The sequence below is a fragment of the Macrobrachium nipponense genome, chromosome 40, assembly GCF_015104395.2.
Source record: "Macrobrachium nipponense isolate FS-2020 chromosome 40, ASM1510439v2, whole genome shotgun sequence".
Lineage (NCBI taxonomy): Eukaryota > Metazoa > Arthropoda > Malacostraca > Decapoda > Palaemonidae > Macrobrachium > Macrobrachium nipponense.
The window spans coordinates 43610440-43852939 of NC_061101.1; the positions used below are offsets into that span (position 1 = coordinate 43610440).

A 242500-nucleotide genomic window follows, 5' to 3' on the forward strand; every position below is an offset into this window, starting at 1 on the left:
GTAAAATGGTAAGAGGCTGAGATGATGCGGAGAAACGTCTGGCTCTGACACTGGGTCAGGGCCAGGTTCACATAAAAGGGATGTCTGGGACATCGGAGGCACTAGCCTCTGAATCTAAAATATAGGGTTGATTATCTGGCATGCTGCAGGTGTCCGGTGCATCTGGTAGTGGGAGCTGCGTCCAGGGGAGATACGGACGGCTTAAGTAAAAATCTCGGCCCAATATCACCTGATAAACATCATGAAATTGGTCCACTACGCCCAGGCGCACAATGTGGTTTCCTTGGTCACCTGGTCCAGAAAGGGCATTTTCACATTCAGAAGGACGACCGAAGGAACAGAATAGAGGTTACCGTCAATCCATTTGAACTGAATTTCTTCGTCCGTCCGGATTTTGGCACCCCTAGGCAATGCCTTTCTGGAAATAAGGAGACCTGGGCTTCGGTGTTCGGCCATGACTTGTACCCACCGATAGGGCGTAGGTGACAGTTCATCAGGCAGGGCTACATGGTAGCCTTGGAGAAGTTCACCCTGGAAGCTCTCCTCCCAAGGTAGAGGACGACTTGGGCACTGGTCGGAATCCACAGCTATGCCCACGCACACAACAAGTGGTGCAGAACCTCGCAACCACCTCTTACCGGGAGTCCAGCTCATGGTCTGGGCTTGGAAACTAGCAGAGAGATTGCGTCATCTAGGAGAGCTAGCTCATGCTTTCTCTCTTCTTCTCTTTCTTTTCTCTCTGCTTCTCTGGCTATCCTCTCGCTTCTCTCTTTCTCTCGCTTCTGCGGCTTTCCTCTCTGCTTCGCTTTCTCTTTCTTTCCCTGCTGGCGCGCAGCAGCCTGCTGCGTCTTTATCCACTGGCTCAAGTGCTGGTCCAGTGTAACCAGCCTCCCTGCTAGAGTTATGAGGGCTCCGAGCTTCTCTAGCTCTCTGGCAAAGAAGTCACGGGAAGCAGGGGAAGACATTTCCCTTAGGCCCCCCCCCCCCCCCTACAGTAGAGGCTCGGAAGAAAATGAAAATAATGGCCAGGAAAGGGTACTGAATGGAATAGGAGTGCCTTACTGTGGAAAGTGGCACTCACTTGGGGAAAGGTGTTCTGCGACGTGGTAGAGAAAAAGTCTGAGAAGACTGGGTGCTCTGTGGCACTTGGGAAGTGTCCCGTAAGTTTGGTGGCACTTCTGGATTGGCACCTTCTAAAGAGTGAAAAAATCAATGGAGTGTACGGCGTACGTCACACTTAAGGGCGTTCCTAAGTTGGGAGACGCTGGAATGGGCTACCTGTAGGTCCAATACAGGTGCACGCACTTATGAGGAGGCGTTCCTTGGGTTGGTCCGAGGATCACTGATCCTCGTACACGGACATTAATGAATTGGGCGTTCCGTAAGGACGGACACGCAGGTTTGTCAGCACTTAGGGCTGGTATTGCGGCACTTATGAGGAGGCGTTCCTTGGGCAGCACTAGTAGTGCTGGTATTGCGGCACTTTGGGAGGCGTTCCCTTAGGAGTGTTCCGAAGGATCACTGACCCTTGTACACGGACACACTAATTACTTGGGCGTTCGTAAGGACGGACACGCAGGTTTAATGGCTACCTGTACGGCTGTACAGGTGCGCGGCACTTATGAGGAGGCGTTCCTTGGAGCACTGGTATCGTGCTGGTGTGTCCCGGACACTACATGCAGTATACTTAAATATACTGAAGTGAAATGGCACTCTGTTCGGGGCAGAGTGTAATGGTGGAGGAGAGAAAGTAAAAGGTGGGGAGTACTTATTTCAGCAGCCAGTCGATGGACAGGGTCAAGAATTAGTGGCACTGTAAAATGATAAGACCTGACGTGCACTGGTGGTGGCCAGTCCTAAACTGGTAACGACTTCCCTGTCTGGAAGTAATGAATTGGCGTGGCACACTGTGCGAATTGTGCTTGCGGTATACGCAAGTCTTTCGTGATAAAGAAAATGAAAAGACCACTCGGGCAACGACAGGTAATGGAAATTTTAGAAATGCTCAGTCACTCGCTGAAGTACTCGATAATGAAACAAATAAATGTTTGCAAACTGCACTGGACACATGCGCGTACGTATCACGCTGTGTAAATGAAAGACACAAGAGACTAAAATAATGTTAATTCTGCATGCTATAATTAATGGTAAGATGTAGTACTCTTGGCTTCGTGAATACTGGGTTCTGGTTCTCTCTCTCTCTCTCTCTCTCTGAGAGGGTGAAAAATGATATGTGAATGAACTCCCTTATATTGAATTGAACTACTAACGTTAGTTTAATATGACGCAACTTGCGTTAAATGATTTACTTACGTTAACGTGAAATGAAAGAATTGCTTTTGAAAACGTTTTATGAAAAATGATAACGCGCTCGCGGTGAACGATTTTTACGTTAATGTTAGCGGCTTGCGCTTATGAAATGATTTGCGTTTCAATATGAATTTTACAAAGACGCGTTTTACGTTAACAATTCTTGTGATTTACTCTACTTGAGATTTACGTTAACTTTATGTAAGATTGCTAGGTCCCCGTGAACAGTGAAATGACGGTAAGGATTTTAAAACGATGTTAGCAAACAATTGTAAATGAGGTTACGTTAAGTGAAATGAAATTTTCGCTCAGCGCGCGAGTGAGCGATGCGAGGTGAAACATGTGAGCGCACAGCATGTCGTTCAAAACAGCTGATTCTCTGTAAATGCGTAGGTAATTTACAACACGAACTTTTAGTTTCTTATTAAAGGCGAATTACGTTAATTTCTCTGGCAGGACGATAGATACTAGTACCGAGATCGATATTATTTACGTTAAAACTTCGAGACTTACGTTACTTTGCTTAAAATTGTTTAGGTAATGTTAAAGGGATAAAAACATGGCTGCGCCGCTGTGAATGAGACGAAGGTTGGTTGAGACCGCGCAGGCGCGAGAGAGCGCGAAGCTGAATTAGCCGAGAGGTAAGCGGTTACCAACACTTGGAATGAAAACTAAGTTAAAAATGAATACCCTAACATATCACAGACAAAAGAATTGTACACTTCTTTTGCCGTAACTATTAGTAAAACACTCCTAACTAGCTAGGCTTTCAAACACAGCAATAAACCCTGGCAAAGCACTTCCTAGTTTGATCTGGTCCTTTCTGGCATCTATTCTACACACGTGCTGTCTCGTCCTACGAGGACAGCACAAAGTAACAGAGAATTCGCGGGGCAAATTGTTTGCTCGCCGCTAAAATAAAGCACTGGCGCGTTCGCCGTTACAATAATAAGATTTCTTTCTACCTACGCTCTTTTAAACACTTCTACAATAAAAATACTTAAAGAAACGTACCTTAAGCTAACATAGGTTATAAATAATCAATATTAAGAATGGAATACCTTACCGTGAGTCAGTGTGTCTTCTTTCCCTGCAAGTGTGCTTGATTTACTTTTTGTAAAATAATTTACAGTTTACGTTTTACAACAGATAACGCGATTTACAGCTTTTTTAAGCAAGCCCGGATTCGATCCTCGGCGAGGTCGACAATGTTACGTATGTCTTGTGAGAGACTAGATACGTAAACAGAAATGATTGAGGGATTTCAAGAGGGGGAATTGCTTGAACTTACCGTAAACTTTCGTTTAGGGGGAAGGTCGCCAGAAAACTCAGCTCGTTACTTTAAACTATTTATTTACAAAAAGGCCCGTGCTGGCCTGGAGAAAAGTTAAATGACATTGGCCCCCACGTTGGGGCTTATAGTCTCATTCAATTCAAGCTGATTTCATTCACTTGGTTAATGCACACTTGCGAGCAGAGAGACGGCACGTGACTCATGGAATCTTTATGCAATATTCTGTGTATCCTTGTAGAAGAATGCGGTCCGACCTCTGTTCAGGTCTGGGGTCCGGGTCCACCAGTGCTCGTGGGGGTTAGGCCTAATTTTGAGAGGCTGGCAATTTGACCTCTGTCCGAGACCACGTCTCGCGGCCGACTGAGACCGATACTCCTTGCTTTCGAATCACGGGGCTTCCAACAACCGCCTCGAGCATTGCCTGAAAGGTGGTAAACACAACGCCAGCAAATTGGGAAGGAAAATAGGTCTTATTGTAGAAGTCCCTAAAATCCATCTCGAAGCCTAGCTACTCTTGTGACCTGCCTCTCTTACCCTAAGCTTCCGTCAGACCGGAAATATCATTCCTACGACATCCCCACTCTCCCAACAACAGTAGCTTCAAGAGACGGCATGGCTGCTACTTTTATAATTAAACAAAACTAAAACTCTGCTGGGAAGGCGAGGCGTTCTATAAACGTAGCAATATATATATATATATATATATATATATATATATATATATATATAATATGTATATAGTGTGTATATATATATATATATATATATACTATATATATAATATATATATACATATATATATATATATATATATATAATATATACACAGTGGTACCTCGACATACGAAAGACTCAACTTACGAAAAACTCGAGATACGAAAGGAAATACGAAAAATTTAACGGCTCTACATACGAAAATTGCTCAAGTTACGAAAGGTTGTTGCTGTAAAGTCCCGAGATTCGCCCGAGAACAATTTTAAAACTAGCGCCCCGCCAACTGAGTAAACTCGCCACCATCCTCCCGCTCTTCTATTGGTCAGCATCTACCCCTTGTGCTTTATGTATTCTATTGGTAAAAGGATGCTGTAAATTGAAAAACTTATTCATGCAATACATTTAATGAAAAAAAACATTAGGTAAAGTTAGAATAAAGAATAGAAATGAATGGTTATTACGTATACTGTTTGGTAGTTTCAGTAGTTGAAGAGAGATAATGAAAATTTATGGTTTACTGTGTACTAGGAAAAGTGATTGCTTGGCGATCGTTTGGTACTCATAAGTGCTGGATGTAAACAGAAGTTTGGAATTTTTTTTGTTGTGTTTTTTTATCATAGTTAATGGTTACTTAATAATTATTTGAAATGAGTACATGCAATACATTTAATAAAAAAAAAATGTGAATTAGATATCATAAAATATATCATAAATCAGACTGCTATCATCGAAGCCAACAAATATGTATTTTTTAGAATTCTTGTTTTAATATTACGTTACGTATATGTTTCATTATAAAATGATAAAATTGCCTTAATAATTATGTATGTATGTAATATATATATATATATATATATATATATATATATATATATATATATATATATATATATATATATATATATATATATATATATATATACATATATATACAGTGGTCCCCGTATTCGCGGGGCATGCGTACCAGACCCCCCCGTGAATAGGTTAGAAACCCGCGAATGTTTGGAACCCCTATAAAAATGCTAAAAACAGCCTATTTTGTTAGTTAAAACTCAAGAAAAACCCACATAAACATTTTCCTACATGGTTTTTTTTAATAGTTTTATCACAAAAAGTGCATTTTATGATGAAATTCATAAAAAAAACCCCAGGAATTTGTGGATATTTATCATAGAAAAATACCGCGAATGCACGAATTTTCTGCGAATAATGCAGGGAAACGTTCCGAGAGAAATCCGCGAATGTGTGAGTCCGCGAATCTGGAGAACGCGAATACGGGCGGTCCACTGTATATATATATATATATATTACATACAATTATTAGAGCAATTTTATCATTACTGCATTACCATGATATATATGTGTATACACACACACACACACACACACACACACACACACACACACATATATATATATATATATATATATATATATATATATATAGTATATATATAATCTTATATATATATATATATATGTATATATACTACATACATACATACATACTACATACATACATACATACATACATACATAATTATTAGAGCAATTTTATCATCATTACATTACAGTGGTACCTCGACGTACAAAAGGCTCAAGTTAAGAAAAATTCGAGTTACGAAAGCAAATACGAAGATTTTTTTGGCTCTACATACGAAAATAGTTCAGGATACAAAAGGTTGTTACTGTAAAGTCCCGAGATTCGCCTGGACCACCGATAACAATTTTAAAACTCGTGCGCCACCAACTGAGTAGACTCGCCACCATCCTCCTGCTCTCCCATTGGTTCCTGATGCTAGTCACCGCCATAAGATCCTGCACTCCTATTGGTAGCAGCATCATTTCTATATGCACACCGAATTTGTTCGTTCTATACGATTTAGTTTATTAACGTAAATTCGTTAGTGATTTTGTTGTAGTACTACTTTATCTTGTTGTGTGAGAACTTTAGTACATATGTATACTACGTAACTTAATTACGTACAGTATATACATAGTCATGGGTCCCAAGAAAGTTGAAGTTCATGGAAAGGAGAGGATGCTTTCTTTGGAGACAAAGATGGAGATAATTAAAAAGTATGAAGCTGGCATGCGGTTGAGTGTGATCGCCAAGAAATATGGCCGAAATCCGTCGACAATAGGCACCATCCTTAAGCAGAAGGAAGCCATCAAAGCAGCTACACCTTCCAAGGGCGTGACTATTTTGTCTAGGAAGAGGAGCCACGTGCATGACGAGATGGAAAGGCTGCTTCTTGTCTGGATAAAAGACAAAGAAATCGCTGGCGATACGATAACCGAGACTGCAATCTGCCACAAGGCCAGCGCTATTTTCGGCGATTTGACTGCCCAGGCCAAAGATGACGGAAGAGAAGGGACATCGACGCCAACCCCAGACTTAAAGGCTTCTCATGGGTGGTTCGAAAAATTCTGTAAACGGACTGGCATCCATTCGGTGGTGCGGCATGGGGAGGCAGCCTGCTCGGACATGAAAGTGGCCAAAGCCTTTATTAAGACGTATGACGAGATGACGATCAAGGGAGGCTACAGTTCTCAGGAAGTCTTCAACTGTGATGAGACTTGCCTTTTTTGGAAAAAAATGCCTCGTCGGACGTACATCACGCAGGAAGAGAAGAAGCTACCTAAAAGACAGACTTACTCTCGCACTTTGTTCGAATGCCAGTGGGGATTGCAAGGTTAACCCCCTACTTGTGTATCATTCCGAGACTCCTCGAGCCTTCAAGGCCCACAAAGTGCTAAAGGAGAAGCTTCCAGTGATGTGGAAGGCTAATGCGAAAGCCTGGGTAACAAGACTTTTGTTCACCGAGTGGGTAAATCTGTGTTTCGGCCCAACAGCGGCTCCCTCTGAAATGTCTGCTGTTGTTGGACAATGCCCCTGGTCACCCTCCTGGCCTCGAGGAAGATGTCCTAGCGGAGTATTCTTTTATCAAGGTTCTATATCTTCCGCCTAACACCACCCCTCTCCTCCAGCCCATGGACCAGCAAGTGATAATGAACTTCAAGAAGCTGTATATACGAAACATCTTTTCAAGAGATGTTTCAATATCATCGATACCACAGACCTCACCTTGCGTGAATTTTGGAAGGAGCATTTCGATGTTGTGATGTGCATCCGATTCATCGATCAAGCTTGACAGGTGGTTTCGAGGCGAACCTTGAATTCTTCGTGGAGGAAACTCTGGCCTGATGTCGTATCTGCCCGAGACTTCGAGAGATTTGACGTAGGCGAAGCTGGTGCAGATTCAGGAACACTTAACGATCCTGAAACTGTTTCACAACCAGATTGTGACGAAATCTTTGCACTCGGCAAGTCCATGGGGCTGGTCGTCAACGAGGACGACATCAACGACCTTCTCGAAGAGCACCAAGAGGAGCTTACGACGGATGACCTGAAGGAGTTGGAGGCCATGCAACATAACGTCGTTCAAGAAGAGTTCTCTAGCAGCGGCAAGGAGGAGGAGGACAACCCTATGACAACAGCAGAAATTAAGGATGCTCTAGCTGCTTTTCACAAGGTGCAATCATTGGTAGAAAAGAGACACCCCGAAAAGGCTTACACAGGTCGTATGCTTGCGCAGTTCGATGACGTTTGCCTAAAGCCTTTAGTAGGAATAAGCAAAAGGAAGATCCAATTGATACTACAAAAAACAAAGTTGAAAGTGGTGAAGAAATTGAAAATTTGTAAAAAAAAAAAAAAAAATAAATAAAAAATAAAAAAAATAAAGTATAAAGTTAAAAAGTAAAAACAAAAGAAAAAAAAGAAAATAAATTTTAAGCTTTTTGTAAAGTAGTGTTATGGTTTTGTTAATGTGTTTCGTTAAGTTAAGTGTACGTACTATGTAACAAATTTTCTGCCGTTTGTCCTCCTCTGTCGCCACTTTCGGAGATAGCCTCACTCGAAAGGTAAGGTTCCACATTTACCACATACGTACGTATGTACGTACAGTATTTCTTGTATACCATGTATACTAATACACTTTATTTACAGGTACATATTAGTAGTACTTATTAAATTAGGTATTGAATGGTCCAAATTGTTGTATCTCATTGTTTATTGGTCAATTTAGCTTTATTATAAAATTTACTGGGGTGTTTTTGTAGGGCTTGGAACGAATTAGGCAATTTACATGTAAAATGCGGTTTAAGATACGAAAAGCTCAGGTTACGAAGGCCGCCTCAGAATGGATTAATTTCGTATGTTGAGGTACCACTGTACTACGATATCTAGAATTCATGGAAACAGTTGTAGAGGCATTGGCATGTGTCAAGTTCCACTAAATTGGCAACAATGAATTGTATCCCTAGCACGCAGTAAAGATTACATTTGCTTCAGACGTACAATTATTAAAAATAAATAAAATTATTTCAGCCTTACAATTATTAAAAATAAAAATAAAAAGTCAAAATAGTAATATAGACTTAAATAAAAAAAAAAAAAAAAAAAAAAAGTAAAAATCAAAAGAAAAAAAGAAAATAAATTTTAAGCTTTTTGTAAAGTAGTGTTATGGTTTTGTTAATGTGTTTCGTTAAGTTAAGTGTACGTACTATGTAACAAATTTTCTGCCGTTTGTCCTCCTCTGTCGCCACTTTCGGAGATAGCCTCATACTAGCAAAAAAGTACAATTTTTTTTTTTCATAAACAATTCACTAAACTGTCGTCTGCTCTACTCGTCTATTCTGGCTGCCAGATCTACAACAAGGCTGAAAAATGATTCCCGCCATTGCTTTGCTATAAACAAACTCACGTATTTCAAGTTGAATTTGGAGTGAACCCCAACTATAAATAGTTAAAGAACCAACTGATCAAGCCCCAAATAGGCCTAGGCTGCCAAAGCCCGCTTGAAGTTTGGCTAGCAAGCTCTGCCAGGGAGGTGGGATTACTTCCTCCTCCAATAGCTGAAATTTCACCCTCAAAGTTTCCTCCTTAGAATAGACCAAACTTAGAAATCTGCCTAGTTAGGGACAGCAGGAGTAACAGTTCTGATGATCAGTTGAGGGCAAGTTTCTTGGATCATGCTTCCAGCATGGTGATTAATATATATATACTGATAGCTCAAAGGGTTCTAATGGTGTTGGTTGCTCTGTAGTGACAAGTGATAGTATCTTTAAATAAAAGCTTCAATCTAATTCCTCTGTTTTTACAGCTGAACTGTTGGCATTTCTGACTGCTCTTAAATATGTTTTTTATAGTTATTGTACTAACAAGGTTTTTACTATTTTTACTGACTGAGTGTTTTATCCTCTTTTAGAAGCCTGGTCTCTTGCTACCCTTTAGTGCAAGAGATATGTATTGGTTTTATCCTTTAATTAATAGAAGAGGTTTTTCTGTTAGGTTTTGTTGGGCTCCATCCCATGTTGGAATTGTTGGGAATGAGCGAGCTAACATTGCAGCTAAGGCTGCAACTAGGTTTTAGGCACATCTCTGACAAGGGCGTCTCTGTTTCTGACTTTAAAGGTACCATTCAATTTTATTGTAGAGACCAGTGGCAGGCGCACTGGCCTACTTTAGATGATAATTTAAAATTATAGTCAACTAGGCCTTCTATCCATCCTTGGCTTCATAGCTGGATGGATAGGAGGTCCGAGATAGTTTTAGCTAGATTGTGTATTGGCCACACTAATATACTCATGGGTATATAATGATGAGTGGAGCGGATAGGCAGGTTCCTCACTGTTCCACCTGTCGTGGATTTGACTGCGGTGCATATTTTGGTGAAGTGCCCTAATTTTGAAAACGAACATACGTAGAGCTTGTTTGCTGGCAAATAAGACTCTTGCCGATATTTTAGGTGAAGGTGCTCAGGTAGAGTAAATTGTGACATTTTTAAGAACATTAATATTTCTTATGAATTTTAATTTTATCCTTTTTTTATAATTGTTTTAAGTTTTTCTTTGACTTTTATGAATGAATGAATTATATGTTAGATCGGTTGTGTGCTACACTGACTGTGTTTATGTTTGCATATGTGTTTAAATTTTTTTTTTATTATAGTTTTATAATTTAAATTTTATTTATTTTCCAAAGATGTATATGTGCTGATTGGCCTCACTGCTTCAGTGCTTTGCCATGTGCCAAAAATTTAAACAAACACACCAGAATCCTAACAAGGCTCATACAGGGGAAATTCAACCTCTTGACGGACGAATTAAGCTGTAAGAAGCAAGTTCATCCCACAGAGCATTGTTTTTAGCAGAACTAGTTCCTTCTGTTAGGAACTCAGGACTACAACTATAGTTGAGCGCAACCCCTGTTCTATCAGAGTCGGAAGTGCTTTATGGCAGGAAGAAGAATGGAACTCTGCCTGGCTAGATGGTCTGGTACTTCCTTGAACCTTGAACCAGAATCCCAGACCAGATTTAACTCGAGATGTTATGGCAAGTATATGTCTCGTCCTCGTATTAAAACATCTTGCCATTTACATTAATGGACTTCAGCTTCTGAAACTCAGATTTAAAAGGAGCATTTACCTCCATTTAGCAGAGCTAATGTCATTAATTCAACCTCTACTTCATTAGCTTTCAAGATACATATCTCAAATATACATTTGGCATTTCACCTACTGGTAGTATGATCATCATTCATCATTTCTCATGAGTGTAAGAGAGTTTTTTGAAAAGTGTTAAAATTTAGGCAGTACCTTAGAAATTTTAATTACCTACTGGCATGGCATCGAGGAAGAAAACATATGATTCCTTCCTATTGTCCGAACCTTCACCTTGTAGTGAAGGGTCGAAGTTTAGGGAACCAAGAGGGTACAATGTACCCAGAGCTCCCAACACTTATAGTGGATGGGTTGTGGTTTTTACTTCAGTGTAGGTGACTTTATAATCTGGTTGTTTTTGTTATGGTTTGTTATGGTACTGTGCCCAGGTCAGGGCAAATTTTCATCCTTGTGAGCAATTGAAATCATCCTTGCTACAAGGCTTCCCCTTAAGTAGAGGTGACCCTTGGCTTTACTGCCACGCCACTACAGGTCAAGTTGATCACCAACCAGGCAGTCTCTGCTGCAAGCTCACTTAACTAACAAGGAACGACTAGCATTGTTTCAATACTAGCAGCTTATCTATTTTTAATTCATTACATGATTTAATGTTTTAGAGTAGAGTATGTCCATATATGCCGCCACATGTCAATGTGGGAATCAGCTATGTATTACTGGGTAAGTTGCATAATTAAAAATTATGTTTTTAAAATAAAACAAGGTTTTAATTAGACTTACCCAGTAATTACACGATCAGAGCTCTCCCTCCTCCCTGCTGATGGATATAAGCATAAACAGAATGAGCTAATTTTCGTTGTCGTTCCTAACCTCACTAGGGGGCGAGACTGGTGTCACCTACACACCACTCGGTGTCGCCACCATGAAATTTGATTCTATACTGCTGTGAAATAACAGAAACTATGGCTATGTAATTACTGGGTAAGTATAATTAAAACCTTGTTTTGTTATAAAAACATAATTTTTATTCCCATAGGAACAAATGACAGATTTTAAAGTAATTTTTATTTTTCTTGAGTTTGTATACAAACTAGAACTTTTTACTTTGGCTCTCACTGCAACCACTCCCATTGCCTCTGAGGCCAAAGGAAAAAAGTGCACGTTTTCTCAGATGACCTCGCACTTTGGTTCATTGTAACAGCAGCCATTGTTTTTTTATTTAACTAATGAAAGAAGCAGCAAGTTCCAAGACAAGGGGTTCCCTGTTTTTTTCTTTTTTTTACGCAGGTGGCCTAGTGTTAACTGCTGAATCTAACAGTGAGACAGCTCAAATGCTTTAAAGGTAGAAGAGTGAAATGAAGAGGATAAAGACTGCTTAATCGTTTAAGTAAAACTGAGCTTATGGTGAATAAAAGACGACCTATAAGGAAAAAGTACCTAAAGAGAAAGGCCATGTGTTGGTTGTGGGGAAGGCACAGGGGTGAACTGTGTACTGAATGTAATCAGTATCACTAGGAATGTTAAAGAATACAAAATACAGTATTCATGAAGTTCAGAGATTTTTTATGACCAAAATGCATTACAAGAGCAAATGGTGACGAGAGGAGCGTAGAGAACTGTTGTGATGGAAAGCCAATCTTTGAAGAATTAGAGCATTTCTGTTATGTACTTCATAGGGATAAAGCAGTTGAGAGGGCAGAAGAAAAATGAGAGTAGCCACAGCAACGGTGAATTGGAGAGGAGATAGCTAGACTTATGATAAACGGAAAGGCTACTTGGCAGAAAAAGCAAATTCTTCCCACTACATTAGTAGTACAGGAGGTCTGTACTGACTGGGAAAATGGAAGAGACATTAGAGAAACCAAGACCTCAAGATTGAGATTTAGGCTCCTGACAAGAAGGGGTACAGAGCAGCTTGTCAAAAAAGCAGTACTGTAGATATAGTATTGGCAGTAAAAGAATGAAGACCTTATAAGATGGCTGAGGGAATCGTGGGAAAATGGATAATGAGTACATAACTTACACATGATAGGAGTTCAGTTATATATAAAAGGTAGCCTACAGAGGAGAATATCTTAAACTCATTTCATTACTAACACCTTAAATGGAAAAGCTCAACTTGATACATTTATGAAGGTGATGATAAAAGAAAATTTTTATTGTAAAACAAAATCTTGGAGTTTTTTGCAAACTTATAAGGTTTAAGTGTGTACACTCTATGCCTTGTATACATACCAATCATGTAAAGGGAAAGGTTCCTCAGGTAAAAAAAAAAAAGTTATCAGCTGCCAATTTTTATTAATAGTGACATGAATATTCAGTTTTAAATACAGCAAAAATTTTAATTTGACCCCATGTTACCCTGAAACTGTATATTACAGACAAAAATATGTCAGTTATGTAGTTTTACTGTCAAAACAATTACTAAAAATTTACATAAGCTTTCTTAATTTTGATTCAATTATCACAACTAGTGATGCAAGTGCATAGATTGTGGGTGTCCTAAATACACAGTTTATTTATAATAATCCATCAAAATTTGTTCCATTTAGATTCTGTAAATAGACTGGGGTATATACAAAGATCGTTTTTGAAAAACATCCGAGTATTTTCATATTTCAGATTGCCTTGAGTGCCTTCTGCCTAAATTTCCCAATGGTCTAAGCCTTCACTTATTCGTGATTTTTATGGGCCTCCCTGTGCAATCTCTGCCTCCTTTCTCATTTCTAAGTTTCCCGTTGGACAAGTGGACTTCACGCTCAGCTACCAATCTGGTGGTCCGAGTTCGATTCTCGGCTCGGCCAACGCAAATTCAGAGGAATTTATTTCTGGTGATAGAAATTTATTTCTCTATGTAATGTGGTTCGGATCCCACAGTAAGCTGTAGGTCCTGTTGCAAGGCAACCAATTGGTTTCCTGCCTTGTAAAAATATCTAATCCTTCGGACCAGCCCTAGGAGAGCTGTTAATCAGCTCGGTGGTCTGCTTAAACTAAGATATACTTAACTTCTCATTTCTAGCCCAAACATTTTTGATCTTAGTATTGCAGATATTTATGCACTGGGGCTTCTTTGGTAGAATTCACTTTAAATTTTACTGTATTTCACTTGTGAGATACTGATTCAAAGAAAACAAGAAATACAAGCAATCAACCCTAGCTTTCCAGTTTTCTACTTAAGGTGTTGTGGGGCTAAAAGATTTTATAGATAAGTAGGCAGGTCTTTTAATAATGTTAAATTCTTTAAATATAATTTTAATAATGTTAAATTCTTTAAATATAATTTCATCCATTTGATTTTCTGTAAAATTAGTTTTTACCAAAGAAATTTTTGTCAAGTTTGACAAGTTTGAAATACTACTACTTCAGTGTAAACATAATTCATGAGCTTTAAAACCTCATGTAATAAATTGTTAAGTTTTGTGCACAAAAAACAGCATAGCCTTGTTTTTTAAAATTTTATTTCCATTTTTTATAGATAGTCTGAATAATTCTGATATTTTTGTACATTCCATATGCCACTCAGATCCACCAAGCCAGAGGTACGGAAACCTTGCACAACCCAACATCAACAGTTCAATTTTTAAAGTTTAATGGAACAAATTTATCAGGGAAATATATACTATATATGTAACTGATAGGTACACATGTAATTAGTTGTGCAAATATTCTGCTGGTACATAAAACTTCAAGAAAGCTAATGGCACTTGCATATTAGTACACAATACATGTATAGATTAAATTTATCTACATAAGGAAGTGTTACATTTAGGGACTATAACTGCGTAAAATTTATCCATAAAATTCAACATTGTATAGTGCTCCTAATACATGAAAGTTTATTGCAATTATGAGAATCACTTTAAACTTAACAGGTTGGAACAGTGAGTATTCCTTTAGTATTTTGTAAAGAACTACATTCTTGCTAAATACTACCCATATACAAGTAATTAAAATACTTAAGGAATTTTGTGCAATCCCTTTCTTCCTGTTACAATTTTATCCTGATGTCTGCCTTCCTAAAATGTACACTTGTTATAACACCACATACTGTAGAGCCACTATCAAAGTAAAGTCATTACCACATATTAAATTAAGCCTCATATTAAACAGATCAACAAGCACCATGGTGTAATTTGTAAAAATATAAGTCCTGATTACTGGTAAAATGTAAGAATACACTTAAAAAGCCACTTGACCTAGGTAAATAGTCGGGGAAAGTTTTATTTTCTTCTTTTTAAGATTTAGCACTTAATTTATTCCTCCTTCCCCTTCTGCCTTATATTTAAAAAAAAAATGCTATTAGCCTTCTTCAAAATGGTTAAATTACATTAAAGAAATTTCAAATAACCTAGAATACCATACAATTACCTATTACCATAGTGGTTGAAATTATAAAATAAATCCCTTTTACCACCACTCATTACCATAGAAAAACTTGAATTGATAGGAGGCATATACATTATAAAAAAAGAAGTAAATTTGATATGGATAAAAATAGGCTGGAAAATAGCAGCCTAAACATTAACTTGTACAAGTAATTTTATAGGCACTGGATTCACTAATATAGTACAGGGTACAGTGACCCTAAGACCTTTCTCCAAAAGCACTCAAGTTTGCCTGAACGTTAGTTTTGAAACAGACCTACATTTAAGACTAAATACCATAATTACTACATTGCCACTGCACTTTGGCCCCAATTTGTAAGATTAAAGGTATACATTAAAGTATGTTTTGGCATTTGAAACCTGACATTGTCTAGTGTATGACACAAGTGTAAAGAATAAAGATGGAAGGGCAGTATTTTTGAGCAATATTACAGGTAACTTTGCAGGCTAAAGCAGCAATTTCAATTAAATATTTCTATGCAGGAAGCTTGGTAAAAAAAAAAGAAAAGGAAAAAAAGGCCACATCCTACACACATTTTGCAGGTTACAACCACGAAAAGTTAAATTTACAAATGCCCTCAAAAACCAAGGGCAGTGCTATGCAATACCACATTCTTAATATATAACTTTTTTATTGTAGGCGAATTTTCAATTAATAATGAACACTGTCCTCCATACCTCTTTAAAATTCCAGGTTTTGCTAAGGATAAAAAATTATTACGAGTTTGTGTTGCCCTAAGACCCACCCCACCAGTTATTTTCCCAGATGTGGAAGACAAATGTGTACATCATCTCTCAGCCACTAAGCAACTTACTTTACATTAAACCCAATTGCTAGAAGGAAAATTCCCAACCACAAAATCCTGTGGCTGCTAATATTACACATACTGAATAACTTCAGTCAGAGTATTTAATTGTGATATATATACAGGCAGTCCCTGGTTTTTGGTGATCCAGTTTTATGGGGCTTGTCTAGTGCCATAAAATTGGTGATTTATGGCGCCTTAATGAGCAAAGTTCCGGTTATTGGCACCTTAATGGCCCCATAAATTGCCAAGTTTCGGTTAATGGCTGTTTTTGCTATTGGCACACCACCTGGAACAGAACAACAGAACCCCTGCCGATAACTGGGGACTGCCTGTACTGATAATTTTTATTTATATTATTAGATATTTTCAATTATTACTATTAGTAACTGCATCTGTTTACATCACTCAAGCTTTTGGTATTTAATCATGTAAATTAAGTACTTTTACATTTCCTAAAATAATTTAGATAATTACTTTTCTAGACCTCTGAAAGAAAGGTTTGCTAAAATAAATTACATTCCTCTATAATATGGAAGTCAGAGCTCAATCTATTCAAGGAAAAGAATGTCTGAAAAAAGTTAAAACTTACTAGGAAGACAATTTCAACAGGAAAGACAGTCATTACATATATTGGCAAACCATCACCCTCTTACCTTTGGTTTTAATTAATGAAGTGATGAAAATACCCATTAGAATAGTTCCAGATAAAACTAGAAATTCCATACTTCTGTTTTGCTGCTAGAGTACACTGGTTAATATCTGTCAGTTGAATTCAGACGTCCCCTGCCAGAAGGGTGTAACCCAAAATTTGGCGGTATTTAGTTAATGCTGGTTATGGGCACCAGAGGCTACTATGGTGGAAGTTTTCAGGCAGAAAGAGGCTCTGTGTTGGTGATACGAAGGCTTGAAATCACGTATTTCAACCTGTTTCAAACTATGTAGGGTTAGATTTCGTGGTGACGACCTAGAAGGGCGTGTGATTGAGGCCAATGGGAGCACGATATAGTAATGACAAGATAGTCTCCATAGATTTAAGAGGTGAATGCAAATTGGACATATGAAATATTGTAGTTCATGTGAATATCAATATTGAAGAAATCAGATAGGCAAAATGTTGCACAAATAAGGTTTTTTTTCCGAGTGATGACTTTTAGACACTTGACAGGATCCTGGAGATTGATGCTATGGGATTTTTTGCCACAGTTTTTCAAAACTTCCCAGTCTTGTCTCTGTGTGCATTTGGGACCTCGTTGTCAAATATTTTAAAGTTGATTTCCTTTTGTAAGTTGTCCGTTGGCACTAGTCCGCCTTTCAGTTCACATATTTTGTTAACTTTACATATGGTAGTTTAATTTTGTGATAAAATTATGAAACCCAACCTGATCTTGCTGGACCTTCACCTAAATGTTTGCTGATATTTTTTGCACTTTTGATATTTAATATCAATTTTAACAAATACATTATTATGTTACATACAAGAAACCATTTTGAAGTCCATTTTCACAACAATGATATCACCAAGACACGAATGAATGGTCGCTTCTTACCGGAGATTTTGGTGGTTTATGAAAAAAGTGTGTGAAAATTGCAAAAAAATACATATCATTTATATTAATATCTAGTATGCAAATTAAGATCATTCCTGGTTATGAAGTTATGCCTTGTCAAAATACATTGTTAAATCCTGGGCTTGTCTCTCGAGGAATTCCTTATTTTAAAATAGTCTCCAGCATTACATATGTTCACCTTTCCTGTTTATCACCTTATCTAATATAGTACTGTAACATAATCATGTAGTATCTGTTAAAATTGATATTAAATAACAAAAGTGCCTAAAATATCAGCAAACATTTAGGTGAAGGTCCAGCTAGATCAGGTTGGGTTTCACAAATTCATCACAAAATTACACTATGTAATTTTAACAAAATCAATTAACTGAAAGGCAGACTCATGCCAACAGACAACTTATAAAAGGAAATAAACCGAATAACAATTGACAACGATGATCCCAAATGCACACCACTAAACCTACTCTCCCCCCCCCAAGTTCATCATGTTTGTTTTCTCCCACATTGAGTACTCATACTATAATAATTATTAATTAAAACAAAATATGTGTGTACAAGTATTTTCAGGTCTCCAAACATAAAAATCTAGGTGTTTTCCAATTTCATACATTTCAAAAAAAATATATATCTACCAAACAGGCTGTTATTCACACATTGCATTATCATATATTTTAATTTGTATATTTAAATCAGAATATATTGCAACATTGTAGGTTTGGCTACAGAATAATGCAAAAAAAAAAAAAATAAATGAAAATAAAATGTTCAAATTATGCATAAAATGGTAGACCTAGACCAGTCAATTACGTGGCTACTAATGCACTTTTGTAAAATTACTTTAAACAGCATTTACTCAAAACTGGCATTTCTGGGTTACGCCTTTCTGGCAGGGGACACCTCAATTATAAAACAGTATATCAGGATCTGATGGCACTTTAAATAGGTTTCTCTTAGGAAGTAGCATACTTGGTTTTTATTATTTTTCAGTTTTGAAAATGCTACACAAATGTAGCAAAACGTTATTAAACAAAATGCTCTGGATATGGTGTGTTAAAATTAATTTATCCCTGTTATGATTACTTCATTATTGAGATTTAAATTTAGTAAGAAAACTGATCTTTCAGTAAAATTGTATTGTTTCAATATTGCAATTGTTCCTTTATTTTTCAAATTCAGCTGTTGTATTTAATGTGACATGTGCTATATGTGTGTATGAATTGAAGCACCATCATCATTGTAGTGGCATAAGTTTATCATTGCAAATCTATTTTGTTAAGCAATGTTATCAATACAAAAATAATCTAACATATTATGCAGCTTATATTAAAAAGTAAAATCTTAAGTCCTTACGTTTCTTCTGATCCCTTTACAATCAAAGAGTTTTAGTCATGCAGCTTTCCTAATCACAGTTACAGTTAATCAAAACTTTTAATCACAAACTTAGGTCCATATCTTTGTTCATCCACACACAACACTGGGAGAGGTAGTAATTACTAATACTCAATTCATTGAACTGATTTTTATTTTCAAATTATTTCTGCGGCATTTTTCATACAACTTTTTGCCCCTTTGAAAAATAATGATGAAAAATAATGATTATGGGCTAAACCCCTTAGGTGGAAAGTATGTATGTAACTTAAAATGTGGTTGGTATTTTTTTTTTTTTTTTTTTTTTTTATGTAATTACTATAGTAGATTCGCATCAACCATACATTTGATATCTAGGCCAGTCCCTTACGATGCTCCTGATTGGCTGTTGATAAGCCAATCACAGGGCTGGAAACTCTGTCTCTTGAGAGAGTTCACATAGGCAGGGTGTATTTTCCACCTTTCCTGAGGGATACTTTTGAAGGACATATCCCTCAGAAGAGGTGGAACATAGATCCTACCCATGTGAACTCTTGAGAGAGAGTGTTTCCAGCCCTGTCATTAGCTTATCAACAGCCAATCAGGAGCGTCGTAAACGACTGGTTTAGACATCAAATGCACGGATAATGTGAATGTACTATAGTTACCTTGTCCTCAGATTTTTAAAGATTACTTAAATGAAATTTTTACATTCAGTAAATTCTAAGCCCATTTTAAAAAATGAGGATTATATAAAACTCACTTTTCTGGGGGCCTCTTACACCAACATTTTTTACATAAATGTGCTGCAGAGTATAAACTTGATAGCTCGAGTATTTTGTGGAGTACTAATATTTTGTGGAGTACTAATATTTTGCGGAGTATTTTTCAAGATGTTTACCGGGCTGTATTTAATCTTGTACTGTTTAAACTGCTGATCTATATTTCAATAGGCTATCTCAAATTGATATACACATGCATAACATTTTCCATTAGAAGGCAGCCGAGACTGTGTGTCCACTTGCATTTTCAATACTCCATCATATTAAACCTTCCCTTAAACATGCAGAAATGTTAATATATATTTAAATATTCACTGTATGAGTTAAAATTGTTAGTGTATTTTGTTTTCAGTTTGTATATCATTAGTAGTTACTCCTTATTGATTTAATTTCGTGAACAATCCTTCTTGACCATTCATAACTTAAAGCCTTTGTTTGTTGTTATGGAACTGGAATTAAGTACTACTCTATACCTTTACGTACTGTTTTGCCATGTTTAAAAATTGTGTATTTTACTCCATAACTGCAGATATATACAATACTATTTATAAATATTCAATTATAGTTCATTATAAAAACATGAGTTTATTATGGAGCTTTAATTCAAGTACTCTATACTAATTACATTTACTCCCTTGCCAGGTTTAAAAATCATGTATTTTGCTAATTGCTTGTGTATTACTAAATATTTAGTTGAAATTTAGACACGATAACATTTTTAATATTCTGTCATTTCAAGATCAATTCCTGAAGAATTTTGAGTAGTGTGCAATGTTATTCACAGATGTGACTGCTGGTAATTACAATTTATTTTTAATCCTCTTTGTTGGATAATTAACCAAAAGATTCCATGTGAATTCAAGTACTACTATACATTAGTATACCTCAGACTTTGAACTTAATCAGTTGCAGAAGGCTGTTCGAAATATGAAATAAATATCCCCAAAAGAAATAAAGGGAATCAAGGTATGTAATTTGTTCCAGCCAACCCAAAAAAGTCCCCCCTTTTCACATTTTTAAATTAATGTGTTCAAAAGTTTAAATTAAGAGTTTAAGTAATAAAACAATGTTATATGAAGTAAAATTTTGTTTCCGCGTACAATTTATGAACTGTTTGGTGAAAATGGCACACAGCTGGCTGGGGGATGGAGGTAGGAGAGACAGGAACTCTTTGAGGAAACCGAAATGGTCGCAGTAGGCCATTGTGAATAAAATCAATTTTATTCACATTTTACAAGGATAATCAAGGAATCGATAGTGTGTGTGTCCGATTGTGTCTGTGAGAGAGAGAGAGAAAGTAATCAGTGTGTAAGATTGTGGACATGTTTACAATTGGATCTTAAGTGCATGAAACAGATTATGCCACAATACATCAACTTACTGTTGGTAAACAGCAGAATTTAAAATAAACCTGAGGATTTTGTAAACAAATAAGTATACATACAATGCAAAAGAAGAGGAGAGAGAGAGATTAAGGAGTAACTTTTTACAAAAGTCTTTTAAACAAACACTCGAAGGCACGCACAAGCTGAACACGGCGCCAGTGTTTTATTATGGAGACGAGTTACTTTTACAGTGGTAAAAAATTGTAATTACCAATTCACTAGATAGGTATTTTACCGTAACAAAAGGAAGTGATTTGGGGAAATCAACTATAAGTGAAATAAACAGGCATTCAATCATCCCAGACCATCTTGTGAGTCAGTAGGAAGCAGACTCCCATCTCCCTTCTCCTCTCCTCTCTATCGTATCACTCAGCGTGCCGAACACTGACGCAAGTAAGACTTTTTTTTATATTACCGTATTGTATTTTGATTGTTTTCGTGTTTTATCATCGTTAAATTTGTGAATTTTTTATGTCGGTTGGTACTGCTTTTACACACATAGTAAAGATTTTCCTGTCTCTTCTCTCCTTAACAATATCACAAAGCATGATAACTTAAAAACATTCATTCATTATTCCTTAAAAATATAAATGCTTTCTCCCTCTATCTCAAGTTAGCTGTGCATCACCACAATGAAGAATTATTTTGTTAGTCGACCATGCTAAATTTTGTGAAAAGCTGTTCTTTTGTTTACTATTTTGTTAAATATGCTTAAACTATACTGTCTCACTTTGCGCACTGAACACTGGCTCAATTAAGAATTTTTTTTATTGTTTCTTTATTGCATTTGATTGTTTTCATATTTTATCATTATTGTAAATTTATTATGAAATTCCCTTTTTTATGTGATGTTATTGCTTCTACATGCATTATTTAATATTTTAACTCTTTCCTCTCCTCAACATATCAACACTCCTGCATTCAGTCTCAAGTCAAATGCGTGTGACATCTCCACAGTGATGTACGATTTTGTACATTTTTTTACAATAAATTTTATACTGAAATGCTTTCTTTTATTTATTTTGTCAAATGGTAGGATGCTGTGGGCCCTCCAATACAAGTATAAACAAGATAATCGGTCAGTTCCAAGCATGAGCATTCTTTCGACAAATGATACAATATTTTCTAGAAAATTTCGTTTGGAAAACTGAATGTTCGACAAATGAAGTACCACTGTATGCATATATATTTTACCATTATCACAATACTATACAGTAACATACTGTTATAGTTGCATACATACACAAATATCACCAGCAACAAGCAGATGTAATTGAAGATCAAATTTACTTGAAATTGACAATGTAATAGTAATGATTACAGTGTATTTAAAAAAATATTGGGACAATCTTGCTCAATGTATCTTGAAAGAATTTCACACCCCTATATAATTTTGTTCCCACAGATATACAAACTACTGGCTTTTAAAATAGGATATACCAATCAGCACAAGCGGGGATGCTTGTTGAACTTGGTGAAAGGTAATTTTTTAACTAGAGGATAAGTTTAAAGAGGGTTGAGTAAAGGGCTATCCTTTACCCCTTACTGACACTAACCACTACTTTTTCTTTGGCTGTCATATGTTGCTAAAGTGCTTCCTCATCTCTGTGCGGTCATTGGGCTGGATTAGAAGCTTTTCACAATTATTCTCCGCATCTGCATTGAATTCTGTTTTTACAATGTACTCCATTCATGTCAACTGATCTCGTTTTTCTTATTGGAGAAGAAACATGACCAATACTTGTGCAAGGGACTTGGCATCTAGGTGGCCCTTTGTCTGTAGACCCACATAGTACTGCATGTTTTTCTTAATTTTGTAACGATAAAGATTGTATAATATTAACCCTGTTATATATGTGCAATGGCCCTCTCTGGTTCTTTTCCCATTGAGAAGTCTGGTAGCACATTAAGAGGAATTAAGGGAGGTGTTCAACTAGCTTGTGACACTACCAGTCTTCTCTAGCTCTCTTTCTTCCAACCTCATCATACAAATGCTTTTCATTTCATTGTCGGGAAATGAGGAATTGTGCAACAGCAATTGCCACCTTATGAGCCCTAGCTTTACTGTCTCCAGTGAGGAAGGGCATACTATTAATTGCAGTTAGCTCATCCAGTAGCTGAACCTCCAGCAGATATTCTGGGTTTCCTGTTCCAGACCAGCCCTTGGATGTGAAAGATGACCAAGGCATTCTCGAGAAAAAGGAAGAAATTTTTATCTTCGTCCTCCTCCTTGCCCCTTTACTCCAATTTCTTTGCTTTTGAGAAAGATGAAAAAGTGGAAATCTGACACTGTAAGTAGTCCAGGAGGATTTCTCGTATGTGCTCTTCCTCAGTGCTGGTGAATGGAAATTCCAAATCACTGGGGTGTGATCATCATACCTGCAGCATGGCTGTGGCCTTTGTGAATGCCTTACTCAGAACAGACTGCTTCCTCCCCATCCCCTTCTGTGTATGTTCAGGCTCACACTGGGATCTGTTTATCCCCCTGGCTCTTCCAGTACTGGGTCTGTAGACCAGATGCATCTTCCAGCTCAGAGAAGACCTCCACTCCCCATGTCTCCAAGGAGATGTAAAAGGGTGGTTTTGCACATCCTATTTGATCTGTACATATATAGTCTCCAGACTATTTTCATTCTGGCAACAAGACTTATTCCTCAGGACCTCCTTTTGGTGGGGAGGGGGATTAGGTAACCAACACCCCTTTCTTATTTGATGTGCACACACCTGAGTTGCTGCAGTCCAAGTATACTCATTTGAGGGACTGTTTTTCTTTTAATTTCAGCCTTTTGTGCAAGAATGGTGTACAAGAAGGGCAGTGTAATTTCTCATTCTTACTTTATCAGCTTACTTGGTTACAACGTAGTATAGCAATGGAAGGACACTGATTTCTAAATCTATACTCTGTTCAAAAAGCAAAACTGCCGAATCTCTACTGCATAATCTGGTGCAAAATGTCTGGTTAGTCACAAGACAGTGAATGAGCGAGGAATAAGACGTGTGACTCCCCCTCCCCATTTTTTTTTTTGAATAGCCTGTTACTCCAGAACATGTGAACCACAATTCAGTAACTCTTCCAAGTGCAAGGAAAATTTAATTACCTTACTTAGCATGCACTATTTCTTTTGCTGTCTCAGACAAGTGCAGTTAAGCTAATGCCACCTCCCCACTTCAATGTGCATACTGTCATCAATGAACTGTAAAAATATTATGCTGTTAATTGTTAAGACACAACCAGCCCGAGAAGTCTACTTGAGACTCAGAGGTCTGGAAAAACTAAGCCCTATTAATAATAATAATAATTGTTAAGACACACCTCCATTAGCAGTGCCTCAAGTACTAGGAGGAGCAGTAAACAGAACAACAGTGTTACTATGAAATCACGATGGTCTTTTATAGTAAACAGTCCTTTACTACCCTGTTGAGCAGCCTTGTCTGCCTAGATATTCCCATCAGGTAGCTGCCACACCCTCTACCAGTGTGTTTGCTGGCTTTGTGGTGATTACATGTCATTTGCACAAACGATTGTCTGTGATGTTACACTCTCGACATTCTACACCACTGGCTACACCTTTCATGATGCACACAAACAGGTATGGTTTTAGTTGATCAAACAGTAGTATAAGGATTTTCTGCTGTCGGTTCAGCAGAAAGGATAATCATTACCACAAAGTTAAGTCGTACATGACACAAGGGCAGAAATGACACCAATCTCCCTGTCATAGCTTTCTAAACACATCAGATCTCTTTTTCATCTCCCAGGAGTGCATGAATGACAGGGTGTCAGCATTGGAAAGAGGACCAGGAGTCCCCAGTTCTCTTGTCACACCACCCAGTATTTTTTCAACCTTTACATAGGCCAAATGACCTGTAGCCAACCCTTTGGATGTGGTTAGACCTTTAGTTTTAAGTTGGATTGAAGAAATAGCCTCATCTGCAGGTCAGCATTCTGGGAATTTCAGAGGATAGTTGTTAAGTTACTCTCAAGTACTTATGTTCAGGACAACTGTCAGAAGACCTTTGCATGGCCACAACTGCAGATGCATGAATAGACTGTGTGCCAGTGAGAATCAGGCTGGCAGAAGAGCTTTGTGGTTGGGGTGAGATTGGTATAAGTAATTCCTGCTCCCTCCAAATGGAGTTTTCTTTATGCTTGATCTCAATTTCCACACTGAACACAAGACTACAGTATTCTGTTCCCCATTTCTTTCCATAGAAGTAATAATTAAAGTTTATAAATTCCATTACTGAGAACAGTCAGAATTCTATGACTTCTGCTATTTAACCTGAAATATTGCCTCAATGAGTGATCAATAGCATTGGATTTGTCACTTTCGAATTGATCCAGGCTAGTAGTGCCAGTTCAACAGCTCACTGACTCCTGGTTCATCCATGCTGAAACAACTCTGTCAGGCAAGGCTGTATTTCTTGCACTCTGCTGTCAGTCAGTCTTCAGTCTGAAAACCATGGATTTCCCCACTTGGTGGTGTTATCCTTACTTGACAGATTGTTCAGGACTCAATTTCTGTTTATCAATAGTGGTCTCTCAAATTAGAAGTGAAACAGTCCTGTGCAGTCTACAAGTGATTTACTATTACAGTGTACTTGGAAAATGCCCTGTTTGAGAGTTCTCTATAAAAATAGTCCATTTGACCAATAACATAGTCTATGCAAAGAGCAATAACATAGTCTATGTAAAGAGTAACAGCAAATTTTTCAGGCATCCTGTTGTCTTGGGCACTGAGGCCAAAAGAAGAATGGCATGTGATGGGCATTCCCCCACACCTCCCTTTATTACCATTTAAGGATAACTTGCTACCAAGTTTAACAACTGTTTCAGCTCATACTGAATATCCCCTATTTGAAAAGCTCTAGTTTGTATACCTGGGAAAGATAAGAATATTTTAAAAAGCTGGTATAAAACTATTGAGCAAATATTGATAGGAAACTTTTTCTTGGTCAATGATCATGAAAACTAGTACGTGCTACTGTAAAAAATAAAATATAAAAAGAAAATCATAAATATCAAAGGAAAATTATATAATTGAGTTTAAAGGAAAATTATAAATGTAACTACCTTTGCTTTTGCAGTGTCATAAGTAGTTTCATGTTGTCATGTGCTGTATTACTGATTAATGTGTTTACTACGTAAGTGTGATGGTTTTTAATATGTTATATACTATAAGTCATATGGGTGGTAACCCTGCAATTATGTACCATTTATCACAATTTTACCCCATGTCAGTCAGTGTTATGAAACTGAAATGTTAGAAAAATGTTAGAACTAAGAGAAAGAAAACCTAGCCATGCCACACAGCAATTACTTTCTAATTGATGCTTGAGAACTGCCAAACTTTGATCAGAAGTCTTCTTAGGCATATTAGAGCGCTTTTTCTGAGATAGAATCTCATGGTTGCCACCTTTGTAAAATCTGGCAACCCTGTGTCAAACTGAATGCCTCCTCCCACCCCGCTGATGCAATGTCTGCTTTGCTTTAAGGGCAGATTGCTTCAACGACATATCTCTGCTATTATCTGTTGACTCAAATCACCGTCTTGGCCCATATTAAGGTCACAGGGGGGCAATAAAGTGATACGTAGTGGGCAAAAATTGTGGTGGAAGCCCTGACTGAAAAATATATACAACCGCTTATTGAACCTCCAAGGAAGTGACTGGGTGCTCTCGCCTTGTCAGTGTGTAAGCTTCACCCCTTTCTCTACACCCTGTAAACAGACTAATGGACTGACAAAATTTCTTCATAAGTTTTCCGTTCCTTCAAAATTTGACAAGATAATAAGCCGCTTGATGCCAAGCGTCTTGATATCTTGTTAAGTACTGTATATTTTCCTTCAACTGCAATTCACAGCTTAAAAAAATTAAAGTCACATGCAGTGTTTGTTCAGTTTCCTCCCTATATCACCCTTAACAGAGTAGCTACCTACAATGTGCCTTGTATGAAAAACTGTAAGCTGTTCTTTGTAATGTACCTTTGTCCCCACTACAATAAGTTTACCTTTTTTTATTCCCTTTACTCTTCCTCTGGCTGTCAAACTACCAGCAATGTCTTTTTTCTGACACAAGCCACCTTATTTAAGAACTAATTTATTCAGCTAGGTCTATTAGTCCAGCATTTATTGACTTTTTTTTGGAAGTATAAAGCTTTCTAACATAATTCCAGACCCCTTGGTTAATATTCAGATAATGCTAATATGTTAATATATTACAAACATGCACTGCATCTATTAACAGATCAGAAACTTAAGAGCATAGAAAGAATCTAATTTAAAACCTACAATTCTCTAGAACTCTCTTAACAAGTCGATAGCTTTAGGGCCAGATTTTCCATGAGGCTCTTTTAGAAAAAAACGCCATTACACACAGAGTATTATATTAGCCTGACTTGTGTATTAAAGCCTTTGAGAGAAAATCACAGATGTTTACTGACTAAATATAAAAAAAACCTCGCACCAATTAAAATAAATAGGCAAACTAGTTGAATGAAAAAATTATACCAATTTTGAATGAAGAAATTACACCCATAAAATAAAATAAAAGTTACATGTCATCCTGAGCTTGCATGATTCCTCAGAATGAACAGCTTTGGAAGATAACATAGTTCAATTCACATTAATGGAAACCATCATACCTTAACTCAATAATTATTTACTAAACCTAAAATCTCAGTTATAGAACTTACTAACCACTGACCCTTTGAGTACATATAGAGGGCCTTAATTGTTAAGAGATTAATCATATATAATGGATGACTCGAGTTAAGCCCCTTCCATACAAGGGACAAATGCACAGCAGGCAGACACTTACCAATTTTGTGTGGATGGCAATCACAAGCGTGGTCCAAATCACAGGTTTGCCTGCTAGTGCCTATTGCCTGCCTTGCAGTGTTTGATCTGGTAACACTTTAAAATCAGGAGAATTACTGGCAAATACAAGTGCCTGTCCTGTCTTTCCACCTCGCGTGGAAGGGGCTTTACATGTGTTAAAAGGGCATTAATATACATTATGAAGGACAGGCACTCTGACTATCGATACTTACCATCCCCTATGGGAAAAAACTTGTCTGTCAATGGATATGATAAGCCTCTTGCAAACTGTATAACAAAAACCCTTCAAGAAAGTTGTAAGAACTTGCACATGGCGATTCATTAATTTTACTGGTCATACATTAAATGAGACTAAAATTACCATACAGACTTGCCAATCCTTGTTTCAGTTCTTGTGCAAAAGAACAAGTTTTAAAAGGGCCGAAATTTTTAAATTCCAGTTACTTAATGTAACTTTGATGTTAGAAAATTTATATAATTTAAATAAAGTTAGTCTATTTTGGTATTAGACAATTTATATAAAATTTAATTGAAGTTAGTGTTGGTCTAAAGGCAGGTAAGCAATAAATCATAATGAACATAATCGTCTATCTTCTCTTCCTAAATGCAAACTTTACTGTCACAATTTTCTTTGCAACAAAGCTCCAAGAAATTTTCCCAATAGACTTTTTTTTTATTTTTTTAAATATTTCCTCATTGTATTTCCCCTGCCACAAAAATTTAGTATGGATGTTTAAAAATTTTTCCCAATTTGCTTCCCTACCAAACAAGGAAGATTCCCAGTGTGAACTACTAGCCCATAGCTTTGACTTGAGACATTAAATAATTCTTCCTTTATGTAAATACATAATGATTGCAAAAAGAAAAATCTCAAAGCAGGCAAATTATATAGGGTAACAAGTTGTTAAATAACATGAACTGTACTTCTTCCAATATCATGAAACACCTGACACATTGATATGACGTCAAAATCAAACATTTTCTTCTACCCGATTAGGGAAATACCTAACACACAGAACTATAATTCATAAAACTAATAATATCAGTGACTTTGATAGGCAGCCAAAAATATTGTCCACTGATCTCAGCACACTGGAGATTCATCAACTTTGAGTAAATACTTTCAAGATTAAGAAAACCTGCCAGAAAAACATTGAGATCGTTTTGGCCATCTTCAAAGACAACTAAATAAAAGCATATGTAAACTATGAAAGTACAGTATATATTTTTATATGATACATAAACTACAAAACTAAAAAATAGAATTCATATAATAAAATTTCTCAACCAAAAATACGTACACAAACAATATAAAAACAAATGAGCCTAAGAAGTCTTTAAAACAAGGGCCTGGATTCTCAAGAATCGTTGCAGAGCCATTTGTGATAAGGATTACTTATGAATGTTCATCTAATTCTAAGTTATCTAAGGCCAGAGAAAAATCAATTGGGGACACAAAAGAGACAAATGTTTAAAGCCCATTTCAATGCCCAAACAATATCAGAAATGCCATGGAAACCTTTTTCTTGAATCCAAGCCCTAAGTGGATTTAAGATTAACTGAGAAGCTATATTTGGTTTGCATCATACTTATAACCTGGAATGGTTTTTGGTTTTCAGTTGACACTTAACAGGAATGGTTTATGCTCTTATTCCCAAGGGAGCTAAGACTGAGTAGTTCAAGAAAGGTAAACACTCCAGGTGAAAGCACATGTAATCACACACCCCTTAACTCCTTCATTCTGCGTTGAATGTAATAAGCCATATCTTCGTACCTGTTAACATTGAGAATAATTACTAAGAGGAGATAAAATATGTGTTATGGTTCAATATAATTTTTATGGTTTTTAATTATCTATAATGGCAAATGAGTGAGAAAAAGTAACAACTGTAAACTGCAGATTGCACATTACTGTATACACACAAGCAAATGCCCTACCTGTTATTTACAATTCAGACAAGACATCCAGTTAGGAAAGTTATGAATTTTGCAATTTTTGCACAATGAAATGCCTATAATAATTTAAAAAATTATATTATGAAAAGGTATATCACACACCACTTCTACTTACTTTTGTCTTAATGCATGTATTTGCCTCATTTCTTCTTGTTCATACTGTAGCAATATTGCCCTACATTCAGCCAAACTCAGATTAAGAAACTGCGCCACCTGTAATATCATGCAATGTTCATTACATGCAGAGCAAATGCAAAAAAACACACACACACAATACTTTTTACTTTAGGAAATGGATTAGAAGAAAAATTCACACCTGTACATTAAATGGATTAGAAGAAAAATTCACACTTGTACATTAGTCTTCAATTCAGTTCATGTGGTGGTTATAAGAGGCCCTCAATTCATGTCAAATCTTAATAATCAGTAATAACTTATAAATACTATATATACTTCATTTAACACCTTCTTTGAAAAACTAAATGCTGTAACTTCTTAAGGTCCATAACCAAGGATATAAGTAATTAAGATTAAAAAGTGTACGCAATGCAGTTATATAATTCCAATTATAATGCCTGCATAAATATCAGTTTTCTATATGGCCTACAACATGGCATGCTCAAACTAAGTTGGTTGTTCCTAAAAGATAACAAACATTTCTCTTTAATATGGACACCTTTGGCCAATGCTGGTCCAGTCACTGAAGCTTTGTAACATGATTGTTACACAATGCTGATTCAGTTGCTGAAGCTTTGTAACATGATTGTTAACAAGTGGTAGATCAGTGAAAGGTAAAGGCATCACTCACTAGCTCAACTGTTGGCAATCATTCTTTAAGCAATACTGCGGAACTTTCTTCACCTGACTCTGTTAAAGACTTTGATTTGCTTTTTCTTTTCTACTCCTTTTGGTTTAATTAAAACTGACTTTCTTTTTATTGCGATTACAGTTGCAATTAGATGATAACTGATAATTTTCCTTCCTTGGAGAATAAACACCTTTTCGCAGGGTACGTAGGCATTCTGTTACCTGTAAACTTTCATATGAAACTTCATTCTTTGGGTTTCCTTTGAAGGTAACAATTGTACACTGTAAACTGTGCTAAAATTGCTGATATTGTCATTAAATATGATGGAAACATGGATTACAACTTATTTGTTGGGATGATAATTCTACACAAAATTTTTTATATCATGCCACTGCAAAAACGTCCTTAATCCCTGAAGTAGGCACATTATGTATGCCCATTAGTTTTCTGAATTTTTCAAAACTGCCTTTGCTGGCCTTAAATTCACTAACAGCAGCACTTCTTGCAGGCATTTCCTCACTGAGATCAGCATGCAACTTCCTCCAACACTTTGCTACGAATTCTTTCTCAAATTCTATAGTATTTCTCGCCTTTTTTACACAAGGGCTAGCACTGGAACTTTCTTTGGCCTCATGTTGGGTTATTTAGCAGCTGGACTCTAATAAGAAAGCACAAAAACAACAAACACAAAAGCAGAATGGGGCACAAAAGAAAAAGGGATGCCTTGATATGGCACTCAATACAGGAACTGGCCAGGTGCTGGGCCCCAGATGGAGCATTTCCAAGTGTACAAAAACCGAGGAAATGTACAATAACAGACATAATTGCGTAGAAAAAAAAGTCTACGAAAAATGAAACGTACGTAAAGAGAGGCGTATGACAACCGAGGTTTGACTCCATGCGAGTGCAAAGAAGGTAACTTGCTGGTTGAGCCATGGGAGGAATTAACTTCTGGGAACATCTTCCTGATATAAGTTTGTTAAAAGTAGCAACTTTTCAAGACAAATCAGATGAAATGCAGTTTAATTGAGGAGGATGGTGAAGGTTTGAAGTTACTGAACAAGAACATATGAGGCATCCAGTAGATCCTTGCCAAGTGTTGCTTGTAAATAAATTTCTACATTAATCATGACATGTTTCATGATTCACTTGCAGGAACCTGTCTGACCTCATTGGAACAGACACTGATGATAAGGATCACAAACCAAAGGAGAGATGAAAGGGTTACAAACTTGCTGACACTTACACCAAGAAAACAGGACATGACTAGTGTGGCAAGCCAAGAAAAATTAAATACACAAGAATCCTCTGAAAACATCAACCCTAACACTAAAACAACAACAAAAAGCCTGAAAGATGAAAGATATATGAGAAAGAAAATGAAGTAAAAAGTAATGCCCACTAAGCACAACTACATGAAGAGTGATCCTGGTAACCAAAGCGTTGAACCTAAAGTGGACTGGAACTTGCATCAGTAAGTGGCACGAAAAATGGCCATGTCCGCTTCAGAAAAATGACGTGTGTATAATAAAAAGAGGTTCAGTAAAATTGAATAGTATATATATTTCATCTTTGCCTTCCTTAGGAGGAAAAGTCCATGATTATTCTTTATACCCCCATTCATTCCCATTTCAAAATGAAAATACCATGAAGGAAATATATTTCCTCTGTTCACTTTTTATTATTACTACTACAGAAACTTTCCCCTTCATGTGATATTTCACAAGTATATGGATATAGCATACTGAATTCCCATCAGTAATGTTATCAGTAATGCAAGTGGTCTGGTTAAACTATGCCTTTAACTAAGCAGACCAGTCATATTTCTACATACTGTAATGCTGGTTAGCCTAAAATGGCAAATTCTAGAATCAATTTGTATTTTTCATAGCTAACAAACCTGGGGTCTTAACAATAGGATATTTCCAAGTGCAGTTGGTAAACAGTTAATACAATCGGAGACTGTAAGCAAGGAATCTGTGAGATCTAGCAACGCCTGCACATGAGGTGAGATCTGGTCGAAGACCGCGTCTCAGACCGTGATACCCAGTCTTTCCCAACCCAAGACTAACAAAAAAATTAATAGAGGGGCAGCTAGAGGTGGGCAGTATGTGTTAAGACCTCCCTCAGGTTTGTTAGCTATGAAAAATACAAATTGATTCTAAAATCTGTCATTTGTTCATGCACGGAACAAACCTTTGGATAGCCTTATACTTGGAGGGAGGTATAGACATCCTAAACCGACTGGGAGTTAACCCATCTGGCTACCCCCTAGAACGAGAGGAGTTCTAAAGGTGGTAGACAAATGCCCGTGAGAATATAGATAAACTGATATCTACAACTCAGTCATCTGGGTTATAATACAATGATATATGAGCAGATTCATTGCATTTAAGGGACCAAAGAAAATTCTGACTGTTCAATAACAAACCATATGATCACAGAGGTCTGTTATTACTTTATACCTTCCCTTGCCACAAGGTGGAGTATATGCTACTGAATAGAGGGTTTGATATTTGTAAATACATTCAACCAACAGACTATCAGTACGGCTACCGAACTCACCTGTATCAGACCAGTCCAGCATGTAACGCGTCTATTCCTCAACCTGCCCAAAGGAAGAAGAATGGAAATAAGAGAAAGAAAGAGACCAGCCCACTCACTCATTCTCTCTTTCACACAATCACCATAGGTAAGATACAATCTGTCCGGTCAAGGACAAGGGTGTGTTAAACCACTTGTTGGGCATCCACCACAGGACCTAGGGAAAATGTGTCCATAGACCTGTGGGCAACATCTCTCAAATAAAAGGAGGTAAACATGGATTGTCATAACCAAGTCCCCCGTGTTCAAAACTCTATGAACAGCAAAATTTTTGTTGAAAGCCTGAGAGGAACTTATAACTGATGTCATGTGCTCTAGCCTGCACAGACTCAGCGACAGAACCATCAAGAGATGAATAAGCTTGCTTGATTGCCTCCCGAGTGCAGAAAGAAATGGTATTCTTGGAAACCTCTTTCTTTGCTCGTTCTGTAGTAACAAAAAGCCTGTGACACCCCGGCCTGAGGTGTCAAGTCCTTTTGAGATAGCAACGTAAGGTTCTCACAGGACACAACAAGAGCTCTTGTGGATCATTATCTACAAAGTCATTCAAAGATGGTATGGAAAATGAGGCAAATCTGTCGCCATGTACCAAGGGATTCTGGGTCTTGGCCATGAATTCCAGGACAAATTCGAAGGTCACTGACCCCCAACCCCCGGTATGTTTCATATCAACTAAGGCCATGAAGCTCTCCTACCCTCTTTGAGGAAGCCAAAGCTAAAAGGAAAACTGTCTTCAGCGTTAAGTTTCTGTCCGATGAACGCCGTAAGGGTTCGTAAGGACCTCTAGTGAGACTTAATTAAGAACAAGTGAAACATCCCATGCGGGAGGCTTAAGCTCCCTTGGAGAACAGGTCTGCTGGAAACCTTTGAACAATAAAGAGGTCTCCCAGGATGAGGAGATATCTACACCTCTGAGGCGGAACACCAAGGCTAAAACTGCTATGTAGCCTCTGATAGCAGAAATAGAAAGACCTTTCCCATCTCTGAGAAAGACCAAAAAATCTGCTATACGCTGAATAGAGGTTTAGACGACACCAATCAGAGTATATTGCCCATTTCCCTTGGTAAACTGCAGTCGAGGACTTCCTGGATGGCTGGACATGTGCTTTGCTGTCTCCTGAGGAAATCCTCTCGCTTGGAGGAGATACTTGATAGCCTCCATCCGTGAAGATAGGGATTCTCCTGAGTGGTGGAATCTTTTGATGTGAGGTTGGCTAAGTAACTGCCTCCATGGGGTAACTTCTCTCGGAACCTCTGACAGCAGAAACAGAAGCTCTGCAAACCATTCTGCCTGTGGCCACAGAGGAGCCACTAATGCCATTTTGAAGTTTCGAGCTCTCATCACCCTGTTCAGCACTTGACGGATCAGGCAAAACGGAGGAAATGCATACACCTCTAAGTTGTCCCAAGGATGTTGAAAAGCATCCTCTGCTAGTGCTAGGGGATCTGGAATCACAGAGCAATTGACCTCTAATTTCGTTTTAGCGGGTTGCGAAGAGGTCTAACATAGGCCTCCCCCACACCTGAAAACGCCTGTCCACCACGACCTGATGTACAGACCACTCCATGCCTAGAATTTGGTTCCGACGGCTCAACTTGTCTGCAACCACGTTCTTTTTGCCTGGAATATATCTTGCTGAGAGTTCCACTGAGTTGTCGATTGCCCATTGATGTAATTTGAATGTCAGAGAGTGAAGCTGGCGAGATACCAGGCCCCCTTGTTTGTTCGCATAGGCTACCATCGTGGTGCTGTCTGACATCAAAACCACAGAATGACCCTCTACCTTCTCCCAAAACTCCTTCAGACCCAGAAAAGCTGCCTTCAACTCCAAGACATTGATGTGCAGAAGCTTCTCTTCCAAACTCCAGATGCCTGACGCGATGAGGTCCCCCAGATGAGCACCCCAACCCATGAGAGGGGCATCCAGTAACAGAAGAGAGAGTTCAGAGGAACACCTATTAGGAGATTCTGATTGTCCAACCACCAACGATGGTCCTTTCTCACCTCTTTGCACAGATTCACCTTCTGAAGAGGAGAATCTCCTGCCGGGGACCAGAAGTCTTCAGTCTCCACTGCATGGAACAAAGATGTAGACGACCGTGAGGGACCAGCTTCTCGAGAGAAGACAAAATCCCTAGTAGAACCTGCCATAGGTGAGCTGACTGTTCTGGTTGTGAGAGGAAACTGCGTGCTACTACTCGCAACTCCTCTAACCTCTGGTCAGAAGGAAACACTTGACGCTGCTGTATCTATTACCATACCTAGATAAAGCACCCTTTGGCTGGGCTCCAGATTCAACTTCTCTAGGTTCACCACAATACCCAATTCTGAACAAAACCGAAGAAGACGATCGCTGTCTTGCAACAGTTTCTTCCTGGAGCTTGCTAAGACCAACCAGTCGTCGAGGTATCTCAGCAGGCTAATCCCTTGAGCATGAGCCCATGTCGAGACTAGTGAGAAGACCCTGGTGCACACCTGAGGGGATGTGGTTAACCCAAAGCAAAGCACCTTGAATTGAAACACTTTCTCTCCGAGAGCGAAGTGAAGAAACTTCCTGGAAGAAGGATGAATAGGAATCTAGAAGTAAGCGTCCTTCAGGTCTATTGACAGCATGAAGTCGTTCCTTACTGCTGCCAACACCGTCCTTGGCGTCTCCATCTTGAACCTTGTCTTCCTGACAAAAGGATTCAAGGTGGAAAGGTCAATGACCGGCCTCCATTCGCCTGTCACCTTTGGTGCGAGGAAAATGTGACTGTAAAATCCTGGGGAAGGACGAATTACTTCCTCTATCGCTCCTTTGTCCAGCATCTTCATTACTTCCTCCCAAAGAGCTAAGAACCTTGGTGAATTGTAAAGGTACGTCTGACCGAGCAATGGACTGTCCAAAAGAGGGGGAAAGAAGTCGAACGGTAGCAGATATTCCACCCTGAACATCTACTACCCACTTCTCCGCCCCACAGTCTCGCTACTTGGCCCACTGGCCCACCAGGCATCCCCCTACCCATGGCAACAGAGAGGGAGAGGCGCCCATACTATTGACGGCCACCTCTGCCTCTTCCTCTAGCTCCCCTCCCTGACTTGAAGGAACAGGACTGAAAGGGACGCTGTTTACTAGCCTTAACCCGAGATAAGGCCCAAGGGATCCTAGCCGAAGCAGAGCCCCTCGGGGGTTTGACTGGAGAGGATCTCCTTACCTGTCTCTGAGGAGGAAGAGGGGGATGACATAAATGTGCCTCCAACTTCGATACAGCTTGGTGAACCAATCTGTTCTTGGTATCGGCTCTTCATCTATTGATCGCGTTCTCCAACTTCATCCTAGGGAAGAGGAATTGAGACTCCAAGAGATCCCCATTTCGGAGTGCCGACAAGGACTCAAGAGTCCACTGAGGCAGCCACCTTGGACAATGCTACATCTCTCCTAGCTAGAAGAAGAGTAGCCCAAAAGTTAGCACTAAGGTGGGAAAAATAGGAGAATGCCTTACCCAAGACTGCAATAGCCTAGCAAGGGAAGACGCACACTAACCCCTCCGCAGACCTATCAGATGCGATCCTGACTATCGCTGTTGACCACAAGTCTAACTAGGAGACTGTCTGAAAAATGGAAGCCGCTGTAGATTCCATAGCCAGAGGTTCCTGAGACGACAGAGAAGGGCTTTCAGATCTAACCTGCTCCAAGGTTAAACCAGGTTTGAGATGAATAACATCTGGGTTAAGGTGATGAGGCATCAGATGGACTGGATTTGTTGAATAATACTTCCTATGCAGCGTGAGAGGAGGAGGAAGAAACTTACATGACCCCCTCGAGCGAAGAGAGCCATCCCGATCCTACACCAACGCATTCACATGCTGTAAGGGACTGAGCATGGCCTGACAGAGGAAGTTCAAAAGATCTTAGGTCATGGCTGGATCCCAGTAAGGCTTCAAAACATGTAGGTATAATAGACGACTGAGTCTGAGTCCTACATTCCAGGTTGTTGAACCCACGAGTGAGTTCAACAACTTCCGAAAAGGAAGACAAACTCCTGACTTTCTCCCTCCTCCTGCTCCAGTATAGGAGACCGACGATGAGAAGAAGTTGGTTTGATCGATGATTCTCTAGAGGGTCTAACTTCCAGGGCCGGAGAGACATCCCTCACACTCAAAGAACCAGCTACCGAAGGTTGTTGGTTGCCCACCAACAGACACACCAAGGACCGATCCCTACTCAAACTCCTTCCAGACTCGTGTAACAAACCAGGAACACCATAGGCGAAGCGATCACGTATATGTACGTCAGGCAAAACTTGTAAGTGTTCGTGTGAGGGACAGCATACACGATCTTGTGACAATACATGGGGATGTCTGTGAGACACTGATCATGCCCTGTCACGAGACACTGAATGAGAACGAAATGAGTTCTTCGGAGAAGAACGAGCCTCAGGGACGAGTATCCTCCTAGGAGAACGAATAACCTGTCCTTGGATTACTTCTTTCTCCTGTAGCACCTCCACTTCTGCAACCTTAGAATTCTTGATTGGAGTCTTATCATCCTTATGACAACACACAGGAGCCGAGGAAGAGGATGTGGGAGCAATTTCAACCACATCCGCATGTACACATAAGCCAGAGCTTCGATCGTGTACAGACGACAAAGGCTCAACACTCCTACAGCCATGAACACATCCAAGTGTAGGTACTTGAGCATGAATAGACGATGGTGTCGGGATGCTAGCCTGAACAGAGGCGACTTTGTCAAGCAGAGACGATGAGGAAGATATCTTTCTGCAGGAACTCCTACCAGAATTACGAGCGTTAGTCCGAGATGTAGGGGCAGGAGAAGAGCTTCTCTTGGCAGGACGACCACGGACAAGGGGAGAAACATGGACGCAAGAAGAAGTTGAACCACTCCCTCTGCTTGGAGAAGGAGAATCGCAGTCCTTAACTCTAAGACGTTCTGATGTGATGACGATGAATTGATGAAGTGTGAGACGAAGATGAAGACGAAGAAGAAGAGACTTCTTCTCAACGAAATCTCTTCACGGCAGGGGGAGGAGGCAAGGCCTTCCGCTTCTGCACAGTCTCCTTCACAGCAAATGCTGATAACTTCTCATCCAAAACAGAGTCCAGCCGCTTGAAGACCGCCTGAAACAAGGCCCCTGACAGATCAGCGAGCGTGGTAGATGGCGCCATAACAGGTAACGATCATGTCACAGCGATGGGAGGGTGAGCGGCTGCTACTACTGATGTCATGGACCGAGAGGATGCTGGGAGTGACATCACGCTATCCATATGACCAGAGCTAGTTGATGGCCTCGCTAGCAGAGTTGACTCACAAGATGGCTGCTCGCGTGACCCAGCATAGAAGAGGCCGAGGGGGCGGCGGAAGGACAGTGGGAGCTTGGGGAGGAGGGAAGCAGGACTCCATGAAATGTGTCAGCAAGCCTTCCAAGGAAGGAACTCCCTGAAGCCCAAGCGATGCCCAAACCGCCACCATTTTGGAAGACTCCAAATCTGAAAGGCAAGATCCGTGATTGAAGAAGCCTCCCCACCTTCGAGACGAGCACTGGAGCCTTTAGGAGAAGAGGTAACATTACACAAAACATCAGGCTGTGGCACTCCCGATACTTCCATCGATGAATCAGTGGAAGAAAAGGAAGGAGACACAGGAACGACAGAATTGGCTACTAACAAAGGTAAAGGAGCTGATGACTTGTTACAAGTAGGAGAAGCAAAGCCTTCCTAAGAAGGAAGAGTAGAAACTCTCTGATGCTCCCTCTTCCTGTAAAACAGCTTCCACTGAGCCTTAGGCCAGGCAAAACACTCCAGACAAGGATTTGTTATAGTACAAAAGTTAGCCCTGTACCTACTGCAAGTGTCGTGTGGGTCTGTTACCACAGACGCTAAAAACCTCGAACAAGGAAATCCCCGGATGCCTGGATACATATGCTAGTGACGATGAGTAGTTACAGAGGAAGCCATAATCCAAAACACAAACACTCAATCACACTGGAAAGAGAGAACATGGGCAAAACACAACCGGCTTGGGAGGAGAGCAAAGCGTAAGCGTCTACTCTCCAAGGCAGTTAGGAAAAGACTGGGTATTACGGGATGAGACGCGGTCTTCAACCAGGTCTCAACTCATATGCGCAGGCGTTGCCAGATCTCACAGATTCCTTGCTTACAGTTCCCAATTATATTAACCGGTTTACCAGCTGTGCTTGGAAATATCCTATTGTTAAGACCGAAGGTTTGTTCCACATTTGAACAATATTTTGTTTTCAAGTTTTCAAGCAAAAATTGGAGCAGGCCGAATTCCAAAAAATGTAAGCATGAAAAGAACATGGGGAATAGACGATAAAAGGCAGAAGGCTATGCAGCTATATGTATTAGGGTTCAGCAAAGAATTGTTAATACCTACAATATCCCATAGGTAAGGGGTATTGTTTGTTGTTTGTTTGTATGGTGTTCTTACGTTGCATGAAACCAGTGGTTATTCAGCAACGGGACCAACGGCTTTACGTGACTTCCGAACCATGTTGAGAGTGAACTTTTATCACCAGAAATACACATCTCTCACTCTATTGCACAGCCAATACCCCAACTAATGTATTACTGTTCAAACTGCAACAGTCACTCTCCTTGCTATTTTATCCTCATGTATAATACGGTACCTCTACAAGTAGGACATGAAACTGTCACCTCTCCTAGGTTACTTTACTGTGTGTCTACTACGTATATCCTATTTTATCATACGTTGCTGTGCTTATTGGATGCGAGTTTCTACACAGCAATAGCACAACATGTAAAACTTCACAATAGAATCGGTAAGCAAGCTCATGAAAACAACTGCAACAAAACAATGAATAGACACAACAAAACAATGAAGAGACAAAAAAAATAATATTAACAGCTTATTAGTTTATATATTCTATAACTGTAATATGAATTAGTAAAATAGTAAAACTAGAAAATGAACAATTCCACTCCTGAACACATGCAATTTCTTTCTAAACCTACTGTAGCATGCAAGCACAGATTTTTCATTTTTTTTAATTTGCAAAACCCATCATTTATCCCAGCTCACATTCATGGTATTCACAAATCCTAAAAACTCCATACCTACATAAAAAATTAATCTATGGGAAGTGGAACCTTGGCTCTCTGTTCCAAGTACTAATAAAATTCACTTTTCATGTACTAGTCCATGTAGTCAATGTAAGCATTATCAATCAGCAAGGATATTTGATAATTACATTAGCCTCAAACTAACTTAGGTAAGAGGAATAAGCCCATAGAGCATCAATCACTGGAGTGGAGGTCTCCCTGCCTAGCACAAGACTTCCAGCAGCCATATTGAAAGGTCTCAGTCCAACTTGTGGTACTATACTTTATTACTTTTATTATTATTATTTTCATCTTTTTATTATTACTATCATCTTATTATTATGTATTACTATTATTTTTGCTATTGTTATTATTATTGTTGCTGGTATTATTATTATTACCATCATTATAATATTACCGGACCAATTTTAAGAGAAAAATTACCTTACAAAAACAGGTTGGCCTAAGCACTCTTTGTGGTCAAGGCCTAAGCATCTGTTCTAGAACCTAAGCAGTGTATAGCATACATGGTTCCTGTAAATTACAGGACTTTCTTAGCATACAACCACTAAGCACTAACTAAACAGTAATGTACAATCACTAAACACTAACATTAACAATACACTTTCACTCACTAAACACTCTCAATTACTATATACTCACACACTTAACATACACTCACACTCACTATACACTAAATGCTTAATTAGTATGTATTATTCACATAATAGTATCGTTTGATAAAATACAAACATAATGAATATGCATCTTTTCCATGGATCTTTTAAAAAATTATGTTTTACTTCACTGCATCCAATAATATTGTATGTATTTTCATATTACTATTGTTGTATTATAAAATACAAAAATAGCAATCAATGGTTTGGTTCAGAAATCAGCTGAGGACAATTGCGGGGAAGTTTATTTTGCTGTATTAAAGTCAAATCAGTGATTTTATTACTTCTAGTTAGCGTAAATGAACCTCAAGATACTCTACTGATAAGGGACAAGGTTATTTTACGTTATACCAAGTGTTTTCAAAGTAAAAATATTACTTGAATTCTTATACTTGAACAAAATTTAGTTAATTTTTTTTCTTTAGTAGATGGCGCTGAAGGAATGTCGATTGCGTAAAAAAATCAACAGATTGCATTCGATATTTTCACTTGATTTCATCAGAATATTACGAGCTTTACATATTTATCTTTAATCGGAGTGAACACAGTAAAATATGTTCTTTCATGCTAAATAGTTTTGATTAAAACTCATTTCTCTCAAATTTTGCTTACAGTCGAGTTTGATAGTGCTATACCGAAGTTTCCAGAGTGCCAATACACGATAATAGTCTTTAGCAGATGGACATTCTTTCCTCACCTTCAGCTACAACTAGCAGCTTAAATTTAGCAGTATACGCCCTTGCCAATCTTTTCTCCATAGTGAATGAGGATATAGTAATGTAAAAATATATTGTTCATACGCGAATAAACCTTCTGTCTTAACAATAGGATCATTTCATGCGGCTAGCTGGATCCGGTTAAAAAACAGATGAAAGCAAGGAATCTTGTGATATCTGGCAACACATGTGTAGATCAGGTGAAGGATGGTCGAAGACCATTAACCTATGATCACGCTAATCTTTCTTTTGGCCGCCTGGGTGAGTCGTGTTAACCTCTCTTGGCCTTTTCCCAGTTCATTGCCCATTTCGATTGTGTGTGTGTGTGCTTGGCTGATATTATGGCTTCTGCTCCTTCTCGGCGTCAGCGTATGTGCCCCGGAGTTCCAGGTTTTCCGTGTTCTCGTTTTCTGGCTTCAGCAGCGACCGACCCTCACATAACGTGCAGTAGGTGTTGTTCTAATTTTTGTACTATTACGAATCCTTGCACGGAATGCTGGGCATGGCCTAAGGAGCAGTGGAGGTCGTTTTATGGCAAGAGAGAACATCGGAGGGTTTTCCTTTATCTTTCTTTGCTAGGAAGCAATTACCATCACAGGTACCTTGACGATTGGTTAGTCTTGGCAGTTTCCAAGGAGAAGCTGCTGCAGGACAGGGATTGTCTACTTTGGTTTTGTCTGGAACTGGGCATCTTAGTCAACCAGGAAAAGTATTTTTTTTTGTTTGTTTGACTGGTGTTTTTACAGTGCATGGAACTAGTGGTTATTCAGCAACGGGACCAACAGCTTTACGAGACTTCCAAACCATGTCGAGAGTGAATTTCTATAACCAGAAATACACATCTCTCACTCATCAATGGAATGGCCGAGAATCGAACTCACGACCACCGAAGTGGGACGCCAACACCATACCAACCACACCACTGAGGCGCTACCAGGAAAAGTCAAACCTCGCACCCACTCAAAGGATCCTCTACCTGGGCATGGTCAACGATACAACAGTGGCAAAAGTTCTCCGGTCGGATCAGAGATTGGAGAAGTTGCGGGCGGTGGCGTGCAACTTCCTGTCAGAGTCACATCAGTCAGCTCGTCAGTGGCAGGTTCTTCTGGGAGTGTTGTCTTCCCTTGAGAAGCTGGTCCCTCATGGGCGTCTTCATCTTCGGTCTCTGCAATAGAGAGTGGGAGAATTCTGGTCTCCGGCGGGGGACTCTCCCAGAGTCCCCCTGTTAATGGTTCCTCTGTCTCTGGAAGTGAGAGGAGACCTTCGTTGGTGGTTAGACGACCAGAATCTGTTGAAGGGTGTCCCTCTGTGTTGTCTTCCACCGGACTTCCTTCTGTTGTCGGATGCCTCCCTCGCAGGTTGGGGCGCTCATTTAGGTGGCCTCATCGCTTCAGGCGTTTGGAGTTTGGAGGACAAGCAGCAATATTTCAACATCTTGGAGTTGAAGGCGGCTTTCCTGGGTTTGGAGGAGTTTCGGGGGAAGGTAGAGGGTCATTCTGTCATTCTCATGTCCGACAACACCACTGGTGGTAGCCTATGTGAACAAACAGGAAGCCCTGGTTTCATGTCAACTTCACGCATTGACTGTCGAGCTTCACCAGTGGGCGATCAGCAATTCGGTAGAGCTCTCAGCCAGGTATATCCCAGGGAAACGGAACGTGGTCGCAGACAAACTCGGTCGCTGGGATCAGATCCTAAGCACAGAGTGGTCACTTCATCAAGTGGTGGCAGACAAGCTTTTCCAGATTTGGGGGAGACCCATGCTGGACCTTTTTGCAACAGGCTTCAACAGGAAGCTGGAGGTGTTCTGTTCAATGGTTCCAGATCCTTCACCATTGGCAGAGGACGCATTCCAACATCCCTGGGACAACCTGGAGGTGTATGCCTTCCCTCCATTTTGTTTGATCCATCAGGTTCTGAACAAGCTGATGAGTTCACAGGGTCTTAGGATGACTTTGGTAGCCCCTCTGTGGCCTCAGGCGGAATGGTTCCCAGATCTGCTGTCGTTGTTGTCAAAGGTTCCGAGGCAGATTCCCCCTTGGCGACGTCTCCTGTGTCAGCCCATGCGGAAAGGTTCCACCAGTCAGTAGAATCCCTGTCTCTTCACGGTTGGAGGCTATCACGTATCTCCTCCGAGCGAGAGGTTTTTCTCAGAGAACAGCTGGGCACATGTCCAGCAGTCTTAGAAAGTCGACCTCTGTGGTTTACTAAGGCAAATGGGCGATCTACTGTGATTGGTGTCGTAAACGGGGTTTTTTCTCCACTCGCTACCTCTATTCAGCGAATAGCAGACTTTTTTTAACCTTCCTCAGAAACAAGAAACGTTTATCTGTTTCTGCCATTAGAGGCTACAGGGCGGCCCTGAGTTTGGCGTTATGCCTGAAGGGTATCGACATCTCCTCTTCCTGGGAACTTTCCCTGCTAGTTAAGGGGTTTGAACAGTCGAGTTCTCCTAGAGAGCTCAAGCCTCTGACATGGGATGTTTCCTTGGTTCTTAAGAGCTTCACTAAGAGTCCATATGAGCCCTTGTGTTGCCCATCACCACGGTCTGAGCTATGAGGTGAAACACACCAGGGGTTGGGGGTCGATGTCCTTCGAATCTGTCCCAGAATTCGTGGCCAAGACCCAAAATCCCTCTGTGCATGATGACCGGTTCACTTCGTTTTCCATTCCATCATTGACTGACTTTGTGGGTGGTGATGCTCAAGAGCTTTTGTTGTGCCCTGTCTGGGCCCTGTGTTGCTATCTTAAAAGGACTCGGCACACCTTAGACCAGGCTGCCGCAGACTTTTTGTTAGCACAGGCCGTACAAAGAACGAGGTGTCTAGGAATACTATCTTTTTGGATACGGGTAGCCATCAGACAGGCATACTTGACTCTTGATGATTCTACCACCACGTCTGTGCAGGCTAGAGCGCATGACGTTAGAGGTATTGGTCCCTTTCTGGTTTTCAAAAAGAACGTTCACCTCCTTCTATCTTAAGGATGTTGCCCACAGATCTGCGGACACATTTTCCCCGAGTCCTGTGGTGGCTGCCCAACAGGTTGTGTAACTCATGGTTGCCCTTAACAGGGCACCTTTGTATCTTACCTAAGATGATTGTGTGGATGAGAGAATGAGTGAGTTGGCTGTTCTCCTTCTTTCTCTTGTACCTTTCCTTCTTCCTTCGGGCAGTTTAAGGAATAGACACATCATTCTCTAGACTGGTTTGATACAGGTGAGTAAGGTAGTCATATAGTGTGGTCGTGCAATATACTACAAAAATCTTACCCGCTATTTGGTAGCATATGCTCCACTCCTTGGCAAAGAGGGGTTGGGAGTAATACAAACCTTGGTGTCTTGGTTTGTTATTAGGCAGTCAAAGTTTCTCTTTGGTCCCCTATACAATGGTTATCCCATGTATCATTGTACGTCACTAAGGGTCTGAGTCGTTATATATCAATTTATCTAGCTTCTCAACAGGCTTGTCCCTCTCCAAAATCTATTCCTTTTGAGAGCTGGACTGGTGGGTAGGGCCCCGGCCGGTCTAGGATGTCTTATACCTCCCTCCAAGTATGAGTCTATCCTATTGTTAAGACCAAAGGTTTGTTCGCGTATGAACAAATGATAGATTTTCTAAGACAATTTGTATTTTTCATAGCTACAAACCTGAGGTCTTAACATTATACTGCCCGCTTCTAGCCGCCCCTCTGTGTGTTAAGACATCCTGAGTTGGGAAAGACTGATGCGTGATCATAGGTGAATGGTCTTCGACCATCCTTCACCTGATCAACGCATGTGTTGCCAGATATCACAAGATTCCCTGCTTTCATCTGTTTTTTAACGGATCCAGCTAGGCACAAGAAATTATCCTATTGTTAAGACCTCAGATTTGTAGCTAAGAAAAATACAAATTGTCTTAGAAAATTTGTCATTTTAACATCATTTGTAACATAACTACAGTAATTTTTTACTATCATACGATGGTTGAAAAGCAAGCAAACCACTGTAGTTATCAGATTCGGTTCATAGCAAATCAGCTATTTCTGGCTGTATGCGTTTACACGACATGTATAACATTACTGATGATACTTTTAGCTTTCTCTCTTTAACTTAACTAGAAGATGGGATGGATAAAGAGATGGAAGAAAAGGGGTTAGCCTAACTAGAAAATGGGATAGATAAACAGGAGGAAAAGAGGTTAGCCTATTGTGATTTTGTCTCAAAATTTGAACTTGCATGTTGCATGAGATACATTATCAAATTGTTTTAAGATGAAAATTTGGGGGTCGTATGATATGCGAGATCGTGTTATACAAGTATACGTATTTGGTAAATACTCACTAAACCCTAAATTCTCAATTAGCCTAAACACTCATTAAACACTAAGCAGTTAATGAACATCCACTCATCAGACACTCAATAAACACTTACACAATAAACATTCACTAAACACTAACAAACATAATACATTTACTAAACACTCACTAAATACTTACTAAACATTCACTAAATGCAAACATTCACAAATTATTCACTAAGCCCTAAACAGTCGCTAAACATTCACTAAGCCTAAACATACACTAAACATTCGCTAATCCCTAAACACTCCCTGAATGGTTATGCATTAAACTTCTGCTAAATACTAAACACTCACTAAACACTTACACACTAAACATTCACTAATCCCTCAACACTCACTAAACGTTCACTGACTACTTACACACTAAACATTCACAAAACATTCATTAAAACCCTCTTAACTAACTTAACATGCACTGAATACTTACACAATAAACATTCAATGCCATTCACAAAACCTTAAACACCCAGTCAACATTCACTAAACATGTGCTCATAAACATTCACTAAACACTTGCTCATTAACCATTAACAATAAAAAAATTCACAATTGCACAAATCCCCTGTTCAATTTGTGGGTTACGAGACCTTTAAAAATGGCTGCAAGTCTTTGCAGCTCCGCCCTGGTGGAGAGAACTTAGTCTGAACTTAGTCTCATAAAAGACCAGTCCTTTCCTTTAAATGTTACCCAAAGGATGCATTGCTAGAATATCTATTTTTCCAGGTCTGGATAGGCAATCTTGTCCTATCCTACACATGGTTTCATAAAAGGAAGAATTGTTAACTGGCAAAGAGCCCAGGGCTTTGCCTATGGCCTGTTTCCAACGGTATTTTCCTATGATAATCTCTCAGCTTTCTAGTCCTGGTGTATGGCCCTGAAAACCTACGAAATTAGTTGAATCTTCATTCGTTGTGCAAATCTCATGTTTGGTGCAATTGTTTATTCAGACTGTAGGTCAACCATGCTTTCCTAAGACAATACCCAAATAATCTGTCCCTTAAGCCCACAGTTCGTCACAAAACTAAGAAGAAATTCAGCGTCTTAAAATTGCCAACTTTGCTATTTCCACAAAGGCACATATGAAGAGGTACATATGGAGCTATACTCAATTCCCAAGTGAAGAGCAGCAGTTACCAATGTAATCTCTCACGGCTGTCAAATTTTATCCACAAATGTGTTGTAAACTATCTAAGCTAAAAAAAAAAAAAAAAAAAAAATGCACAATTATTCATAATTTATTTGACCTACTATAATTGGGATTAAGTTAACTGCATATCTAGAACTTCTCAAGACAAGTAAAAGAAGAGGATACAGGCAGTCCCCGGGTTACGACAGGTTCGGCTTACGACGTTCCGAGGTTAAGGCGCTTTTCAATTATATTCATCAGAAATTATTTCCAGGGTTACGACACCTACAACACTCATCTGGCAGAAGAAATATGACACCACACTCATCTGGCAGAAGAAATATGACACCAAAGATGCAAAATAATCAATATTTGAAGGTTTTTTTATGCAAAATGCAATAAGAATGCAGTTTACATAGTTTTGAATGCACCCAAAGCATTAAAACTAAGGTTTTCTCAGCATTTTTGGTGATGTTCCGGCTTACGACGATTTTCGGGTTACAATGCGTCTCAAGAACGGAACCCCCGTCGTAACCCAGGGACTGCCTGTATTGAACTACTAAACCTGGAGAAAACTTGTGATTTTTCCACTGACCAGCTGGCTATATTAGGTTGTAGTTTTGTTTCCTCATCTAGCTTCGATTAAAAAAAACTTATGGTCCAAGCTACATTTGCGGTTTGGTCAGGTACTGTGGTTGGTTTCCAGTGACTGACATATCTATTAGCCAACAGCAAGCCATTAGCACCATACAGAGCTCCAGCTGGTAGCATGATTTCTTCCAGGAGCAATTGCTCGAGAAAAGACTGGAGGTCTGTGTTAGCACAGCTGCTGTTTGAGTATGTTCTGCTTTGTCACCAAAGTCTGTTGCCTTTGGATGAGAAATGGTCCCAGACAGGTTGGATACTGAGGACTAGTTCAGGATTATGGCCATGTCAGCCACCTCTATTGGCAAAGTCTGTTGAAGGCCAGGAATTGTGACCACAATACCTGGTCATTAAAACTGTCATCAATTATTACATCCTACACATATAGGCAACATTGAGGCTGGCAAAGAAAAGAACAGTAATAACTCAATAAACTAATGAGTCTAGTCACTTAGTAAAGGAACTAAATGAAAGTAAATTGAAAGTGTTTATTTGTTAAGTGAATATAAATTGCACTTACTTTTCTCTGGTCAAATAAAATCCAAAATGATGAAGCAAGTTTGTTGCAAGCTAGAAAAATTGAGTTTTATTCCTACCTATATACAACCCAAGATATATAGTGGTGCATGTGCAAAAGCATGAAGGCAATCATCCAACCATCAATTTTCAACAATGATTTTGGAATGGCATCTAGGATTCTTCAACTCCAAGAATGTGGGCTAATGCAAACGATGGATTTGTTTGACACATTTTATCCAAAATGTGCAGACACATTTTTAACATCACTGGGATTTCTGCTGAGTATGACCTTTAAGTAACCCTCGGTAATTCTGTGGGCCTATCAAAAATACCAAACTCAAGTACCCCTCAGTTAAGAAGATAAAATAAAATATATCTATATATACCACAGCACACAATGCTAATCACAAAGAAAATTTCTATGTAACAATGTTATACAATTTTTGGTTAATGATTAAAAAAAAGGAAAAAAAGAAAAGAAAAAAAAACTTACCTGAGGAGAGATCTCCTCTGTTTGTTGAGCATCAACAATAAAGATTTTTGCTACCTCTTCATGAGGCCCAAGCATCACTCTTGTTATCAAAGGATATTCTTCATCCTTTATTCTCCTCCTCTCTGTAAATCAAGTAAACTATACAGATGACCGCAAGGAATTCATGGTTAATTTTAACTTGAAATACTACGACTTCTGAAAGCACAGTATGTTGCGCTTCACTCTGATTATTAAGCCACGAATTTTCATTAGTTATGTCAATTTTATACCTATTATTTTGATTTATTCATCAAAGTTATAATCAAAACTATAAAGCAAAGTACATAGTAACAAAATTTATAGTAATATCTTTTTCTTTTTATAATACCACCACAGCATTAGAGGATATTATACTCCTACTGTAACTCTGACTGAACATGAAATACTCTCAAGAACTGCCAGTGCAAAGCCTGAAAATGACAAATTTTTAATCAATTTGTATTTTTCATAACTAATAAACCTGAGGTCTTAACATTAGGATAATACCGCTCTTACGCCAAAGGGGTATAATAGAAATTGTCTCCCGTATGCTGGGGGTCTCGGAGTGAGCGCCAAAGCGGAAAAAATATTTTTTTCAAAAAATCACAGTGCGCTTAGTTTTCAAGATTAAGAGTTCATTTTTGGCTCCTTTTTTTCTCATTGCCTGAAGTTTAGTATGCAACCATCAGAAATGAAAAAAAAATCATTATCATATATAAATAATGCGATATATGATAGCGCGAAAACAAAATTTCATATATAATTGTATTCAAATCGTGCTGTGAGCAAAACAGTTAAAGCTAAAGAGTTAATTTTGTTTTCATTGTATTGTACACTAAACTGGTAAGCCTGATAGGCCTAACGCAGACCACATTCCTTTCATCCTCTGCACATTGGGGGGTGAAATCTGGGACAAAGATGGCGATGCTTCCCCTCTTCCTGCCGGGAATGACGGAGTGTAATTATGCACAAAATTTCCCAAAAACCCCTCCTGGAGTTTCTGATAACAAATCGTTATAAGAAACTGGAGTATGGGAAACATCAAAACCAGGTGACAAAACTATGGAGCAGTCTGATGTATTGCCGATACAATAAAAGCTGAAGACGCTTGGTCATCCAAAGATGGCGACATTTCCTTTCTTTTGTACTGGCTTTTCCCATAAAACTTCAATCATTGTTCCACTGACCAAACATGACAAACTGAACAAGGATCAGTAATAGTACATACGTTTTCTGTGCACCTACTACACATTGGGTGAGGATCCGTATACACCGATGTTAAGAATCTTGAACAAGGAAATCCACTCACTCCAAGGCATTTCCTTTGTCTCTTACGAGATCCAGAAGAAAGTTCCCTTTGTGAAGAACACACTTAGCAGATCACACCCACACTAAGATCACCCAGAGAGAGAAAAAGGAAAATTACAAAATTAAATGGGCAAACTAAACCGGCTTAAAAGAGATAGAAAGGAATCACGTCCTATCTTAAAGGCGGTAGGAAAGTAACTACTAATAGGTCACAGGACGCCCAGGCCATTCTGGGAACTACAATACCCCGTGACCTGGTACAGATGCCAATAGTCCCTGGATCACACAAGTTTTTATTAATTCTACCGGTTTCCAGCTTGGCGCTAGTATTATCCTAATGTTAAGACCGAAGGTTTGTTTTGTATATGAACAATTATCATTATCATTATTATTATTATTATTATTATAAAATCATAATTGAGATTTTAAAGGTAAGCTTCCATCAACTTTCCATAATTTTTAAAAACTTATTTCTATTACATTAGTGTGAAGGTGACATCCTGTTCACATGAAATTATTTTTTGTTTTTACTGCTTCCTTCCTCAATTTAGCTTATAGCTTATAATTTGGTATCAATGCTTTGGCACAATATGAATTTTTAATTCAAATGTGGACTTACATGTATTGTTCTTTCTCCCATTCTTCTCTAGCCACTTTCCATTAAAGAAAATTCAGTGAGTGAGTGGTTTGTTATTGTAAGATTCTACTGTAATATCATGGACCTTGAATTTCTAGTGGGCCTACAATAATGAATATTTTAACATTTTAAACGGACATGAACTCATGATACAGGCGGCCCGCGGTTAACGGCGCAATCACTCAACGGCGAATCGGTTTTACGGCGGTCGTCAAAAATATTCATTAAAAAAATAAGGCATTTTAAAGGTATCTTTACGGCACAAATTTCAGTTAACAGCGCCGCTAGCGCCATTGTCTAACGACTTCATACATTTGTAGAAATGCCGTTCAGACCATAAAGGTTATGCAAATTATATCAACAAATTTTATGGAGAGTTATTACGTCGGTATTAGGGTAAAATATATGCCTCAGACGCTGTTCTATGCCGAAAATATCGAGTTACATAAGTGCAAATGTAGCTATGGATGTGTCGATTTATAAATGTTCATACTTTTGTTCAAAATGTGTATGAAAATGTATTATGTGAAAGGCATTTTTATTTCTGTACAGAAATATGATACAAAGGCAGCTTTTGAAACTGCCCTTCACGTTATCAAATACGTTGTTTTTTTCATGTTCTTTCTTGTAAGCCGCCGCCTGCCGCTCTTCCGAGAATATCGATTTTAAAAAAAGTGCAAATTAGCGATCGATGTGTCGATTTTATAAATGTTTATGCTTTTATGTTTAAAATGTGTATGAAAATGTATTACGAATAGGGTATTTTTATTTCTGTGCAGAAATATGATAAAAAGGCAGCTTTTGAAACACCCCTTCAAGTTATCGACTACGATGTTTTTTTCAAGTTCGTTCTTGTATGGCGCCGTCTGCCGCTCTTCCGAAAATATAGAGTTAAAAAGAGTGCAAATTTAGCGATCGATGTGTCGATTTTTCAAATGTTTATGCTTTTATGTTTAAAATGTGTATGAAAATGTATTACGAATAGGGTATTTTTATTTCTGTGCAGAAATATGATAAAAAGGCAGCTTTTGAAACTCCCCTTCAAGTTATCGACTACGATGTTTTTTCAAGTTCGTTCTTGTATGCCGCCGTCTGCCGCTCTTCCGAAAATATAGAGTTAAAAAGAGTGCAAATTTAGCGATCGATGTGTCAATTTTTTAAATGTTTATGCTTTTATGTTTAAAATGTGTATGAAAATATATTACGTAAAGGTATTTTCATTTTTGTACAGAAATAAGATACAAATTAAGGCAGCCTTTGTAACTACGCTCCACGTTGTCAGGGGATGGTTTTTCATGTTTGTTCTTGTCCGCCAGTTCCGAAAAATGCATTGTGTTATTTTATTAATTATGCATCTTTTCCATAAATCCTTTAAAAAGTTATACATTATTTCGCTGTATCCAAGAATATTGTATGTATTCTCATATTATTGTATTTTAAAATACTACGGCAAACTTAAGCCCGTATTCCGCGGAGCGGCCAATGTTGTGGTTTGAAATCAGCTGATGAATACAAGTTTGTTTCACCATAACGCAATTCTGAGCGAATGCTCTTGCTTCTAGTTAGCATAAACGAATATCTATATACTTGACTTATATGAGACAAAGTTATTTTTCCTTATACAGCGTGTTTTTAGGTGGAAATATTTATTGAATATGTCTCGTTGTGAATGTGAACTACTATTTTTTTCGTTAACAGATTACGTTGGCGGCATGTTTATTGCGTAAAAAATTACGTGATTCCGTTCGCAATAATCCTTTATATCATCGTAATACGAACTTTACGTTATTTATCTTATAACGGCGTGAAACCAACAGTAAAATGTGTTCTTTCAAGCACAGTAGTTTTGATTAAAATGATTTTATCCCAATTTTATCTACAGTTGTGTGTGATGGCAGACGTTTACTGCAGTTTTATCCTTGTTGCTGATGTACGATAATAGTCATTAGCAGCTTGAACAGTTTTTTCAGCTTCAGTTATAACTAGGTTTAAATTTAACGGTATATTTCCCAATTGATCTTTAATCTATATTGATCTCTGATCTATAGCGAATAAAGTTATTACATTAAGATATCTCAGTTCTATTCTATACATAACGCCATTTATAACAAATACGGTAATGTTGCACTGTAGTACGATGATCGAAATACAAGCCAAACAGATGTTATCCAGTTCGGTTGTACTTAGAAAAAAAAAAAAAAAAAAGTAGTTTCTCGTTCGGTTGTTCATGGCTGTACACGCTCACGCAACGAGTATAACGTTAAAACCATACTTTCATCATTCTCTTTTGCTGTTATTGAACTTATGTAACTAGAAGATGGAAAAAGTTAGGCCATTGTAATTTGATCTCTCATAAAATCGGACTATCGTAAGACTAATGATCATAACCTGTACACTGTATAAACTTTATTATATCTTTACATACTCTAGACACCCACATGTACTGTACAGTAAATTCTATAGTACTATACTGCATAAATATAATTTTACTTATTGCGCCGTTGTGGGATTACGGCGCCTTTGACTGGTCTAGAATTTCGAAAGAAGGTGTGCGGCGGCCGTAGGCTTTAAAATCGCTCAGCGTCGAAAATCGCTTGGCGTCGGTGGCCAGGAACGGAACCCCTGCCGCTAACCAAGGGCCGCCTGTATTCTGATATGAAAAACATGTATCCAGCACTATGCTGTTAATGTTTATCATGCTTACCAGGGTCTACTCTATATCTTAGACTAAATATAAACTACAAAACTGCAAACCTCCGTTATCTTTAATCACAAAGAGGGCAAAGTTCTTTGAAGACATCTCAACCTTGTACTTCTCCAGAAGCATGTTAAGAACCTCTTCCACTGTTACTAGTGATGTTACCCAAACACTGCATGCAGAACCATGCGGCGGAGTAAATGAACTGGTTTCACGCAAGTAGAAGTGACCATTAATAGAACATCGTCTCTGTAAAATAAATATAAATGTCTTTAATTAGTAATCTCATTATGTCATTTTTTTATTAATAAAATGTTACATCAAATAATAAGTGCTCATTCCCTTGTCATTACAAGTTCATCCCATCAATATATCTGCAGCAGGTAAGTTGTGCACATGTGCAGTGAAATCCATTGTTTCTCAGCTTCTACCTGGTTCATTTTACTTTGCAGCAACTAAGTACAGAGCAAGGAGGAGAGAACATTCTTACAGTAAACTCTTTTATCTGTACTTATAGGTCTAACAGGGGATACAGACAACTGAAAAATACAGGAATAATTCTATGGTTAACCTATGCAAGGCTGTCTTAAAGGCATACCTAACCTTTGTGTACAATGTGCAAACAAACACCAAATCAATAAAACCTACAGAATCTACAAGAACAATCCACCACTGCAGAATACCATACTTTACTTGATATAAACCCAAAAATACTGCATTTTAATAAGCACAATGTCTAAGCATGATGAGCAATTATAGTTCCACAGGTATCCCTTTTAAGAACATTGAAAAAGTAAAAAATTTCATATAGGCCTAAATAATGATTATACCATGAAAATTCTATCCTGCTCTCTTACCCCACTCTTTGCCCAACCTAATAATATTGAGTAGTTGGTTATAATTGGGGCATACATATTTACTTGCAGCAAATACTTAGTTAAATTTTTGTTCATAAGTTCTCTCTAGTGCTTCATGCACACTATGCAAAAAAAAAAAAAAAAAAAAAAAAAAAAAAAAAAAAAAGTCCAACCATACAACATGGTAAAGTGGTTACAAACACAGTATTGCATGTATAATGGTTCCTCAAAGATCACTAATCTATCCATGGAAATACCAATAGAAAAAAAAAGGGATTTTGACGAAGGAAAAATCTATTTCTGGGCAAGGGTTCGTGTCGCCCAGTGAAATAATCCTTAAGTTCATTATTTCTAGGTAAATGATACTAACATTACACCAGAGAAAAAATAAATTCAGGAGGATGTCAGAATAACTGACTCGCTCACCCTAAATAAAAAGAGGGTGTCGGTATGGTATCTGAGGCGAGTGAGACCACTACCACGAACCTCTTGTCATTTAGAATTCTCCTTCATCAGAATCCCCCTCCTGAAAGGGCTGATACACAGTCGGAGTCAGCAACTACTACTACTACGCTACCCACCACGCCGACTGCAGCGCCTCTGGTGGCCATCCTTGTCGTTAGATGCCAATCTTGGGCTGCAGGGCGGGGAACAGGGGGGGATTTCACTGGGCGACACGAACCCTTGCCCAGAAATAGATTTTTCCTTCGTCAAAATCCCTTTTCTGGGCTCAGTTTGTCGCTTCGTGAAATAGTACCAGAGAATTAGCAAAAGATTGGAAAAATAACAAAGAGGAAGGTCTCAATAAAAAGAAAAATTTTGTAAAAAAGGAATAAATATAATCTGATTTGAGAGCTTACAGGTTATCATAAAATAAAGTTAACTTAAACTAATGAATTAAATCATATACAGTTAACCTTAAAATTATACTTTAACTTATGATAACTTATCTAATACAAGTGAGGTTCAATAACCAGCACATAAAGGAAGAACACTTACTGAAACTTATATAAATATGACAATTACAAAGCAACTCAATTATATATTGGTGTGCTTCCCTAGCATAAAAATAAGGGGAGCAACACCGATCAGTTACAAATAATACATATACAATATAGTTGTGGGTGCCCCTAGCAAAAAAATAAGGGACACACCACTATAAGTATCCTCCTAAGCAGCTAAGGCTGAAGGACCAAAAGAGCATAACGGTAGGGTTAGGTGCATTATTAGTTGAGGCAGGTAGAAAGGAGATCTGGATCTTTTACTACAACTACTGAGCAGTGTCAGGGGAAACTATGTTTCCTGCTGCCACTGCCGGAAATTTTAAAGATTCCAAGGACTTTAGATAATGACGCTTGAAAACTGTCGGCGATTTCCAGCCCGTATACTTCTTTAAGTCATCAAAGTTCATATGCTGGAAATAATTAATGGAGGTGGCTACTGCCCTGATGTCATGGGCTTTGGGAAATGATTCAGGGTTTGCTTGTTTAATAAAGAGAAGGATTTGTTGCCTAATACCCTTTATTGAAATACTAGTACCACCTTTTTCACTCATGAAGAGGGGGCCTGAGGATCTAGAGGATGTCCTAGACAGAAAGGCTCGTAAGGTCGTCACCGGACAAAGAGAAGGGTCTTGAGGAAGAGGGATGACCTTCCAAGGGGCCCATCTCATTAAGGGGTCCTCATTCTTTGCCAGAAAACTACGATCTGGAGATAGTAAGACCTCTCCTGAGGGGAGGAATTCTACATGTCCAGCATCTCTGGAAAGGGCCGACAGTTCTGATATTCTAGCTTCTGAGGCCAAGCTTAGCAAAAATAGTTTTCCTCAGTAGCATTATATATGTGCAACAAACGTTGTCAGTGTCTGAAGCCAGCTTGAGAACGTCATTCAAGAACCATGAGACTGAACTAGGTCTTTCAGAAGGTCTGAGCCTAGCACAGGCTTTAGGAATAGACGTAAAGTAGGAGTCTGTTAAGTCTATTTGAAAACCAAACTGAAAGATCTTCTTATTAGTGGTAATAGTACTAGCTGCTAATCCTTTTTCAAATAAAGATCTGAAAAAGGATATAGCCAGGTTGACTGTCATGGTTCTGGTGTTTGTTTCCTTCAGGAAAGCTGCTAACTTCTTAACAGCAGCATCATACTGTCTCAAAATTGATTCTCTCTTATCTGATTCTAAGAAAAGAATATTCTGAGGATCAATATTAGCATCTCTTTTAGCCGCAAACTTCATGAAGTCCATAAAGTTAGGGTTTTGAGAATTCCTGAGGATGCGAACACAGTCCTCATTTGTACTGACTGAGACAGTTTGGGATTGGGGATCCGTCGAGGTCGGAGACCCAATTCCAGAAGCAGAGGATACCGGTTGCTCTTGGGCCAGTTCGGGGCTACTAGAGCTACTTGTCCCTTGAATGTCCTGAGTTTGTTCAGGACTTTCAATAGAAGATTCATTGGAGGGAAGATGTATATCTTCTCCCACTGATTCCAATCTATGGACATGGCGTCTATGGCATAGGCCAGAGGGTCCAGGTTGGGGGCCACATAGCAAGGGAGCTTGTGGTTCGCTTGAGATGCGAATAGATCTACTTGGAGACCCGGAACACTCCGGCGTATCCACTGGAATGATTTGTTGTCCAGGGACCACTCTGATTCTAGAGGAACTGATCGAGACAGGGCGTCCGCTATCACGTTCCTTACTCCCGCTAAATGGGTGGAGGATAGGTGCCATTTGTACTTGGTTGCTAGAGAGAAAATGGCTATCATGACATGGTTCACATGTTTTGATTTGGATCCTCCCCTGTTGATGCAGTGCACTACCACTGCACTGTCCAAGACCAGCTTTATATGAGAGTTCTTTGCTGGAATAAGCCTCTTCAGAGTGAGAAATACTGCCATGGCTTCCAATACGTTTATGTGAAGCTGGCGAAACTGAGAAGACCACGTTCCTTGAACCTTCTTGAACTGGGAATATCCTCCCCACCCGCTTAGCGAGGCGTCTGTGTGGATAACCAACGCCAGAGGGGGATATTGAAGAGGAACTGACTTGGACAGGTTCTTTGTCTCCGCCCATGGACGGAGACGATTGCGAAGAATCTGCGGGATTACTGACAACTTGTCTCGAGATTTGACATTTGCTCTTGAGCGCCAAACTCGATTTATGTCTTTCAGTTTCGCTTTTAACAGAACATCTGTTACTGATGCAAACTGGAGTGAACCTAGGATCCTTTCCTGGTTTCTCCTTGATGCTCGTTTGCACTTGAGGAATTGCCTTACTGACTTGGCTATTTCTTTCCTTTTGACCACAGGAATTGACAGATTGTGGGAGGTCAAGTCCCATTGAATGCCGAGCCATTGAAAACGAGACTCCGGAGTGAGTCTGGACTTTGTCCTGTTTATTTGGAACCCCAGATGTTCCAGAAACTGGATTACTTTGTCTGTGGCTCTGAGGCATTCCTCGACGGTTGTCGCCCAAATCAGCCAATCGTTGAGGTATGCTACTACCATTATCCCTTGTGATCTCAGTTGTTGTACTACTACTTCCGCTATTTTCGTGAATACCCTGGGGGCTACATTCAGCCCGAAGGGCATCACTTTGAAAGAGAATGCCTGGTGTCCCAACCTGAAGCCTAGGTATGGGTGGAAGTGTCTCGCGACTGGGATATGATAGTATATGTCTGTAAGATCGATAGAGGTGGTGACGGCCCCACGGGGAAGTAAGGTCCGCACCTGCGAGATGGTCAGCATTTTGAACTTGTCGCAACGAATGAATAAGTTTAGCCGGGACAAGTCTAAGATTATTCTTCTTTTTGATGAGCCTTTCTTTGGCACGCTGAATAAGCGTCCTTGAAACTTTAAATGCTTGGCTCTTGACACTACCCCTTTCTGAAGGAGCTCTTTCGCATAATCTGTCAATTCCTTTGTTGGTAGTTGAAGGAATGATTTGGATGGAGGAGAACCTTTGATCCAACTCCATCCCAGCCCTTTGGACACAATGCTCTGTGCCCAATTGCTGAACCCCCACCTGTGACGGAAGAGGAACAGCCTCCCTCCTACCTGAGAGATCTCACTGTTGTTGTGCAGGGCGTGCTCCGCGCCCTCCACGGAAGTGTTTCCCCCTGTTGGTTGCCCTTCCGCCACCCCTCTGACGAAAGGTACCCCTAGCCCTGCAAACCTATTAATGGTTTGGAAGGCCTGGCTTTCAAATACAGGGTTGAAAGCCGGGGAAACCGCGTAGGAGGTCGAGGGTTGGTTTTGTGGAGCCAACAGGAGGATGGGCTGATTTTGACCCTTTGCAGCTGCCGGTTGCACGGGTTGAGAGACCGGAACTGCTTGAACAAAATGTTGCTGCTGCTGCTTTTGATAGGACGGGAACTTCTTGGTCTTTTTCAGCTTCTTAGTGCCAGCAGGAGGATTCTCCGGTTTCCTCTTACTGGAAAGACCCTAGCGAGCCCTAAGGCTTTGGTTAAGCCTGGTCGCCTCACGCTGCACCTCATTCACAGCTGATTCTGGGAAGAGGTCAGCCCCCCAGATGGTTGAAGAAAGCAGCTTATTCGGCTCATGCCGAATTGTAGCTTCCTGCAGGACGTTTCCTACAGTTCCGTCTCGCTACCACAAACTCGTACAGATCCGACTGTACCGTTTGTGTTTGAGACTTTGCTAGGAGCTTAAATAGAGGCTCCGTTCCGTAAGTCAATACAGCAACTTCTGTCATTACTAGGGAATTCAGAGTTCTGCCTAACCTTGTCCTCGCCTTGAATTCGGCTTGGATAAGGTTATCCGGTAGCCTAGGGAGTCTCTCACCGAACTGATCCATGGCACAGTCTGGTTTGAGTTTTCCTACCGTGAATGTTGCTGGTAGGTCTTCCCAGAGTTCCCCAAAGGATGGAAAGAGAGGGGACGTCGGGTCTGATTCCCTAAGCTGAGGAAGAGGTTCATCCTTCATGGCAGCTTGTATGGTGATCTCTGCTATCTTTGTTGTGAAGGGGAGTGGTGCCTCCTCCTCCGTAGCAAAGATTGTGAAAGGGCTTTTAAATGCCTGGAGTTTGGTGTTGGTACAGTCCCAATCCTCCAGGCAACGTACCCACTCCCTTTGAGCCTGCTCACGACTGTACAAAACAGTCTCCTTAGGGATCTTGTCTTCCCTGTTCAAGGCTGCCTCCGTTAGCCTAGCATATCCCATGAAAGGCGGTTGTAGGCCGGCGGGATGGAACTCGAAGTCCTCGATACGACGAGTTCCATAGTCCGGGATGGAGATCATGCCGTCCTTGAAGGGAGCAAAGGCTGCTACCCTCCAAGGATTGCTCATAGAGAAGGCGGGAAGGGTGTTGTAGTCAGGCAACGGGGCAACTCCGGCGCCTGCTACAGGGAGAACGGCTTGAGGTGCTTGGCTCAGCCCTGCCAGCCGATTCCCCTGGTCCGTCAGACGATCAGAAATATTCTGAATCGACTGGCCGGACTGAGTCAACGTGGTTGAGATCTGTGCAAACATTTGATTGAATCTGGTATTCACCAAAGATCCGACCATGTCTCCTACCTGTTGCATGACCCCTGCCGTGAAAGCAACAGGATCGAAGGGACCAACAGGACTGGCCCCGACAGGGGTCACCGGAGGAGCTCCGGCAGAGGAAGAAGGTACTGGCTTGGCAGGAGCGCGGACCTTCTCTTTAGAGAATTTATCTCTTGACCCTTTTGAGTGCGAAGAAGAGGTCTTCGCTTTCTCTGCTCCGGGATGGTGAGCCAGAGACTTACGAGAAGATGAAGTCTTCTGCTCTCTTTGCCCCTTCACTTTGGGGACTACTGAGGCAGTAGGCGTCCTAGCGGGGATCTCTGATCCCGTGAAGCCTTGGAGCAAAGAAGAGGAAGGGACAGGTGAAGATCCAGAAGCGTCCAAGGGAAGCCCTTGGGCGCCTAACAAACCTACCCCAACCAATGAGATGTCCTGGCCTCCTCCACCTGCTGCTGGATGGTGGCGATCGTCCACATACCCAGTCGGCTTACCGCCTGGGAAGATCTGGACAGCCATCTTCTTGTCTAAGATATACGGCTGCCCCTTCAGCGCGTTCTTGCCGAAGCCACCTACCCAGGCTCTCAGGGTAGCCGACGCGGCGTCCTTAACGGCGGCAGCCTGAAAGAGAGGGTCATTGTAATCCTTACAATGAAGCCCCGAGGACGCATCATTAACATTTGACACTTATAATCATATAGCATTATAACACAAATTTATGTGATAGTACATACCATGAAAGAGAAAAAACCCCACGCCGGTATATACTTACTCCGTCCGAAAACTGTTCCACCAGCTCGTAGCAGATGGAGCAGGCTTCGTGGTGCCAAACGATCAAGTCGTTATGGCGGACCGCACAGGGAGCATGGGACCTACAGACCTCGTGCCCGCAGGGGTCCTGGAGGACGGCGTTGCACCCGGCCTCCTGACAGTTAGTAGCCTGTAAGTGGATAGATACATAAGTATCAACGTTATACACTAACAGGACCACTTATGATGCTCCGATGCATGCCGGAGTAGCATAAAAATTTTTGGGCATAATCCCCCCTGTAATCCGTGTGGAAGAAGGTCCATGGGACCTGGTAACTGGTTGAAATTTCCCCGGTGTACACCGGAGAGGAGAGTAGGTAAACTAGATACCTTTTATACACCCATAAATGAGTTTCAAGGAGTAGTACACCACGCCGGAGAACGAGAGAGGATTACCCATAATTAAAACTAAATAAATTAAATGAAATAGTTTGGAGCGTGTAGCTCCGTCGTGAACCCCTCCGCCAACCACCGGGGCGCTTGGATAGCAAGCGGGCGCTCCGTCAGCAGACGAAGGGAGTATGATACATAACGGGGAAAGCATGTAAGACCGACCGATACCCCTTCCCCTTCCATAGCTGGCGGAGTCAGCTACCCCTCCGCCATCCAAGCAAAGGAACTTCCTGGACGTGGGATGAACAGGGATTTGGAAGTGTGCGTCCTTCAAGTTTATCGACAACATGAAGTCGCCTTCCCTCACGGCTGCCAACACCGAGCGCGGAGTCTCCATCTTGAACCATGTCTTCCTGATGAAGCGATTCAAGGTGGATGAGTCGATCACAGGCCTCCATCCTCCCGACGCCTTGGGCACCAAGATGTGACTGTAAAACCCCGGGGACGGACGCACTACTTCTGCTATCGCATCCTTGTCCAGCATTTTTTGCACTTCCTCCGAAGAGCGAAGAACTTCAGAGTATCTGGGGGATACTTCTACCTGAGCTGCGTCTGACAGAGGAGGAGAGAAGTCGAATGGCAACACATATCCCACCCGAAGGACATCTACCACCCACTTCTCCGCCCCATAACTCTGCTACTTGGCCCAATGGCCAGCCAGGCACCCCCCCACCAGTGGCGCAGGAGAGGGAGAGGCACCCAAACTATCGACGGCCCCCTTGACCTCTGCCCCTGGGGCCTCTTCTTGGTTTAAAGGAACGAGAGTGAAAGGGGCGTTGATCTTGAGACTTGGGCTGTGTCGAATGGGAAGGCCCTGCCAAACTCGAGGTCCTCATTGACCTATCAGGTGATGATCTCCTCGACTGCTGCTGGACCAGGGGAGGAGGAGGGGACAGACGTCTCCGAGGACGGGACTCTGATTTAGACACGGCTTGGTGCACCAGTCGGTCTTTGGTGTCAGCCCGGCGTCAGTCTATCGCATTTTCGAGTTCTGTCCGTGGAAACAAGAATTGCGACTCCAACAGATCACCATTCCTCAAGGCCAGCAAAGACTCTGTCGAGCGACCTCTCCCTCCTAACCAGAAGAAGATTAGACCATAAATTGGCACTGAGGTGAGCCAAATAAGAAAACTCCTTGCCCCCGGACTGCAATAGACTGGCAAGCAAGGCGGCACTCACCAACCTTTCAGGGGACCTGTCAGAAGCTATGTTGGCAATCACCACAGACCAGAGGTCCAGCCAAGAAAGCGTCTGCAACATGGAAGCCGCCGTAGACTCCAAAGATAAGGCATCTTGCGGAGACAAGGAAGGAGCCACTGACCTCACCTGTTCCAAAGTCAATCCCTGCTTCAGGCAAATGACGTCTGGGTTAAGGTGGCTTGACAACAAAAATGCAGAGCTCGTAGCATAGTACTTCCTATGTCTTGTGAGAGGTGGGGGTAATAGTTTGGTAGAGCCTCTAGAGCGAAGTGAACTGTCCCGGTCAGAAACAGAGGTGTTAACCTTCTGCAAAACAGACTGAACGTGCCCTGACAACGGCAGCTGAAGAGATGATTTGGGGTCCTGAGTAGCTCCCACAAAGGCTTCCAAGCAAGAGGGAGTGTAAGACGACCGAGCCTGAGTCCTACTTTCCAAATTGTTGAACCCATGAATGAGATCAACAACTTCTGAAAAGGAAGACAGAAACTCCTGCGTGTACCCCTCCTCCTGCTCTGGCACCAGCGACCGACGACAAGAAGGATATGTAGGCTCTTCTAACGCGCCTTCTTCACCAAAATTCACAGAAGGGTTAGCAGCCAAACAGTCTGAAACCCCTACTAACCTATCTGGGGTGGGTCCAAGCGTCAGCCTCCGAGACGGACTCACTGTAACACTAGGTACATCGATTACCTCAACAGGTGACTCCAGACGTCCATGAACGGACACGGGTGTGGTGGCCGTACGTACGTGAGATGGGAGGGGGGGAACTCGAGCACTCGAGATTGACGGAGAATCCCTTATAGTCGAAGGCTTGGAAGCACCAGTTAGAGAGGCAGACAAACACTCCAGCTGCACCACCTCTGTGCTCACTACCTTCAACCTCTTGACAGGCGCCTTCAGATCCTTACGGCGACAAATAGGCCTTGGAGAAGAAGGAGCACAAACATCACCTGCACGGGCAGGGGAGGTTGCAACACGCTCGCGATGTGCAAGGACGGAAGGGGGGGTGGGGTGGTTGCACGTTCGAGATTCGGCGGCGAAGCAACCCCTGCAGAACACAAATCACTAACACTGCCCGAAACCACAGCACTCTTGGGAACATGTCCGCGTTGTTCCTCCCTTGACGGCAAAGGAAGGGCAAAGTCCTTACCCTTCCAACGCTTAATACGCCGACGAGGTGTAGAGGGGGAAGAGGGAGAGGAAGACAGCACTAGCTTCTTCGGCGCACTCTTTTCGGAAGGCGGGGACGAAGCAACGCATTTCCTACCAGTCCTCCCAACCAATAAGGCAGCCAACTTCACATCCAATACAAAGTCCAGCCTCTGAAGCACTGCCTGGCATATAACCTCGGACTGATGTGTCAGAGAAGGCTCCGAAGACAAGGAAGGGAGATGTTGCGAACTGGGCAGCAGTGATGACATCACGGCTAAGTGAGGCGATCGGAGGAGGCGACTGGGAGATGCATCATCGATGAGAGTGATGTCACAAGAAAAGGAAGGAAATGCAGGGACAACGCTACTATGGGGGTTGACTACTGCCGAAGACGAAACATCGGGAATAGGTGCAAAACCCTCCGAAGTAGGAAGAGTGGAGACTCACCAATGATCCCTCTTACCATAAAATTTCCTCCACTGCTCCTTAGGCCATGCCCGGCATTCCGTACGAGGATTCGTAATCGTACAAAAATTCAAACACCTACTGCATGTGATGTGAGGGTCTGTCTCTGACGAAGCCAAAAAAATGAGAACACAGGAACTCCGGGGCACATACGCTGACGCTGAGAAGGAGCAGAAGAAGCCATAATACCAGGTAAACACACACACACACACTAAAGGAAATGAAATGGGCAATGAACCGGGAAAAGGCCAAGAGAGGAAAAACACAACTCTCGCCCAGGCGGTTAAGAAAAGACAGGCGTAGATGATCAGCGTTTGACCACTCTTCACCCGATCTACGCATGCGTTGCCAGATATCACAGGATTCCTTGCTTTCATCTGCTTTTTAACCGGATTCAGCTAGGCGCTAGAAATTATTCTATTGTTAAGACAGAGGGTTTGTTCGAGTATGAACAATAGGCAATCACCATATACACTTATGTAAAACGCAATCCGCATATCATGCGACCCCCAAATTTTCACCCTAATACAATGATTTGATTATTTATCTCATGTAACATGTGAGTTTAATTTTTGAGACCAAACTATAGTAGGCTAACCTCTTTTCCTCGTTTAACTATCCCATTTTCTAGTTAGGCTAACCCCTTTTCATCGATCTCTTTATCTATCCCATCTTCTAGTTAAGTTAAAATAGTAAGAGCGAAAGCTAAAAGTACCATCAGTTATGTAAGAGCGAAAGCTAAAAGTACCATCAGTTATGTTATACTTGTGTAAACACATACAGCCAGAAACAGCTGATTTGCTATGAACAACTGAATCCGATAACTACTGCGGTTTGCTCACATTTCAACAATCGTACGACAGTAAAAAATTACCGTAGTTATGTTACAAATGACGTTAAATAGAATAGGACTGATATATTTTTACATTACTATATCCTCATTCGCCATGGATTAAAGATCGGCAAGGGCATATACTGCTAAATTTAAGCTGCTAGTTGTAGCTGAAGGTGAGGAAAGAATGTTCATCTGCTAACGATTATTATCGTGCATTGGCAACGTGGAAACTTTGGTATAGTACCATCAAACTCAACCGTAAACAAAATTTGAGAGAAATGTGTTTTAATCAGAACTATTTGGCATGGAAGAACACATTTTACTGAGTTCACTCCAATGAAAAATAAATAAGCAAAGCCCATAGTATTCTGATGATATCAAGTGAAAATATTGAATGCAATCTGCTGATTTTTTACAAAATATACATGCCCTCAGCGCCATCTACTAATGAAAAAAATTACTAAAATTCGTTCACAACGATACGAATTCAAGTAATATTTTACCTTGAAAACACTTTGTATTACGTAAAATAACATTGTCCCATATCAACAGAATATCTTGAGACTCATTTACACTAACTAGAAGCAAAAAAATCACTCTGATATGACTTCAATACCGCAAAATAAACTTACCTCGCAATTGTCCTCAGCTGATTTCCAAACCAAAACTTTGATTGCTATGTTTGAATTTTATAATACAACAATAGTAATATGTATTTTATAATATAACAATAGTAATATGAAAATACATACATTATTATTGGATGCAGTGAATTAAAGCATAACTTTTTAAAAAATCCATGGAAAAGATGCATATTCAATATGTTTGTATTTTATCAAATGATACTAGTATGTGAGTATTACACACTAATTTTATATCTCGTGTATGATATGACCCCCTTAAAATTAGCTTCAAAATTAGGTCTTCAAAAGTCGCATGACATGCGAGTATATCGGTATAAGCATTTTGGTTTAAGGGGGTACAATGTATTTGGCAGTCATAAACATTTTTAGAGGGGATTTTTGCATATCTGCAGATTTTCCATTTCCTGAAATCTTCCCATTGAAAAAGTGAGGATCTTCTGTCTTTTCCTTTTAGACATTCTAGTGATACTAAAAAGCAGTTGAATTCATTGACCATATAAGTTTAATGTCTATGAAACCATGCGGAAAGGTATAGTACATATTAACCTTTTTGATAATAAAAAACTTTTCACCTTTAGAAAGGACTAAAATTCTGTTCATATTTAAGATTTTCACCTTCACAGTGGTTTGCTGGAAGTTCTTTGATTTTACTGTTTTGAAGGGTATGCATAAATAAATATTACAGTCCGCAATTTAGAAGCAATAAGTGAACCACTTCATATTTCCACAAAAAGAAATTTTTCCAAGTCACCTTTCAATTTACTCCACTAAATTTTTTCAAACTTTAACAACAAAGTGAATAAGCGTTATAGAATTGGCAAGAGAAATAGAAAAGAGAAAATATAACAACCAACCTGCCCATCTCCTAATAACTTTGACCTATTAAAATTATTTATCATATTCTAATACGTACATGCGTTGACCAGTTAGAATTATATATATCTACATCACTAATATAAACTGGACATTTAGAACCCTACCTTAACTCTAGCTTTATTCATTCTTCTTCCAGGTCGTCTTCTAATTGCAGTGCTCCCCGTTTTAACAGCAGCCTTCCTTGATTTCTGCTCATCGAAACTTGCATCCTTCTCTAATACAGAATCATTGGCACTAGTATCAGCAAAAGAGTTTTCGTTTTTACTGGCATGATCTAAATTACTTGAAGCCTCAGCACTTGGAGAATAATCACCAGAAGGAGATGACAAAGTTACAAAACTATCAGAATTCATGGCGGTGTCTCCCTCCGCATTATCACACCCATGTTGATCATCCTTTTCAGGGGACATGTCCATCAACACTCTATTAGAAGAATTGCTATCACTTCGTTCTAAAGAAGAATAAAAACCAAAAGGCACTGTGCTCCTCCCATATTCAGCACTCCCAGGAGTCACTGGTGTGCTTGGAGACTGTGGTGTAGACCAACCATTCACAGTCTCTTCCCGCCAAAGAGGAGGATCCTGAAAAAGTATTGGAAGATTTAATATATTTGATTTATAAAAGTGAATAAGTTAAAATTAAATATCAACAACAGTAATACTTATACAGAACTACTACTATTAATAATAATTTATTGAGAATGTTGAGTTATATCAAGAAATTCTCGGGTTTTCAGAATAAAGCATTTCAGGTGACCACCTTATGTAATGTAATTTATACATTGCAATGCCAAGCCAATGGCCAGTACCTGATTAAGATTGATTGATTACCATTGAATGGCTTAATGAAGTAGGAGAATTAACATTCTTAAACTCTAATTGGATTTACCAAAAATGGTTTGTTCTTAATGTGTATTGTTTCACCACAAACCCATCGCCCATATCCAGCTGACATTCATGGTCTCTGAACTGGACATTTAATTGTTCAAAAAACAGGAGTGTTAGCATGGAGGAGTAATGATAGTAGTTATATATTTGACATCTCCAAGGGTTTTGAGAGAGAGAGAGAGAGAGAGAGAGAGAGAGAGAGAGAGAGAGAGAGAGAGAGAGAGAGAGAGAGAGAGAGAGAGAGAGATGGTGGAAGAATGAATGGGAGTGGTTAAATGGTGGTCAGAAGCATGTGTCTGTTGTGGCGCTCTGTTGTGTATATCAGTGGTGGGAGTGTGTTACGGGAGTAAGGCGTTTAGTGAAGTCAGAGTTGGTTTTGGCAGCAGTTATCCATTGGTGGTTAGTTGATTTTGTGTTGTTTGATGGATTTTGGTGTTGTAAAGTTGTTGCGCGTGTGTCTGTCTGGTTGTGGTGAAGTTGAAGATGTCGGTAGTGTATTTTCGGTGTCTGTGAGTGGTGGTTGGGGCAGTGTTGGTGTTGGCGGGTTGTTGTGCTGGGGTAAGTCGTGTGGTTGTCATGTTGATTCGAGCTGTTGGTGTTTTTCAGCTCAGTGACTTGTCGGGTTGTAAGTTGTTGTGGGGTTGTGGTTCTTGGTTGGTTGGTTTGTGGTGGGATTGTCGGCGGTGGTTGTGTCTCAGCTAGCCTATATCCAGCAGACAGCACAGCCTAGCCTGGAGTGTCTGGAGTTGGGTAAGTACATGTGTTTGTGTTTTTTTTTTGTTCTGTGTGTGGGTATGGGTCAATTGTCCTGCTGTATTCTGTAGTGTAAAGATGAAAGTGTGATTGAGGGTGAGTTTGGTAGCCAGATAGATTAAGTTTATGTCGGGGGGGGGTGTGTGTGGTGTGTGTGCGCCTTTGCTTTTTGAGCTTGTGATCCCACCACAATATTTTTTGGCGCCCGAACAGGGACTGTTGGTGCAGCAGCTGCAGGACGATTGGTGTGGTGGGTTGTGTGATTGGTAGAGAAAGTGAGGATGGAAGGGCTGAAGGAGTTACGGTTGGCGAGGGAAGCTAAGGAAAGATTGGAAGTGGAGAATGTGAGGTTGAAGGTAGAGTGTGAGGAGCTGAAGAGCGAGTTAGAGAAAATGAGAGGAATGCTAAGGAGTGCAAAAGTGGAAATGAAAGAAGAAGTGAAAGGAGCAGGAGAGAGAATGGTTGAGAAAATGGGCAAAAAATTTGGGGTAATGATGAATGAGTGCAAGAGATGATGCAGGAAATGATGAAGAGATTCGTGGGAGAGGGAGCTGTAGGAGGTAGGCCTACTGGGTCTAGTGACGGGCCAGGAGTGGTAAAGAAAGTGGAAGAACGAGTGGATGAGAGTACGAGTGACAAAGGTGATTTAGTTGTGTTAGGTAAGGGAAAGAAGGGGAAGACACAGGATAAGGATAAAACTGAGGACAAGAATAAGAAGAGGGCTGAGGAAAAGAAGAAGACTAAGGGAAAGAAGGTTAGTAAGGGTGACAGTCAGGATGAGACTAGGACTGAATACATTGGGGAAAGGGCTGAGAGTGATTTAGATAGCGGTGAGTGGAAACAGGTGGGTAGAAAGAAGAAGGGTAAGAAAAGCGTTATCAAAAGTATGGACATGAGTATGGAAGTGGATTCGCTGTATTCGGAAGAGGGAAAGAAGGGTCCGAATGGAAGTAGCGAAGTGAGAGTGAGAGTGAGCAGGAAGTACGGAAGGCTGTGTATATGAGAGAGGTACTCCGATGTGCACAATACGAGGAATATGGTGTAGGGACATAATGGACTTTTTTAGGGAAAATGAGAAGTATTGTGAGGTTAGGTATGGTGATAACGAGAGTCTGGGCAAGAGAGTTAGGTAGCTTTTTGAAAGGATTTTTGTTGAGTATGTATGGGGTAATGATGAGTGTAGGGAATGTGTCGTATGAGAGTGTGAGTGTGAAAGCCAGGATTGTAGAACAGGCAAAGAGGATAAAGAGTAGCGTTAGATTTAGGAGAAAGCATGATTTTGAAGAGGCAAGAATAAATGTTGGTGAGTCGTTGTCAATGTATGTCTGCAGGTTAGAAACATTAGCCAGGAAAAAGTTTGGGGAAGAAGGGATAAATGAGTGTAAGGAGTTAGTGCGCAAGTTGTTGGCGACTGTACCAGAGAATGTATTTGAGTTTATAAATCTGAAACATAAGGAGAAAATGCGATGGATGAATGAAAGGTTGATGTGGAACGACATTTTATAAATTGTAGAAGATTACGAGTTAGATAGGTGTATGAAAGAGAGTAGAAGTGTTAGTGTTAGGACTGAAGTAGCTGAGGTTGTACCAGAGTTTAAAAGCTATAGGGAGGCAGTTTTGGAAGGGCCGAGGCAAATGGCAGAGCGAGTGGTAGATAGGAGCGTTAGGGCAAGTAACTTGAGTGTAGTTAGCCCTAAAAGAGATAGGAGTGCGAGTGTTGGAAGAGTAGGGTCAGTTAGTTGTGAGTGAGAGCAGCGGTGTTGTAGATGTGGAAAGCCAGGACACAGGAAGAATGAATGTCGGTGGGTGTTAGGAGCATGCTTCGGGTGTAGGCAAACGGGGCATTTAGTGAGCGAGTGTAAGAAAGAGAGGGATATTAAATGTTATAGGTGTGGACAGGCAGGGCACATAGCTAGTGGATGTCGGGGTACCTGTATGAAAGTGTTTGTGGCAACTGCGGGAAGAACGGGCATCATGCTAGGATGTGTAAAGAACAACGTGCAAAATGTGCTGACTGTGGGATGGAAGGTCATGTGGCGAGTGTGTGTAGGCGAACAGGGATTTGAGTCAGATTTGTGGAAATGGGGAATTGGCGGAGGATGAATGTGGTGAGGAGGACTGTGATGTGGATAACCAGGTGGACGTGGCAGTGAACGTGTGTATGCATAGGACTCGAGGGAAAATGGTGACGTTTGTCAGAATAAGTGATAGTGAGTACTGTAGTTTGGTTGACACAGGGGCACAAGTTTCCTTGGTGAGTCAGTCAGTGGTGAGTGAACTTGAGAGATGCGATTGGGAAGTGAAAAGGCAGTGTACAAGTGTAAGAATACATGGGTTAGGACAAGGAAGTGTTTTAATATGGGAAGAGGTACGGTTAAAGGTTAGGTTAGGAGATCTTGAAGTAATACATAACTTTATAGTTATAGGAGAAAATGATATGCCATCTTGCTTTTTAATAGGGATAGATTTTTTGAGGATCCATGATATAGACGTAGATATAGGAAATGGAATTCTTAGAAAGGGGGGCAGTCAAGTAGCTAGGATTCAAGATAGTAATGTATTTGTAGCAAACTTTGTGGGTATGATTGATATTGCTAGGAGTGAGAATGATCTGTTGAGTGAGAAAGAGATTGAGGAAATGCAAGATAAGTGCCTGGAGATAAGTATGTTGTGACAATGTGTTTTAGGAGGAGTGCGTCTGGAAGATTGGCCATGTGAGTTGGATGTATATAAGAGGGTTGCTAAACGGTTTGTAATGTGTAAGAACATAATGTACTTTTTACATCACGAAGGGGGGTGTATGACAGGGAAGTGTATGTGCCGGTGTTTTCTGTTGAGTCAGCTGTGAGTATGTGTTTGTTGGTGCATGTTCGGTTTGGGCATATGGGGAAAAATAAGTTGTGGGAATGTATGAGAGAAAGATTGTTTGCCCCTAGGTTGAATAAGATTTGTATGGATGTGGCTGTCACATGTGAAGACTGTCAGAGGGGAAAGTATCAGTGTGCATGCAAGTCCACCTGTGTTGCAATTGCAGATGAAAGAGCCTTTTGAAATGCTTGTGATTGATTGTGTTTCTTTGCCTAGGACTGCGAGAGGACACGAGGGGATGATTGTGATGGTGGATCACATGAGCAAATTTGCCTATGTGGTTCCCATCACAGATATGAGGAGTGAAACTGTTGCACGAATGATGGGTCAAGTGATGTTGCCCATGTGTGTGTGTGTAAGCCGGCAAAAATGTTGAGTGGTCATGGGCCTGAGTTTGTGGGATGGGAATTTGAAGAAATGTTGAAGGAATGGGGTATTGTGTATGTGTATTCTACTCCGTATATGCCCGGTGCAAATGGTTTGGCTGAAAGGACTGTTAGGACGATGACTGAGATTTTGCGAATGATGAGTAAGGGCGACAACGATTGGGATATGTATGTAGAACGTGCAGTGTGGGTATATAACGCCACACTGCAGAAGAGCATAGGTATGTCCCCTTGTAAATATGTGTTGAATTTTTAAAGGATTGTCAGGCCGCGGTTGGGTCTGTCAGAAGGTGATCGGGATTTGTGGAAGAAAGCAAGTGAAAGGTTTGAGAGTTTTAAGATTGGGGATACGGTGTTGAAAGAGGTGGTTGAAATGGGAAGAATGAATGTGAATAAAGTAAGGGAAAAATCTGAAGGGCCTTTTGAGGTTTTGGAAGTGGGACCGAGTGGATTGAGTTATGTTTTGGGGAAATTGTGAGTAGGAGGGGGAATGGATGAGGTTAGGGCACACCATAACCAACTCCATAAGTGGAGGGAAGTACCACAGTATGTTCGGGAGAATGCGATGAGTGAGTGGTTGAGGGTGAATAAGTATGAGCTGACTGTCGGTGGACAAATGGGTCTGAGAGATCGACAGTTGGTGTTGGTTGAGTATGGAAGAAAACAGAAGTGTGTGGAGAGAGGAAGTGGAAGAGAAAAGTGTGAACGGCATGGTAAGAGGGTTGGTGGTAGGGTGCAAACGCTTGCTAAAGCGTGTGCTACGAATGACTTTGAGGAAATGAATGATACTTGTAGTGTATGTGGGTTTGAGCTGACAGGGACAAATGAGACTTCGATGAGAAGGAAACTGAATAGTGAGGAGGTAGTTGATAGGATGGATAAGTCTTTGCGGGGGTTTGACAGAAGTATGGATGAACTGAGTGGTTTGGTAGCTGAAATAGGGGAGATGTTGGAACCAGAGTTAGAAGATATTGGTGTAGTGAATGGGATTTGGGAGGATGGTAGTGAGGAAGATAATGGGAGTTTAAATGAAAGTGGTTTGGAAGAAGTGAATGGCGATGTAACTGAAAGAATGTATGAAGGTCAAACAAGATCCAGGGGGCCTGCATCCGAGCATCCTTGGGTGTTGCGAAAGGCAATTTAGTGTGGATGTTGCGAGTGTAAGGAGACGTTGTTAAATGTAATGGGGGAGGTAACCCCTTTGTACCTAGTTTCCCAATTTATAAAAGTGGATAAGTTAAAATTAAATATCAACAACAGTAATACTTATACTGAACTACTACTATTAATAATAATTTATTGAGAATGTTGAGTTATATCAAGAAATCCTTGGGTTTTCAGAATAAAGCATTTCAGGTGACCACCTTATGTAATGAAATGTATACATTACAATGCCAAGCCAATGGCCGGTACCTGATTAAGATTGATTGATTACCATTGAATAGCTTAATGAAGTAGGAGAATTAACAATCTTAAACTCTAATTGGATTTACCAAAAACAGTTTCTTAATGTGTATTGTTTCACCACAAACCCATCGCCCATATCCAGCTGACATTCATGGTCTCTGAACTGGACATTTAATTGTTCAAAAAACAGGAGTGTTAGGACACCACAGATGTCCCACTTTGAACCTGAGGTGCCAAAAAAACCACCTGCTTCATTTTTTATGTTTGCACACAAATAGCAGATGAGCAACATTTCGTACAGGTGGTATGCACTGGCAGGCATATGATGAAGCAAATTAAACATTATTGCTGGCTATCTAGATTCAGACATTTCGATATATATTGTGTATACATGCATGCACACATACATCTATAAATATTATATATTTTCCCCAATTTTGCCAATATGACATTTTTATGATAAAATAAGATTTTATGTATACTTACCAAGTAGTTACATAGCTAAAACTGTCGGAAGCTAGAATTTTTGAAATTCGCGGTAGCGCTAGTTTGTTTTGGTCAGGTGATACCCCCCCCCCCCCCCCCACACTATCGGGGGAGTGAGGAACCAACACCGTACAAAAATCAGTTGTTTATGCCCTATTATCCATGTGAGGGGAGGAGGGCGGGCTTTGATCATGTAACTACTTGGTAAGTATACATAAAATCTTATTTTTATTATAAAAATGTCATTTTTATGTGTGCAACTTCCAAGTAGTTACATAGCTGAATCCCACATTGTAGGAGGTGGGATCCATGGATATGCACACAACTTTTAAAATTTAATAAATATAAAATATATACTTAGTGCTAGCATCCATGCAGATGCTTGTTGGTTCCCAACCTGTTAAGAGAGCTGAACAGTTGATTACTGCTTCTGGAAGTCGCTCATCTTGACTCATAGGGATGTGGCGGTATAGCGAATGTCCATGGCTAGCATGGTCAACCAAAGGATACCCCTGCCCAGGGCACAGTACCAAATAACATCATGTTACCAGAGTAAAAACATATCACCTTCACCACAATCAAAAAATTCATATTCGACTATACACTTGACTGAAGACTACTCCTAGTACATCCATAGTACCTCCAGGCTCCCCTAAAAACTCAACCACCTTATTCAAGGCGCAGAGATAGGTTAGGAAGGTATGACTTCCTACACACCCTTACCCAATGCTGTGCCCGTCGCTAAATATGGACCCAGGGTACTGCAATTTTCATAGACTGTTTCAATATCACGCAAGTAATGCAAGGCGAACACTGATTTACATTTCCAATAGGTTGCTTGTATAATCGAGTCCAGAGAGAGATTGTGTTTAAACAAGAGAGAAGTTGCCACTGCTCTTACCTCGTGAACTTTCACTATAAGTTTATTAAGGTCAATTTCTTTCACTTGTGAATGAGCATCTATAATTACACTACGTAAGAAGAATGCCAGGGAGTTTTTAGACATCGGGCGTGCAGGATTCCTTACCGAACACCATAAACAATCGGACAGGCCCCTAATTTTCTCTGTCCTTTGTAAATAACATTTCAGAGCTCTGACCGGGCAGAGTAACCTCTCTTCTTCTTCCGGTCCTACTAAGTCTGAGAGGTTTTTGATACTGAACAAACGAAGCCAAAAAACCTTGGGATTTTTTGCTAAAAACCCCAAGGTTAATGCACAAACCGCATTACCCTGTGCAAATCCTATTCTCTTGTCCATGGCAATTATTTCACTCACTCTTTTAGCTGTAGACATTGCTACTAAGAATAGGGTCTTTCTCGTCAAATCTCTCAATGATGCTCTTTGCAACGGCTCACACGGAGTTCCCAACAGCCACTTAAGTACTACATCTAGGTTCCAAGATATCTTTGAACCTTTGGGTTTTTCTATATCGAAGGATTTAATGAGATCTGCAAGATCTCTATTCGTCGATACTTCCAATCCTCTGTGCTTGAAAACAGATCCCAACATTGCCTTATAACCTTTGATAGTCACAGTAGACAGATTCCTATCTGTTCTCAGATATAATAGAAAATCTGCTAGTTCTGTAATAGTAGTTTTAGAAGACAAAACATTATGTTCTTTACACCAGGCTCTAAACACAATCCACTTTGCCTGGTAAACTTTACTTGAGGATTTCCTTCTGCACTGAGCGATAGCTCTCGCCACTATCTTGAAAACCCCTTTGCTCGTACAAGTTGTCAGACAGTCTGTACGCCGTTAGGGACAGAGTGGATAGTACTGGATGGAACCTTCTGAAGTGGGGTTTTCTGAGTAGATCTGTTCTCTGAGGAAGTAACCTTGGCCAATCCACTAGAAGGTCTAGAAGATCTGGAAACCATTCCTGCACTGGCCAGAATGGAACAATGAGAGTCATCAAAACATTGTAATGTGTTCCGAATTTGTTGAATGGAGGAAAAACGTACAGGTCCTTGTTCAACCAGTCCAAAAACATCGCATCTGTCGACCATGCTTTCGGGTCTGGGGCTGGTGAACAGTAAAGGGGAGACGATAGTTTTGCACTGGGTTCATCATCCATTCCATGTGAAGTACTTGCCTCCTACGGCTCTTTTTGTCCATGAGTACATTTAATTTTCCTTGAATGAACCTTGTTATTAATGTGGTATGATTCCAATTCGCCCATAACAGCAGGCTCCTTGCCATCTCGCAAAGAAAACGAGTGTGTCCCTCCTTGCTTCCTTATGTACGAGAGCGCTGTCGTGCTGTCTGAATGTATCACCACTACGTACTTTGTTGCGAACTTCAGCAATCCCCAGTGGATGGCTGTCAGTTCCTTCTGATTTATATGCCACTGTTTTTGTTGTGCATTCCAAATGCCTGAGAGTACTTCCTTTTCCCCCAGAATTGCTCCCCAACCTTGATCTGATGCGTCTGAAAAGAATGCTAGGTTGGGGCTCATTGGGAGGAGGGATCTCCCTTCTGCAAGTCTGTCTCTTAATTTCCACCACTGCAGGTGGTGTGATACGGAACATAAAAGAGTCCAGAAACTTCTTTATGTTCCAGTTCGCCCTGAGGAAGAACTGTAGGTTCCTCATATGCGGTCTCCCTAGTGTCCCGAACTGTACTATTGAGGATAATGTGCCCAAAAGACTCATCCATTCCTTTGCAGAACATTCCTGGAAAACTTGAAATTTCTCTACCTTTTGTAGGCACGACTCGATTCTTTGTGGGGATGGAAAAGCCCGAAAACTCAAAGAGTTGATCCTCATCCCCAAATAGACTAGTTCCTAACTGGGGAGTAACTGCGACTTTCGTCTGTTTATTAAAAGTTCTAGTTCCTGAGCTAAAGTCAGGGTTTTCTGAAGGTCCTCCATGCACCTCTCCTTTGTTTGTGACCGGAGAAGCCTATCGTCCAAGTAAAGGGATATCCTTACCCCAACTAGATGAAACCATTTCGCAATGGGAGCTAGCACTTGGGTGAACACTTGTGGTGCGGTTGAAAGCCCAAATCACAGTGCTGTGAACTGGTATATTTTGTTCCTGAAGACAAAACGCAGAAACCTCTTTTTTTTTGGTGTATTGGAATGTGAAAATATGTGTCCTCCATATCAATGGAGATCATCCAATCCCCTTGACGGATTGATGAAAGAACAGACTGATTCGTCTCCATCTTGAACTGTCTTCTACACATATTGGTTCAGAGTGCTTACGTCCAATACGGGTCTCCATCCCCGATGACTTGGTCACAACAAACAGAAGATTGTAAAAACCTGGGGTTAGTGGCTCTTCTACTAACTCTAACTCTATTGCTTTCTTTTGCAAGAGGGATGAAACCTCTCCCGAAAGGGCGATAAATTTCTTTGACTTTTCAGAGTAACTTGTCAAAGCTATCGGAAAGCCTGATAACAGTGGCTCTCTCTTGAATGGAATATCGTATCCTTCTCTTAAAACCTTTACGATCCAAGGTTTCGCCCCTCTTGCTTCCCATTCTTCCCAAAATTGATGGAGTCTCGCTCCTACTGGTGCACGAAGGACTGATACACTACTTCTTGGTCGAGGGGTTGGTTGAGGATTTTTTAATAGATCTAAAAGTGAAGCGTGCTCTACCCCTTGATCTTGGGAAATATCTACCGAATCCCCTGCCCCATAAGGGTTGTCCTCGGCTGACTGACGAGGGACATACACTAGGAATATTTTCTCTGGTACGTTTAGATGAACCTGTGTTGCTTTCTTCTGCAATTCGGAGGCAACTAGCACTACTGTCTCCTCTGGAAACAGGTGCTTCTTATCCAAGGGCGAATACAGTGAAAGACTTTTAAGTACGAGATACTCCCTTAGATGTAAAAGAACACCACAGTTCTCTCTTCTTTAGGATGCCTAACATGAAGAGAGAAACTAGTTCTGCAGATCCCTCTCTAATCCCCTTATCTAAACAGATCACTCCCAAAATGTCTGCAAAAGCTTCCTCATTCAACATGGAGTAACTCTTGAGTTTACGTCCCAAGGCTCCTACTGTCCAGTCCACGAAACTAAAAACTTCAAATACCCTACAGATATTTTTAATTAGGTGGTCTAATTCTGACGCCGTAAACATGATCTTGGCCGAGCTGAAAGCCTATCTTCTCGCCGAGTCAATAAGTGGAAAGAAGTCTCCCAGGGCGGAGGCAGACACACCCAAAGAGAGAGCTTCTCCAGTTTCGTAACATAAATGTCTCCTCATTGAAAGACGAGAAGGAGGGAAGCTGAAGGTTAAACTTTGCCGTTGATCCCTCTTCATCCATCAAACCAAACGGTTAAATTTCCTTACAACGCTTTTCGAGCCGAAAAGGACAGTACTGGTTTGGGTAATTTCCTGGAGTCTTCCTGGTTGTCTCTCATGTAAGAAGACACTGGCGACGTGGGAGTCACTGGTGAGAACAAATCTGAAAAATTTTCTACAAAATAAAAAAGCAAGGCTTTGTAGGCAGTGAGTAAAGACTCTTTATCCTCCTCTTCTCCTTTTTCTTCTTCTTCGGCTGAAGAATTAGGTGATAAAGTCTCTATAGGTTGGATTGGGGGTGCCGCAGATTGAATAAAGCCCAAAATGCTGTCTAACTTATTTTGGATGGCTGACAGAGAAGGATCGGGGGCAGCCATCACCTGAGGTCCTGTTGGTAAGCCCAAAGCTGTGGACTTGGTTGCATGTATACCTGGGCTGTGGATGCTTAAGCACTAGTGGGCACTCGGGAGCTAGTGGATGTTCGGTCGCAACTGTATTCCTGGGCGCCAAAGGTTGCTCTAGTGTCACTGCGGAAGTCTCGGGCGCCAAAAGATGCTCTGGCATGTGGGCAAACTGTGGCGTCAATGGGCGCTCAGGAGTCGGTGGGTTCTCATACTCCAAACACTGAACCAGTATCCCAGGAGTCTTGTGAATTACAGGAGACACTGGTGGGAGCCTTACCTGTCCTTCAGCATTAGAGGTGTGGACAGGTGCTGATAACATCTCCGGAAGTTCACTCTTCCCCGTACTCTACACCTCCGAAAGTCTGCCAGAGTTAGTTTCTTGACGACGACTTAAGACTTAAATGATGCGATCCTCTCACTACGACGTCCCTCTCCTGCTGTATCCTGAGGGAATCTCTCTGGAGAGTCCCAAAAACTACACGAAGGCTGTTCTTTTTGGAAAGGGCTAGCCTTTTTACAGGGGACTGGAGAGGGAGACAACTAATGAGCCCTGCTTTTCAATGGATGGGACTCGTCATGGAATCGCCACTGGCGCCTGGGAGAGGACTCCCAAGAGCTGGAAGCACCAGAGATTTGTCAACAGAATCGCCTGAGTCGCTGCTCGTGGGCAGACCCCACTGACTTCCCTTGGGCTACCAGTATGCCTCCTCCTAGGTTCTGGGGAATTTGACAGGGACCTTTGCCTAGGAGAATCAGTGGGCTGAACAGCCACCTCCTCCACGACACTTGCACTTTTCACCACTTACCTTGCCCATTGGGGTTTTCACGGACGCTCCTATTTTCTCCATTGCTTGGAGCATGATCGAAAATTTTTGATCTACTCTTGCCTCTAAATTGGCCAAAGCATCGGGTAAGGGTGTGAAAGAGCCAAGATTAGGACTGGGAATGACAGGTGGTGGGGATGGTTCAGAAAGAGACAAATTATCATTAGACAATTCCTGACTGACTAAGCTTTTTGGTTTAGCTCTAGAAGCCACTTTTCTCTTTTAATCTTTAACTTGTTCGTGTAACTAGTCAAGATCTTCCAAGTTCTTTGGTCCCAATTAATACATTCTCCACATGTTTGATCTGGTGTACAAGTCTGTCCCCTACAACCTGTGCAAACTGAATGTGGATCATTACCCACTTTAGCGATCCTAGTATTGCAGACTTTACTGCAATACCTAATCCCAGATGTACTAGTGTCTAACATTATGTAGACCAATTCAAAACTAGTGAATTTCGGTGCAAAAATATTTAAGACTATTTAAATTTCTAAATAGCTAATCACCAAAAACAAAAGCTACCAATATTTCGAGAGTACTTCACCAAATAACTCCAACGATGAGCGACGGTAAAGAATTCCAAAAATTCCGCTGACTACTGAAACTGTGTTAACATTACCAGCTGGCAGAAACAACTGATTTTTGTACGGTGTTGGTTCCTCACTCCCCCAATAGTGGGCGGGGGGTATCACCTGACCAAAACAAACTAGCGCTACCATGAATTTCAAAAATTCTAGCTGCCGACGGTTTTAGAAACTATAGCTGTGTAACTACTTGGTAAGTTGTATACATAAAAAATTACTCTTTCATATGGACACTCTCCATCTCTCTCTCTCTCTCCCCCTGCACAAATCTGACTCATGCTCCTGCCTGGTACCTCTCTCTGACATGCCTCGTGTATTTCCAGGTGTCCAAAACGCCAGGACAAGTCATCACCAGCAGAAGAGCAAGACGGCTCTTTGTCTCCCTCTCCGCCCCCCTTTGTCCTCCTGGTCTCTCACAGCCATGTGCCGAGTGTTAATTGAATTCTACATCCTCTATGGTACCCTTTGGAATCCTAGTGGTGCCCTTAGAAGCGGAGACAGGCGTTTAGCCAAGAGGTCAGTACACGAGCAACATGGCAGTCTCTTTCTTTTCATTTCTGTTTCTCTCTGTGTCACATGTAAGTTGCCCATTCTCTGTGTCCTACCAAAGCCACGTACCCTTGGTCTTACAAGTTAACTCTGCTTCAAGTGCTATGATCCCCTTGCACTTTCACTACTGTTGCTTATTGCTTCAGTGTCCCCTATCATTAACACTGCTGAGATAAAATTTTCAGGGGTAGATAATGTACGTTGGATGACTATTTCCCTCCCATTTAGTACTGTAGCTGGATAGAGTAATTCCACTACCTTTTGCTTTTGTGGTAATTTGAAGTACAGGCAGTCCCCGGTTATCAGCGGGGTTCCGTTCCTGGGGTTGTGCTGATAAGTGAAACTCAGCGATTTATGGCGCCGATAAGCACACTCATGACGCCATAAATTGCCGATTTTATGGCGCATGACAAGCACCATAAAACTGGATCGCCGATAACTGGGGACTGCCTGTATAAGATTTGTGTGTATTTGCAACTTAGAAGATAAGGCAGGCTCACTGCACTTGATCCCTTACTTTGTGTGACGCACATGTATTTATACCACCATACCTCATTCCAGATATCAGCATCACCCATTCCTGACTGTGGAGAGGTGGAAATTCTCACTTTATACGCTCTGGGTTTTCACTTGGCACTTGCAAGTTCATTCCATGTGTTGGCAAATCCGACCACGTGACCTCAGTACTTCAATTAATCTGACTACATTGATTAATTAGGACCATGAGAGTCCCTTCACCCTTCAGGTGCTGTTCAAGGCACTGAGTAATATTTCTGCAAATATATTCCCTTTGATCCTTAGTTTCCCTTACATTTTCCCTTGAAATCTAATCTCTAACCTAAGCCGTAAATTCTGAATGTGAACTGTACCTCCTTTTGATTAAGATAGATGCATTTAATCCCCATGCATGTTAAAAAGAGGCCCAAATTCATACTATTAGTGGCGACATATGCAAAGAATTTTCTCATGTAATCATAGCAATTTTGATGTCAACAATTAGCGACCGCTAGCATTGACTTCACAAGAAAAAACGAACCCTGAATTCAGCGCCATTAAGCCCACATGACCCAAAGAAGAATGAAAACCCCCACAGCAGGTAAGCTACTTGCTATATAAGTTCTTAGGCATGCACTTATTGTTAGGGGTAAAGCCAAAATTCTGACTGCCACCTTTTTAGTTAGAGATTGGATAAGCTAGGATTGCGTGCATGCCAAAATTTTAGCTACAAGAGAAAGAAGTTTCAATAACCTTAGCTTTTTTTTTTTTGCGCTATGCATGAAAGCACAAGGTAGCTAGAAGTGTTATAATTACCAGGAAACAGTGCCAGGTTAGGCGTACAGACCTGTGTGTGTGTGTGTGTGCGTGTGTTTGTGTGTGAGAAGAGAGAGAGAGAGAGAGAGAGAGAGAGAGTAGGACCAGCTGTCCAGTGACAAGTTAGCACAGACTACATAAGAAAGAACTTGTCTGTTGACTTAATCGTTGTTTCTCTCCCACATAGAATGGTCAGGTAACTAAGACATTACCTAAGACAAGGGAACAAGGGAGAAGCTGAGTAAGCAGTGTGGAGAAGAGCATCTTGTGGTTCACGTACTGCTTATCACATTCATTTGTGTTATTATTACTGAAAGGTTAGATATTTTCTGTAAGGAGCCCAATAAGCATTCCCATATCATTATTCATATTACTTTTATGCCAGCCCAAAAGGTTCTGGCTGGTAGAGAACTGAGCCCACGGTAATGTAACGTGGAAAATACATTCCATATAAAGACCACAGAATTGAAATTATTATTTTTACGTCTTTGTAACGCTATATTCTTATACCTCATTCGCATATCGCATATGTGCATATTCCCACTGCTCATGGAGGTGTAATGGTTATTACAGTATATAACATATTTTGGAGAAGAGTATTCATGCTCTTGTGGACTCCATATGCAATGCAACAATTATTTTTACATCTTGAGACGGACAATTCCGCATTTTGTACATGCATATCTTGTCACAGTTTGGCTGACTGCTATTGTATTTTATTAGTCCTTGTGGCCAATATGTTTTTTTTTTTTTTAACACCCTTGCAACGAATATTTACAGTCTGTTGATTGTCATTCCATGGAAACTATTCAGTGCAATGTTGTAACAGTGTTCTATGCCCTAGGCGTGAATTTTCACCTTCAGTGGAATTTGAGGCAGTCATTGTGACAGCACATTCCAAGTCTTCTGTGACGATCCATTCCCACTCCAGGAATCCAATCACATTCATTTGAGACTCTCAGCACGCGCTTGGCGACAAGTAATTTCACCTTCCTCACCGTGCAGAAATTTATCATCCTTGTAATAGGATCTTATGTCCTAGAGGCGTTTCATTCCACCTTGGTGGAATCTACTTGGTGTTAGTCTGTTCTTCAGGGATGCCATTCCGGGGCACAGTGCTTGGCCATTCTGGAGGCTAGAGCTCGCGCATTTCAAGACCTTGTGCCTGCCATTTTAGACCTCTCGGTCCCCATTCCTAGCCCCTAGGGACTGCATTCCCAAGGCCTAGTGCTTGTGTTTACCCTTAGAAGTTCCAGCTCATGCACTCGCACTCCCTATTCCTACAAGATGGCCAACAATGCCATACTAGAGAAAATCGAAGCTTTCACAGAAGCAGGGAGAGCCACGGGACTCAAGGGCCAAGACTTAGCTAACTGGGTAGCCGAGGAGAGGGAAAAGGTGTGCGTGGAGGAGAGAGAAAGAGCAGAGAAGGAGAGAAGAGAAATAGCCGAAAGAGAAGAAAGAGAGAAAGACAGGGAATTTCAGAGAGCAGAGAGGGCTCGCCCTTTGGCCAGCAGCAGAGAGGGTTCGCCCACTGGCTACGGCCACCGCTGGGATCCAGCCGCCTACATTTCGGTCAACACACTCCATACTCAGTGACATGGGTACCCTCATCAAGCCGTGGAACAAGGCTGAGCCAGAAGCCTGGCTCGACCACATAGAGAAGATGGTGGATAACTACGCCCCTCCGAAGCTTGCTACTTATTTGGTGGACGAAGGTCCTAAGACGACTGTGGAATGCTGTAAGTGGGCAGATGTTTGAGACACCCACCACCCACTCCAGAGTTCCATGCATAAGAAAACCAGTGCTGCGCCTCCTACTGCCAACTCTCAGCTAGCTCAGCGGCCCAATAATCTGCCACAGACACCTGTGTGCAGGCGTTGCAATAAACCGGGGCACTTCTCAGAACAATGCTACAATCGGCAAACTTTCGATCTTCGGCCCCTGGAACCTCACCTGCAACCCCCGGCTATCACACAAAACTGTAGCAGGGGGACAACCTTATATGCCGGAATTGTAAAAAAACCAGGCCATGGTTGCTAATTCCCCCCACTGAAGCCGCTCGGCCCAGTCAAAGCCAATGCAGACGATCAGTCGCTCTGAGGGCGCCCCACAAGTGGCTAAGCTGGGATGGAGTTCGCTTGTCCCTGGCTGGTGAAACTGGCTCTTCACTGCCGGTGCCAAATATCATTGATATCGAGGCTGCTGTAAGCCTCATGACTCACATAGCTGTGCCAGAGGGAGCCGTCATCCATTGGATAGAATAGGTATACCAAGGACCTCCCCACGGTTCGACTGAGGATCGTCACCAACGACCTTCCCCAAGCGCAGGATCATCTTTTCGGGGCTGGCCCCTCCTCCTGGAATTAGACTTTGTCCAGGGGAGAGTCACGAACATTCCCCTCAGGTGCCTGACAGCCAAACTCCCCACCCCACCCATAGGGGACGCCCCTGAGAAGGGAGAGGACTTCCCCCTCGGAGACGTGGAGTGGCTGCACCTTCCCCCGGAATCCCACAACTGCCACCTTGACCGTCTCAGGCACATCTGCACTCCTTGTGACTGCAGCAGATGCCCAGACCCGTCTTGAGTCGAGCAGAACTGCTAAGGCTCAGGAGGATGATCTGGATCTACAGCAACCCCGGGCGGACTCCGCCACTTCTGAGGACCAGGTCGCCGATCTGGTTAAGGATGCCTACCTCCTTGAGAATGACATCTTGTATCACATCTCTTGAGACTCCTTGGCACCCGCTCACATCATCAATAGACGGATTGAGGTGCCCAAACAACTCCAGAAGGTAGTCATATGGCTCGCCCATGACTGCCTTGGAAGCCGCCACTTTGGCGTCTCTCGAACAACCCAGGCCGTGGCGAGTTATTTCCACTGGCCGGGGTTTCGCGAGGCAGTCAAACAATTTGTAAACTCCTGCCTCACATGTCAGGTCACAGGCTGCCCCAATGAAGTTGTTCTGAAGTCCCCCCTAAGAAACATCCCATCATTAGGCATCCCCTTCAGAGAGGTATGCATAGATTACTGCTCCCCTCCAGGAAGGACAGAGAAGAGGCATGGGAACCAGTAGGTACTATTGCCTCACCACAACTGACAGGTTTACCAGGTATCCTGGGGCCATTCCCATCTGTAGTGCCACCTTGAAGAAAGCCATCAAGGCCCTCGCTTCGGCTTCACCGAGACAAGGCCAGCACCATGCCTCAAGAGTTTCATAGTAACCAACTAACCAGCCATGGGATCAGACATGTCCACTAAATGCCCTACAGATCCCAGAGTCAAGGAATTGTTGAGCGGTTCATTCAGACCCTCAAAAATCGACTGGTGAAGCTCTGTGAGGAAGACGGCACCGACTGGGAAGAAAACCTCCCTATGCCCTCTTCTCCATGTGACATACTCTGGTAGAAACTCTGGGATATGGTTAGCTTGAGCTCCTCTATGTGCACTCCATGTGAGGGCCCCTTGACACCCTGCACGATTCCTGGACGGACCCGGAGAAGGCCGATTGGCTGAAGGAACTACCGACGGTCCAGCGTAAACTCTGGGCTGCCTGGGCCATCGCCCAAGTGAATGAGGCAACCTCCCAGGAAAGGACAAAGATTAAGTTTGATGAGATGACCTGGGTACGACCTTTCAATGTGGGTGACCAGCTCCTGGTCCTCAGCAGGGGTGCCTCATGCCTCCTGTAGATACAGTTTACCGAACCCCACAAGATCCTGGGTAAACATGGGAACCTAAATTGTCTCATAGATTGTGGGGAGCGCAAGGCAAAGTGGTTATATGTGAACCTACTGAAGCCTTGTAAACCAAGATCATTCATCACCCGAGGAAGAAGATGCCCCCGCACCTGGTGGACTTGTCGGAGCTATCACCACCGTCCCCGCACCCGCCCTAAACTCATAGGTCTTGGCCCAGCTAGAAGTGATCACTCCGGGACTCGGTCCAGATGGGAGAGATACCATCCGAGGCCTACTACAGGAGTATCCGGAAGTGATCATCGATAGGTTGGGGTGCTGCAATGTGACTAACCATTCCATCAGGGTTCCAGAGGGCGTAACGCCCATCTCACAGGAGTATTACAGGGTCAATCCCAATAAGGTCTGTCGCATAGAGGAGCAGGTCCAACTTCAGTTAGAGCTTGGACTAATAGAACAGAGCTACAGCAGATGGTTCTCCCCCTTCGTATTGCTTCCCAAGGGAGGTGGGGCGACAGGCCCTGTTAGACTACCGCAAGTTGAATGGGGTCACCAGTGTCGGTAGCACCCAGTTCTTCAGCAAGATAGATTTAGAGAAGGGGCACTGGCAGGTGCCCCTGGCTGAGGAATCATGCCACCTAACAGCTTTCATGACTCCCAAGAGCTTCTACCAAAACAAGGTAATGTCTTTCAATCTGAGGAATACCCTCAGTTGTTTCCAGACGTTAATGAACAAAATCCTGGATGGCATTGAAAACTGCATGGTTTACCTCGACGACATAGTTGTCTACTCCAGCTCTTGGGAGGAACATCTTAATATATTAAGGAAAATTCTTGGGGTACTCCAAAGGGCGAACCTGGTCATTAACCCTTAAACGCCAAAGCGGTATTTTAAAAATCGTCTCCTGTATGCCGGCGGCGTTTGCGAGTGAGCGCTGAAGCAGAATTTTTTTTTTTTTTTTTTTTAAATTACAGCACGCTTAGTTTTCAAGATTAAGAGTTAATTTTTGGCTCCTTCTTTTGCCATTGCCTGAAGTTTAGTATGCAACCATCAGAAATGAAAAAAAATATCATTATCATATATAAATATTCGGATATATGACAGCTCGAAAAAAAATTTCATATATAATTATATACAAATCGTGCTGTGAGCAAAACAGTGAAAGCTAAAGAGTTAATTTTTTTTCGTTGTATTGCACACTAAATTGCAATCATTTTGGTATATAACACATTGTAAAACAATCAAGGCAACACAGAAAATATTATAAAAAAAATTATGCATGAATTCGTAACGCGCGGACATAAAAAAAATCCGTTTTCAAAAATTCACCATAAATCAAAATATTATGCTAGAGACTTTCTGTTTGTTGCAAAATGAAGGTAATTGATTGAATACTACTAGACTTAAGTGTTGTAGCTTACAATTGCAGATTTCGATCATTTCGGTTGAGTTAAAGTTGACCAAAGGATGAATTTTTTCTATTTATCGTTATTTATATGATAATATTTCAAAACTAATAAAAGCTAAAACCATGGGTTGTTTTTAGTTGTATTCTACATGAAATTGCGCACATTTTAATATGTAAAACTTTGTGTAACAGCTAATTTAAATTGGTGCAAACATTACGACAATCTGAAGAAAAAATTCATGATTTTTTCGGAAGTTACCTGCGCGGACGTAAGGGAAAACTTTATTTCATAAATTCACCATAAATAAAAATATTGTGCTAGAGACTTCCAATTTGTTGCAAAATAAAGGTAAATGGTTGAATATTACTAGAATGTAATAGTTTTAGCTTCCAATTGCGTTTTTTGACCATTTTGGTTGAGTCAAAGTTGACCGAAGGTTGAAACTTTGGCACATCGTTATTTATATGAAAATATTTCAAAACTGATAAAAGCTAAAACCATGGGTTGTTTTTAGTTGTATTCTACATAAAATGGTGCACATTTTTATATATAAAACCTTATGTAACGGCTAATTTAAAATGGTGCAAACATTACGACAATCGGACGAAAAAATTTCTGATTTTTTTCGGAAGAATTACCGTGCGGACGTAAGGAATTTTTTTTTTTTTTTTCATAAATTCACCATAAATCGAAATATTGTGCTAGAGACTTCCAATTTGTTGGAAAATAAAGGTAAATGATTGAATATTACTAGAATGTAAGTGTTTTAGCTTCCAATTGCGTTTTCTTACCATTTCGGTCGAGTTAAAGTTGACTGAAGGTTGATATTTTGACACTTATCGTTATTTATAAGAAAATACTTCAAAACTGATAAAAGCTACCACCATGGGTTGTTTTTTGTTGAATTCTACATAAAATTGCGCACATTTCCATGTAAGTATAAAACTTTATGTAATGGCTAATTTAAAATGGTGCAAACATTACGACAATCAGACGAAAAAATTTATGATTTTTTCAGAAGAGTTACCGCGAGGACGTAGGGGAAAAGTTTTTTCATAAATTCACCATAAATCAAAATATTGTGCTAGAGACTTCCAATTTGTTGCAAAATGAAGATAAATGATTGAATATTACTAAAATATAAGAGTTTTAGCTTACAATTGAATTTTTCTACCATTTTGGTAGTCAAAGTTGACCGAAAGTTGAAATTTTGGCACTTATCGTTATTTATATGAAAATATTTCAAAACTGATAAAAGCTACAATCATGAGTTGTTTTTTTATTGTATTCTACATGAAATTGCGCACATTTTCATATATAATACTCCATGTAACGGCTAATATAAAATGGTTCAAAAATTATGTCAAAGTGACGAAATAATCTTCGAGATGTGCCGCTGATGCTTTTTAGTACGAGAAGAAAGAAATTCGCGCTTGTGCGCCTGGGTAACAATTGTAAACAAAACAATGCCTTGATCCGTGAGCTCCCAGCATCCCCCAAGGCGCGTGATTCAAAAGTTTTCGCCTAGTAGGCCTATAACTATTTTTCCCCAAATTTAAAAAAAACTTTTTTCCGTCGACATACCATACGTCCAATCTGCACCCAACAGACAATTTTCGTCAACGTTTAATACGTCCAATCGGCATTAAAGGGTTAACTTGGAAAAATGCCAGTTCAGGGTGGCTGAAATTACATATTTGGGACACCTTGTGAGGAGTGGCTTAGTATGCCAAAGGAAGCAAATGGAAACACCATCTGGAGCATGCTTTATCCCTAAACAAAGGAGAAGGCTCAGAGATTTATGGGATCGTACAATATTTTAGGAGGTTTATCCCCAACTTCGCTAATGCCCCTGCTCCCATTACCAACTTGTTCCAAGGGAACCAGGCCTTCCGGGGCACCCTAGAATGTGAGGAAGCTTACAAACACCTTAAGTAGGTGGTAATCAACAAGCCCGTCCTCCACATCCCTGACTATTAACGCCCAGAAGGAGGGAGTCCAGCACCCAGTAACTTACTATTCTAAGAAATTAGTTCTGGCAGAGACCAGGTATAGCACCATTGAAAAGGAGTTGCTAGGAACTATACAGGCAATGAAACACTTTGAGGCATATCATGCCGATCATACATACCTGCTATTAGTCCTCACTGACCACAACCCACTCCAGTACTGAATAAGCTACAGGAACCAAAATAACTCATACGCTGTTGCCTCGATCTCATAAAGGGAACTGAGAACAAGATCGCTGACGTCCTATCCAAAAGCTATTTGAACCCCATTTTTTGTCTTTCATTTGTGTTTTGTTATTCTTACTTTGTACATCCCTAGGGATGCCATGGTAGTCAGACAAGTCCTGGCACTCTTCCAAAGTGAGTGCCAGAACGACTCCAGACATACTCCGTAGCAGTCGCAGTTGAGTCCCCATCCTTCTTAGTTCTACCCTTTATTTTATAATGATGCTCACTCAGGAGAACTTTATTTTCATGTTATCATTCTCCATGGAAAGTCTGCACACTTTTCCAGTATATGTTAATTATATATACAGTTGAACCTCTTAAAATTACTAATTTTCAAAGACAATTTGTATTTTTCATAGCTACAAACCTGAGGTCTTAACAATAGGATAATTTCTAACACCTGCTGGATCCGGTAAAAAAAGTAGATGAAAGCAAGGAATCTTGTATCTGGCGACGTATGCATAGATTGGGTGAAGAGTGGTCAAACGCCGAACATCTACACCAGTCTTCCCCAACTCAGGATGACTTGACAAAAAGAGGGGCAGCTAGAGGCGGGCAGTATAATGTTAAGACTTCAAGGTTTGTAGCAATGAAAAATACAAATTGTCTTAGAAAATTTGTCATTTGTTCATATGCGAACAAACCCTCGGTCTTAACAATAGGATAGACTCATACTTGGAAGGAGGTATAAGACATCCTAGACCGGCTGGGGGCCTACCCGCCAGTCCAGCTCTCAAAAGAAATAGTTCTTAGAGAGGGACTGAAGCCCGTTGAGAAGCTAGATACACTAAAATCTAGCCACTCTGAACCTGAGTGACATACAATGATATATGGGATAACCATTGTATAGGGAACCAAAGAAAAAACTGTGACTGTCCAAAAAACAAACCAGGGCACTAGGGTTTGTAGTATACTCCTGAATCCTCCTTGCCCAAGAGCGGAGCCTATGCTACTAAATAAGGGGTAAGATATTGAATACTGCACGACCATACTACCAGTATGACTACCTCACTCACCTGTATCAGACCAGTCCAGCAAATGACTTGTCTATTCCTTAAACTGCCCGAAGGAAGAAGGAAAGGTACAAGAGAAAGGAGGAGGCCAGCCAACTCACTAATACTCTCATCCACACAATCATCTTAGGTAAGATAGAAAGAGGTGAACGTGGACTGGCGTAACCAAGTACCAACGCTCAGTACTCTATGTACAGCCAAGTTCTTTTGAAAGCCAGAGAGGGACCAATACCCCTAACGTCATGTGCTCTAGCCTGCACAGACGTGGCGATGGAATCATCAAGAAAAGTATGCCTGTCTGATGGCTTCCCGTATCCAAAAAGAGATAGTGTTCTTAGACACCTCTTTCTTCGTATGGACTGTACTGACAAAAAGTCTGCGGCAGCCTGGTCTAAGGTGCAGAGTCCTTTTAAGATAGTAATGCAGGGCCCGGACAGGGCACAACAAAAGCTCTTGAGCATCACCACCCACAAAGTCAGTCAGTGAGGGAATGGAGAACAAAGTGAACCTGTCATCATGCACCGAGGGATTTTGGGTCTTGGCCACGAACTCCAGAACAAATTCGAAGGACACTGACTTCCAACCCCTGGTGTGCTTCACCTCATAACTCGGACCATGGAGCTCTCCTACCCTTTTGGAAGATGCCAAAGCCAAAAGGAAAACTGTCTTAAGCGTCAGGTTCCTATCAGATGAGCGGTGCAAGGGCTCGTATGTGCTCTTAGTCACGCTCTTAAGCACCAAGGAAACATCCCACCTTGGGGGCTTGAGCTCTCTAGGAGAAGATGACTGCTCAAACCCCTTAACTAGCAGGGAAAGATCTCAGGAAGAGGAGATGTCGATACCCTTCAGGCGTAACACCAAACTCAGAGCCGCCCTGTAGCCTCTAATAGCAACTTCTCTAATCTCTGATCCGACGGGAAAACTCTCGCCACTGTCGTATCGATGACCATGCCCAGGTAGAGAATCCTTTAAGTGGGTACGAGGTTCGACTTTTCCTGGGTGACTAATATGCCCAGGTCCAGACAGAACCGAAGAAGACGTTCCCTGTCTTGCAGCAGCTTTTCCCTGGAAACTGCCAAGACCAACCAATCGTCGAGGTACCTCAGCAAACGGATCCCCTGAGCATGGGCCCAACTTGACACGAGAGAGAAGACCCTTGTGAACACTTGAGGGGCTGTGGTCAAATCGAAGCACAAGACTTTAAACTCAAAGATCTTGTCCGCAAGAGAGAAGTGAAACAACTTCCTGGACGTGGGATGAACAGGGATTTGGAAGTATGCGTCCTTCAAGTCTATTGACAGCATGAAGTCGCCTTTCCTCACGGCTGCCAACATCGAGCAAGGGGTCTCCATCTTGAACCGTGTCTTCCTGAAGAAGCGATTCAAGGTGGATAAGTCGATCACAGGCCTCCATCCTCCCGATGCCTTGGGCACCAAGATGTGACTGTAAAACCCCGGGGATGGACGCACTACCTCCGCTATCGCATCTTTGTCCAGCATTTTCTGCACATTTTATGGTCCAGAAACTCCCGTAGTTCGGCTTGATTTTAAATCAGCCGCCATTAGTTCGTTCCATCACCACCAGGGACGCGCCACATATTCAAGGCAGCAAACATTATGCCATATATCCTTTGTTTGTATGAAAATGGTTGTTAGAACTGTAAATATGCGAAGTTAAATATGTTTTTGACATTAACCTTGGAAGAATAAACATATATTTTTTAAATATTCCACTTGAGAAGGCTCGACCAAGCCAAACTTTAACTTTTCATAAAAACAAATTCCTTACTCTGTATGTGATTGAGAGACAGTTACGTATTCAATGTGCCACCCATGAGATTATATGATGCAAGCATAAATCTTTACTCTTGCTGAAAAATCTTTATTTCATTAGCAAATAGTTTATTGTTCATTTTCCTCAAAACATCGTGCCGGTGTGCTCTGTTTACGTTTTGACGGCGACATTCAAATGCACCGTTATCGCCGAATTTCATTCATTATTTTTTTTATCTCTTTATCCTCTACAATAAAAATCAACATAAAAACTAATACCGATAATTATGAAGCTACGATATTTCGGATATGAAAGTCACCAATAATAAAGTGCAGATTCTAAGAAGTTTAGTACTGTACTTAGACTTATGTTTGGGTAAGCTAACTTGGGAATGTAGGCTAAAGGTGTTAAAGTAAACTATTTTAGAGAGTTATATAGTATGAAATTAAAAAATTATGAAGTTAAAATATATGAGTAATAAAGTGACAAAAAGCAGTGTCAGAACGTAGCTAGTAGTAGGCCAAGTCGGAAACTAGGCTGTTTGTTTGTGGAATTACCTAAAGGCTTCATTTTTTAGGGATGTATTCTATATTTCGGGATTTTCTGTGGTCCGGCAGTGGCCTGGTCCTAAGGTTTCCGATTTAAGAGGTTGGACTGTACTAGGGTACTAAATCGTAAATGCGTACACCCTAATGGTACGGGGTCAATTGTCTAACGAAATCAACCGGTCCCTAACACCCCTACAAAATGCCTTGTACCACCCCTTCTGGGCTAATTGACAGCATAAATTGCCCTAGGTTAAACGGACAATATCCCTGTATAATAGAATTAAGTTTATTACTAACCTTTCTAGAATAAGGTTAGAATAAGTAAATGTTTAGCAGCGAGATAAAATTATATGCTCACTTAGTTATTACAATTAGTTAGTATTTCATTTAGTCAAAATAATTGTGATGAGTTTATTTGCTAATCTTTGAGAATAAATATGCCTGGGCAAGGAAATATTTATAATCATTCAGTCTAAAATTTAAATATTACAATTAACTTATTGTTGTTTACTTGTACTTTAAAGGACTTTCCTAAGAGAATTTTAAGTAATTGTAACTTTGTAAGAACACCTTGCATCAAGCCCAAACACAAGTATATATAATTAGTGGCTGCGAGTCAATAAAGCGTAGGCATTTATGTCACTTGACCGCAGCAAAATTAATTTAGTTTAAGCTAGATGTAACCAGATTCCCCAAAGGGGAGAGAAAGAGAATTACTTTATGGCCAAATGGTGATCGTTCGCCACTGCAACCCATCTTTCTCTGCAAATCTGACTCATGCTTCTGCCTAGTACCTCTCTCTGCCCTGCCTTGTGTATCTCCAGGTGTCCAAAACACCAGAGATTAATATAAAAGATCACTGGAGGGCATAACAGAGGTCATAAAGATGGACACACACCGACACTCTCTCAGTCCCGGGACAAAAGTCATTGCCAGCCAGAAAAGTGATATGGCTCTTGACATCCGTCTTCCCCCCCCCACATCCTCTTGGCCTCTCAGTCACGAGTGTTACTTGAATCCTATATCCTCCATGGTGCCCTTAGTAGTGGAAACAGGCGTCTAGCCACGAGGTCAGTACACGAGTAACATGGTGGTCTTTTTATTTTTCTTTTCATTTCTGTTTCCCTCTGTGCCACATGTGAGTTGTCTGTACCCTGTGTCCTACCACAGCTATGTGCCCCTTGGTCTTACAAGTTAACTCTGCTTTAAGTGCTCTGGTCCCCTTGCACTTTAACTACTGTTGCTTATTGCTCAAATGCCCCCTTTCATTAGCACTGCTAAATTATCAGGGGTAGATAACATATGTTGGATGACTGTATCATTCCCTCCCATTCAGTACCGTGGCTGGATAGAGTAATTCGACCATCTCTTGCTTTTGAGGGAATCTGGAGTATAAGACTTGTGTGTACAGTCACCTCTCAATTAACACGTTTAATTAATGCATATTCAATTTAACTCAAGCTAGAAAATATGTTAAAATGTTTAAAAACACAAAAATTTCGATTTAATGCAAATTGGCGTCCGAGCCTTGTTTTCAAATCATCTGCGCATCAGCGTTGCAGACGATGGCCGTTGTATTTATTAATAAAGGGGGGAAAAAAAACACACGAAACGAGAATCAGCTTCGTTCCGACATCGGCATAATTGAGCGACGTCATGCTACTAATGGGTATATACAATTACACATGTAACTAATAATATGCATCTTTTCCATGAATCTTTTAAAAAGTTATACATTACTTAACGGTATCCGATAATACTGTATGTATTCTTATATTATTGTGTTATAAAATAATAACATGGCAGTCAATGTTTTGGTTTGGAAATCAGCTGATGGTGAATACGAGTTTATTTTGCTGTATTTAACTCAAGTTCTGTGCAAATTTTCTTGCACCTAGTTAGCATAAACAAATATCTAGATACTTTACTTATATGAGACAAGGTCACTTTTTGTTATACGGCAAATTTTTAAGTCTAAATATGGCTTGAATAAGTCTCGTTGTGAACAAAATTATTTTTTCATTAACAGGTTGTATTGGGAGCATGTTTATTGAGAAAAAAAACCCAATTTGATTCCGTTCGCTATTTTCACTCGATTTCATTGTAATACAAGCTTTACATCATTCCCCTTTTATTAGTGTGAAAACAACAGTAAAATTTGCAGTTTCAAGCCCAGTTGTTTTGATTAAAATGATTTTCTCTTGATTTCATCTGCAGTTGTGTTTGATGGCATAACTTTACTGGAGTTTTATCCTTGTTGCCGATGCACGATAACAGTCATTAGCAGCTTGAACAGTTTTCTCAGCTTCAGCTACAACTTAATTTAAATTTAAACAGCATATTTCCTTGCTGATCTTTGATCTATAGCAAATAAAGTTATTACATAAAAATATATCAGTCCTATTCTACATAACGTCGTTTATAACATAACTACAGTAACTGTTTACTATCATATGATGGTTGAAATACACCAAACGGATGTTGCTATCATCCAATTCGGTTGTAGTACTCAGCAAAAAAAAGCAGTGTTACCCAAGTCCAGGAACATAATCCCCTTATTCCTGTTATTTCATATGGGAAAAATGTTTAAATAACGCGTTTTGAATTATTACGAGTTCTCCAGGAATGTAAAACTTGCGTTAATTGAGAGGTGACTGTATTTGCAACTTCGAAGGTAAGGCAGCCTCACCACACTTGATCCCTTACTCTGCGTGACACACGTGTATGTATATCACCATACCTTGTTCCAGAAATCAGCATCACTCATTCCTGACTGTGGAGAGGTGCAAGTTCTCACTTTATACGCTCTGGGTTTTCACTTGGCACTTGTAAGTTCATTCCAAGTGTCAGGAAATCCGACCACATGACCTCAGTACTTCAATCAACCTGACTACATTAATTAATTAGGACCTTGAGTCACATGAAAGAAGGGGTTTGTGAAGGTGAATCTTTTCTCCTTGAAATTGTAAGTACCATATAAAAATAAGTTATCCTAATATTGAGCAATGAAACTAAGCTAATTTGAACTACATAAAAATTCACAAGGGTTTTTTCAAGCCTTTACTCCATTTTCTTAGAAAATAGAAGAAAGCTTGACTTTGAAGTTTTACTAACTTTGCATCACTATGAAAACATTAAAGAAATTAAGAAATTCCATTATAGAAAGTTGTATTTATTAAGAAATTCCATTACAGAAAGTTGTATTTATGTCAAATTGCCAATATTCTACTACAGTGGACTAACCTCATCATCACTATTATCAGAGTAAAAGTCAGTAGAGTTGACTGTTGACCTTCTGCGAACGGCTATAGTTCTCTGGTCATCTTCTTCCTTCAGATGTATCACATTTCGCACGCCCCAGTAGATTCTCAAAACGCCCTCCAATATCATTCTTCCATTGGCCTGTTTTATAAGCCACAAAAGGATGTTATATATGCTGTCCACAGAATAAAATTATACAACACAAGAATGCAAGCTGGAAAGTCTTTTCTATTATGATGTTAATAAGTACCAATAATATTTTATTAAATACAATCGCAGAATTTAGTTTATTTTATAAAGAATTCTCTCAATTCTTCCAATGACTTGCTTCTCTAGCACACTGATATTTATAAGCATCTGACCAATGCTCATCATGCATTCAGTCATCAACGTAACTTTGGGCTGTTATCAGACGGCAGATATTCAGGCGTCTTGAAGGTTGGGAACAAACCTTAGTCGTCAGGGGTTAATCTGCATTTCTTGTGTTTCTTTCAGGTTTTCTAAAGGACGTCTACATGTTTCGGCCACCTCATTTTGGCCATCATCAGGACAGGATGGCTGTGTGCAATGAGCTAATGCAGTGGGATTTGCACTATTTATTCCAATTAGGTGGCTTGAGGAGTCTGGCACCCTGTTTTTCATAGGGCACTGCATGAGATGTCATTAGAGGGACGGCATCTGTCCTCTCCGTGGTCAGAGCCTCATTCTCATCAGTGATGGTGGAGGTCTTCTCGAAGGGCGTGCTTCTAGGTTGTTCTCAGGGTGAGAGCCTGTGCTTTGATCACCCTCAGGATTTCGAAGGACGTCTTCAGGGTGAGAGCTAACGCTTCTATCACTGTCAGGGTCCCTTTGGTGTAATGGTAGTGGTAGGAGTTGTCTGCTGCTCTCCTGATGGCAGTGGGGAGGAGAAAGGTCTCCGGTGTGAATACTGGGCTTCTCCCTCCCAATGTGCAGCACTTCTAGGATTCGCAGACATCATATAATGGGTGCTTGGTTGATAACTTTAAAATTCCCAGCGATGTTGCAGCAGCAGATCCTTTTGTCATGTGCAGTTTTTGCATGGTTATATATTGTACCTTTCTGAAGGTGACAGGAAATTCTCTTGGAGAGGCACATCGGCTTCATCCCAATATAAGTTCAGAGGCATCCATCGATTGGGCATGTATATCTGTAGATGACATTCGTCCTCTTAAAGGGATCCTGCAGCGGGGCAGGGTCATTCTTCATCATACAGCTGCATGCCTTCTTACTCCTGTAGAAGATGACGAAGTTGACCTGCTTGTTGTCATCGGTCAGGGAGACGCGGTTTCGGATTATTTCTGTAGGGCTCACTCATCTTTATACCGCTGATGGAAGGTTCCCTTGTAGAATAAATTAATCTTCTGCGGGGAGCCTGGGCAGGATTCCTGCAGGATACTGTGGTTGGTGTGGCCATTGTTCACGAGGAACTGGGCTGCACATTCCATCACTTTAAGAGTATCTGTCCATGTTGAACAGTGGGAGAGAGCTCTCCTGACAAAGGCCCTGATAGTGGAGTCCTTACAACGTTCATGGCACTCACTCTCGCTGCTCAGGCACATTCACAGATTCGTGGGCTTCGTGTAAACACTCGTCACGAACGAACCTACCTTCCGCTCGACCAGGACATCTAAGAAAAAGAGAAGGTCACCATGGCTATGTTAGATAGTGAAACACAGACAGCAGTGGTGCAAAAGGCTTGTTGTATCTCCTCAATCTCCTCCATTGTTTCTGCTTGGATGAAGGAGTCATCTATATATCTCACGAATATAGAAGGCTTCCTGATGCTCCTGAAGACTTGCTCCTCTACCATGCCCATGTAGAAGTTTGCAAACAGGACCCCAAGGGGGGGATCCCATCATGACAATGTCCACGGTGGTTGACAAAGGGGGTCTTCTTAATGCATATTTCCAGCAGTGAGTGTAAGGTGTGCTCGGGGATGTTCAGTGGATCAGTGGAGGGTCCCTATAAATGTGTTTGAGGATCATTCTGATGGTTTCACCTACAGTAATGTTGATAAGCAATGCCTCTACATCCATCGATGTAATATAACCTCCAGGGTGCGCAGTTATCAAGGCCTGCATGATAAGCATCAGACAGCTGCTTATAAATATCAGTGTACCAGAGAAGCAAGTCATTAGAAGAATTGAGAGAATCTGTATAAAATAAACTCTAAATTCTGCCCTTATATTTAATAAGACATGTTTGAAAGGTCTGTTTCCAGCATACCAATAGTGTTGTTATCATATATGTGATAGCACTTACATTGTATCAAGTTTTAGAAGTCATCATACATGAATAATTCATACCATTTTGTTGCACCATAAGCAATTGTGCAAAATATAAAATTGCTGTGTGGATTAAAGCACAACTATTGAAAAACTCACTCTTGTCACTCTTAATTCAAAAATCAAAAACTCACCTCTGGCCCACAGCCCTATTTAGCCAGTGTAAGTGAACTGAAAAAAGTTAAGTTCACTAATAACTGCTAATGAAACTTTCACTTATTTGCCACTAGTATTACCTAAAGGCTCAACACACAAGTAAATATAAAAAATACACAGTATATGTACAATATTACAAACACTACAATATCAATACTGTATTCAACAAGTTCAAAGCAGACCCCTGAGAGAACATTAACTCTCACAATGCATGCCCAACATAAAATAGTATTTTTATGACAAATCTTTATATACATGTACTTACCAAGTACTACAAGGCTGTCCCCAGTTATTGGCAGGGGTTCTGTTCTCAGCAGGGTGCTGATAAACGAAAACCACCATTAACCGAAACACGGCAATTTAAGGTGCTTATGGTGCCGAGTTTCAGTTCATGGTGCTGATAACTGGTTAATGGCACCTCTGTTGGGTATGTTATGGCGCCAAAACTATTATCACCATGTTATGGCGCCAATAACCAAAACTCAGCCCATTATGGCACCATAAATCTCTGATTTTATGGGACTAGACAAGCGCCATAAAACAGGATCGCCATTAACCGAGTCCGCCGATAATTGGGGACGGCCTGTAATTAATTACATTGCTATTAGTTTCACTTGTCGGCAGCAAAAATTTTGAAATTCGCGGGTCATGCTATTTTGTTTGGGGTAGATAACTAACCCTGACCAAGTAATTTTACATTGCTATTAGTTTTACTCATCAGCAGTTAAAAATGATATTGTTATGATACGATAAAGTTTTATACATACTTACCTGGCAGATATATACATAGCTATTGACTCCGTCGCGCCGACAGAATTTCGAATTTCGCGCACACGCTACAGGTAGGTCAGGTGATCCACCGCGCCGCCGCTGGGTGGCAGGAATAGGAACCCATTCCCGTTTTCCATCAGATTTTTTCTACACCATCTGTCTCCTGAGGGGAGGCTGGGTGGGTAATTTAATTGTATATATCTGCCAGGTAAGTATGTATAAAACTTTATTGTATCATAACAATATCTTTTTATTTTTATCATTCAACTTACCTGTCAGATATATACCTAGCTAATTCACACCATTGGAGGAGGGTAAAGACAGCTAATAACTGATTTAACAGGAAACACAACAATCGTTGTAGGTATTAATAACATAAAACCTTGGTTCCTACGTGTTTAGACTGAAGACTTCATGGTTAATGCCCAGGAGTCTGCTTAGTCTCAAGAGCCTCAGCGAGATATTGATCTATTGCTAAGAGTTCTTGTAGGTCTGCAAAGGGGTCTTATCCACTTACTTGGCCGATCCTATAAGGGCTATGTCAAAGGGTTTCAATCCACTTATATGACAAGAACCTTTTTTCTAAGGAGCACAATCCCGATCCTGATCACCTTAACCTAACCAAATGTTGTACTAAGATTGCAAGAAGTCATCCCCGGACTCCTTGCAAACAACCAAAAAACTCAATCACAATATTTTACACCTAATTCTTTATGAAAAATAAATAAAAATAAAAATAAACAAATATAATTTCAATTTGTACTACCTCGCTTGTAAGACCTATTCACATTCTCATACTGTCAAAAGCACCAAAAGCCGCCTGTGCTAGCCCAAGCACTCTTGTCAGCAGACAATCCTGATACTGTCTTAAAAGGAGAGGTCCATGTACGAATTTAGACAATGTCTTTAATACTACTCCGTTTAAAAGGCACATTTCTAGTTCCTCACTAGCAAGGGCTATGGCCGCCTGTGCGACATCAAGCACTTTTACCAGTAGTAACACAAAAAACCGCCTCAAATAGTGGAGATCTCCGTAATCAAAGACACCGTTTTTATCCAAGCCTATCCTGTAAGATAAACTCAAAAGTTCCTTACCTAAACAAGGCCATGGCCGCCTGTGCAACAACTAGCCGTCAGGTAAGAAAGTTAGAGCCCATCCCACCAGTATGGTATGGAAGTATTAGACTTTTCATAAAAGTTTAAGGATCGGTATGTGTCCTCAGTCCCAGCACTGTATCCGCAGACACAAAAGGACCTAGAGAGAAGCACTTGTCGTAGGTAATTTTAACATCTCTAAGATAGTGGGATGCAAATACCGAGTTGCATCTCCAATAGGTCGCATTAATAATGTCCTTCATGGACATATTCTTTTGGAATGATAATGATGTTGCCACTGCTCTTACCTCATGAGCTTTAACTCGTAATAATTTAAAGGAATCTTCTGCACAATCGCTATGAGCTTCCATAATCACACTTCTAATAAAATACGCTAGCGCATTCTTGGACATTGGTCTTTTCGTGTCCCGAACTGCGCACCATAGACTTTGTTTACATGCCTTCAACTCTTCTTTCTTTTTAAGATAGAACCTAAGAGCTCTAACCGGGCATAAAGTTCTTTCAATTTCGTCTCCCATTAAGTTTGAAAGACTTTTCACCTCAAAACTCCTTGGCCATGGTTTCGAAGGGTTCTCATTTTTTGCCAAAAAACAGAGTTTGAAAAGAACAGATGGCTGCGTCTTTCTTAAAACCCACCCGAGAATCTAGGGCATGGATTTCACTTATTCTCTTAGCCGTCGCTAAGGCTATGAGAAAAACACACTTTCTCGTCCAATCCCTGAACGAGGCACGGTCGGGAGGTTCAAATTTTTCCGATGTAAGGAATTTGAGCACAACATCCAGATTCCAACTTGGCGGAGTAGAGGATATAGATTTTGACGTCTCGAACGATCTTATGAGATCGTGCAAATCTCTATCCTCTGCCAAGTTTTAACCCCTTCAGCACTGGACGTACACATGTACGTCTTTTACGGTACAGTAATAAAAGACCGGGACGTACGCGTGTACGTCTTTCATCCCTCCTCCAAAAGCAAAGCGTTTTCTTTAGCTTGGATGGTTTCCAGACACAGTATTGTGTACGAGAGAGGTGCTGAAGCTCCACCCACAATTTTCATTCGAACCAATGAGCGTTCCGAATGGACGTCGTGACGTCATTTTATCATATGGGTATATTAGGAGGGGTACTGGCCAACATATACCAGTGCGCCTCAGGCTATTATCCGAGAAAGATGATTACGATTTTTGGGTCCGTAAACCACGTAGATTTGAATTCCAAATCTTTTTCCCTTTTGATTGCAGTTATTTATTTATTTTTTTTTTTCAGTATCATGTCAGATGATAGTGTTTCAGAGTCAGGGTCTGAGTACCTGCCAAATCTATCAGATGATGATTATAGTGATAATTTTTTAGAGGTTGACAGTGACAATGAGTGTTTGGAAGACATTGAACCTCTTGTCGATGAAGGCTGGCAGTTCATAACTGATCCTCTGTGACTTGCGCCAGACCCACCCCCCCCTGATTCACGGAGGTGGGTGGCAATGGGATTCCTGCTTACACACCAGATTTCATCTGCTTACGTGATGCCTTTTTTTCCTTTTTTGTGGTGATGTAATTGACAAATTGTGAGAATGGATGAATGCTCGGGCAGAGTAGTACTTTCCATTCAACAGGAAGCGTAAGGTGAAAGAACTTCTATGGAGGCCTGTTACTTGTGATGAGATGTGTTTTTTATAGCTTGCTGATGATAATGGGGGTGAATATACTGCCCCATATGTATATACGTATTGGTCACGAGATGCTGTTGCTTTTATTATCATTATTATTATTATTATTATTACTATTATTACTGTTTTATTATTATTATTACAGCTGCCTAAACATTCATTGATGTATATGCTGTTTCTGTATGAAACCTAGGATAAACTGTTTCAGTAAGAAAACTAGTACTGCTATTACCATTACTACTATTTTACTACTACTTTACTACTTTTCTGCTACTTTATTTCTATTACTTTACTGCTATTTCTACTACTTTATAACAGTTCCTACTTCTGCAATTACTTTTTCTACTAAATATTCCTATTTTTTCCGATATTCTTACTATATTTTTTATAATTTTTTGACAATGGGGTAAAAAATATTCATTGATATCCATACACACAATGTTTTCACATAAGAATATGAAGGAAAAATATGAATAACATAAAATTTAGTGGAGCAAGTATGATTGATACTCGCGGTCGACAGGGGGTCTCATGCGGTATGCAAGATTAGCAGCAATGCAGCAGGCCAGTGGCGAAGGTTAAGCCTCTATTTCTAAATACCGCTGAGAGCATACTTCGGTATCCCTTTATTGTAGATACGGACAGATTGGATTCCTCTCTCAGGAATACAAAGAAAATCTGCTATATTGATCACAGAGGTATCGGAGGAGGACAGCTTATTCTTCTACACCATCTTCTAAACAAAACATCCCATTTCGATTGATAGACCCGGATAGTTGACGATCTCCGGGCTCTAGCAATTGCTTTCGAAGCCTTGCTTGAAAAGCCTCTCGCTCTGACCAATCTTTCGATAGTCGAAAGGCAGTCAGAGCGAGAGCGGGGAGGTTTTGATGGAACCTCTTGAAGTGGGGTTGTCTGAGAAGATCTATCCTGTTTGGAAGAGATCTTGGGTAGTCTACTGTCCATTCCTGTACCTCTGTGAACCAATCTTGGGATGGCCAAAACGGGGCGATGAGAGTTAATCTCGTCCCTGTTGATGCTACGAACTTCTTCATCACTACTCCTAGCAACTTGAATGGAGGGAAAGCGCTAAGCGTCGAGTCCCGACCACTCCAGTAGCATGGCATCCACCGCTATCGCTCTCGGGTCTTCTACTAAGGAGCAGAAGTTCTCTATCCTCTTTGACAGGAACGTTGCAAACAAATCTATCTGCGGCCTTCCCCACAGGTTCCACAGTCTTTGGCAGACTTGCTCGTGCAGAGTCCACTCCGTGGGGAGAACTTGTTTTGTCCTGCTGAGCCTGTCTGCTCTGATATTTCTTTCCCCTTTCACAAATCTGGTCAGGAGGGTAATATTCCTCTCCTCCGTCCATGACAACAGATCCTTCGTTATCTCGAATAGGGGAAAACGAGTGCGTCCCCCCCGTTTTTTTATATAAGCCAACGCCGTGGTGTTGTCTGCGTTGACTTGAATCACTTGATTTCTTACTTCTGACTCGAAGAATTTTAATGCCAGAAACACTGCATATAGTTCTTTGGCATTTATATGCCAATCTCTTGGTCTTTCTTCCATTTGCCAGAGACTTCTCTTGCCCCTAGAGTCGCTCCCCATCCCGTCTCTGAAGCGTCTGAGAACAAGATTTGGTTTGGGTTCCGAACCTCTAGGGACACTCCCTTGTTCTCTTTGAGTGGGAGCAGCCACCACTTTAGGTGTTTCTTCACCTCTATTGTTACCGGAAAAAAAAGTGTCCGACAGATGGCCCTTCTTCCAAGTCCAAGATCTCTTTAGGAAGAATTGTAGAGCCTTAGATGAAGTCTTCCTAAGGGATACAAATTGTTCCAGGGAAGAAAGAGTCCCTAGAAGGCTCAGCCACTCCCTGGCTGAACTCCTGTCTTCTTTAGGAAGGATGTAAACTTTCTGAATCCCCCGAAGAATCCTTTCTTGGGACGGAAAAACCCGAAAATCCCGAGAATTCATCTGAATCCCCAAATAGACTAAGTCCTGACTAGGGGTCATCTGCGATTTCTCGAGATTCACGAGAAGTCCTAATTCCTTTGTCAATTCTAATGTTTTCTTCAGATCCTCCAAACATTGTTCCTGGGATTGTGCTCTTATCAGCCAATCGTCTAGGTACAGAGAGACGCTTATGCCTTCCAGGTGTAGCCATCTGGCTACGTTCCGCATCAGGTACGTAAATACCTGTGGAGCCCTGGAGAGGCCGAAGCACAAGGCCCTGAACTGGTAGACTTTCCCTTGAATCACAAACCTGAGATACTTCTTTGATGACGGGTGAATAGGAACGTGGAAATATGCATCCTGCAGGTCTAGAGAGACCATCCAGTCTCCTCTTCGCAGGGCTGAAAGTACCGAGGCAGAAGTCTCCATCGAGAACTTTTTCTTTTCCACATATTTGTTCAGAATGCTCACGTCCAAGACTGGCCTCCATCCCCCGGATGCCTTTGGAACTAAAAACAGGCGGTTGTAAAACCCCGGAGAGGAAGGATCCTGAACCTCTTCTATTGCCTCTTTGTCCTTCATTCCTATCACCATCTGAAGAAGTGTCTCCCTCAGAACAGGGTCCTTGTACTTCGCCGACAGTTCCTTTGGGGAATTCGACAAAGGTGGTCTGTCCTGAAAAGGTATAATGTAACCTTTCCCCAAGACTGCTAGCGTCCAAGGATCGGCTTTCCTTATCTTCCATGCCCCTACGAAGTTTAGGAGCCTGGCCCCTACAGATGTTTGGAGGACCTCGCTGCTACTTTGATTTCTTGAAAGATCTAAAGGAGGACCTTCCTCGCTTTTCTGCTGTCTTCCTTTTCGTTGGAGGACGAGAGGTGGAACCTCTCCGAAAGGGCACTACCGGAGTACGAGTAGTCTTCTTCGCTACTGGTACTGTTGGTCTTGATTTCTTGGAGGATTCTCTCGAAAGAACCCCGACTAGAGAAGCAATAGACTCTTGCATATCCTTTAATATCTTCGTCGTTTCTTCTCTCTGGTCTAAACGAGAGGAAGGAGAGCCTTCTTTCTCCCTTCCCCACGACTTATTGGGAGAAGCCAAAACCTTTGCTTTCTTAATCTCTGTCGGGGAGTCCTCCGAAAAACGTTCCGGACTCGAGTTTATGCCCGATTCTTCCCAGATCCTCTTCAAGGGACGAGAACGATCCGCTGATCTCCATCCTCTTTTAGGTGAGGAATTCTCCGATGACGAAAAACATTCACGTAGAACGCTTTTTCTAATGCGTTCTCTGGCAGTCTGTGACGTTACAGATTCTGCCGAAGAGACGTCTGACTGGTGGGGATCCTCCATAACCTCCGTAAGGCTTTCGACATTCCTTCTCCTCTGGGCTTGGGAGCTTGAAAGAGGTCTAGGCCTGGGAGCGTTGTGAAGCCAATCAGACGCCTCCTCCACTTCACTGGGGAAATTCACATCACTTTCCACAGCACTACTTTGCTTACCTTCTATGGCAGCCATTTTACGCTCCATTTTCATAAGCGCAGCTTTAAGGCTTGCTATCTCCGAAGCAGAGTCCGTAGGATCTGCATTCGGAGAAGGACCTGAAATATTACAAGGAGCGTTCATAATGTTAGAGGAGGGTACAATATTACTCACCAAACCACTTGAAGATTGAGAGCTAGGCTTGGTTTTGGAAGATGACTTCCTTAACCGGTCTTTCTCTAATTTCCTTAAATAAGAAGTTAGAGACTTCCACCCTTCAGCACTCAAACTCTCACATTCATGACAAGTTTTATCCATCGAGCATTCATACTTCCTGCATATTTTACATACAGTGTGAGGATCAACCGAAGCTTTCGGCATTCTCACCTTGCACCCTTCATTCACACACATTCTCACCACACTTCCAGAATCAGACATCATGATGAAAATTCCAAGCCAAAATCCAAATAACGATCCACAAAAGCGTATGCCAGTACAACGATCCAAATACGTCACCAAAGGGTCCAAAACGATGATCAATTGTAACCAAAAACGAAATCCAGCCGGAGATACCAACAACGATGTTGCCAGTATGGCCGACAGAAAAAATCTGATGGAAAACGGGAATGGGTTCCTATTCCTGCCACCCAGCGGCAGCGCGGTGGATCACCTGACCTACCTGTAGCGTGTGCGCGAAATTCGAAATTCTGTCGGCGCGACGGAGTCAATAGCTATGTATATATCTGACAGGTAAGTTGAATGTATAAAATTTTTAAATTCGCAGGTCGCGTTATTTTGCTTTGGGTAGGTGATTAACCCCGCCCACTTTCAGGGAGAGAGAGGAACAACTAGCCAAAGGGCTTCAATTTGTTTATGCCCTCATGTTCATGTGAGAGGAGGAGGGAGGTTTCAAATTATGTATTATTTGTAAGTATATATAAAACTTTATTTTTTTATAAAATGTAATTTTTACATAAGTAACTTACCAAGGACAGTGGACCCCCCGTATTCGCATTCTCTGGATTCGCGGACTCACACATTCGCGGATTTCTCTCGGGAATGTTTCCCCGCATTATTTGCGGAAAACTCACATCTTTGCGATATTTTTCTATGAGAAATATCCACAAATTCCTGTTTTTTTTTTTTTTTTTTAATCAATCTCATCATAAAATGCACTTTTTGTGATAAAACTATTAAAAAAACTAAGTATAAACATTTTTAGTAGGTTTTTCTTGAGTTTTAACTAACAAAATAGGCTGTTTTCAGCATTTTTATAAGGGTTCCAATTATTCGCGGGTTCTAACTATTCACGGGGGGGTTTGGTACGCATCCCAAATTGACAGGTGCTGGGTTGCATGTATATATCAACCCCAAAACATTAGGAATGGTAATGGACTGGAAACAGAAATAATGCTACCATTAATGTAATGCCTGTTGTTTCACTACCTAAGAGAGCTACTGCATTTAGATACTGCCTCTGGTTGACCCTCGTCTTATCGCATAGTGACCCAGTGGTATAGCCCTGGATTGCCTACTAAAGTGGGTGCTTTGCAGCAAAGGACAATTCCGATTGCTAACAAAGAAAAACATATTGGACCTGGCCTGGGTGCAGTAGAAAATATATACATATATATATAACCAGAAAAAAAGTCATCTATACCACAAAAAAGAATTAAAAAATCACTACTGAACCATAAAAGAACTGGAGGTTATTCCAGGTACACAGTAACCTCAGGTTCCCCCTAAAAACTCAAGACCCACTTATTTCAAGGTGAAGAGAAGAAAAGAAAAGGAAGGGCTGCTTCCTATACATCTTCCCCCAATGCCACACGGCAGCCACCGAAAACAGACCCAATGTACACACTGCATTTATCGCATATTGTCACTAGTATTTCCTCTAAATAATGAAATATGGATGATAAAGATAAATTATGTCTGAATGTCAATGACATGGCCACCACTCTCATTTCATGAGCTTTTACTTTACAAGAGGGAAAGGAATCATCTCTAATTAAAGAATGAGCTTCCAAGCTGAGGTCTCAGAGGAAGAATGCCCTGGCATTCTTCGACAGTGAATGTGAGGGGTTCTTGACCAAACACCACAAAGTACTTGAAGGTCTATATATTCCCTCTGTTCTGTGGAGGTAATACTTAATTGCTCTCACAGGACACACAGTTCTTTCCTTTTCACCTGGACCTACCAATTAAGACAGACTTTTAATAATAAAAGAACAAGGTCAGGGTTTTTAAAGTGACTCATCCTTTGCTAAAATCCCAGGGAAAAGGAGCAGACAGCAATTCCCTTGGGAGAAGCCTACTCTCTTATCTAATCCATGGATTTCACAGACCCCTTTTGCTGTTGCCAAGGCTACTAGAAAAAGTTTTTTCCTTGTTAAATCACTAATAGAAGGCCAGACAACCATTTAAGAACTACGTCTACTGTTTCATGGCATTGAAAGATTTAATAACATCTGACAAGTCCTGATTAGAGAAGTCTACTCCTCTGTGTCAAAAGACAAGAGCTTAACATGACCCTAGATCTTTTGACCGTGGAAGTAGACAGGCTCCTAGAGGTTTTGAGATATAGCAGGAAATATTTTTGCTACAGATGTCTTAGTAGATGAGGCACTGGGCGTTATGCACCAGGCTTGAAATATTGGCCACTTAGCTTGAAATACACTCTGTCAAAGGACTGCCAGAGTATATCAAGCTAAGTGGCCAATATTTCAAGCCTGATGCAGAAGGCACAGTGTCTTGAAAACCCCTACTTTTCAGAGTTTTCTGAAAGTTTGTAGCCCGTTAGAACCAGAGTAGACAACCCCTGATGACACCACCTAAAGTGGGGTTGTCTGAGTAGCTATGTTTTTGAAGTAGCAGTCTTGGAAAGTCTGTCAGGAGGTCTTAACAATAGGCTAAATCTTCTGGTGCCAGCTGGAAACCAGTTAAAAACAATCAAAAGATTGTAAATGCAAGAAATCTGTGGCATCTGACATCCGGTGCGTAGTCAAGGTGGAGGCAAGTTGAGAGGGTACACTTAAATCCAGTGACGTATCAGTCTCTCTTCCAACCCAAGATGAAATGTAAGAGGAGCGGCTAGAGGTGGGCAGTCAATGTTAAGAACTCAGGTTTGTTAGCTACGAAAAATACAAATTGATTAAAAATTTATTATTTGTTCATATACAGAACAAACCTTCAGTCTTAACAACAGGATAGAGTCATACTTGAACGGAGGTATGAGAATCCTGAACCGACTGGAGATTTGGCACATCCACTCATTCTTCTTGGAAATGAGATTGCTACAGAAGACAACCTAAGCCTTTGAGATATTAGATATTTGGATATCTAACGCTCAACCCACTGGGTTCAAATATAATGAAACATGGAAGTTCAGAAGAACTATGTATATCTGTTTAGCCAACAAACCATGTCAGACACAAGAAACTGGTTTGCCACCACTCCTCACTCCCCTTGTTAGAGAGAGGGAGAGAGGAGTTTAAGCTACTGAGAAGCACATTTGCATGTTGCATGGAACATGAAAAGTGCTGTAACAGCATGGCTGCAACACTCACCTGCATTAAGCCAGTTCTAGCGTATGATGTGTCTATTCTTCTAACTGCTTGCTGGAATGAAGAAAGGAGAAAGGGGAAATAAAAGAGGCCAGTCAACTCCCTCATTCCCTACTCCACACAATCATCTTAGGCAGTATACAAACTGTTCAACGGGGTCACTAAATGAGTCACTTGTTGAAAAGTCACCGCTGGACCCTAGGAAAACATGTCCAAGGATCTGTGGGCAACGCTCTTCATGCAGCAGAAAGTGAAAGGGGTTCGAGGCAGTCATGAACCAACATTAATATCCTGTGAACAGATGAGTACTTTAAAATGCCAGGGAGGAATACATATTCCTCTGGTGTCATATGCTTCTACATGCACCCACTTGGTGCGGGAACTTGATGATGAGGAAGCGGCTTGTCTAACCACCTAGTGTAGAAAACTGAAAGGGTGAGCTTGACGGGACACTGAAGCTTTCCAAACCTACCGTCAGAAGGAAAACTGCTCACAAAGTCAGTTTCCTAGGAGATGATTGATGCATGGGGTCGAAGGAGGTTGAGAGAGAATACTCAGTACCTGAGTAAGACCCCAACTCAGTAAGGTTTCATGCTCAGTACAAGAGTAAGGTCCCAAGTAGTTTCCTAGGTGAACAAGACTGCTCTAAGCTCTTGAACCACACCAAGGATTCTGAGGGTGAAGAGAGGTCCGCATCCTTCAGACAAACTAAACATAAGTAAACCTTGTAGCAACGCCAGTATCAACAGAAGAAAAAACCTGTTCTGAAAAACATCCAGAAGATCTTGTCTACTGAACAGGAACTCAGAGTGAAAAGAAACCCTTTTGATGTCATCAATCACAGCAGTAGATGGCTCATCTTGTATAAGGCTGATGAAGATCCTCTGAAGTTAATAGCCTTACATGTGAGTCACTGCTTTGCAGGAAAGATCTCCCATGAGAGATATTGGATCGACTCTATACATAAAGAGAACAAGATCCTAGTGATTGGAGGCATCTTTGCCCAAGAAACTGGTGAAGAAGGTTGTGCTAAGGAGGAATCTCTCACGTCTACTCAACATGGGGTTAAGGAGCAACTAGGCTTAACCAAAGACTTTGGAGCTTGCCAAAGGCAATTGCCCTTAAATCACCCCTCTGAATTGTTCTGTACTAATGACTCTCCTCCAAAGGTTGGGGTGCTCATCTGGAAGAGCCCCTGGCCTCAGGGGCATGGAGTGTACAGGACAACCAAGTCCACACAGAATTCATGAAGCAGAAAAACATGCCCAATAAACACAAGCTCCAACCAGCTAGGCAAGGCTAAGAACTCCAAAACTTACGCTAGGATAAGATGGAGAGATATGTTTGAACAATATAGGTTAGGCACAGGACCCAACAACTTAGGCTAGGCTAAGTCAGTATTGAAAGGTTCAAACTAGTTCACCCATTGTAGGCTAGGCTAGGATAGGCTTGCCTGAGAACAACCACTTAGGCTAGGCTACGATGAAAAAGTTAGGGCCAGACTAACTACACTAGGCCATGGTAAGAATGTAACCACTTGCTACACAAAAATTCAACCACTTAGGCTAAGCTAAGATGGAAGGGAAGGTTTGAACAAACTAGGCTAGGCTATGCTGGGCTAGGAACTCAACCACTTGCCAGGCTAAGAACTCAACTACTTTGACTAGGAAGATGTTAGGCTAGGCTAGGCTAAGAACTCAACACTTAGGCAAGGCAAAGATGGTCAAGACTAGTTCGACTAGCTAGCATAGGCCACGCAAAGAACTCGACCACTTAGGAGAGGCTAAGGTGGTTAAGGTAGTTTCAAACTAGGTAGGCTACATTAGGCTAGGCTAAGAACTCAACCACTTGCTAAGCAAAAATGGTTAAGGCATGTTCAACTAGGTAGGCTAGGCCAGGATGAGAACTTAACTTCTTGGGCTAGGTTAAGATGGTTAAGGCAGGTGCAACTAGCTAGGTTATACCAAGCTGAGAACTCAGCCTCTTAGGCTAGGATAAGATGGTTAAGGCATGTTCGACTAGCTAGGTTAGGTCAGGCTAAGAACTAACCCACTTGCTAAGCTAAGAGTTAAGTATATCTTAGTTTAACCAGACCACTGAGCTGATTAACAGCTCTCCTAGGGCTGGCCCGAAGGATTAGATATTTGTACATGGCTAGGAACCAACTGGTCACCTAGCAACGGGACCTACAGCTTATTGTGGGATCCGAACCACACTATATCGACAAATAAATTTCTATCACCAGAAATAAATTCCTCTGATTCCGTGTCGGCCGGGATTTGAACTTTGGACCACCAGATTGGCAGCCGAGCGCAAAAACCACTCGTCCAGTGAAGAACTTGCTAAGCTAAGAACTCAACCACTTGAGCTAGGCTAAGTTAGAAAGGCCAAAAGTTCCTCATCCTTCCTTTGCCTTGATGCCCTCTTGGTCTTGACTCTGAGTAGGTCTGAATCCCTCGTAGGAACAATTCAAATGCAAACAAACAATAAAACAAAAATTCTTTCTACCTGGGAAGGGTTGAAGTCTTGGGTGAACACAAAGACTTCCAATTCCTACAATGAAGGGCATATGGCTTGACTGAATGTAAACACTGACTTGACCTGGAGGCTGTAACAATTGAAGATCGATCTCATGTTGAAAACATGGAACATCTATCTGAAGCTGTGGGAATTCCCGCCAGTCTTCGCTGTGGTCAAATAGCATTGCACAGAAGTGCTGAATTGCCTTTGGGAGGTTGTCATCTCTTCCACCAGAAGGACTAGCTCACAAATGATGGACTAAGATCTTGAATTCACCTTTGACCAGGTAGAACCTGAGAAACGGTTGTGTGACGAATCATGTACACGGTCACAAAGCGAATCACATACATGGACATGCGACGAATCATGTACGCAGTCACGAAGCGAATCACATACATGGACATGTGACAAATCATGTATGCAGTTAAGCAACGAAACACGTACACGTTTGTGTGACATAACACGAACACGATCGTGCAATGAAACACGTACACGATCGGGCAATGAAACAGGTACACAATCGTGTGATGTAGAACGATGCACATGTGAACATCAGGGAGAAGATCACACACTTTGCCTAGAAGAGCCTTCACCCCTGAATCTGGAAGGCAAACAATGAAGCAGAACCTCCATCACATACACAGCCATATGACAAATTACTTACATGGTCATGTGATGTTGAATGATGCACATATGAGAAGATCAAGGGGAGAGAGGAACTGGCAATAAACCAAACCCTCTCCCACCTTGCTAGAGAGAGAATAGGACTTGCTTTTACTGGAATATATTTAGAAAAATAGAAAGGATGCTCATTTACACATTCCACACTTCCACATTTCATTTGGCTACGGTTTCTGTGGAACACTTTCATTTACTTATCTGTGAGACATTTCACTAATTTACAGATTTTTCTTTGGGCAGTATCTCTAAAATCATCCCTAACTTTTTTTTGTAGAGCAACCCTGTATTCACTAATTACTGTATTTTTTATATGTATACTGTTTAGAGAGAGAGGAGAGAGAGAGAGAGAGAGAGAGAGAGAGAGAGAGAGAGAGAGACTGGATTTCACATTGAAGTCAAAGCACAGCAAAAATGATTCTGTAATTTAAACAATGTTTCATTGACATTTTGCTTTTATTCATAAAAAGCACTAAAGGTTATGTATATATTGTTTGAGAGAGAGAGAGAGAGAGAGAGAGAGAGAGAGAGGAGAGAGGAGAGAGAGAAGGAGGAAGAGAGAGACGAGAGAGAAGATTCGAGGAGAGATGGAGAGAGAATTGAAGTGTTTAAACATTAACTTGCTGGGGATGAGAATTCAGAGGCAATTGAACTATATTAGGGAGGAGAATGTTGAGAGTTGCCCTTATACATATATGAAATTCGGATTTTAAATATTTTTTTTAGTGATTAGAGATGAAACATCATCAGTGATAAAATAAGGAAAATAATTTGAGTAGCAGCACACACCAAAATGACTAAGGTCAGCAATTAGCAAGCCACACCATCAACCTTATGAATTGACACTCTACTCTCAACAAAATATTTTTGGTTTTTAGAATTTTGGATAAAGGCTTGTGTATCTGTATTACAAGAGGCAATTATAAGCATTTTTAGAGGGGATGGGGGAGCCTTTGGTGTTTGAACTATCAAAACAGGCAGTTATAAGAGATTTTAGAGGGGGTGTAAAGTATTTTCAGGTTTTAGCTGTTCGCAGGTGATTGTGGTCCTTATCCCTTGTGAATACTGAGTATTGACTTTATTCTTAACCTAACAATTTCAAACTGCACAATCACAATAAAACCTAAAAAGCTAATGGTGAGAAGCACCAACAAGGAACAACACTTGCAAGGGGGAAAAAATTCAACCTGGAAATGAAATATTTGGGAGTTGTCACGAAGATCCTTTAAAGAAACAACAGCATGACAGTAATAGAAAAAATTACTGACATTTATTATATTTCTGAAATTTATATTAACAAACACACTGTACTATACTATAAAAGTTTGGAAAAAATACAAGCCTAAATGGCAATCAAGTTTTAAACACTAGAAAAAAAGGGATACTAATTTAAAGTAAAAAGTCAATTTACCTCTCTGCTTTTAAGCTCTCCAGGTTTTCCTTCATAGTATTGATTGTAGGCTTTTAACTTGCCTTCTAGATGAGACCTGTAATAGAAAAAAATTTATATGGTTTATTTCCTTCAAATATAGACCAACTAAAACAATTTTACACCCAAGAAACTAAAACAGTACTGCACCTCACGTCTATTACGTAATAACCACACTACTTTTCCTTCTAAGTGAATCTTGTGGATTAAAGGATGAAAGTTTGAACAATGAATTTTACTATTCAATGATGACTATAACATTTCCATACAATTACTGTGCCAAATTTTAAAGTGCTTTCCTAAGCTTTGTTGCATTTATTTATTAATCAACTCTAATTTCATGAGCCCAACCAGCAAAGCTACCGGAAACAATTTACCAGCCATCTTATCTCAGATATGAAATGAATTATCTTCGTGCTCTTCTGTCCTATGCTCTCCCTGCCTAAACTCTTAATAGGTCTAAGTCTTCATCCTTCCACTTTTTTTTTCCTTCACCCTTCCCATAGGTCTTTGCCCTGACACTTCCACTGCTTTTCTGATCCACTGTTTCTCATCCCTTTTCTATCACATGTCCAAACAAACTCAACTTTTAAATAAATCTGTCATTTCTCCAGCTTCTACATTGCACATTTGTCCACCAACTCCTACATAATTCAATATTCCCAAAGAACTTTGGCCATGAATCTTATGCTTTGGCTGCACCTTTTCAGGATCTCCATTTCCCTTGTCAGTGGGCCCGGTTCAAGCTGCATCGAGTAACACAGGCATTATTTACCAATTGTAGTCTATTAATGAGCCTTTTTTTCACCAGTAATCTAGCTCTCTATCCATTCCATCCATGTTGCTGCAATTCTTTTCATTGCTCTCTCAACCCCTGTATTACAGGCTAGTGCAACCCCAATGTAACAATATTCTATGTATCTCTACTGTAACATACCCATCTTTAACAACATGATTTTTGTTTGTTTGTTTGTATTGTATTTTTACGTTGCATGGAACCAGTGGTTATTCAGCAATGGGACCAACGGCTTTACGCGACTTCCAAACCACATCGAGAGTGAATTTCTATCACCAGAAATACACATCTCTCACCCTTCAGTGGAATGCCCAAGAATCAAACTTGCAGCCACTGAGGTGGCAGGCCAACACTAACAACATAGTTCTCAGTCCCCACTTTTTTCTTTTTTTTTTTTAACTACATTTAGGGCACCAAAGCTCTTTTACTCCATGTATATTTTTTAATCTGAATACTTTTTATGACCCCAACCATTTAATTTGGCATATTATAGTACATTAACCACCACATGACCTTTCTCTTGATTGTCCTTTTTCCTTGGCCCCCTGTCTGGTTACCTGAAGCTTTGCTTTGTTAATGATAATTTTCAATTTTTTATAATCTATTCAACTCTATCTTTTAAAACTAGATATTTCCACATTTTTTCCCTCACATTATGATATAACCATGTTATCAACCTAAATCAGCTCCTATGGGCCTTCTTTCTTACACTAACTTGTACGTATATACCTTCTTCCGTTATCATGACAAACAGCAAGAGGTTCAGTTTTTACTCTTGAGGGACACCAACTAACATCAACAATGAATTCTTCTGATTCACCTACCACTTTTCACCTGACATCTAGTTTATGAGTCTTTCTGGTACCTTCTGCCTTTGTACTGCACATTCACTATGTATAAATGTCTCAAGATCCCCAAATAAGAAGTGCAGTATAATGCATTCCTACTTGTTTGGTACTTTACCCATAGATGTCTCTATACAGATTCCTCCTTGTTATGTCATTTTTGTAAGTGCAAGATAATTTATCTAACTCTGCAGCACTAGATATCTTTCAAACCCAGCATGGGGAATCTCATATAGTAGTTATGTTCAGATCCCATATCAACTACCTCACAGACTATCATTCTGTCGATTCTACCTTGTGTAATAGAATATGATTCCTTGTATAATCTCATGTGCATTGTACAGAGCTGTTTAAATGCTAATGTGTTTGCATCTCTCTCTCCCTCTTGTCTTGGTACAGTGTATGCTCAGCAATGAAGATGCTAGTGGAAGATTATCTTTAATTACATACTGATCTACAACCTTGATATTTCCACAGTATTATTGACAACATGGACGGGATTTTTATTGATTTTAACCAATTTCCTTTGCCTTTCCGACAGCAAATTTTCAGTATTTTCATAGCATGATCAAGTAGTCTTGGCTGTAATTTGTATTTTTCATAGCTACAAACCTGAGGTCTTAACAATAGGATAATTTTTAGCGCCTAGCTGGATCCGGTTAAAAAGCAGATGGAAGCAAGGAATCTTGTGATATCTGGCAGCACATGCGTAGATCGAGTGAAGAGTGGTCAAGTAGATCGGGTGAAGAGTGGTCAAGGGCCACGCATCTACGCCAGTCTTTCCCAACTCAGGATGACTTAACAAATAGAGGGACAGCTAGAGGTGGGCAGTATAACCTTAAGACCTCAGGTTTGTAGCTATGAAAAATACAAAAAATACAAATTGCCTTTGAAAATTTGTCATTTGTTCATACGTGAACAAACATTTGGTCTTAACAATAGGATAGACTCATACTTGGAGGGAGGTATAAGACATCCTAGACCGGCTGGGGGCCTACCAACCAGTCCAGCTCTCAAAAGAAATAGTTCTTGGAGAGGGACTAAAGCCCGTTGAGAAGCTAGATGAACTGATATCTAACCACTCAGAACCTGAGTGAACTAAAATGATATATGGGATAATCATTGTATAGGAAACCAAAAAGAAACTTTGACTGTCCAATAACAAACCAAGACACTAGGGTTTGTATTACTCCCGACTCCTCCTTGCGAAGGAGTGGAGCCTATGCTACCAAATAGTGGGTCAGATATTGTATATTGCATGACCACACTACCAGTATGACTACCTTACTCACCTGTGTCAGACCAGTCCAGCAAATGAAGTGCCTATTCCTTAAACCGCCCGAAGGAAGAAGGAAAGGTACAAGAGAAAGGAGGAGACCAGCAAACTCACTCATTCTCTCATCCACACAGTCATCTTAGGTAAGATACAAAGGTGCCCTGTTAAGGGCAACTATGAGTTACACAACCTGTTGGGCAGCCACCACAGGACCCAGGGAAAACGTGTCCATAGATCTGTGGGCAACATCCTTAAGATAGAAAGAAGCAAACATGGACTGGCGTAACCAAGTACCAGCGATCAGCCCTCTATGTACAGCCAAGTTCTTTTTGAAAGCCAGAGAGGGACCAAAACCTCTAATGTCAAGTATACCTGTCTGATGGCTTCCCGTATCCAAAAAGAGATAGTATTCTTAGACACTTCTTTCTTTGTACGGCCTGTGCTAACAAAAAGTCTGCGGCAGCCTGGTCTAAGGTGCCGGGTCCTTTTAAGATAGTAACGCAGGGCCCAGACAGGGCACAACAAAAGCTCTTGAGCATCACCACCCACAAAGTCAGTCAGTGATGGAATGGAAAACGAAGTGAACCTGTCATCATGCACCGAGGGATTTTGAATCTTGGCCACGAATTCCAGGACAAATTTGAAGGACACAGACTTCCAACCCCTGGTGTGCTTCACCTCATAACTCAGACCATGGAGCTCTCCTACCCTCTTGGAAGATGCCAAAGCCAAAAGGAAAACTGTCTTGAACGTCAGGTTCCTGTCAGATAAGCGATGCAAGGGCTCATAAGGACTCTTAGTTAAGCTCTTAAGCACCAAGGAAACATCCCACGTTGGAGGCTTGAGCTCTCTAGGAGAACTCGACTGCTCAAACCCCTTAACTAGCAGGGAAAGTTCCCAGGAAGAGGAGATGTTGATACCCTTAAGGCGTAACACCAAACTCAGTGCTGCCCTGTAGCCTTTAATAGCAGAAACAGACAAACGTTTCTCGTCTCTGATGAAGGTAAAAAAGTCTGCTATTTGCTGAATAGAGGTCGTGAGTGGAGAAAAACCCTGATTACGACACCAATCACAGTAGATCAACCATTTGCCTTGGTAAACTGCGGAGGTTGACTTCCTAAGACTGCTGTTCTGAGAAAAGCCTCTCACTTGGAGGAGATACGTGATAGCCTCCAACCGTGAAGAGACAGGGATTCTACTGACTGGTGGAACCTTTCCGCATGGGGCTGACACAGAAGATGCCGCCAAGGGGGAATCTCCCTCGGAACCTCTGACAACAACGACAGCAGATCTGGAAACCATTCTGCCCGAGGCCACAGAGGGGCTACCAAAGTCATCGTGAAACCCTGTGAACTCATCAGACTGTTCAGAACCTGATGGATCAAACAAAATGGAGGGAAGGCATACACCTCCAGGTTGTCCCAGGGATGTTGGAATGCGTCTTCTGCCAATGCTAAAGGATCTGGAACCACTGAACACAACACCTCCAGCTTCCTGTTGTAGCGTGTCACGAAAAGGTCCAGCAAGGGTCTCTCCCATATCGTTGGGATCTGATCCCAACGACTGAGTTTGTCTGCGACCACGTTCCGTTTTCCTGGGATATACCTGGCTGAGAGCTCTACCGAACTGCTGATTGCCCACTGGTGAAGCTCGACGGTCAAGGCGTGAAGTTGCTGAGAAACCAGGCCTCCCTGTTTGTTCACATAGGCTACCACAGTGGTTTTGTCCGACATGAGTACGACAGAATGACCCTCTACCTTCCCCCGAAACTCCTTCAGACCCAGGAAAGCCACCTTCAACTCCATGATGTTGATATGTTGCTGCTTGTCCTCCAAACTCCAAACGGCTGAAGCGATGAGGCCGCCTATGTGCGCGCCCCAACTTGCGAGGGAGGCGTCCGAGAACAGAAGGAAGTCCGGTGGAAGAGAACGCAGAGGGACACCCTTCAACAGATTCAGGTCATCCAACCACCAACGAAGGTCTTTTCTCACTTCCAGAGACAGAGGAACCATAAACAGGGGGGGAGTCCCCTGCCGGAGACCAGAATTCTCCCAGTCTCCATTGCAGAGACCGAAGATGAAGACGCCCATGGGGGACCAGCTTCTCCAGGGAAGGTAACACTCCCAGAAGAACCTGCCACTGATGAGCTGACTGATGTGACTTTGACAGGAAGTTGCGCGCTACAGCCCACAATCTCTGATCTGACGGGAAAACTTTTGCCACTGTCGTATCGATGACCATGCCCACGTAGAGAATCCTTTAAGTGGGTACGAGGTTTGACTTTTCCTGGTTGACCACAATGCCCAGATCCAGACAGAACCGAAGAAGATGATCCCTGTCTTGCAGCAGCTTCTCCCTGGAAACTGCCAAGACTAACCAATCGTCGAGGTACCTCAGCAAACGGATCCCGAGCATGGGCCCAACTTGACACGAGAGATAAGACCCTTGTGAACACTTGAGGGGCTGTTGTCAGCCCGAAGCATAAGACTTTGAACTCGAAGATCTTGTCCGCAAGAGAGAAGCGAAGGAACTTCCTGGACATGGGATGAACAGGGATTTGGAAGTATGCGTCCCTTAAGTCTATTGACAGCATGAAGTCGCCTTCCCTCATGGCTGCCAACACCGAGCGCGGGGTCTCCATCTTGAACCGTGTCTTCCTGATGAAGCGATTCAAGGTGGATAAGTCGATCACAGGCCTCCATCCTCCCGACACCTTGGGCACCAAGAAGATGTAACTGAAAAACCCCGGGGACGGACGCACTACCTCTATCGCATCCTTGTCTAGCATTTTCTGCACTTCGTCCCGAAGATCCAAGAACTTCAGAGAATCTGGAGGATACACCTTCCTGAGCTGTGGCTTGTCCGACAGAGGAGGAGAGAAGTCGAATGGTAGCAGGTATCCCACCCGAAGGACATCTACCACCCACTTCTCTGCCCCATAACTCTGCCACTTGGCCCAATGGCCAGCCAGGCGGCCCCCCCCACCCGTGGCTCAGGAGAGGGAGAGGCACCTAACCTACCAATGGCCCCCTTGACCTCTGCAAAGGAACGAGAGCGAAAGGGGCGTTGATCTTGAGACTTAGGCTGTGTTGAACGGGAAGGCCCTTCCAAACTCGAGGACCGGGTGAGGAGGAGCCGGACGTCTCCGAGGACGAGACTCTGCCTTAGACACGGACTGGTGCACCAGTCGGTCTTTGGTGTCAGCCCGGCGCCAGTCTATCGTATTTTCGAGTTCTGTCCGAGGAAACAAAAATTGAGACTCCAACAGATCTCCGTTCCTCAATGCCAGCAAAGACTCTGTGTCGAGCGATCTCTCTATCCTAATCAGAAGAAGATTAGCCCATAAATTGGCACTGAGGTGAGCCAAATATGAAAACGCCTTGCCCCGGACTGCAACAGACTGACAAGTGATACGGCACTCACCAACCTTTCAGGAGATCTGTCAGAAGCTACCTTGGCAATAACCACAGACCGGAGGTCTAGCCAGGAAACCGTCTGCAACATGGAGGCTGCCGTAGATTCCAAAGCTGAGGCATCTTGCGGAGACAAGGACAGAGCCACCGACCTCACCTGTTCCAAAGTCAAACCCGACTTCAGGCGAATGACGTCTGGGTTCAGGTGGCGTAACAACAAAACTGCAGAGCTCATAGCATAGTACTTCCTATGCCTCATGAGAGGCAGGGGTAGTAGTTTGGTAGAGCCCCTAGAGCGAAGAGAACCGTCCCGGTCATAAACAGAGGCGTTAACCTTCTGCAAGACCGACTGAACGTGCCCCGACAAAGGAAGCCGAAGAGATGATTTGGGGTCCCATGTAGCTCCCACCAAGGCTTCCAAGCAAGAATGAGTGTAAGACGACCGAGCCTGAGTCCTACTTTCCAAATTGTTAAACCCACGAATGAGATCAACAACTTCCGAAAAGGAAGACAGAAACTCCTGCATGTCTCCCTCCTCCTGCTCCGGCACTGGAGACCAACGACGAGAAGGGTGTGTAGGCTCATCTAATGCACCTTCTCCATCACAATTAACAGAAGGGTTAGCAGCCAAACAGTCCGAAACCCCTACTAACCTGTCTGGGCTGGGTCCAAGTGTCAGCTTCCGAGACAGACCCACTGTAACACTAGGCACATCACTTACCTCAACAGATGACTCCACATGTCCATGAATGGTCGTGGGCGTGGCGGCCGTTCGTATGTGAGATGGGGGGGAAACTCGAGCACTTGAGATAGATGGAGAATCCCTTAGAGTCAAACTCTTGGAAGCACCAGTGAGAGAGGCAGGCACACTCCAGTTGCGCCAACTCCGTGCTCACTACCTTCGACCTCTTGACAGGCGCCTTCAGATCTTTACGGCAACAAATAGGCCTTGGAGAAGAAGGAACATCAACATTACGTGCACAGGCAGGGGAGGTAGCAACACGCTCGCGATGTGCAAGGATGGAGGGGGGTGGGGAGGTTGCACGTTCGAGATACGAGGCAGAGGATGAAGCAACCCCTGCAGCACGCACACCACTAACACTGCCCGAAACCACAGCACTCTCGGGAACACGTCCGCGATGTTCCTCCCTCGAAGGTGAAGGAAGGGCAAAGTCCTTAGCCTTCCAACGCTAGATACGCCAACGAGGCGTAGAGGGGGAAGAGGGAGAGGAAGACAGCACTAGTTTCTTATGCGCACTCTTCTCGGAAGGCGGGGACGAAGCAACACGTTTCCTACCAGTCCTCCCAACCGATAAGGCAGCCAACTTCACATCCAATACAGAGTCCCATCTCTGAAGCACTGCCTGGCATATGACCTCAGACTGATGTGCCAGAGAAGGCTTCGAAGACAAGGAAGAGAGATGTTGCGAACTGGGCGGCAGTGATGACGTCACGGCTAAGCAAGGCGGATCAGAGGGGAAGACTGGGAGAGACGTCATCGATGAGAGTGACATCACAAGTAGCAGTGACGTCACGGCTTCCCCTTGGTGCGAGAGGGAAAGAGACGCCACTGGCGGAGGAATACACAAAGATGAACCCCGTGATGTCATCAACAGGGCTGACACTGCAGCGTCACTCCGACTCGAAGCAGTGGTAGACACTGGTGGAGCAATACAAGATGGCCAACTGCTGCTACCCACGAAGATGAGGCCAGGAGGAGGGGGGGATGGCCTGGCCAGACAGGGAAGGGGGGGTGAGAGCCTCAACAAAATGTGCTAGCAACCCCTCCAAGGACAGGGTACCCCCATCCCAAGCGTCTTCCAAATCGCCGCCATTTTGGATGCCTCCGACCCTGGTAGAGAAGAGAATGATGAAAAAGCCTCACCCTTCTCGGGAACCGAAAAAGCTCCAGAGGAAGAGGGGGCTACATTACAAATATTACCCTGGCGACCTCCCGATACTTCCAAAGTCGAATCAATGGAAGAAAAGGAAGGAGATGCAGGGACAATGCTACTATGGGGGTTGACTACTGTGGAAGACGAAACATCGGGAATAGGATAAAGCCCTCCCAAGTAGGAAGAGTCAAGACTCTCCGATGTTCCCTCTTGCCATAAAACTTCCTCCACTGCTCCTTAGGCCGTGCCCGGCATTCCGTGCAAGGATTCGTAATAGTACAAAAATTCGAACGACACCTACTGCATGTGATGTGAGGGTCAGTCTCTGCCAAAGCCAAAAAAACGAGAACATGGAAAAGCTGGAACTCTGGGACACATATGCTTATGCTGAGAAGGAGCAGAAGCAGCCATAATACCAGGTAAAACCACACACACACACTAGAAGAAACGAAATGGGCAATGAACCGGGAAAAGGCCAAGAGAGGTAAACACAACTCTCGCCCAGGCGGTCAAAGAAAAGACTGGTGTAGATGCGTGGCCCTTGACCACTCTTCACCCGATCTACGCATGCGTTGCCAGATATCACAAGATTCCTTGCTTTCATCTGCTTTTTAACAGGATCCAGCTAGGCGCTAGAAATTATCCTATTGTTAAGACCAAAGGTTTGTTCGCGTATGAACAATTGAACTTTACAGTATACATCCCATTTTCCAATGTATGCCATTCCTATAAGGGTCTTTTCCCAATCTACTTATCTTTTCCTTTATCAAGTTTTCATACACAGTATTCTTAGGAGCTCATATACTACCAGTTTCCTGATGGTTATATCAATTCACTTGTTATCCCAGATGGCTCAAGAGTTTCTCTATCTTCTTCCTAAGGGGCCTTTAACTTATGGTATTATGTGCCTACTGGTCCCTCTAATTATGCCAACATCCACCAGTTCGTATCAATTTTCTTCACTGCAGAATACTGGTTGGCTCAATCATTCCAGTATCTGATTTTTACTTTAATTTCTCCATTTCCCTCATTCACATACTACGCCCCTCTGACATCTTTTTCCATCTGTCCTCAGCAATTCATTGCTGTTACATTCTGACTCAAGTCCTCCTCTTTGTCCATTTATTTGTATACAGCAGTCCCCGGTTATCAGCGGGGTGCTGATAAGCAAAAAACCACCATTAACTGAAACTCGGCAGTTTATGGGGCAATTTATGGCGCTTATGATGGTAAGTTTTGGCAAATGGCGCCTCTGTTCATAGGTGTACCGCCCATGGGGGCAGGGGGGGCAATTGCCCCCTGGGTCCAGGAATCAGCTAAAGTTTGGGCAAATTGGTCAAGATATTCGGGCATTCAGGGAAGGAATTTTTTATTTTATATAAAAAAAATAATAATAAATAAGCAGGCTGAAATGCATCCATTGCTGATTTCATGGTTGGAGAACAGGGTCTTGAAGTCCCTTTAAATCATTGTGCCAATGATTTTATTATAGTTTTCTGTTAGATATTATATAACGTTCATTACGTATTCTTTATCATTAACTATCAACCATCGGCTACAGCTAGTGTACAGTAATATACGATATGCTAGCCATTATTTCCATAGCATTATAGCCAGATAATTTGGTTAGGTAACACAGTTAGTAATGAATATAAAGGTACAAATAAGTAAATGATAAAGACTAATGTAATAAGGAACGGTAATCAGTAGGGAAAATGTAATATTAGAAACTGAATACATAACAGTTTCATAAGGATTCACTACATTTCTCATATACCCATGACAAAGTCACATAGTAGCCTGCACTCGTCATTGATCCGTCTTCTTACTCAAATTAACCTGACGTTGCGGCAGGCTAGTTGCTAAAAGGGGGATCTGTCCCTTTTCGCAAAAGGAGTGAAAACAGAAAATTGTGTTCTTTCATGCCCTATAGTTTTGATTAAAACATGTTTCTCTCAAATTTTGTTTACAGTCGAGTTTGCGAGTGTTTCATCCATGTTGCCGATGTATGATAACAGTCGTTAGCGGATAAACATTCTTTCCTCAACTTCAGCTAAAACTTAGATTAAATTTAGCAGTATATGTCCTTGCCGATCTTTTCTCCTTAGCGAGTAAGGATATAGTAATGTAAAAATATATCAGTCCTATTCGCCTTAACGTCATTTGTAACATAACTACGGTAATTTTTTACTATCGTACGATGGTTGAATGCAAGCAAAAAATGATATTGTTATGATACAAAAAGTTTGTTCATACTTACCTGGTCAGATATGAATATATATAAGCTTGTATTCTCCGAAGCCCGACAGAATTCAAAAACTCCCGGCACACGCAGTGGTCGGCCAGGTGGTTAGTACCCATTCCCGCCGCTGGGAGGCGGTGTCAGGAACTATTCCCATCTTCTATTCAGATTTTCTAATGCCACTGTCCCCGAGGGGAGGTTGGGCGGGTACTTGATTATATATATCTGCCAGGTAAGTATGAACAAACTTTATTGTATCATAACAATATCATTTTGGTTCATGACACTTACCGTCAGATATATATATATATATAGCTGATTCCCAACATTGGAGGTGGGGAGGGACAGAATAAAAGGATTTTGGGAAACATTTCACATGCAGATGATAGACATCTTGGTTCCTTACCTCTTAGCATAGCTGACTTCGTGATTACTGTCACCCAAGTCTGCTTTTGCTTTACTAGTCTCTCCAGCAAGGATGTGACCTGTATAGCTGGCTGATTTCTAGATGATCTGACAACGGGGGCGTGACCACAATGTGTCCTAGACCATATTGACCATACCATGAGGGCTAAGAAGTAAAATAAATATCACCACCTGACCAACCTAGCCAAAGTTAAGGTGTTTTAACTAAGGCTTAAGAGTTAAGAAGTCCGCCATTGGCGGCGACTCAACAAATAAAATTAAGAGCTCTTCCTAACCATTTTCTACAGGATAGGATGAGTGGTACTTCTTGCCCCCAAGATTGTGTCTGCAGACACGTATGGCCCTAGCGAGCAGCAGATCTCATATGACGTCTTCACATCTCTCAGGGAGTGTGAAGCGAACACAGAGTTGCTTCGCTAAAACGCGGTACTCAGGATGTAACTGAGTGCCATGCTCTGTTGAAATGCTTCCGAGGCCGCGCCCTCACCTCGTGAGCATTTACTTTAAAAGGTTTCAAATCTTTGTTCAAACATGACGAATGAGCCTCTTAGAAAGACTCCTTAAAAATAACGCCAGGGCGTTCTTCGACATGGGCAAGTCTGTTCTTTTTACGGAACACCGCAGATTGTCCGAATGACCTCGACTTTCTTTAGTTTTATCAAGATAAAACTTGAGAGCCCCGACAGGGCACAGGACTCTCTGTGGCTCTTGCCCAATAATTTGTGCCATCCCCTTGATCTCCAGGCCTTTGGGCCAAGGGTTAGACGGGTTTTCGTTCTTAGCAAGAACGGAAGGCTTAGAGGACACCGAATTATGTCCTCTAAAGCCAAAACCTCTGATGATGGCTAAAACCTCACTAACCCTCTTTGCCGTAGCTAGAGTGGTTAGAAAATTAGCCTTTCTGGTCACGTGTATTAATGTTTACAGAAAGGAGAGGTTCTAAATGCTTTGACATCAAGAACTTCAGACTACGTCTAAGTTCCATGCCGGAAGCTTCGATCTAGACCATTTCAAGATTTCCGCAGACCTCAAAGATCGTGAAGGGCTTTGTTGTTTGACAGATCCGAATCTCTGAGCCTAGAGGCCGTCAACAACATATTTCCATATTCTACAATTGTTGGGACTGCTAGCTTATCCCATACTTCTGACGGAAAGGGAAGACGGTAAAGTAATTCACAGAGATGGTGGAGGGGTAGGAGCAGTCATTCTTCCTGCACTATCTCCAGAATTGGCCCACTCCGATTGGTACACTGCAAATATGCAGCACGTGCTTTGCTTTGGCAATGAGACTTGTAATTAATCTTGAAGCATCCTCTCGCTTCTCGACAGTCTGAACGCATCCAGACTCAGAGCGGAGAGGTTTTTAGGTACAAAAAATCTCGAAGTGAGGGCTGTTAGAGTAGACCGATTTTTCTTGGGAAGGGTCCTGGAAAGTGCTCTCTGAAGGACGTGACCTCTGTGAATCCAGCCTCTCGAAGGCCAACATGGGGCGATCAGCGTCTTTCTCGCTCCCTCTGACGCCAGCGATTATCATCTTATCATATTTCCTAAGCTTTTGAATAGGGGAAAAGAGACTAACCAACTATCCCCATTCCATACTATATGATGGCGTCTATTGCTACCGCTCTCGGATCGAGAATAAGGGAGCAACGTAGAGGAAGCTTCTTCGTCTTCAATATTGCGAAGAAATCTACGAAAGGACGTCTCCAAAGTCTCCACAACTCTCGACATACTTCTAAGCGAGGATTACTCAGACGTCAGTAGTTGCTTGCCGTCGATCGAGAAGATCCGCACGGACGTGCAATAGTGTAACGAACCTCTTGAGGATCGTTACGTTCCGTGCCTATGTCGATAACCATCTCTCTCTTCTTGGGATATGAGAGAGCTGCGAAATTATCTGAGATGATTTGGACCAATCGACCAAAACTCACTCTTCGAGGAACTGGAGAGCCAACCAAATTGCTTCCAATTCTCTTAGATTATGTGTCAGGACCTCTGTACCTCTGTCCGGATGCCTGGCACCCTCTCGGTATTACCTGAGGTGATCATCAACCCATTGAGAGATGTTTAGAATTATTTCTAGATCTTTGATGTTATTTCAGTTCTCCTGTAGGAAAAACTGTAGAGGTCTGAATTGCAGTCTATTCAGGGAAACAAGCTTCTCCAGCGAGGAAATGGTCCCAGCAGACTCATCCATTCCCTCACTAGCATGCTTCCTTCCCTAATAAGGCTGCGCTTTGCATAAGCAGGAGAAGCATTATTATAGTGCTATGCCGCGGTAGAATCGTCCAGAATTCTGTACAGTGCGGTAAGCAGCGCTGAACAGGTCTAAGAGATATCTCTGTTGAAAATTTCTTAGCAAAAGGAAGTCGTGTTTATTCATGATTACTAGAAATCCCCTCAACCCGAGGCGAAAGTCATGATTGTAGGGTAGAGATACGGTTCGTCAATCAATCCCGCGGGAGAGAGAGACGTAAACGACCGAGCATAACAGCGAGCTACCTGATACTGATTGGTGACACTGTGACAGTTACAGGCAGCAGGCAGCAGCTTATGTCACCTTCTTGCAGTCTTATGCCGAGTTGCCAGCTATTCTATTCATCTAAAGAATAGATTTTCCATTATTTGAACAAACTCTCAGTTGGCATATTTAAGCGAAACCAGAATTCGCTAAATACAGAAGCTGATTTTGTGTTGTCGTAACATTACGCTTAATTAACCAAATGTTAAATCGAAAACTCCTGGAAAGTTGCCTGGAGTACCGATTAAATATACTGCGTCATCCACAATGACAGCAACCTCTCGTCTCGCCCACTATTCTGCCTGAGTTACCAGCTACTCTCTCTACGAAGTAATAGGTTTGTTACTATTATCGATCAGAAGGAAATTCTCAAGCAGGCATATTTAAGCGAAAACATAAAATTCGCTAGATGCAGACGCTGAGTTAGTGTTGTTGTAACAATACCTTTTAGCGTTGTCCTTACAGCGGAAACTCCTGGAAGTTTGCAGGAAGGACCGATTAAATACACTTACAATAACCGTCTTTTCGGTGCCATCTGTAGAGGTAACCATGATATGCGTATATGACTTGAACCCTACATTAGTAATATGACGCAAAGATAAAATACGTAAGTATTGTAGTCACTTGAACATCTAATTCTCTACTACATTCTTTCCTCGACGAGGAAGAGAGAGAATGGAAATCGACTGTCTTCGTTCTCTTTGCCAGAGAACGAATTAACATTATTCGAATGGCGATCAAGTGAGAACCGAGGATCGAAAAGGACAGTTCAAGCTTCTTATGATATTGGACATAAGACTTCATGGACGTAGTCTACAAGTCTTTTTCCTGGATGAGCATCTGACTAATGAATGAGAGCTCTTTCGAATTTTGTTAATGAGAGCTTATCCGCTTAAGCGATAAAATGTTATTAAGATCTTTGTCAATGAGAACTAACCCATTTACATGACAGAAAGTAATCCAGGAATTCGAGCATATAGTTTTCCCGATTCCCGCAGAAATCGAGGAAGGGGCAGGATTCCTAATCAGAGACTGGCTTACGACAGGTAGGACCTTAATGTTCCCTTCGGCAGCGCAGTCCCCGAAGCGAGACGAGTCATTTTATGACACCGAAATCTGCTTACAGTTTTTCTGGAATTCATCAAGTCATGGATTCTATTGAACGCTCCCTTCGTAGAAAGCAAAGTAGACATCTTGACGAGACCAAACTCCTTCCTCTTCTTCGAAGACGCCCTCTTGAAGACCGTTCTTGCAGGAATCCTGGCGAATGTCTTGATGCGTAGGACGCCTAACGTTCTGAAGAACGTCCTGGTAAGTGCTCTGCTGAGCGACATGACGTGTTAGGATTGCCGAACGTCTTCAAAAGCGTCCTCGCTAGCGTCCTGGCGAGCGTCCAGATGTGTAAGACATCAAGCGTCTTCCAAAAAGCTTATCAATGTTTATGACGTCGAGCGTCTTCCAGAGCGTCCTGATGAGCGTCTCTTCGTGTAGGACGTCGAGCATCTGCAAAAGCTTCCTCACGTCATCAATGCGTAGGACGTTGAGCATCTTCAAGAGACGTCCTCGCGAGAGTCTTACCGAGCGTATTGGTGCATAGCAACACCAAGGGTTCTGAACGGCCAATCCTCAGAGAGGATCTTGTCGAGCGCCCCTGATGCATGAAAGACCATAAGACTTGACCATACCGTAGACTTAAAGTGAATTCTCTACTACATTCATCTTCTCACTAAGCATGTACTCTAATAAGCCATGCTTTCGTAAGCATGAGAGCATTATATAATATATAGTGTTCTGCTGCGTTAGATTCCTTTAATAATGTTACCTACGGTAATCAGCATTGAAAGGCTGTAATATCTTTCTTATTGAAAGCTTCTTAGCAAAAGGCAGACAATATTTTATTTATGTTTGCTTAACTATCCCCTCAATCCGAGGCTAAGACCGCGATTGTATGGGAGGGGATAGATACGGTTAGTCATTCCATCCCGCAGGACCGACCTCTCATGACTGAGAAATAGATGGTTAATGCGTTTTGGTCTAAGCGATAGCAGCCTCCGTTAGCTGTCTGGCCTTACTCTTCCAGAGTTGCCAGCTACTCCATTCAATAAAGGAATCTTATAAAATTATTATCGAACTTGAGGAAGTTCTTATTAATGTATATTTAAGCGAAACAAGACTTCGATAAATCTAGAAGCTAATTAGGTATTGTCATAACAATCCCTTTAAGCGTAGTCCTTCCTAGGAAAGTCCTGTAAGGATACTGGTAATAGAGTTGCACAGCAAAGAAGTAACTACGGTATGTGCTTATGATTTGACCGTATCGTATTATCATACAGCAGATACTCTACTACCTTCTTTCCCTGCCGAGGCAGATAGAGAAAGGAAAAAACTTTTACTATCTTCGTTCTTTTCGTTAATAGAACGATAGAAAGAGTATATATATCTCCTTAAGGAAGGAAGTTAATCCAGGAACTCTTTAAATCTTCGTAATTTCCTCATAAATCGCGGAAGAGACAGAATTCCTGTTCATCTCTAGGGTTTACGGAAGGAAGTAGATATTTCCTATCCGCCATCATACCCAAACGTCGATAAGATTCTTATTAAGAAACCAAGGTTCTCCCGAACGTTCTTGGTAAAAACTTCGACATGACTGTTGCTTATCAAATACGGAGGCGTCCCGAAAAGCGTCCTCAAAAGCGTCCTGTCTTCAAGGGGAGCGCCACTCATGAAGCGTGCTAGTCATAAGCCGATGTACGGTGATCGTCGTCCGGACGAGTATTATGGACGTTCGCAACTCCTGACAAAGACGGCGGCCGCCTGTGCGACATCTTGCGTCTCTGTCACGCTCATCGACACTTCCAGAAACGCACTCAAAAGGACGCCTGTGTGTTCTTGGGTGCGAGGATGTAGAAAGCGACGAGCAAGGAAAAGGAGAAGAAGACTGCCTGACTTGAAACAGACAGACAGCCTCAAATCCTTCCTTCAGTAAATGTGTTTTGCCCTTCTTTTGGCGAAAACAAGGCCAACCGAGAAGGGCTGATCCTGTGAGAAGACGAGGGTACGCCTTCTTCCTTTTCACAGTAACAATGATAAGGCGATCTGGGCGCTTAACAGCGTTCTTCCTATTTCCTTCTTTCTCCCATGTGTTGGAAAGTCGTCAAATTGTTAAGGCGGCGATAACAATCGCATGACAATAGAGAGAGAGAGGACGTGAAGCGTCCTCCTCAATAAGCTTCTATTTAAAGGGCGCGAATCCTTCCGAGAGCTCCAACCCCTGTACGGGGAGGACGCCTCGGAGGACGAGAAGCAATCCTTCAGGATTCGTGCACGTGCACGATCTTTGGCAGCCTGAGAAGCGTTTTCAGGTCCTGCCGAAGGGACGCCAGATCGGTGGGGGTTCCTCGTAACCCTCCTTCGGCTTTTGACATGCCCTCTCCCCTGTGGGTCCCTGGGGAGTCCGACAGAGGTCTAGACCTAGATCTGACGCCCCCTCCACAACACTAGGGGCACTAAATCAACATCACTACACTCACAGCACTGATTGGAGAGCGAGCACTTTAGATTTCCAATTACTGATGTAATCCACCATAACAGAAAGGGCATTACCTCTCACAGACACTTCCTCTAGGCCCATAGGCCATACCACAAGGTTCGGTTAGGCAAAATAAAGTTTACTCTGTTTACTGATCTTGGAGGTAAAACCTCCTGATTCTATTAACGCTCTAATTTGCGTACATACGAATCATACATCTTTCGGAATCAGTCAATTATTACACTAATTACATTGATGACACGTCGTGCATATTAAGTGAGAATATATAGAAAGTTTCGTTATTCTCACCTAACCCCTTGCAGACAACAAAGTCTGAAACTAGTCTAACTAGAATCAGACTTCTTATGTCAAGAAATTCAAAATTAAATCAATTTATGATAGCGTATGCCTAGCCGCAAATCCAAGTTAATAAACCAAAAATAAAACAACCCAGATACTTAAGCGGCAATGAAGTTCCAAAACCCTCCTTTTAGACGGAGGTAATGAAAATGATATTGTAATGATACAATTAAGTTTGTTCATACTTACCTGGCAGATATATATATATAGCTGTATTTTCTGAAGTCCGACAGAATTTTAAAAACTTCCGACACACGCAGTGGTCGGCCAGGTGGTTTAGTACCCATTCCGCCGCTGGGAGGCGGGTATCAGGAACCATTCCCATTTTCTATTCATAATTTTTATTTCCACTGTCTCCTGAGGGGATGTAGGTGGGGCGGGTAATTAATTATATATATCTGCCAGGTAAGTATGAACAAACTTAATTTGTATCATTACAATATCATTTTGGTTCATGCAAACTTAACCTGTCAGATATATATATAGCTGAATCCCACCTTTGGTGGTGGGAGAGACAGAATAGAGGATTTTGGGAAACAAATGCATGCAGATGGTTTACATCTTGGTTCCACCTGTTAGCATAGCTGGCTTCGTGGTTACTGCCATGTAAGTCTGCTGTGCTACTAGAGTTGCCAGCGAGGTAGAGACCTATATAGCTGGTGCACTCCAGATGATCTGTCAACAGGGGCGGAGGACCACAATGTGACTAGACCATATTGACCGCATACCATGAGGGCTAAGAAGAAAATAAATAAATAATATATATATATCACCACCTGACCAACCTAGCCAAAGTTAAGGTGTTTAACTAAGGCTTAAGAGTTAAGAAGTCGCCGTTGTCGGCGACTCAACAACTAAATTAAGAGCTCTTCCTAACCATTTTCAACAGGATAGGATGAGTGGTACTTCTTGCCCCCAAGATTGTGTCTGCAGACACGTATGGCCCTAGCGAGCAGCAGATCTCATATGCCATCTTCACATCTCGCAGGGAGTGTGAAGTGAACACAGAGTTGCTTCGCTAAAACATGGTACTCAGGATGTTGCTGAGTGCCATGCTCTGTTGAAATGCTTCCGAGGCCGCCGCGCCCTCACCTCGTGAGCATTCAGATAAAAAGATTTCAAATCTTTGTGCAAACACAATGAAGGAGCATTTTTGAAAGAACTCCTTAACACTAAAGCCAGGGTGTTCTTCGATATGGGCAAGTCTGGTCTTTTTCGGAACACTGCAGATTGCCCGAATGACTTCGACTTTCTTGAGTTTTATGTAGATAAAACTTGAGAGACCGGACAGGGCACAGGACTCTCTCTGGCTCCTACCCACTAACTTGTGCCATCCTTGCTTCCAAGCTCCTGGCCCAAGGACAAAACGGGTTTCCATTCTTAGGCCACAACGGAAGGCTTAGAGAGCACACTGCTTGTGTTCTCTAAAAGCCCAAAACTTGTGACGATGGCTTAAAATTTCACTAACCCTCTTTGTCGTATCTAGGGTGGTTAGAAGAAGGCCTTCCTGATCACATGCAAGAAGTTAACAGGTAGGAGAGGTTCGAATGCTTTGACATCAAGAACTTCAGACTACGTCTAAGTTCCAATATTGAAAGCTTCGATCTGGACATGCAGTCAGTCCGTCTGTACTAAAGTCAGGTGACCGACCAGTTGACAGTCAGACGAATCAAGGACAGCAAGGCTGTACCCTGAAGACCATAAGGCACTATTCTTCGCTGAAGGATGAGTGGTCTGGACTGCCTGGGCGATTCAATCTAAGCAAACCTTGGGGGGTGTATCAACGCAACCCAACGTCGTCAGCGAATCAACTCCTGACTCGAGCTTCTGGTGCCAGGAGAAAGGAGCGAGGAGCAAAAAGGCGATTCAGTCCCGAAGGAAGAATGCCTGACCAGTCCAACCACCTGGTCTCAATTTTGTTACACGATCATCGGGGTGTATAAACGCAACCGACTTCGTCAACAAGAAACTCAGGGCTACTATATGTCGCCTGTATCTCGCACGAGTGCCTGACTCCGAGCAAAACAGGTGAGACAAAAAGTAGATGGTGAGCGAGTTTCGAGATTCCACAGAACTCAAAGATCGTGAAGGGCTTTGTTGTTTGACAGACGCAAATCTCTGAGCCCAAAGGCCGTCAACAACATATTTGCATATTCTTTAATAGTTGTGACTGCCAGCTTATCCCCATCTTCATACGGAAATGGAAGACGGTAATCTTATTCCTGTCAACATCTCGATAGTCTGAACGTAGTCAGACTCAGAGCAGAGAGGTTATAGGTACCTTTCGAGTTAGAGTAGACCGACTCTCTCGGAAAAAGGTCCTTGGAAAGGTGATCTAGGAAGTATGTGAACCTCTGTGAATCCAGGATCCTGAAGGCCAACATGGGGCGATCAGCGTCATTGTCGCTCCCTGTGACGTCATAAATCCTCTTATTACATTTCCTAAGCGATTGAAAAAGGGGAAAAGAGACTAAACATCCATCCCCGTTCAATATCATAGGATGGCGTTTAATGGTACCGATCCCGGATCAAGAATAAGGGAGCAGAGAAGAAGAAGCCTCTTCGTCCTCAACATATCGAAGAGAGAATGAAAGGGCTGTCCCTGAAGTCTACACAACTCTCAACTTACTTCTAAAGAAAGATTCCACTCGGAAGTGAATAGTTGCTGCCGTCGATCGAGACGATTCGAACGGACTTTTGTAATCCTGTAACGAACCTGTAGAGGATCGTTACATTCTACGCCTGTTGTTATAATAGGCTCTTTCTCGTAAACTCGAGCAGGGACCGAGAGAAGATACTTGTTAAGAAATGAGAGAGCTGTGGAAAATCAGAGTTGATGTGGACCACTGGTTCCAAAAACTCGTTTCGAGGACTGGAGGGACGACCGAATTGCATTTACTTCTTTCAGATTAAGATCCAGGACATCTGAAACTCTATCCAGATGTCCGGCACCTTCTTCTATCATGACGCACTGAGAGATGTTCAGAATCATTCCTAGACCTTGAATAATATTTCAGTTTCCCGGTAGGAAAAAAACTGTGGTCTGAATTGCAGTCTATTCGGGAAACAAACTTCTTCAGGAAGGAAATGGTCCCCAGCAAGCTCATCCATTCCCTCCCCGAGTATGCTTACTTCCCTAATAAGGCTGCGCTTTGCCTAAGCAAGAGAGCATAAAAAAGTGCAATGTTGCGGTAGGACTCGTAGTTCTATACCGTGCGGTAACGAGCACCGAAAGGATTAAGAGATACTCTGTTGAACATAGTAAGCAAAAACGAATTTGCAACATTTATTCATTCACGTAAGAAATCCCCTCAATCTTAGGCTAAAGTCCGTGATGTAGGACAGAGATACAGTAGTCAGTCAATTCCGCAGGAGAGACGTAACCGCCAGCACAGAGATACGGTTAGTCAGTCAATCCCGCAGGAGAGAGAGACGTAACCTACAGCGCATGACAGCGCACGATCTGTTACTGGCTCGGTTGGACAGTCAGACACAGCAGCAGCCAGCAGCTTACGAACGTCGTCTCTTAACTTTATGTCTGGGTTGCCAGCTACCCTATTCTATCTAACTAAGAAATAGGTCCCGTTATTTTTTGGAGCAAAAAGACCTCTCTCAAGCTTGGTATATTTAAGCGAAACAGAAAACGCTAAATATATAGATGCGTTTGTGTCGTCCAGAACACTACCATACAACGGTAAAAGATAAATCGGAAACTCCTGGAAGGCTGCAGGGAGTAACGATTAAAGTCCTTAAATAGACAATAGACCTCTCGGTTGCCATCCGAAGAGGTAACTACAGCAAGCGTATATGACTTGAACCAACCAGAAGTAAAATAACACAAAGCAAAATATGAAATTATATCACAATAAAGTTTGTTCATACTTACCTGGCAGACATATATATAGCTGAATTCGGAAATACAGCTACATACATACTGACAGGCAAGTTTCATGAACAAAACTTAAGAGAATCGAAGCAGTCAGCTCAAGCTTCTTATGTTATTGGACATAAGCGTTCATTGACGTAGTCTACAATCTATTTCTTGTACGATCTGTAAATGACGAATGAGAGCTCTTCCGAATCTTGTCAATAAGAGCTTATTCGCTTACGCAATATCAAGTTAATGAGATGTTTGTCAATGAGAACTAAACCCATTTACGGGACAAAAAAAAAAAGTTTATCTTAGTTTTACCAGACACTGAGCTGATTAACAGCTCTCCTCGGGCTGGCCCGAAGGATTAGATATTTTTACGTGGCTAGGAACCAATTGGTCACCTAGCAACGGGACCTACAGCTTATTGTGGGATCCGAACCACACTATATCGAGAAATGAACTTCTATCACCAGAAATAAATTTCTCTGATTCCGCGTTGGCCGAGCCGGGAATCGAACCTGAGACCACCGGATTGGCAGCCTAGCTCCAAAACCACTCGGCCAGCGAGGAACATTTACGGGACAAAGAGATATTTTGTCAATGAGGGGATACCCACTTACTTGACAAAACGATAGTATATTGTCAATGGGGGAAAGTCACTGAATTGACAAAACGTAATCCAGGAAGTCGAGCATTTAATTTTTCCGATTCCCGTCTCAAACGAGGAAGGGGCAAGAATCCTGTTAAGAGACTGGGCTTACGGCAGGTAGAACGACGATGTTCAATTCGGCAGCGTAGTCCCGACTAGAAACTAACAAAATCTATCATCTGAAAAACCCTTTCAGATGGGCTAAAAAGCTTGCAAAATTATCCTGGGAAGAGGAAGAAACTCTCCAACCAGCTTCCTCTCCCGTATCACAACTAATGCCTGCTAAAGCTTAAAATTTATTGGCAGTATGGCAAAGGAAGTCCTGTCTTGTGCTTTCCTGAAGAGCGTCCTTTTGATGAGTGCCTTTGCAAGAATCCTACTGAACGTTGCCGAGAGTCCTGACGTGCAGGACATCGAGCCTTACATAACCCGTAACTGACTTATCGCAAAGTCTTGACTGCGGTAGTGGCAACTTAAAATTTATTGGCAGAATGGCAAAGGTTGCGGTAGAGCAAACGAGATCTTCCCTTGAGCTTTCCTTAACTCCATCCACCTATGCGAAAAGCAATATTAATTGACAGAGACCTCTTGAATTCACGAAACCCGATGTCTTGCTGGGTTTCGAAGAAGAAGTTGTCTGTTCACTTTAAGCTTCCTCCGAAAGCACTGCCTACTTCACATTCTTTGCAGGTGAGGTAGAAGGTATCACCGAAGGTAGAGGTAAAAATTCTTTAGGCCCATATCTGAAACAAGAGCTTGAAGAGTTCAACAGAAACGTTCAGCCAGGCGACACACCTGGCGTGCGCTGGTGCACGCTCGGCGTCCACTGGCGGCGCTCTGGCGTCCACTGGAGCGCGCTCGGCGTCCACTGGCGCGCGCTTGGCCTGCACCTGCGCGCACCTGGAGTCCATCCGAGCGTCCCGGGCGTCCGCTCTCAAAGCTTCCTGCTACTATGACTTCTTTTACGTATTTCTCGGTGGAAAGACGGACACGAGTTCAGGTCGACGTTCGCCTTCTTACTTCTCACTGAAACGCATAACGAGAGAGAGAGAGAGAGAGAGAGAGAGAGAGAGGAGGAACGTTGAAGTCGTCCTTTCTCTTATAAAGCTTCTATTTAGAGGGCGCGCGAGTCCTTCCGAAAGCTCCAACCCCTGCATGGGGAGGAACGCTTCGGAGGACGAGAAGCAATCTTTCAGGATTCGTGCATGCGCACGCACTTTGGCAGTCTGGGGATTTTCATCAGAAACTGCCGAAGGCACGCCAGATCGGTGGGGGTTCCTTGTAACCCATCCTTAGGCTTTCGACATTGCTCCCTCCCCGGGTCCTGGGAGTCAAGCAGAGGTCCCGGCCTAGAGGAAACGAAACGAGGCCGATCTGACGCACCCCCTCCACTACACAAGGGGTATCACTGCACTTCTGCACTTCACTTTTACTCTCTAAAGCAAGCACTTTCGATTCTAAGTTACGAATCGAAAGAGTATCAGAGAAAGGGCAATTCCTCTACAGACACTGGGGCCGTTAGGGCCCGAAGGCAACACTGCAGGGTTAGGAGTAACAATTACAGAAGTAGCACTTCACAGCAATGAAGGAGAGCGAGCACCTCTCGTAGACATATTCATAACCCGTAGGCCATACTACAGGGTTTTAAAAAAAAGGTCAAAATAAAGTCTACAGGTAAGGTTAGTCAGGTTCACTACCCTGACTTTTTGTTACTGATTCCCAACACATTGCCGTAAATCTCCCCTCCCCCCCCCTACGATCACTTGCGTCTTCCTTACGGAATTAGACTGTTTACTGATTAATTGCGTACATACGAATCATATGTCTTCCTTACGGAATAGACAAAGTCTCACACTCCTTACATGACAAATCTCAACAAAGAAGCAAGACCCATACCCCTCGTGCATACCAAGTGCGGATCTACCGAAGCTTTCGGTAGCCACACCCTATCTTTGCAGACAACCCCGTCTGAAACTAGCCTAACTAGATTTTCAGATATTTTATGCAAAAATGAATCAAATTCAAATCAATTTAAGATAGCGTATGCCTAGCCACAAATCCCACAAATCCAAGTAAATAAAATCAAAAGACAATTAGGATACTTAGCGGCAATGAAGTTTCCAAAATCCTAAGACGGAGGTACTGAAAACAGTGTTTTCAGCACCGGCGACAGAAAAAATTATGAATAGAAAATGGGAATGGTTCCTGATACCCGCCTCCCAGCGGCGGGAATGGGTACTAACCACCTGGCGACCACTGCGTGTGTCGGAAGTTTTTAAAATTCTGTCGGACTTCAGAAAATACAGCTATATATATATCTGACAGGTAAGTTGCATGAACGAAACACGGTGTTTACATTACCGGCGACAGAAGAAAATCTGAATAGAAGATGGGAATAGTTCCTGACACCAGCCTCCCAGCGGCGGGAATGGGTACTAACCACCTGGCCGACACTGCGTGTGCCGGGAGTTTTGAAATTCTGTCGGGCTTCGGAGAATACAGCTATATAATATATATCGACAGGTAAAAGGTTGTCATGAACAAAAGCTGTTGTTATCGGATTCAGTTGTAGCAAATCAGCTGTTTCTGGCTGTATGCGTTTTCAAAACGTAGCAAATCGGCTGTTTCTGGCTGTATGCGTTTTCAAAACAAGTACTTATAGCAATACTAATGATACTTTTGGGATTCTCTTTTACTTTTTTAAACTTAACTAAAAGATGGGATAGATAAAGAGATGGAGGAAAAGGGATTAGCCTAACTAAAAAAATGAAGCGTGAGATACGTGATAAAATAATTTTTTAATGGTGAAAATTTGGGGGTCGCATGATATGTGAGATCGTGTGTTACACAAGTATACTACAGTAAATAACTCGTCCATCTCACTGTCTGCCCTAGTCCTTCATTGTGTTCACATCTGCATTTTCTTAAGACATTAAAATTGACAATAGTAAATACATTCAAGGTGCCTTTAGGATCAGTTCAGCTGATAAGACCCAGCAACAACAGAGAGGAGCCTGACAAGACAATTACCAAGCTCAACCATGTCAGTTACTCAAAATTTTACCAGCGAGGACTCCAAAAAGGGGAAAAATATTTCAAAAGAAAGGTAAGAAACCTCTAGCTAATTTAATATAAAGCAACCCCTTATTTGATGGTTGAGCTATGGTCAGACCTAGGTATTAGCTCTCGAGAGTGCCTCACCCATGACAAAAGACTAAACAACTGGTGGGCACTGTCTTAGGAACCTTCTGGATACAGTACTGCCTGTGAAATATATACAAGGACACCAGCATCCTAGACTGTAATCTCAATGACATGTTACAATATACTTATCACCACAGTAGCAGAAAATTTCTACCATCAGTTCAGGCCGTGTGCCTCCTGAGGATTTCAAATAGTAGACTGGTACCTTTAAGTATTGGTTTGGGAGCAAGGTGAAAAGGAAAGAGAAATCAGGTGAATAGTAAGATATATTACTGGCAGGATGTAACTTTATGGGGAGGGTCCAGAAAATCTTTGAAGAACAATTAGAACAGAGGATTTCAGGCTAAGAATTATTGTAGAGAATGATTATGATATTAAAGAGTAACCTTTAATATGTGAACTTCACCTAAAAAGACAAGATCTTACTACCCATGCAGCAGAGATTTGCCTAACATTTTTACAACAAAATTGTAATGTATACAGTACTGTACCGTGTCATTCACATTTGAGATTGGTGGCCAAATTTACTACACTGTACACAGATTGAAGTAAAGTCCAATATGTTTTCTGGCTCTTCACACACACTGCTCTTTACCCTGCTACTCCCCTTCCTACAACTTGGATTTTACTGAGTAGCTGTTCCACATCTCTTCTTATTACTAATCCGAACCATCTCAATCACTGAGATGTCAGTATTTTGTATTGTTGCATCCCCAAATCACACATTTTCAGTGTCCCCATTTTCGTTGTTAGTGGCCATGTCTCTGCAATGCCAAGTAAAGTACAATCCTTACTCATGCATCATTAATTTATACAGTTTACCTGTAAGGCATTTAATTTTCCCATATTTGTGTTTGTGTTCTCAAGATTTGCAGACTCAGCTATTTATGGGTTTTTTTTATGAAACTTATACCCATTATTTGCAGAAAATTCACCTATTCACAGTATTTTTCACAGAGAAATATTCACTAAATAATGTATTATCACAATAATTTCATGGCTAAATGTACTTATTGCAATGAAACCATTAAAATATTCAGGTATAAGCTTTTAGAGGGTTTTTCTCTTGTTTGAATTATCAAAATTGGCAGTTCTAAGCATTTTCAAGGGGTTTTTAAGTAGTCGCGGATTTTAGCTATTCGCAGGGGGAAGGAGGTGTCTGGTATGCAGCAACCACAAATATGGGGATTCCACTGTATTTACAAGTAGTAAATCAATAACTTCAACTTTATCTACTCCTTCTCCAATCTTTCCAACTGACCTCTCAATTCACTAAGATTGCCCATTTTGGTACCACCACCTCCAATATTAGTAATTTAAACAAAAATCTGTACCAGTTGTATAGGCAATCCCCAGTTATCAGAGATCCAGTTTTATGGCGCTTGTCTAGCATCATAAACCTCGGCAACTTAAATGGGCCGAGTTCCGGTTATCAGCGCCATAAGGAACCTTATGGCACGCCATATGGCACCAGTAATGAGTTATGGCACCATAACATACCTAACAGAGGTGCCATACATAAGTGCCATTATGGTGCCATAAATCACAGAGTTTCGGTTAATGGTGGTTTTCACTTATCAGTACCCCTCCGAGAACGGAACCCCCACCGATAACCGGGGACTGCCTACTTTGAAATCTGGGCCATATCCTTTAACACCATCTGTTGCATTTGAAACACTATACTGAGCTCTCTATCACATCTTTCCACAGAATCAATAAGTGTAAAACAATTCTGGTATTCTATAATTTAAAACTGTAAAACACCTACCTTTTCACCTGCCCATCTCTGTTCTCCACCTTGCCAAAAGACGTGTGGCACTCGTTTCGTGTGCCATGCCCAAACAGTTGCGGGCCAAACAAGGCACCATAACAAGGATGGTGGCAGTATGGTACCCCTTTGTGCTGAAAACATTTAAAAATCAATGACAGTAATCTACATATTTATAAAAAATAAAAAAATAAAAAACAAGTGTTCCTCTCATATAGGCAAATAGTACACCATGAACATATGACTTATTATTATTATTCAGAATGTGAACTGCTAAATGATTACCTTACATCTTCATAGCTAAACTAGAAAGCTTACATAAATCCTCAGCACCCAGAATTTTAAAAAAAGGTCAACACCTCATTTCTTTGTTAACTTACAATTACGTATGTATACATAATTGTGGGGATCCTCCTGTATATGTACACAACCATGGGGATCCTACTGTAATTTTTTTTATTACGTATGTACACATAATCATGGGGATCCTCCTGTAATTTTTTTTATTACATATGTACACATAATCGTGGGGATCCTCCTGTTACTTTTTTATTACGTATGTACACATAATTGGGGGATCCTTCTGTTATTTTTTTTAAGGTAATCTTGCCTAAATTGATTTTAGGTACTGCATTTGCTGATTGCTTTGGGTATACTGAGTGTAAAAAAGCAGGGTTCCATTTTTTCATTAAAGTAAAGTTTGCTATATTGGATTTTAATATCGCCACCATTACATCTAGTAAGACTACCATTTTTTTTTATTACTAAGGCAGCTACAGTCTTGATTTTCATGCCTAATCATATGTTTTCAGACCCAATAATTACTATGGTAATGCGGTTTTCACACATTCAGGCATATTTTACTGAATTTCAAGGGTAAAATCAATGAAAATACAGACTATTGGATTTTATTTCCTTTCTTGATGTGATCTGTACATTTTTTTGTTATACATACTATTCAATGTTATCATCATAAATAATAAGTTACTATTTTCCTGTACAGGTTTAGCAATACTGGCATCATGGATTCAGATGTCATGTGCCGGGGGACAAGTTCTCCGATGGTGGAGAAACCATTGTTGGTCCACATCAAAGAAATGGTTCTATGTTCAAGATGATCAGACTTGGATGAAACAAAGTATGTACACATAAGGCATTGGCTGAGATGACGTTGACATTATCTGATGATATCTAAAGAATGTACATTACCATTCAGCTTGTAGAAAACTTGCGATCAACAAGCAATACTACATTAAGAAAGCTAAAGATCATGCTAAAGCATCAACTAGTATAACCAGTCCCAAGCCATGAAGAGGTCATTCATCAAAGAAAGTGTGTGAAAGTTTAGTAATAAAAAGACAAAAGAGAATTACAAATATGCCTAAACCAAGTGCGTATATTCAATAAAGACAGATGTGTAGCTGGCAGTGAAGAAGATCTACATCAAGTGATCACTGATAACAAGAGGTAAAATATTATTGTTAGTATACAATAAGGTTTTGTACATACTTACCTGGCAGATATATACTTAGCTTTACGTCTCTGACGTCACGACAGAATTCAAAACTCGCGGCACACGCGACAGGTAGGTCAGGTGATCTACCTTACCCGCCGCTGGGTGGCGGCTGTAAGAACCAATCTCCCTTTCCAGCCAGAATTTTTCTCTTCCACCTGTCTCCTGAGGGGAGGCTGGGCGGGCCATCAATCGTATATATCTGCCAGGTAAGTATGTACAAAACCTTATTGTATACTAACAATAACATTTTTGTACATGAACTTTCCTGTCAGATATATACTTAGCTGATTGACACCCTTGGTGGAGGGAAAGAGACAGCAATATAAATATGGAAAAAAGGGGAAAACAACACTTGTTGTAGGATGTAAAATACAACCTTGGTTCTTACCTGTTTAGGCAGAAGACTTCGTAGTTACTGTCTATGAGTCTGCGTTGCCTGAAGAGCTTCAGCGAGGGCGTGACCTACAGCTGACAGACTCTTTGGGTCTATCAAAAGGGATTTGGTATCCGCTTGCTTGATAGAATCCGAGCAGGATCTTGTCAAAGGGGATTCGCCCTCTTATATGACAGAACCTAACCACTATCATTGCAAGGAGCTCAAACATAAACCGATCACCTAACCAATCTAATCATTGTTAGACATACGACATGAAAGACATGCCTACCCGCATGCTCTTTCAAACAACCAAAAAACTTACAACCTAAACAAGGGGGAAAAAATATACTACAAAGGATATGTCTCAGCTCCCTGCCCCAGCACCGAATCCGCCGATACGTACAGGCCTAACGCGAAGCACTTTTCATACGTAATTTTGACGTCTCTCAGATAGTGGTTTGCGAAGACTGAGTTGCAATGCCAGAATGTTGCCTTCATAATATTACTCAGGGATATGTTTTTATTGAAAGTTAATGAAGTGGCAATAGCTCTTACCTCATGAGCTTTGACCTTTAGAGGTTGAATTGACTTTCATCACATATCGCATGTGCTTCTTTCACCAGGCTTCTGATGAAGAAAGAAAGCGCATTCTTCGAAAGAGTCCTCCTTGGATCTCTTACAGAGCACCAAAGGTTGACATCATTGCCCTTAAGTTTTTTCTTTCTCTGCAGATAAAACTTTAAACTTCGTACTGGGCAAAGTGACCTCTCTGCTTCCTCGCCTACTAAGGCAGACAAACCTTGGACTTCAAAACACCTAGGCCAAGGATTTGAGGGGTTCTTGTTCTTAGCCAAGAATGAAGGTAGAAATGCACAGATAGCTGCATCTCCTCTGAATCCCACATTCCCTTCTATTGCATGGAGTTCACTAATCCTCTTTGCGGAAGCCAATGCCATGAGAAAAAGTGTCTTCCTCGTGAGGTCTCTAAAAGAGGCAGACTGAGGCGGTTCGAACTTAGGGGACCTCAGGAAACGTAGCACTACATCCAGATTCCAACTCGGAATCTCTGGCGAAACCTTTTTGGATGTTTCAAAAGATCTTATTAGATCATGAAGGTCCTTGTCTTCTGAAATGTTTAAGTCTCTGTGCCTAAACACTGCAGCCAGCATGCTACGATAACCTTTAATGGTTGATACCGCCAGTCCACTTTTCTCCCTAAGGAAAAGTAAGAAGTCTGCTATTTGGGTTACAGAGGTACTGGAAGAGGAAAAGTGATGGTTCCTACACCACCGTCAAAAGACGTCCCACTTCGATTGGTAGACTCTAAGGGTAGAGGCCGGCCTTCTTGCTGCTGCGATAGCCGTTGCAACTCTTGCAGAAAACCCTCTCGTTCTGACCAAACTTTTGACAGTCTGAAGCCAGTCAGATCTAGAGCGGGGAGGTTTCTGTGATACCTGTCGAAGTGGGGTTGTCTGAGCAGATCGATCCTCTGTGGTAATGTTCTCGGAAAATCTACTAACCATTCCAGTACCTCTGTGAACCATACTTGTGCGGGCCAGAACGGGGCTACCAGCGTCATCCTTGCTGCCTCCGATTCTGCAAACTTCTTGAGAGTTTCTCCCAGTATCTTGAAGGGAGGAAAAGCATACATGTCTAGGCCCTTCCAATCTAGGAGAAAAGCATCTATCGACACTGCCCTCGGGTCCGATATCGGAGAGCAGTAGTTGCCTATCCTCGCATTCTTGGCTGTGGCGAAGAGGTCTATGTGAGGCCTGCCCCAAAGATTCCACAGGTCCTGGCAAACATCCTCGTGAAGAGTCCACTCTGCAGGCAGGACTTGATCTTTCCTGCTTAGGAGGTCTGCTCTGACGTTCTTTTCTCCCTGTACGAACCTGGTAAGGAGACAAATCTTCCTTTCCTCTGCCCACAGCAGAAGTTCTTTTGCTGTCTCGTACAGGGAGAAGGAGTGAGTCCCCCCTTGCTTCCTGATGTATGCCAGGGCCGTGGTGTTGTCCGAGTTGATCTGAACTGCCGAAGCTAGGACGTAGGGCTCGAATGCTTTCAAAGCTAGCCAAACAGCCATCAGCTCTTTCTTGTTGATGTGCCAGGTCACCTGTTCTTTCTTCCAGGTGCCTGACACTTCTCTTGAGCCGAGCGTTGCTCCCTAACCTGTTTCTGACGCGTCGGAATACAACACTTGGTTGGGGTTCGGAATGTGAAGGGACATCCCTTCTGCAAACCTGGAGAGGGTCGCCCACCAAGAGAGGGTCCTTCTTGATTTCTCTTGAAATCTCGAAGGAGAACTAGGTTTTGCGAATGACACCTCCAGTTTCGATGTAGAAAGAACTGGAGAGGTCTGAGGTGCAACCTTCCTAGAGAAAGGAATTGCTCCAAGAGGAGAGTGTCCCCCAACAAACTCATCCACTCCCTCGCTGTGCATACGTTTTTCTCTAGGAAGGCTTTTGACCTTCTCTGACCCTCGGCTATCCTCCTTTCTGGAGACGGAAAAGCCCGAAAATCCAGAGAAACCATCCGAATCCCCAGATAGATACGATCTTGACTGGGGATAACTGAGACTTTTAAAAAGTTCACCAAAAGCCCAGAGAAACTCGCCATGAAAAGGGTCTTTTGTAGGTCCTCCAAACATCTTTTCTGTGACTTGGCTCTGATTAGCCAGTCGTCCAAGTAAAGGGACACCCTGACTCCCTCCAAATGTAGCCATCTTGCTACATTTTTCATTAGTCCTGTGAAGACCTGAGGGGCTGTTGAAAGGCCGAAACACAAGGCCCTGAATTGGAATATCCTTCCTCCCATCATGAACCTGAGGTATTTCCTTGAAGAAGGATGGATCGGCACATGGAAGTAAGCGTCCTGAAGATCTAGGGACACCATCCAATCCCCTGGACGAAGAGCCGCCAACACTGAGGATGTCGTCTCCATGGCGAACTTCCTTTCTCTACAAAGAAATTCAGGGCGCTTACATCCAAAACCAGTCTCCCTCCTCCTGAGGCTTTTGGAACTAGAAACAGGCGGTTGTAAAACCCGCAGAGCATGGGTTGCTCACTAGCTCTATAGCCTCTTTCTCTAACATTTGTTCCACTGCCTGCGTTAGAACGTGGCTCATGATGGGATCCCTGTACCTGGCCACCAACTCCCTCGGAGTCGTCGTCAAAGGTGGTCTTTCTGTAAAGGAATCAGATATCCTTTCCGGATAATCGAGAGGGACCAGTTGTCCGCTCCTCTCTTTGCCCAGGCTTCTGCGAATCTTAGAAGCCTGGCACCTACTGATGTCTGGAGGACTACTTCCCTACTTCTTAGCTCTGGAAGAGCGAGAGAAGGATCTTCCTCTCTTGAAGGGCCTATTACCTCTTGAGGTAGAGGCTCTAGAAGGAGGGCCCCCTCGAAAGGGCTCCTGTCTAGCTGGAGTCTCCTTCTTAGTCTTCGTCTGGAAGGAGTCCTAGGTTTCCGGGCAGACTGAGCGAGCATGTCTTGAGTCGCCTTCGCAGAGATAGATCCTGAGATGTCGTGGATTATCTTCTTCGGGAAGAGAAGAGGCGAGAGTTGCGAATATAGAAGCGAGGGGGGCTTTGAGCATGCGAGACGGACTTTGTAAGAATAGAGCAGACGACTGATCTTTTCTTAAGAACCCCTGCTCCAAACAGGGAGGCTACTCGCTCGATCCATCTCTAACTGCCTTATCTATGCCGCGTCAGTACACTGTTGAGATCCTCGGGCGAAATGGAATCCGGGTTCTGAGTCTTTTTAGCAAGACCCCAAAGACCAGTCAAGGAAGTTGAAGACTTCCAAGACTCTGAACATTCCCTTCAACAGGTGGTCGAGCTCGTTCATAGCCCAGGTAGTCTTAGCAGACAAGAGAGCCGAGCGTCGTGCGGCATCCACCAGTGAAGAGAAGTCCGCGTCTGCAGATGACGGTAGACCCAGGCCTAGGGGTTCTCCAGACTCATACCAAAAGCCTAGTCTGCCCGTAAGCTTGGAAGGGGGGAAAGAAAACACAGTCTTCCCTTTCTCCTCCTTAGAAAGAAGCCATTCACCAAAACCTCTCAAAGCCTTTTTCATCGAGATGGTTGGCTTCATCCTCACACAAGAGGAAACCTTCGTCTTCTTAGAAGTCGAGAATAACGAGAGAGGAGACGGAGGAGCGACGGGAGTAAGGGCGTCTCCAAACTCTTGAAGAAGGAGGTCTGTTAGGATCTTGTAAGGACCGATTACCGAAGAATCCTTAACTAAATCCTCTTCTGAAGGTTCCACTTCATCCACCGAAGAACCCTCGGCTTCTTTACGAGAGCAGTTGGACTTCTCTAAAGAAGTGCGTCTATCTAGGGAGTGTCTGGCAGCCGTCTGGCGCCTATCAGGAGAAGCCAAAGCTTCAGGAGAGCTCCTATCGAATGCGTCCTTCCTACTCCGATGAGTGCATCCTCTGTGATCCTGAAGTCTAACTCTAGATTCACCGGGAGTCCAAAGGGGAGCGCCTGCTAGGAGAGGAGAGCCTACTATGCTCAAGGCGCCTAACAGAATCCATGCGCCTGTCAAAAGGAGAGCGGCTGCCTGGCGAATTGCGCCTAAAATGAGGAGAACGCCTACTAGGCTCTTGGCGCCTACCTACAGGAGAGCGAATCCCTGGAGAAGATCGCCTACTCGGAGACAGGCGTCTACCATGCTCCACAAACTTAGATCGAGACGCGTGGGTCTCTGCAAAAGGTAGTCTCTCAGCCGAGACATTTCTTTCAGGCTCTTTACGGCCTGACCTGAACAGAGCGCCTATCAGGAGAAAAGCGCCTATCTTCGCACAGCGCTTGGAAGCGGGAGAGCGGCTACTTGGTATTAAAGCCGCCTACCAGGCTCTAGGCGCCTAACATAAGGAGAGATCCTGTCTCTTGAAGAATCCATGTAAGAGGAGGCTCTCTTATCCGGAGATTGGAGGATCTTCGGAAAGGAGCGAGAAGACGAAGCTGTACGCTTATCTTTAGACGAGCGCCTACTAGGCGCTAGATCCCTTTCTACTGGAGAAATGAAGTCGCCAGGAGAAAGCTTCTTGGGCGATTGTCGCCTGGAAGACGACAAGCGTCTGCCGAGGGAAGAGCGCCTCCTTCCATCCGCTGTTACAGGAGAGAGAGCCGCCTCCGACTGAGAAGGCAACGCAGGCGAAGGTAGCCTAGACTTCTTGACGGGGAGAGAGACGTCCTTCTTACGACGCGTATCTCCAGCCAAGGAGCCCGCCAGCGCCGAAATCTGAGCTTGCAGCCCCGCAAGAATCCGAGCTGGAGATCTTGCAAAATCCTCCACAGGGGAAGAGGATCGAAGCCTACTCTGAGGCGAGAACTCCTGATCCCTCCTGGGTTTCTTGATATCCACTTCCGGCTCTTCTGGAAAACATTCCGGGCTGGAAGGAAAGGCGCAAGGAGCCTTCCAGGCTCTCTTCAGCGTCGAGATGAATCCGAGGCGCTCCATCCTCTTCTAGGCGAAGGTGAAGAAGAAGAAGAGAAGCACTGGCGTAACACCTCCTTCTTAGAGCGAACAAAGGCAGCTTGGGTACGAACATCAGGATCTACCGAGGGGACGCCTATTCGGTGGGAGTTCTCCCTAACCTTCCTGCGGCTGTTGACTTTCCTCCTCTACTGGGGACTGGGAGTCTGGAAGAGGTCTAGGCCTGGAAGCATTAAGGAGCCGATCAGACGCACCCTCCACTGCACTGGGGTCACTGCACAATTCACCTTCACTATTACTCTTACCTTGCAACGAACGAATTTTCTTCTCCATGCTAATGGATTGTGGCTCTCATGGTTGCCACTTCCGAAGTCGTATCTTTAGGTTCGATGCAGGGCGCAGGAGCTGAAACTGGAGAAGGATCTAGTGCTACAACAGGATTGTCTACTTCTACCTCGCTAATACGAGACTTACTAGAACTTCTAGACGAAGCTTTCTCACCCTGTCTTTCTCCAACTTCCTCAAGTAGGAAGAAAGAGACTTCCATTCACCCTCATCCAACTTCTACACTCATTACACGGGTTAACAAAAGAACATTCTTTACCCCTACATTTCAAGCATACTGTGTGAGGATCTACCGTAGCTTTCGGTAGCCTCACCTTGCATTCATCTATAGAGCACACCCTAAACATAGAAGATTTCTTAACCTCTACGATCAGACATCTTGAAATCAAAGAAAAATCCAATCCAATATCAAAAAACAATCCACAAGCGCGTATGCCAAGCCAACAAGATCAGGTACTTCACCGAAAGTCAGTCCAAATAAATCCAAGGCAACAAGAATCGAATAAAGCTGTCAGGAGGTAACAACCACAGGTGTAGTCGTCACCGGCGACAGAAAAATTCTGACTGGAAAGGGAGATTGGTTCTTACAGCCGCCACCCAGCGGCGGGGTAAGGTAGATCACCTGACCTACCTGTCGCGTGTGCCGCGAGTTTTGAATTCTGTCGTGACGTCAGAGACGTAAAGCTAAGTATATATCTGCCAGGAAAGTTCATGTACAAAAACTCTAATTAGCATAAAGGAAGAAACAAATGATGACTCAATAAGATCCAAATTTTCCAATCTTTTTGATCCAGGTGATGCAGCTGCACAAGAGATATGGTACCATCAATTATGCTTTTGCTCAGCAGAGAGAACATACAAACTATCTACAGGTACTCTTCATTTAATGACATACTTGTTTTACGACACCTCAGAGTTACGATGACAACATGAAGAGAGAGAGAGAGAGAAAAAAAAAACCATAAAATGAAAATAAAAACTTAGCCAACGGTGCCCAAGAGAAAGACTATTCAGTGCCAATAATCTAGCCTAGCCTAGGTTTTGAAAACCTTGAAATCTATGGCTAAACAATAAATAAGGCTTAAATATACTTTGTAAAGAAAAGCTATACAGTTGAACCTCTTAAAGTCCACATTCTATGGTCTGGGAAATCCCCTGGTTGGCTTGATTCTGTTGCCATTAGTTTGTTGCACGGCTAAACAGGTGGTACCATGCTTGTTTACAACTTCAATACAGCAAATATTATGCCATATCTCCTTTGTTTTAGTGAAAATAATTCTTAGTAATGAAAAGAAAATGTGTGAATTCTTAGTAATGAAAAGAAAATGTGTGAAGTCAAATATGTTTTTTATAACTTGAAAATAAATATATATTTTTAAAAATATTTCCCTTCAGAAGTTTCTACCAAAATAATGAGGCATTTGACATGCATGAATTCCTTACTCTTAGTATGCTTGAAAGACTTGCGTATAATACAGTTTGATAATTTTTTATACAACTGTGTATTTAACCCTTAAACGCCGACTGGACGTATTTTACGTCGACATTTTTTGTCTCTCGGGTGCCGACTGGACGTATTTTACGTCGACATACAAAAGTTTTTTTTAAAATTCACGGAAAAATACTTTTAGGCCTATCAGCCAAAAACTCTTGAATCACGCGCCTTGGAGGATGCTGGGAGTTCACGGTGATCAAGGTGTTGTTTGTTTACAATCGTTACGCATGCGCGCAAGCGCAAATTTCTTTCTTGCCACACTAAAAAGTATCTGTGACACATCTCGGAAATTATTTCGTCACTTTGACATAATTTTTTACCATTTTAAATTAGCCGTTACATGGAGTATTATATATGAAATGTGCGCATTTTTATGTAGAATACAACTAAAAAATACTCATGATTGTAGCTTTTATCAGTTTTGAGATATTTTCATATAAATAACGATAAGTGCCAAAATTTCAACCTTTGGTCAACTTTGACTCTACCGAAATGGTCGAAAAACGCAATTGTAAGCTAAAACTCTTATATTTTAGTAATATTCAATCATTTAACTTAATTTTGCAACTAATTGGAAGTCTCTAGCACAATATTTCGATTTATGGTGAATTTATGAAAAAACTTTTTCCTTACGTCCGCGCGGTAACTCTTCCGAAAATAATCATACATGCGATTGTGGTAATGTTTGCACCATTTTAAATTAGCCGTTGCATAAAGTTTTATATATGAAAATGTGCAAAATTTCATGCACAATACACTAAACACAACCCATGGTTGTAGCTTTTATCAATTTTGAAATATTTTCATATAAAAAACAATGATAAGTGACAAATTTTCAAACCTTCGGTCAATTTTGACTCTACCGAAATGGTCGAAAAACACAATTGTAAGCTAAAACAAACGCTTATATTCTAGTAATATTCAAGCATTTACCTTCATTTGCAACAAATTGGAAGTCTCTAGCACAATATTTTGATTTATGGTGAATTTGATGAAAAAAATAACATTTTCTTTACGTCCGTGCGGTAAACTCTTCCGAAAAAATCATACGTGCGATTGTGGTAATGTTTGCACCATTTTAAATTAGCCGTTACATAACGTTTTATATATGAAAATGTGCGCAATTTCATGTATAATATAACAAAAAATAGTGAAGGTTGTAGCTTTTCTCATTTTGAAATATTTGCATATAAATTACGATAAATAGAAAAAAAAACCACGTTCGGTCAAATTTGACTCTACCGAAATGGTCGAAAAAACGCAATTGTAAGATAAAACTCTTACAGTCTAGTAATATTCAGTCATTTATCTCATCGTGAAACAAATTTGAAGTCTCTAGCACAATATTTAAATTTATGGTGAATTTTTAAAAAAAAACTTTCCTTCCCTCCGCCCGCGGATTCTCCGCCAAAAATCTCCGAAATGCGTAAGTCCCATTCTCGGAATATTTGCTCCGTTTTATATTAGGCATTTCATAGAGTTTTATATATGAAAATGTGCGCAATTTCATGTAGAATAAAACGAAAAATATTTGAAAGTTGTAGCTTTTCTTATTTCCGAATTAATTGCATATAAAAAAATATATATATAAAAAAATTCGACATTCGGTCAACTTTAACTCGTCAGATATGGTCGAAAACTGCATTTGTAAGCTAATATTCTTACAGTAATAGTAATATTCAATCATTTGTCTTCATTTTGAAAGAAATTGGAAGTCTCTAGGACAATATTTAGATTTATGGTGAATTTTTGAAAAAAATATGTGTTTACGTCCGCCACGTTACGAATTCATGCATTATTTTGTGATAATATTTTCTCTGTGTTGCTTTTATCGTTTTACAATTTGTTATATACCAAAATGATCGCAATTTAGTGTACATTACAACGAAAAGAAAGTAACTTGTTACCTTTAACCGTTTTGCGCACAGCGCGAATTGAATACATATTATATATAAAATTTTGTTTTTGCGCTATCATATATCGCATTATTTATATATGATAATGATAATTTTTTTTCATTTCTGATGGTTGCATACTAAACTTCAGGCAATGACAAAAAAAGGAGCCAAAAATGAACTCTTAATCTTCAAAACTAAGCGCGCTATGATTTTTGAAAAAAATATTTTTTACCGCTCCCGCGCTCACTCTGAAACGTCTCCGGCATACGGGAGACATTTTTTTTTTACCACTTCGGCGTTTAAGGTTAATATGTATTCGATATGTCACCCATGAAATCAGATGATACTAGCTAGAGGTAAGATGTGCAAGCATAATATAAATTTTCATAAAATTTATTAATTGGATACTTACATACTGTTAAATTTAGCTATATATCCCCGCCGATTAGGGTAGTCAGCATTAAAAAAAAAAAATATAAAATTGAATGGCTGCCCGGATGACTGTCTAGTTTACCTGTTCTCCACCAGGTGTGTTTCGAATGTTTGTCAGAATTCTCCTTGACAGCCCACTAAGTTGTGGGGAGGCTGGGTGGGATCTATTTTAACAGTAGGTAAGTATCCAAATAATAAATTTTATTATGAAAATTTATATTATTTGAGATGAATCTTATCTTATCTACTGTTAAATTTAGCTGATTCCCACATTAAGAGGATGGTGGGTAGTGCAGCTAGACAAAATTCCGCTCAGCATTCAAGCTAAAGGTTTCTTATACGAAACCCAAAACATTCTCATCTGATCTGGAATCCTTGGTGGATTTTACTACCACCAGAAGTTGGAATCCATTCAGGGAGCAAGGCTCTCATATGAATGCAGCAAAGAGTAGCCTTGTGGAGAAAACCGCTTTGATTCAGCCAGCATGAAACGCAAGCGGTATGAGGGATCCCTGTGCCTGGGTCCAAAAGCCCTATCAAACGACAGTCACTTAAAATGAATACCTTTACAATATAAAGGTAAGCTCCTATACAAAATTTGTACCTTCACGCTTCCCAAAATATTAAAACCACGGGATTTAAACAAAAAAGCCTAAAGAATTGCTCTTTTTTGGTTCAGAAAAAGACTACCCACTACTAGTAGCAAATTAAGGGCTTACTGTTTTCAAACATAAATTCTGTATACTTAAGTAGTGATCAGGCAAAAAACTGAATTGTACTTCTATGAGACACATCAATCCTATTCTGAAGTGACAAATTGACTTAACACTAAATGAAGTTGCAACTGCTGCTCACATTATGAATGTTTAACTTCAATAAGGTAGAAGATATGGAGCTAGTTCTCATACACTAGCCTATCCATTATGTTACAGAGGACCTTGTGTTCCTTGACAAAGTTTCTAAAAATCATAACACAAAAGGTTAACTTTGCCTCTTCCAGGCTTAACCTTCACAAATACATTCTAGGTTTTCTAAAACCACAAAACAAAAGTTAACATTGGCTTAAGTTTAACCATTGGCAAAGGCGTTATAAGTTTCTAAAAATCCCAACACAAAAGGTTAACTTTGCCTCCTCCAGGCTTAATCTTCACAAATACATTCTAGGTTTTCTAAAACCACAAAACAAAAAGTTGAATTTTGCCTCTTCCAGGCTAACCTTTGACCACAACATCTGTTTTTCTTAAAACCACAAAACAAAGGTTCTACTGACTTCGATGTTTCAAAGGAGCGAATGAGGTGGAGCGAATGAGGTCGTGCAAATCTTATCATTCGTCAAATCTAATCCCCTGTTTCTGAACACTGCTGAAAGCATACTTCTGTACCCCTTAATAAGTTAGGTGGTCAGAGAGATGTGACTTTTCCCTCAGGAAAAGAAGGAAATCCGCAATTTCGGTTACAGAGGTATTGGAAGAGGACAGCTTCTTCAACCTGCACCAGTTTCTGAAAACTTCCCACTTCGATTGGTACACTCGCCTAATAGATGTTCTGCGGGCTCTAGCAATTGCGCTTGCCGCTTTGCGAGAAAACCCTCTCGCTCTGACAAGTCTTTCGATAGTCGAAAGGCAGTCAGAGCAAGAGCGGGTAGATTTTGATGGTACCTCTCGAAGTGGGGTTGTTTGAGCAGATCTATCCTGTTTGGAAGAGATCTGGGGAAGTCCACTGTCCACTCCATCACCTCTGTGAACCAAATTTGGGATGGCCAATATGGGGCTATCAGAGTCATCTTGGTTCCCTTCGAGGCCACAAACTTTCTGACTACTTCCCCCAGTTATCTTGAATGGGGGAAAAGCATACACATCTAGCCCTGACAGTCCAGGAGAAGGGCGTCTATTGCATAAGCCCTGGGATCTTCCACTAGGGCGCAAAATGTATCTATCCTTTTGGAGAGAAACGTGGCGAATAGATCTACCTGCGGTTTCCCCCAAAGATACCAAAGGCTCTGACAGACTTCCGAGTGGAGGGTCCATTCTGTAGGAAGGACCTGGAACCTCCTGCTCAGTCTGTCCACTCTCACGTTTCCTCTCCCCTTGGACGAATCTTGTTAGGAGAACCATGTTCCTTTGATTCGCCCAAATCAGCAGATCTCTTGCTAGTTCGTATAGGGCGAGAGAGTGAGTTCCTCCTTGTTTTTGGACAAATCTCCAGAGTGGTGGTTGTATTGTTGGAGTTTATCTGTATTACTTTGTCTCTGACTATGTGCTCGAAGCTCTTTAGCGCGAGGTGAATTGCAAATAGCTCCTTGCAATTTATGTGCCATGACACCTGCTCTTCCGACCAGGTGCCTGGACACTTCTTTGGACCCTAAGGTCGCACCCCAACCCGTCTCCGACTCGTCTGAGAACAATGTCAGGTTTGGGTTCTGTACTTCCAAGGATACTCCTTTGTTTTCTTCTAAGGGGGTCAACCACCACCTTAATTGATCTTTTATTTCCGATGAGATTGGAAACGTGTTCGAGAGCTGTCCTGTCTTCCAACTCCAACTGCTTATCAGGAAGAACTGAAGCGGACGGAGATGTAGTCTTCCTAAAGGAAAGAAACTGTTCGAGCGAGGAAAGGGTCCCCAGAAGGCTCAACCATTCCCTCGCTGAAGTACGCTCTTTCTCTAAGAAGCTCAATACTGTGGCACAGCCTTCCCTTATTCTCTCTTGAGACGGAAATACTCGAAAACCCCGAGAATCCATCTGAATCCACAGATAGACTACGTTCTAGCTGGGGACCATCTGAGATTTCTCGAGGTTCACGATTAATCCTAATCTCTTCGTCAATTCCAGGATTGTTGACAGATCCTCCAAACACTGCTTTCGAGACCTGGCCCTGATGAGCCAGTCGTCCAGGTATAGGGAGACGTTATCCCTTTCATGTGTAGATGTTTTGACACATTTTTCATCAAGTCGTAAAGACTTGGGAGCCGTAGATAGGCCGAAACACAGGGCCCTGAACTGATTGATCCTTCCCTCGAACATGAAACGAAGGAATTTTCCTCGACGAATGGTGAATGGGGACGTGGAAATATGCGTCTTGAAGATCTAGGGACACCATCCAATCTCCTTGACGGAGAGCTGCAAGTACTGAGGCAGACGTTTCCATGCTGAACTTCTGTTGTTCTACGAATTTGTTCAGCGAGCTTACATCCAGTACTGGTCTCCATCCCCCCGAGGCTTTCGCTACGAGAAACAAGCGATTGTAAAACCCCGGGGAGCTGTGATTCCAGTACCAGTTCTATTGCTCTTTTGTCCCACATCTGTTCCACCATCTGACGAAGAGTATCCATCAGAACAGGGTCCCTGTATCTAGCGGACAGTTCCCTCGGTGATGTTGTCAAGGGGGGCCTGTCCTTGAATGGGATATAATAAACCCTTTCTGATTATTGACATCGACCAAGGATCGGATCCTATGTCTTCCCATGCTCCCGCAAAGAACTGTAACCATGGGCTCCTACAGGGTGGTCTGGAGGAAAGATTTCTCATTTCCCCTTCTTAAAGGGACGGAAGGAAGATCTTCCCCTTCTCTCCGTTGCCTTCCTTCTGGCGATGGATCTAGCCTGAGGGCCTCCTCGAAAGGGCTGCTGTTGCTGAGCTGGCCTAGTAGCTTTCTTTTCCTCACTGGCCACAGGTCTATTCTTCCTTGAGGTTTGTCTTAGAAGATCTTGAGTGGCCTTCTCAGTTAGTGAATGAGCAATGTCTCTCACCAACTGAGGAGGAAATAAATGTTCTGAGAGAGACGCAAACAATAAAGCGGATCTCTGCGAAGTAGAGACGGCCTTCGTGAGAAAAGCACTATGAACCGCCCTCTTCTTTAGTATTCCCACACCAAAGAGGGAGCATACTTCCGCCGATCCATCTTGAACCGCCTTATCAATGCATGCAAGGATGCTATGTAAGGTTTCGGGTTTAGTTGTTCCTTTTCATGGGACTTCTTAGCAATAACCCCAAGGGACCAATCCAGGAAGTTAAATACTTCTAAAGTGTGGAAAAGTCCCTTGAGGAGATGGTCCATTTCGCTGAAAGGATCCCCATGTTGCCTTAGCTGAATTTAAGGCGTGTCTCCTCGAGGAGTCTACGAGACTCGAGAAGTCTGACTCAGCCGAAACGGGCAGAGACAATCCCGTATTCTCTCCCGTTTTGTACCATATGCCTCTCCTACCCGATAGTTTAGCGGGAGGCATGCAAAAGACTGTCCTTCCTAACTCCTTCTTTGTCTTGATCCAGGAGTCAAGAGATTGTAGGCCCTTTTCATAGATATGGCCGGCTTCATTGTCAGGAAAGATGAAGATTTGTGCGCTTTCGTGCTAGAAAAAAAGAGACGTGGAGAAGGAGGAGCGGCTGGAGTCAAGGCATCTCCATATTCTTCTAAGAGAAGAGAAGAAAGAACTTTATAATTTGAAAGTCCTTCCTTGTTAGTGATTTCGTCCTCCGAGACGTCTTCTAAAATAGGCTCGGAAGGAGAAGGCTCTCTTCTCTCATCTGTCTCCTCCTTTGATCTCTTCCTTTCCGAAGAAGAACGCTCCGAATACTCTTGGCGCCTGGTAGGAGTATTAAGTTCCGAATACTCCTGGCGTCTGGTAGGAGTATTAAGTTCCGAATACTCCTGGCGTCTGGTAGGCGCATCGCGCTCCGAATACTCCTGGCACCTGGTAGGAGTATTAAGTCGGAATACTCCTGGCGCCTGGAAGGAGTCTTAAGTTCAGAATACTCCTGCGCCTGGGAGGAGTATCGAGATCAGAGTACTCCTGTCGCCTGGCAGGCGCATCTCTTTCCGAATACTCCTGAAGTTTGGTAGGAGTATCACACATGGAAGGCGCATTCCGTTTGACAAGTATATTGCGCCTATCAGGCGCTTTACTCCATTTGGATCTTGTTGCTTGGATGAAGTTCCAGTTCTTGAACGGTCTACAGGAAACTCAGGCTCTTTGCGCCTACTTGGCGCCTGACTCCTGGTTCTGGCGCCAGACGCTTTGGCAGGAGTTACTTCCTTTCCCACTTCTCTCCTGCCTGACGCACCGCTTCCCCCAGAGATGGTCGCCTGTGCGACACCTCCCCAGAAGGTTCGTTGCGCCTGACAGGAGATCGGTATTTGGATCTCTTAATTGGAAGCCTATCATCCACTTCTCTTACCTTCCAATGCTGCCATTTTTTCCTGCATTTTCTGAAGGGAAGCTCTGAGTTCCGCCATTTCTGAGGCAGAATCAGTGGGGTTAACAAACTTGTGAACGGGCTGAAATGGCTGAAATAGAATGGGCATAATTATCAGAAGAAGAAGCTACTGAACTAGATAAGTTCACGAGATCTAGACATTTTTCGGCTTTTGTAAGCCGCCTTCCTCTCTCTATCTTTCTGTAACTTCTTCAGTAACTAAGTTAGATTCTTCCATTCTTGCGCACTTAGTTTCTCACACTCATTACACATATTCTCAAATGAGCATTCAACCCTTCTACAACCACTGCATGCAGTGAGGATCTACCGAAGCTTTCGGAATCCTCACCTTACAGCCCTCATTCACACACTCTGAAACTAACACTAGAATCAGACATATTCACGAAAATCCAAAGCCAAGTCCAAAAACAGTCCACGATAGCGAATGCCAAACAACGATCCAAGTGCGTCACCAAAAATCAGTCGAAAGATGATCAAAAGCATTGTGAAAAAGAATTCCAGTCAGGAGGAAGTAACAACAATGTTGATACCACTGGCGACAGAGAGAATCTGATTAGAAAACGGGAATGGTTCCTAGTCCTGCAACCCAGAGCAGGGCGGTAGATCACCTGACCTACCTGTAGCGAGTGCCGCGAAATTTGAATTTCTGTCGGGGACGACGGAGTCGATAGCTATGTATATATCTGACAGGTAAGTTGAATGTATGAAAAAAAAGTTTTACAGTAAATTCAGATAAAGTTTAGACCCGCATCTTAACTCCAGAGAGAGACTGATATAGAGATGAAGGAACTTCAATCTCAACACCTCACAGTGCTGGTCCTCAACAAGATCTAAAAGTACTTGATGAAATACCAAGGAAAGTACGTATGGAACAATAACTTTGGAAGTAGACAGTGAAAAGTCTTATCTCCTCTAAACAGAAAACGATGTCTACAAGGTTCCAGGTGCTGAAAATTCCTCCAGAATGGTACTCTCAGCAACACACAGACCACTGCTTCTGACCCCAGGCCATGAGTTTCAAATTAAGGACAGACCCTATGATAACTTGAAAATCTTATTATTGGTAAGGGACATTCTAACCTCTCCAAGCAGTTAAGGAGATGCCTATGTCAATGGAACTGTATGGAATTGTGTAGTAGAGTTGATTTCTTCTTAACGGAAGAATGAGACATCTACCAAGAGCATTGGAAATTCTGAAAAGTTTTGCCCTGAGGCCACAAGGGCTCTTCAGGAGACTAAGCAATTCTTGAACATGAAATTGCTCAATAGAATTCAGAGTAGATACAAGGGGCAGGATTATGAGTCTGAATTAGGCAAAATTTAAGGAAACATCCACTGCTCAAGCCTAAGGGCCAACAAGGTAGTAGTAATCATTCGGCTGTCCCTGTTCATCTACATGCTAGGAAGTTAAATGAGTGTTCCTTAAATCCACCCAAGTGCCAAACTTATGGATGTCAGGGCCCTTGTAGGCAATTGTTCTTCCTGAATCCCCAATTGCTAAAACACTGTCCTTCCACAGAATGGATGATCAAACCAATATGTTGTTTCATTTCACTCAAAGCAGCAAACTTCCCACAAAGACTTTGCTTCTGACTGGGAAATAAACCTGCTAATCAATTCTGAAGGAAAAAGCTGATCTGAGAGTGGGGGGAAAAACCAACTCCGATTTCTGCGCATTCGAAACACCCTTTGCTGCAAAAGAGCACAGGAGGGACCTCTTCTTCAACACTCCTGCCGTAAAGAGGGACGCCAATTCGTTCGCCCCATCTCTCAGGGCTTTGTCCATGCAGGACATAATACTGCTTGGCAGTTGAGAAGCGGACAATTCCTTGTCTTCTAATGTGCGAGCCAGCGCTCCCAGGACCAGACAAGGAAGTTAAACACTTCAAAAGTCCGGAAAATGCCCTCCAGAAGATGATCCAGCTCTGAAGACGTCCACCAAATCTTGGCCGCGTGCAGAGCATGTCTGCGGGAGCTGTCTACAATGTTGGAAAAGTCCCCCTGGGAGGAGGCAGGAACTCCCAGGCCGAGACTTTCCCCTGTTGCATACCAGACCCAAGACTTCGATCCGTTGCTTCCCAAGACTTAACCAGGTCGGCTAATTTCACTTGCATCTCTGAAAAAGTCTCTAGTGTCCGTCTCCTGACGGAACGCACGCGAAGGCGGAGAGCGAAGTCGTGAAGCACTCGTACGAGTGCTTCACGACTCGTACGAGGAGAATGGACTTGAGGTCTGCGAGACTGAGAAGATACAGGAGAGTGCACCCAGGACGCAGAAGGATAGTCCCTCTCAGGAGAACCGCCTGCCATATAATGTCTTGTGTCCTCCCTTGAACGAAACGTTCTCCTCCTTTTTACAAGAATATCGTCCTCATCCGCACTAGATGAGAAAATCTCGGGGCTACGCCATCTCTCTTGCGGTAGCTGAGTTCATCCTGAGATGAGGCTGGTCTGTGCGTCCTCTTAAGGGGACGCGGATTCCTCCGCATAACGCCGATACTTGACCTGATGCAGAGCTATCGGAAGACGAAAAAACACTTCCCAGTGACGCCTTTTCTACGGCGCACTGCTGCAGCCTGGGACACAACAGGACTGCCTGAAGGGACGACAGATCTTATGGGGACCCCTCTCGCCTCCCTTCGACTGTCTACATCCACCTCCCTTTGGTCTGGGAGCTTGGAAGCGGTCTAGGTCTAGGAGCACGAGAGAGACGATCAGTCGCCCCCTCCACTACACTGTCACACACACAAAAACACCCACTTTGTGAGTAAGACGCTGAATCTGATCGCCCATTGATGCTAGGGCAGCAAACACTTGAACATAATGCGAGTCCTTCGCATCCTCAGAAACAGCAGCAGGCGCAGGAAAAAACCTGAGGGGAAGGTGCTACAACTTCTACTTGGGAAGGAGGTGGAGAAATAGTCACTGAATCATTCAAGGCCTTACTAGAAGAGCCTGACCTCTCACTCCGAGACACAGATCTCCTAACTCGATCTTTCTCTAATCTCTCCACATATTTCATGAGTGTCTTCCACTCCTTTTCATTCAAACTCTCACACTCATTACACCTATTGTCCCAAGTACACACACACACACTCTACATTTCTTACACACAGTGTGAGGGTCTACCGAAGCTTTCGGTAGTCTCACCTTACACCCTTCTTTCACACACACTCTAAAGATAACACCAGAATCAGACATTGTAAGAAAAATCCAAAGCGATTGCCAATCTAACTTTCCAATACGATACCAAAAAATCCGTCCAAAATAGTGAAAAGTCAGCAACGAGTTCGAAATCCTAGCAGGGAACCACCCTGAACGATGTTGACGGTTCGGCTGGCAGGGAAAATCTGATGAAAATGGGAACGGTTCCGAACTCCAGCGCCACGGGAACGGGGTGGCGATCACCTGAACTACCAGTGATCTAGCGGTTGCCGCGAGTTTTGAAATTCTGCCAGTGCGACAGAGGATATAGCTATATATATAATATAACTGCCAGGTAAGTGTCATACATGAAAATACAGATTCACTGCCCCCTTGATAATCAAGACACATCTCATTGGTAAGCTCAGGAATTTATACAGATTCATTGCCCCCTTGATAATCAAGACACATCTCATTGGTAAACTCAGGAAAATTCCTGAGGACATGATCCTGAATGTTAGGAAATTCCAGGCAAAAACACTGCCTTACTAATTGTCTGTAGCCCTGAGAGAGACCTAAGAAGTTCGTGTTATACTCCGCTAAGTAAAAAGGAGTCTTATCCAACCCGCTCTTGACGGCGAAAGGCTCCGAGGTAGCCCCCGAAGGGAAAGGAACCTTTGACGAGGAAGGGGGTTCCTCTCTACTGACTATTGCCGAACCTGACCCTACCATATCCAAGGAAGGCTTAACCGACTTACCACGAGGCAAACTAGCGACAGGGAACAAAAATTCCAAAGGATCCAAGGGTGACCCAGACCTACCAAGATTGAAATCAGAACAAGAAGAGAGCTGTCCTTGCAACTTCTCTTCCAAAACATCTATGCTCACGTCCCTAACTGTCATCATGTCGCCTATTGCTAAGTTATTTTTACAACTAAAACTTTCAAGGGAAGGGGGGAAATCTGCTGCTGACACTGCCTACTCTGCACTGGGGGGGTCGACAGTTCCTATCCTTCGGGTCCGTGGATCTTCATTACCCCCACCACCCGTTTGGGCTAATTCTGGAACAGGCAGGGGAGCTGAAAATGAATGATTATATATCGTTTCCTTATTACTAGAATCCTCATTCAGTTTAGTCAATAAATTAGAAAAAAGGTTTGTAATACTAGAAGACAGTCTATCCACAAGTATCTTAAAGAGCACAGACTCCAAATCCTCTGATTCAGCCTTCTTAGGCTCAATGGCTACCTTACGTTGGCTCTTGGCCGCTAGCGTATTCCTATGCTTTACATATCCTTCCATCTGGTCTGTAGACCAGTCCCTACAATCATCACATCTTTTAGTTATACTACATTGTACCTTTCTATACCTTATACACATAGAATGTCGATCATGTCTGAGAGTACTCATCCTTCTCTTGCAAGCCAAGCAGGACAAGTAAGCTCCTGTGTCCTTGCTGCCGTGCTGATCGGAGAGTGTAGCAGGGGAAGGTTTCGGAGGCATGGCTGAAGAAGTCTTTCGATGAGGAACTAGTGGTTAAATGCAGAGTCCATCAACTTATTTAAGCAATATCCAAAAGGGAAGCCTAGAATGATAATCCAAAACTAAATGCAGGTCGTCAACAACAGGTCAATTCTAAATTTGCTGTGGGGGTTGGGCTGACAGACCAAATGCGTTCGCTTGTAACAGGATACGTGCTATCCGTCAAGTGAACATAAAGCGATTGGAGGTGGTAACCGTCTGCTGGCTGATGTCTGGCAGCAGTGTTGCCAACGGTAATTGGGTAACTCAGTAAACAATGTTTACCAGCAGCGTTGGTAGCATTGGTAGTTAAAATTTTCCCAAGTGTGGGTAAATGAGTGGGGTTATGTTCGGGCTGGTCAGGTAACCAGGGCTAATTCTGGTGTTCAGGGAGTGTATTGCAATATTTATGTAACATGTATAAAAAAATATTAGAAAAGCTCATCAAAAATGATCATCTTGACTGCTGGTTTCTGCAATTTTTTTTTTTTATATTTGTGTACACATCATAGATATGCAGCCTAAAATATGGACGAGGTCTATATCACTTACAAATAAGAGAAAGGGTTAATACCCATAAGTGCTCTGGTAAAAAAACTTAAAAACATGCAAAAGAAAAATGCATATTCTTCCTTGACAATTAAAATGATATTGTCATGATACAATAAAGTTTTATACATACTTACCTGACAGATATATACTTAGCTATAGACTCCGTTGTCCCCGACAGAATTTCAAATTTCGCGGCACACGCTACCGGTAGGTCAGGTGATCTACCGCCCTGCCCTGGGTGGCAGGACTAGGAACCATTCCCGTTTTCTAATCAGAATTCTTCTCTTCCACCTGTCTCCTGCGGGGAGGCTGGGTGGGCCATTAATCGTATATATCTGTCAGGTAAGTATGTATAAAATCTATTGTATCATGACACTATCATTTTTATACATTCATCTTCCCTGCCAGATATACTTAGCTGATTAGCACCCATTGGTGGTGGGTAAGAGACAGCTAACTACTGAAATAGACAGGTAAACAACATATGTTGTAGGTATTAATAAACCTTGGTTCCTACCTTATTAGGCTGAAGACTTTGCGGCTACTGCCTTGGAGTCTGCTTAGCCTCAAGAGCCTCAGCGAGATATTGATCTATGGCTAAGAGTTCTTGTGGGTCTGCCAATGGGGTCTTATCCACTTACTCGGCAGAGCCTAAAGGCCTTTGTCATTGGGTGCTACTCCACTAACATGACAATACACCTTGTTCAAGGAGCACAACACCGATCCCGATCACCTGATCCTAACATCCATGTTAGAAGATTGCAAGGAGTTATCCCCGAACTCCTTACAAACAACCAAAAACTCGAAACATAATTACACGTTCATTTATAACAAAATATACAAAAAAAAAATTTTGTACCCCCCTACTAGCCATACATACCCTTGATCCCCTACCAGCAATGACACTATGCGCCCGTGCGACATCCGTGAGCTTGCTAATAGAAAACCAAGCACATATCTTGACAAGAGGGTTTATGTACGTAAAATTAAAATATTTTAAGGATCAGTCTTTGCTCCAAGACCTAGAACTGTATCTGCTGATACAAATGGACCTAGAGAGAAGCACTTCTCATAAGTCACTTTCACATCCTTCAGGTAATGAGACGCAAACACTGAATTGCACCTCCAATAAGTAGTCTCAATGATATTTCTAAGAGACATATTCTTTTGGAACGCCAGGGACGTTGCTACTGCCCTCACCTCATGGGTCTTAACCTTTAGAAGACCGAAGGATTCCTCCGAGCAGTTCTTGTGTGCGTCAGTAATTACGCTTCTCACAAAGAAGGCCAAGGCGTTTTTGGACATGAGCTTGCTTTTGGGGTTCTTCACAGCACACCAAAGACCTTGTTGACAACCTCCCATCTGTTTCTTTCTCTCTAAATAAAATTTAAGAGCTCTCACTGGACAGAGAGACCTCTCTGTCTCTCTGCCTACGAGGTTAGATAGACCTTTTACCTCAAAGCTTCTGGGCCAAGGTTTTGATGGGTTCTCGTTCTTCGCCAGAAACAATGTCTGGAACGAGCAGATAGCAGCATCTCCTTTGAATCCCACTGTGGAGTCCAGAGCGTGCAATTCGCTCGTCCTCTTGGCTGTAGCGAGAGACAACAGGAATAAGCATTTCCTAGTGACGTCGCGGAAGGAAGCCAGATGTAGAGGCTCGAATTTATCCGAGGAAAGGAATTTCAGGACCACGTCCAGATTCCAACTAGGTGTTCTAGGAGTTGCTGATTTTGAAGTTTCAAAGGACCTAATCAAATCATGTAGATCTTTGTTATCTGCAATTTCTAGCCCTCGATTCCTGAATACTGAAGACAGATTGCTTCTGTATCCCTTGATTGTTGACACAGATAGGTGCGATTCCTCTCTCAGAAAGAGGAGGAAATCGGCAATGTTAACTATAGAGGTACTGGAGGAGGACAGCTTCTGACTCTTACACCACCTCCTAAAGACTTCCCACTTCGATTGGTATACTCTTCTCGTCGAAGATCTGCGGGCTCGAGCGATAGCGCCTGCAGCCTTGCGAGAAAAGCCCCTCGCTCTGACAAGTCTTTCGATAGTCGAAAGGCAGTCAGAGCGAGACCGGGGAGGTTGTGATGAAACCTCTAGAAGTGGGGTTGTCTGAGTAGATCTGGTCTGCTTGGAAGAGATCTGGGGAAGTCCACTATCCACTCCAGTACCTCCGTGAACCATTCTTGGGCTGGCCAGAATGGGGCTATTAAGGTCAACTTCGTGCTCTTTGAAGCTACGAACTTCCTGAGCACTTCCCCCAGGATCTTGAACGGGGGAAAGGCGTAGGCGTCTAAACCCGACCAATCCAGGAGAAACGCGTCTATTGCAAAGGCTCTCGGATCTTCCACTAGAGAGCAAAAGATCTCTACTCTTTTGGAGAGGAACGTCGCAAACAGGTCTATGTGAGGTCTCCCCCACAGGGACCAAAGACTTCGGCACACTTCTGTGTGTAGAGTCCACTCTGTGGGAAGGACCTGATTCCTCCTGCTTAGTCTGTCTGCTCTCACATTCTTTATCCCTTGCACAAATCTTTTTTGTGAGGAGAGTTATGCCTCTTTCCTCTGTCCAGGTTAACAGGTCAGTGTCCGTCTCACATTCTTTATCCCTTGCACAAATCTTGTGAGGAGAGTTATGCCTCTTTCCTCTGTCCAGGTTAACAGGTCTTTTGTTAACTGATAGAGGGAGAAAGAGTGCGTCCCTCCTTGCTTGCGTATGTAAGCCAGAGCCGTGGTGTTGTCCGAGTTTATCTGTATCACCCCGCCTCTGACTATCTCCTCGAAGAACCTTAAGGCTAGGTGTATGGCCACTAGTTCCTTGCAATTGATGTGCCAGGACACCTGTTCCTTTGTCCAGGTGCCTGACACCTCCCTTGCTCCTAGCGTCGCTCCCCATCCCGACTCCGAAGCGTCGGAAAATAACACTTGGTCTGGGTTCTGCAGGGCAAGCGACACGCCTTCGTTCTTCTGAAGAGGAAGGATCCACCACTTCAAGTGATCTTTTATCTCTTGTGGAAGCGGGAAGGTGTCTGAGAGTTGTCCCGTCTTCCAACTCCACACCCCTTTCAGGAAAAATTGAAGAGGGCGAAGGTGAAGCCTCCCCAGAGAGAAGAACTTTTCTAGCGAGGACAGAGTCCCTAAAAGGCTCAGATAATCCCTCGCTGAACTGTTCTCTCTCTCTAAGAAGTTCGAGATTCTCGACAAACCTCGAGTGATTCTCTCTCGCGAAGGAAATACCCGAAAACCCCGAGAATCCATCTGAATCCCCAGATAGACCAAGTTCTGGCTGGGGATCAGCTGCGACTTCTCGAGGTTCACGAGTAATCCCAGCGATTCTATCATCTTTCTTGTTATTGATAAGTCCTCCAAGCACTGAATCTCCGACTTGGCCCTGATCAGCCAGTCGTCTAAGTAGAGGGAGATGTTTATTCCCTCTAGGTGAAGCCATCTTGCTACATTCGCCATCAGGTTGGTGAAGACCTGTGGAGCTGTAGACAGGCCGAAACACAGAGCCCTGAATTGAAAAATCTTGTCTCCTATCATAAACCGAAGCTATTTTCTTTGACAATGGTGAATGGGAACGTGGAAATATGCATCTTGCAAGTCCAGAGAGACCATCCAATCTCCTGGACGAAGAGCTGACATTACTGAGGCAGACGTTTCCATACGGAACTTCTTTTTCTGAACAAAGCGATTCAGAGCGCTTACGTCCAGTACTGGTCTCCACCCCCCGATGCCTTTGGTACTAGAAATGATATTGTTAAACTACAATAAAGTTTTGTACATACTTACCTGGCAGATATATACTTAGCTATAGACTCCGTCGTCCCACCGACAGAATTCAAAACTCGCGGCACACGCTACAGGTAGGTCAGGTGATCTACCATTCCCGCCGCTGGGTGGCGGAAGGAATCCCGACCATTCCCGTTTTCTGAGCCAGATTTTCTCTTACACCTGTCTCCTGAGGGGAGGCTGGGTGGGCCCTTAATTGTATATCACTGCCAGGTAAGTGGGTGTTAAAACTTTATTGTATCTTAACAATATCATTTTTATACATGCAACTTACCCGGCAGATATATACTTAGCTGATTGACACCCTTGGTGGAGGGCGAGAGACAGCTATATATATACGTATATATATAAAAAAAAATTTTAATAACGGGAAACAACAATTGTTGTAGGATATCAATCCTTGGTTCTTACCTGTTTGGGCCGAAGACTTCATGATTACTGTCATTTAGTCTGCATGCCAATCAAGAGCTTCAGTGAGGTAAACCACCTATGCCGAACAGCCCTTCTGGATCATGTCAATGGGGGCTAGCCCGCTTACGCGACAGAACCTGCATGGATCGTACCAATGGGGCTTACCCGCTTACATGGCAGAGCCTGACCTGTATCTTATCAATGGGGGCTAGCCCTCTTACATACAGAGCTTTAGCTTTTACATAATGCACAACGAGGAGACCAAAAGTTAATCCCGACCACCACTGACCTTCCTAACCATGTTAAATCTAAGAACTGAAAAGGGTTATTCCTATACCCTCTTTCAGTCAACCATAAAAACCCAACACCATAATGTTAAAATTACATAACCTAACTAATTAGGATTAACCTCAGCTCCTCCTCCCAGCACTAAATCCGCGGACACATACGCTCCCAGTGAAAAGCACTTCTCAATAAGTACATACTTCACATCCCTTAGATAATGAGAGGCGAACACTGAGTTACACTTCCAATACGTGGATTCAATTAGATTTTGAAGGGACCACGTTTTTATGAAAAGCCATTGAGGTTGCTATGGCCCTCACTTCGTGTGCTTTTACCCTGAGGAGTTTAAATTGTTCTTCACCACATTTAAGATGCGCTTCCTTAATATGTCTTTAATGAAAAACGTAAGGGCGTTTTTCGATATTGGCCTTGTAGGATCCTTGACTGAACACCAAAGACTTTCCTGCGTACCTCCCAAAAGAGACTTTCTTTGTAAATAAAATTTTAGCGCTCTTACTGGACAAAGGGTCTTCTCCTGTTCTTACCCCCGTAAGAGAAGAGAGTGCCTTCACTTTGAAGCTTCTAGGCCACGGTTTTGATGGGTTTTCGTTCTTGCTAAGAAGAGAGGCTTAAAAGAGCAAATTGCAGCCTCCTTCTTAAAACCCACTCTGCCCTCTAACGCTTGAAGCTCACTCACCCTTTTTGCCGTGGCTAAGGCGAACAGGAATAGAGACTTCCTTGTCAAATCTCTAAAAGAAGAATTATTGGAAGGTACGAATCTTTCAGACATCAGATAATGAAGCACTATATCCAAGTTCCAACTGGGATTTTTATTCTGACTTTTTGTTTTTTGGTCTCGAAAGACCTAATAAGGGTCAGTAGATCCTTATTGTCCGACACATCCAGACCCCTATGCCTAAACACCGAGGCCAGCATACTTCTATACCTTGCCATTGTCGAAATACCTAAGATAATCCCAAGCTAGGTGCCAACCACGTTTGCGTGTACTAAGGTAAAGAAGAAAATTTGCAATGTCGGTTATAGAGGTACTGGAAAGAGGATAGCTCATGCGTCCTGCACCATCTTCTAAACACTTCCCACTTCGACTGGTACACCCGTAATGTGGATGGTCTCCTGGCTCTTGCGATTGCTTTTGAAGCTTCGCGAGAAAACCCCCTCGCTCTAACGAGTCCTTCGATAGTCTGAAGGCAGTCAGACTTAGAGCGGGGAGGTTTTTGTGATACCTGTCGAAGTGGGGTTGTTTGAGAGATCGCTCCTTAGTGGGAGCGATCTGGGAAGATCCACTATCCACTCCAGCAACTCTGTCACCCAATCTAGGCTGGCCAAAAGGGGGCGATCAAAGTTAATTTCGTTCCCTCTGAGGAGGCAAACTTTCTTATTACTTCCCCTACCAGTTTGAAGGGGGAAAAGCGTACCGTCTATTTCCCTTTCCAAATCCATGAGGTAGGCCGCGTCTATCGCTATTGCTCTTGGATCTGCGATGGGGGAGCAATAATTCTCCAACCTCTTGTTCCAGTTGGTTGCGAACAAGTCTTACGTTCGGCTTTCCCCATAACCCCCATAACTGATCGCACACTTGAGGTTGAGATCATTCGGTGGGGACACTTGTTTCTTCTGCTTAGCAGATCCGCTCGAACATTTCTCTCTCCCGGTGAATAAATCTTGTTAGAAGAGAGATCTGCTTCTCTTGCGCCCAAAGCAACAACTCCCTCGCTGTCTCGTAAAGGGAGAATGAATGAGTTCCCCTTGCTTTCCTGATATATGCTAGGGCTGTCGTGTTGTCGGAATTGACCTGAATGATCGATCCTAAATATCTGTTCTTGAAAGTGTAAGAGAGCTAGGTGAATGGCTTTCAGTTCCTTTTTGTTTATGTGCCAGGACACCTGAGCTCCTTCCCAGGTTCCCGACACTTCTTGCGAATCCACGTTGCTCCCCACCCTACGTCGATGCGTCTGCAAACAACGCTCGGAGAGGGCTCTTTATGTGCAAGGATATTCCTTGACCGAGTTTCTTCGGGTCTAACCACACAGAAGATCTTGTTTGACCTTGTCCGTTATCCTGAATGACTCTTCGAGGTCCTGGGAACTTTGATCCCAGTTCTCCTTCAGATAATACTGAAGGGTCTTAGGTGTGCAGTCTCCCTAGGGAACGAACTGCTCCAACGAGGAAATGGTTCCCAGCAAACTCATCCACTCCCTCGCGGAACAATGCTCTTTCCCTAGAAATACTGACACCTTTGTAAGGCAGCGCTCTATTCTCTCTGTTGATGGAGACGCTAGAAAACCCCGAGAATCCATCCGAATCCCCAGATAAACTATGTTCTGCTGGGGATCCAGCTGGGACTTCTCGAGGTTGACTAGGAGTCCCAATGACTGCGTCATCTTTAATGTTACCGAAAGGTCCTCCAGACACTGTTGCTTCGACTTTGCTCGTATTAGCCAGTCGTCCAAATACATCGAGATTCTGATCCCTTCTAAATGTAGCCAATGCGCCACATCCTTAGGATACCCGTGAAGACTTGCGGGGCCGTCGAAAGTCCGAAGCAAAGCGCTCGAAATTTGAAACACTCTTCCCTGTGACATGAATCTTAGGTATTTCCTTGATGCCGGATGAATTGGCACATGGAAATATGCATCTTGAAGGTCCAGGGATACCATCCAGTCCCCTGGACGAAGAGCAGAAAGTACAGAGGAAGAGGTCTCCATCGAGAACTTCTTCTTTATCACAAAGACGTTCAGCGCACTTACGTCCAAAACCGGCCTCCACCCGCCCGAGGCTTTTGGTACCAGGAATAGACGGTTGTAGAAACCTGGTGAATGGAGATCTTGAACCGGTTCTATTGCCCTTTTCTGCAACATAAGTTCTACTGCTTGCAGGAGAGCTTGACTCTTGACAGGATCCTTGTATCTCGCTGTTAACTCCCTTGGAGTTCTTGTTAAGGGAGGATATTCCCTGAAGGGGATGAGGTATCCTCTCTTGAGGATAGAGAGGGTCCAGCTGTCCGCCCCTCTCTTCGCCCAGACTCTGGCAAAGTTCGACAGTCTGGCGCCTACCGCTATCTGGAGGACTTCTTCTTCATTTTGCCTTCCCCTGCGGGTCTCCTGGAAGGTCTTCCTCTGGTATCCGGTCTTCTACCTCTAAAAGGGGTTCTTGAGGAGGAAGAGGCTCCTCGAAAGGCTGCTGAAGAGGTGCTTTATCCTTCTTTTGAAAAGAACAGCAGGCTTGAACCTCTTTGCTGACTGTGTCAGTAAATCCTGTGTGGCTTTTCCAGCTAATGATTTTGCTACATCCCTCACCGTGTCCTGTGGGAAAAGTGGTTCGAAAGTGGCGAATATAGCAAGGCCGACCTCTCGTAGAGAAGATACTGACTTGGACAGGAAAGACCCGTACACTGCTCTCTTTTTCAAAACTCCCGATCCAAAAAGAGCAGCCACTTCCACCGAACCGTCCATCACCGCTCTGTCCAGACACGATAATACACTCGCTAATTCTTTCCATAGTGACAAATTCGGGATCTTGGGCTCTCTTGTCAAGGGCTCCCAAAGCCCAGTCCATAAAATTGAATACTTCGAGTGTCCTAAAGAGTCCCTTTAGTAGATGGTCCAGTTCACACATCCCCCAAGTAGCTTTTGCTGATAGTAGAGCGCGCCTCCTTGAAAAAATCTACTAAGGAAGCGTAATCTGCGTCTGCCATGAAGGCAGTCCTAAGCCCATAGGTTCCTGGGTATCGTACCATCTTCCAGGTTTACCCGTCAACTTTGAAGGAGGGCATGAAAAAACAGTCTTGCCCTCCTCTCTTTTATTCTTAAGCCATTCTCCAAATCCTTTGAACGCGTTTTTTCATACTAAGGGCTGGACGCATTTTTACAAATGAGGATGCTTTTGGAGACTTCGTGCTTGATGAGCAAAGATCCTGGAGAGGGCGGATCCGCTGGTTGAAGCTTATCCCCGAACTCCTGCAACAACAACAAGGACAATCTCTTATAATCAGACTACTACATCCACTGGTAATTCTTCATCCGAGACTTCTTCTAAGTCTCGGCTGTAGGGGATCCTTTCGGAGAAGAGCGGTTCTTAGTTGTCGAGGGACTTCTGTCAAACGAAGAAGAACGTCGTCCGTGTGACAAATCCTTGCTACTACAAGGTGCAATAGAGATCTTAAACGCACGAGATCTTCTCTCAGGCACCTGTTTCCTACCAGGTGAAGGGCTCCTACTCTCCGAAGAACTCATAAAGTGCGAAGGGGTCTTACTCTGACCTAAGCTCGTACAAGGAGCCTGGCGCCTACTCGACTCCTGACACCTGCTCGACTCCTGGCGTCTGCTAGACTCCTGGCGCCTACCCGACTCCTGACGCCTGCTCGACTCCTGAAGCCTGCTTGATTCCTGGTGCCTGCTTGACTCCTGGCGCTTGTCGTGACTCCTGGTAGGCTCTTGACGCCTCTCAAACAAGATCCTGGCGTCTGTTAGGCTCTATACGCCTGTGATATTCTTGGCGCCTACTAGGCTCTGTCAACTCTATGTGTCTAAAAAAGCTCCTGCTTCTTAGGCTCTTGACGCCTATCCTGATCCTCAGAAGAGGAGTCCGACTCCTGACTTCTCCTAAGAGACGTAGCTGATCGCTTGCTCTGCGAGCGGCTACCGCTGGGAACTTTTCCTTCCCTCATAGATAGGAGAGGATCGTTTAAAGGGAGAACGAGAGTGTCTCTCCGGTGACGAGCGCCTGCTAGAGTGAGAAACTTCTCTCCTACCAGGAGAAGAAAACTTCGATCTCTTCACTGGAAGGGAGGAGTCTTTTCTTCGAGACGAATCCTTATGTAGAGCCCTACCAAGGAGGATATTTGTTCCTGTAGATTAAGCAGGAAAAGCTTAGTCGGATCTTGAGGCGCTGGAGACGGTCTTCTCGCCTTCTTACTAGTCGACGGAAAATCCTCTGGAAATCGCTCTGGGCTTGAATCAAAAGCGTCTCCTTTCTTTGGCGCTACCCGCGATCTCTTCAGAGGACGAGACTTCGAAGCAGAGCTCCATCCACGCCTGGACGAGGAGGAGTCCGACGCAGAAAAACACTCTCCAGGATGCCTTTTCTACGGCTATCCAAGGCAGCCTGGGTCGTTATTCATGATCTGCCGAAGTGACGCCTGATCGTTGGGGATGCTCCACATCCTCCCTGCGGCTTTTGACATTCCTCCTCCCCTGGTCCTGGAGTTTTGGAAGCGGTCTAGGCCTAGGAGCAATGCGGAGCCGATCAGACGCCCCCTCCACTGCACTGGGGTCACTGTATTCACTGACACTCTTACCTTGTGTTTCCATAGCTTTAAGCTGCTCCTGAAGCTCCCTGATCGAGGATCTCATTTTTTCCTTTTCTGAAAATGAATCCTTAATTCAACACAGGAGAGGGGCTTGAGGTTATGGGAGAAACATCATCTAGCTTGTTAGTTTCTAATTCAGGCTCCAAAAGAACAAGATCTACTCGAGCTTCTAGCTGACGCTTTCCTAGCTCTATCCTTCTCTCTTTTCTTAATATAAGAAGCTAAATCCTTCCATCCTTGCTCCGTAAGCCCTTCACATTCAGCACAAGTTCTATCAAACGCACATTCAGAACCTCTACATTTACTACAAAGTGTATGAGGATCTACCTCTGCTTTAAACAACCTAGTTCTGCATTCTTCCCTTGCACAAACCCTAAACTTAGGTGTTACTTTAACTCCAGCCATCTTAATAGAAAAAAACCAAAATCCAAGTCCTAATCCAGTCCAAAATAAAGCGTATGCCAATACCCGAGAATAAAACAAGAGTACTTCACCAAATGAGTCCAACCAATTCTCGGCAAATGAGCAGAATTCCAATCAGGAGAGACCAAACAACAGTTGTTGCCGGCCTCAGCGACAGAGAAAATCTGGCTCAGAAAACGGGAATGGTCGGGATTCCGCCACCCAGCGGCGGGAATGGTAGATCACCTGACCTACCTGTAGCGTGTGCCGCGAATTTTGAATTCTGTCGGACGACGGAGTCTATAGCTAAGTATATATCTGCCGGGTAAGTTGCATGTATAAAAGGCGATTGTAAAATCCCGGGGAGTGTGGATCCTGCACAAGTTCGATGGCCTCCTTTTCCCACATTTGTTCTACCATTTGAAGGAGAGTCTTTCTCATTACAGGGTCTCTGTACCTCGCTGACAGTTCCCGAGGCGTAGATGTTAGGGGAGGACTGTCCTCGAAGGGGATTACGTATCCTTTCTTTAGTACTGAAACTGACCAAGGGTCGGCTCCCCTTTTTGCCCAGACTCCTGCAAAGTTCAGGAGTCTGGCGCCCACTGGTGCTTGAAGGAACATCAAGTCATTTCGTCTTCTTGAAAGGTCTGAAGGAAGACCTTCCTCTCTTATCAGAGCTCTTCTTTCTGGCAGGGGGACGAGCCGCTGCACCTCCACGAAAGGGCTGCTGAGGAGGACGAGAGTCCTTTTTATTCGTAGACACTACAGGACGGCCCTTCTTGGATGTTTGTACAAGTAGGTCTTGTGTCGCCTTCTCAGTTAGCGAGCGAGATATATCCTTCACTAACTGAGAAGGAAACAGATGATCTGACAGAGGGGCGAACAATAACGCTGTCCTCTGGCTCGGAGAAACCCCTTTTGATAACAGGGATCCATAGACTGATCTCTTCTTCAGAAGACCAGCACCAAACCGTCTTGTACTGCCTTGTCCATGCAAGACAGGACGCTATGGAGAATCTCTGGGTTCTTAAGAAACTCCGGATCTTTAGATTTATTAGCCAGAACTCCGAGTGACCAATCCAGAAAATTGAACACCTCTAAAGTGACAAAAAGTCCCTTCAGAAACAGGGTTGGTTTCAAACTACCGAAATGCTCCACGTAGATCTGACCGATCCTAAAGAGTGACGTCTGGAGGCATCCACTAAATTGGCAAAGTCCGCATCTGCCGAAGCAGGAAGAGAAAGACCCATAGTCTCTCCTGTCCCATACCAAATACCTCTCTTTCCATGGAGTTTGGAAGGAGGCATGCAGAATACAGTCTTTCCCAACTCTTTCTTAGTGCCCATCCAAGAATCTAAAGATTGGAGGGCCTTCTTCATGGAGATCGCAGGTTTCATTTTCAGAAAGGCCGAAGATTTCACCGTAGTCGAGCTCGAAAAGAGAGAACGAGGAGAAGGAGGAGCCGCCGGACTAAGAGTGTCTCCGAACTCTTGTAGTAACAAGGAGGCTAAGATCTTATAATTTGAGAGTCCCTCATTTGCAGGAAGCTCGTCATCAGACAAATCATCCAAACCTCGATCAGACGAAGGAGAAAGCTCTCGTTTGGAGGAAGAGTCTTTCCAAGACCTCCTACGATCTGAAGGAGAGGAGCTTCTGTTTGGAGAAGAGTCATAAATTCCAGAAAAAGAGGCTTCCGACTCCTGCCTCCTGGCTCTTGACTCTTGACTCCTGGCTCTGACTCCTGGCCTCTGACTCCTGGCTCCTGACTCCTGACTCCTGACTCCTGACTCCTTACTCCTGACTCCTGACTCCTGACTCCTGACTCCTGGCTCCTTTGCCTCCTGGGCTCTTGTCCTGGTCCTGCCACTCTTCCCTGGGTGACTCCTCACTCCTGGCTCTTGGTCCTGCCTCTGGGTGACTCCTCACTCCTGGCTCTTGGCTCTGCTCCTGGGTGAACTCCTCACTCCTGGCCGGTGCCAGACGCCTGATCGGTTCACTCCGTAAGGTTGACTCCACTCCACGTTCTTACAAGAAGCCTCCACCTCGAGTAGGCAGCATCGACCCTGGCGGCAGATACCTCCATACGTCTGGAGGACCTTTTGATAGGAAGGGAAGAGTCTTTCCTTCTAGGAGCTCCTTAGAAAGCACTCCTACAAAAGACAAAATCTGCTCCTGCATAGCAATCATAAACCTCTTAGTAACCTCCTCTTTATCCTCTTCGGGAAGAGGGGAAGGAGGAGGGGGGGAGGAGTCCATAGCCTCCACCTCCTGACTCCTTCTAACTCTAGGTGACAGAATAGCTCTTCTTGCCTTCTTAACTCCCGAAGGAGACTCCTCAGGGAAGTTTTCCGGGCTCAAGTCAATATCTGAATCCCTCCAATCACGTCTCGGAGACGAAGATCCCGACGAAGAAAAACACTCACGCAGGACGCTTTTACAATAGCGATCCCTGGCAGTCTGGGGTGTCACAGAAACCGCCAAAGGGACACCTGATCGGTGGGGATTCTCCACAACCTCCTTTCGGTTTTCGACATTCCTTCTCCTCTGGGCATGTGAGCTTGGAAGAGGTCTAGACCTAGGAGCGTGCGGGGGAGCCGACCAGATGCCCCCTCCACTACACTGGGGACACTCATATCACTGTCCACTGAAAATCACTAGCCTTACCTTGCAGGGCAGCCATTTTGTTTTCCATTAACTTGAAGGCCGCTTTTAGATCCGCAAGTTCTTTCGCTGAATCTACAGGTTCTGCAATAGAGAAGGGGCTGAAATGGAAGAAGTAGCAGCAATACTTACCCTTGAGGAAAGATCCCAAGCTAGGAATTGGTTCATTAGATCTCGAACTACTTAAACTTCTAGAAGAAGCCTTCCTCACTCTTTCTCTTTCTAACTTTTTCAAATAATTAGTTAGATTCTTCCATTCATTCTCACTCAAATTCTCACATTCCTTGCAAGTATTAGTGAAAGAACATTCATACTCCCTGCAACCCTTGCATACAGTGTGAGGGTCTACCGAAGCTTTCGGCAACCTCACCTTACAGCCTACATTCACACGTCGTCTCACACCATTCCAGTGTCAGACATTTTTAAAGAAAAATCCAAAAGAAATCAAGTCCACAAAAACAAAAAAAGTCCCACAAAAGGCGTTAGGCCAAGTCCAAACAATATCCAGATACGTCACCAAAAGTCAGTCAAGAAGATCAATTGCCGGTGAAAAAAGAAAAACCAATCGAGAGGAACCAACAACAATGTTGACGGTCCGGACGACAGAAGAATTCTGATTAGAAAACGGAATGGTTCCTAGTCCTGCCACCCAGGGCAGGGCGGTAGATCACCTGACCTACCGGTAGCGTGTGCCGCGAAATTTGAAATTCTGTCGGGGACGACGAAGTCTATAGCTAAGTATATATCTGGCAGGGAAGTTGAATGTATAAAATTACATATTTCAAGTCTAGTCTGAATTCTGCATGCAGCCAAAAAGTTCACGCTGAATTAATCACACCTAACCTATAAATGATATATTGGTGATACCCAGATATTACCTCAGCATGTTGGCCTGGGTTTAAACGTTTCCCGCACTCTTCGCAACGTAAGCAATTAGGATGCCAGTCAAAACCAAGAGACTGCTTTCTTTCAGCTGAAATTGAAAAGAAAAAGTTAATCTACTTAATATTTACCATCTTTATTTATGAAAGCCTTCAATTACACAGTACATAAAATCAATGTTTTTCCTAACTATACAAAACTGAGATTAATTACATTAGGAATTACTTTCGGCGAAGCTGGAAATGGCCATTAAACTCTTGAACAAGAAGTAAACCTTCCAGTTTGCCTTTCAGCCCAGATTTCAGATTGAGGGATGGTATGAGGCAGGCCTAAATGTAATGTAAAAGACCTCAGGTCTGTATAATTAGGAAAAAGGCAATTTACTTTTTAAAAATGACATTTTCATGATAAAGTTTTAATTATACTTACCCAGTAATTATATAGCTAAGAGTTTCAGTTAGCGGCAGCTAAAATCCTTAAATTCGCAGGTTGCGCTAATTTTCTATTTCTTTTGGTTAGGTAACAATATCCCACCCATTTTTGGGGTAAGAGAGGGGAAAAACACGACAAAGAGCTCAGTTTGTTTATGCTCATCAACACAAATCCATGCTAAGTATGATTAAAACTATATCTTTATCATGAAAAATGACAAATTTTCTAGGACAATTTGTATTTTTCATAGCTACAAACTTGAGGCCTTAACAATAGGATAATTTCTAGTGCCTAGCTGGATCCAGTTAAAAAGCAGATGAAAGCAAGGAATCTTGTGATATCTGGCAACGCATGCGTAGATCGGGTGACGAGTGATCAAGGACCACGCAACTAAACCAGAGGGGCGGCTAGAGGCGGGCAGTATAACGTTAAGACCTCAGGTTTGTAGCTATGAAAAATAGAAATTGTCTTAGAAAAGTTGTCATTTGTTCATATGCGAACAAACCTTCGGTCTTAACGATAGGATAGACTCATACTTGGAGGGAGGTACAAGACATCCTAGACCAGCTGGGGGCCTACCCACAAGTCCAGCTTCCAGAAGAAATGATTTCTGGAGAGGGACTGATGCCCATTGAGAAGCTAGATAAATTGATATCTAACCACTAAGACCCTGAGTGACGTACAATGATATATGGGAGAACCGTGTATAGGGAACCAGAGAAACTTTGACTGTCCCATTGCAAACCAATACACCAGGGTTTGTATTACTCCTAACCCCTCCTTGCCAAGGAGTGGAGCATATGGCACTGGCACTGAATAGAGGGTAAGATATTTGTAAATTACTTGTAAATTACACGACCACATTATCAGTATGACTACCTTACTCACCTGTATCAGACCAGTCCAGCGAATGACGTGTCTATTCCTTAACCCGCCCGAAGGAAGAAGGAAAGGTACAAGAGAAAGAAGGAGACCAGCCAACTCACTCATTCTCTCATTCATACAATCATCTTGGGTAAGATACTAAAGTGCCCTGTTAAGGGTGACTATGAGTTACACAACCTGTTGGGCAGCCACCACAGGACCCAGGGAAAACGTGTCCGCAGATCTGTGGGCAACATCCTTACGATAGAAAGAGGTGAACGTGGACTGGCATAACCAAGTACCAGCGCTCAGCACTCTATGTACAGCCAAGTTCTTTTTGAAAGCCAAAGAGGGACCAATACCCTTAACGTCATGCGCTCTAGCCAGCACAGACGTGGTGGTGGAATCATCAAGAGACAAGTATGCCTGTCTGATGGCTTTCCGTATCCAAAAAGAGATAGTATTCTTAGACACCTCTTTCTTTGTACGGCCTGTACTAACAAAAAGTCTGCAGCAGCCTGGTCTAAGGTGCTGAGCCTTTTAAGATAGCAACGCAGGGCCTGGACAGGGAACAACAAAAGCTCTTGAGCATCACCCCCCACAAAGTCATTCAGTGATGGAATGGAAAAGGAAGTGAAACTGTCATCGTGCACAGAGGGATTTTGGGTCTTGCGCACGAATTCCGGGACAAATTCGAAGGACACCGACCCCCAACCCCTGGTGTGCTTCACCTCATAGCTCAGACCGTGGAGCTCTTCTACACTCTTGGAAGGTGCCAAGGCCAGAAGGAAAACTGTCTTGAGCGTCAGGTTCCTGTCAGATGAGCGACGCAAGGGCTCATATGGAGTCTTCGTGAAGCTTTTGAGAACTAAGGAAACACCCCACGTTGGAGGCTTGATCTCTCTAGGAAAACTCAACTGCTCAAACCCCTTAACCAGCAGGGAAAGTTCCCAGGAAGAGGAGATGTCGATACCTTTAAGGCGTAACACCAAATTGAGGGCTGCCCTGTAGCCTCTAATGACAGAAACGAACAAACATTTCTTGTCTCTGAGGAAGGTTAAAAAGTCTGCTATTCGCTGATAGAGGTTGCGAGTGGAGAAAAACCCTGTTTACAACACCAATCACAGTAGATTGCCCATTTGCCTTGGTAAACCGCAGAGGTCGACTTTCTAAGACTGCTGGACCTATGCCCAGCTGTTCTCTGAAAAAAGCCTCTTGCTCAGAGGAGATACTTGATAGCCTCCAACTGTGAAGAGACAGGGCTTCTACTGACTGGTGGAACCTTTCCGCATGGGGCTGACACAGGAGATGTCGCCAAGGGGGAATCTACCTCGGAACCTCTGACAACAACGACAGATCTGGGAACCATTCTGCCTGAGGCCACAGAGGGGCTACCAAAGTCATCCTGAGACCCTGTGAACTCATTATCTTGTTCAGAACCTGACGGATCAAACAAAACAGAGGGAAGGCATACATCTCCTGGTTGTCCCAGGGATGTTGGAATGCGTCCTCTGCCAATGCTAAAGGAGCAGGAACCACTGAACAAAATATCTTCAGCTTCCTGTTGAAGCGAGTCACAAAAAGGTCCAGCATGGGTCTCCCCCAAACCTCGAAAAGCTTGTCTGCTACCACTTGATGAAGGGACCACTCTGTGCCTAGGATCTCATCCGGGCGACTGAGTTTGTCTGCAACCACATTCCTTTTGCCTGGGATATACCTGGCTGAGAGCTCTACCCAACTGCTGACTGCCCACTGGTGAACCTCGACGGTCAAGGCGTGAAGTTGCTGAGAAACCAGGCCTCCCTGTTTGTTCACATAGGCTACCACCGTGGTGTTGTCCGACATGAGAACGACAATGACCTTCTACCTTCTCTCGAAACGCCTTCAGACCCAGGAAGGTTGCCTTCATCTCCAAGACATTGATATGTTGTTGCTTGTCCTCCAAACTCCAAATGATGGACTGCCTAAATGAGGGCCCCAACCTGCAAGGGAGGCATCCAAGAATAGAAGGAAGTCTGGTGGAAGAGAACGCAGAGGGACACCCTTCAACAGATTCTGGTTGTCCAACCACCAATGAAGGTCTTCTCTCACTTCTAGAGACAGAGGAACCATTAACAGGGGTGAGTCCCCCGCCGGAGACCAGAATTCTCCCAGTCTCCATTGCAGAGACCGAAGATGAAGACGCCCATGAGGGACCAGCTTCTCCAGGGAAGACAAAACTCCCAGAAGAACCTGCCACTGATGAGCTGACTGATGTGATTCTGACAGGAAGTTGTGCGCCACCACTCGCAACTTCTCCAATCTCTGGTCCGATGGGAAAACCTTTGCCACTGTAGTATCGATGACCATGCCCAGGTAGAGAATCCTTTGACTGGGTACGAGGTTCAACTTTTCCTGGTTGACTAATATGCCCAGATCCAGACAGAACCGAAGTAGACGATCCCAGTCCTGCAGCAGCTTTTCCCTGGAAACTGCCAAGACTAACCAATCGTCGATGTACCTCAGCAAACAGATCCCCTGAGCATGGGCCCAACTTGACACGAGAGAGAAGACCCTTGTGAACACTTGAGGGGCTGTCATCAGCCCGAAGCACCAGACTTTGAACTTGAAGACCTTGTCCCCCAGAGAGAAGCGAAGGAACTTCCTGGATGTCGGATGAACAGGGATTTGGAAGTATGCGTCCCTTAAGTCTATCAACAGCATGAAGTTGCCTTCCCTCACGGCAGCCAACACCGAATGCGGGGTCTCCATCTTGAACCGTGTCTTCCTGATGAAGTGATTCAAGGTGGATAAATTGATCACAGGCCTCCATCCTCCCGACACCTTGGGCACCAAGATGATGTTACTGTAAAACCCCGGGGACGGACGCATCACTTCCTCTATTGCATCCTTGTCCAGCATTTTCTGCATTTCCTCCTGAAGAGCCGAGAACTTCAGAGAATCTGGAGGATGTCTTCCTGAGCTGCGGCTTGTCCGACAGAGGAGGAGAGAAGTCGAATGGCAGTAGATACCCCACCTGAATGACATCTACCACCCACTTCTCCGCCCCATAACTCTGCCACTTGGCCCAATGGCCCGCCAGACAACCCCCCATCCGTGGCACAGGAGAGGGAGGGGCGCCTAACCTACCGACAGCCCCCTTTACCTCTGCCTCTTGGGCCCCTTCTTGGCTTAAAGGAACAAGAGCGAAAGGGGCGTTGATCCTTTGACCTAGGCTGAGTCGAACGGGAAGGCCCTGCCAAACTCGAAGTCCTCGACGGCCTACCAGGCAACGATCTCCTTGACTCACTGCTGGACAGGGGGAAGAGGAGGAGCCGGACGTCTCCGAGGACGAAACTCCGACTTAGACACGGCCTGGTGCACCAGTCTGTCTTTGGTGTCAGCCCGGCACTGGTCTATCGCATTCCCAAGTTCTGTCCGAGGAAACAAATATTGGGACTCCAACAGATCTCCGTTCCCCAATGCCAGCTCAATTCAGCGAGGACTCCGTGTCAAGTGATCTCTCCATCCTAGACAAAGCTGCATCTTGTCTAATCAGAAGGAAGTTAGCCCATAAATTAGCACTGAGGTGAGTCATATATGAAAACGCCTTGCCCCCGGACTGCAACAGACTGGCAAGTGAGGATGCACTCATCAACCCTTCCAGGGACCTGTCAGAAGCTAACCACAGACCAGAAGTTCAGCCAAGAAACCGTCTGCAACATTGAGGCCGCCGTAGATTCCAATGCTGAGGCATCTTGTGGAGACAAGGACGGAGCCACCGACCTCACCTGCTCCAGTCAATCCTGGCTTCAGGCGAATGACATCTGGGTTAAGATGGCGTGACATCAAAAAAGCAGAGCTCATAGCATAGTACTTCCTGTGTCTCGTGAGAGGCGGGGGTAGTAGCTTGGTAGAGCCCCTAGAGCAAAGCGAAACGTCCCGGTCTGAAACAAGAGGCTTTAACCTTCTGCAAGACCAACTGAACGTGCCCCGACAAAGGAAGCTGAAGAGATGGTTTGGGATCTTGTGTAGCTCCCACCAAGGCTTTCAGGCAAGGAGTGTAAGACGACCGAGCCTGAGTCCTACTTTCCAAATTGTTAAACCCACAAATGAGATCAACAACTTCCAAAAAGGTTGCGTGTCTCCCTCCTCCTGCTCCGGCAACGGAGACCAACGACAAGAAGGATGTGTAGGCTCCTCTAAGGCACTTCCCCACTAAAGTTAACAGAGGGGGTCAGCAGCCAAACACCCCGAAACCCCAACTAACCTGTCTGGGCTGGGTCCATACGTCGGCTCCCGAGATGAACCCACAATAACACTAGGAACATTACTTACCCCAACAGATGACTTGTTAACGTGTCCGTGAATGGTCACGGGCGTGGCAGACGTACAAACGTGAGATGTAGGGGAATCCTGACACTCGAGCTGAACACTCGAGATCGAAGGAGAATCCCCCAGAGTTGAAAACATCTAGGTAAGCCACCGCAGTTGAGAGTGGCAAGGTAAACACTCCTGTTGTTACCAACTCCCGCGCTCACTATCTTTGACCTCTTGACAGGCGCCTTGAGATCCTTATGGCAACGAATAAGCCTTGGAGAAGAAGGAGCGCTTACATCATGTGCACAGGCAGGGAGGTTGCAACATGCTCACGATGGCAATGCACACGGACGGAGAAGGTCGTAAAAACACCCATGATTCGAAGCAGAGGACGAAGGGAAGGCACACTAACACTGTCCGAAACATCAACACTCAAGAACACGTCCCTGTTGTTCCTCCCTTGTAGGCGAAGAAAGGGCAAAGTCCTTAGCCTTCCAATGCTTGATACGCCGACGAGGCGTAGAGGGGGAAGAGAGAGGAAGACAGCACTGGTTTTCTTACGCGATCTCTTCACAGGAGGTGGGGACGAAGCAACACGTTTCCTACAGTCCTCCCAACCGATAAGGCAGCCAACTTGACATCCAAAACAGAGTCCAACCTCTGAAGCACTGCCTGGCATATAACCTCAGACTGATGCGCCAGAGAAGGCTCTGATGACATGGAAGGGAGATGTAGCGAACTGGGCGGCAGGAATGACGTCACGGCTGAGAGAGGCAGAGCAGAGGAGACAACTGGGAGAGTCATCAAAGGGATTGGTCACAAGTGGTGGTGACATCAGGCTGAGAGAGGCAGAGCAGAGGAGACAACTGGAGAGTCATCAAAGGGATTGGGCTCACAAGTGGTGGTGACATCACGGCTTCCCCTCGGTGCGAGGGGGAAGCAGACGCCACAGGCGCAGGAATAAACAGAGACGGATCCCGTGACGTCATCAATGGGGCTGACACCACGGTGTCTCCCCGACTCCAAGAAGCGGCAGCAGTCACTGGCGGAGCAATACAAGATGGCCGACCTCGGCTACCAACAAAGACGAGGCCGGGAGGAGGGGGGATGGCCTGGCCAGCCTGGGAAGGGGGGGTATGAGCCTCCATAAAATGCGCTAGCAACCCCTCCAAGGACGGGAGACCCATAGCCCGAGCGTCTTCCAAATCACCGCTATTTTGGACATATCCAACTCTGGAAGAAAAGAGAATGATGAACACCCCCCCCCCCCCCCCCCCGGGAATCAAATTAATTCCGAAGAAGGGGGCGACATTGCAAACATCAGCCTGCCGGTAGCCTCCCGATACTTCTAGTGACGAATCAATGGAAGAAGGAGGAAGGAAAGACCGGAACAACACTACTATGGGGGTTGAATAGTGCAGGAGACGAAGCATCGGGAAGAGGCGAAAAACCCTCCCAAGTAGGAAGAGTCGAAACCCTCCGATGTTCTCTCTGGCTATAAAACGACTTCCACTGCTTTTTAGGCCATGCTCGGCATTCTGTGCAGGATTCATTATGGTACAAAAATTAGAACGACACCTACTGCACGTGATGGGAGGGTCAGTCACTGCCGAAGAACACAGAAAAATGATATTGTTATGTTACAATAAAGTTTCATACATACTTACCTGGCAGATATATACATAGCTAAGACTCCGTCGTCCCCGACAGAAATTCAAATTTCGCGCCACTCGCTACAGGTAGGTCATGTGATCTACCGGCCTGCCCGCCCCTGGGCGGCAGGACTAGGAACCATCCCCGTTTTCTATCATATTTTCTCTCTTCCACCTGTCTCCTGCGGGGAGGCTGGGTGGGCCTTTAATTGTATATATCTGCCAGGTAAGTATGTATGAAACTTTATTGATAACCATAAACAATTCTATTTTCATTACAATCAACTTACCTGTCCAGATATATACATAGCTGATTGGCACCTTTCGGTGGAGGGTAAGAGACAGCTACTATATGGAATAGACAGGTAAACAACATATGTTGTAGGTATAAATAAAACCTGGTTCCTACCTGATAGGTGGTAGACTTCGTGGGTGTTTGCCCAGTAGTCTGCATCACCTCAAGAAACTTTAGCGAGATATATGATCTATGGCCAAGAGTTCTTGTGGGTCTGCCGATGGGGTCTTATCCGCTTACTCGGCAGAGCCTGAAAGGACTTTGTCAATGGGTGCTGATCCACTTATATGACAATACACCTTATGAAGGAGCACACAACCAATCCCGACCACCTGATCCTAACCATATGTTTAGAATTAAGGATTGTTCCGAGTTATCCCCGAACTCGTCACAACAACCGTAACTCAAAACCACTACGCACACATACATAATTTCTAAAAAAAAAAATTATACTCATCTAATTAGATATGACAAGATTCTCTTACTGAACACATAGACGGCCGCCCGTGCTAAACCAAGTCCTCCATTGTTCGAAGAGATTCCAGACCATATCCAAAAAGAAGAAAAGTATATACTTTTAAGGATTGGTGTCGGCTCCCGTACCCAGAATCGTATCCGCCGATACGAAAGGACCTAGAGAAAAACACTTCTCATATGTCACACGAACGTCTTTCAAGTAATGAGATGCAAATACTGAGTTGCATCTCCAAAATGTCGTATCTATGATGTTTTTAAGCGACATATTCTTATGAAACGAGAGAGACGTCGCTACTGCTCTCACTTCATGAGCTTTAACTTTCAAACAGTCGTACTGTTCGTCAGAACAGACCTTATGCGCGTCTGTAATGACGTTCCTCACAAAGAATGCCAGCGCATTCTTGGACATCAGTCTTGTGGGGTCTTTTACCGCGCACCAAAGACCTTGTCTAGCCGCCTCCCATCTGATGCTTTCTCTGAATGTAAAACTTTAGAGCTCTTACAGGGCATAGAGATCTTTCTTCTTCTCTCCTACGAGACTCGATATGCCTTTGACTTCAAATGACTTAGGCCAGGGATTCGAGGGATTCTCATTCTTAGCTAAAAACAGTGTCTTAAACGAGCAAATAGCTGAGTCTCCCTTGAAACCTACTTTATCTTGCAGAGCATGTAATTCACTAACTCTCTTTGCCGTAGCTAAAGATAATAGGAATAGGCATTTTCTGGTGATGTCTCGAAACGAAGCCAGATGAGGAGGTTCGAATCTTTCAGATGAAAGAAACTTGAGGACCACGTCTAGGTTCCAGTTCGGAGGGACCGGTTCCTTCGACTTTGAAGTCTCAAATGACCTTATGAGATCGTGGAGATCTTTATTATCTGCCAGATCTAATCCTCTATTCCTGAAGACAGCCGAGAGCATACTTCTGTATCCCTTTATTGTGGATACAGCTAGATGAGATTGCTCTCTCAGGAATAGAAGGAAATCAGCAATTTCCGCTATAGAGGTAGTGGAGGAGGACAACTTCTTAGATCTACACCACCTTCTAAAAACCTCCTCACTTCGATTGATATACTTTCGTAGTGGAGGTTCTGCGTGCTCTCGCGATCGCGCTTGCAACTTCGCGAGAAAACCCTCTCGCTCTGACGAGTCTTTCGATAGTCGAAAGGCAGTCAGAGCGAGAGCGGGGAGGTTTTGATGGTGCCTCTTGAAGTGTGGTTGTCTGAGAAGATCCGTCCTTCTTGGTAGGATCTTGGAAAGTCTACGATCCACTCTACCACCTCCGTGAACCAATCTTGGGCCGGCCAAAAGGGGGGCTATCAATGTCATCCTCGTCTCCTTTGACGCCACAAACTTTTTTATTACTAATCCCAGTATTTTGAATGGAGGAAAAGCATATACGTCTACTCGAGACCAATCTAGCAGGAAGGCGTACTACCATAAGAGCTCTTGGATCTTCCACGACCGAGCAAAAGACTGCCAGCCTTTTGGAAAAATGAATGTGGCGAAGAGATCCACATGAGGTGTCCCCACAGCGACCAGAGATCTTGACACACTTCCTCGTGTAGGGTCCACTCTGTATGAAGGACCTGGTTCCTCCTGCTGAGTCTGTCCGCCCTCACATTCTTTACTCCCTGCACGAACCTTGTCAGAAGGGAGATGTTCCTGTGAGACGTCCAAAGCAAAAGGTCTCTCGTCAGTTCGTAAAGGAACGAGGAGTGAGTCCCTCCCTGTTTTCGAATGTAGGCAAGTGCGGTGGTGTTGTCCACGTTTACTTGCACTACTTTGTCGACACCAGAGGTTCTAGACTCTTCAAAGCCAGATGCACGGCGAAGAGCTCTTTGCAGTTTATGTGCCAAGTCACCTGCGCTGGTTCCCAGGTGCCTGACACCTCCTTCGAGCCTAATGTTGCTCCCCAACCTTTCTCCGACGCGTCGGAGTAAACACTAGGTCTGGGTTCTGTGTCCTTAGAGAGATCCCTTTGTTCTCTTCCAGAGGGGGCAACCACCATTCCAGGTGCAATCTTATCTCCACTGGAATGGGAAAGACGTCCGAAAGTTGTCCAGTTTTCCAACTCCAAGACTTCTTGAGGAAGAATTGAAGCGGACGTAAATGAAGTCTTCCTAGCGAAGAACTGTTCGAGCGAGGAAAGGGTCCCTAGAAGGCTCAACCATTCCCTCGCCGACGTATGTTCCTTCCTTAAGAAGAGAGAGACTATCCGCAAACCTTTTGCGATTCTCTCTTGCGAAGGAAATACTCGAAAACCCCGAGAATCCATCCGAATCCCCAGATAGACTAAGTCCTGTCTGGGGGTCAGCTGCGACTTCTCGAGGTTCACGAGCAATCCCAACGCTTTGATCAGATCTAAAGTTAACTTCAGGTCCTCCAAGCACTGTCTCTCTGATCTGGCCCTGATGAGCCAGTCGTCCAGATACAGAGAGATATTTACTCCTTTGAGGTGAAGAAACCTCGCCACATTCTTCATCAGGCTTGTGAAGACCTGAGGAGCTGTGGACAGGCCGAAACACAAGGCTCTGAACTGAAAGATCCTTCCCCCCGTCATGAACGGAGGTACTTCTTCGATGAAGGGTGGATCAGGACGTGAAAGTAGGCGTCCTGGAGATCTAGAGACACCATCCAATCTCCTTGTCGTAATGCCACCAGGACTGAAGCAGAAGTCTCCATGGAGAACTTTTCCTTCCGAACAAATTTGTTCAGAGAGCTGACGTCCAGTACTGGTTCTCCAGCTCCCGAGGCTTTCGCAACCAGAAAAAGGCGATTGTAAAACCCCGGGGAGTTTTGATCTAGTACTAGTTCTATCGCTCTCTTGTCCCACATTTGTTCCACCATCGATCGAAGAGTATCCCTCAGCACAGGATCCTTGTACTTGGCTGTTAGTTCCCTTGGTATTGACGTTAGGGGAGGAGTGTTCAGGAAAGGGATACGATATCCCTTCCTTATTATAGCCAACGATGACGCGTCTGTGTTTATAAGTGTCCAGGCCTCCACAAATCCCAGACGGACCCTGGCACCTACTGGTGCTTGGAGGAGAGAAGCTTCATTTTCCCTTTTTAAAGGGACGAAAGGCAGACCTACCTCTCTTCTCCGGAGCCTTCCTTCTTGCGGGAGGTCTGGAGGTCGGACCACCTCGAAAGGGCTGAACCGATGTACTCGGTCCTTTCTTGTCAGATGTAGAAGCAGGCTTCTTCTTCCTTGCTTACTGCGTCAGAAGATCCTGAGTCGCCTTCTCAGTTAATGAATGAGCAATGTCCTTCACCAACTGAGAAGGGAACAAAAAGTCAGACAAAGGCGAATACAGCAGCGCTGCCCTCTGAGCGTGGGAGACTGCCTTGGTTAAAAAGGCACCATATACCGTCCTCTTCTTTAGAAGACCTGCTCCAAACAAAGAGGAGATTTCAAAAGAGCCATCCTGTACCGCTTTGTCTATACAAGACAATATGCACAAAAGGGCTTCCGGTTCGATTCCTTCCGAATCATGGGCTTTCTTGGACATCACCCCAAGGACCAATCTAAGAAGTTGAAAACTTCCAATACATGAAAGAGTCCCTTGAGGAGATGGTCCAGTTCAGAAATGCCCCACGTAATCCGTGCCGAGTTGAGACCTTGTCGACGTGAAGCGTCAACTAAGGTCGAAAAGTCTGCTTCTGACGTAGACGGAGAGCAATACCCATATTCTCTCCCGTCTGATACCAAATGCCTCTTTTTATAAACCAGCTAGTCTCGCTGGAGGCATGCAGAAGACCGTTCTTACTAAGTCCTTCTTAGACTTCATCCACGAGTCTAAGGATTGTAGAGCCCTCTTCATTGAAATGGTGGGCTTCATTTGAGGAAAAGACGAAGACTTCTTCGTCTTAGCACTCGAAAACAGAGAGCGCGGAGAAGGAGGAGCGGCAGGAGTCAATTCGTCTCCATACTCCTCTAGAAGCAAGGCAGTCAAAACTTTATAGTTCAACAGTCCTTCTCTTCCTTGATATTCTTCATCTGAGTTTCCTTCCAACTCGGGATCTAAATGAGTCTCCGCTCCCACCTCTGTACGTTTCCTCCTCTGGAGGAGACAAACTCCTAATAGGAGAGGGGCTAAGGGAATGATATTCTTTCCTCTTCCCCGCTTTAATAGCCTTGGAAGGCGCCAAAAGCTCAGGCTTCTCTCGATAAATAGAAGACGCTTCCCGCTTGGATGACGCTTCTCGTCCGCCAAGCGTCCTGGCCGACGCCTCCCGCTTACTTGGCTGCTGACGTCCGGATGACGCCTCGCTCCTGGAAGACGCTCCGCTCTCAAAAGGCGTCCTACTTGGCGCCAAAATATTGGTTGGAGCTTCACGTCTACCAACAGCTTTCAAGACGCTTCATGTCTAAAAGACGTCTCACGTCTCTCTGGCGTTACGTATCTTTCGTAAGCAACCGATCTCGCTCTCGAACCCGAAGCTTCTGTAATATGTTTAGAAGCTTCACGTCTGCATGACGCTTCTCGCTTAGCAGGGGAGAGAGGACGAGGACTTCTTGATTGGAAGCGCAACGTCCTTCTTACGAGGCTCTAAAAACTCCCATATAGAGGCCAGTTGCTCTGAACTGCCATAATAATTCTCCTTGAAGCTTCTCCCACGTCAACTGCATGACGCCTTTCGTCATTAATCGGGGGAGAAGTAGGAAAGGGTACTTCTGCGTACTCGTCGGGTGACGCTGACGCCACCTTCGCCTTCTTAATAGAAGAGGGAGCGTCATCTGAGAAACGCTCTGGGCTCGAATCAATTTCGGGTTCTTTCATATGACGCTTCAGAGGCCTCGATAAATTCGACTCCTTCCACCCTCGTTTAGGTGAGGGAGAAGGGGAGAGGATGAGAAACATCACGAAGGACGCTTTTTCTAGAGCGCCCTTGAGCAGCCTGCCACGAAACAGAGCTAGCTGAAGGGACGTCTGACCGTGGGGATTCCCCACGACCTCCTTAAAGCTTTCGACTTTCCTTCTCCTCTGGGCATGGGAGCTTGGAAGAGGTCTAGGCCTGGGAGCGTCGCAGGGACGATCAAACGCCCCCTACCACAACACTGGGGGAACTCACTTCACTGTAATGCTCACTTCACTAGCCTTACCTTGTAAGTCCGCCATTTTGGACTTCATGTCTCGAATCGTAGCTTTCAGATCGGCGATTTCCGAGGCCGATTCCGAAAGTACACTTTTGTGAATGAGAAACATAGGGAGAATCTAAATCAGTAGGATTAGAATTATCAGTAAAAAGGCTCATAGGCCTTTGAACTCACACCTTTCAGACGTCTAACCCTATCCCTCTCTAACTTCTTCAATAAGAAGTTAAGGTCTTCCACTCTTCTGCATTTAATCCCTCGCATTCATTACAAGTATTATTAGCAGAACACTGAAACCCCCTACATTTACGGCATACAGTGTGAGGATCAACCGAAGCTTTCGGTATCCTCACCCTGCAGCCTACATTCACACACATTCTCACACTCACATTTGAATCAGACATACTGAGAAAAAATCCAAAAAGCAATTCCAAAAACAGTCCACAGTAGCGAACATGCCAAAAACAACGATCCAGATACGTCACCAAAAAGCCGAGAAACGATGATCAAAGGATGAAATAAGAATCTAAGTCAGGAGGTAATAGCAACAATGTTGATACCACCGGCGACAGAGAAAATATGATAGAAAACGGGGATGGTTCCTAGTCCTGCGCCCAGGGCAGGCCGGTAGATCACCTGACCTACTGTAGCGAGTGGCGCGAAATTTGAATTTCTGTCGGGGACGACGGAGTCTTAGCCAATGTATATCTGACAGGTAAGTTGATTGTATGAAACCTGTAATTCTGGGGCACACACGTTGACGAGGCCGAAAAGGAGCAGAGGAAGCTATAATATCAGCCAAACCACACACACACACTAAACACAAGCGAAAAGGGCAATGAACCGGGAAAAGGTCAAGAGAGGTTAACACAACTCTCACCCAGGCAGTCAAAGAAAAGACATGTACTGGTGTAATTGCGTGGTCCTTGACCATTCTTCACCCGAGCTACGCATGCGTTGCCAGATATCACAAGATTCCTTGCTTTCATCTGCTTCTTAACCGGATTGAGCTAGGTGCTAGAAATGTTATTGTTATAATACAATTAAGTTTGTTCATACTTACCTGGCAGATATATATACATAGCTGTATTTTCTGAAGTCCGACAGAATTTCAAAACTCGCGGCACACGCAGTGGGCAGCCAGGTGGTAGTACCCATTCCCGCCACTGGGAGGCGGATATCAGGAACCATTCCCATTTTCTGTTCATATTTTATCAATGCCACTGTCTCCTGAGGGGAGGAGGGTGGGCACTCTAATTATATATATCTGCCAGGTAAGTATGAACAAACTTAATTGTATTATAACAATAACATTTCTAGCACCTAGCTCAATCCGGTTAAGAAGCAGATGAAAGCAAGGAATCTTGTGACATTTTGTTCATGCAACTTACCTGACAGCTATATATACAGGCGGTCCCCGGCTTTACGACGGTTTCCGTCCGGCTTACGACGTTCCGAGGTTACGATGCTTTTTCTTAAATATTCAATGGAAAATCCGTCCTGGGTTACGACGCTTGTTCCGAGGTTACGACGCTGACGCTTCCGACGCTCCGAGTTAACGACGCTTTTAAAAAAACGCATGCTATGATAAAAATCCTTTATAGTTTAGCACAGTATATAATAAAAATATGTTTTTGGTTACATTACAACAAAAATTTGAGGTTATGATGATTTTCGACACTTTTTTTTTTCGTATTTTTTTAATTTTTTTTAGTGACGCCACATATGCGGAACTAGTTTGCGGCGCGAATGAATACACTAGCTTGGGATGCGCAGTTTAAAACAGTACAAAAGCGCAAATAATGAAAAAATCATTGCTTGTTTCCAGTAACATAATTAAAAAACTAAGTTTCTGGTTAGATTACAACGCAAATTCCAAGGTTACGACGTTTTGTTATGCTTTTTAACGATACCTCATATGCAGAACTAGTTTTTGAGCGGAGGTGCATAAATTAATTAACGCTATTAAACTGTATGGTAAATTGACCGAACAACGACCTCGGACGGTTGAGGACGCTAAGCGTAACAATACGAAAGGACGCCACTTCAATCGCGTCTCTGCCTGAAGTTCAGTCGGTTGTGTGCTCAGACGTTGCTGAAATTCCTTGCCATTTTCGCAAATTTACAATGGCTCCTAAACGCCAAAGTACTTCCTCCGATGATAGTTCATCCAAGAAGAGGAAGGTCATCACGATGGAGGTAAAATATGACGTGGTGAAGCGTTCGGAGAAGGGAGAAACTAACACCGAAATAGGCCGTTCTTTAGGCTTAAGCAGGACCACGGTGGTAACCATTGTGAAGGACAAGGAACGTATCCTGAAGCACGTTAAGGATGCTGCGCCGATGAAGTCAACGGTGATAAACGAGAAGCAACGTAACCAGAGCATTGTTGAAATGGAGAAATTGCTCATGATCTGGCTGGAGGACCAGAACCAGCGACGTGTTCCGGTGAGCTTAAGTGTGATCCAGGAGAAGGCTAGAGCGCTGCATGAGGCAGTAGTGAAAAAGTTTGGCGAAGGCAGTGCTGGTGGTGAATTTTCCGCGATAGAGGTTGGTTTAACCGTTTTAAGGCTCGTGCAAATTTGCATAATGTGAAGCTGCAAGGTGAAGCTGCTAGTGCTGATAGCGAAGCAGCAGAAAGTTTTCCAGGTGGTTTGGCTGAGATAATTAAGGATGGTGGTTACACGGCTGACCAAGTCTTTAATGTGGATGAGACTGGATTATTTTGGAAAAGAATGCCAAATCGAACGTACCTTTCCAAGGAGGAGAAGTCAGCACCTGGCCATAAAGCTGGAAAGGAGCGACTGACTTTGCTGTTTGGGGCCAATGCAAGTGGCGATTTGAAACTGAAGCCCTTGCTGGTGTATTTGGCCGAGAATCCCAGGGCATTCAAGGGCATTTTCAAGAGTCAACTCCCTGTGATTTGGAAATCAAACAAGAAGGCTTGGGTTACCTTGATGGTCTTCGAAGATTGGTTCAATGACCATTTCGTGCCAGCAGTGGAACGGTATTTGACTTCGAAGGGTCTGCCTTTTAAGGCCCTCTTAGTCCTGGACAATGCCCCTGGTCACCCTTCAAATTTGAGCGACATGCACCCTAATGTGAAGGTGGTGTACCTCCCACCCAATACCACATCGCTGATACAGCCAATGGACCAGGGAGTAATAGCTAATTTCAAGGCTTACTACCTTAGAAGGACCATACCAGACTGGGATTTTAGTGTACTCCAGGATCTACCAAAGGATTAGTGTACTACTATAGTATACAGTGTAATAGTGTTTAGTGTATAATCTAACCTAAGGATTAAGTGTAGTACATTGTGCTTTATAGTGTCACAAGAGTTTAATAAAGAATTATACCTTCAAGAACCATCCTTTGGCATTGAAATAACCACACTACACATCATGCAATACTTGCATGTCACACAGGTAAGGTCTCTCTAACTTTTTCTTAGTTTAAGGCATATTTCCAAGTGTCGTTCCGGCTTACGACGATTTTCGGCTTACGACGCGCCTCAAGAACGGAACCCCCGTCGTAACCCGGGGACTGCCTGTATAGCTGAATCCCACCTTCGGATGGTGGGAAGAGACAGAATAGGATTTGTAGGAAACTAAATTAAGTAGATGATGTACACCTTGGTTCCTCACCTGTTAGCAAAGTAGACTCTGTGATTACTGTCACTTAAGCCAGGTGGAGACCTGTATGCTGGTGCGCTCTGGATGCTCTGTCAACGGGGACGTGACCACAACGTGACAAGACCATCGAACCATACATATGAGGGCTATGAAGCAACTGACCACCACCTGACCAACTATCCAAAGACCCCATGAACGCTAAACTAATAGATGGGAGATCTTCACACAAGACTCACCAATAACCAAAAAACACAACATATTAAAAAACTAACCTAACTCCTAACTAAGGGATAGGGAAAGAGCTACCTCCAGCCCCCAAGACTGTGTCTGCAGAAACGTATGGCCCAAGAGAACTGCAGTCCTCGTAAATCGTTCTCACATCCCTTAAGTAATGTGAGGCGAAAACAGAATTGCTCCTCCAAAGGTGCCATCAAGAATGTCCTTGATTGACATATTCTTTTGGAAGGCAAGAGAGGTAGCGACAGCTCTGACTTCGTGAGCTTTCACTCGCAAGAGGCTCAAATCAGTCTTCTGGCAAGATGAATGAGCCTCTTTAATGACGTCCCTCAGAAAGAAAGCCACAGCATTAGACAAAGGTAATTCCGGTCTCTTCACAGAGCACCAGAGATTACCTGAGGGACCTCGTACCTCTTTCGTTCTATGAACATAGAACTTGAGAGCCCTGACAGGGCACAGGACTCTCTCTGGTTCTTGGCCCACCAGACTCGACATACCCTTAATTTCGAAGCTTTTCGGCCAAGGGTTAGACGGGTTCTCATTCTTTGCCAAGAAAGTTGGACTCAGAGCAGACAAGCGTTGTCTCCTTTGAAGCCCACTAGATGACTAAAAGCTTGGATTTCACTAACTCTCTTCGCCGTCGCCAGAGAAGTTAGGAAAAGAGCCTTCTTTGTCAAGTTCCGAAGAGACGCTGATTGAAGAGGTTCAAACGGACTTGACATCAAAAGTCTAAGAACTACGTCAAGGTTCCATGAAGGCGGTCTCGCCTGAGGAATCTTCGAGGTCTCGAAAGATTTCAAGAGGTCATGAAGATCCCTGTTGTCAGAAAGGTCCAGGCCTCTGTGCCTAAAAACCGCTGACAACATGCTCTTGTATCCCTTAATGGTCGGGACTGCTAATTTCTGCACGTTTCTAAGGAAAAGCAGAAAATCGGCTATCTGGCTCACAGAGGTCGTGGAAGAGGAAACTCCCTCCTTTCTACATCATGCCCTGAAGGAAGCCCACTTTGATTGGTAGACAGCCCTTGTAGAGGCTCTTCTTGCATTTGCGATTGCTTTCGCAGCTGCTTTCGAAAAACCTCTCGCTCTGGCCAACTTTTTGATAGTCTGAACGCAGTCAGACCCAGAGCGGAGAAGTTTTGGTGATACCTTTTGAAGTGAGGCTGTTTGAGTAGATCTTTCCTCCAGGGCAACGTCCTTGTGAAGTCTACAAGGAAAGACATGACCTCTGTGAACCATTCTCTCGCTGGCCACATCGGGGCGATCAGGGTCAACCTCGTCCCTTCTGAAGCCGCAAACTTCCTCATGACTTCCCCCATGATCTTGAATGGTGGGAAGGCATACAGGTCTAGGCCCGTCCAACTCCAGAGCAATGCGTCCACAGCGATTGCTCCTGGATCTAGGACCGGGGAGCAATACAGAGGAAGCCTCTTCGTCCTCGACGTCGCGAATAGGTCGACCAGAGGACGTCCCCACAACTTCCAAAGTTCTTGACACACGTCTTTGTGCAAGATCCATTCTGTCGGCAGGATTTGGTCCTGTCGACTGAGAAGGTCCGCCCTGACGTTCTGCACTCCTGCTATGAATCTTGTCAGGATCGTGATCTTCCTCACCTTTGCCCACAGCAGAATCTCCTTTGCCAGGTGAAACAGAGTCCGGGAGTGTGTTCCTCCCTGATTCTTCAAATACGCGAGGGCTGTGGTGTGTCTGAATTGACTTGTATAATTTTGTTTGTCAATTTCTCTTCGAAGAACTGCAGAGACAGGAAGATCGCTGCCAGTTCTTTGACATTGATGTGCCAGACTGCCTGTTCCCCTCTCCAGGAGCCTGACACTTTTCCCCTTCCCCTCCTAGTGTTGCTCCCCAGCCCGAAATGGAAGTGTCTGAAAACAACACTAGGTCGGGGCTCACAAGATTTAGGGATAAGCCCTCCTGTAGCTTCTGAGGATCGAGCCACCATCTTAGATGGCTCTTTACCGACTCTGAGATCTTCAAGATCGCATTGAGATCGTCCTTGGCCTTCCATTCGTCCGCAAGGAAAAACTGGAGAGGCCTGAGGTGCAGTCTTCCCAAGGAAACAAACCTTTCCAGCGAGGAAATGGTGCCCAGCAGACTCATCCATTCCCTCGCCGAGCAAGTCCCTTTCCCCAAGAAGGCTGAGATTTTCTCTAAGCCTAGCCGCTGACGTTCCTGGGACGGAAATGCTTGAAAAGCCACTGAATCCATCTGAATCCCCAGATACACGATGGACTGTGTCGGAGTCAGATGCAACTTTTCGAGGTTGACAAGAAGTCCCAGGGACTTCGCTATGGCTAATGTTAACTGAAGGTCCTTCAGACATTTTTCCTTCGACGACGCTCTAATAAGCCAATCGTCGAGGTAAAGGGAAACTCTTATCCCTGAAGAGTGTAGCCACCTCACCACATTCTTCATAATGACGGTGAAAACCATCGGAGCCGTGCTCAAGCCGAAACAAAGGGCTCTGAACTGCCATACTTTGTTGCCTAAAACAAATCTTAGGTATTTTCTTGAAAGAGGGTGGATTGGAACGTGAAAGTACGTGTTCCTGCAGGTCTAAGGACACCATCCAGTCGCCCGGTCTCAAGGCTCCCAGAACAGACTGAGGCGTCTCCATCTTGAATTTGATCTTTTCTACAAAAAGATTGAGCCTGCTTGCATCTAGGACTGGACGCCAACCCGACGACTGCTTCGGTACTAGGAAAAATGTATTTTGTTATAATACAATAAAAGTTTCATACATACTTACCTGGCAGATATATACATAGCTAAGACTCCGTCGTCCCCGACAGAAATTCAAATTTCGCGCCACTCGCTACCGGTAGGTCAGGTGATCTACCTGCCTGCCCTGGGCGGCAGGACTAGGAACCATTCCCGTTTTCTATCATATTTTCTCTCTTCCACCTGTCTCCTGCGGGGAGGCTGGGTGGGCCATTAATCGTATATATCTGCCAGGTAAGTATGTATGAAACTTTATTGTATTATAACAATATCATTTTCATACAATGAACTTACCTGTCGATATATACATAGCTGATTGGCACCCTTTGGTGGAGGGTCAGAGACAGCTAATATGGAATAGACAGGTAAACAACATATGTTGTAGGAATAAAAGAAAAAACCTTGGTTCCTACCTGATAGGTGGTAGACTTCGTGGCTGTAGCCCGGTAGTCTGCATCACCTCAAGACTTTAGCGAGATATTAGATCTATGGCTAGAGTTCTTGTGGGTCTGTCGATGGGTATAAGAACCGCTTACTCGGCAGAGCCTAAAAGGACTTTGTCAATGGGTACTGGACCACTTCTATGACAACACACCTTGTGAAGGAGCATAACCAATCCCGACCACCTGATCCTAACCACCATGTTAGTATATAGAATTGCTCTGAGTTATCCCCGAACTCATAACAAACAACCCATAACTCGAAACGAAAAACTCATTTATACAAAAATTCTCAAAAAAAAAATTTTTAATACTCCCCTAAAAGATATCACAAGAGTTCCTTACTGAACAACAGTGACTGGCCGCCAGTGCAGCACCGAGCCCTCTTTGTCAGCAGGAATCTAGAACATATCTTGTAGAAGGTATGTACAAATTTAAGGATTGGTGTTTGCTCCCATACCCAGTATTGTATCCGCCGATACAAATGGTCCCAGAGAAAAACATTTCTCGTAGGTCACGCGAACGTCTTTAAGATAGTGAGATGCAAATACGGAATTGCACCTCCAATATGTCGTGTCAATGATTTTCTTTAATGACATATTCTTCTGAAAAGAGAGAGACGTCGCCACTGCTCTAACTTCATGGGCTTTTACTCTTAAAAGCGGAAAAGAGTCGTCAGGACAGAACTTGTGAGCATCCGTAATGACGCTCCAAATGAAGGAAGCTAATGCGTTCTTAGACATGATTCTTGTGGGGTCCTTAATCGAACACCAAAGACTTTGTCTAGAGCCTCCCATTTGTTTCTTTCTTTGTAAGAAGAACTTCAAGGCTCTTACCGGGCAAAGAGACCTCTCTGTTTCTCTCCCTACTAGACTCGATAAGCCTTTGATCTCGAATCTCTTGGGCCAGGGATTCGATGGATTTTCATTCTTCGCTAGAAAAAGAGTTCTAAACGAGCAAAAGGCAGAGTCTTTTGTTAAAGCCGACTTCATCTTCTAGGGCATGAAGTTCCCCAACTCTTTTGGCTGTCGCCAAAGATAGGAGAAACAAGCATTTTCTTGTTATATCCCTGAACGAAGCTACGTGGGGAGGCTCAAATCTGTCAGACGAAAGGAACTTGAGAACTACGTCCAGGTTCCAGCTGGGTGGAGTTAGTTCCTTCGATTTTGTCGTTTCAAACTATCTAATCAAGTCGTGCAGATCTTTACTCTCAGCAATGTCTAGGCCTCTGTTTCTAAATACTGCCGACAGCATCCTCCTGTATCCTTTGATTGTCGATACAGACAAATGAGAGACCTCTCTCAAGAACAAAAGGAAATCAGCGATTTCGGTTATAGAGGTACTGGAGGAGGACAACTTCTTAGACTTACACCACCTTCTGAATACCTCCCACTTCGACTGATAGACTCGTCTAGTGGAAGCTCTGCGGGCTCTAGCGATAGCGCTTGCAGCTTCGCGAGAAAAACCCCTCGCTCTGACAAGTCTTTCGATAGTCGAAAGGCAGTCAGAGCGAGAGCGGGGAGGTTTTGATGAAACCTCTCGAAGTGTGGCTGTCTGAGAAGATCCATCCTTTTTGGAAGGGATCTTGGGAAGTCTACTGTCCACTCCAGCACCTCTGCAAACCAATCTTGTGCTGGCCAAAACGGGGCTATCAGGGTCATCCTTGTCCCGTTGGACGCTACGAACTTTCTCAACACTTGTCCAGGATTTTGAAAGGGGGGAAAGCGTACACGTCCACATGAGACCAGTCCAGCAGGAAGGCGTCGACCACGAGAGCTCTTGGGTCTTCCACCACTGAACAAAAGACTTCCAGCCTTTTGGAAAGGAATGTGGCGAACAGATCTACGTGAGGAGTGCCCCAAAGATCCCAAAGACTCTGACACACCTCTGAATGAAGAGTCCATTCTGTGTGAAGGACCTGGCTTCTCCTGCTCAGTCTGTCCGCCCTGATGTTTCTCGTCCCCTGAACAAATCCTGTCAGGAGGGCGATGTTTCTTTGTGCGGCCCAAATTAGCAGATCTCTTGCTATCTCGTAAAGCAACACTGAGTGTGTTCCTCCTTGCTTCCGAATGTAGGACAGGGCTGTAGTGTTGTCCACATTCACTTGGACCACACTGTTCGTCACAAAGGGTTCGAAGAACTTTAGCGCTAAGTGAACTGCTAGAAGTTCTTTGCAATTTATGTGCCAGGACACCTGTGCTGCCTTCCAGGTGCCTGACACTTCTCTCGGTCCTAGTGTTGCTCCCCAACCCTTCTCCGATGCGTCGGAATACAACACTCGGCTTGGGTTCGGAACTTCCAGAGAAATTCCCTTGTTCTCTTTTAGAGGGGACAACCACCATTGCAGGTGTGGTTTCATCTCCATTGGAAGGAGAAAACTGTCGGAGAGAAGTCCCGTCTTCCAGTTCCAAGATCTCCTTAGGAAAAACTGAAGAGGGCGAAGGTGTAGTCTTCCTAGAGGAAAGAACTGTTCGAGCGAGGAAAGGGTGCCTAGTAGGCTTAACCATTCCCTCGCCGAAGTCCGTTCTTTCCCTAAGAAGAGAGAGACTTTTTCCAAGCCTCTCACGATTCTCTCTTGCGAAGGAAATACTCGAAAACCCCGAGAATCCATCCGAATCCCCAGATAGACCAAGTTCTGTCTGGGAATCAGCTGTGACTTCTCGAGGTTCACGAGTAGTCCCAACGCCTTTATCAGGTCTAGGGTCAAAGAAAGGTCCTCCAAACACTGTCTCTCTGTTCTGGCCCTGATGAGCCAATCGTCCAAATATAGAGAGATGTTGACGCCTTTGAGGTGAAGAAACCTCGCCACATTCTTCATCAGGTTTGAAGACCTGAGGAGCTGTGGATAGGCCGAAACACAAAGTCCTGAACTGAAAGATCCTTCCCCCCGTCATGAAACGGAGGTACTTCTTCGACGAAGGGTGAATCGGGACATGAAAATAGGCGTCCTGGAGATCCAGCGACACCATCCAATCTCCTTGACGTAACGCCGCAAGGACTGAGGCCGAAGTCTCCATAGAGAACTTCTCCTTTCGAACGAACTTGTTCAGAGCGCTGACATCTAGAACTGGTCTCCAGCCCCCGAGGCTTTCGCAACCAGGAAAAGCCGATTGTAGAACCCCGGAGAGTTTTGCTCTAGAACCAGTTCTATATAGCTCTTGTTGTCCCACATTTGATTCACCATCAGACGAAGAGTATCCCTCAGTACAGGGTCCCTGTATCTGGCTGACAGTTCCCGCGGAATGGTCGTTAGTGGAGGACTGTCTTGGAAGGGGATAAGATATCCCTTCCTGATTATGGACATGGAAGAGGCGTCTGAGTTTATGAGTGACCAGGCGTCTGCAAATTCGAGAAGCCTGGCCCCCACTGGTGTTTGGAGGCTGCCTGTCTCACTTCCCTTTCTTAAAGGGACGGGAAAGGAGCCTTACCTCTCCTCTCAAGACCTCTTCTCTTAGAGGTAGCTCTGGAGAGAGGCCCTCCTCGAAAGGGCTGAACCGTAGAAGTCGGTCCTTTCTTGTCAACAGAAACAAGAGGTCTCTTCTTCCTTGCAGTTTGCAGGAGAAGATCCTGAGTCGCCTTCTCAGTCAGTGATCGAGAAATGTCCTTCACTAACTGAGAAGGAAACAGGAAGTCAGACATGGGAGCGAAAACCAGGGCTGCTCTCTGTGAGGGAGAAACCGCCTTGGTTAGGAATGAACTAAAATACTCCTCTTCTTAAGGAGTACTGCTCCGAAAAGAGAGGAGATTTCTCCCGATCCGGTCTTGTACCGCCTTGTCAATACAAGCAAGAATACTCAGAATGACTTCGGGGTCAAGACCATCCGAGTCATGAGCTTTCTTAGACATCACCCCAAGGGACCAGTCTAGGAAATTAAACACTTCCAAAATATGGAAGAGTCCCTTGAGGAGATGATCCGTCTCCGAAATCGCCCAAGACACGCGAGCTCCATTCAAAGCGTGTCTCCTTGACGAGTCAACCAAGGTTGAAAAGTCCGCTTCGGCAGCCGCTGGAAGAGAAAGGCCCATGTTCTCCCCAGTTCGGTACCAGAAACCTCTCTTGCCAGAAAGTATGGCTGGAGGCATACAGAAGGTGGTCCTACCCAGATCCTTCTTAGACAACATCCATTTGTCTAAGGACTGAAGCGCTCTCTTCATAGAGATCGTAGGTCTCATCTTCAAGACCGACGAAGACTTAGGCACAATCGCACTCGAAAACAGTGATCGAGGCGAAAGGGGAGGACGGCAGGAGTTAAAGAATCCTCCGTATTCTCGTAAAATAGGTCCAAGTCCGAACTTTATAGTTCGAGACTCCTTCTCTACCGTCACCCTCTTCTTCCGAATCTCCTTCTCCACCTTGTGGAGAATCGGCCTGAAAAACGAGAGGATCTTCATCCCGTTCTCTCTCTACTGGTGACAAACTCCTACTAGGAGAGGGGCTCATAGAGTGAACCGACTCTCTCTCACGTCTAAAAGAAGTCTCGCGTCTGCTTGACTTCTCGCGCCTGAACAGCTCCTCGCGCTTGGCTGGCGCCTCGCGCTTGTCTGGCGCCTCGCGCTTGTCTGGCGCCTCGCGCTTGTCTGGCGCCTCGCGCTTGGCTGGCGCTTCACGCTTGGCTGGAGCGTGTATGCATGGCATCTCGCGCCTGGCTGACGTCTCGCGCTTGTCTGGCGCCTCCACGCAAATCTCGCGCCTGGCTGGCGTCTCGCGCTTGGCTGAATCCTCGCGCATTTGTCCGGCGCACTCACGCAAACTCCTCGCGACCCTGGCTGGCGTCTCGCGCTTGGCTGAATCCTCCGCGCTTGGCTGGCGCCTCGCGCTTGGCTGAATCCTCACGCCTAACTGGCGCCTCGCGCCTGGCTGGCGCCTCGCGCCTGGCTGGCGCCTCAGGCCTGAGCGTATCCTGATCTAGAGCAACTCGCTCGGATAGATCCTGACGTTTGTACGACTCTCGCGCCTGGAAGACGTCCCATGTCTGGCGGAACGCTTCACGTCTGGCTGGAGAAAGAAGACGAGACTTCTTAATAGGAAGTCTAGCGTCCTTCTTGCGAGGGGGATCCCTCGAAAGAACTCCAACCAAAGAGGCAATCTGCTCTTGAACTGCAAGCAAAATCCTCTTGGAAGCCACCCCAGCGTCCTCTTCAATAGAAGAAGCAGGAGAACTCGAAGGAGTGCGATCCTCAAATACAGCTCTAGGAGGCGTCGAAACCAGCTTAGCCTTCTTGATAGACGAAGGAGCTTCCTCCGAGAAGCGTTCCGGGCTCGAGTCGAACGCGCGCTCTTTCCAATGCCTTTTCAGTGGCCTAGAAAGATCCGAGTCCTTCCACCCTCGTTTAGGTGAAGGAGAACCGGACGACGAGAAACAATCTCGTAGGACGCTTTCTATTTGAGCGGTCCTGAGCAGACTGTAACGAAACAGAACCTGCTGAAGGGACGCCTGACCGTTGGGGATTCCCCACAACCTCCGTACGACTTTCGACTTTCCTACTCCTCTGGGTATGTGAGTTTGGAAGAGGTCTAGGCCTGGGAGCATCGCAGGGACGGTCAGACGCCCCCTCCACAACACTGGGAACACTCACTTCACTTTGTAAATCACAATCACTAGCCTTACCTTGCATGGCCGCCATCTTTGTCTTCATTTTACGAAGAGTAGCCTTCAGATTGGCGATTTCAGAAGCCGAATCCGAATGCAAAGCCTGTGAGGATTCAGATACATAGGGAGAATCATATTCATTAACAAAGGAGAGTTAGACTCAGAAAAAGGCTCAATAGGCCTTGTACTCACACTCTTTTGTGCAGCCCGTCTAATCCTATCCCTCTCTAACTTCTTCAAGTAAGAAGTAAGAGTCTTCCATTCATTAGCATCCAACTTTTCACACTCAATACAGGTGTTAGCCAAAGAACAGTCAAACCCCCTACATTTACGACATACAGTGTGAGGATCAACCGAAGCCTTCGGTATCCTCACCTTGCAGCCTACATTCACACACACTCTCACACTAACACTTGAATCAGACATTCTATTAGAAAAATCAAAAGCAAGTCCAAATCCAGTCCACAGTAGCGAATGCCAAAACAACGATCCAGTACGTCACCAAGAAATCCAATAAAGATGATCAATAAAGTCTTGAAAAGCGAATTCCAGTCAGGAGGTAGTAACAACAATGTTGATACCACCGGCGACAGAGAAAATATGATAGAAAACGGGAATGGTTCCTAGTCCTGCCGCCCAGGGCAGGCAGGTAGATCACCTGACCTACCGGTAGCGAGTGGCGCGAAATTTGAATTTCTGTCGGGGACGACGGAGTCTTAGCTATGTATATATCTGACAGGTAAGTTCATTGTATGAAACAGTAGTTTACCGACCGGCGACAGAAAAAAATATGAATAGAAAATGGGAATGGTTCCTGATATCCGCCTCCCCAGCGGCGGGAATGGGTACTACCACCTGGCCGCCCACTGCGTGTGCCGCGAGTTTTGAAATTCTGTCGGACTTCAGAAAATACAGCTATATATATATCTGTCAGGTAAGTGGCATGAACAAACTAGGGTATATGAGCAGTTTGCACCTCCTCCAGATAATTATATCCTTTTATCAATGGCCTGTATTTCACTGACCTTAATAGCTGTTGCTAAGGCCACCAGGAAGAGGGTCTTCTTGATCAGATTCCTGAACAAAGCGGGCGTCGAGAGCTCGAAAGGTGGACTGAAAAGCCATTCTAGACCACATCTAAGTTCCAAGATACTAGTTGTGTACTCCTCTGCTTATCTGTATCAAGAGACCTAATCAAATCAGAGGTGTCCAGGCCTATGTTAAAAACAGAACTAAGCATGGCTCTATAGCCCTTTTTAGTGGAAGAGGACAAGCCTCTGGAGGTTCTTAGAAACAAAATGAAATCTGCTATCTCAGCTACAGCTGTTTTGGAAGAGATGTCATTCCTATTGCATCAAGTGTGGAAAATGGACCACTTATTCTAGATGAAAATGAAAAAAAGACTTGTTTGTATTTCAAAATAGCTTCTGCAGCTCCTCTCAAAAATCCCTTGGCTCTGCATTGCTTCTTGACAGTTGGTAGGCTTTCAGAGCTAGAGAAGACAACCCTTGATGGAAACTCCTGAAATGGGGTTCTCTGAGAAGATTGTGTTTTTGAGGGAGCAGCCTCAAGAAGACTACCAGAAGCCTGTTGAGATCTGGAAACCATTCCTTTAAGTAGCCAAAACGGGGCAATCAGTACCACTGAATGTTCTCATGGGACTGGAATTTGTTCAATACTACCTCCGGCATCATCCTGATGGGAGGGAAGGCATATAGATCCTTGTTAAACCAATACTGAAGCATTGAGTCCATCGCACATGCTATAAGATCTGGAACTGGCGAGTAAAAAAGGGAGATGATGGTTTCTGGACATTTCAAAGAGGCCCAGAGTCTGTCTTCCCCACCGCCTCCACAGGACCAGACAGACTAAGAGATCTAGAGTCCATTCCTTGGGGATGAAGATTGCATCGGCTCAGTTGGTCTGCCAGCACATTCAGTCTGCCTTGGATGAATCTTGTCAATCATTTTGTCCAAATCTGGTTTGCCCACAGGAAAAGATCTCGCTGTCTTACAGAGAGAAAAGGAATGAGTTCCTCCCTATTTGCTGATGCAGGACAGGGATGTGGGATTGTCCGAGTGGACTGCTATAGTTTTGTCGTACACCCCTGAAGCAAAGGCCTGTAGCCTCAAGTGAATTGCCTTAAATTCTTTCACATTTATGTGCCACTTCTTGTGTTCTTGTGTCCATGTCCTGGAGATTTCCTTGTCTCTCAGGAAGGGCCCCAGCCCAAGTCCAATGCATCAGTATAGAAGCTTGGGTCAGGGTTCTGGGGGAATAATGACTTCCCTTCCCTCCTACCGAGCTGTCTTCTGACCTTCAACAAAGCAAGTGTTTCTTGCTGTTCTGAGTCACTGGAAATCCTAAGAAAACCTTACTTTTAATGCTTTGGGTGCATTGAAAACTATGGAAACATGATATTGTTAAGATACAATAAAGTTTGTTCATACTTACCTGGCAGATATATATATAGCTGTATTCTCTGAAGTCCGACAGAATTTCTAAAACTTACAACACACGTAGTGGGAGTTGGGTGGTTAGTACCCATTCCCGCCGCTGGGAGGCAGGTATCAGGAACCATTCCCATTTTCTATCAGATTTCTATCTCCACTGTCTCCTGAGGGGAGGTGGGTGGGTACTAAAAATATATATATCTGCCAGGTAAGTATGAACAAACTTTATTGTATCTTAACAATTATCATTTTGTTCATGAAACTTACCTGTCAGATATATATATAGCTGAATCCCACCTTTGGCAGTGGGAGAGACAGAAAAAGGATTTTAGGAAACATATAAATGTAGATGATTGACATCTTAGTTCCTTACCTGTTAGCATAGCTGACTTCGTGATTACTGTCACCAAGCCTGCTTCTGCTTCACTAGAGTTACCAACAAGGTAGTGACCTGTGTAGTTGGTGCGCTCTAGATGATCTGTCAACGGGGACGGGACCACAATTTGTGACTAGACCCATGACCATTACTTCTGAGGGCAACGAGGCAAAACCACACCTAAGTTAGCCTAACAACAAACTCCCATATACCAAAGGCTAAAGGAAGGGATGACCGTACTCGGCAGCCGACCCTACAACCATAAACATACAAATATTAAAAACTCACCTACCCTTTTCTATGGGAAAGGATGAGTGCTACCTCCTGCCCCCAAAATAGTGTCTGCGGCGACGTATGCCCAGAGAGTAACAGTTTTCATAGGTCGTTCTCTACCTCCGTAGGTAGTGCGAGGCGAACACTGAGTTACTCCTCCAAAAAGTAGCACTTAAAATGTCTTTAAGAGCCATGTTTTTCTGAAAGGCTATTGAGGTCAAAATAGCCCTTACTTCGTGCGCATTAACTTTTAGCAGCTTAAATCGCTGTCTTTGCAAGAAGAGTGCACCTCTTTAATGGTGTTTCTTAAAAAGAATGCCAGTGCTTCTTGGACATGGGCATGTTTGGTCTCTTGACCGAACACCATAAGTTCTCCGCAGAACCTCGACAATCCTTCGTTCTACGAAGATACTCTCTAAGAGCCCTAACAGGACACAGGACTCTTTCTGGCTCTTGACCAATGATCTCTGCCATACCCTTGATCTCGAACGTTTTAGGCCACGGATTGGAAGGGTTTTTCGTTTTGGCCAGAAACGACATACCCAAAGAGCAGACCGCATTATGCCCTTTGAAGCCGACGTGTTTGCTTATAGCCTGTATTTCGCTAACTCTCTTCGCCGTCGCCAGAGCAGTTAGGAATACAGTTTTCTTCGTCAAATCTCGTAGAGACGAAGAGGAAAGAGGTTCAAAGCGATTTGACATTAAATATTTGAGGACCACATCCAGGTTCCACGAAGGTAACTTCGGTAGCGGCACCTTGATCATCTCGAAAGATCTCAATAGATCATGGAGATCCTTGTTATTAGCGAGGTCAAGACCTCTATGGCAAAAAACTACAGATAAGACGCTTCTGTAGCCTTTAATGGTTGACACTGCAAGCTTCAGATCTTGTTTAAGATAAAGCAAGAAGTCGGCGATCTGGCTCACAGAGGTAGTGGTAGAGGAAACTCCTTTTCTCTTACACCAACTTCTAAAGGCTGCCCACTTCGATTGGTAAACCGCGATTGATGATGGTCTCATCGCGGTGGCGATAGCTTTAGCCACTGATTTCGAAAAACCTCTCGCTCTGGCCAACTTTTTGGATAGTCTGAACGCAGTCAGACTCAGAGCGGAGAGGTTTTTGTGGTACCTCTCGAAGTGGGGCTGTTTGAGTAGATCTCTCCTTAACGGAAGAGATCTTGGATAATCCACTAGGTAGAACATCACCTCTGTGAACCAGATCGCTGCGGGCCAAAAGGGGCGATTAAAAGTCAACCTCATCCCCTCCGATGCTGCGAATTTTCTCATCACCTCCCCCAGGATCTTGAAGGGGGGAAAAACGTAGAGATCTAGGCCCGTCCAATCCCATAGAAGGGCGTCTACTGCTACTGCTCCCGATCGAGAACCGGGGAGCAATACAGGGGAAGTCTCACCGTCCTTGACGTTGCAAAGATGTCCACTAAGGGACATCCCAAAGACCCCCACAGCTCCTGGCATACGTCTTGATTGAGGGTCCACTCTGTCGACAATAACTGTCCTTGTCGACTGAGGAGATCTGCCCGGACGTTCTCGACTCCGGCAATGAACCTTGTCAATATTGTGACTTCTCCCTCCTTTGCCCAAAGTAGAATCTCTTTCGCTAGAGCGAACAGGGAGCGAGTGTGTGTTCCTCCTTGTTTCTTCAAGTATGCCAGGGCTGTGGTTGTTGTCCGAGTTGACTTGAACTACACGACGGGAGAACTTTGTTCTGGAAGAACTGGATCGCTAATTGAACCGCTGCCAGCTCTTTGAAGTTGATATGCCAGGTTACCTGTTCCCCTCTCCAGGTACCTGACACTTCCTCCCCCCCTAGAATTGCTCCCCACCCTGTGATGACGCGTCGGAGAACAACACTAGGTCGGGGTTCTGAAGCTTGAGGGATATGCCCTCTGACAGCTTCCACGGATCGAGCCACCATCTTAGATGGTTCTTCACCTCTTTCCGAGATGCTTAACTTCATGTCGAAGTGTCCTTTTCTGTCCAGTTGTCCGACAGAAAGAACTGAAGAGGTCGGAGGTGTAGCCTCCCCAGGGAAACAAACTTCTCCAGCGAGGAAATGGTCCCCAGCAGACTCATCCATTCCCTCACCGAGCATGAATCCTTCCCTAGAAAGGCTGGCACTTTTCTATGCCTTGTTGCTGACGTTCCTGGGACGGAAAAGCCCGAAAAGCCACTGAATCCATCTGAATCCCCAGATACACGATGGACTGTGTTGGGGTCAGATGTGACTTTCGAAGTTCCACCAGAAGTCCCAGGGACGCAGCTAAAGACAGAGTCGTTTGCAAGTCCTTCAGGCACCGGGTCTGCGAGGAGGCTCATATGAGCCAGTCGTCCAGATAGAGCAAGATTCTGATGGTTGGAAAGATTGGGCCACCACCTCGCCACGTTCTTCATTAAGATGGTGAAGATAAAAGGGGCCGTACTCAGACCGAAACAAAGAGCCCTGAATTGAAAGACCTCCCTTTCAGTACGAACCGAAGGTACTTCATCGATTGGGGATGTATCGGGACGTGAAAGTAGGCGTCCTGGAGGTCGAGTGATACCATCCAATCTCCAGGTCTTAAGGCCCCCAGAACTGACTGAGGTGTCTCCATCTTGAACCTCTGCTTTTCTATATAGAGGTTTAGACGAATTACATCCAAGACCGGCCGCCACCCTCCCGATTGTTTCGGTACAAGAAACAATCTGTTGTAAAATCCTGGCGTTGCCAGGTCTAAAACCTGTTCCACTGCTCGTTTCTCGAGCATCTGCTCGAGCAGGTCGAAAAGTATCTTCCGTTTTGTTTGAGGATACGATGGGGACAAGTCCCTGGGAGTGGAAGTCAACGGGGGCGGCTTTTATGAAAGGGATCTTGTAACCCTTCTCTATGACGTCGAGAGACCAGGTGTCCGCCTCTCTTTCTCTCCAGGCTTCTGCAAACAACTGCAGCCTGGCTCCTACCGGTGGCTGAAGGCACGATCTCTCACTTCTTGCCCCTAGACTTGGAAGGGGCTCTACCTCTAGGAAGGCTTCTTCCTCGAGGAGACGATCTAGCGGAAGTCCCTCCACGAAAGGGCTTCTGCTTTCTAAACGGTTGGGCTCCTAAAGACGTTGAAGGGCCAGCCGGACGTCTCGAAGACTGAGCCAACAGGTCTTGCGTGGCTTTCTCTTGAAGACTAACTGCCAGATCCTTCACCATAGCTTGGGGGAAGAGATGACTCGAGAAGGGAGCATACAAAAGTTCTGTCCTCTGTGCGAGAGACAGATTTAGCCGCAAATTTGCAATAAAGCGATCTTTTCTTTAAGCCCCCTGCTGAAAAATGAGAGGCTAACTCCTCTGAGCCATCCCTGACGGCCTTGTCCATGCATGACAATACACTGGACAGCTCCCCCAAGCTGATCGAGTCTGGCTTACGAGACTGGTTGTCTAAAGCTCCAAGACACCAGTCTAAGAAGTTGAAGACCTCTAAGGACCTAAACAGTCCCTTCAAAAGATGGTCCAGTTCGGAAGTCGTCCATGACACTTTAGCTGAGGCTAAAAGGGCCCTCCTTGAGGCATCAACCACGCTGGCGAAATCACCTTGAGCAGACGTAGGAACCTTCAATCCTAATCCTCGCCTGCTCATACCCACATCCCTGCCTTACCGCTAAGTCCTAGACGGAGGAAGGCGGAAAGTAGTCCTTCCCTTTGCTTTCCTAGACTCCATCCAGGCGTTAACCTTCCGGAAAGCTCTTATAGTAAACAACGAGTCTTCATTTCACGAACCCTGGAGTCTTGCGTCTTCGACGACGAAAACTGAGAAGGAGGAGAAGGAGGAGCAGCAGGCTGGAAAGTATCCCCAAACGAATCACGAAGTAGCCGTGCCAAAACTTGGTAATCTGACGACGCAGACGTAGCAGGTTGTTCTTCGTCAACATCCTCAGAAGAACCGCTAAGTTCTCCTTCTTCCCTACCCGAGTGCAAATCCGAAGGAAGAGGCACAAGTCCTTTCGCTCCAAGTCTCCTATCCGAACGATGAAGAGAAGAAGAGGGTAACGGATCCTTAACAGTCACAGGATCAGGAATCACCTTTAGAGGCGAACGTGAAGAAGAAATAAGACGTGAAGCGTCAGCCAAAGCCTCGGGAACAACATCCGAGTGACAGCGAACTTCCACATTCGCGTCCACAGAGCTCTTACTACAACGTCTACGAGCGTCCATCTGAGCGTCCAACCTAGCGTCCTCTCGAGCGTCCAAATCAGCGTCCGACCGAGCGTCCAAAGGAGCGTCCATCGTAGTGACTCTTCTAACGTCCCGCGAAGCGTCCTTACGAACGTCCCGCGAAGAAACTTGATCAACTACCCGACTAGCGTATCGTTGAGCGTCAACACTGTCATGTCGAAGAGGGGCAGAACGCATAGAAGTCCGTCCGACAGCTACAAACTCGTCGTCAGCAGAAGCGTCGAAGTCGGAACGCCGAGCGTCCTCTCTACGGGAAGAGAGAGGAGCATGAAGAGATCTCTCTCTAACCTGACGTCTAACGTCACCTCTAGACGAACCCTGGGGAGCAAAACGAAGTCTAGAGGGCGAAATATGATATTGTTATAATACAATAAAGTTTCATACATACTTACCTGGCAGATATATACTTAGCTAAGACTCCGTCGTCCCCGACAGAAATTCAAATTTCGCGCCACTCGCTACCGGTAGGTCAGGTGATCTACCTGCCTGCCCTGGGCGGCAGGACAAGGAACCATTCCCGTTTTCTATCATATTTTCTCTCTTCCACCTGTCTCCTGCGGGGAGGCTGGGTGGCCATTAATCGTATATATCTGCCAGGTAAGTATGTATGAAACTTTATTGTATTATAACAATATCATTTTCATACAATGAACTTACCTGTCGATATATACTTAGCTGATTGGCACCCTTTGGTGGAGGGTAAGAGACAGCTAATATGAATAGACAGGTAAACAACATATGTTGTAGGTATAAAAGAAAAACCTTGGTTCCTACCTGATAGGTGGTAGACTTCGTGGCTGTAGCCCGGTAGTCTGCATCACCTCAAGACTTTAGCGAGATATTAGATCTATGGCTAGAGTTCTTGTGGGTTTGTCGATGGGTATATGAACCGCTTACTCGGCAGAGCCTGAAAGGACTTTGTCAATGGGTACTGGACCACTTCTATGACAACACACCTTATGAAGGAGCATAACCAATCCCGACCACCTGATCCTAACCACCATGTTAGTATATAGAATTGTTTCTGAGTTATCCCCGAAACTCATTACAAACAACCATAAACTCGAAACGAAAAACTCATTTATACAAAAATTCTCAAAAAAAAATTTTAATACTCCTCTAAAAGATATCACAAGAGTTCCTTACTGAACAACAGTGACTGGCCGCCAGTGCAGCACCGAGCCCTCTTTGTCAGCAGAAATCTAGAACATATCTAGTAGAAGGTATGTACAAAGTTAAGGATTGGTCTTTGCTCCCGTACCCAGTATCGTATCCGCCGATACAAAAGGCGGCCCCAGAGAAAAACATTTCTCGTAGGTCACGCGAACGTCTTTAAGATAGTGAGATGCAAATACGGAATTGCACCTCCAATATGTCGTATCAATGATTTTCTTTAGCGACATATTCTTCTGAAAAGAGAGAGACGTCGCCACTGCTCTAACTTCATGAGCTTTTACTCTTAAAAGGGCGGAAAAGAGTCGTCAGGACAGAACTTGTGAGCGTCTGTAATGACGCTCCTAATGAAGAAAGCTAATGCGTTCTTAGACATGATTCTTGTGGGGCCTCCTTAATCGAACACCAATAAAGACTTTGTCTAGAGCCTCCCATTTGTTTTCTTCCTTTGTAAGTAGAACTTCAAGGCTCTTACCGGGCAAAGAGACCTTTCTGTTTCTCTCCCTACTAGACTCGATAAGCCTTTAATCTCGAATCTCTTGGGCCAGGGATTCGATGGGTTCTCATTTTTCGCTAGAAAAAGAGTTCTAAACGAGCAGAAGGCCGAGTCTCTGTTAAAGCCGACTTCATCTTCCAGGGCATGAAGTTCCCCAACTCTTTTGGCTGTCGCCAAAGATAGGAGAAACAAGCATTTCCTTGTTATATCCCTGAACGAAGCTAAATGGGGAGGCTCAAATCTGTCAGACGAAAGGAACTTGAGAACTACATCCAGGTTCCAGCTGGGAGGAGTTAGTTCCTTCGATTTTGTCGTTTCAAACGATCTAATCAAGTCGTGCAGGATCTTTATTATCAGCAATCTCTAGGCCTCTGTTTCTGAAGACTGCCGAAAGCATGCTCCTGTATCCTTGATCGTCGATACAGATAAGTGAGAGACCTCTCTCAAGAACAAAAGGGAAATCAGCGATTTCGGTTATAGAGGTACTGGGTGAGGACAACTTCTTAGACACACCACCTTCTGAATACCTCCCACTTCGACTGATAGACTCGTCTAGTGGAAGCTCTGCGGGCTCTAGCGATAGCGCTTGCAGCTTCGCGAGAAAAACCCCTCGCTCTGACAAGTCTTTCGATAGTCGAAAGGCAGTCAGCGCGAGAGCGGGGAGGTTTTGATGAAACCTCTCGAAGTGTGGCTGTCTGAGAAGATCCATCCTTTTTGGAAGGGATCTTGGGAAGTCTACTGTCCACTCCAGCACCTCTGCAAACCATCTTGTGCTGGCCAAAACGGGGCTATCAGGGTCATCCTTGTCCCGTTGGAGGCTACAAACTTTCTCAACACTTGTCCCAGGATTTTGAAAGGGGGGAAAGCGTACACGTCCACATGAGACCAGTCTAGCAGGAAGGCGTCGACCACGAGAGCTCTTGGGTCTTCCACCACTGAACAAAAGACTTCCAGCCTTTTGGAAAGGAATGTGGCGAACAGATCTACGTGAGGAGTGCCCCAAAGATCTCAAAGACTCTGACAACACCTCTGAATGAAGGGTCCATTCTGTATGAAGGACCTGGCTTCTCCTGCTCAGTCTGTCCGCCCTGACGTTTCTCGTACCCTGAACAAATCTTGTCAGGAGGGAGATGTTCCTCTGTGAGGTCCAATTTAGCAGATCTCTTGCTATCTCGTATAGAGACACGGAGTGCGTTCCTCCTTGCTTCCGAATGTAGGACAGGGCGGTAGTGTTGTCCACATTCACTTGGACCACACTGTTTGTCACAAAGGGTTCGAAGAACTTTAGCGCTAAGTGAACTGCTAGAAGTTCTTTGCAATTTATGTGCCAGGACACCTGGTGCTGCCTTCCAGGTGCCTGACACTTCTCTCGGTCCTAGTGTTGCTCCCCAACCCTTCTCCGATGCGTCTGAATACAACACTCGGCTTGGGTTCGGAACTTCCAGAGAAATTCCCTTGTTCTCTTTTAGAGGGGACAACCACCATTGCAGGTGTGGTTTCATCTCCATTGGAAGGAGAAAACTGTCGGGAGAGAAGTCCCGTCTTCCAGTTCCATGATGTCCTTAGGAAAAACTGAAGAGGACGAAGATGCAGTTTTCCTAGAGGAAAGAACTGTTCGAGCGAGGAAAGGGTGCCTAGAAGGCTTAACCATTCCCTCGCCGAAGTCCGTTCTTTCCCTAGAAGAGAGAGACTTTTTCCAAGCCTCTCACGATTCTCTCTTGCGAAGGAAATACTCGAAAACCCCGAGAATCCATCTGAATCCCCAGATAGACCAAGTTCTGTCTGGGAATCAGCTGTGACTTCTCGAGGTTCACGAGTAGTCCCAACGCCTTTATCAGGTCTAGGGTCAAAGAAAGGTCCTCCAAACACTGTCTCTCTGTTCTGGCCCTGATGAGCAAATCGTCCAGATATAGAGAGATGTTGACGCCTTTGAGGTGAAGAAACCTCGCCACATTCTTCATCAGGTTTGTGAAGACCTGAGGAGCTGTGGACAGGCCGAAACACAAGGCCCTGAACTGAAAGATCCTTCCCCCCGTCATGAAACGGAGGTACTTGCTTCGACGAACGGGTGAATCGGGGACATGAAATAGGCGTCCTGGAGATCCATCGACACCATCCAATCTCCTTGATGCAAAGCCGCCAGGACTGAGGCCGAAGTCTCCATAGAGAACTTCTCCTTTAGAACGAACTTGTTCAGAGCGCTGACATCTAGTACTGGTCTCCAGCCCCCCGAGGCTTTCGCAACCAGGAAAAGCCGATTGTAAAACCCCGGAGAGTTTTGCTCTAGAACTAATTCTATAGCTCTTTTGTCCCACATTTGATTCACCATCAGACGAAGAGTATCCCTCAGTACAGGGTCCCTGTATCTGGCTGACAGTTTCCGCGGAATGGTCGTTTAGGGGAGGACTGTCCTGGAAGGGGATAAGATATCCTTCCTGATTATGGACATCGAAGAGGCGTCCGAGTTTATGAGTGACCAGGCGTCTGCAAATTCGAGAAGCCTGGCACCCACTGGTGTTTGGGAGGTTTGTCTGTCTCACTTCCCTTTCTTAAAGGGAACGGGAAGAAGCGTTTAACCTCTCCTCTCAGGACCTCGTTCTCTTCAGAGGGAGCTCTGGAGGGAGGGCCTCCTCGAAAGGGCTGAACCGTAGAAGTCGGTCCTTTTTTGTCAACCGAAACTAGGGGTCTCTTCTTCCTTGCAGTTTGCAGGAGAAGATCCTGTGTCGCCTCTCAGTCAGTGAACGAGAAATGTCCTTCACTAGCTGAGAAGGAAACAAGAAGTCCGACATGGGAGCGAAAACCAGGGCTGCTCTCTGTGAGGGAGAAAAAACCGCCTTGGTTAAGAAGGCACTAAAAATACTCCTCTTCTTAAGGAGTACCGCTCCAAAAAGAGAGGAGATTTTCTCCCGATCCGTCTTGTACTGCCTTGTCAATACAAGAAGAATACTCAGAATGACTTCGGGGTCTAGACCTTCCGAGTCATGAGCCTTCTTAGACATCACCCCAAGGGACCAGTCTAAGGAAATTAAACACTTCCAAAATATGGAAGAGGCCCTTGAGGAGATGATCCGTCTCAGAAATTGCCCAAGACACTCGAGCTCCATTCAAAAGCGTGTCTCCGCGATGAATCAACCAAGGTTGAAAAGTCCGCTTCGGCTGCCGCTGGGAGAGAAAGGCCCATGTTCTCCCCAGTTCGGTACCAGAAACCTCTCTTGCCAGAAAGTATGGCTGGAGGCATACAGAAGGTGGTTCTGCCCAGATCCTTCTTTGACAACATCCATTTGTCTAGAGACTGTAGCGCTCTCTTCATAGAGATCGTAGGTCTCATCTTCAAGACCGACGAAGACTTTGGTACAACCGCACTCGAAAACAGTGATCAAGCGAAGGAGGAGCCGCAGGAGTCAAAGAATCTCCGTACTCCTGCAAAAGAAGGTCTGTCAGAACTCTATAGTTAGAGACTCCTTCTCTACCGTTACCCTCTTCTTCCGAATCTCCTTCTACACCGTGCGGAGAATCGGCCTGAAAAACGAGAGGATCTTCATCCCGTTCTCTCTCTACTGGTGACAAAGTCCTACTAGGAGAGGGACTCATAGAGTGAACAGAATCTCTCTCAAGTCTAAAAGAAGTCTCGCGTCCTGCTTGACTTCTCACGCCTGGAAAGCTCCTCGCGCTTGGCTGGCGCCTCCGCGCTTGTCTGGCGCCTCGCGCTTGTCTGGCGCCTCGCGCTTGTCTGGCGCCTCGCGCTTGGCTGGCGCTTCTCGCTTGGCTGGAGCTTGTTGCCTGGCTGGCATCTCGCGCCTGGCTGACGCCTCGCGCTTGTCTGGCGCCTCACGCAAAGCTGACTCCTCGCGCCTGGCTGGCGTCTCGCGCTTGGCTGAATCCTCGCGCCTGGCTGGCGCCTCGCGCTTGGCTGGCGCCTCGCGCTTGGCTGAATCCTCGCGCCTAACTGGCGCCTCGCGCCTGAGCGTATCCTTATCCAGAGCAACTCGCTCGGATAGCTCCTGACGCTTGCAAGACTCTTCGCGCCTGGAAGACGTCCCATGTCTGGAGGACGCTTCACGTCTGGCCGGTGAAAGAAGACGAGACTTCTTAATAGGAAGTCTAGCGTCCTTCTTGCGAGGGGGATCCCTCGAAAGAACTCCAACCAAAGAGGCTATCTGCTCTTGTACTGCAAGCAATATCCTCTTGGAAGCCACACCAGCGTCCTCTTCAATAGAAGAAGCAGGAGAACTCGAAGGAGTGCGATCCTCAAATACCGTATGAGGAGGCGTCGAAACCAGCTTAGCCTTCTTGATAGAAGAAGGAGCTTCCTCCGAGAAGCGTTCCGGGCTCGAGTCGAACGCGCGCTCTTTCCAGTGCCTTTTCAATGGCTTAGAAAGACCCGAGTCCTTCCACCCTCGTTTAGGTGAGGGAGAACCGGACGACGAGAAACAATCTCGTAGGACGCTTCTATTAAAGCGGTCCTGAGCAGACTGTAGCGAAACAGAACCTGCTGAAGGGACGCCTGACCGTTGGGGATTCCCCACAACCTCCGTACGACTTTCGACTTTCCTACTCCTCTGGGTATGTGAGTTTGGAAGAGGTCTAGGCCTGGGAGCATCGCAGGGACGGTCAGACGCCCCCTCCACAACACTGGAATACTCACTTCACTAAGTAATTCACTATCACTTCCCTTACCTTGCATGGCCGCCATCTTTGTCTTCATTTTACGAAGAGTAGCCTTCAGATTGGCGATTTCCGAAGCCGAATCCGAATGCAAAGCCTGTGAGGATTCAGATACATAGGGAGATCAAATTCATTAATAAAAGGAGAGTTAGACTCAGAAAAAGGCTCAATAGGCCTTGTACTCACACTCTTTGTGCAGCCCATCTAATTCTATCCCTCTCTAACTTCTTCAAGTAAGAAGTTAGTCTTTTCCATTCATTAGCATTCAACTTTTCACACTCAATACAGGTGTTAGCCAAAGAACAGTCAAACCCCCTACATTTACGACATACAGTGTGAGGATCAACCGAAGCCTTCGGTATCCTCACCTTGCAGCCTACATTCACACACACTCTCACACTAACACTTGAATCAGACATTCTATCAGAAAAATCAAAAGCAAGTCCAAATCCAGTCCACAGTAGCGAATGCCAAAAAAACAAACGATCCAGTACGTCACCAAGAAATCCAATATAGATGATCAAAAAGTCTTGAAAAGCGAATTCCAGTCAGGAGGTAGTAACAACAATGTTGATACCACCGGCGACAGAGAAAATATGATAGAAAACGGGAATGGTTCCTAGTCCTGCCGCCCAGGGCAGGCAGGTAGATCACCTGACCTACCGGTAGCGAGTGGCGCGAAATTTGAATTTCTGTCGGGGACGACAGAGTCTTAGCTAAGTATATATCTGACAGGTAAGTTCATTGTATGAAAATCAGGAGTACGGGGAACGAAAGAGGAGCCGTTGGAGAAGACTGCCTAGTTCTCTTGATAGGAAGTCTATCGTCTTTCCTGCGACGAGGAACCGTCTCCTTCTGCTTCAGTAAAGCGTCCAGTTGCCGTTGCATAGCAATGATGATCTCCGTCTGAGATGCTCCTTACGCGGAGACGAGCTGCGCTTGTGAGAAGGAGAGGGGCGAGGGGACGCCTTCTTCCTTCTCCCAGGAACAGCCTTGGCTCTAGAGCGACTGGGGCGCTCGCGGGCGTCATCATCGGATGACGTCCTAGACTTCTTCTGGGGCGGAAAAGCTACGCTTTCCGGAGAAGAATGCCACTCAGACAAAGCATGACGTGAAGCGTCAAGATCTTGAAGAGTCCTCTTCAAAGGTCGCGAATCCGAACGAGATTCCCACCCCACCCCTTGCGCGGGGAGGACGCGTCGGAAGACGAGAAACAATCCTTCAGGATACGTGCTCGATCCACGCTCCTTAGCAGCCTGGGAACGTCCACAGGAACTGCTGAAGGGACGTCAGATCGGTGGGGGTCCCCGTAACCCTCCTTCGGCCTTCGACATGCCCCCTCTCCCTGAGTCCTGGGAGTCCGGCAGAGGTCCCACCCCTAGAGGCGCTATAGGGCCGATCTGACGCCCCCTCCACTTCACTAGGGGCACTATCACTGCACTTATTTTGCCTGTTTTCAAGGGCAAGCACTTTAGATTCAAGCGTCTTCAATGAATCCAGGATAAGCGAAAGGGCATTACCCTCCGCAGACACCACTTGAGGGCCCGAAGGCAACACTACGGGGTTAGGAGACACAAAATCTAAAGGAGGGTTAGAAGGGGATACATTAAGACCCTGTCTGCTACCCGACTTACTCCTGGAGGAAGACCTCCTGATCCTATCACGTTCTAACTTATTTACGTAGGATTCATACGTCTTCCATTGTAAATCATCCAAGCTTTCACACTCATTACAGCGCAAATCATATTTACACTCTTGCCCCCTTCACCCTTTACACAATGTGTGAGGATCAACCAAGGCTTTTGGTAGCCTAACCTTGCATTCCACTTTCGAACACACCCTGGCGCTAGCCGAACTACATCCAGACATATTTAAGGAAAAAATCTAAGCCAAATTCAAAACAGTCCAAAGTCACGTATGCCAAGCTATCAATCCAAAACCAAAAAACCAAAAAGTCAAGAGGATACTCAAGCAATGAAAAGTTTTCCAAAATCCTGAGGCGGAGGTGTGTAAACAGATGTTTACCGACACCGGCGACAGAAGAAATCTGATAGAAAATGGGAATGGTTCCTGATACCCGCCTCCCAGCGGCGGGAATGGGTACTAACCACCCAACTCCCACTACGTGTGTCGTAAGTTTTAGAAATTCTGTCGGACTTCAGAGAATACAGCTATATATATATCTGACAGGTAAGTTTCATGAACAAATGCATCTTATTGCATTTTGCATCAAAAAAAACCTTCAAATATTGATTATTTTGCATTTTTGGTGTCATATTTCTTGTGCCAGATCAGCTTTGTAGGCATCATAACCCTGGAACATGTGTCGTAACCCTGGAAATAATTTCTGATGAATATAATTGAAAAGCGCATTAACCTCGGAACGTTGTAAGCCAAACCCGTCGTAACCCGGGGACTGCCTGTACTTGGTAAGTTACTTAAATCAAACCTCAATTACACTATGAGACAATTGTTGGGAGACGGTGTAAAAGTAAGATTAAAGAAAGAGAACATGAATGGAATTACAGTCTAAGGAATATATTGAGTAACAGCTAGGGGCTGAAGGGAGGCAAAGAACCTAAAGTAATGCCTACAGAGCACTGTGTGAGGTACACTGACCGGAGATGTCCATAGGTAACAGTAGCTCTTAAGTTGAGTGGCCTCAGAGCAGATCCTCTGACAAGCGGATAAAAGATCCTACCACAATGCGGATGCAGTGATCTCAATGACACTGGCTGTGGGGAATCTGCTTCTCATTGAAGTCAGGGGACCCAAGTCTTTGTATCAAAACTAAGTGGGAGTTGAAGAAGAAAAAAGCTCCTGCAAACAATGAAGCCTCTAAACACAGTCTAGGGTTGCATAAATTAATGCCACTGAAGTATTTAGGTTCATTCCCAAGTAAACAGCTCTCTTGGATGGAAATATATCAGATTTGTTATAGCTGATGACCAAGCCCAGACAGCCCAGATTTGTTATAGTTGATGACCAAGCCCAGAACAATGGCAAATATTATTTAAGTATTGATGGTGATAATAGGAAACTTGTTTCCAAAAAAGCAAATTAGTATTCACTTTTAATGTGGCCAATACCTAAGGATCTGCACCTACCTCATGCCTACGGGAAGACTACGACACTAGATATAGGTACGATCATGGGCAAAATGGACATTCACCTTCTAAAATTGTTGTATGGTAGCTTAAGGAAAGGGGTCATTTGATTAAAACAAAAGGGCAAACACTGTAACTAGGGAGTTGAAGACCTAATCAGAAGTACAGGGTAAGTTCTCTCCCAAAAACTTGTTCAAATAACAATCCTAAATATACATAGGTGACTATTATAGTACCCTTTTTACCAAGACTGCCAGAGGACTAAGAGTAACATGTTAGGTTAGTGCTACCTAAGGACCTTAAAGCAACTTTCATAGGCATCTCAAATATATATCCAAAGTATGTAACTAAACTAACCTAACTTAAGGGTATCAAATCTTTACATATCCAGGGGCTTCATCCACCTAGAATGCCATAAAATTCAAGAGCATAATAGCTAATGAGCAAAAGTACTTTTTCCAAGGGTGGATCAGCAAGTGGGCAAGACTGCATCAGCTAGTCCACTCAGTTGTTTCCCCTAGTAGACCCAATAGGCATTTGGCGGTGAGGGTAGAACAACAGGATAAGGTTCCGCAGACAAAAACAAACATAACCCTTCCTAGAATGGCAAGTCCTAACCTAACTAGGGTAGATCTATATTACTATTCTGCGGCGGCCTAGACTATGGCAATTGTGGTTTTCTATGCAGTTTTACCTCCTGAACAAGAATTTTAAGTAACATTTATTAGGACGACTGTAATTAACACCCAGGGGCTTGTACTAAACACGGCGAAATACATTTGACGCCCCAATTCCTGGTGGCTTTTGTATTCGCGGGGACTTACGATGCGGAATGCTTATAGATAGAAATACCCTAACTAGACCTTACCCTTCTAACCTCACTAAGGGTACTACCATATCCTGGCCGGAGGAACTTTGCCTGCCAATACCAGCTCCCTCTCAAGTAACACTAACCATCAGGAAGACCTGATCCCATCAGTCTGCAAACTATTGGCATTTAGGTATGTTGTAAGCACTTCAGTGGGAAAACTATAACCTGACCAGACTTACCTTTGCTTAACCTAACCTTAGACACTGTGAAACCCCGTGGACCCCAAAACTAGGTATACCTATACCTATAGTAGGTAGAGGTAATTCATAAACCGCTTACTTTGCATACGTACTACTATAGTAGCTAGGTGGTACTATACCTACCACCCTTAGCATAATAATAAAATAATTGTTAAATAGGTAACACCACGTCAACTCTACCCCAGTGAGCCAGTGACATGTCACTCATTTGGTAATGAGCTAGCCCAGCCCGGCCAAACTAGGTTAGGCTAGCCTGAACTTAGCAGGGGAGCCTGGCCCTCGTAGGTTATCCTGATAACCTATTAGCTAATAATCTACGTAACAAAACAGAATATTTCACATTTCTCACCAAAATACACCGGTTTCCCGCATTTCCTACATTGCCACATTATGGGAAATATAGGGGTGGTCTACGCGAAGAGGTCAACCATTCCTGAAAATTAAAGCATAAACATTCAACACCACAAGGCTTTAGTTACGGTTTGCAATACCGATACCTAAAGAACATTTCCTGTTTGATTATAATGTATATTTTATAAATTAATACAAATAATACATAAATACTAACTAAATATTTAATTATACAATATGAGTCAACATTAAGGTGTAGGTTTGGAATTAATTTGCCTTTATATAACACGGAAATTTGAATGAAAACAATTGGTAAAGCATTCAGTGGAGCGAAGGAGGTTGTTTAGGGAGAGGCAATAATTGTGACGTCATTACGACGTCAATTCACTTAAGCGAAAGACCTCTTATTCCCACGTGAATAGTTATACGTACCTTTATTCATACGTATATATATATATATATATATATATATATATATATATATATATATATATATATATATACATATATATATATATATATATATATATATATATATATATATATATTGTGTGGGAAGTGTAATGAATAGCGAATGGGGGCTCTTTGAATGTAAATTCAATCACTTCTTAATAAAAGCGTGTAATTCCGGCATAAATGAGCCGGCAACCGTAAAGATGAACAAGCCATTTTAAATGTCATCTGATGTAGGGGGAATTTTCAGCATCTATATTACATAATGATAATAATAAAAGGTATGACAACTGAAAATTCATAGTTTTTAGTGAAAATATGCTCTGCTGAGCACCGGAAGTCGGAATTGCCCAAGATAATAACCCGATAAAAAACAAAGGAGTGTAATTACACTGATCATACTGTTATAGTTTCTCTCTCTCTCTCTCTCTTATACATTATACCGGAAGCAACAAAAAAAAAAAAAAAAAAAAAAAAAAAAAAAAAACGACGGGTCAGGAGCGGTCACCGCAGTAATCCATAGAATGACTCACTTTAATCAATAGTCTCCTCATGGTGTTTAAAGTAAGCATTCTATATTCGCTTGTTAGTTAACATTACAGCCTGTCCATTTCTTTCTTATAATCACGGTTAACCGGTCAGTAATTTTATTTGGGAATTCATCTTCCCAATTCTGGAGCAGCCCGTAACATTGCAGTAGTAGTGTATGTACGTACCTACGGTAGTGAAGGACGTTGTCCTTACGAATTTGTCCTTACATTATATATATTATGCTAGTATAAATATAGTCTTAACTTTATACAACAAATAATGACTGCTTCAAACGGGTATACCTACACACACACACATATATATTGATTTTAAGTCACGAAAAGGTAAAAACGTGATGACTATACGAACAAAGTTATAGCCACGAGAGAAGGAGTGGAACAATGAGAGGCTATCTAAGTAGTACTTTCGTCTTAATTATATACCATGCTGTGATCATGCCTAGATGATAAGACGAAAATGCTTAGCATCTCATCCTATCACTCTTTCCTTCGTGCTGTGACTTTGTCCATATATATATATATATATATATATATATATATATATATATATATATATATATATATATATATCTGGTTAGTGTAGCCCAGGGAGTTATCAAAGGGAGGTATAGATCATTAACACAACCAGAGGAAGAAGAAAACTTTGTGAAGTCAAGAAGAAGAGACATGAGGGGGTAATCTGACCGATATACCAGAAGCTGACAAGACATAAATGTGCTTATGAATGATTTCACCGTTTTTAAAATATAACCAATAATAAAGAAACTTTGGAGATGAAAAGCACCAGGTTATGATCGATGCAATCAATCCGGAGATGATTTTAAATGAAACTGAAATGACACCTCGTATAGGTAGCTACTGACTAGACTGCCTTGCGTAATATGGAATGACGAATTAAAACCTGGTGAATGGGAACTTGAGTTCCCGGCCAGGGTACAAAGAAAGGATTCCGGTCTGAATTTAGTAACGAGGCATTGTACTTAACCAATATCTAATGAAAATGTTCACGTTGCCTTTTCACAAAGTTCCGGAGAAAGCGATATAAAGCTCAGAGATAAACAAGCTGGTTTTAGAAAAGGCAGGAGTTGTAAGGATCAAATATTTATATGACTGTAGGCTAATTATGTGGAATTTTGAATTAAAAATCAGCCTTTGATGACTTTCGTGGAAAACGAGGAGGCATATTTAACCTGAAGAGATGCCTGAATGCATCTGATATGAGAATCTGTTGTAGAGTTGCTTATGTGCCTGGATAATATGACCTACATACAGAAGACTGAAAGAATCATGAAAACAAATCTGTTTATAAACGAGAAGGGTTCGATATCATCATCAGAAAGCGATACGTAGAAGATAAAGACAGAGGAGAGGAAGGTAGAAGGCGATGAAATGGTCTCAAGGCTTTGTAGATAAAAGGCAAATGGAGGAATTGAGACAGAGTTCAAAATCCAGAGGATACCAACAGAGGAAAGATGCTCAAGAGAATACGGATATAAGAGAAAGCAAAATGAAGAGGTCCCTTGGTGAGGAGAAAGTGAGGAATCAGTATTAGGGGGACCATCAGTGAAGTTCCGGGGATATGTGCAGATGCTGTCACGTCAACAGCAACAGAATTAAACAATTCGGCGAAAACCTAAAAATTACTCTACAGAAGAGTGAAGTAAAAACAGAATCTTATTTCAGTCTGGCGGACGTCAAATAAATTGTTAGGAAGCATCAACAAATGACCAAGACGCCTCTTGGATGATGCGCACTATCAGTGACAAAGGGACCGGGGTTTCCAGTAACCTGGTGAGTGCAGATGCTCCATCTGTCACATAGACGGAAGTTGGATATGTTGCTGGAAAATATTCCATTACTCCAGTGACATCTGAAGTTTAAGCAGTGGGATACTTTTTTTTTTTTTCTTTTTTTAAGATCGGGAGACTCTCTTCTTGCTCTATTAGTATAATATAATAACCTGTGAAAGGCGATTCAGATATTATATATTTCTGAATGAATAGTAAACTCACACATACACACAGGCGCACACACATACACACAGGCGTATATATATATATATATATATATATATATATATATATATATATATATATATATATATATATATATATATATATAGTGTGTGTGTGTGTGTGTGTGTGTGTGTGTGTGTGTGTGTGTGTTTATATATATATATATATATATATATATATATATATATATATATTTATATATATATATATATATATATATATATATATATATATACATATATATATATATATATACGTATATATGTACGTGTGTGTGCGGGTGTGTGTGTCATATTCACGCGTCCCACTTTTCCCTTTCTATTCATCCTTCTAGACCACCTATAGCACACGATATAGTGATGATATTCCTATATCGTGACTTAGCATATCTAATACTCGTCGGGCAGATTTCCCCTTTGTCCGACTTTGACAGATCTGTGCAATGACCACTTCCCCTCTTGTTTTTCAATTCTTTGATAATAAATAACTGAACAAAACCGTCGGTCGAGATACATCTGTCTAAAATAATCTGTCTGTATGGTTTGCTCGCACCAAAACACCACCAACCTTTCTCTTCTTTGCAAATCTGCTCTCATGCATTTGCACAAAGCACAGTGTTGCAAGACTCGAGCTCCTGGGTTTCATATGAAAGGAGTTTGCCAACCATTGCCCTAACCTTTGTAATATTCGCACGTGACTCATACCTGCAGTCTTGCTATTTGATGGATGGATGTATGTGCGCATGCGTTGTGCATAATGCTAAGAATGTTGAATACGCGTCAGGTAGACTTATTGATTGGTTTCCTCGTTTCCTGGTAGGTCTTGTGGTGCAGTTAAATGGTATGTGTCCACTTATGTATATATATAAAGAATATACTGTGTCAGTCTCCTGTGAGATAAATGGACTTATATTGGATACATGAAGAGATGGACAGGTGTTTGCCTGTTATGGTTATATTCAAAGATCCTTATTTACACAAAACATATTTCTTTGTTGTACATAAATACGTACAGTAACATGCATAAGTAGTGCACGCCCACTCAGTATTATTTTTTCCTTATCCGTAAAGTGGATAGTGTTTAAGGAAAGCTTTCACAGAATAGAAAGTGCGTTTGTGAAGAAAGGAGCGGGGACAAGTAAGAAAGAAACTGCCCGAAATAAATGCACATTAATATCACTAATAACATTTAGGTTTTAATATTCATTATTGTGAAAAATAACAAAAGATTAAGCTAAAGATATCGGGAAAAACATCATGATTCGTATCGCTCGAATAGATTGTTTTCATTCTTCCTATATTTTCCTTTTTTTATTGTCACTTCTTTTTGGCGTACTTTCTTTGATTTCAATAAAACTAAATGTCAACAGTGTACGACCCCAGAGGTTTATGGCAGCAACTGCAAATGCAATGCATTACTTTGAAGTGCCCGTAGATGCTCTTTTGTTTAGCAAGTCGAAGTGACTCTTGAGGATAAAGAGATAAAAGAGACGCTACTCCCGTTACTTTGGTCTTATAATTATTTTTGGGATTTCCATGTTTAAATCAGCTTTCATGGTTGGCATGATACAATGTGTTTTCAAGTAAGAATAGGTGAAGCAGAATGGAAAAGGCAGAGTCCTTGTAAAATGAATTAAGAGAAAAGGAGAGTCTATGGAAACAAAATCTGTGGTCTATGAAGTTGTTGAGCCAACTCTCCATTATGGAAGTGAATTATGAATGTTTAAAGTAAGGGAAAAATAAGAGCTGTTAGGATGAACTGTCTGTATGGTACATGAAGAGAAAATATGTTTGAAAAGATGATAAGTGAAGAGATTTGAGAATGATGTGATTATTTACTTAGAGCGGGTAGACAAAAGTTAAGCTAAGAGGTTTGATCATATGGAGAAAATGGAGAACAATCAGTTTTGCATGTATAGGTATTCTTATCATATATTGACATTTACACCACCGTGGATTTCTTGACCAGTTTTAGATTTTTATGATATCTGTTGTTTGCTACGAAACAGTTACGTGAGACGCCTTTAAGCAAAGAAAATAGCTGTATGCGTTTTTTATGAATACAGAACTATCGTATAATGGAATTTAAAAAAAAGTCAGTGTGGGGGATGTTAAGAATGTATGGTACAAATGACAAGCTATTAAGGCAATGAAAATATTTCGTGGTAGAAGTGAGTCATTTGTCAGCAAAAGTAGAGGAGAGTGACTAGTTTGGTGCAGAAGTGGGTTTGAGAAAATAGTAGTCAGAGAAAGGACTGCCGATATCGGTTTGAAATTGTGCGATAACGTATGGAAGTGATAACGTATGAGCCATGGATAACGTATGGAACTGATGATGTTTGTAACTGTTACTGTACTGATGAGAAACCTCAGATATTGGTGGCATTTGAAAATGGTTGCAAGAGGGAAAGACTGGGGACAAATGAGGAGGAGATCGGAAATGGAATATTTTCATAGGTATCTGGAAGCAAATATAATGGATGGTGGTAAGTTAAGAGAAGTTGTAAGCCGCAGATTGGCTGAACCAAAGATGGCAGTAGGGTGTGAGCAAAAGACTGGGAAGAGCCTTGAAGTGTTTATGGAATCCAAGGAGGGAATGTCTGAAGGAACTATTAAGCACACTCTTCCTAATGGATGCAATGCAGATGTTGACTACAAAAGAAAGACAAGAGGTAGAAACTGTCGTGATAAACTGTTTGCGTAATATATTTGGTATAAAAAGAACTAAGAAGCACACTCTTCTTAATGGATGCAAAATGCAGATGTTGAATATAAAAGAAAGGCAAGAGGTAGAAACTGTCGTGATAAACTGCGTAATATATTTGGTATAAGAAGAACTAAGCAGGCAAAAAGTGTAGAGATACACAGAAGTGGTGAAAGGTCAACGTAAGACGTAGGATTAGAATGCTTGGAGATGATCAGGTCATCTTGTAGGAGTAGAAGATGATAGGATTGTAAAATGTAGGTACTATGGAAGTACTATTAAGATGGGAAGAAAAGGAAAACTTAAAAAGGTTAGGTATAGGGCGTGAAAAAATACATAGTAGAAAAGAAAAAGCTTTCATAGTGGGGAAACTGAAGAGGTGCATTCTAGATTTACGTAAATGACAGTCCGTGTAGGAGCTAGACAAGTTGCTGATGAGCCTTCTGCGTCGGTGTATGTAACAGCTGATGTGGAAGTTTCCTGCGGAATTGTTTCATTTAACTATTAAATTAAAGTATGACCATTTTGTTGTTTATGACTCTAGAGGCCCCCTCGCTTATGTGGATATGGCCTAATGTTTAAAATAAAGAATCTCTCTCTCTCTCTCTCTCTCTCTCTCTCTCTCTCTCTCTCTACTCTCTCTCTCTCGTCTCTCTCTCTCTCTCTCTCTCTATATATATATAGATATGATATATGTATATATATATATATATATATATATATATATATATATATATATGTGTGTGTGTGTGTGTGTGTGTGTGTGTGTGTGTGTGTGTGTGTGTGTGTATGAAGTAATTGTTTCGTACTCAAGTTTTATGGCTAAAGAATGTTAAGACAAAACAAAAAATAAAGGAGCAACCAGAAGTTGAGAATGTGAGAAAGCGAAAGAAATAATAATAAAAAAAATCGAGTGCAGGACAAAGTTGCAGTTGTTGGCATCTCTTCAACATGTGACGTCACGGGCTTCATTGGGACCCTCAGAGCTCAGAGTCTCTTGACCGTAAACTCAATTTAAAAAAGTCGTATCGATTTCAAGAGTTTACTTTCAGGAATAACTTTATTTTCTACTCGGTTCTGGGTTTCTTCCTTTTTACTTGTGCGCGTAATTACGCCTTTAGCTTTAAAATATTTATGAGGTTTACTGTTTCTCAAGATAGTCTGCTTAGTGTGCCGATTGCTTAAACGGAGGTCTATTGTATACGTGTATTTGTTTAAAAAGAAGACTCGTGAACATAACTAAGGAAAAAGAATAGTATTATATTGCAAGTAATATTATGTCTACCACTCGTCAGACTAGTTTGGCTAGGGCTAGAGATGGGCTGCAGCTCACTGTATAACAATCTCCTGTTTCCCTTTTGTTTTTACTTATATAAGCATCATATTCTTCAGTTCTCGAGTGTTTTTGCAGACATTGATTAAGAATTAAATAGGGCATGGAGCCAGCAACTCCATCCCAACAGTACTTGCTGAAAACCGTTATGGGGGCTCCTTGAGCCATGGATATTTTTCTGAACAGGGTTTCATCAACCATTCAGCAGTCAAAGTGACTGGCGGTGGTCAGTGTGTCCTTATAGTGTGTGATGGGGAACGGCTTACCGCTGGAAAGAAAGAAAGAATATATATAGTATATATCTATATATATATATAATATATATATATATATATATATATATATACACACACACACAAGTACTACTGTTTGCTTACATGCAAACATATTTTATACATACACGCATGCCTACTTACATACATACGTTAGACAACGCCCACTCGGAAAAAGTCCTCACGGGAACCAAAGCTCTGACATGATACCTTTAAACTTGCTTTCATGGAAGGTTGGAATTTGTTCATAAAATGTCACAGGAAAGGACACCAGTAAATCCTTAAAGAGGAACATTCATTGAAGGGAAGAGGGGGCGGGGGAGAGGGGAGGAGGTGGAAGAAGAGGAGAAGTGCCAGAATGGAAGAGACGGAAAAGTGAATGAAAGATTGTACAAGAGGAAGACTCGGTCTAATTGTATAATTGGAGGAGGAGCTCGGGGTTGGTGTCAAGGCACTGTGTATGGCTTCTTGTGTAAACCTGAATATATATATATATATATATATATATATATATATCAATACATATGTATGTATATATATATATATATATATATATATATATATATATATATATATATGTGTGTGTGTGTGTGTGTGTGTGTGTGTGTGTGTGCGTGTGTGAGTTTGTGCGTTAGACCAATGAGTGTGTATGCGTGTCTTTGTTATTCGTTTAGTCCTTATATCATAAGTAAGAAATTTATGTATACTAATTTGTGAATATGCTATTGCAATTATTAACGGTATATTTCTGAGAGAGAGAGAGAGAGCGAGAGAGAGAAGAGAGATGAGAAGAGAGAGAGAGATTACATGAGCATCCTCAGAGAACATATAAAAGGAAAAAGGACAATATAAATGACAAAGAGTTAAGTAATGAATCAAAGAACATGAAATCTTGATAAAGGTATCAGTGGAAAAACAGGAATTTAAAGAAGCGTATGAAGAAGAGAGAGAGAACCATGAAGAAGAAGAAGAGAAGAATAAGAAGAATAAGAAGAAGAAAGAGAGAGAGAGAGAGAGCGAGAGAGAGAGAAGAGAAGAAGAGAAGAAGAGAGAGAAGAAGAGAAGCGAAGTGAAGCGAACTTCTCAGTTGACTGGATTATTAAATGATTACAGCCACTTAAACACCAGACACGCACGCGCACTTGCATACATACACACTCGCATTCATGCGTGCTTGCTTCTTCTCTGCTGAAATCCAGTTGTACATTTGCAAGTAAATGCGTAATTCCTTTCGTGATAGTAATCGATATGTAAAAGATATTATATATATATATATATTATATATTATATATATATAAAATATATATATAGATATATCTATATCTATATATGTATATATATATAAATATATATTAATATATATGATATATATATTTATAAAATATTATTATATAAATATTTTATATATATGATGATATATATTATATATTATATATATAATATTAAATATTATATATATATACATAAAGCACACACACACACAGACACACACACACACACACACACACACACACACACACACATATATATATATATATATATATATATATATATATATATATATATATATATATATATGCGTATGTAAGTAAGTATGTATACAAAGTTTGATATTTAATACATCTATAAAAGGTCACTATTATAGTTATCAACCTGGGTTTCGGGACCTTCCACGAATGACCAAATATGTAGTTTCACCATTGTGGCGTTATTGATATATGATTAACATGTTCATGTCAAACATTAACTGATCAGGAAAATGTTAGATTTTCAAACATTCTCTATAAGCCTAGGACAATATAATGTAAGCTATATTTAGAATGCAACCTGTTTGTTATCAGATGTATAGATTGTTGGTGGTATTAATCGACGATATTTTATCTTAAGGGAACTTGGCTGACCGTTAAACCCGTGACCTTCGTGACCCTGGCCTTTGACCTGAAATAAACGTCAAATCTAAGTAATAAAGAATATTCAGTGAATGAAGAAGAAGCAGTTATTGGAGAGTAAACACTAGGTTGAAACTAAACAGATTAGTGCAAAGATAAACAAGTATATAAATATATATATATATATATATATATATATATATATATATATATATATATATATATTATAAAAGTGACGAGAGTATATACAGATGGAAAACCAAAGCAAAAGCAAATGTAAACTTAGGGTAGATCTCTCTCTCTCTCTCTCTCTCTCTCTGTTGACCTAAGGCGTGAGTTAGTACTAAGTAGTTAGTCGACCGCAGTGAGTCCCGGCAATTTAGTTAGAACAAGAGGCTAGCTAGCAACATCATTCCTAAAGACTTATTGAGAACCTTTTATTGAAAAGGTGTACAGGTATATATATATATATATATATATATATATATATATATATATATATATATATATATATTACTAGCAGGACCTCACTGAAATAAGATTGTATCAAGTGGAGATACCATTAAGTTTCAGTGAGGTCCTGTTAGTAATTGCAATAATGCACAGAACAATTGTGTAATTTGATAAAGTTTAATATATATATATATACATATATAGATCTATATAATATATATATATTATATATTATATATATATATATATAAATAAGTATGTGTCTGTATGTATCATTTGTTAGTAATTCGTAATTCACAACTTTGCAATTACATCCGCTAGTCTTTTGGTATCTTTCTGCATGACTCCAGCCATAGAGAAATTTCTTTACCACCTATTAATAACTCACCTTTGTTTTTAACCTATTTTTACACCTAATTAATCCCCTTCCCATACACATACTTATACACTCCAGTGCATGCTTCAATTCCATTATTAGAACTATTTATTGCTTTCAACAACTTAGCTTCTTTTCAATACATCCTTAACACCCTCAGTATTTCCTCTCTATAGATTCTGTAATTAGTTTTTTATTAAGTCCACGTTTACAGCATAAAGCTTTTCCCCTCACTTGCAAGATTCTCCAAAATCTCTCTCCTGAGAAGCAAAATCTTGATACACTGAAACATTCTTTCTAGTGCAAACTCACACTGCTCTTCCCCTACTAATCCCCTATCATGTTCCTTAGCTTCTCTATCAAGATCTTACTATATTCCTTTACCTGCATACATGTAACGTTATACCCTTGTAATTGGGACTCTCTCTCTCTCTTTATATATATATATATAGTATGTATACATAATGAAAAGAAACTGAGACGGGATATTTAGCCCAAAATATAATGATGTTCTTTTTATACTTAACTGCGTACACACAACATAAACGTCACAGGTTCATGGGCGCATTATGTAATTTTCAAAGTAATCATATGCAAATATATAGATACATAAATAATCATGCACGTATGGGAATATATGGTACCTAAATACACAATATCAATTCACATAGGAAGGTATACTAACTGTTTTCATGCTATTAAACTTGAAGTGAGTATGATATAACGTGTGTACTTTCACGCAAGCCAATAAGCATAATACACGCACACACACACACACACACACACACACACATATATATATATATATATATATATATATATATATATATATATATATATATTATATATATATATATATAGATAAACAAACAGAAATACAATACTTTTTTGAAAATCAAACTCATAAACGCTTATGGAGACTCACTTATATAAATATATTATCCCCACATATAAACTGATATATCATATAAACTGAAATAAAATATGCATATTTACCTTGACTAAAAGAAGTAACACACACACACACACGCACGGCACGCCACCACACTCATTAATATATATATATATATTATATATTCTATATATTATATATATATAATAATATATATAATATGTATAAGTATACTCGAGCACAAAATAGCATGTCCCCCATACAAGCACAGTAAAACATAGGAAACCCTTCCATTCACGAATCTAAAACAACGCATTCACATACGCATACATGCCTAAGCCAGAAAATAACACATAGCACCTACATAGACGAACAAATACGCATGTCTACACACACACACACCACACACACACACACGGCCCTACGTGATGAAGAAAGCATATGGCCTCGAGGGGACTAAGTAGGATGTGCTATAAATGTTTCGCAAATAATATGATGTTCTTCTTCTTCTTCTTCGTGTAGCGTCACAGACTCCAGCTCTGCACTTGATGTATTTGATAGCGAATTGCCTTCAGTAGAACAGGATGCGCTCGTTGATATGTACTATAAGGATATGTAGTATGCGTGAATATACTCAAAGAAACATACGCATGCAGGTACACATACCAAATGCGCTGGCGAAATTCTGCATAAATGTATTTTATTGACAGAGAAAATATCTAAATTCGTAAGCATATATTCGCATAAGTGTTTCTTCCTACTTGTGAATATGTGTATGAGACTATGACTTGTTGTATGTATTTTGAATGGTTTATTTATTTGTTTTATATAAAGAGAAACAATTTTTGGAGATTGAAACTGAACATAGACTTACAATCTTACACGCAATAAAAGCTACATTTGTGGCTTGTTATTGTGCACACGGCTTGTATTCGTCCACTTAATGTGCTAATCCCTAATGAAATAAAATAAAGTTATTATTTCTAAAAAAAAAAAATTGGAGAAATAATTTAAGTTGGTCCTCGTACTTCAACGACCCTCGAGTCTACGAGAAAGCAGAAATGGAGTTGGATCCCCTACTTGGAAGGTCGTTTTAGGATTGGCGTTTGACGAAGGTCAGTGATAAGTGGAGGTTACAGGACACTGGAGAGAGAGAGAGAGAGAGAGAGAGAGAGAGAGAGAGAGAGAGAGAGAGAGAGAGAGAGAGAAGCAGTAGTAGTGGTGGGTCCTTGCTTAATTTTCATCAAAACTGATAAATACCTCCTTCAGCCATAAGTTCATTCACAAGACTTCTCCCCAAACACACACACTCACACACACACACACACACACACAGGCCAACTGTACATCATCTTAATTAGAGATGAAAAAATAATTTAGGACAATAATAAAGACAAGTCAGATACAAGATTTAAGAAAAAAAAGAAAAACCAAGTTGTATAGTTGTAGGCCTACACGTTGAGAATAGAACCATTCAGCTAATATATATATATATATATATATATATATATATATATATATATATTAACAATTTCACTTAAATCCCATTTACAAATTCAAGATTTTGAGAACAAAGAATTCTAGGGGTGGGGGTAGGGGTAGGGGGTGGGGGTGGGGGGGAGAAGAAACGAAAAAAACGAACAAGGAGAAAAAGTGTCCTGAGGTATTACAAGCAACAATAACTATGTAATGGCGTTTAAGTGTCTTCACACAAGTAGGACAGAGTCACTAACAGAAAGATGAGGACTTGAGGGTGTATTTGCAATTTACTAAAAAGGAAAAATCTTTTTTGCTCGGGATACTTAAGAGATACTTAAGAATGCAAAGGTGTTACTGATAGTGAATGGGGAAATGAAAAGAAATGAAATGTGTCAAGACCATTATATTTTGGGGAATATAATCTGTTTCGCAGAAAGGAAGTACGAAGTTACATACAAGAAAGAAATTAAAATCATTGGTTTCCAACAGATTGTTTTAATCGCTGTTTAACTTAAATACAGAAGAGGTTCGTCGGTAGAGAAGAAAAGTTCAAAAGAAACCATTAACAAGTAGAAAGTTGGCTTTCAAACATAATAAAAGCAACCGAGTAACGAAAGAATTATGACCCAAAATGCGGTCGTCGGCCCAGACAGAATAGCAGTCACAATATCTATCTTAAAAAGAAACGAAAAACGCAGAGTGAAACCTACACTAAGTTCCCAAGGCCGTCGACTCCGCCATCTGAAAACTCAAAAAATCTTTAGCTGTAGCCAAAGCCGAGGCTGAAATCCTAAAGAACTAAAGAAAGAAGAAGAGTCAAATAGAGGCAGGAGGCAGTAGTAGGAGCTTTGAGCTGCCATGGCCAATCTAGATTCATTAAGGCCTCTGCGTACGAAGCCCTCCGACGCTGTACGACACCTCACGCCACCACAAACATTTCTTTCTTCTTCTCGTTGTTGTTGTTCGCCATGAAATGCCTCGCCCTAAAGTATCTCTTTCTTTGCATCGCCACAAAATGATTCGCTATCTAGATATCCTGAGCAACGACCTCTTCGAGATCTACAAGGTGCAGAGCTAGATTTTGGCGCATAAGCCTAGCAAGTGCTGTCTTGCAACGTTGTGTCGCAGACCCCCAAAAAACCTTCTGGGTATTTGCCTGTATGCTGTCTCTTATACCCTTCTCCTCGTGTCCCCTCGGAGGGTACCCACAGTCCTTAACCATACCTTGCCATGCACCTCTCTATCTCTGTCTTTGGTGTGGTGAACTACCAACGTAATCCAGACAAGTTCTCGCCATTGGCTCTGTCAGATTCATGTCACACCGTCATGAAAACATCAAAATCCTGGCCATGATCTTACCTACCCAACTTTTGTGAACCTGTCAAAAGTCTAACGCATCCCTTACACGAGGTCTAGACTTTCTTATGTCCTTCTTAAGACGTTTGCCAAGACTGACCTCTTAAGTGGCCCCTGCCGTTGCTGGTGGCGATTTGGTCAGAACATGATTGCAAAAAGGGAAAACTTTCAAGTCTAAAGCGGAGTCATTTCATACAATCAGAACTGGTGCTATACTATCGTAATGATTTTTCGTCTAAAAAACGGCAAATACTCGTAAATTACATAAATACATTAAATGCCTCGGTTCTAGTGTTGAACAACGAAAAGGTAATTGAAGTAATGTAGAATTATGCCCTTTGAAATTTGTATCATGAGGTTTAATAGGATTAGAAAAGGAAAGATGTAGCTACATGTCTTCATCATTGCAAGCTTTCCCGTTCTTCTATTCTTTGTCTAGTTGTATGCCTCTTCTTTGTCAGTCTACCTTAGTCTGTTTGTCACTGTCCCTGGCTAACATTGTCTGTCTATTCTGTTGTTACTGTTTCGATAAATGTTTTCGTACTACTTTCCCTTCTGTGTGCCTGTCTATCTAACTGTGCTGTCTATCAAATGCTCAGGTGTTTGTTTGGACTTTGCACCATGTATACTCTCTCTCTCTCTCTCTCTCTCTCTCTCTCTCTCTCTCTCTCTCTCCGGGGTAGTTCTTTTGGAGTCTTGGCAACCTCCAGTAAATTGAATGTTTCCGGTACTGAAATTCACAGCTAAAACGTTTGAGTTAGAGCGAATAATGACAACACAAGGAGAGAACAATATGTGTGCAACTGACCTCCTTGTAGTGTTGCTTACACGTCTAGAAATATAGGTTAATAGAAATAGTTTTCGCCTTTTTTTCACTTAGAAAAATGCCGATTTGTTCATGTAGTGAAACGGGATTCGAAGAGATAGAACTTGCATATTAGTTTAGAATGATGCAAAAATTTTATCCGTTTGAACATAATGCTTTGTGTTAACAGAATATGCATAGTTAGGTATACGATCTATTTTATACTCGAAGCTAAATTTGACTTTCATGTGAAGGTAGTTTGAAACAATGGTTAAAATCTGGACGCCCAGTCCTCGCGTTACACGTGGTAATTTATGTTTATTGTAACCTTTTCCAGGGGGGAAAAATATAAAATCGTTTTTTACTTTTTGGTAAAAATCACTGTGGCTTTTGAATATTACAATTTATACATATTTTTCTAAATATGGACTACTTTTCATTAACTGACATTATTTTGCAGAACACTAAAGAATGTTATTTCATATAAATTTGCGAGATGGATCAATATTCGTTTAAACATGAACAATCAAAATAGATATATACACGTATCTCTCTCTCTCTCTCTCTCTCTCTCTTTCTCTCTCTCGTCTTCTATCTCTCTATATATATATATATATATATATATATATATATATATATATATATATACTATATATCTATATATATATATATATATATATAGATAATTATATAAATAAAATAATATATAAATTAAATTTTTTATTAATATACATATATGTAAGTGTGTTTGTTTGTGTGTATTATTCTTGTGAAAGTAGATAAGTGGCTTCGTCCTCAACGTTTAGACCCTACAGTTCACAAATAGTTCGAAGTATTATGCAATCTGTAGTTCAAGTGATGTTGTATGAAACCAGCCAATACGGTGAAAATACGAGGGTGATAATTCATGAAACATTACTTTGTTACCTTACGATTACGTCTAATAAAGTTTTTTCTTTATATATATGGTGTTATGTATATAAATATACATGTACATATTTACATATACATACATACATACATATATATATATATATATATATATATTATATATGTTGTGTTGGGTTTTTATGTATGTATGTATGTAGTAAGATGTATGTATGTATGTATGTATGTATAACTGAATCACGAAAGTTAGGAACGTGATAAATCCATAAATAAAGGTATATGCCACGAGGGAAAATAAACAACGGAGTATCCTTGAGATCTTTCGACGTTTGTTTATTTTCCCTCGTGGCATATACCTTTATATATATGTGTATGTATGTATATATATATATATATATATATATATATATATATATATATATATATATATCAGCTGTCAATTACTCTGGTAAAGTGGCGTTCAAGTGAGCACAAATACATAAGCGTAGTGATTAACACTTTTATTGCTTAGATTTAGGAAATTCACTGTTTCCATCACCAGAAAAATATATAATAGAATAAACCATAACAACGAAAATGATAAGAAAAACGCACACACCCAAATAAGATTAGCTACAAAGACCTCTCAAGTGTTAATTTCCCTTACACTAAATATCTGGACTGACTTCCCACTGTAAGCATTGAATCCTGATGGGAAGAAGTGAAGAAGCAATGAGCCTCTCAGGTGGAATTCAAACCCACGAATATTAGGTCCAAAAAGGAGCCATTCCCTATTAGCAGCTGCTTACAATCCCCACCTATCACTTAATATCACTTCCTTATAATCTTATTCTACAAATAAATATTCCCTATTCTAGCTTGCATATCACCGATATCAGCTTATATATAAACTATTTCATTTTATACGTCAAAACTTCAGCTTATATTGTACAGATTTCAGCTTATATATCACCTCTTTCGACTTATATATACCTATTTCAGCTTATAAAACACCTATTTCGACTAATATATCACCGGTTTCAGCTTATATATCTTTGTTTCTGTCGAATTCAGGTATATTTTGATAGAAACGAAATAACTAGATCCTCGTCACAGAAATATTCAGATTTACAGTTTTTTTTTTTTTTTTTTTTTGGTACTTGTTGCAACATAATTCTGCAATTGCTGGGGTGGGCCAGTTTCGGCTCTATGGAAACTTATCCAGATTCGACCTGTTATATTTATGCCTAAATTGAAATAGATTTGTCATTTTCTTTTTGGTCACTGTGGCTCAAAGTCTCCCAATTTTAACTGTTTCACCTGACGTGCGTTGGTTTGAATGCCACCAGGAAATGTTGTTTCATCATAATAATTCGTTTCTGGTTGCATATTGACAGTGTATAGTAAGCGTATCCAAAAATGCGTTGAGAAATCAAGAAGTTACGAAATCTTCCTGACCTCATAACACAAAAGTACATATATCATGTGATTGTGATTCTATAATTATAATAAAATTAATGATAGACTAAGCAGTGACACAACAGATTTGGATGCTCGGAACTGTTTTGTTTCATTATTCAGCCAACTGTTCATTTTGTTATTTGTTTTTTTATTGCTGACTTATTTTCTTTTCTGTGTGTGTGTTTTTTAAAATCTATTTTCAATTTTATTATCTTTATCATATTTACGTGAGGCTTTCTTTTTAACTCAGTTTTATTTTGTTTTTTTTTTGTTATTTTGTTTTATGCTGTTGATAATCAAAAAATATATCTCCGATATATATATTATATATATATATATATATATATATATATATATATATATATATATATAAATATATATATATATATATATATATATATAATATATATATATATACACGTGTGTTTGAGTGTGTGTGTGTGGTTGTCTTTTAACAAATCTAAGTGACCATTAAGATTAGAAGTAACATAAAGAATAAAGCGGATGAAGAGTGACGGAACTAACAAGACAAAAAGAACAAGTAATCAATACACTGAAGAAAAGCTCAGTTTACCGAAAGTATCCAGATTCAGGGTAAATTAATATTCCACTAAAACAAGAAAAGGGCAAAGAAGTACTCTGATTATCAGCAGCGAAAATACAAAAGGTGACAAAATATTTTTGAAAGTCACGGAGTCTGTAACACTGACAGTGCTTACTACAGCAAATATTTAAACTCTGTTGAAAGTGTCAATAAAAACACACTTTCAACTGAATTTCCGCATTCAAAAAATCTGAATGACAACATAAAAACAACATGAACAGAAGGAGAAGACATAACAATGATAACAAGATAATATTTCAGGATTTCTTGAAATAATATGGATTTCTTCAGATCTCAACTCTTTGGAAATAAAATCAACCCATTTCGGCAGCTATTTAATCAAACCTGTTTCTTTGGGTGCACTGGAAAAATGTTGGCAATTAATTTACTGGCTTTGTGACTTATAATTAATTTTTCTTTGCTAGAGAATGAAGGCTGGGTGAGATGTACACGGTACTTGGGAACTTTCGTTCTGCCATCAGGGACCAATCCTACTGTCCTGATCCAAGGTCCATCTTCGAATTTGCTATAGATATCCAAGGCCAGTGCCCGGTTAAGGTCATGAAGAGTAATAAGAATAAGAACATTAAGAGTGAAAAATGGATGGAACGATAATAATAATAATAATAATAATAAATATAATAATAATAATAATAATAATAATAAAAATAATATAAATAATATTGACAAAATCAAGAAGAAAAGTATCACTCATTGATGTCGCAAAACCGTGGGACACCAGGTTAGTTGAAGAGAAAGAGAGGGAAAAATGGATAAGTATCAAGAACCTGAAAATAGAAATAAAGAAAAAGAAGGATATGGGATATGCCAGTGGAAATCCGTACCCATAATCATAGGAGCATCTAGGCACGATCCCAAGATCCCTGAAAAGGAATCTAGAAAAAACTAGAGGCCGAAGCAGCTCCAGACTCATGCAGAAGAGTGTGATCCTAGAAATGGCGGACATAGTAAGACAAGTGATGGGACTCCTAAGGAGGCAGGATGCAACCCGGACCCCACACTATAAATAACACCCAGTCGAATTGGAGGACTGTGATAGAATAATAATAATAATAATAATAATAATAATAATAATAATAATAATAATAATAATAATAATAATAATAATAATAATAATAATAACACAACCGAGTAAGTAGGGCAAATATATCAAAAATATTGTTTTCAAATTAAATAATATTTTAAACTGCTTTTAAATCCTTTAAAAAAACGCATAAGAATATGAAATTATCGAGGCTCCGTTTTCGTGTGTACCACAATCATTCAAGATCAGAGCCCGGTAAAGAATGTGAATAATAATAAGAATAAAAAAATCAAGAATCATACGGAGAAGAATAATGGCGGAATCATAATGATAATAATAAACCTAATAAATCAAGAAAGGACGAAAGGTTCCCATGAATCTGAGAGATTCGTTGACCATGAGAAAATTCCCCTTAATGGAAAGATTGAAAGAATGACATAATGTCCTGAGAGAGAAAGACACACACACACACACACACACGCACACACGCGCAGAGAGAGAGAGAGAGGAGAGAGAGAGAGAGAGAGAGAGAGAAATGAATGGCAGAAGGTCAAGACCTCTTAATGAAGGGAGCTACGCATGCGCAAAAGCAGGGGAGGCTACTGTGCAGGTGAGTCTTGCTATTAGTGACTCGATTAGGGCTAAACTAAAAATGGTGGACTAGAAATTTAGACAAAGCATGGTTTATTGTTGATAAAAGGAGGTGAATTAAGATCTGTGATTTTTTCGATAACTTTATGATATAATTCGCTTGAATGGTTCATATCAACCTGGCGCTACAACAACATTGGTCATGGATTGTGAAAATAGAAAAAGTGCTATGGGTAAATACGCACTCTTTCGAAAAAAAGCTCCTGATACAACTATAACAAAAACGAATAAATCACTCAATAAATAAAAACCGCTCTTACCTATAAAAGGGAACATCTATATTCTATAAAGAGACCTACATTGGTGTATATATTTAAAAATTCACAGTAGATGCACGTGACTTCATTAAATAAGCGAATAGCACAAGAAAATGATAGTCAGAAATCCAAGTGCTTTGGTCTTTACTAAGACATTGTCAAGGAACGAATGAAATACAGTTTACATTGCAATGCGCCTCCCTACCTTATATGTATGGTTTAGTCAAGACACACAAAATCAGTAAACCTATCAGACCAATCATTAGTTCAGTCGGCTCAGTTACGTATAATTTATCTAAATGGCTTGTAAAAATTCTTACACCTTTGGTAGGACACATTTCTAACACGAATGTTAAAAACAATGTTGATTTTATAAACAAATTGAATAGTTTAAATTTGAATTTTGATTTTAATATGGTTAGTTTTGATGTTGTCTCTTTATTTACAAAAGTGCCTGTAGATGATTTACTTGAATATTTGGAGGATGAATTAGAACGTCATGATATTCCCTTAACTGTAGCAAACCTCATTAGTCTCATAAGGTTATGTATCAAAGATAGTAAATTTTGTGTTGATGGGGAATTTTTTGTACAAAAGTTTGGCATGGCTATGGGTAATCCCCTATCTCCTGTCCTTAGCAATATTTACATGGAATGTTTTGAGACAAAACTCTTACCAAGAATTTTGCCCCAAAAAGTTATATGGTTTAGGTATGTGGATGATATTTTCTGTATTTGGCCAGTTCACGAAAATCTCCAGGAATTCCTTAATAATCTCGATAATTTAGTCCCTTCTATAAAATTTACTGTAGAGGAAGAAAGAAATTGTAATTTGAATTTTCTTGATGTAACTGTCCAAAGAAATGATAGAAATTTCACTTTTTCAGTCTTTCGGAAATCAACTAACATTGCCTCTTTTGTTCATTACTACTCCAATCACCATCAAAATGTTAAATTCTCTGTTTTTTCTGGGATGTTCCTAAGAGCTTTACGTGTCTGCAGCCGGCAGTTTATTGACGCTGAGATTAAAATTATTTATGATATTGCATTGAAACTTAAATACCCAAGGACTTTTGTAGATGTTGCATGGAAAAGAGCTAGAAAAAAATTTTATTCAATTAATGACAAACTTGAATTTAGTAAGCATAACATTCTAAAATTACCCTATGATGAAAGGTGTTTAGATATTCATAGAATTTTAAAGTTTTTTAATATAAATGTTGTTTTCAGTAATATTAATGTCAAGAGTTTAGTAATAAAAAATTCCCCTAAAGATCTTCCAGGCTGCATATATGAAATTCCTTGCAAAAAGTGTGATTAAGTCTATTATGGACAGACCGGCAAATCTCTTTCACAACGTCTCAAACGCACCAACATTCCGTGGGAACTGGGCAAATATCGAATGCATTATTCGTACATATGAGAGATTTAGATCATCCTATTAACTGGAGTCAAGCAAGAGCCTTAATCCCATGTAATGACACAGTTAAAAGGAATATCATTGAATCTTGTTTCATCAAGTCAAATTAGGGAGATGTTCTAAAATTTGAAGTCTTGGTTTTTTATTTAAACTTGATGCCTTCATAATGAAAAAAGTTGTAGACAAATATAAGCAACAAAATTAATATTCAGTTTTTACATGTTTTGGACTGTACGGATACTTTGTAGTTTCGGTTAGGGTTAAATATATGTTTAGGTTTGTGACCGTGTGATATCCGATAATCCTGGATTATCTCTTTAATTTTTACCCTTTTGACAATTAACCATCTGGTATTCTTGATCTTGTTGTGTACCTGAGACCTTCCTCTCCAATTGTATTTCATTCGTTCTTGAACAATGTTTCTTTAGTAATGACGAAAGCGCTTGGATTTCTGACTATCATTGATCCTGTGGTATTCGTTATATATGATATATATATATATATATATATATATATATATATATATATATATATATATTATATCATTCGGAATAGAAAAAAAGTACAGACGCTTATGACAAAGATAGAAAATCAATAACTAGAAAACGTCAGAGCTTATACATAGTGAAAGTGAAGTTTTGGACATTTTTGACCAAGTTCAGCGTGAAATTCTTGAGAAAAATACCCAAGAATGTGAAAATTTCGAAAATTAGACTGAAGCTTGTTGCATCTGTGAAATTCAGAAGCTTCAGAAGATTAAGTTTTCGGACTTCCAGAGAGAGAGAGAGAGAGAGAGAGAGAGAGAGAGAGAGAGAGAGAGAGAGAGAATCCGTGCTGGCTAAAGAGCAAAGAATATAACTATTTTCCTCTTTCAGAACAGGTAAAACGCAAGAACTTGAAACAACTTATTGAAGTTGGTTAATATTAAGGGAAAGATTTGCAGAATAAGTAAGGCCTAATTGGTAATCTTTGGAAAAGAGACAACCTGGAGAGCTGGAGCATATTAAAAAAAGAAAGAGAGGAAGAGGCTATGATATAACTTCTAAAGGGTTCTTAGTTCAGCAGTCTTAAAACTTCCATCCAGGCAGATATAACGGGTACTTTTGCTTCTAGGGAAACGTGAGTTCGGACGCTATGCAAAATTTGTAAAACAAATTAACAATATCGATTACCCTTTACTAAAAAGATTAGCATGTTATAATTCGTCAATTCTATTTTAATGTTCTATCCATAATCTACGATTTATAACTAACGTAAGGGATAGAGAGACAGTGATCCTGAAAATATGTGTCAGAAAGGACGATACTCGTTAAAAATGAAGGACGTTGCCCGTCACCAAGCAATCCGTAACTTCTCAAAAGATATGTTTTACTCCGCTTCAGAGCTCTTGATGATATATAGATATGGATAATGAGTATCCTCTAGCTTAAGTTAATAAAGCCCAAAAATGACAAATTTGTTTTTATGCGATAAGATATCTTTGAGACCTGCCATAGGTTACGGGACAGGGAATAGCCTGCGCTGTAAAACTCTAAAAAAAAAAAAAAAAAAAAAAAACATCGGAGAAAGTCAGTACTATGGTCACGTCAACAGTTTTATCAAAGTCTGCGCCCTCAGTTAAGACCTACTCGTGAGAAAGTTTGCAGCTTGTGCATCTGGGTGCTTATGCAAAAACTATAGTCTAATTTGAATTGTAAATTAGGTCGTTTTTCTATTTTGTAAAGTGAGCGCCGTCTCATGCACAGCCTTCCTTGCGTTTAATGTGTCACCATCTTGGGAAAGTTTTTGATTCAAACTTGTGAGTCGCAGTCAGATTCTCATCCTCTAAACATTACTCTGGTCTCGTTTATCCAGTAAATAAAAGATATGATGATATGGTATTAATAATTATAATCCAGTTTCCATTACCCAACGTTTTCATATGTTACAAACTAATCATTTAACATCAGGACTTTTGACAGCTATTCAGTTTTGGGAAAACTTTCCAAACTTTAGATCATTATCTTTTTCCTATTTTTTCCACCCGTCACGATTGGGTAAAGAAATGGAGTAATTTAGACTCTCTCTCTCGTCTCGTTACATACACACACACACCACACGCACACTCACAGATACACACACAGACACACACACACACACACACATATATATATATATATATATATATATATAATAATATATATATATATATATGTGTGTGTGTGTGTGTGTGTGTGTGTGTGTGTGTGTGTGTGTATGCATGCATGTATAGTATATAAGCACAAAACCACATTGCAAGGGAGGGTACATTATGCATCTGTTGAATAACTCAGCCGAAGAAAGACGGGGAAAGACGCTTATTATCCAATTGACCGAATGCGCTGCGTTCCGGCAAACTCTCATATTCTTTCCTTTAAAAGACAAAGGAATTAGCGGTAGCGTGTTGCTGTTCGTTAACGTGTGAGAAGGCCCGTTTTAGGTTTGAAGGATGAGAAGGACCGTTTTGGGCTTGAAGGACGAGAAGGAATATTTTAGGCTTGAAGGATGAGAAGGACTATTTTAGGACTGAAGGATGAAAAGGGCCGTTTTTGGTTTAAAGGATAAGAAAAGGACCGCTTTTGGGTTGAAGGAT

General features: G+C 42.5%; 1 protein-coding gene across 1 annotated transcript; it reads right to left on the reverse strand.

Moving 5' to 3' along the window:
• Window positions 1-19858: 19858 nt before the first annotated feature.
• On the reverse strand, window positions 19859-219132 carry LOC135212120 (ras association domain-containing protein 4-like). Its single transcript, XM_064245518.1, has 10 exons — window positions 219007-219132; window positions 175063-175157; window positions 139364-139497; window positions 112548-112623; window positions 94906-95064; window positions 66367-66843; window positions 53583-53775; window positions 48866-48987; window positions 29966-30063; window positions 19859-29668 (listed from the first exon to the last, which is right to left on the reverse strand). Exons 1-10 carry the CDS (start codon window positions 219044-219046, stop codon window positions 29611-29613), a joined length of 1452 nt encoding a protein of 483 aa, XP_064101588.1. The 5' UTR covers window positions 219047-219132; the 3' UTR covers window positions 19859-29610.
• Between the last annotated feature and the right edge of the window lie 23368 nt (window positions 219133-242500).

Bases quoted from the DNA above. Each gene is read 5' to 3' on its own strand.
- LOC135212120 (XM_064245518.1), bottom strand. From the start codon at position 219,046: ATGTGGCAATGTAGGAAATGCGGGAAACCGGTGTATTTTG. The intron at 112,624-139,363 runs GTAGGTGTTTTA...TTTCTATTACAG, and splicing joins AGAGATGGGCAGGTGAAAAG to GTCTCATCTAGAAGGCAAGT. The intron at 29,669-29,965 runs GTAAGTAGAAGT...CAATGTTAACAG, and splicing joins ATACATGCATTAAGACAAAA to GTACGAAGATATGGCTTATT.